This window comes from Gallinula chloropus (genome assembly GCF_964237585.1).
Source record: "Gallinula chloropus genome assembly, chromosome: 4".
In the NCBI taxonomy this organism is placed as follows: Eukaryota; Metazoa; Chordata; class Aves; order Gruiformes; family Rallidae; genus Gallinula; species Gallinula chloropus.
The window spans coordinates 16754076-16988748 of NC_140088.1; the positions used below are offsets into that span (position 1 = coordinate 16754076).

At 42.6% G+C, this 234673-nt stretch overlaps 3 protein-coding genes across 5 annotated transcripts; 1 reads left to right on the forward strand and 2 right to left on the reverse strand.

The window, feature by feature from the left end:
- Positions 1–9242: 9242 nt before the first annotated feature.
- On the forward strand, positions 9243–135452 carry ABTB2 (ankyrin repeat and BTB domain containing 2; the record flags this gene model as incomplete). Its single annotated transcript, XM_084263789.1, has 17 exons — positions 9243–10107; positions 89900–90046; positions 92686–92896; positions 114779–114931; positions 118918–119083; positions 122199–122288; positions 122745–122846; positions 124736–124832; positions 126092–126227; positions 128156–128382; positions 129108–129286; positions 130301–130406; positions 130512–130614; positions 131114–131204; positions 132977–133045; positions 133843–133956; positions 135255–135452. The coding sequence occupies 17 exons, from the start codon at positions 9243–9245 to the stop codon at positions 135450–135452; spliced, it is 3054 nt and encodes a 1017-aa protein (XP_084119915.1).
- Positions 135453–143028: 7576 nt separating this feature from the next.
- On the reverse strand, positions 143029–165389 carry NAT10 (N-acetyltransferase 10; the record flags this gene model as incomplete). Its single annotated transcript, XM_084263514.1, has 28 exons — positions 143029–143479; positions 144375–144458; positions 146710–146783; positions 147200–147298; positions 148260–148379; positions 148892–149064; positions 149853–149963; positions 150057–150150; positions 150780–150828; positions 152471–152604; positions 152961–153077; positions 153661–153735; positions 153828–153929; positions 154868–154984; positions 155735–155831; positions 156256–156406; positions 156684–156808; positions 157182–157318; positions 157814–157912; positions 158259–158352; positions 158667–158800; positions 159675–159782; positions 161043–161157; positions 162006–162067; positions 162796–162918; positions 163202–163373; positions 164042–164133; positions 165282–165389. 28 exons carry the CDS (start codon positions 165387–165389, stop codon positions 143386–143388), a joined length of 3060 nt encoding a protein of 1019 aa, XP_084119640.1. The 3' UTR covers positions 143029–143385.
- A 5191-nt stretch (positions 165390–170580) lies between these two features.
- On the reverse strand, positions 170581–203678 carry CAPRIN1 (cell cycle associated protein 1). 3 transcript variants are annotated; one of them, XM_084264167.1, is made up of 19 exons: positions 203561–203678; positions 203011–203201; positions 193385–193447; positions 191458–191544; positions 189230–189468; positions 189030–189112; positions 187250–187387; positions 186994–187046; positions 186821–186907; positions 181866–182021; positions 180888–180996; positions 180367–180428; positions 178360–178470; positions 177670–177819; positions 177317–177467; positions 175762–175956; positions 174601–174701; positions 173378–173441; positions 170581–172174 (listed from the first exon to the last, which is right to left on the reverse strand). In XM_084264167.1, the coding sequence occupies exons 2-19, from the start codon at positions 203197–203199 to the stop codon at positions 172110–172112; spliced, it is 2103 nt and encodes a 700-aa protein (XP_084120293.1). In that variant the 5' UTR covers positions 203200–203201; positions 203561–203678; the 3' UTR covers positions 170581–172109. The 3 variants fall into 3 exon arrangements, with proteins under 3 accessions (XP_084120293.1, XP_084120294.1, XP_084120295.1); XM_084264168.1 differs by lacking the exon at positions 186821–186907; XM_084264169.1 differs by lacking the exon at positions 178360–178470.
- Positions 203679–234673: the final 30995 nt, after the last annotated feature.

Genomic DNA, 234673 nt, shown 5'->3' on the forward strand with positions numbered 1-234673 from the left:
CCATTGTATGTAAACACTACTCTCAGCATGGACTGATACACTCTGGGGCATCCACTTTATAGCAATGTTAGAGAATACTACTTCATTTGGTTTCCTGACAATTTCTTGTCTGTTAAGGATTATGAAAAACACAATATTGAACTATAAATGTCTGTCTGTATGGATATTCTTTCCATTGACTCTGTGTTTACAGTGGTTGACTCTTGATAATGTTATTGTCAATACTCTATTAGTGGCTAATAAGAGAGAGTTGAGGACATGAACATTATTTCAGTACACACGTGCCAGGAAGCATGACACACATCCGTTGCAATCTATGTGTGTAATTTGTTCTATCAAGTGTCTCATGAGACAGGTAAATACTACAGCCAGTGAATGGCTACAGTAGTAAGTGTAATTTTGACATGAAGCTCGTCCAAATATGTGAGTACTGTGGCACATAGGCCTGTAGCAGGTTTCTACACATATGATACAGTAGTGGAAACATGATGTGTGACCCCATGATCTGATAACTGAGATTACTGCAAGTACCTCCAACAAATTATTTTACACTGGTAGCTAATCATACATAAAAGTTGTTAGATCTGGTGTTGTAACTGAGCTGGATATCTGGGTGACTATAGAAGTTTATCCTGCTGTAACTTTGTAGCTGGATGTTACAAATTAATAGCTGTTAGATTCTGAAGAACAACATAATTATTTGCAGCTATTTTGGTAATGTCTAGTGATGCTAGGAATGTTCTAGTTGTTTCATTCCTGCAAAAGAAAAGGCACTGTAAAATTTTAACAGTAAGGGATGAAGTAAGAAGAAAAGTGATGGGAAAATAGGCCTCAGTAAGTTTCAGTACACGATTTACCTTGCATAACGTCATGTGATGAAAGCAAGTACCCTTCCACCCCCTTCATGTGATCTGATTCCAGTTGGTATGATTCCCCCTCTCCAACCCTCACTGGTAAGACCTTGCTGTTAGTAATTTAGAAAGTCTGATGTTGTCCCAAGTTATCATCCAGGAATTTAACGCATTTTTCAGATGCTAGTCTTCCTTATTCTGACAGGTTTTTTGACCCTATTGTCATCACATTTTATTGTATTATTTATAGGACAAAAGGATCTGTATTTTTTTTTAGTTCCATAATCTTCTCAATTAAGGCTTACTGTAACACCTGTTGTCTGATGCATTTAAAACCATTTAAAAGTAAAATGTAGTTTGGTATCACCTCTTGTTGTCTTCTTACACTCCAAACTTCTAGATATTCCCAATGTTTATTGAGGATTACATTTTAAATTAGGTGAAATGTCATTGGTTATTTCCAAAATTAGCATGCTTTCCTATTTTAGAAATATTTTCAAAACCTGGAATAAATGCATTACACATGAAACAGCTACTGAGGAAGGAGGCCATTTCCTACATCTAACCAGTGTAGGAAGCATCTTCAAAACGGCTCTAAAGATGTCTTCACGGTAAAAGGTGTGTTAAATTAAGAAAGACTGAAGACTAAATTACCTGGAAATGTTCAAAGATGAGATGATTCAGCAGCATTAGAAATGTGAGTGAGGAGAGGGATGACAATTGTAGGCAGAGGAGCTGACTTTGGAATGGGAAAGTTGTGCTGAGAAGGGTTTATTTTGGTGTCCTTCACAGTGTGAAGAGCAGGATTCATAAATCACGGAATGGCTGGGGTCGGGAACACCTCTGGAGGTCATCTAGGTCATCTAGTCCAACTCTGAAAACAGGGTCAGCTAAAGCAGGTTGCCCAGGACTGTATCTAGTCTGGTTTTGACTATGTCCAAGCATGGAGACTCTACAACCTCCCCGGGCAACCTGTTCCAGTGTTTTACCACACTGACTGTAAAAAGGTGCGAGGGGTTAATGTTTAAATGGAAATTTTTGTCTTTCCATCTGGACCTGTTGCTTCTCCTTCTTCCACTGGGCACGACTAAGAAGAGCTGAGCTGTCTTCTTTACTCTGCCCCCATCATGTATTAAATACTTTCTCACCTTCTTCAGGCTGAACTGTCAGAGTTCTCTCAGCCTCTCATTAAATTAATAAACAGTCCAATCCCTTAATCATCTCTGTGTCCCTTTGCTGGACTAGCCACACTATGTCCATGTCTTTTGTCCAGGAAAGCCAAGAACTGGACCCAGCACTCCAGATGTGTCTCATCAGTGCTGAGCAGAGGGAAGGATCCCCTCCCTCTGCCTGCTAGCAGTGCTTTTCCTGATGCAGTCCAGGGTGCTGTTGGCTGCCTTTGCCACAAGGATGTACTGCTAGCTCATGTTCAGCTTGTTTTCCACCAGGAAAACATTCAGTTTTTATGCAGTTTTTTTCCAGCTAGTCAGCCCCCAGCAAGTAGTGTTGTCTAGGGTTATTCCTCCCTAGATGCAGAACTAGGTGCTTATCTTTTTGAACTTCATGAGATTCCTGTTTGACCACTGTTAAGTGGCCTGTTAAGGACCCCCTGAATGGCACTACTCACTGTATCAATCACTCCTCCCCCCCCTTATTTTTTGTCACCTGCAAACTTGCCAACTGTCCTCCGCTCAATTTTGTGATGCTGGTCACAAGCCTTTAAGCCCAGTAGCTCAACCAGCTTTCAGTCTGCCTCCCTGATCACTTATCTAGGCCATAATACATCAATTTGCTAGTGAGGATGTTACAGGAGTGAATATTGAAATCCTTGCTGAAGATAAACAGTATCAGCTGCTCTTCCCTCATCCATCATCCCAGTGATTTCATCATAGAAGGCTGTCAGGTTAGTCAGGCATCATTTCCCTTTCATAAATCAATGATGACAACTCTAGATCTCCTTTTGTGTGTGTGTGTGTCTGTGTGTGTCTTTAATGTGTTTGCAAATGGTTTCCAGTGTTATTTGTTCCACCCCCTTCCCAAGGATGAAGCTGAAGCTGACCAGTTTGCAGCTAGTTGCTTTGAATGACTTTTGGAGGAGCACAGCACAGCCAATGCTGGCCAGTTAGGCTGTCCCTACGACACCAACAGAACAGTGCTTTTTTGCTCATCTCATGCATGTTATATACATATCACAGAGATTTCACTCCAAGTTCTTTATCTGTCTAATTATACCCACTCCAAAAGGCAGCTTTTGAAAGTGGAAATGATACTTTTAATGGATTCTGAATGTTTCTTACACTTTTCATATCTGAAAATGTGTCAGAAGCAGGCTGTTGTATAAAGTCTTCACCAATTAAAGTTTTTTAAATAGTCTTGCTTAACAGTCACAACTAGTCATAGTAGACATGACCCTTATTTCTCCTCAGTAACAATTTTGAGTAGTACCTCACCTGTCATTACAAATTATAAAGCTAATCTGTGCTGATTTCCTATGCTAAGCAAAATTACCTCACTGAAAAAAATGAAGAGTGATTGCTTTTAAATAGAAATTCTGGTTTAACTGACAGTCTGTGGATATCAGTGAGACAAGTTCTGTAAGGACAGGTAATGTCATTTATTAGACCATCTGGTACAGTAGAAAAAAAGCAGGCAGGATTTGTTTGCCAGGAGTGGTTTTGTGGAATTGTTAATAGTTAAACATAGTTTTAGTCTGTACTAAGTCATGGATAAAACTAAGACAGGGAGGTAAGATTGCCATTTACTACCAACAAGCCTGAAGGACCCTCAGTAGAAGATTTCAGTGAGTCCTAACTACCTGAGAAGTTTATACAATGGTTTTCTGAAGATTGTGAAGTACAAAGGCTTGGGGTTCAGGAGGTTCTCTATTTTGAAATTTCCATTTGTGCTATTAAGTAATTTACCTATGAATTATCAATTAATACATTGTGAAGTGGACATCTTGTACCCTTTGAAAAGGTCATTATACACAAAATGAATGGGGGAAGAAACTGACCTGGTATATACTGGGAAAAACTCTCTTTTCAGCTGGGAGGGTACAGCTGATACCTCTGTTCTTACTTGGGAGCTGGTGGAGTCAGCAGTGAGTGTTTGATAACTTGCTGAACTGAGCCCTCAACTCCAGTTAGACAATAAACTGAGGGCCTTTACTGGATGGGGATTTTGCTGTACTGTAGAAATCACACCAGAAGTGCATTATGTTTCCATCAGTATTGCTTTAAAATTATGTAAAATGTATTCTCCTAACTGCAGAGATTTATTTTTTATTTCATTTGATTTAGACCTGAAATGGGATTCACCTGCTCTAGTAATACCTCATCTCCTTCTCCCCAACACCTGCTGGTGTACGAGTTCAGACTGATCTTCAGGTACTAGCTAGCAACTGTTAATAGAGCTACAGTTTATTAAAAGAAGTTCTGAATTTTGCAGATAAAAGGTAATTAAATTAAGTAGCTATATAAGGAAAAGGCTACTTATTTATTTTATTTTTTTACAATGGGCAGAGTTATTACTTGCTGAAAGTGGAGATAGCAGCTTGAGAAGGAAGTGCCTAGCAGTAACCATTGCAGCAGTTCATGTCTCATGGAGAAGCATTTGAACCTTTGGGCTCATCAACACCCTCACCCACAGCTGCAGCAAGGCTTGGGAAGGGCTCCTCTGCCAGGTGCTCTTAGGTACTACCTCTGGGTTTTAGTTGTACCATTCTAACAGCTTTTTTTGAGTCCTCTGCTGGTGATAGTCAAGTTCTTAATTTTCTTCCTTCTTTTTTTGTGGTGGTAAGTTTTGTGTTTTCTGTACTTCAAGTGAGTAACCGAGTGGTGAGGAATGTTTATGCTGCTCAGTAATGCATCTGGGAGTGTTGTTTTCAAGGTTAACACTGAACTTCATGGTTTGAGAAAGTAATAGATTAGCTATTTTTTACTTTAAAAAGTATTGGAGTGTTTGAGCAGATTAAGTTTATCAGGGTTTTGGATTTGCTTTGACTGCTGTTTCCTTTTAAAAAAGAAAAAGATTATTTTTAAATAGGTTTGTTATTTGCCCACTAGATGTTTGTGTATCAGAGAATGCTGAAGCTTTTTTTAATCCTAATAAATTCTGACTTCACATTAGGTTTAAAACTCTCTTAAAGTCTGTATTGTATCAGAGCTAGAATAATGCTTATATCTAAACTCTTTACATGAAGGAAAATGAGGCATCCACAGTGCTGTATTTTTGTTTGTAATGGAACTTCCAGTGTTACATCCTTTACCTGCTTTTGCCTATGTTTCTAGAAACCTTATGATATCTTCCATGTTCTTAAGATACTTTAATTTTACATAAATGATTGGAAGAAAATGTCTACAGAAGCAGACTTTTATTGCATGAAATTAATTTGTGATCTTTAATGACCCTAATTGAAGGGGTCACATAAATTTCACATGTGTGAAAAGAGCCTTGTACTTTCTATATCTTATAAATTAAGGAATGTTAAATTCTTCTTCCCAGTGTTTTGATGTGTGACTTGTAATAGCGATTGTTTGGGTTGGCAGTTCTGTGTTAGCCTGGTATAGTAATTGCTTTCTGGAAATATACCTTAGTTTTCATACCAGGCTCTGTGTTTTGTTAAAAAAAAACATGCCTGGTCTGAAAGTGACCTATTTTATTTTTTCTTCAAAGAAAGAAAATAACTTTATTATTTCCTTTCACTACCCATGCTTCTTCTTAGCTGTTCTTGGAAAATGTTACAAATTTGGTTATTTCTAGTTGTCTGATACAGGCAGGGAATTAACTCTGGAGAGCACAGCACATAGGATGAACTTGTTCTGTCACAGAGAATTTGTGCACGTGAAATTGAGAAGTGCCGGTAGAAAACCCGTATTTGTCTGGTTCTCCTCCTCTAACCCTCGGATTTGTTTTTATTGTGTTGGATACCTTGGAGCTTGAGGTTTAAATTGTCAGTGAGAAATATCCTCTCCATACACAGGGGCTTCCATTCCATGGCTGGTTCGCCTTTGGAAAGGCTGGTGATACCTTAGAAGCAGAGAGAGAGGATTTATCAGGCAAAGCGTTGTTGCGTTAGGAAATACTACATGTGAAAGCCTAAAAATGGAAAGTAACATCACTCCTAACAAGGAGAAAATATTGTATGAGGGAAGCAGATGCTGCTATTAAGCTGGATGATTTTGGCATTGTTAAATTACTCAGATTGGTAGGAATAATAAACTGAGTGGGAGTGTTAGAGAAACGTGATAAGGGGAAAGAACTGAAGTGAGTTGTAGAAATACAGTACTTGCACAGCTGTGTTTTTCCCAAATAATGTCAAGTTCCCAGTGGCCACCTAAATAACGATTCTCAGTGGCGGTTTATGCTTGCTTTTATGATTGAAATGAATCCTGAGAGGTAGACAGAACAGGAGGAATTTTAGAGAAAGCTTTTGCAAAGGGGCGTCACAAAGTAGGAAGGCTTTTTAGTGAGAGAGAGATGACAGAGATCAGACTTACTGGCTGCTTCCTATTCGTAAGGAGTTCAGTGAGGAGCAAAAAAAAAAAACGTTTCTCTGTATGATCTTGGAGATATGGACAAGGAACTAATGTGTAGTAACCTTGTTTTGAAGTGGCAGTGGAGAGCTGTAGGGACAGGAGGGATGCACATGATATTGCAGCCTGCCAGAAGTCATGGTTAATGAGCCTATGGTAGTCTGTGGTACCTGATAAGTAGGATTAAACACTAAGAGTGGAAAGATGGTATTTTAAAAAGTGTGTTGACCGAATGCATGAGACTTAAAACTCTGTACTTCGACTACCTCGTCTGACACGCAGGTACCTATTTATCATGTCCACTGTTAGCAGTGTTGTCTTTGGCCTTGAAACTCTTCAAACTAGTGCTCAAGCCTGAAAAAGATGATTGAATAGCAGAATTAGATTTGAACCATAAAATAACAACTGAGGTATTAGAATCATGTAGTAAAAATCCCTCACTATTTCTGAACTGATGGTGGAGAACAAATGAATTGCTGAGATGTTATGGTTTTCAAATAAACTGGAATGACTTTGAGAGAACTGTTTCTGGTTTTATTAGACAACTTAGCTTCTCCCCATGAAAGCACGAACATGGAGCATATCAAAAAGCAAAGAGCTGGGCTTAGGTCTAAGAAAGATAAAAGAAGATGCAATGTTTTAAAAAGGCAGTTTTGAGTGCCAAGTAGTTGGAAGTTGGTATGCTCTATTAACTACCTTGTCTTTTAGTATAAATGGAACCTGCTTGCTCCTGTAAGCAGAAGATAATGCTTTTCAAGTATTTAATTCAAATGTTGTAGTTATTACAATACATTTTTCATTGCCACTAAACAGCATGTATACCTCAGTGCAAATACACAAAACAAGATCCCATAAGGCATCTCTTGTATCCTGCATAGGAGAACAATCTGTGGAACAGTGATTTGTCAGCCATGTGGAGAGGCGGTCAACAGCCACATCTGCTCAAAGTGTTCCTTGTCTCCAGCCTTTGTAGGAAAGCACTGTGCTCCAGGTCGGATCCTACTCAAATACACCCTTCTGCTTCCGCTATTGCATGCGGTGTCACTGGCGGGACAGATTGCGGCTCTGTGAGTGTAAAATATTTACCTGTAGAGTTTTAAATACACCTTTTTAACAACAATGAAAGTCAAAGCATTTGGCGTATTCACTGTTGCCTTGTCAAATGGGTGTAAGTCGCTGTTACAAATTTAGGGTAAGTGAAGCCTTTTGGCCTCATACAACCAAAAGATGTGACACCTGGTGTTTTTGATTGGCAACTATGTAGTTGAAGAATGGAGAAAAAGACATGTGTTCTGCAAGAGCAGAAGTACCACCCAGGCTGCCCGAAGCGCAGGATGCCATCTATGGAAGCAGAGAGAACTGCTGCTTCCTGCGAGTCACTGCAGCAGTGGTTTGGGTCAGTGCTGAAATGCCCGAGTGAAGTTTCCTTCACGGGTTTTAAATATCAAACCTCATCTTAGAGAGAAAACGAGCGGAGAGATTCTCTGCATCTTACAGAGCAGAAGCAAAATGCTGTGCGTGTAAGAAAGCTGTTGAAAAAACAGTGCTTGAAATACTCTACCTGGCAGGTATTTGCAGTCACTGCCGTTTTCTGTAAGGAGGAGTGAAGCGAGGCAGGGCATTAGCAGGACTTGGGTTCCTTTGCGCTCCGTGTTGGCTCCGTGGCACTCACTGGTAGCGTAGGTTAGGGCAGCGCGGCTTGCGACACGACAGGGTCCCCGCCAGGGCACCTCGACGGCCGGGTGGCCGCTAACAGTAGCGGGCTCGTGGTCTTTGGGGGGCCGTTGTTGACTTCTAGCAGAAAGATATGAAAACTGCGTTTAGAAGTTGAATTGCGGGGAGCTGAGAACCCGATGGCCGAGGCGCAGAGCGGGGTGGCCGCCGCTGCCGGCGCGGTGCAGCCGAGCGGGGGCGCCCTCGGCCCGCGCACCCCGCGTCGCCGGCCCGGGCAGGACCGTGGCTCGGGCGGAGGGAGGGGAGAAGCGGAGCAGGCACCTCCGTTTCGTACTCAGCTCACGGTTCAAGGTCAGGGCTGTGTAAACTGCCGCACAAAGGCTCCTTTCAGCAACGGGCACGCCGGCTTCGCGGCCGCCCGCACAATCCTCCATTCAGGCGGTGACCCCCCAAGGGGCCAGGCGTGCGCGACCCTCGCCCCTGGCGGCCGCCGCGCCGCCAGGCCCGATCGTGCGCCGTTACCGAGAGCTGGGCAGGGTGGGCAGCCGCCCTGGGCAAACGGGGCCGGTGGCAGCGAAGCGCCAGTTAGCGCTCGGTCCCGCACCTCCAGTGCTCCCCGGCTGTCCTCGCCTCCCCTCGCCGCTTCTGCCCCAACCCCTGGGTGCTATTTGCATATTCCCCGCCCAGCTCAGATTTCACTGGTGGAGATGGTCTCGGTCGGCGTCGCTGATTGGTGCTTCTCCCGCAGGTCATTTGCATGCGGCGGTGCGGGCCGCCCGGCAGACCTGCGGCGGAGAAGTTGAGTCGGAGCCGCGGCCAAGTGTCCCGCCGAGCGGCTCGCGCGGAGCCCGCCCCGCCCCGCGCCCTCCGCGGGCCCCGCGAGCCGCCCGGGCAGCAGGCGGAGCGCAGCGCAGCAGGCGGAGCGCAGCGTCGCGGCTCTCGACCGGCGGCTGCCGCCAGCCGTCCCTCCCCAGGCGGAAGATGGTTAAGAGCAGCCTGCCTGCGGGATGGAGGTAGCTGGCCCTCGGCGGAACCGGCGTGCGGGGAGGGCTTCTACACGCTGTGCTGCGAATCCTCCCGCGCCGCTGGGGGGGCGGGCGGCTCTGGCTCGGTAGGCGCAAGAGGACTCTTGCCGCAGCCTCACCTTTCGTGCTCCTTGCGGTTGACTCAACCTGTCTTTCCTATGGCTGGGATATACAGCTCTACTCTGAAGACCCTGGAGGATTTAACTTTGGACTCTGGTTATGGGGCAGGGGATTCCTGCAAGTCCCTTAGTCTCTCTTCTTCCAAGTCCAATTCCCAAGCCTTCACCTCTTCTCAGCACAGAGGCAACTGGTGGTACTACTCGGGCTCCATGAACAGTAGGAATAATAGCTGGGATACCGTGAACACTGTTCTGCCGGAAGACCCTGAGGTTGCAGATATCTTTTCCAAGTGTCCTAAGCTGCCGGATCTAGAGGAATACCCGTGGACTGATGAAGACATTGGAAAAATACTCCGAAAAGGGAAGGGGGATGGCAATGCCAGAAGCTTTTCTCAGGAAGCTGTCAGGCGGCTCTCGCAGTTACTGAGGCGCGCCTTGATCAGGGTCTCCAGGGAGGCTCAGCGGCTCAGCGTCATGCACTCCAAGTGCACCAGGTTTGAGGTGCAGAGCGCGATCAAGCTCATCCAGAGCTGGTCCTTGTCAGAAAGCTGCGTGTTGGCAACTGTCAAGGCGCTCTCTCTGTACAGTATGAGTGCTGGAGATGGACTGAGGAAGGGTAAATCGTCTAGATGTGGCCTCACCTTCTCAGTGGGGAGGTTTTTCAGGTGGATGGTGGACACCAGGATCTCGGTTAGGATCCATGAATATGCAGCCATCTCCCTAACCGCCTGCATGGAAAACCTTGTAGAAGAGATTAAGACTAGGGTTTTGGCAAGTCAGAGCCCGGATGGTGGAGGAGGGGAGATCTCAGCTGAAATCCTGGAGATGGTTATCAACAATGATGCTGAACTTTGGGGAGTGTTGCAACCTTACGAGCACCTCATTTGTGGGAAAAATGCTAATGGTAAGGCCCAGCTTTTATGATTTCTAATTTTCACGCCAGCAAGCTTTACAGTAAGATCATTGATTTCTATGGATTTAGGGGTTTTTTTTTGAGTTTTTCTTTCTTTTCATCTGGATTGCATTTTGGCTGTGGTTTCTGTGTGCATAAAGCAGGACGATTTTACCCTGCAAGAGTGATCCTGCTTTATTCTTAAGGTGTACCAGTTTATAAAAGGTGCAGAGGCTGTGGGAAACCAAACCCCGTTGTCCTAACAAGCTTCTGTTGTCAGAGTTTTGACTGTAACTGGCATGTAAGCGTGCTCCTCCCTAATCATCAGATGAAATGTGTGTCCACAAAAAAATACTATTGTTTTGAAACGAAATTTACATTGTAGTGAGTATCTTGTAATTTCACCTTAAAGATGCTGTTACCACATCCAGCCTGGAGAGGGAAAACAATGTTATGTATTTATTTTTTCTTTGCAGTAGTAAAATTCAGTTTCTGAGCACAAGCCACCTAACTGCGTGTTACTGAGACTTCCTTCTAGTTTAGCAGAAACCTGTGTTGTAATTACACTTGTGCAACAAACAAGAGCTTGTGTTTAACTTGCCAAAGTGAGTATGTAGGATGGTGCCTCAGTAATGAGAGTAACGTAGCATGAAGATATTACCTCCGTAATTTGTTTAAAACCCAGACTTTTTGAACTGTTAAGCAAATAGGCAGATAGAGGAACTCTGGTGTCTTCCTGTGGGACTGAGGAGCAGTTTGAAAGGCTTAAGTCATGACAGTTCTGTTAAGAAGTTGTGCTGTTTATATTGCATTGTCACACTGAAGAGTACCATATTTTTTTCCATGGAAAATTTAGAGAAACATTCAATTTAGAAAACGATTCTGTGTACCACACACACAGTTTCATGACTTCTGCTGGCCTCATTGTTATGGTCAGATATTCCATGCATAATACCTTTCTGATTTAACTCTGTAAAACCAAATGGCTGAGCGCTCCTCAGAAGATAATCTTGTGACTGGAGGCAAGTAAAGGAGTGAGTTTTCTTTGTGGAAGAAGTATACCATAGGTGAATGTTAGTAATGAAGAGCTTTAGCAGAGAAGGGCTGACTCAGCATCTTCTCCTTAGCTGCATTGATTTCCTGCAGTTCTCCTGTAACAAAGCAATAATGTCGTGACCCAGATCACCAGTAGATAGGTGCAGTGACTATCCCACTGGGTCAGCCTGGCTCAAATTCCAGCAGAAGAGGATGGCTGCTATTACGGTGCTCACAAACCCTCTCTTGTGCACTCCTGTCTGCCCTCTGTCCACTGGCAGCGTTACTGAATGTATGCGAAATAAATGTGAGGAGCCCTTTGGGATGTGCTCTTGGCACTGGTACAAGACACAACTGTAACTGAAAGTCAAACACAGACATCTGCTTCTTTAACTGCAAGCTCTTAGATAGAAGACTGTAAAGGTATAGGGATATCTTCCCCTTTGTCAGAACACTTGTCGTAATTCTCTGCGTACCAAGGGGCTTTTTTGTCACCAGGCCCAAAAAGAGGACTCTGTTCCCTCTCTTGTTCCTTACAGAGGGAAGCTGGAGTAAAAGACCCTGTAAAGTAAAATCTGTGCTTCAGCTGTTCTCGGCTCAGTGCTTCTGCCACACAGGTTCTGTGTGTAAAATGGAGAGGAAGAATCAGTCCCCCATGGAGCTCTTTTTTCATTAAGAGAAACCTTCTTGGAAAAATTGCAGTGAATGAATGGAAGCTGGTGTTCGGTGGAAACATGAGTGACTGTGTGGGGAAATGCTTATAAATATTCAAACCACCAAATGGTCAGTTATGATAACGTTTGTGTAGTGCAATACCAAGCTGTCACTGGCCACAGAAGGATTGGCTTCTGTTCCCTCTTTTGTTGTTCTTGTCTTTCAGATCAATTCTGTCAATAATTTAATGCATTTTTAAAGTCTGAAAATTGAATAAAACTACACATGAAGGTATCCTGTGATTTCCTGTGACAGTCTGTCACTGGTATTTTACTGGATGCAAGTCAGTGAATCTTCTAAATGGCTTTTCTTGCAGTTTTAAGACCCCCAAAAGGTTTTATATGGATGCAAAAAGCTTGAAATATCTTCTTTATTCTTTATCCCTGTAGGAATTGTAAATTAGTAGTATTCATATCATTCTCCATAGTGCTTTCAAATGATGTTGTGTTTTGCATTAATTTAAATCTGAGGTAGATCTGGTAGTAAAATAGCAGGATTTATATTTATGCCAGTATAAGGAACAGGAAAACTTGCTTTATGGTCACTTTTGTTTCTTTTATAGTAAGAACATTTTAATGGCATACTTGTAAATTGTAAATTTGGTGTATGTTTGTTGGGTTTTGGTTTATGGCACTTAGTTTGATGCTAGAGATAAAAAGCACTTAGAGGTTAAGTTCTAACTCCAGTCAAGCATTGCAGTCTCTGGATGAAAGAGTGGCAGTGTACTATGCAGAAGACTGCACTGGATTATCATAATGGACCTTTCTGGCATTATGATCTATTGAATATGATTTTCATTATTAGATCAGCATAGAATGCTTCTTTTGGAGTCTAAGAAACAGTAAGTAAATACATAAATCTTCATAAATTCTCAAGAGACTGATATTTAGACCCATATTTCTTTAGTGGCTGATCTCCCATCAAAGGCAGGAGTCCAGTCAATGTTCTTAAAGGCTTTGGAGGCTGAAAGCTTAATATTCTGTATTGTAACAAATGTGTCTTAATCAACACCTGGTGTGTGGAGGGTAAAGTTTAGAACTTTGTGAAATGCTTAAGGGGAACTTAAATAATACTGAATAATAATCTGTGGCTTCTGTATTTGCCCTGTCTGTGAAGCTGTTCTTTAATCATATGTTCACTGCTTCTACAAGACGCTTTCTGCTGTTAGTGTGAGTTCTGACTGCATGCTTGGGGCTTAGTCTTTCTGCCTTGGAAGGAGGATGTTAGGTAAGCTTGTGGCCATCAGGCTAAGTGTAAAGCTCTCTGGGTATGTTAATGCCTCCAAGAGTGAGGTCTTACGAGTCAGAGTCTAGGTGGGATGTTGTAAAAATAATTCAATGCAAGCTGGAGAGAAAGCGAAACAAAAGTTGCAAAAATGATAAGCAGCTACTGAACAACATTGCCATTGCAAGCTTAAAAAAAAAAAAAAAAAGCAGGAGGAGATGTATATGTTGGAATGAATGTTTTATTTTCTGTTCTTACTTAGATTGAGATTGAAGTAGAGGATGCATCCGGTAGATTCACAGGGATTTTGGGACATGCCGATTCGGAATATTAGTCTATTCATTTAATACAATTGTTGGGAGATGAAGAGAAATCTGAACTTTTCTTGGTACTGTGACTCTTTACTTGATGCTTCCGTGTTTGACAGGTGCATGGTTCATTAGAATCTGAACTGTCAGCACTGCAAATACTTTTTGATATTATTGCCCTATTAACTACAGTGCTTATGTTGTACTTAACTATCTGGTTACTGCAGAACACTCCTGCGACAGCAAATACACCTGCTGTGCTGTTTAATGCATCAGCACATCCTGGTGTTCTGTAGATATAAGTGTTGACAGATGTTTTTACAAAGAAAAAAAAAAAAATTCTTCACATACCTCTTACCCCAAACACTTGAAGTTCTCTGTGGGTGACCTAACCCACAAATCAGCCAGTTGATTTGCTTGCTTGATGAGGAGCAGAAGCAGTATCTGAAGTTGTGTTCTGTCTTGAGACAGTTTTCTCAGAAAGGGTTTGAGGGGAAAAATGTGTAACTTTTCCTCACTGTGGGAGGGAATGATTTGGACTCAGTAAAATTAGACCAGGGATTAATTTCCTTATCTCTGATACTAAACTCTGTGGCACACCCTACCAAGTGTCAAGCATGGACTTTAGATTTGGTATCACTAAACCCATTTTCTTTTATATTTCTTACTGCACCAATATAGGTTAAGAATTACAGCTGACTAATATTAAAGGTTTTTTTAGAGCTATGCCATTGTAATAATTCGTTGTTATAGTTATCAAAATGGCCTGAAATAACTTGTGTATTATTTCAATGTACTCACAGTACTGTACTGACATCCAGCATGAAAATAAAAAGTATGACATTGTAGTAAAAATGCCCTTTCATCTGAACAGAACGAACTGGTGTGCTCATAAAGAGCCTGATCAACTTTAATAAGCTTCCAGCTTCGCAACTATTCAGGGAAAAAACCCTTGCCTGTTGGAAGGGATGCACTTTGGGGAAGAGAGCTGCAAATCAATAAGCTAAGCTGAGTGCAAGTATGATGCTAGCACAACAGGGTTGTTTCAAATAATTTACAAATAGAGATTAAATGCCTCTGTCTTCTGGGTCATCATATCTGAAGCAGTAGTTTGGAGTAATGTTGGGATTCTTGGCCAGGAGTATGATAGACTTACACCCGCACTTCCATGTTAAATGAGCTGGTTGTAGCTAGGATCTTATTTGAACTATAGCCTCGTTCACCTCTGTACAAATGTACCCCCAGAATACCTTGTATCCTTCTACTCCTACACATTCAACAACTTGGATATATTTACACAAACCCACGGGGACAAATTCTTTAAATCTGAATATTAGTGCTTGTATATACATGCTCACCTCTCCTACAAACTCAAACCATTAAGATGCGCAAGTAAAAATACATCTGCAGATACTCATCTTGCTATGTTGAAGGGCAATTCAAGTGAAACTAAAATGCCTGGGTTTTTTTCCCTTACAGTGGATTTTTTGTGTGTGTATATATATTTCATTTAGTGATAGCAAAGGAAAATGTTAATGAAGGAATCTTGCTGAATTAATCCTTCAGGTTGCTGATATTACACCATGGCAATAAAATTTGTGTCCTTTCAGTTCAGTTGCTTAAAGGGCAAGGGCTGGAACTCCCTCAGCATATAACTCCCAGCAGTAAATGCTGATATTTGTGTTTCAGGTGGGATCCGTGTTGGTGATGGCTTATCCCTGTGAAACTGAGGAGCTAGGCCTACAGAGAGGGAACCTCTTGGAGAGAAAAGTCTGTGATATGTTGTGTTAGGACTGAGGTCTGTTGTTACTGTGAAAGCCAGGAGTTTGAATTGAGCAAATACTGTTCAGGCCAGAACAGAATTTTATCCTCAGTATGTAAACCCCTGAGTTATAACAGGGTTTTTTTGGTGTGTTTTAATTTTTCAGGTGAAAGCTACTTTAGCTCAAAGTTTAGCAGCAAACATCTGTGCAGTATTTGGATATTCGGAGTACTCCTGCATGTGTTTTTAGTGTGCTTGTAGAAAATGAGGAATGAGCTTTGAGTGTTCATGTTCTTTATAATATGATATGGTTGATGTACATCTTTTCTGATATTTGAGTAATTGAAATTAAATTGTCTCATTTCCAGTTTCAAGATCTTGTAGCGGTCAGTCAGCTGATCTTTCTGAACTGAGCCATCAGAGTGTTGTTTTTTCCTGTACCCCATCTAATTTCTCATGTGATTTGAAACCTAAACTCATCTGATCTGGGGAGTGTTGATGGTGGCTTAGTGAATCTCCCTAACTGGTTTCTAGCATTATAAATTGCCTTTCTTGACATCAGTGCTCCCCCAGTGTAAGGATGTTGTATATATTCTAGCTGTTTTGAAATCTTAATCCTACTTAATTTGTTGCTATTCCAAACCTAATTACGATTAGGACCACAGTATGACAGTGAATTTTCAATACATTTTGTTTTGATGACGGGGTTGAGATGAAAGATCTTACACCAAAAAATCCTGTTTGGGTATTAATGTTGTTGTAACATTTTCATGTTGTAATCATTTCCGCTTGTGTACCTGGTATGATTCAATTAGCCTAGTTAATGGTCCATTTAGAGCTTCCTTCCTTATCTCTTTCATTTTCCTGTCCCTTTCTGTAGCTTGGTGTTGTAATGCATGGTTATGCAACACTGCAAGGGAGACAGTTAAGCTTATAAAGCCCTCTACAGTATGAAATATAAATAGTAAACTACTAAATATACTTATTAATAACAGGCTGTGTAGAATTCACGGATGACACAATTACCAGTTTGCAGAGGGCCCATGCGCTTAGGACTCAAGCACTTCAGTACCTTCAGAAAGAACTGAAGTTCAGAAGTGCCGATTGTACTTGGAAGCTTAAGCCCAATATCTTAATGTTGCACTAGAAGTTAGCTCATTTTTAAAAAGAACTCATCTTACAGCAATGTATGAAAATGCAAAAATGAGGGCAAAGGTAATATTAATCCTGTGATCTTCACTAAAATGCTGGGTTGTCCTTTTCTTAAAAGTGAAAGAAGAAGGTGTTTATCTTGAGGGATTTGTCCATTGTGCCAGAAGAGTTCAAAAGGAGAGAAATGGAGGCTTTTAAACACAACAAAACCACTAGATACTCAGAAGCACCCAGCAATCCTTCAGCAGTCTTTATTCATCTCAGTGTTTGGAAACAAGATCAAAATTATACTTTGTTTACAATTTAGCTCTCATTTTGCATTTAGTCAATGCTAAGCTTTTCAAATCAATATGTGTGGTCCTTATTTATAAACTTTTCCACATCATTACAGGCTCAGATCTGCTTTTGCAGTCTTACACTCTGGGCATTAGAAAATCTCTCTTACTGACCAAGTTCTACTCTACCAGTACTCAAAGTGAGCAAATGGATCTTTTCTCACACTGAACTATGAGAATTCAGGCTGTTGGACAAAAGAATAATCATCACTTTTGGTGCTGTTGTTTTAATGGGATTAATTTCCATGTTAATTTAAACAGAAGTGCCTAACATGACATTTGGTTAAATCTAAGCACGCTTGAGGCAATGGCAAAACCAGTACAATGGTGGCTTCATGCTTTCTTAATTTGCAAGTTGGGACAAAAATATTTCAACTGATTCCTTCCCTTACAGAACAAGAGCTACTCTGGGAAAAAACCCAAACAAACTGCTGGATCTTACTGAGAACATCTAAGTCAATTTAAGGTTTCCAAGTTGTGCGTTTCTGAGTGGAGTTGTCTTGTTGGCAGTGCAGGTCTTATCACAAAAAAGCACCAGTAGGAAGGGGAAAAGATGCACAAATGCTGAAAGGTCTGTTCCTTTCAGGCAAACACATCCTGACTTAAGTCACAAACGAAGGTGGAGCGGTGAGCTCACTCTGGTCTTTTGGGATGTTTGGCAGTGGGAGTGAGGAGACACCAGGGCAGGGACAGGCCAGCCATGGGCAGGGCATGGCTGAGGGTTGTTTGTCAACCGGTAATTCAGGTGTCTGCCTGCAGCCTGCTGGGTGGTGGTTGTAGCTTTTATGAGTGTGGAATATGTGGGATAGAATTAGTAGTGTGAAAGTGATTTCTGGTGGAAGGGTAGGCTGGAACTGCTGCTGTCTCTAGGAGAGGAAACTAAAGATCACTCCTTTTAAGTTCAAGTTAATAGGAGTTCTGAGCTACAAAATTCTTGTCTGTTAAACCATACTTGCTTGTGTGCTACTTGCAATTGAAAGTCTCTTAGAATTACAAACTTCCTCTTCATCTGCTCAAAACCTGGTACTTAATGATGTGATTTCATAAACTATAGTAGATCTAGCTTACTTTTTTTTTTTGTGGTGGTCCTTTAGGAGCTGGTTGTTCAGGTTGGTCTTTACTATGATCTGAACATGAAACGTTCCTATAAAACAGACATTCAACAAGGCCAATATTGTAGACTAACCTGTGGGAATTGTTGAATCGGGTCACAGGAATTGCTGTGAGTTGTACTTACCTTCTTCCTGTTGACCAAGCAACAACTGTCTGATGTTCTTCCTATGGGTTTTAACTGGACAATTACTAAATTAGTTGTAAGCCTGAACACTTGTCTGTCTTGTTCTGGTTGTTTAATTGTTACAGTCGGACCATTTCTTTCTTAAGACGTGTTTGATCTTCACCAGGCTACTTAACCTGCTTCATGGCTGATGTGAGAAAACTACCTACCAGCTTCTGGAGATGCTACAGGGTTTCATTCAGTCATTGGTGTGAAGTGCTTTGAGGCTGGGGAGTGACAGGGACAGTAGAAGTCAAACTGTCTTAATCATTTGGGTCCGTCTACATTGTTCAAGTATTTCCTGTGAAGTGTTCTGTCTACACTAACGGTGCTGGTTATGCATCTCTGGCTGCTTATTTTGTGCACAAGTAGCAAGTCAGCTATTTGCTAGGCTGTTGAGTTGGTAAAAGTGAAATTCAAATCTGATACTCTAAACCGGTTATTTTTAATTATTTTTCTTTTTAAAAGAAAAAAATCAGAGGAAAGCTAGAGATGTTTCCAAGTGACCCAAGTGATGCTTTTTTGTAGAGTTTCGGTACCGCAGCAGTGCATCCAGAGACTGCATCGGGCTCTCCCTGTCCCAAACCGGAAAAAGCAAAACAAAAATAAGCAAAAAACCAAAACAAAATCCAAAACCCCCCAAAAAACAAAACTCTGGAAAATGTGCTTAAGGAATTGCTGTAGTTCTTGTGTAATGACACCAAAATGCTTGAGATGATTAAGGGTATTTGTGGTATAATCATGGGCTGGAGACTAAGAACTGAAGCCAAATAAACATTTCAGACCAGTTTTTCAGTTCATGCATGTAGATTTATAAGAACTGATTAATTTGCTGTGGGGCTATGCAAGATCAAAGTAAATGTTGTTTATGATATTTTGGGGATGAGAGGAGAGGAACACAACAGAAGACAGAATCTGCCTGTCCCATTCTTTAGTGTTTATAATGTTACGGTCCATGCTGGATGCTTCTGTTGCTTTCATTTCGAGCCCAATCTGCAGTCTGTTGCCTCGGTCCTGAAGAATAAAAAAGAAAACATGACTGTGTTTATGCTGGGACTTTTATATTAGAAAGATAAACATGCAGAGGCATAATTATGTATTATTTTCTTGATCCTATATAGCTCTGTTTTTTTATGGTTTTTTTTTTCCTGATTAAATCCAAGATGACAGTGAATAGAGTTTCTTCTAATATTTACATTTTCTTGCTTGTGAATAAAGCAGGCTACTATTTCAGCTGAAGGGCAAGAGCTGAATATTGGCAAATAGCTAAAGTAGGGAATTCGGCCAGTTCTGCCTTGTTCTTTCTTCAAACTGTTTTGGATTTTTGATGTTTAAATAGCATTTAACAGAAATAACTTTCTTGTTGCTTGTGTTATTTAAATAACTCCATGCAGCAAAGTCACATGTCCAAACTAGTAGATGAAAGGAAAAAAACCTGGTTTCCTAGTTGCTTTTAGACAGTTCACTAATCTTTACTAGTGATTCCCCTTGGATGATCCACCAATGATCCTGCAGCTTCTTTTAACCCAAAATAGTGTGTATGTGTCAGCCTTCCTTGATGGGTGAAGAAGGGGTGTCAGGACATGATGTGGCTTGAGAGGGACAGGGACGGGAGTAGCTGTGGTGTCCCTGGGGTAGGTACCCACATGTGCAGGCAGAGAACACCCCTTGGTGAGACGTTATGCTGAAGTGTTGACTTTAAGTGTCTTTCTGGAGTGCTTTATTGTGTGTTGAATTTGAGAAGAATTGGTAGTGCTGTAAACTTGTCCTCAGGACTGCTCATCTGTTTCTGCATGACAAGTGGTTGAGAGCTTTCCTTCTAATTTCTTTTTCACTTTTTGTTCTGTTTCCTGAGATAATAGCACAGGTCTAACCAATGCACTAGGGATGTATGTATGTTGTAATAATAGATAATATATATGGAAATACATTTCCTCTGTGGGGGTGGACATAATTTCTGTTTAATTGCACATTGGATTTCTGCTCTTTGCTTTGACTGTTATCTTCCCGCCAGCCCCCCTTATGGGCTCAACTTGTGCTAGCAATTTTGTTTAGTCTAGAGATCATAAAATACCTCCACAGTTGAACTGATACAGTTTTATTGTGGTCTTAAGTATGGTTTCTATTACTTTTAAGTTGTTATATTTATAAAGTGTCTTTGGATATTTTCACTGAAGTGATAGTTTAACTTAGAGTGAGGAGAAGATGGAAAACTTTAATAGTAAGCAATCAAGACATATAAGCTTTATTAGTTGTTCTTAATAAACCATTCCATTCTATTGTCAATATATAAAAACTTCTAAAGCCTGTCTATGGGATCATGTATTTATTTTTTTTTGCCCAGAAGTGTTATGAAAAGATCTCTCATGCTTTGCCAGCATACGTGGGAATTTTGGCTTGAATGAGTATTGTTTTTGTTTGAACTTGTATTTGAGGGTGATGACAGTAAGATCATCAAGTAGGAAATTTGTCAGAATTGTTGTCAATGAACTACCGAAAGCAAGCTCAGAATCCATGTGAGAAATGCTGCCTGCTTTTAAGTTTAATCTTGCTGGAGCCAAAGGAATCGTTTACATTTGCTTTAATGGGGTTTGGATTGGTATCCAGAAAGGGTTTGTGAATCTCTCTGTTCTGAGTAATGCTTCCCTACCTGCTGTGGTGTAGGTGGGAGAAAGACAGAAAGTCAAGAAAACGACTCAGAGTTATGAACTGGGTTGAAGGGGAAGAATACAGCATGTTTGTTTAACAGTGCTGAGAGCCAGAGTAAAGCAGTGATCTACAGGTTTGTCTCTGATTCCTTATGATAGCAAATGAATTATTTTGCTGATCAGAAAGGCTGTGTTCTTTCTGAAGCAGTTGCCAGGGCTCTTCTGCTGAAATCACTTGGATTGAGATTGTGTGTTTCCCTGAGGTAGTTTTAGTTTAGTGCTTTGTAATGAATTTAAGGGCTTTGTGCCTCAAGGTGGGAGAAGTTTAGATGGTGACTGTTCATTCCATGGAAAACCTGTATGTCCTGTCATGTGTAGGGGCAGGAGGGATTTAAAGCATCTATACACTGAAGTAGTTTTGTTGCCGCACTGGGGAGTGTGATGTGGTGACTGGTACATTCTCATTAATATTATTCTTTAAAAAAAGTGCGTCCTTTCCCATCATCACCCCCCCTCACCAGCCCCGTTCTCTTGGGACAATGACAGATGCAGAGTCTCTTATTAAAGCCACCCAAGGAAGATTCATGTTTAACACTATACTTCCCAATGGAAAAGCAACCCTGGAATTGCTTCTGACAGCTTTTCCCTGGGTATATAACCTTGGGTCTCATTTTTGTTGCAGATGTGTAGAACTGCAACTTGTGTTGTAAGTTGTTTTGTGTGATGATGTATGTGTTGCACGTCCATAAATTTGGGGAGGGGGACTGGTTTGCATTGGTTTTAAACACTCACAGTGACCTGCTGGAACCAAGTGATAAAACTGCATGAATTTTCTTCTACCTTGACAGCAGTTCAGACTATCGTTTTCCTTTTATAGTATGATGATGTATGTGTAAGGCTGTGTGACTGTGGGTTTTTATGTTCACTGCAGAAGGCCAGAGCTCCCCTAAGGCAAGCACAATTTGTAAAGTGAAATGAATATAATTTATTAGCATGAAGGTAACTCTTGCCGTATAGCCAAGACTTAGATAATGCATATGTTGTGGAAGAAGATACTAAACTGGCACAGGGTGTTTGGCCCACCACCATCTGCAAAGCCTGCACTCTGATTTTCTGCTGTTGCCACGGGCTGCAGACTCAGACAGGAAATCATGGTAGGATGGGAAAGGATCCAAAATATACACAGCTAGTATAAGGTTTGCAGTTGAGATTCAAGAGAACGGGCTATCTGTTCTACTGAATAGGCAGTGCAGAGTGAAACTGCCTTGCGTGTGCGCAGGCGCACTTTAAATGTTTTTTCTTTTATATTTTATATGCTCATTTTTTAAAAGCTGGAATTTTTTCCATGTAAAGTAATGTGTCTAACTTCAAACGATCCATTTATATACGGGGGACCTGATTCAACTCTCACTTAACTGGCCATGCTGGTTTGAAAGAAGAGTAAAGCAGTGGAGAATCAGATCCCTGACACACATGAAGTAACCACACTGAGTTTTGTTTCAGCACGCTGAACAAAAGAGCAACCCCCTGCCTCCACTTATTTCTCTGGACTCAGCACCGCTTTGCGGTTTGGCTTTGTTTTCAGGGAACAAGGCCTGGCCACTGTGCACTAGTGGAACGTAGAGAGCTCTGAGTACAGCCCTAGGAGGCTGTACTCAGAGACAGGGGTGCAGAAGGTGTTTGGTTAGCTGAGATGGATTGCTTTCTAGCACTGAGTCGATCATAGGGTCAGGTTTATCAGTGTATTTTCTTTGAACTATAGGTTGAAACGCAATACTGAGGTGATTTGGTTTGGAGAGCAAACAGCTCTCTTATCTATCAATGAGAGAGTAAGCATCATAATCTATGGGTAATGAACCGCAGTGTTTGCAAAGCTGCCAGTGTGTCTGGAGAGCAGCATACAACTTGCTGGCATGGGCTCCCTTACAGATGATGGGAGAGAATAATTTCTCTGTCAGGTTCTGATTTAATCTTTGTAAAGATGATGTTCCTTAACTAAAACATAACAACAAAACACCACTGAGCATCTCACTAGTGACACATTCTGCAGTGATAGAACAGGATCTCAGCAAACAAACACCTGAACTGGAACGTTTTCTCACAGGCCCATCTGTGTTTTTTAGTTCTGACTGAATGGAACTGTACAAGAGTGGTTTGTTCTCCAGACTTTTTCCACCTATGGCTTTTATTTGGCTGTAAGAACTGCATCCTGCTTGCGCTAGTTGTGTGCATAGTCCCTTTTCAGCTGTATGGAAGAGTGGAGCTGTGAACAGGAGTAAGGTGAGGTCTCTGTTACAGTGCCAAATATTGCTGGGTGCAATGGTGATGTCTGCCAAGAATGAGACTGAAGCTACCAGTTAATCCCATTTAGGAATGGGATTGGATACTACTTGGGTAGCATTTAACCCTGGGGCTGGTATCAGTGAATGAGGCAGTATATTTTGTGACCCTGTATCTTACAGTAAGATAATCTCAAAAAGATTTACGGATATTGATTTTTTTTTTTATTTTAAATAAAATCGGACTGGAGACAATTTTCAAACTGCGACTTGTCTCAGCCAAACCATCTGCCTGAGTCTTCAGCAGCTCATTGTATTTCTGAAAAGCGTTCTAGGGAAACATCATAATTCTGAAAAGTTCGAGCTGATGATTCTCCATTAAAAGAGGTGATCCAAAAAGCTGCTGCTGATTTACATGTGAACACTGCCAAGTTATTTCTCTGATGAGATTACATAGCTCGAGTGATTGAGTAAGGCTGATTTGAACAATCTGTTGTGGATTATAGCTCCTTCTGATATTCCACAATTGTGCAAAGCTACTGTCACTTGTATTTTCAATCTGTGTTTTCCTTAGAGGTACAAGATCTTTTGTCATCAAGTCCCTTTAGCCAGTCTGGGGGGTAATACAATATTTCTTGCCTTAAAATACTCATCTTGCATGGGTGGGCTTCATTGGGCTTTCTCACCCATAGTGATTTATAGATGACAGAACAGTTGTATTTTATTTGTCTTAATTAGAAATTGGTAGATAAATACCAGTTTGACTTTTGGGTCTGAATATGGATATGATTTAAGAACCAGTTGCTTTCCTAACTTTGCTGTTTTCTAAACTGTTATTAAGGAGTTTGCTCAGTGAGTTTCAGTAAAAATGTGTCACATTCATTGTATAGGACTGGTTCATTTGAGGACATCTCTCTCTTGTTGAGGGCACCAGGTTACTTTCCGTGCTTGTTATGTGATGAACAATGTGAGTTTTAAAATACTCACGTGGGAACGATTTCTTCTGCTTTTTGTGATTTGCTGTTGAAGAGAAATGAAGCAGTTTATATAAAGCAGCTGCTTATTTTGGATCAAAATCAGCACAGCATGTTAAAGACCCCATTAATCGCTTAGCTTGACCGTAGTTTATTATTGTAAAAAAAATCTTGCATCTATTGTTCCTTCAGGATGCCGGGGATGCTAAGCAATATGTATTCAGATCTGCAGGTTAAGAGTGTCAAATTAAGCTGTTACAGGGAGCAAACCCGAGATGGATTCCTGTGGAAGTATTGGCTCTCCTATTACTCAGAAGAAGGCGGCGGCTGTACAAATAAAGAACTGCTGTGAACTCTGATCTTTTTCTGTAGGTGTCATGTGTAGCTTTTTGTCTGGGGATAGTGGCAGCTTTTCTTTGTTCAGTCCTTTACAACACAGAAGCTCTCCCTTTCCCGCAAGTGTTTCAGGAGGGCAAAAAAGAGAAATAAACCAATGTCTCCATCTCCCCTGAAAACCCCCAATGCCTGTTTTACTAGAAAATTTATTCTGTATTTAGACTCTAAAACTCCTCAGCACAGTGTCTGTCTCATCTATCCTCTGTGTAGTCTTAATGCTATTGGAAGAGCTTACTATGTTAGAATCATGTTGTTGCAGATATTTTTGAGTACTGTGAGTAAATGGATGAACCATTAAAACCTAGATTGCTTTTGAGGTGGAGGAAGGGGGTCAGTAGATGACTTTTCAAAAAGATTGAATAATTTGGTAATAAATCTGCTTTATGATTGCATAGGAGCATAATACAATTGTCTATTCCTGCAATTCCAAATATCATCATAGCCACAGGATCAATCTTTCCTTCGGCTTGTAAGGAAGATACTCACCCAGCACTTTTTTTTTTTTTTGAGAGTATAGTCATGTTTGCAGTATTCTTTAATATGTAGTAGTTCATAAAACTGTCAGCCTTAACTGGATGTAACAGTAGAAGTATATGAGGTGAACCAGAATGAGATCTCTAGGGGTCTGAATTGTCTTCTCTTAAAATACACATGGGTTGGTGCAGTGAGTAGCTGAGGTTGAGAGCAATGTAGTAATAATTTTGTTTGAATAATGTTGTTTGTGTAGGTATGCTAATGAGCTGTATTCTGCTGTCTGCAGATTGTGGACTGGACTCAGCTTATTTTACATGTGTAATGGCTTCTGTCTGCAACAGAGCTTGTCTCAGCGTGCAGTGATGTAGTGGGTCAGGATCCGACCTTACTGCTCTACTTTCCCACAACTGCTGTGCAGCAGTCACACAGCTGTTCACAGCTTTGCTTCCAATTGCCTGCTTTGGGAGACATTATTCCTTGGCCTCAACTTCCTCATGCAAGTCATCAGCAGCTCTTTGGTAACGGCATTCAGGCAGAGCAGGCAGTGGTGTTAAAGGCATCATGCATTGCTGAAGTATTTGGTTCTCCTCAGAATGATCGGGCCTTTAAGGAGTATTAGGTTTATTTTTATGGGCAGTGAATTATGTGCTTCTGCCCTGCCTTTGTCCCTATCTCTTCCTCAGTTTATGACAAGCTAAGACTTGTCCAGTTCTGTAAAAGATAATAAAAAGTCCTTCTATAGATATATTAACAGTAAAAGGAGGGGCAAGGAGAATCTCCAGCCCTTACTGGGTGCAGAGGGAACATTAGTGACAAGAGATGAGTACAAGGCTGAGGTCCTTAATTCCTTCTTTACCTCAGTCTTTAATAGTAAAGATGGATATTCCCTAAGTACTCCTCCTCAGGAACTGACTGACAGGGAGGGGAAGAATAATAAAGGTTCAGGAGGAAACGATTAGCGACCTACTTGGCCAGTTAGATGTCCACAAGTCAATGGGGCCAGATGGGATTCACCCGAGGGTGCTGAGAGAACTGTCAGATGTGCCAGCCAAACCCCTTTCCATCATCTATCAGCAATCCTGTCAGACTGGGGAAGTTCCACTCGACTGGAGGCTGGCAGATGTTACACCCATATATAAGAAGGGGAGACCTTATCACCACCTACAACTACTTGAAGGGAGGTTGTAGACAGGTGGGCGATGGTCTCTTCACCCGAGTAACAGGAGATAGGACAAGGGGAAATGGCATGAAGCTGTGCCAGGGCAGGTTTAGATTGGACATTAGAAAAAAAAAATTTACTGAAAGAGTTGTCAGGGGCTGGAACAGGCTGCCCAGGGAGGTGGTTGAGTCACCTTCCCTGGATGTGTTAAAAAAAAAAGGGTAGATGAGGTACTTAAGGATATGTTTTAGCATAGGATGGGAATGGTTGGACTTGATGATCTTCAAAGGTCTTTTCTAACCTCGTGATTCTGTGACAAAAGCAGCACTTAGAATGGAGTGTTTCATATCTTTTAGGATATATTGTTTTTTCTTTATCTTCATGGATACATGCTCTGTTACATTCAGATCCCTACTGACATTGAGGAAGTTGCATGGGGTAGTGAGTTTGTTGTTTTTTTGGGTTTTGTTTTTTGGGGTTTTTTTTAAAGTATCTTTGATTCATTCATTGTGGAAGTACTGTGAGCTTATGAATTAGACCCAAGATAGGGTGGGAGGAGGAATATAAATGCATGTGTTAGGAGCTGGAAATGTTGGCTGCATTGTGTAACTTCTCTGTCATGTTAGAATCACTGAAATGCTGGTTAGAAGGATCTCCTGGAGCTCACCTAGTCCTGTCTCCCACCCTCTCCTTGAAGGCTGTGCTGTCACCTTTTCTAGGCCGAGCCTCTCTTCTGGTCTTTCTGCAGTTTATTCACATTTCCCCTTGAATTGGAGAGCCTAAAACATTGCTACCCACAAACTTGCTGAGGGTGATTATAAATATATTAAACAATATGGACCACAGTATCAGCTCCTGTGTTCTCAGCTCATTATCATTCTGCCAAATGAATACTGTGTACGTAATGTACTGTATATTATGTGGTCTGCCATCATCTCTGCCTCACCTCGAGTGTGGAAAGACACAGCTGCTGAGTTCTGCCCAGGCAGAGTGCAGGGAATCAGTGGCAGAGCTCCAGAGATGAAGAGGCAACGAGGTGGCAGCAATCAGGCTGCTCTCTCCAAAGCGGTTGGCAATCCCAGGTTTTCTGGCTCCCGTCTGGTTTTGAGGACTTGGCTTCTCCGGGTACTGAGCTGTTGTCTAGCTTTTTGGCCATGTGAAGGTTTTTCTCTCTCTTTTTGTCTGTTTTTAATTGATGTGTGAAATGAATCTAATGATGCCTCTAACCTTTTGTAGAGTATCTGAAGCTGAGTGAATCAAAGAACTTCACAAACAAGTGTGTAACGTTGCCTTGTGAGACTCTGCATTCATAGTTAGCTGTCAGGGGCCGTCATGCCCCCTGTCACTTACAGAATGCCTCACATTGTATGTTAGTGTCACCTGATCTTTGGTGAGTCAGTGTGCTGTCAGTTGTACTACAGAAACACCCAGAAGCCCTGTCTTGGGAGCGTGGTTGGATGCCAGCACTTCATTAGGCATCGTCTTTGGGCCAGAGAACTTGCAGTGCAGTCAGACAGAAACACGCGTGGGAAGGTGACGTGTCGTACGACAGCCCTGTGGCAAAAGCAAGAATGAGCCCAGACTGACTGGGTCTCAGTTTACCACTTACCACTGCTGTTTCACTCTGTTGGAGAGGGACGTGTGCTGGTGTTGCTGAAGTCCTAGATTTGACACACTGTAGTGGGCCAGACTGTGGTTTTGTGTGCAGTGAAGTGGTGTGGAAAAAGACAGGGTTCAAATGCAGATTTTTTTTTCTGCCAGAGCACAAATCTGAGACACCACTTACTCTAGAGAGAAATTCATCACCAGAGAGTGAGCTTCTTGCCACTACAAGCAGTGATTCTTGAGTTCCCCTTGAGCCCTTTATAAAATCAAAACTTTCTGATGTTTTAAAAGTAAAAAAGCCCAAAACAAACCTCAAACAAAAGCAAACCAACTAAAAAAATCCCCAAAGTCTTCTGTGTTGCCATCAAATATTATGTCACACTTCTTGCAAATTCCTTTAGCTCTCACCTGATTTGGTTTATGGTGTCAGTGTTATTGCAGTGTATGAAAATGCAATATTTTCACTCTCCAGACACCTTCAAAATCAAGAGCATTCATGAACCAAAGACTTATTCAATATTTCTTTAGAAAATGTGGCTCTAAACAGTAGCTGCCCCTTCTTTGATACACCAGCTTCCCAGGAAAACCTGTACTGGATTATGTCTTAGCCTTAACGTGATTTTTGTAGATGACATTCTGTTTTTAAAGGTTAGCAGACTAGTAATACATAGGTAAGCAGTTAAAGAGAATTTTATACCAAATAAAATAAGAGTGCTGGTGACTGTGCAGGTTTCCCCACATCACTCTCTTCCTTCTTTTGTTGATTTTGCCTTTAGGTTACAAACTTTTGAAGAGTGAGCTGGAGACCAGGATATTGAAAGTTACTGTTAACTTTGTTCAACTCTTGAACAAAGCTCTTAAAATTCGAGCTTTTACAACACTTAGTAAAAACACCAGATTGGATTTTTCACTTTCTCTTCCGTGAAAATGTTGAGGTTATGTTGAAATGTTCCTCAAACTGGCTGGATCCCATTAGCTAGCAGTATCAGTTCTGGATGTGGAGTCCCCTCTGAGGCTGGTGGTACTGGTGGAAAGAGACTAGAGACTTATCTTTCTGACATGCTTACAAACTCTGGAAATGTCAGGATTATCTCTGCTGACTAATAGATTTGATTTACTGATAAGGCATATAGACTGCAGATACTGGTACACCCCAGAAAATGCTGCTCTCCTGACTGACTTAAGTAGTGTAAGTAAATTGAGTTTGCTAGTAGCAGGAGGAAACTTGCTCCATACATACAAATTCATGTCTGTCTGTCTCTAATTGAAATAAACCCTCTGTGAAATTGCTACCCAGAAGTGACCTCACTAAGGTTGTTTGCTCAAGCTCTTGGCAATCAGTCTTGAATACTCAGTGCAGTAGCCAGAAAGCAGCAAAACCCCTATAAGTTAGGGAATAAATGAGGTGATGGTGTCCGTTATATGAAAACGCTGTCTAGTTCTTCTCTGTTTTTAGTTAAAAGTGATTAAAATAGTATTCTATTGTTGCATTTCTTAGTTACACCCTGCCATGTGAAATTCAAAGAAATGGCTCTATGTAGAATGTTAAAACACCAGAGAGTTAGCTGTGCTTCAGTATTTCATATTAACCCAAGTAACTGTAGTGAGCTACTTAAATACAAACATTAGGGAAAAAAATCCTGCACTATTCTAAGTCTGTTGCCAGTGAGTCTTTGAATTTAGGTAATTTCATGCATGCAGAGGTAGACTTTATTTTTCCTTCATCAGCTAAAATAACAATAAAGCTGAACTTGGTGTATTTATTTAATGAAACACAGGATTCCTGCCCTGATGGTTTTAATCAGTACCCTCGCTATGTGGTAATTAGGGGTTCTCTCCCGTGGTTCTGTTTTTACTTAACTTTCAGAATGTGTAGCCAGTTTAAGTTTCCAGAGATACTTGCAACTAATGTTGCCTCATTTGCATGCAGATTATTTGAGGGGAGTCTTAAACACACACTCAGGTTACAGAAATACAGATGTTTTTCAGCACTTTCATACTCAGTGAACAGTGTTCTTAAGTAAAATGTTACCTTTTTGTGATATCTCTGCGGATGTGACCAGCTCTTTCATCCCTTACAAGCAAGGGTGCAGGAGCTGAAGAGGGCTGAGAGCCAGGATTGCCTGCTCTCCAGTGTGCTGCTGGATAAAGCTTTGTGCAGGTAGAAGTACGTACCTGAAATCAGTAAATTTGCCCCTATATACAATCCAGGTCAAGATACGGGCCGTTGCTTGCTATGGCTAGACAGAGTACATCAGTGGAAAAGAGGTTACAGCAGGTTTTCCGTCCTTGTGTTTTAGCAGCTCCTTAAAAGTGACCTGAGAATCGTTTGTATTTGTGTCTCTAACCATACAGCTGGGTACCATTTGCTCCTGGCAGTTACGGAACCACTAGAGACATGAGGAAGTAGAACAAATATATAGCACTTAAAGATCTCTAAAACAGCTTCCCTGCGCAGTATGGGATGTTAAAATGCTAGGTGGCAGTTTTGTCCGATATAAAAGTTTTATTAGCAGGAGTTTGGGCCAGACACATTATTCAGGAAGCCACTACTAAGTTTCAAGTCGTCCGAAATGTGTGCTAGTAAAACCCCTTTATAAAGCAATACAACCTCATGCAAACTCTCTGTATGACTACTCAGCTGTGTCCTGGGATTTAGCCAGTGGAATGTTTGTGATGCGGGAGTCTTGGTTGCTGGTTTGTACAGGTATACTGCTTGTAAAACCAGCCAGAAAGAGTGAGCTTCTCCCAGTCCCTCCTGGTTCCAGGCTTTAGCTAAGGGATTACAGAGAAACCACCTTTGTATTGTGTTGAACCCTATTAATTAAACCTTTCTCATTGCAGAACTGAGTCTTGCTACGAATTCCTTTCCCTTCATGAGAATTAAAGTTAAGAAGGGACTTGTAAGGCTTTATCCAGTACACCATGTACTTAAAACTACTGTAGAATCAGCAACGTGTCTCCTTGAGGGCATCTGATACCCTTTCCTAAGAGATGACTCAAAAAGCCTTCCCAATAACATGACGATTGAAACAACGACTCTGAGACATTGTGGCTTGAGTTTTACATTGGAAAGGAAGAAAACAAACCACAGTCCTCTCATTGTGTACCGTGCACATCTTGGAATAAATTGATCTGAGAAGTTGAAACATGTGAGTCAGTAACTGGTGTGCTTTGGGGTCAGGACAGGAGGTAGCCAGCCTGGACAACTGGAACGTGAGCGTTGCGCCCAAATGTACATGTGCACCCAACTGGTTTTAAAGGTTTCTGAGCACATGACCGTGCTCAGAATAATCTCCCCCATCCCACTCTTTAGGAATACCAGCAACTGAAAATGCCCTCATTGTAGAAAATCAGTGCTAGGATTAAGGTATGTTGTGTTCGTATGGCGGTGGGATCCCTTATTTGTCTGAGATGCTGTTTAGATTCCCAATGAAATAGGTCTTTCCAGGCTTGTTCACCCGCTTCTTTGATCTGGCTTGGCACTTTACTCTTTCCTTCTGTTGTAATTTTTTTCTGTGCAGCTCAGCTGTTCTTAATCATAACAGCTTACGAATTTGGGTATATACTTTTAACTCTGACTTGGAAAATGAAGGGTTTCATCTTAACAGTTCGATCATAAATTAAAAAAAAATAGAAATTGGTAATAAAATGTGCCTTAAACAGCTTCAGTAGGGAAGCATGTTACAGTGCATTGTGAGAAACCTGTTTAACTGGTACCAGTAACATTCTACTAACAGCAGCTTAACTTTAAGCATATGCTTACAAACCGCAAAAAAAATCTATACACTGATAACAAATTTAGTTTTCTTTTGTGAATAAAACACACATACATAAATTTAATTACAAATAAAGTTTGCTTTTACAAGTTGTGGATGATCTGGTGTGTTAATACAGTTGTGGATGATCTGGTGTGTTAATACAGTTGTGGATGATCTGGTGTGTTAATACAGACTGAGGTTTGGGGAAAAAAAACCCAAAACCCAAACCTCTCAGACTTCCTCCCCACCTTCATATTCCTACCTTCTCACCCCCACACCCCCACACACAAAAAAGGAAGGATGACGGACCGAGAATGAGAATTGTTATGAGTAAACAGTAGGAAACCCAGCACTGAAAGGATTTACTGTTCCAGTCTAGCACTACACCAGTAGTATACTATAATTACTGGAGTGAGCTCTGTAGTAGCATTCCATGAAGAGAATGGGACTGAGAGGGGACAGATGGATCCTGCTTTCCAAGCGAAGGGTCAGTTATTACTCCTGCTTTTGTGTTGCCTGAGTGGTCAGTTGGCAATACTTCATCAGGGCATGCCATCAGAAGATTTGCAGATCTCTACATTTGCCTGTGTATGTGGAAAGCTGTGGGCAAATAGGCATCGTAAACTGTAGCTGAGGCTTGAAAACATGGGAACTACATTAATTACTAGGGCTGTTCTGCTGGAAAAGGGAAAAGGAAAACAGATGCCTTTGGGAGGGGAAAAAATAAAGAAATCAGATCCTTTTATCAAAATAAAAACACATTATGGGATAGCTTTGATTGTATTGGTACTGCTTGTTTTTTTTCCTAGCAGGGCTTGACTTGGTTCAATTTGAATATCATTGCTAATTGTACAGCTCCTTACCCATTGTATTGATATGGCACAGAAAAGTCAATTCAACTGTCCAAGGCCACCTTTCCTGTCAGTGTTAGAGTTGGGATTGAATTCTGTTAAATTGCTCTGGGTTTTGATGGTATAGAGTTAATTTTCTTCCTAGCAGCTGTGTTTTTGATTTAGTATGAAAGTAATGCTGATAACACACTGATGTTTAATTGTTACTAAGTGTTTACAATAAGTCAAGGACTTTTCAGCTTCCCAGGCCCTGCCAGTGAGGAGGTGAGAGCCTTTTGCAGGGGTGCACAAGGAGCTGGAGGCAACAAAGCCAAGACAGGTGACCTCAACGAGCCAGAGGGATATTCCATGCCATATGACATCATGCCCTGTATATAACTGGGGGAGTGGGCACTGCGGCTCAGGAACTAGCTGAGCATCAGCTTTGGGTGATGAGAAATTGTGCTGTGCATCACTGGGCACAGCACCCGTCAACAATTTGATTCTTCAACTGTGATTTTATTCCACAAGCGTCAAGCCTTCAGTGACAGTAACAGCTACTGCGAGACCTGGCTGTGGTAAAAATCACACTGATGTTTGGAATGCTTTCCACAACTTCTTTTAGCAGCTTGCTTGTTTATATTTTTCTCTCTGGCTTTCTGTGTTGGGACATCAAGGAGAGCAGTGAAAGTATAAGTAGCCCTTTAACTGAAAGGCTGTACGTCCTGCTTGTCTGTGGCATTCTTTCAGAAATAGATTTAGTGTATCACAGTGAAATGTTTTAAGGAATGCTTCTCACTGTGCAGTTGCCACGCTTGAGTAACTTTTCCCTGCTGTAGGAAAGCAAACCAGCATGCATACTCATTACAGAAACATGTTTGTGCAGCATCCAGCAACAACCTACACATACCCGTCTGGTGACAAATGGTTGCTCAGCCCAGCAGCGATCCGACTTCTGCTTTATGATAAGCTAAAGGTGGTTTCCTTATTGCAAGTTACGGGAAGGTCTCTTTCTCTTTCTTTCTGAGACACATAGTCATCTATTTTTGGATTCTGTTTGTATCATACCCATGATGACTCTTGCTGGGTATGTCAGGAAGCTTGTCATCATTCTTTTTTTAAATATTATATGGTTGAGTAGAATTAGGGCATACCTTACACAGGAAGAAGCTCCATCTGTTTTCCCTTTAAGCTATACTCAGTGGCTGTATTAGTTCCCTAGATGTTTGTGTGGGTCACTAGGCATTGTAGGCAGTGTAATAAGAAGGAAAGAAGATCCTGTGAAGAAGATGACACCGAATAGTTTCGGTATGCTGCTTCTGCTTCACACCCTGCTTACAAAATGTTGTGAGGACTCAAGCCAGAAGCTATAAAGCTTATTGTTATTATAATAACTTGTGCTTTTTATAAAGTACTTTTTGTTAGTGATGTAGAAATACTAAATAAGCCTTGCAGCACCTTATTAAAGCAGAAAAATATGAATTCAAAACAAAAAAGGAAAATCTGAAATGTATGAGGAAGTGACTTGTTTAAAGTCATACACAAAAAAGGAATTGGCAAACCTGGAAAGAAAATCCTGAACCGCATCTCGGTTGATACTGTGATGATACCGAATGACCAGTGTGCTGTTGGTTTGGGCCTTCTGCCAGGCTCCCTCACAAGCTTATGGGGAGTTGCAATAGCTGCATCCCGCGTGAATTTACAGCCTGCAAACAGTGGAGGGGGGACACGATGTAGCAAAGCATCTTCAGCCTTTTGCTGTATCCCCAAGCAAGATATGGGATGCTGTCATCCACAGAGTCCCCCTGATATTGAGTAGCTATTTGAGGGTGGTCTGCTTGAAACTTAAGGACAAAAGACTGTCCTGTGATTAGGCAATGGAGTGTTAACCACTTATTTTAAGAAATTTACTACCGTTAGAGTTCTTGCGGTGAATTTTACTGGAGAGATCTCCTCCTGTAGCCGAGTTGAGAATCAGGGTCACCTTCTCAGGCTGGGCAAAATCTCAGTGCATCACACATGAATTGGTTGCAAAACTCCTTTCTGTGTTGACCGTGAAATCCCATTCTGTTTGCATTTGGTTCTTCCCAGGAGACAATTTTCACTTCTTACTGCCCTATGGTAGGCGCAGAAGATGGAGGATGCATCTGCTACTGGATCTTTCTCTCTTCTTAGGCCTACTGCACCTTTTGGGCTGCATAAGGAGTGCGGTACTGTCTATTTCCCAAAAAAAAAAAAGGGGGGGGGGGAGAAATCAGTGGATGAAACTGATCTACTGTATTGTTTATTGCTCCTTTTAAGACTGGAGCACAATTTAGTGTTACATTAAATAAGAACCGTTTCAGCTTAGCTAAAAACTGGTTCTGTCATTAACCAGTTAATTATCTTTTGAATTACAAATATAAAAATCCCAAGGCCTGGGGAAGTTCACTAACATAATTTAAATCACAGCTTTTTGTTTTATGCCTATTATTTTCACATGAGGTCTGCCTTCATAAAATGGATCTGATGTTTGCCTTGGCTACAGCCATGTATCTGAAATGAGCATCTGGACTAATGTCTCCTATCCACAATGAAATCTGTTCTAAGCAAAGGCCCTTCAGACCAATGAAAACCAGTTGCTTTGTAAAAAACAAGTTCTGTGTGGAAATTTAGGCTCATTCCATAAATCTGTGTGACCATAAATTTACCTGTCTTGGTAAACTTGTCTTTAGTAAACAGTCTTAAACTAGATGTTTTAAAGAGCACTAAACCTCTGGAAATGATGACTGGCTGAATTCCCTTGTTGCTAAATTTGTTCTAAGTTCTCTCTTCCTCTAGAGAAAAATTATTCTGTATAATTTTAAAATGTTGGTCTTGCTGGTTACGTGTAAGCTATGGGGTGGATTTACTCTCTGGTATGCCTTGCAGATCTGGTTTAACACCTTCCTGGTGTTCCTACCACAGGGCAGGACAGGACTTGAGCGTGCATCTCTCCACCTTCTCTCCGATCTGCCTGGTTGCCTGGGCACCTAAGTTTTCTTCTAAGGCAAATAGGAGTTTCCAGTAGACTTACAGCTGCATGTTTGGGGGAATAAGACTGCAGGGATTCCCTGGAGTGGTCCTGTTTTTCAGGTCAGGCATGATTGACGGTAGGGACCAAACAGGTCCATACCACAATACAGTAGTGATTACACCAGAGACGTGCAAAAGCCTTCCATTTCTTTGGGTAGGTAAAGGTATTTTAACATTCAGAATCATAGTTCCATCTTACTTCTGCAAGGAAATTAGGCATTTGTTCATAAAGGAGGTGTTTGTCAAGCAGATGCTGATAAATAATATGAAGAGCGTAATGAAGGGTAATTGTCTCCTATGGGGAAAAAAAGTTTCATTTTCATCACTGCTTATTGAAAGCATGTTGTAGGTGGCTGCTTGCAACAGAGTCCAAACTCTGCTCTGAGAACTGAGCTGGGTTCATCCTTTCCCAAGAAAGCTTCTGGAGTGCAAATTGTGCCCTTCCAACGTGGGTGGCAACTGCATCGTGTTGTGTTTGTGTTGCTGATGGGTCGATACCACAAAGCAAGCAATGCCTGTGAATAGGTGCAGTAGGATAGAAGCTGGTAAATGCAGTCATATCATTCTCATGGATCTCTGATCCAGACATTGTCCTTTTCTTTGCAACTTTTAGTCTATATCTGGTGGAATCTTTTTCATAGTGAAAATTTCTGGTGTCTCAGTGTGTCCCCCTGCCCTCTTCCCCTTCCCACTAAATAGAAGTTAAGTGACTTAAAAAGCCCAGTCGAGTTGAGGTAGTGACACAGTGACTTGAAAAGTTATTACTAGTCTTACTCTGAGGTAACATGCTGTGATGTTAGTATACAAGGAGTCTGTCAGAATGGTTAAAATCCAGTAATTAGCATAAACACATTCTGCTTTGTGCTGATTCTTGAACTGCTAATGGAAAATCAAGAAAGGATTGATCTGTGCTCTAAGAACCAATGGTCAGGCTCAGTACAACAGCAGGAGTAGGAACAGAGCTGTGGAGTAAGAGGTTATTATCGTATCATAGCAAATTTTCAAGGTTGAAACACTCTGGAAGCTGAAACTTGAAGAGTCAGGTGCTAGCGGAACCAAAACCAAGCACAACCCTTGCAATAAAACACTTTATCTGCACCACCCAGTTGAACCTTGCTTTGAAATGAATAAGCACTGAGTTTTGTTCTTGTAACTTGAATTGGGTTTTATTTTTGGAGGACTGTTTGCTAAAATGTGCCTAATTTTTGAGAGGTTTTTTCCAAGTGAGGATTTCAGTACTGAGTTAATGGGGGTAAACATTCAGTAAGGCTGTCTTAAGTCTGTGTAAGTGGAGCTGCTCTGCATTTGTTAAAGCTGTCCCCTGAAAGAAAACAGCCTAGAGAAAGTTGCGTAGTTGTCTACATTTGTGCTGATGAATGCTAATGCTTACACAGTGGAAGCCCTGAAATGTAACTCAGCTCTGCAGTTGTGAAAAAAAGATTATCTTTCAGAATATTCTTAATACTGCTGAACAAAGAGAAAAGATCAAAGCCAACCAATCAACCCCATTTTTTTGTTTTGTTCAATTGATTTCTAAAGGCCCCTGTTACTATAGTAACTCCAGTAGGTCTTTTAATTACAAAATTTCTAAAAACGCATCAATTATTTAAAACTGCTGGGGGGGAAACAGTGGCACAAATGCTTTTCACAAAAAAATAAAAAAAAAAGAAAATTTGCAAACAAACTGTTGCAAACAAAACTCATCAGACTTCCCGTTAAGCATGACAGGGAATAGCACATCATCAGCACAAACACATTGGGTTCAAGTTCTCAGAAAGCAATCCCCTGTTAGAGGGTTCCCCCTTTGGCTAAAGAGAAAAAAATCCCCATCACTGTCCAAATAAATCATTTCCCTCTCCACAGATACAGATGGTAGAGCTTATTCTTTATAGACCCTAAATTTAATTACAGTGTATCTGAGCAGAGGAGTTGTGTTATCACATTAATTAGCAGTTCAGAGAACTGTTCGCTACTGGAAGTGTTGAATAGCAGCATGTGTTGCAGGTACTAGTTCTATCAGAGAAATCATTTAGCAATAATGAGCACCTTTCAAATAATAATTGCATTTAAAATAGGTGCTGTCATCTTTTATCATCAGATGTGTTTCCAAAATGGATTCATACTCCAAACAGACTTATATTGACAGTAACCAGAGTAGAAGATATTGAGGCATATCATGTGAGCAATTTCTAAATGCCTTCTCTTGACTTGAGTAAGTGCTGAGTTGATGTATTCAGGAAGACCTGATGTAGCTGTGGGAGGCATTGCATTTTCTGACACTGCAGGGGAATGCAGTAGTGAAATTTTGGGTGTGAATCTTTCACTTTCAAAAAATGGGACACTTTTATAGTGACTGATATTTGGAATATCTCTCTATATATATATTTATTTTTTCCTTCCGCAAGAAAGCATATATCGCTCTTGTCTGTTGTATGTCACACATCCCAAATTTTATTTCATTGTCTGACAAGGGTTTTAATTGCATGTCCCAGTACTGAGCTTATCTCTGGATCTAACTTGAGGTTTAGCCCAAGCCTGTACTAAACTACTGAGCTCTGTGGACTGACCCCTTTTGCATGCTTGGCTGTGCTGTGAACAGAGATTGCTTCTTTTGGAAGCTCTTGTTTTCCAGACTTCTTTTTTTAAAAACTATTTTTCTGTCTACATGCTCCCTGCTTGTTCACATAGCACAGCCAGGGTTTAATCTGACTTTTCACATTGTCTGTTCCAGTTTTGCAGGACATGAACCTTCTCAAGTGGTAGGAAATAGAACTATCTGGGCTGAAGAGTCTAGTTTCTGTTTAACAAACTGAACAAGTGCAGGGGAAAAAAAAGTGATTTTTTTTTTTTTTTTTTTAAGAAGAGTCAAAACCCCCTTCACTTTTCTTGAAGAAGCTAGTCAGTAACCAGTGTTAGAAGTCATAATACTAAGGAATTGCTAATGCTGTATAAAATAATACTGGATGTGAATACCTTTCTGACCATGCTAATTAGCATTTACCTCTCAGCCTTTTCATTACCCCCTGACAGCTCTGTTACCAACACTTTATGTAGCAGTGTGCCTTAAAATCCATGTGTGCTTGTAAAGCATTGTTGGGTTGGAAGCCGGCTTGGTAAAGTTTAGTTTTATCTTTGGAAGTGCAGCCCAAGTATCTGCTGCATGCAAAGAGATGCAGCCTTTGCATAGAAGTGTCTCAGGAACTCCAGCATATCCCCAGGAGCTGAAGTGGAATTCTTCCATGGTCATACAACAAGCAACCTGAAGGCATTGGGACACTGTCTTTCTTCAGCCACTTAATGAAAATAAAATACTTTATGGGTCTTCCAAAATCTCAGTTACGTGAAATTTGTCAGATTGATCTTGCTTCATAAAACAACGAGCACATCTAAATTACTGCTATTGTGGGAATATTATTTGGTTTATTCCTTTCATACTAGTGTAGTTGCTATTGCTAGAAGGAGCATTCTATTCTTCCTATTAACTGAATATGTTTTTATATAAAATAGAACAATTAAGGGCTGTTTCTGTTAACCTTGCAGAACGTTTTGGTGTGTGCAGTATTACTTGGCTGGAACGAAAATGCACCGAAAGTTTTTGAAAAAGCCCCCAAAGACTGCTGTGTTTGCACAGTGTCAGCAGGTTACAAAATTATTCCTTTGAGATACTTCCACAAACATCACCCTAGTACTATATGCTTTTTCACGTTTTTCAGACTCTGGGATCATGCACATCTAAGGGGTTGTGGTTAACAAAGCCTCAGTGTTGGTGAATTCCTGGGAATTAATTTGTCCCTCCTTAACATCTTACATTTTAATGTACGTGGTGAATGGACTGTGTAACTTCAGTTCTCCTGATGCATAATCCATGTCAACATAAAAGGAATCATAAGTAGTCCATCCAGTCTGTTACTGTATATGGTAACAGGAGTCTGACCAATGCACGTTTGTTTCCAGGATGGTGGTCTTCAGTGTAAATGTGTTGAGAATATGAATGAATCTGTCCTTCTAAATGGACTTGCAGTCTTCCAACTGCCTGTGCAGATTTCAACTGTGAGGACCTGTCACAAAGAACCCAGCTCAAAACACTACCTTGCAGTAATGCTGCTCCTCTTTAGTGATGACAGATGCTCAAAACCTCGGTCAGAAGCTTCACTGAGAACTTTTTCCTGTTGTTAAGATATGTTGGTGGGAGTCTCCTGTGTGATGAGCTTTAAAGCTCTAGAAGTGCTGCTCTTGGAAGAGAAACTGCACAGCAGCAGAACCACTTTAACCTGTAGGCTAATGAGCTGTAGGCAGCATGGAAATGTTTGTTTTGTCCTGTGCAGAGTTTCACAGGATAGTCTGATTCCTCTTGTCACAGGGAGAAATCTAATGATCAATCCTTCCAGTTGTAATGTGGTGGACTGAAAATAATTTAGAGTAAAATTCATGTTGTTGTGGAGTATATATCTTTAAAGAAAGGTAAACATACCATGCCTTAGAAGTTCAGAATATGCATGTACACAGACAGCAAAGAATCAGTGTCTAAGCTGTCTTAGATCATTAGCTGCTCACGGTCCTATTGTGCTGAGTTCGGGTTGACAAACTGGTTCCAGTTTCCCAAAGGTTCCTGAGCATGTGAATGTGGTGAGGCTCTCCTGGTTTATCACAGGCACTAGGAAATAAAACACATCTCAGAACCTGAATCAATGAAAATATTTTGGTTTTAGTAGGCCACATTTTTTAATGGATAGACAGTATTGACCTGGGCTTTAAAAGTAGCATTCACAAAGGTTGATTTTAACTTGGATGGGTATTTTTCCATCAGCTGCACACTTTGAACCATCCTCTAGAGAGCCTTCCATTTCAGAATTAGTTCTTTATTGGCTTGCAGATAGCTATTTCTCAGTGTGTGAAGTGATGCCAATGATAGATACCAAGATTCAGGACCTGTAACTGTGAAAAGCCCCTAGTTTGTCTTTAAAAACTGGAGTGTTTTTCACAATAAAAAGTTTTTGATTGAGGACTCTAATTTGGTTTTCTTGGGATGAAAGTTGCATGCAAGAAAAGAGCAAATGTCTTCTATAACATGGCAGTATATCAAGACCAGTGGAAACAACTGTTTGAATTGTAACCTTTTATAGTTAAAAGTAGCATGTCTGTTGTGTCTAATAGCACAACCCCCTTAGCTTCAAAACTGCTGCAGATGATGAAGTTTCTATTAAAGGATAATAAACTCTATATGTCACTGTGACAAAAGAACTCTCTTATCTCTGTGGAATAAGAATGCTCTTTGAAGAGCTTTATAAAAGACTGCAGTATGAAATAAGTCTAGTGGATGGTTATTTTGAATTTCTATGAAGTGTGCCAACCCAAAGTCTAAAGGGATTATCTGTGAAGTAACAAAACCTGAAAGATGCACGCTTTCCTTCGATGTCAGGAATGACATCTCTGTAGAAAGCACAGGTATAAATTGTTCTTCCCCAGCAGAGGTCCAGATTGGGAATGATTCCTTGGCATTAGTGGAGCCTTTCTAATCCAAGGGGTCTATCTACAGCCAAAGGCTAATTCAGTTTTAGGTTGAATGTAGTGTAAATACCTAATCATAATCCTGATCCAGCATATGGTTATCTACCTCTGGAATTGGAACACTTTCTCTTTTTTTAGCTTTGCTTATATTTTTAAGTGAATTAAAGTTACTAGGACCAGAGAGTAGCTAGAATAGGCATATTCACATGTGAATTCCCTTAAGAATTGCTCTTCCTGAACTGTTTGCAAGCCTGAAAGCAGAGGTAGATTGGATTTGAATATTTAAATTAGTCATAGTCATATTTAATGTTTATGGATTACTACTTATTACTTTTTTTATTCATGAGCTAGCTAAATACTAAGCTCTCACTCAAAGGCAGAGATCCAGGGGTAGTGAAGCTGAGTGTGCTGTTTTGCTCATTATCAGCCACATATGCCAACTGGGCACATATCTAACAAAAAATAAGATAAATAACTGTACTACTTTCAAGCATTTGATAACTGGGTACATATTGCTGTTTTCTCTTTTTTTCCAGAGTTAAATTTGGAGTATTACTTTTTGAATTGAGAAGCTGAAAATTAAAGTGTTGGTTTTTTTTTTCACTAGCAAGGGAGAAACTGTTTCCATTTCATGATATCCCTTTTGTGCCAAAAGCGAGAAAGTCCCTTTAAAAGGGAACAATTTGGCCAGTGAGCAGTATGAAGCAGAGCTGGTGAATGGCTAAGTTGTGTGCCCGCTAGTAACCAGCCAACAGTAAATAGCTCTTTATCTGAGAGTTGGCATGTTGTACGTAACGAAGATGATGAGAGGAAAAATTTTACCCTGCTCATAGAAAGGCAATAGAAACAAAAAACCCCTAAGCTTTGGAAATAATTGCCACAGCACTATGCTTTTATGAAATATATATCCACTGAAATCAAAAGGAATGTAAAACTTTCCTCAGGCTAAATGGCTTCTGTCGTCTCTGATGAGAACCTCTGCATCTCTGCTGACAACTCCAGAGCTCCCTTATCTCCTAATCACCTTAGCAAAAAGCAGGCTTGGCTCAGTGGGTGAGGATCTGTGGATGAGAGGCGTAAACACAGTAATGTGGCCTCTGCAGATGAGGGGAAGGGGAGCAAGAGATGGATGGCACTGGTGGATGGCCAAAATTCAAGTTACTAAAACATTTGGATGCTTTTGGTGCTACTTCATTCATTAAATGCCAGGACTCTGGGGAACATAATAAAAGGGGATATGGGCAAAAGCTACTGGAACTGAGATTTACAAGGCCCTCTCATTCCCAATTGTGTTTGGCAAATGACGGAATAAAATTAATGATGCCAAATTATCCCTCTATGCAGTGTGGGATAGCTTAACTATTTTAGCCATTTCAGCGTTGTAAATTATGAAACTGATAGCACACTAATGTGAACCTTTCAGGCTTCTCGTTTATATTAATGAGTTTTCACCATCTAAGGCAAACTGATAACTACTGATTAATAGCTCAGCAACTTTCAAACTGGCATCAAAGGCTGATCTCTCTTTTTCTCTCCCTTTTTTTTTTTAACCCCTTGATAGGTTATGAGTTAAGACAGTTAACAATTAACTCTAAGCTTAATTGAAATCCAGATGTTAAATTCTTGATGCAAGTTAATTTAATTCTGGTCGTGGCTGTAGATGATTTCAATCTGTTTGGGTTTTTTTTTAAGTAGCTTTGAACTTAGAAAACGAGCGTGATTAGTTTCAAAATTTTAAATTTTTTTTAAGCATTTACAATCTATTGAAGAGGACTTATTAAACTAATATTGAACAAAGATAAATTATCACAGAAGCATCAAATAGCTACTAGAAAAAGCAATTAAACCCCTCCAAATTATCAATAAGAGGCAAACAGCTTTTCTTAAATCTTTAAGCTAGTTCTAATTTCTATATATTTGACGAACAGATAACACATTTTCTGAACAGTATGTGATGACAGAGACCAGAATGAGAGTTACAGGTATGTGCATGTGAGAAGTCAAATAACCACAACTTGTGTAAGAAAAGGAGTGGGAGGTTTTGGAGGAAAAAATACCAAGAGTGAGGGAAATCACCTGTGAGCAAGACTGGGGGTTTCTATGCTGGCAGCTGCTTCCAGGTGAAATCTTTGCAAGCTTGATCACACAGCATTCAGTCTCTGGGTGTTTTGTGAGTACAGGGCTGTCCGAAATGGTTAGAATAGGCAGTGCAAATAAGACATCATATTAATAGGGGATATATGATGCTATTAGGCTTCAAAACATTGCAGTTTTCAAAGGCCAAGAAGACAATAACTTAGTAGAATCTTTGTACAATTATTATAACAAATGCTCTGCATTTTTCCTGGAGTGCCAACTAAAAATTCCATCAGGCAGATGAAGGTCTTGCCCTGACACTCAGATAATCCAGGGTAGCCTCTGTTTTACAACTACCTTCATTGTTTTCCAGGAGGAATATTGCTGCGGTTTTCTAATTCAGCCATTCCTCCAAATAAGGAAGCCTGATTTGCTGATAAATCTTGGCCTGGAGATAAAAACACCGTTCATTAATCAGTATTGCTTTAGAGTATCCAGTGATGTTGACAGTTGCTTTTGGGGCCTGGTGCTTGAGCTGTAAGGCTCTCCTACAAATGGCTTCATGCATTTGGTGTGCACAGTGAAGGGAACTAGATTTACAGAAAACCAATCTCAGTGGACAAAGGAGAGGAGGAAAAAAAAAAGTATAAAGACTACTGGTACACGTTTAGACTTCATTTTAGATCGATATATTTTACAGTTACTAGATATTCCAAGCAACATCTGCTAGAAAGATAAGTCCATTGTAGTGGAAATTGAATGCATATTTTAAATTCAGAAAGTATTGTCAGCAATGTAGAGGAAAAATGACTGTGAAAGCCATTTAAAAACCTTGTGTAAAACTTGAATGTGTGTTAAAGAACACTGTCCTTTAGAATTAGACCCCAAATCAGACTCTCTTGTCAGATTGACTGCTTTGTTTCTGATCTTAAGAGCTCTTTTCATCTTTAGAAACTGAGTTTAAAAACTGGAATGTTCTGCAACAGAATTACACATCTGAACAATGAGCATCTGCTACAGTTTGAGATCCCTCTGAGTGCTCCAGCTCAGAGCGCTGGGAAATAGGGGTGACTGACAAAACATGGTTTAGGCTGTAACCACCAGAGCAGAGCTGCAGCACCACTGCCAAATTTTTAACCCAGCTTTCGAAAAACCACACAATATTGTTTTGGATAGGCCACCCTGAGTTTAAAGTATTGCTTACCACAAGCTGGACAGGTTTCTCTTGACTAGAAATCAGGTTAGTTTCCTGGAAAATCTGAAGATCTGTCTGGCAGAAGTATGGTAACTATAGGGTAAACCCTTAAATTCCGAATTTTCTCCTCAGAACTGACATAAGATGCAGATACCGAAATAAAAATAAGAAATTAAGATGATAGTATAAATGCTTATAATGGGGATCCTCCTAATATTCAAGTTATTAAGCAAAGAAGGAAGGAGCACTGTTATAATGGACTTAATATGAATTACTGAAGCCTTTCAAATCCAAATGACTTAGGGCCCTTCTAGCAGAAAATACATTATATATTCTTTAGATATTGAATGTAGTCCAGGATACCAAAGAGTTCTAACTTGCAGGAGCAAAGACTCTTCTTTCTAGCACTTTCAATTTGTCAAAACCCTAATCTGGCTATCTGAAGAGCCTGTTTGGTTTTCTGGGTTTGTGTTTTTCTTTTTTAAAATACAACAAACAAAAAAAACCCCAGTTTTGGTTAGGTTTGTTTTCTGGTATTTTTAGCCTGTAGTGTAAGAATGGAAGGAAGGATGTTTTGTTTGACTTTTTTGTCTCAAGGAACATTCTTCTCATTTAATACTGAAGCTCTGGGAGCTGTGCTTCTGCCTCATAAAACCTCCCTGGTTTGCAGTGGAATGGGAAGTGTTGACAAAATTACTATACTTATTCTTGACTTAATGTTGAAGGCTGTTAAGAGCTTCCATAGCCCTAATAATAATGATAATCAATGATAATAACTAATAATTAAGGTAAATCTTGCTTTTACGGAGTTTTGGCTTCTCTGAGAAGGTAAGGTGCTATTTTTACAGTATAGGGACCAGGTTTTGTCAAGGATGTCTCATAATCCCTGTCTGGACACGTTGTTCCTCTCTCCACTGGGAGCTTTGGGCCAACCTCTGTAACTGCTCACATAAGAAAGTCATTCTAGCAAAGTACTTAGCATGTTTTAGCTTTTTCAAATGGGAGGAAGTAGAATCAGGTGCATATGAACAGCTACTTCTTCACAGTTGTCCAGAGGTAGCATTCAGTATCCTGTGAGTCACAGAACACAGCTAGGAGACAGCCTTGTAGAAAATTCAGGGCGCAGTTTTATGTTACATTGTGAGTTCAGTCTAAGTTTAGGCTGCCAATGAAATGAGATCCTGTTCTCCCTGGGCCAGCCATGTGCTTCCACTGTTCGTGTTTGCTCTGGCAACTCTGTGGCTGTGGGCAAGTTGGATCAGTTTGCTGACTTAATGGAAAACTTGCTTATATTTTTGAAAGCAAGTTCTCCATTGGATTGGCTTGCTGGCCTGAGAGAGAAGACTGCTTAATCCTGTGCAAGATTGAGGGTGAGAATACGTACTTTAGGGAAGAAGAAAATAGGACTTTGCCTTTCAACAGCAGCCAGTGTAATGTAAAGCTGTGACCTTAGGTTATAAACTCTGACTCCATCTAGTTTAAATACACAGAATACTTAGGATCTTTTCAAAACATCGGTTGGCACCTGCAGGGTGAGATCCTGATTCAGTGTTACTGGATGTGAACTACCCTGTATGGTGATGGCAGTGCATGTCGAAAGGCTGAGATGGGTGGACTTTGAATAGGGAAATGGATCTTCCTTGGTATCGCTGACTCATTGCCAAAGTATAACCTGCAGTACCGAGCATCTGTCACATCATGGGTGGTTCCCAGAGAAAAAGGAGATAAACATGAAGCTTCCCTGCAGTGTAACCTCCTATCAGAGGGTGTGGAAGAAGTCTTTAAGCACCTTTGACTGGCACAAGCAGGAAGCAGCCCAGGTTAGTATTCTGGGTGAATGCTTCTCCTTCCAAGTTAGTGACTGGCTGAATCAGCAGGAAACTACAATTTCCAGGGTGAAAACAAATGCTATATCCTCTCAACTCCCATCTTCCTGATTTATAATACATAAAGCAGTGGATGGACACTCATTATTTTTTTTTTTTTTTTTTTTTTGCTAGAAGCTGCATGCAAGATCTCTCATTCTGATCCACGTTGTTCCCACTCACTTTGATATCGATCAGACGTAACTGTTAAAGTTAAGGCATTATAGACCATAATATTATCCTTTAGCTTTCTTCATGGAAGTAGTTCCTACAGGTAACACAGATGGGATATGTGCTGCAGAATCAAACCTTAAGTCAGTGAAAATTATGGTTTGTTGGACCAAGTTGTATTTATGGTGGGAATAGATTCTTCAGAACTAGTATGTAGTAACAAACACGTTACAGTACTTAAAACTGGGCACTGTCATGCATACACTCTGTATCACTTTCCTGCCCCTTGACACTGGAAAGTACAATAAAGAAATTAATTTTCCATGTTCAGCAGAGCAATAGCCCTACTGGGTCCATCACAGACCTGTCAGCAGAGCCAGACTGGTGGTGCTCCCCGGAGACATTCTCATTGCTGGGAATAGTAAAGCCTCACTTAGCTGACCCTTGTACATTTTTACAGAGGCTGTTACAGAAATTCACTCTGCTTTGTGCATTCAAGATCCAGTGCTCTACAGATCAATGTTCTTTATTACGGTAGCTAATAAAAAGAGCTTTATCAAGTTACCTTGCTTTGTAGCTGGTTCTTACATCTGTCTCTGTTAAGCATTTCCCCATTTACTGCATGGGCAGTCCAGTCTTGTGGCTGTGAGGGCAGCTGTGTAGCAACCCAAGAGTCAAAGTCTTGTACGAAAAAGACTTTACATTGAACAGTCTAATGAGAGCTCACCAGTAAATTCTCTTTTCTCAGCTATTTTCGTGAGGCTACAAATTTCCTGTGCTGGAGCACCCGTTTTAATTGGCCTGAGCACATACATCATGGTCAAAATTGTTAAGCATGTGCCAAAATCATGCTTTCAGGTATGAGCTGACTGTTCATTGGAAATCAGAATGTACGGTCCTAGCTTGGTGTATGAAGCATGTCTTTGCAAAAGTATTTTGTGGTCATTGTAAAAATCATTGTGCTTACCTGCCTGCTGCTGTTCATATACAAAACCAGAAGATAATGATAATAAACTGCCTCTCACAGCTGCATTAATGCACACAAGTGCATATTTTGGAAGCTGCATTTTGCTGTTAGCATAGTTCATTATTAATACACAAGGAGCAAATACAAATGTGAAGGCCAAATCCTAGCCTGTTTTATGAGAATTGTAAATGGAGAGAAATCAAAGTCGTGAGAGCGTGAGCAAAAGCAAAGTCTGTGCTTTGACTCTTGAAAGAGAATGGGAAATTCAGATAGATAATTCTTTTTGGTCCTTTGCACACAGCAGAAGACCGGGAATATTGCTTACCAGTACTGAATTTTACAGTAGCATTCAGAAAATATTATTAATTATTGTATGAAACTCTAGTCTTCCCTAGCATGTCTGTTCCATAGCCATTTTCCTTAAAATTGCTGTATTTCTTAATTTTCAGTTTTCAGGTCTGATCAATAAAAAGGATAGAAAGTTTAAAAGTTGCTTTGATTTCTTTCATTATAATCTCTAGCCTGGACTATATGATATTGCAAAACAGGAAGGGAAAAAAAAAAAAAAAGAGAGAGAAATGTGAAAGCTGTCGGTGTTCGAAGTGGAAGCCCTTCTCCCTGAAGGATAGAGCTATTTTGTGTTCCCCTTTTCAAATGGAGCATTACAGCATATAATGCAGCAATTATTTTGTTGGGTAGGTGTTTCATTACCAACCTGGGCCTTGGAGGTGATGGGAGAAAATTTGTCTTGACCTTCCAGGGAAGCCATAAAAGAGAAATGATGTCTAAATAATAAATGTCTAGGAGAAATGTGAAATGCCTAACGGTGTTACACTTAGCTTTTGTGACATCTGTGCGATGTAGTATAAAGAGCTGCTATATGGATCATTTCAAAAGCAGGAATATTTCCTATTGTTCCTTTGCATTTTTGACCTTCCTTGTACTCCTGGTTCAGTTCCTCTCAAGTATGGTTTCATATTTTTTTTTCCTGCAGGATGTGTGCTTTCCTGGTTTCCCTTAGCACAGGAGCAAGCCACAAAAAGCCGATTTGGAAAAACAACTTTGATTCCAAAGTGAGGGTGATGGGATCAGGTTTTTATTTACTGTACTTTGCCATATGTGCAGCATTTGGTATTGGTAGCCACAGGAGAATGCATCTTGCTTTCTCCCTTCAATGATCCTATGACAGCAGGACTGATAACAGCATGGAAGAGGACGTGTTGCAGTAGCTATGATGTGTGGCCCTACTTTGCATCGCTGTTCATGGATAGAAGTGCAGATCGTTCTTGGGTTTGAGTATTGTGGGCTTCTTAAAAAATTTCTTCCATGATTTTCAAAACTTAGATTTAATAGTACTCAGGAGCAGTGGTTGAGGTGTTTGTCTTAGGCCTAAGTGCTGAAACTTGTAATGTGGTAGTTGTGGTGTTTAGCCCCCTGTTGAATAATCATCATGCTTTCTGTCTCCTGCTCTTTCCCATTGCTTTGGGAAATGCTGATTTCCTCTCTGAGTGATCTACAATAAAATGGATTTTAATGGAAAAATAAATTGCCTCAGAATAGATAGCCCATTAAATGATCTCATCCTTAAATCTTTCCCTCTAAATAAGAGTGTTGCCATGTGTTGTTTTTCTTCTTATTCTGTATTCCTTTAGATCTAATGGAGATTGAGATTCTGTTCTGCCAAGCAGTTGCAGTGCCCCCAAAGAGCTGCTGATCTGGGCAGATAGATGATCGTTATGTTGAGCTTTATTAATGTTCCTAAGAACCCTTGTGTAACATTATCCATCATGCCGCAGTGTAGGAGTAACTCCTGATTGTATCAGGCTTGAGGGATCTGCCTCATTCACTGTGAAGTTTAGCATCCTCCACAATTTCAGATGCCGATGGATCAGCTGTTTTTCTGTGGGTGCTTGACAGTCTTTGTTTCACTCTGCACTGAAGTGTTTCTGCCTTTGGTTCATGTTCTTGGATAGAAGTAAATGCTGAACAACTGGCCACTTTATTGCATCCTTACTTGTGTCAGCTACATCTGTCGGACAGTTAAGATTGGGAATAGTGCTTCTTGACTCCAAAGGTTTGCAGTGATTAGAAGAGGTGCAATGGAGAGAATGTGGGCAGGTCTTTGATGCATAAAACAAAACTCTTGGCAGCTGGGAACTCAAGCTGTAGGATCTGATGGCAGTGGCTGGGAGAGGCAGGGGCTCCCAGCTGCTGAATGCAAAATGTAGCACTGGTGGATAGCCACTCCCTCTTGCAATGATAAGATCCTGCTTAATTCCTTATCAGTAGTTTCTTGCCTCTCTTTGAAATCAGTTTTTAACTTTATATTCCCTTTGGGAAAGAAAAATGTAATCTGATACATTGGACTCAAAATGTTGCCCGTGCTAATTCTAGTCCAAGGAAGTGCAAATGATGCTAAACGTATTATCCAAATGCTCTCCCTTGACATGGATGCTGGCTGCTCACTCTTTATGTCATCCTTTGTTGTGTTTCTGAGGTCCTCCTCCTCCAAATCAGCTGCACTTTTCTCCCTTCATCCCCTTAATTTTCAAGCTCACTGCTCCCAATGAGGAGTCTGCAGCAGCTTCCTCCTCAGCACAGATCCAAACCCATTTGGATTTGTGCAGACTGGGTTCCTGGCTGGAGCTTGATGACCTTCCCAAAACCATCTTTCCACTCCTGAGACCTGCTCAGACGCTCTCCTTTCTTCTACACTCCTTTTCTTCACTTTCTTTTCTACATTTTCATAGCTCCACTCCACATACTTGTAAATACTAGTGTATTGGATTATCGCTGCTTTATTTTGTTCTTGGTCTCTTCCCTAGCATGGCCTTTTGCCAACAAAGAGCCAACAAACAACTTCTGGTCCCAACAAACAACTTCTGGTCGCCATCATGTCCCTGTAGCATACATGGACAGCAATTCTGTGATTTCAGCCATAGCTGGCTCTGCTCAGTTTTGAGCTGTACACACAATAGCGTGCTGTCTGAATCTTCTTGTCTTTTTCTTAAGAAAATAGGTATCTAAGTGAGGTAATGAGTTGCTTTGAGGTTTCAGATGGCTTGTATATTATATGGATTGGGAGGCAATGGGAGTGCATTATATTATTTGTAAAAGCAGAAATTTGATGAGTTGGGAGGCTAAAAAGCATGATTCATCTCTCAGTTCATGTCACTATTATAAATCTGGAAAAATACCCAAGGAGTGGCTGTAGTTTTAACTCATCTCAGCTGAGAGCTGGTTTGATCACTGGAGACATGCCAGTTCTTCCTGGGGCTTCTAGAGCCTTGGTGCCATTTTGACATCATGATGACTGTATATGAGAATACTTGACAAGACCGTCATTACGGTGTCAAATATATATGTACGTGTATATATACATACAAAAAAGATGTCTTGCTCTCCTGTGTCTCAGGGGAACAGTGTCACTGCTGGAATGTGTTTTCCTGCTCTTTTTCCTGCCTGTCAGTCCCTTAGCTTTGCTATAGAGAGGTGGCTTTGAAAAAAACCCCCAAAAACCTACCAATTCCCATGTTTATATGATCACATCTATGCATGTTTCCTGTCAGCCGATATAGCTGGATAAACAAAGGCGTGTTCCAAATGATGAGCCAAAGGAGCAATCATCGTTGCCCTTCTGGGCTGCAGTTGCAATGTGGATCATGATAGCAGCCTACTGGGGCTTATTTTCTTCAGTCAAATTGGCAATGACAATACCATGACAAGTGACTTCCCTTAACTCTTTGCATGAAGTTACAATCCATACATATATCTACTTCATTAACAACAACAAGTCTTGACAACCAAGTTGTCTGGGTTAATTAATTTCCTAAAATGCTAAGCTGCCCCCATTTTACAGGGCTACCCAAGGGGAGGGGATGTGTGTCTGTGTAACATATTTACCACAAAGATGTTTAAGATACAAAAATGTTACTGAAGTTTATTACTGATTTGCACAGAGCTTCAAAAGAATTAGTGAAGCAGTTGCTTCCCCATAGTTACTTGTTCACAGCTATTATGGCATTTCTTCCTACCTAATAGCTGTGAACACGCTCTCTCTAAAGCCCTCCAGGTAGGTAGTGTGGAAGTTAATAGTGGGAGCCAGGTAGTCAGGTAGACTGTAAATAGTTAAAAGCTGTCTCTATCTCATGAGAAAAGTCACCAAAGCTCATCTGGGCTGCTGACCTTGTCATGATGAACTACCTGCAGAAACTGTGAGTGTTGCGGTGTTTTCACTCCTTTTGTCAAAATACTCTCCTGCTGAGATTGAATGTTGGAGAGCTGTCTTCACTGGCAGTAGTAGACTTGAGTGGGGAGCCCATCTCTTTCTATCTAGGTGAGTATCACGGAGTGCATGTGAGTTGTAGGCTGTGTTTTGAACGAGAATTGTGAGTTCTGCTCAGGGAGAGAGAATGTAATGGAGTCTGTCCATCTGCACCTGAGGGGGGTGCAGGAAGCCAGTGGAGACAAAAACACAATTGTGGGAGAAGTAAAGAGGAGGCGGCCTGGTCTTACCACTGGGATCTGGCTGCCTCTCTAGTAAAGATTCTGGATTTGCATGAATTTCCTGAGTTCTTCTCAGAAATGCAGTGGAAATCACAGAGCCCTATGTAAATCTAGGGGAAGAATTAGTTCTTTCCTCTTGCTCCCTGCAGAGCTCTTCAGATACCAGCTTGATGTAGACTATGATCCACGATTGTTCCTAACAGATAAAAGCAAGTGCTGGGTGCATGCTGGATTGCTCTTATGCGTTTGTCTCACCTGTATGTCTAACCTGCACTATACTGAATTTAAGCACCTGATATGAATTAAGCTGTTTCCTGCAGACCAGCCCCTTGACTTTTACATCTATTGTTACTATTTTTCTGGGCTTTGTGCGCATTTCTCTTTGTTGATGGCAAGTGCTCTCCCCAGCATATGGCTGCTGAAGCAGTGTCAGCATAAAATCCACCCTAGAGGAAAAGATACAAAAGATTCTGTGTGGGCAACTACATAGGGAGGATCTTCAAAGGAGAGATATGAAGAGCATCCCTTGACTTTACTCTCCTGATCAGCTAAACAAACATGGGACCAGTCAACCTGTCTGGCCTACTAGTGAGTTCACGGTGTCTTTCAGAAAGTTCTGTCTGAATGCAGATAAGAATCCTTGCAAGATGTATTAGATGTAGCCTGTTTCCTGACGATTTGTGGTTAAAACTTTAGTTGATGGTACAACAAAAGTGTTACTGCCTTAGATGGAAAGCCCTTGGTTGTTGAACGTGGCTTCTGTTCACGGGAACCTGATGGTCTGGCAAAGGCCAGTTAATCTCTGGGATGCCAGCCAACATCATTTCTGGATTTATGTCATGTTGGCAGCTACCACTCTAGCAGGGTTCTCTGTTGGGGCTGGTGCTTCCCTTTAGAGGGGTTAATTTTGTCTCACTTTCTGAACACACAGGAACAAAACTTAGCCTCTTTATTCTTTTGTTCCCCCTCCATTCCCCACGTTAATTTAATTTGACAGCCTGGCGAATAGGATTTGTCAAATACTGTAACCTTAAGCAACACAGATATTGAAAACTGTGCTTAAATTTATATAATCCAGATGTGAGAACCAATAAAATGCTCAGATGAAATGAAATGTCAGGCTTTGTGAGGAGAGGAAGGGAGAAATACTATTTGCCGCTTATTTTTCCACATGGCATAAAGTGCAGAGCAGGGTTCAATCAATTATATTAGTCTCCAAGAATAGAAGCAGGGTTTGTCATTTCAGTGCTGGTAGCTAATAGAAACTATGATTGATATAAAAATGCTGAATCTCACAAGACCCGTCAAGAAAAATACTCTGTAATGTTCAGGCAGGTAAAAGACCAGTCTTGGAAAGTATTTAAGATGATCCTCAGCTCAGAATGGTGAAGACTAATTAAGCAAATCCTGTACTAACATGCATGAAACTGTTTGATTGCCTCTCTCTTCCCACCAACATGAGGCACCACTGAAAGGGATAACATTTCTCTCTCTTAGGAGTGTTAACAAAAAAAGCCACTAATTTACTGAGTTGGAATAAGAACCCCCAAAAAGTAGAGGAAAGCAAGCTGCTCAGGTCTTACTGCACGTGTGCCAAATAAGTGAACTACAGCCTCCTGTTTAGGGATTTCACTTGTTCTACCAAATAAATTCTCAAAATACGTTCATAAACCAAGTTCCGTTTCTGCAGTGGTTTTTCTCCTGCATGTAGAACAGGCCTGGAAGATATATGGTAATTACCTTAAATTAATCTTTATTCCCCCTGGTGACCTTCCTTGGTAGAAGGGAAGAAAACTGGGCGATATTTATCAAATAGTTCAGTCCCCAAAAGTGTGGTTTAATTATCGCTAAAAATGTGTATTCATCAAATTCAGCCCATAGGCTTGAGAAGTTGGAATAAAATTTGGAGTTTAAAACAATTCCTTCGTATATTTAAAAGGAAAATATGTTAATGTCAATATGAATTGACATTTTAAATTTGCTTGCATCTAATATAAAAGCTGAAGAAATTTTCAGTCAAAGCAAGACAATTTTTCATGGTTTTTTAAAGAGATTGATAATAAGCCAGAAGTTGTACGCTTAGCTCAATAAGTAAATGCCAGTGTTGAGAACACTAACTTGATTTGTCTGGGACTGTTCTTACACTTATTTCCATTTTTCACCATGTGAATGAGGTGTCCAGAAATAGGTTAGCAATTGAACTGTATTTAAACCACCACCCTCAATTCTGCTCTCAGAAAAAACACCTTTTGTATTTGAATAAAGTTAGACCCCAGTCGAGCCCATCTGTGGTTTTGATCACACCAAATGGAAACACATATGATAAGATTTTGCAAATTCAACCCAACTACTGGCTTTGTGTGTCTATGAATGATGATTTGTTTAAGTCATAAGATGTAAAAAAACCCTCAGAGGTTTGCTAGGAAAAAAGTAATATGAGAAAACACGTGACAGATTTTTTTCTTACTCTTAAAGCATCAGATTAGAAGAACTAGTGGATACCTCCCCCAATATCAGCACAATTAACAAAATCAGCTGCTGATGTTGGAGCTTTGTATTTTGTAAACCAAGTCACACAAAGTTAGTGTGTTAGAGTGGGACACACTGAGCAACTTGGGTTTTCCATGACTGTCTGCATTGCCTTAGCACAGAATGACCCCTCATTTTGTACAGTAGTATAAGGGTATTACGGTGTCTTTCTCTACTTTATTTTTTTTTTTTTTCTTACATTTGCAAGCTTAAGAGGGTGTGAAGTTGAAAAAGCTGCTTTGGGCAGATGGAAAGGCAAAGTTTTTGTCAAAGGTAGTTGTTGGAATGCAAATCTGGGGTAAAGTCTGCAGTTTCTGCTGGGGTCCCTAGGTGTCCCAGCCTCTCCAAGGCCACTTTCTATGCAGCCATGTTAGAAATTCAGGCTATTACTGCTAAAAGGGCAAAATTTGAGCAGATAGAATTTCATATTCTTGGATAAAGTGTCATGTTAGGACTGCGAGGTGCCATAGCTGTATTTGAGAGAGTGAATGCTCCCTAAGTTGTTTGGTCTAAAGTTGTATATATGCTGTTAAAGAGAAGTGTTTGCATCAATAGCAGCTGCTTCAGATGGAGACAAGGCTGCGGAAGGATGTCAGTGAAAGCAGAATCCACAGCAAAAAATTCTGTGTGTTTTAAACAATGCAGTATCTGTCTGGATTCCAGCCCTTTGAAACCTCAGCATAACCAAGCACAAACACCAAAGTAGTAGAAGTGCTGCTTAAAAAACTCAGCCCCATTCAGCTGATCATATGATCCAGCAGCCTCTTGGGCTTGTTTGATTCATTCATTAGCTGTGTAATCCATTCGTTTCTGCTGAGGTTGCATAAATCACGTGCTTGCCAGAGTGGAGAGAGCTGTTTGAAAGGATGGAAGAACCATTAAATAGAAACGAGAGTATGTGCAAAATGTTCACCCTGCTTAGCTTGGGGGGGATTGAGCACTGGCCTCTGTACAGTGCGGAGCGGAAGGACCAGCGAAACCTCAGCCATTTCCCCTGGTTCTGGTTAACGTAATAAACATGGTAGTAGGCGATTCCCTGTGGAGACACACTGCCGCTTCCAAAACTGGGGATAGCTTTCTTCTGTCATGCTCAGCCACGGCTTTGTATGTTTTTCCTCCAGATTACAACATGGTTTTAATCTAAACAGACATCAGTTCTGTACGCCAAGCACATCAAGTATATATTGCAAGGATAACAGTATGGCAGAAAGTAATGTGGCTCACAAAGTGGCTGTGTGATGGTACAGGGAAGAGGAGGGGGATTTGGAGGAGAGGGCTGAGCAGGGAGGGAGGGGACCCCCTAAAGCAAAGCAATTAATGGCAAAAGTAGTCAATGAATGGAGGTATTGTATGCAACTTCAGGAGGGAGATTCCCCAGGGAAAGGTTAGGTTCCAGGATAAATGAAATCTCCCCTCAAACAGCGTTCTTCCCTGTCCCAATTACAGGCATGACAATTACCTATTAAGAAATGGAATTGAGAGTATTTATCACTTCTCAATTTGCAGGGTTCTACAATTTACTTATTTTGTGATGATCAGAAGGGCAGTGTCATCAGGGGATTCCACCTTTCTGTAAGATGGTTTCTTCTAGGATCTCTCAAGCAGCTTCACCAGCTTATTTTTGGTTTTGTCTTCCAGACAGTTTGGTGGAAGATATGGGCTTTTTCCATTCACTGCACAGCTCTGTCTAGAGGACAGAGTCCGTGTGGTGGAAGTCTCCAGACCTTGGTGTCTCTCCACTTCCTGGAGGTACCAGATGACTTTTGGAAAAGGGATGTGGATGGAGAAATGCTGGCTTTGGGAGTCACAGGATTGTCTGTTTCGTGGGACCTTACAAATTAGCACAGACAGGACATACAAACACTGAAGAAGGCTGTTGTGAGGAGCACCTGGGACTGAGGAGGGAAGAAACAGATGGGATGCCTCTTGCAACCTGCTGCAAGGCCAGAAAGCTGAATGATGTTGTGATGTCACTCTTGTGACATAGTAAACTCTGTTTCACTGATAGTTATGGGGGCTTTTTTGTCTTTTTTTTGTTTGGTTGCTTGGTTGGGGTTTATATTTTTTGGGGTTTGTTTGTTGTTGGTTTGGTTTTATTTTTTAAATGATTGCTCCTGTAATTTGAAAGTACAATTTCAGTTTCCAGTACAGAAGAAGTTGGATTTAGCTCCTGGGACAGCGGGAAGTTTTAAAAACCTCAGAGCGTTGTCTCAAAATGCAGAAAGCTGAAAGTTCCTGAATCTGAGGAATATCCTGGGATTACTTCTTTCAAATTTTTTTCCTCATTGTTTTTTCAACTCTTGAGTGTGACCAATATTTATAGTAAGGATAATAGATGTTAGCCTGAGCATGGTGCATCAGGCACTGATTTTAACCATGTCTAGTTCAGCACTGGTGTCTACATTGTCAAAGCTCTTTGGAAACTCACGCAAGTGCTAAACAAAGTGCATTCGTGCCTTACAGACAGCTTCAGGTTATTCAAATCCTACTTAGTTATCAAACATCTCTGTAGGGTCATCTACTTAGTAGATCAAAGGCATAAACCCAGAATAGTCCACAGTTGTCACTAATGCAGTACTGTAGGAGGACTGTGATACTTAAGGTGTTGCTAGGACGTTCTGTTGAATTTTTTGGGAAAAGACATTACAGAAGTAGTCGTGTGAGGAAAGAGGCATCAAAAAGAGCTGTTCTCAAAGCGTGAGGGAAGCTGTAAAGGAAACAAACTGTGTGTAGAAGGTGGAGAAATGGCTTTTATAAAAAATTCAAGCTGAAACATGTTTTCTTTAGTGTAGATCTCACTCTACAGCTGCTACTTCTCCAGCCAGGCATGCAACAGTTTCATTGCAGCTCTCCCTAAGGACTTGGCGTTGCTTTGGCTGTCAAGACCAACAACAACACAGCGCTGCTGAAACATATGAAGCATGAGTTGAATGGTGCCAACACTTTATAATGTTATGGATTTTTTGCCTAAATAGAAGGATCCTGCACTGAACTGCTTTATGTTCAGTTCTTTTTACAAATCTACACCTCAGGCTTCCAGTTTTTGAGCAACATATTTTGCTCACACTGTGGCTTTTCAGGGATGTTGCACGTTTTTGGTTTTATGCTTTGATGGACTATATTTTGACAGTTGCTTCAAAGCTTAAGTGGATCGGGCTCCAGAGGGTTGTAGATTCAGACTACGATTTCAGATGGATGAGAATGAGGGAGGGTAGTCAAGTATCATAGCAGTGGCTGAACCCTGGGAAGCAAGATAGTACTCGGTAGCAGAGCCAATAAAACAATATAAGAGCAGAATTGCAGGAGAATTGGGGCTAAGTCACTTATATCTCAAACCTTTTGCTCTTCAGCCCCTTTGGTTTCTTTTATAGAGCAATAGGAATGGTCTCAAGACTTAGAGGAAAGTGCTGAATTTCAGACATTGTTCTCTCACTCTCCTCTTGTGACTACAGGTAAAATGTTTTGTTTCCAATCTGAACAACAGGTCAGACACTTACTTCCCCTCCTCAGAGAGAGGGTATGGGAATTAGCTTCCATTTATGAAGTATTTTAATGTGCTGTCATTCTTCATGGTTCAGAATGGACTTTAACCATAGAGATTTTGCTCTGTGGCTCAGAAAAGACCACACCTACCACGTCGCTCTCAGCTTTATTCATTTGAGTTGCCAGAGAAAAGCTAACAAATTGGCGTGAGCTCAGAGGAGAGGAACCCAAACAACTCAGGGACTGGCTGGAGGGGCTAAATTAATAACACAAGATTAAAAGAGATAAATATATGTAGTTTGGTGAAAGCTGTTCCCCTGGAGTTAATTATGCCATGTTATTTTTGAAGATGTAAATGTTGAAGGATTTGCTTAGCGTGCTCCGGAGAGGTAATTGGCAGAGAAAAGAGGAAGCAAAAAGGAACTCCAAGTTGAAGACCAAGGGGGAAGAATTTCCTGACAGTGGATCTGTTGCTCTGTTAAGCAGACTGGTAGGGAGGTGCTGCAAACCCCACTGTTTGAAACATGAAAGCCTCCTAGATGAGGAATAAGTCCTGAACCAAGATGAAGATGAAACCCAGTGAGTCTTGTCTGGTTCAGTCACTATAATTTGAGAGACTCAGACACCAGTATTGATACGACAGCGATGCCCAGGAGCTCGCATCAGAGATGCATGCTGTAGAAACACATGAATGAGCTTTCTGTATCTGTTATAAAATCTGTAGAGCAATCTGGATCTAGGATGACTCAGAAATTAGTACTGGAGGTCAATCAACAGACTCCTGCTATGGATATTCTGCCTTTTTCTGTTCCTCTCCCAGCAGAGGCAGGAGGATGGTCTGCTGGCAAGGCCAATGCACCCAGCATGTGGAGCTGCCCTTGGGATACCTGAGAGGGTTCTACTGACATCCTCCATGCGCACAGACTGCAGTAGTGTGCACTTTTTGGTTCAGAAACACAGACAGTCCCAGGCTTCCAAGGTCCTCCTTATCTGTAATTGTAGGAACAACTATTGGAAGGTTCAGAAACTACAGAGAAAACTTAAGTAGGAAAACTCAAGGAAAATTAGTTAATCATGAAAATCTTTTCCCTTTCCTAAATATTTTTGCTTCTCTGAGGTTCCAGGTGTTCCTATGCTGCACCAGGATTGGCCTGAATATTTGAGGGAGGATAACTGTGGTACCCTGCACTTCCTCACAGGCAGATTTATCTTGGTAGTCCTAGCAGGGCATATTAACCCATGTTTAATACTGTGCTATTGCAATTACTGTACTTCCAGTGATTAGGTTAACTTGTTTAGACTTATCACAAGCATCTCTGCAATGCTCAGCAGTTAGCTAAGCATTTTTCCTAGAAAACAGCATCAGCAAAAATTAGTGTTTCTGCCAGTTAAATAAGACGGAGACCTAAAATCAAACCGCTCCAGTTGTGCAGTTTATTTACATCAGGCAAATCCTGAACTCTGGTCTGTAGAGTTAAGCAAGAAGTTGTCCTTGATCAGGGCTTCTAACTTGCCAGCCACTGGGTTTGATCAGAAAACTGGATCAGATATCCTTTTTAAACAAAACAGTACATTTGAAACCACATGTGAGAAATTGTAGCTATGAAGCCTTAATCATATTGCACGGGAAATACCTACGTTATTCGTTTAGCTAGGAGCATTTAATTTTCTGAAGGAAGTCTGAAGCCTGGACTTCAGTGCCAAGTCCTGTAAAGAATCAGTGCCGTGTAGCTTGTTGACAACTGCTGCTTTGCTAAACCAACAGGCCTCTCTCACTCTCATTTTTCAATGAGATGGAGAGAAAGAATGCTGCCTATATGCAGCCTGTCAGTCATGCTGTTACACACCCCGCACCACCCCACAGCCATGTGCTCAGAGTCTCCCTTTTCTTCAGGAAAAAGCCTCTGAAGTGTTTGGCCGAAGACGACTTCTCAAGTCCGGTGTTCAGCTGTCACCATACACTGAAGTTCCCTGTATGTGTCTGCCTATTCTTTCTGCATCTGCAATAAAAGCCTACATGAGTTCTTACAAATAATGCTTCTGCCAAGCTTCATTACCCTGCTGATGAATCCTGCAGGATTTTATTCCTGAACAGCAATAGCCTGGGAATGGAAGTGCAGTTCGCTTCCCCTGTCAGCATTTCATTGCTTACCTGCAGCTTTCTACAGTGCAACTCAACATCTTAATTCACGATTTATATTTACCAGCATGTTCTCTTTGTAACAGTGTGTGAAACTTTAGGGCATCTCAGATGAGGGGTGTACACAGAGAGCTAAAATACAGAGAGATGTGGGTATGGAATTTCAACCTTTTCATCTTTTTAGGATCCTTCTGCTTTGGGCTGTTAACTCTCAGATAACTAGGCTTTAGAAAGCAGTCCCAGTGGAATGAAAACAGTGAAATTGTTAGTGTTGCTGAAATGCAAAGAATGCCCTGCTGTTCCTGCACTGGCCAGCTCTGATACATGAACACGTACTGGCAGCGTGTTTCTCAGGGTTTGTGCTGCCAAGTGGCTAACTACAAGTGGAAAAAGGGCTGATCTGGAGCTGAGTGCATTTGCTTCGCTCATTAAAAAAAAAAGAAAAAAAAAAGCATGCCATACAAAGAGCTCCAAATACTGTTGTCAGGTTTCTTGCAATTAACCGATTTAAAACTTGAAAAGCTGTAACATTCTTCCCTTGTTGAGTTCTTCACTTCAGACATACTTCTTACCAGGACAAAGTCTGGCTTTGGCTGTGTGCAAATTAAAGCCAAGGTGACAGTTCTGTTCCCAGGACCAATTCTGGAAGTCAGAGCAGAGCAGCTGATTTGTCCAGGCTGGTTTAGCTATCCTTATCTTCTCCTTGCCGTCTGAACATCAGAATCTGCTCTCTGCATCCTGTCACTAACACTGCTCCAAAGAGAAATGCTGTGATAATAAGTAGCAACTTGGCCGTCCCATTCATTAGATATATTGTGACTTAATGATAACATTAATTGAATTGGCTGAATAAGTGCTCTTTGGGCAGGATGCCAGCGTTTCTGGGAGTTTGTCTGACAGACATGCGTCTGAGGAAGTGAATGAGATATGAATCTGTCTTACAGTAGGCACTGATTTGGTGGTTGTTCCTGTGGTTCCCATCATCTCACAGCTCTGAAGTGATAGGTGTAGAAGTGTACAGCAGGCTGTAGGTGGATGGTCACAAGCACTGGGTTGGGGTATTTTTGTCATGGTGATGACGATTGGAATTAGCAGTTCACAGATGGGGTTCCCCATCCTGGTGGCATGTTTGCTACCAACCGCACTCTTCTTTCTAGCTTGGTTCCTCTTTGCTGTATGTCCCTGGCCTTGGCCCACAGAGGTCAGCAGCTCTTTGCTTCTCTCTTTACTTTCTGCCCTCTTTAGGTCTCTGGCACAAGAGAAACCAGAAGGCAGGAAATGTTTTTGCTGTTGTCTCCCAGGGATTCCTAGCAGCAGGTTTGCTGTTCTCCCTTTCTGTTTACTAGTCCTGTGTGTTGTCTGTCCTTCACTCCTCCTCAGAGCTTTCATAAGGGACTGCTGCACCACTTTGGGTATGGGGCTCAGCCTTCCTGTGGGACTCCCACTGCCTCAGTAATGGAACAATAAACTTACTGCAGTTACTGTGCTAATACCATCATCATTAAAACTAAGGGATAATTAGATAATTCCTTTTGATCCGTGCCAACGTTCACTGAATGTATGTTACCAAAATATGACTTATTTCATTATTTAATAATTATTCTGGTTCAAAGACAGGTATATATCGTAGGGGCCACTTCATTTATTTACTTCTTCCTTTGGTTAGGTAATCCTTGGCCTTAACTCATATAGAAGCAGCAAATTTGTGTGTCTGTAGCTAGAGAGACAAGGACAGTCTTTTTAGGTATTCTGTTGAGATCTGAACATGGATTTCCCCTCCTACCCCCCCTTTTTTTCCCCTTCTCTGTCAAACTTTGAGCTTCAGCAAGCTGCTTCTAACTACTAACATATGTCTGGGGGTGGGGAAAGAGCTGCAGGAAGGAATACTCCAAGGAGTACAGTAGCATTTTTGCATTCAGTAAGTTGGTCATCCGCTACTTCAGTTGTAACACAAAAAATAAAATGAATGATCTGTAAAGGAGCTGTAAATCTGAGAGAATAAGCTTCCACTGTTCCTTCAATGATCGTATAGCAGATCATAACTGTAGTTTACCTGGTGTTTTCATTATGGGGATCTCAAAGCACTTCAGTGCTTTGAAGTAGTGAGATGTTTATTGCCTCTACTTCACAAATGAAAACATGAAGAGCCAGGCAAAGCTAGATCTTGAATTTCTTGATTCACTGCAGCCGTTTACTGTTTCCAGTGTGAGACGCTCTGTGGAAGGAGGTTTGAAAATTCACCGAGTAGTGATCGAGTGGGAGATGAAACTCTGAGGTGGTGGTGAAGATCAAGATCTCTTGCCTCGTAATGTGCTTTGAACCCCAATATCGTCTTAACTTTTGTCTTTAAAGTCAGACTCATGTCTGTCATCCATCAGTACTTCCTGGCTGTTACTGGGCAAGGGTTGTTCTTGCTTGAACTTGTGGAAATCTCTCCGTCAAACTCAGCCCTTGATGATTCCAGTGAGTTCTCAGGAGTTTTTGCTTTAGTGCATTGGCCTTTTACTGTATAAGCCATGAAAAATTGAGAATATTCTTTCTGTCTCTACCCGTCCCAAAGTAAGTACTTTTTTTCTTTTCCTCTTTTAAGTATGAAAAAAAGGCCTATTTAATTCCTTAGGGAGCATAAAATTGTGATTTAATTGCTGTCTCTTGAGTATTTCATGTGAAGGCAGTAGATAGCAGAGCACTAATGGTTGTCTTTTAAATCAAATTACTTTAATGTATGGTATGTGTGTGGTCAGTATGTCCATTAATTTTTGATCTGATCTGATATTAGAGTTGCCCATAAAACCTCTGTGACTGTTGCTAGGACTGAGCCAAGAGACACGATGGCTACAAGGAGTAGAAGCACATCTTCCACAGAATGGCATTCGCGTTTGAGGTCCACGTATATTGCAGAATTTAGCTTTCTGCTTGTGTGCATTCCTTCACTGTTATCACCTGGGGTTCAGCTCCGTGCAGGGAGCTCTACTGGGCTGAGGCTTTGCTTCAAGTCTCATCTTGAACGCATACTCTTGCCTCTTTTTTCTTTCTGTTATTTCCTTTATGTTTGCACAGACTAAAAACTTTGGTTACAAATCTCAGTGAACAAGTCCTTTGAGCTACGCCAATTATCTCTGGAAGCTAATTATTGTGTGTTAGTAAATGAACTAGGTAGAAAGAATGTTAAATATATCAGACTTGCAGCAACAAGTCTGCTGTCAAAAGGGAGAATACTAACCTCTCCCTGAGATAGCAGCACTTAACAGCCACCAGCTGGCAGGAAGGTGAGAAACAGAGTGAACCAGGAACAGGAATAGAATTGCAGGTGTTATACAATAAGCTTCTTCACACAGAAAAAAGTTTCTGCAAAGCAGAGGCCAGGACTGTTTCCCCTACCACACACGTGGCTGTGTGCTGCTGGCCCTAGAAGGAAAGCTGCTTTTGTCCCCTTGCCCCTTGCAGACTTGGTTAAGTGCTGAAGTGGGGCGGGAATTTGAATGCTGACTCAGAGGCATCAGCATGTGTTCTGTCCTAGTTAGTTTGATTCCTGCTTTTCCAGCTATAGCAGGATTTCTACAAATGAAGTTTCAGGCTCTCCAATGCATCCACTTGCCCAGAGGGGAATAATGAAATCCAGAACACAGCAATTCAAAACATTCCTGGTTCCAAACCAACCCCTGAGTCACTTAGAGCGAGGGACACAGTTTCAGAGTGAGCTCAGTTCAAAACAAACCTGGAGTTCATTATCAATTTGGGTTGATTTGATCCCATGGCCCTTTTATTATTCCTTTCTGGGACTCTCTGAGGTGAAAGTTGTGTCTTTTGCTGGAGAGAGAAAGTGCCTCGTGTCAGTGACGTGCAGCATAGCCTACTCGTGTTTGTTTGACAAACTGCAGGACTTTGCAGTCCAAAAAAGAAGCTTGTGCTAAAAGTAGGGCACAGTCGGACAGTTTGCCACGAGGCAGTGAGTTCCTTCTGCCTCGCTGTGTTTATCCATAAAACGGATGTGCTAAACTATGAAAGGCATATTTTGAAATCTGCACCTCCTCCATTTCTTTTCTCTGCATCTGTACTGTACCATGAGAGGTGGTTGCTGTGCCCAGCAAACGTTATGCCAAGGTAACAGATGCAGAGATGGTATCGGGTATCTACAAAGTTCTTTCAAAGAGTCTGGCCTTGTAAGAGTATAGCTGATAGCGAGTCCGTCTCAAGTGGCAAGAGCTGTACTGCATAATTAATTATAACTTTATATGGCAGAGAGGGAAACATGGTCATGCTGTCTCTCTGTGTTAATGGTAATAAATGGATCTGTTTACTAAGGAGCTATGTTACAGTTCAATTTATTATTATTTTTTAAAAATCTTTCCACTGGTTTATCGTTTCATCCAGACTTTTCCATTAATTAATTATGTGGTAATTTATCCTTATTGCCGTTCATATATCTTTTCCATCAGACCAAATTTGTCTTAACTAGGTGACTAAGAACAAAGGCATTTATGAACGTATGTCTGTGCACAAAGCAACCCCAACTAAACCAGGCTTATCATTTTACGGGTATCGGTCACTTCCGCTACTCGGGAGTACGGATCCCTCTGCTTCACAGTCGTGTGTCTTTACGCTCGTGCTGGGAATATAGAGACTCTGGAAAAAATGTGGCAAAGCTCTTGCTCCTCCTGGCACAGGATGTTCTGCTCAGCCAGGAGTTTGTGCCCGATTCCTGTACACTTGTGAGATGTGGTCTGCTGGTAACGGTGCGATTCTTGCACATGAGCAGCAAGTAACATACCTTGTGCCTGGGAACTTTGTCCCTGAACCACGGACCTGGGAATTTGGAGGTTGGGAGCTGTCGTGATATTTAGACTAGGCTGGCTGTTGAGAATGTGGACTCCTTTTGTTAAGACCTCTCCCTTGTTGGATGCTGAAAGTCTTCTCCATAGAGACTGCCTTTTATATAGACTCCATGCTCTGCTTGGATTGGGACAACAGTTAAAAAACTAACCTGTTTTGCTTACAAGCTACAAAACTGAATGCTTTCCAGCTGTAACCTAAGGATGTCATTTAATCTTCAAACTCTCCAGCTGCACTGTAACAAGAAAGCTCAAGTGAGGGCTTTTTTTTTCAGGACAGAGAGGAGGTGTTTGTATTATTCATGATGCAAAATGTAATGCAGTAAGCAGGTATTAGTATTTTCATTCAGGACAGTTATTTGCCTCTCAAAAAAACTAGCAAGTAATAGGTTGGGTTTTCCCCCCCTTCGCTGATTACACTTTATCCTCTTTCCTCATACCCTTCTTATCTATTCTTAATTCTCTGCAGAAATGCTTCACTGAACATGTCAGATGTTTAGTATTCTGGTGTTCCCTGCATGGGCTCAGCGATTTTAAGCAGTTGTTTCAGAAGACCTGTAAATTGATTTACTAAATACGAATAATCTTATCTTAAACTGTTCTGCTTTATCAAAAATGAAGACGTGGGAATTGTAAAGAAAAGTTCTTGGTGAAAATTTCAGCATGAATCATAAGTTGCTTTTAAGGCTATCTGAGTTTGTTTCTAGTGCAAATGCTGTATAGTCAAATTGCCATCTGATTGAAAACCCTGCAAGCCTTTGATGTCAGTGAGGTTATGCAAGGCTGGCTTTGCAAGCCTCTCACCATTTCCTCCTCCTACGAATACACCCCAGACTCTCAGTCTCTTCCAGATGAGCAAATGGTTCTCTGGGAAATTCAGATGGTTTCACCAACATTTCCACTGAGTTGTGATGTGTAAGGAAGGCAGAAATGAATACAGGCCATGAAAAGCAAGGCTGAAGTCTTAACCTGACAATAGCTGGCCTAGGAGCGTGGCTCTGGCCAAATGCCCGGTGTGTGTACGATGAGTACACGTACATATACCACTCCTTCTCTACATACCAGTGAAGTTGGAGGATTCACCAGTTTGTGGAGGGAAGAAAAGTGCATGCTTACTTCATCCTTACTTTGTCTGCCCAGTGACAATTAACCAAACTGTGTTGCACATTATTGCTGTTGTTTCTGTAAGGTAAGAGACCTGGAGGCTGCTAAAGCTTTAATAAGCATGTCTGCAGATAATGGCCCATACTGCATAGCTCAGCTATGCCTGTGCTTTTTTGCAAAGCCTTTCATCTGCCAGAAGTGTCTGAGTCTTAGTCTCTTTTTGCTCATACTGATGTTGGTACAGAAGTTGCATAAGTCAGTGGCGTCGCAGCATCCTAGCATACACGAGAGGAGAAACAGGTCTTTTATTCCACAGTTGCATGAGAGTCTTCTCAGCACTGCCACCTGGGTAGTCCTGCTGGTGCAGTGGGTTTGCTTCAATGAGGAGGCTCGGTGCAGGTAACAGGCTACTTTAAATACGTCCAGGGTTTCATTTGGGAAAGTTCATACTGACTGTTTCATAGTCCTGTTGTTATGATGGAGAAGGGACCATCAATAGTTTACATATGTATGGCAGCAGCTGTTGAAAAGCTGAGCTGTGCTGTGTTGTAATCAGGCACAGTTTTCCACCAGATCTTAAGCTCACCTCTGGTCACTGTCTTGCTGTGTTGAAGTATGCAAGGTACGGCATTTTCTGTCCAAAAGAGCTTTCAGTCTTGAGATGAGCTCTGAGACAAGCAGCTCTGACAACCATGGAAGAAGAAGTTAGTAAAAAAGGTGTATGGAGATGGCCTAAGGAAGAGAGAAGACGGGCAGTATGGACAGAGAAGTGGAATGATGGGTGCCGAGTCTGGCAGAACAACTCAGTGAAGTGTTGTCAATAGAAATTGGCTTTGCCTGTTTCCTGACTCTACCCCTGGCCAGTCCGTGTCCCTTGACTTGGCGGCGCTTGTGCTGACCAAGTGCAGTCAGTCCCACGAACTCACTCTCCTTATGCCACAGCCTCCCACAGGGAGAGGCAGGGGTGCTGCAAAGAGGGTAACACTTTGGGATTTGCTTCTGTTGCTTCTGACAGTGTCCTTTTCCTGTAGCCCTCCCATGACTCTTCAATGCTCAGATAAGAACCTGAGGCCCCAGGGCATTGCTGGTCACGCTTGCCTTGTAGCAGGGGCTAACAGTGGTAGAGTGTGTATGTGGGTTTGCTTATAAAAAGAAATGGAGCTTGTTTTTAAGGAGCGTATTTCCTTTCTGCCTCCCCTCTCTGCGTGCAGATGTAATTTAAGAGAGAACTGTGCAACTGTGCTGGTTTGTAGAAATCACCAGCTATGCTGCTTCCTAAACCCTGCTTCTCAGTCTTGTGCATCTGTGTGTACATACACTTGTGTAGCTCAGAAGAGCTGTTCTTACAGGTTCCACAATGAGATTTATTTTCTGGGACTTACTGGAAACATTATCAGAGAAAAATCATAGCTAGTGACCCAGCTACATTGTGTTTTTCTGTCCTGTTTTTTATTATGCTTGTGGTTTTCACTAGATTTGCTTCAGCTGTGATTTATTTTAATCTTCTGCTCTGGTATTTAGTCTTTAAGCTTTCATATTCCTTGCATTTTGTTGAGTGTCACTTCTCTGAGCTGTTGGAGTTATTTTGAGATGACATCCAGGTCTTTGTCTGTCTTATATGTACATGGCACCGGTTGTCCAGACCTCAGTCAGCACTGGATAGTGAATTGACTTGGCATCTCCTGCTTGACTCAGGGTTCTTGTGGCCTTTTTCTGTTACCATTGCTTTGCAGAACCTGAAAAAGCACTAAAATTGTATTTTAGTCTTTTAAAAACAAAACAACAAAAAAACCCAAAGGTCTTCTGGCTTTGGTCAGTGTTTTGTATACTGATCACACACTGATTTTAGCATTTAATGCTTAAAAGCTAAAGAGGAATTGGGAGAGGGGATGCCTTTTGAGGCTGTTGAACAGATTCGCCAGGGTGAAGGCTGAGAGCTGCCCTGTGGATGCCAAACAGCACAGGTGATGCTTCTGTCTGAGTTCCTGCACGTTGGAACCTGTCAGTGCCGCGGCTCGTGTGACAGGCTTTGGCTGAAAGGATGACCAGCACTGGGTGATGCAGAAATGGCTCCAGCTTCCACTGAAGAGCAAAGAGCTGAGTCATTCAGGCTGGCAGAAAGTTCTGCTCTTCCAGGCAGCTGGAAGTCTGACTCTGAAGATGACTTTTCCATTAAGACAAATCCTCAGATCTGCCCTATCCAGGGGTAAATGTTTGTTGAAAAATGGCTAGAAAACAGGTAATTTTAGTTGAAGTTTTTGGGGGTGTTCAAAGGCACCTGAGAAGATCATTCCTTATTTAATTCATTATGTACACATTATGAAGCAAATTTTCAGCAGAGAGATTGTGGGGTGAAGTAGTAGCCAGTGTTTTCTCTATGGATTTGAGGTGCTTCTGCTCTTCAAGACATAAAATGGGACTGTGATGCAGCCCAGGGTGCCTTTCATCTTTTGCCATGCCTGTTCAGAGGTTCCATTTTGTCAGTACCATGGGCTTTTTCTAGCCCTCAGCCTGTGAGCTCAGCACTGTTGCCTACAAGACCTGTAGTCCAATACCATGTGCACTGTGTTGGGCAGAACTTCTGATTTGATTACCGTGTGATTCACAGTCTTGCTGTGATACCAGCTTACGTCATATGTGCCCTGCTCCCACGCCCACAGAGCTCGCATAAGTCCTCTACTTTGCTTGTATTTGTTTTGATTCTTTTGTAGTAAAAAGGCAGCTGCTCAGTTGTGGAAAGCAAGTGTGGTCAACTATGAAAAGGTTTACTGGCTTTCCTGCCTTTCCTCAGTGTATGTCTTGCCTTCCTAAGCCAGGATCCAATTACATTATATCCCCACTCTCTTCCCTCTCTTCCTTGGCTACAAACACAAACCCAGTTATTAATACAAGCCTCATGCGTCTTCTGGACCTTATTTCAGTCTCCTCTTCAAAACTCCTGCAAAGGATGCTGCCAGTGCTCCAAAAGCAACCACGATGGTGCTGTTGTTCGTTTGTACAGGCTGTGCTACTCCTGTATCCAAGCTTAACAGTTTTATCCTCAGTCATTCCTCTGCAGCTGGGAAGGGGTAGTGCCTCATGGGAATTAGACATTAAGGTTGTCTGCCTTGGCCTCTTATCTCAGGGCTTGAGCTTGTGTGTATTGATGGCTTGTTGGCTGGGATCCTGCTGCTTATCTTCAGTGAGACACCTGGTAGCCGTCCAGAGCAAACCTGAACAGAAGCCATAGCCCTGGTGTTGGTGTTGGTTCAAGTGGCACAAGTCATCTGGCCAGGGAGTGTGAACCTGTTACCAAAAGTGCTCTGTGTATTTGGTATAAAGATTTCTTCCCATTGGTTCTTTGTAAACCATAACAGTATTTTAGACCTCTAATTTGCTATTACCAAGGAGACTCACAGGTAGGTTTTTGTTCCTTTAAACTTGAAGAAGACCACTCTGAACCCAGGGTTCATTTTTCAGATGTGGAGAGATCTCCGAGAAACTCTTTGACTTTTAGTTGCTGCCTTAATACTTCTGAACTGTGCAACCATGTCTGGCTTAAGAAATGATTGGGATTGGCTTGGCCAGCACGACGCAGAAGATGCTCCAGTGAAGCTGGTGTAAAATTGCTTTGAGTTGAGAGCAGTATCGAGTGGAATATGGTGCTGTGACTCTTGTACTGCTCACCTGCAACATCTCAAGGAAAACAGCAGGTTAAAAGCAAAGACCTCAAGATAAAGCCTTGGGAAAGAGAGACTGCCATTCCATGTGCCAAACACAGCCAGTCTGACCTCTCTTCCCCTACATTTTTGCAGTGCCAGAGAAACCAGTAATCATGTGAAGCTGCAGGAAGTCAGAGTTACAGCAATTGGCTCTGAGTTTTCATCAGTTCACATAGAGAGAGATCGATTCTATTCTATGGTATGGGAAGTCTTTAAAATATTTATTATTATTATTACTACTACTGTTACTATATTGGAGCACTGCAGATGCAGAAGTGAGGAGAAGGGCTGTCTCCTTGTCACTCGCTCAGCCCTTCTCCTCCCAGCTGTCACCTTGGGTCTTCTGTTTGCTGCTTCTTTGGTTGGTGGTTTGGCTGTTCTTTGTGGTGTTTTTGGTTGTGTGTGGGTTTTTTTTTAACCAGCTATCTAGACTTTATACGTGGCAGGATAATATGGTTGCAATGACAGGTTGTAAAACTAATAATTTAAAAAAAGTTCTTCCAGGCTAGTTTATATGGTGTGATTTCTGGGTGTTCAAAATCACTCTGCTTCCACAGTACAGGATCAGACAGATGATGTTAAATAATAAAATGAGCAAGGAATGGTTATTTTTGCTTATTTTTTAAAAAGAAAGGAAAGACTATGCAGCAGCAATTGCATTCTAGCTGGTTGGGAGAATGCATGAATTCTGAGAAGAGATTAAAGAGGCATAGGGGTGAGCCAAGATGTTGTGCTTTTTTAATTTAAAAGAGCAGGGAGGGGAAGCTCATCTGTTTCACAGTCTGGCTGTGAGCTTGCCAACCCTTAGTCATGGCCTTGTGTAAGGCAGCAGACGAGCTGAACTGACCATTTACTTGCCTTTTATTTTTGGAAGGAATTGGTTTGGAATTAAAATAAAAATCAGTCTCTTTTACGTGACGAAATAAGCCACTTTTCTTGGGCTGTTATTTGAGAAAGGACGTCTCTGCCTGTCACAAACTTGGAAACAAGTCAGACTTGCTGTGCTGGAGCTTCCCAAGGGGATGGGGCAGCAGGTCCCAACAGGGGTGATATCATATAATGTCAGACGACGCCGAAGTTGCTCAGAACCAGGCTGGGAATGTGAAAGCTGCAAGGAAAGAGCTTGCATTTAAAGATGACCACTAAAGTCACGACCAGAGTAATGTAGAGAATGGTAAAGGGCAGGTTTGGCCGGGGTTGATTCCATGCAAGAGGTGACCGTGGAGCCTGCAAGCGTAGCTCAATTGTCTGCATAGCTGCTGCTACAGTCCAGGGGAAAGGCCTTTTCCTCTGCTGAGAAGTTAAAAGGATCACACGCCGCGTCTGGAAGCTGTGTGAATTCATTACTCATTGCAAAATTATGGTAACTCTGCTCTCCGAGCGCCCTCAGGAACCTCTTGTGTGGGATACATAAAAATGCTCATATTATTACCCAGTTCCTAGGTGTGGAAAAGAAGTAAAATGTCCCAAAGAACCTGAATAAAAGGCCCAACTGGGGATATAACCCATGAAGTGCGATGCCCTGTTTCTCTGTTGGTAACAGCATCCCTCTGTACTCTACCTTGTGACAGAGTAAGCCTTGTGCTCCTCTCTTGCTGCAAGACTCAATGGTTGAAACAAAGTGAAGCTTTGTCTGAAGCACAAAGTGACGATAACTGGTGAAGCTGTATGCCTTTTAGTCTAACCACAACAGATTGATTTATTTTTTTATGTATTTATTTTTCCTCTCTAGTGAGACACTGGCAATAAAGAGAATTTCCTATGTGTGTAACGGGGGATCTTAGAAGTCATTTGTCTGCTCCCACTGACATACCTGGGCTCGCCTTTCATCTCTGTTCAGTCTTTTAAAGGCCTGGGAAAGCACAGGCACATTTTAGCTTTAGCTCACAATGTGCTGTGAACCAGCTTCTTTGCTGAATAATGGGTTTTGAAAAGATTTACTAGGTTGAATTAGGGTTTTAATTGTGAATATCAGAATCCTATATTTGTAGCAGCACCTACCTTGCCACAGACAATCAACTGCTTGCTTTTCAATATAAATATTCACCTGAAAAAGCTGTTAACTTTTTCACAATTGTATTTGATTGCTGTTTGGCTTTTTGTTCTGTTGTTTGGTTCCTCCCCCACCCCGAGTACTTTGGAGGAAAAAGAGAATCACGAAGTAGCCTTGCTTTGAGGCTGATTTATAGTGTTGTTTTATATAGAGCCTTATGTTTTATCCAAAGGGAAAACCTCACACTTAGTCTTTCCTCATGGTGGATCACAAATTTAGTGTCTGCTATGATAGATTCTTGTGATAGATTCTTGTCCCTGTGAAGACTGAGAGCTTTTGTCTGCTGTACTGCTTCCTTCCTCTGCATCTCGGAGCGTTTTCCAAGCATCTCTGAGGCATCCTAAGTGGGAAGCTGTATTGTTAACTGTTTAACAGATGAGAAAACTGAGGGAAATGCCTTAGTCACATGATTTAGTGGCAGACTGGAATAAGTTCAGTATTTTCACTGCCGGGTCCCATGAGCGATGTACTAAACCTACTGTTGCCTTTACAACCTACTAAGTCTTTTCCCACTACAACCTTTGTTTCAGCACAGTTTTATGGTTTATAGTGCTGCCTCAAAATAGTTTTCCTTTTCTACTGAGAATAGAGAAGTTTTTCTTCAAAATACCTACCCTCCCCCAGATTTTTATTTTTAATCATCCCCTGCTGAAAAACTCCACATCAATCTGATCTCAGCTTGTCCTTCCAGCAGGAGAGAGGGGTTTGCGTAGGCCCCATCCAGAGCAGGGAATGTCAGCGCCTCTCTGGGTTATTTAAGATATGTCTACGATGTAATAAATCTGGAGTTGTCATTCTAATGGTACAATAACTTGGAAATGAAAGAAGTCAGCTGGGGGAAAATGTGTGCACTGGAAAAATCATCCAGAATACTGTGCTGGAACATGGGTTTGGATATTGTTGTGGAAAAAAACCTTGGAAGCCATTAGTCTGGTGCACAGAAGCAGTGGAGCAAAACAATGATGCTTGTTTAACAAAGGGACAGAATATGAGAGGTGGCAGACTTAACGCGTTTCAGTCCGTGTGCGTAGTTAGTGGTGGGCACAGGGTACCTGCGTAGTCTCCAGGTGAAATACATCCTCACCGAACAGTTGTATGCGACATACTACCGGTTGACAGCCTAGTAAGGTCAAGGCATTTCCGCAGGGGTACAGTTTGTTCAGTGTCTTCAGCTGGGAGGTACAAAAGAAGAAGAAAAAAAATCCTTTCAATGCTGGAGTCTGCTTCAGTATTGTTTTGGTGTTTTGGTTACCCTCTGGCTTCCTTTCTTTATGTTCGTTTTCTCCCAAGGGATGGTGCCAACAAGACCAGCACCACCACCACCAAAAAGAAAAAAAGTGAAGAAGGGTCTAGAAGGACATTAGGGATGGGGGGATCGAGCTTATAGAAGTCAGACGTTTTGTGCTTTGGTGCAACAGGGTTCTTAAGTCAGCGCATGAGATCACTTAACCGTGATCAGTGATGGCACAACAGCTTCTGTAATTGTGGCTGAAGTGTTCTGTCACATGTACTTAGGAGTTGTATTTTTCCATCTGGGGATGCCCTTGGTATTCATGGAGGTGTCTGGTGGGGGAGGAAACTTGCTAATGACTCTGGGGGACCCTCTTCATCCTGGGCAGATATTGGATGATTTAATGAAAACTTCAGCTCAGATACTGAGTGCTTTTGGTTCAGTGTTGTTTCTTGGAAATTCCCCCAGCCCAGAAGGATTAAGAGATGATTATATGTTTTTTCTCAGAATGTTAGCTCTGGTGGGAGATTAATGGGAGATTACTGGAGCTGTTTAAGAGGATTCACCATTCTAAGAACTGAATATTCAGAAGCTGAACCCTGGTTTAGGTCTTATTTCATCAGAATGCTCTGGTGTGTATGGGGTGGGGAGGGATGGAGAAGGTAGAAAAAGTCTTAAACAAAACAAAAATCCCTTTTGCGTTTTGCCTGAAGATCATATTTACAGGGAGGTAATGGGTTACCAAATACAATATATATAGACAGAAAGAATGTCTTAAAGAAAATGTCTTGCACTGGGGGTGTCAACAAGTTCTATGGAAACCTGTGTTCCTACATCTTGACATTTGCATTATTTCAGGGAACAAAAGCTGCTGGGGTGTGAGCAGAGAATTTCCTACCTTCTTTTCCTCAACTGCAGAAGGTTGGGGTTTTTTTTTTGTTTTCTGTGATGTAACTGTAATGTTTGCACTTCCGCAGCATTTACCCAGAATTGCGACATGTTTTAAGATGACTGGTTAGTCAGTGCTTCTGTGTTGAGTAATGTCAAGGATACTCAGAGATCACATTTTCCCTAACTGCCCTCTAGCAGCAGCCTTCAGGGCTGAATATTGCAGCTGTTAAAAGCACACAGCAGCAACTTCACATGACAATTTAGGCCAGGGAATTAAGAAAATTTTAAACTATGTATGTCACAAGTGAGTTAAAACATTTGGAAATACATTACTCATGCTAAACTATCAGCACATTTCATTAACAGCTTTTGGAAAACAAATGTCATGAGCTTGAACAGTCCTACCTCGGAGAGTGTGGTATGCAGAGTCACCAGGTTGGTCAATTAATGCTTCAAAGTTGGGAAAAAGGAGCCTTTGGGTTATGTTCAGTTCTGAAGCATTTGTCAGCAGGCATGGCCAGACTGAGTCAGAAGTGTGAAACCTCACTTGTGTATCCTATGGCTGCACAATTACATGAAAGTTTTGACTTTCACCTGAGAGTGATGGTACAAGAATGAGCGTCACACAGTGATTCAGTCCCTGAGGACACAATGGGACCATCTGCCTAGTTGAAGAGGGCCTGAGATGATTGCTTTCCCCTAAGCTTTGTAGGGCAACACCAAGACCCTCAGACCACCATCAGTACACTTTGGTGGTGGTGTTGGACTACCTGGGGCAGCCAAGCCTCCTGTCTTGTCAGGATATGCGCAAGCACTGTGGCCATGAGCATATGCTCCTCCATGCTTCCCACATCTCCATGACTACTTCTGTGGGGAAGGAGAGAGAAGGCATCCTGAACCAAATGCACAAGTCCAGCACTGACTTCTTGTAAGAACAGATGAGCACTTTGTATGGAGAATACAGGAGAATAGTTTTCCTTTCTTAATTGGCAGGACGGTGTTGCTGTTTGTGGGCAGCAACTGGGCTTTGTTTCCTTTTGCCCCAGCAGTGGCTGTATTTCCTTTGTCCTGGAAGCACTGCTTTTGAACTACCTTGTTTAATGTATAAAGGTTCTTTCAGATACTTAAAGATAAAAGGCATCCATAACACTGCTTCGGAATTAATGATGGCCTTCCAGCTTCATCAGCAAGTTTATGAGTCTTGGCTTCTTAGACTCTCATAAAATAGGTAATTTATCAGTTGTGCTCAATGAGAGAAATCACCCTCCAGCTGAAGTCGGGAACATGTGTGCTTTGGTAGTGTTGGTAGAGCAAGGGAACAAGTAGACAAGCTGTCGTATTGTAACTAGATCAGCACAATGTTTTGGAGTGAAATTGTCTAAATATTGAAAAAGTGTTCTCTAATTATGATCTTTAAAATATTCAAGCATCAGTTGGCTGTTTTGTATGTGTTGTGATTTCGGTTTTTAAACACAGCACCACACCAAGAATTCCTTGGCATGCTGGTGCTATACTGAAGTCTAACTTCTCATCAGCACAATGGCTTGATGGGTTTTAGACTGGAGCTACCTTGCATTCATCCAACCTTCAGGGTGAACCAAGGAAGCTTACACCTGAAAACTGCAAATTCTGGAAGTGTTAGTAAAAGATACTCACTGTTTTAAGAATCTTAGGATGTTTTACAGGCAAACAAACACCACTTCCCCCTCTCCACCACCCCTCCCCCACCCCTCCCCCCACCCCCCCCCCCCCAAAAAAAAAAGGCAAACAAACAAAATCCCAAACAACATAAAACCATCTTGAGGATTAAAGAAAACTCAAGTCTTTGTTTCTGGTTACAGGTAGTAAGTTTAGAGGCAGAGAAGTGGACTTGTCTGTGGTTGCTAGCAGAGCTAGGGAGAGAACCCTGGCCTCCTGCAAAACCATTTCTCCCTGCCTGTTGTACCAAGCAACTTGCTAATTTGAGATTAATATTGTTCCAGTTCTCAGGCTATCTAGGCTGATGTAATATTTTGGCTACAATCAGGTGGATCATAATAAATATTCTGGAACCATTTCCAGTTCTCTGTTTCTTTTCTTATAAACAACTTCTTGCACTTGGCAAATTCAATTTGTCTCAGAATGCCAAAACTGTGGATAGGTTTTCTACTAATTTCTAAAAGTCAGTCTTTTGCTATTTTTCTCTAAAAGCAGGAGAGGTGAGTGTAAAGCACCCCACTTAGTTTATGATTTTCAGTTTTTCCACAGTTTCTATTATTTCTGCAAGGCCTGGTGTCAATACAGTACAAGATTTGACAGTTTGAGCTAAACTAAATCTGAGTTACTGCAGTTTCACCCACCCCCTTTACCCCCTTTACACTTTCCTACCACCCCTTTTTTGTCTGTGTTTCTACACTGCTTATGCTGAGGCAAGGAATTGATGTGACCAAAGCTAAGCCTAGGGGGAAAGAGAGGATAACAAAGAAACAAAACAACAAAGTGACACATCCCTCTGTTTCCTGAAGCATCTTATGATACAACTGCATAAACGCCAATTCTGACAAAAGCAGAGGCCAGGAACATGAAGCTCAGGGTCAGAGTAGGGAGGCAGGAGCACAGCTGCTCTAATATTGGAGGTAGTTCAGTGGAAGTTTAAAACAATGTAGGTGGTAATGAGAACCAAGCCTTCAGCTCATTTTTAATGCCCTAGGTCTCTTTGAGATACTACCTCTTATCTGTGTCAGTCTGCGTGGAATGGGTAATGTGGAGACATATGGATGCAATCTGGCCTGAAGCACCTTGCAAAGGTGATTTTTCATCAGGCCAGCTCTTTAGAGGGTGAAAGGTGATTCAGTCTTCAGGCAAAGACAACAGGTTAGACGAGTGCCAGCCACCGGAGGGGTAGCAGAGGTTTCAGTACCCCACACCTTTTGTTGGCACTGCTGATCCTGAGCTGGCTGTGCGAACAGCTTGTTTGTACTGACTCAAGCATCTGGGTACCTCATCCAACATGTAGCACAGAGGGTCATATTACAATCACAGGAGAAACAGTCCTCTTTTTTCCTCCTCCTTTTTTTTTTTTGACAATTTTGGACAAGCGATAGACAACTCTTCTGCAGCTGGGATATAAGAATAATAGAGGCTGCAATAGCTGCAGGACTTTGACATCTTTCTTGCTCTCAAAAGATGCAGTTTTTGCCATCAGCCAGTTACACAATCGATTTTTAAACACTATATAATATATCTCTATCTACTGCATATAGCCAAATCTGAGACGTGGGGGCTTGAGGCCAAATAAGTTTTTTCTGTGGTTACTAATTTGTTTGCTATCTTCTGGTTTTGGCAAAATTGCAGATGCCAAATTTGATCCAAACATCTGCTTTTTCACTGCTGGCTTTGTATAGTTTTATACTCTAGCAACATCCCCAGGTACAGAGAAAGCTTTTCTGTCTCATCCTTGCCTGTGGCCTGCTGGTTTACTGCTAAAAATGGGATTATAGGGTGAAACTTGAAGAAGTGGTGGGAATAAACCTCTCTCCTGTATTCTAGAGGGAGTTTGGTGGATGCTGTAGTGACATTCCTCAAGGTGAGATGAGGGAGATGGATTGCTTATACCTGAGTGAGATGCCTAGCAAAATACAGAGTAACAGTGCAGCTGGAGATCAGGATTCCTACTGGCTTTACACAGCACAGAGATTTCCACGTTAGTTGCTGTCAGCATGGAGACCCCTCGACATTATTAGGTCAAAGAAAGGTGCTAATCCATCACAGAAAATGGCTCAGCACTTGATTTATATTCATTTATCTTTGCTCTGCACAAATGCTTTGTTCCTTATCCTTCTCTGAATCAGACCAGGCTAATATATTGGCATCTCAATCATCATTTGGCTCCTGCTGAGATGAAGAAGCTGTGGTCAGGCCTGCAGGGCCGTAGCAGTAAATAAGTGATTTATTAGTAAGAACAGGGCAGGAAGGTGAAGAGGATCTTGAAGAAAATAGGTAGTTAGGAAACCCTAGCATTTTTTTGGTTCATGTTTGTCTGATTATTCTGCCCTAGAACTCTAAAACAGCAAAACCCAAGTATCTTCGGGTTTCAAAGCACAGTATTAAAATGTTCCTTTATATTTGTATGGTATTATGAAGATCTTGAAATCAGCCAGCAAAGCTGTGGAAATGGAATGACTGCCCAGGTAGTTACAGTGGCTACCAGGTTCATCAGTATTAAGAAGAGGCATGTCCAACTCTGCTGGATCACCCTTTGTCTACTATGCCACTTTTCAGGGAACGAGTTGAGGGGAGGAGAGAGGGGGGTTCAAGCATATAGGGTGTTATAAACTCCTCAAGACCCTGAAAGTTTTTTAGGAATAGTAACACATTTCCAAGACAGAAAGGCAGAAGCAGCTCTTACTTGTTGGACTGTTCTCCAGTGCTCTCCCATTCTTTCTCTCCACATCTCCTCTGTGTGCCTCTTTCCCTTCCCCGTTACTCTTGTGTTTCTTTGAGGAAAAAGACAGGTCTAAAGTAAAAATTCAACTCCAAGTAAGTCTCTGTTGAGGAGCACATGGGTTTCAGATTACAGTGCTGTGTCCTGTCTCCTTTTCCAGTCTTTATTGCTATCTGCTTTTTGAGATTCCTGAAATGGAGCTGCCTTTTCCAGCTTGTCCTGTTCTAACTGAACAGTCTCTTGTTTGAACTATTGCTTCAATGATTCAGTGAAAGGAACAGAGTGCCTCTGAAGGGTGAAAAGTATTCTTAGGTAGGTTAGCCTCCCCAAATCTGTATCTGCCATGGCTCTAGCTTTTGCTTTCCTTCAGGACAAATTAAAAAAGCCACCTAAGCCATTTTTTCTGGGTAATTGTCAAAGCTGTTAATGTTACTAGGATATAGCGGTTGCATACAAGCAGCTGGATCGAAAAAATGATTGCTTATGTGGTATGGGATTATTTCTGGGGAATGGACTTTTGCTTTTCAAGTACTTCCATGCTGTGCTTCTCTGCTGTGCAGTAGTAGAGATGCTGCGTGTTGCCATCAGAGAGCAAATGGCAATGTAGAGCAATGCAGTCTGGGGTCAGCAGGGAGCCAACAAAATACAAGGTATGAATTTTATCTTATAGACTAATGACTACAGCAGTTTTATAGACAGAGGAAATGCTATGATCATTTACTTTAAAAAAAAAATAGAAAGAAAGAGTTTTTCCATCCATGTTAAATTTTGTCAGTGAAGGATCTTTCTCTAAGTGCCAGTTTTCCATTACTTCCCCAAGGCTTTTCAGAAGATTCCCTATAAACTTAATCTTCACCATGAGCGTGTGAAATGCTACCATAGGAGTAACTTCACATTTAGGAGCAGGCTTGGTCATTGCTGAGATGCCAACTGAAAAGTGGGAGAGGCTTGTAAAATTATAACAGCTGTCTGCTTTTCTGGTGCCTTCGGTGTCTTTCCTCAGGTCATCTTCTTTAGGAAGTAGGTTGACATGGTCCTGCTGTTTGAATAGCCCCTGACTGGGACTGTGGACAAGTTGTTTTAGCACAGTGTAATTCAAGATTACTTGAAAGGCAGATGGCTTCCTGATTTTGAAAGGTATTTGGAAGAAGGGGCTGCGCAGTCACAGGTAAAGTGGGTAGGCATTCTGGAGTTTGCTTCCTACACCTCAGCTCCTGCAGAATTTGCCAGCAGTGATGGATGGGGCTGAGCTGCTTTTCTGGCAAATAAGTGCAAGAAGGGACACTTTATTTTGCAGTTAGTGGCAAGGATTCAATAACATTTGGAGAAAATGGTTTTTATTTTTTCTCTGGTAGAAACGGTGGGCGCAAAATCACGATGTTATTTTTGCTTGTTGTCCGTGAGAGCAGCTGTGTCGGTATTTGGAGCATCGGCTGCGCTCTTGCCAAAGCTGTTCTCGTGTCCACTCGACCCGAGCTGTGCAGTACTGTTCCTCTGGGGACACACTGTCAGTATCACTGTGTTTGCACAGTATCGTAAAGCAACCACAACCTGTCTTGCTCTAAGAAGTGCTTTCCTTTTTATTTCTGCCATAAGGCATTCTTTCCCATTCTTTTTTTCATGATCTCGCCCAAAGGACGTCACCTCTACAAATAATTATGGTCCAAGTGTCAAGAAAACAATTGCACGCTACAAAGTGGTGTAAGTGGAAATCCATGTGCAAGAAAGCTTTGAGAAGACAGCATGCTGGCACAATCAGTTGGGTTGAATGTTTGAATCTGTTACAGATATGGTACATGGGCATAATAAAGGTATCATAAAACATCTTCCCTGTTCAAAAAAACCCCAATAGTACAGGACACATATTGTAATTTTAATCCTCTACACAGATGCCATGTTAAAAAACTGTTGTAGTGGTGTTCCCAGATTCTTCAAAGAACTGTGTCCATCCACTCTGAGCACTGTAAACATTGCTGCTTTTTGTGCTTATGCAAAAAAGATGCTCTTCTAGAGTTAAAATATAACCAACTTGTTTTTTCCTTCTGAGCTATTTAAAGTTATAAAACAATGCTGGGGATCCATTAATCTGAGTGATTTCCTGACTAAGTATTTAGATCTTAATGTAAATGTCTATAAATAATATAGTGGCAAGAGCATTCTTTTGAAAAGCAAATTCAAAGAGGTACTGTTGGAAAAGCGAATACTTGCTTGGGGCAGTTATATTTAGGGCTCTAATGGAAGTGTACAAGTTATGCTTTTTATACAAACTATAAATGGGTATGACCAAGAGACTTAGACTTTGAAATGCGTTTGGCACTTACGCAACCAGAGAGACAGGCCAGAGCCTTGTCGTGGAGGAGCAGTTGTTTGGGTGGAGGTTTTTTTCTGCTAGCTTTAGATATATTGGCAAATTCCTACGGTGTCACTACCCCTAAAGGGTACATTGAAACGCAGATATTGCATCTTGCTTGTAACTTGAAAGGATGAATCCTGGAAAGAGTACAAGCATGGTGATGGTGAGTAGATGATGGGGGATAAGAAAGAAGAGTACACATGCTTAAGTAGCGAGTATAATAGGTGCTGGAAGCCAGAACAGGTGTCAGATGTCATGGAAGGAAGCTAAATGTGAATGTAGATGGTATGAGATGGTCCTTTAGTACCACACATAATGTGAGAAATAGGCTAAAGCATTGCAAAAATGGAGTTGGTGAATAAGTGGAATTCCTCAACTGCACTTCTGAGTCTTTAAGCAAATTGGTCATGGTTGAAAAGCTCTTCAGGATGCTTTGATGCGAGGAAACACAAAGTTGCAAAATGCTGTCATTAATAAGAGAATAATTTCTTGTATTATGTGTATGTGGGAAACTGCCAAATACTTCTAAGTGTTTGTTAGAGGAGATTAAGAGAGAAGCAGCTTCTGTTCTGAGATAGAATTATTGCTGGTCTTTAACTCTGTCAGAGTACTCCTAGAGAGTAGACCCTGCCTAATGGCGCACATCTAACACAAACATTGTTACCTGTATGGTGGAGGTTTGTGTTTATACTTGTCCCAAATTCTTGCACTTACTAAAGCCAGTATTGGGCTCCAGGCAGTTGTGGGGTAAGAATGACAAAGCTGGTGAGTCATGAACTACTCATGCATGTAAATCCTGGTGTGAGCAATTTACTGTAGCTATGCTGACAACAATATTGGAAGTTAAACTCCAGGTATCAAATCTACAACATACTGCTTTTTTTTTCTTGTGAGCTACCCAGGATACGCCCACCCGAAGGTTTGTATTGTCTGGCCAGTGACTCAAAACCTGGATCACTTTTGTCTGCAGGCATGGTATGCATGTGATCATCCTTGCAGGCCTCCAAACCTTGCCCTCCTGAGGTCAGACTTTATGGTCTCAGAACTGCACTGTGTTTCACTTAGATAAAATTTCAATCTTATATTAAGTGACAGATACATATTTCACCCAGACAAAATGTAAACTGTGTAGCTGTGCATCAGAGGATGGGTGTTCCTGGCAGCTAATGGAGACAATCCTCAAGCTGTGTCAAGATGACTAGTTCTCTAGGAGTAGTTACTAGTTGTTGAGTTCGTATTTCCTCATGGCTTTTTAAAAATAATCATAGAATAAACAGCTCTTATGATGCTCTGATATTTTAAGTCATTAACTGCTGTAATTGCTGTCTTGATGTTTGTTATTAAGTGACCACAGTTTCTAAAATTTTCTTTTAATGGCATGTTTGCTACAGCCAGGAGAGTCTGACAAGGGTAGATTTTATCAGGTCAAGGGCTCACCTCTTTAAAGAAGGTGGTGGGCAGGGGTCATGTTGAGTAAACTCTTTCCAAAGATTACTCTGGGGTAGTTGCGAAGGGATTACATGGGATTATTCTGGTGTACAGCCCTGGTCAGCTTCTCCATCTCAGTGTTCCCTAAGAAAAGGAACTGGGAGTGACAGAGGATATAAATTTACTATCGTCTTTGTGTTTGGCAAGCATACAGATCATGGGATGTATAAATAGAAGAATTGAATGCGAGTAAAGAGAGGTCATTATGGCATGTACAAAGAGCTTAGTCAGACCACATCTGGAGAACTGGGCATGAGTCAAAGACCATATTTCAGGAAGGACAGTGAACAATAAGGACTGGATCAGAAGAGGGTATTGTAGAGGGTATGTGGGCTCTAACTGGTGCCTGTAGTTTTCTTAGACTTGTGCTGCAGTCCCACTGGTTACTCCAAATGAAGCTGGTTTCACTGTGAAAGCACCTTAATTGGAGACTTCTAAAGAATTCCAAAGGAATGGAGAAAGTGATATAAACCTCCTCTCCCTAAGCTTTGTAATCCCCACAGTAATGCTGCTAAAGGACTTGGTGTTTCTGGAGTTGCCATTGCTTGCCTGTCCTACCTCTGTCTCTCTGTTTTAAAAATAAGGTGGGGGGTTTGGGGGGTTTTTTTAAGCTATTTATGTTGTTTCTTCTGTGTGTGTATATATACTTTTTCTTCTTTATAATTTCTTACAGTATTTTTACTGTGTTTCTTAGAGTAACTGTCCCACTATTGTATCCACATCAGAATCTCTATTCGGCTTAAATCCATTTTCCTTTTCTTAACCCTTCTCAGTTGGGTAAAGCTTCTCTTCTTGTATCATAAGGTCCATTGGGGTGGAATTACACATTGTCACAATACTGTGTCCTTTCAGAAGTAGCCGTGTCTGAGAGCTTTGGGATTGTGGAAGGTGAAATGGCTATGTAAATGAAAGATGGACTGTTGCTAAGGGACAAAAAATGTACTGTTGACATACACAGGAAATGGGGACACTGCTGAGATGTTGAGTAGTATAAAGGAGTAAGATGAGAATGAGGAATGAAGCAAGAACTTCTGTCAGACGACCCTGAACAAGCAATGAAGCAATATCCCTATTTTCCAGATACGTGAGACCGAGTAAACTGGCTGGGGGTTACAGAACTAGTTAATGCTAAGTTAGTAGTGCCTGTTGGACCACAGTAACTTTTTGGCACAGGATTCTGGTTTTGTATTTTTTTCCCAGTGTTCATAATCTATTTATACCATGCCCTATAAAACTTTCTCTCTGTTTTTTTCACTGATATTTATAGCCCAGTATGGAGTTTATTCTTTAATGCGCTGTACTAGACCCTGAAAATGAGGATCCTAGAAACATAGGTGGTTTTATCTTTCAGGCCAACATTACAGTCTAGTGTGGGTCTTCGCTTGTCCTTGAACCCTGTGTAGAAGATCCGATGCCTGGAAAAGCCACGTGCAAAATTGTGATGCATCAGCCTAGTTTTAGGGATAGACTTGTTGATTTGCGAGCACTCATGCTTCTCTTCAAAAGCAGTTGTAATCATAGTACTAGGACGCATTTACAGTTCATATTTACAGATCATATTAGCCAAAGTCTTTTATTATGGTATATAAAATAGTTAGTGTTGTTCTACAAAGCTAGACTAAAGCCTGGCAGTCTTGCATTTATTTCAAGTCTCTGGATGCAGGTTGTGAGATCAATGGCTCTGTCTTGGCCAGTTTCATACAGGCGAGGTCTAATGACACAGGGATTCTGAACTGGGGGATTTGGACGTTTTAAAGTGCTGCTTCTGATGCTTGAGCCTGGTAGTTGCTGCTTCTTCTGTTTCTCCAATCTAAGGAATGGAAATGAAGGCAATCATGGTCTCATAAAAGCACTGGTACCTTTTGTCTTGCAAAATATGCTGCTGCTGCTGAAGATAAAATTTGCTATGTTTTTTGGCAGTCATTAAAGCATAAACCAAGGATATGTTCCCTTGGGCTTAAGTTCAATTAAGCGCTTGGGGCCAAGCCAGGTTAGTGGTTGTCCAGAAGACCACAGGGATATGGAAATGGGATTAATGACTCAATAAATACTGACTCGGTACTAAACCACGGCCTTTCTTCTACATTTATAATAATTTGCAATCCTGTGTATCACAGCTGGATTCAAATATAGAATAGTTCTTATAGATACTTCCTACCTTCTCCCCTCCATGTTCCAGCACAATTCCACCATTTTCATAGCAATAGCGAGGCAAAGTCGAACACTTCCAAGTGCAGGTTGAAGACAGGGCACAGTTAGTTCCGAAGGCATAAGGAGGCATTGAAGTATTTGTAGTGACTGTCAGTAAGTTTCTGCTCATTCTGTGGCAGTGCATACAGAGAAGGGTGGTGGTACAGCCCACGTTGCACTGCAGAAGCTGTGAGCTCCACTACTATCCCCTGCTTTTGGAGCCAGAGGTGCTGCATTGACCTGGACCCCAGAAAAGGGAGAGTGAATTCTGAGAGTGCTTTACAAGTCTGATTTGGCGTGTTTTGATACTTCTAGTCCAACAGTGCCTCTTGACATTGAGCTACATGAAGGGCATGATTGCATCCTTTAAGACAACACATCTCTGATAACATTCCTGGAGTCCGGGCAATCTGCGTTTCGTTAATCCGCAGGGAACGTTGTCTCTACGAGCAGTTAAAGCAAGACCAGGGTGCCTACGTGAGGGCTGTCTGAATCAGACAACTCTGCCCACAGGTGTCCGCTTCGGACAGCAGTTCATCGATGGAGAGATCCAGTTGAGCACTTGCAGAATACTCAAAGATGATCTCTCTCTGCATGAATCTTCTCCCTCTTCTGGTTTTCCTCATGGTTTCAGTTACTGAATTTCTGTTTTATGTGGATGCAGATGCAAGCAACTGTGTTTGATTTTTCTTACTGATGACAGAGACAAACTGAAAGAGATGCCTGCCTGCTTTATAGCAGAAGCCACATTGCTTTCCTATATGTTAGCAATTATATGCATTGTTTCCCGATAACAAGTCATTCTCACAATCTATAGCATGGCTGTAGTTGATTATGGAGCCTGATGTGTTTAGATTTGAGTGAGTTGTGTCAGGAACACTTTGGTTGCCTGTTTCAGGGGTTTTTTTTCATGGGGTGGGGAGCATTTGTTTCTTTTCTGTATGAATGATTCTGTCTCATTTCGTACAAGAAAAGGGAGGTGAGATCTTCTAGCAGTGGTAGTTCAGCAAGAAGAAAATAGAGCTCCAGGAATTGACATCAATTCGGGGTGGTGCTCTCTTCTCTGCATTCATTGGCAAGAGGGAACCGTGTGGCATTATGTTGAATGGGAAACAAAAAACCCCAAGGAGAGCCATGAATGCTCCTTGCCATGAAGAATTACAGGACTTTGTGCAAGGTGTCAGCCATCCTGATGTCACAGCCAAATTCCAGTGTGGGAACTGCAATTGCAATTGGGTCAGGTTTTTAACCAGGTCCATTGAAATTGGCAGACTTGGCTGTTCAGCATAGTCAGGTCATTGCCATCAGCCTTCAAAATTTCGGCTTTCCAAGTCACCTCTTGGCTCACAGGGTCAGCTATTGTTCCCACCTTGCAGAATGTTTCTTCTGAAATATATCACAAGCCAAACATTGCAAAAGTACACTGATGCTGGAGAGTCAGTTTTTTCTTACTTGGGTTCCTGATACATTTTTGTAGCATATCCGCAGTGGTTCCGTTTTCACATATGTGGCTTTTTGCAGTATCATGGGCTTTTAGAAACAATTTCTAACATATAAAGGCAATTCTGAATTTTCCAAGGCCTTTCAATTCTGGTTGGTTTTGCCAAATAAATTGTACTACGGTGGCGTTCAGTAATGATTGCTACTGGTTTAGGTATAGTGCAAAAAATACACAGAAAAGAATCCTTGCCCAGAGATCCTGGTTTTATTCTGGCAAAAGGAGAAATCAATATGCTTTGTATTGTTTTGAGGACTTTACTAGGTTTGTTTTTAAAAAAAAAAAACACTATTTGAAAGACATCAAAGGACTGATGAGTTAACTACCAGGAAGTTGTCCCCCAACAGGAAGGATTTAGACTAAAATAGAGAGAGCACAGAGAAAATCATGATGACAAGGTAAAAATGAAATCCTTTTTTCATTAATGTAACATGCAAATGGCATAAAGCATGATAATAGCATGGGTAAATCAAAAATTACTTCAAATATATTTTTTAAACATTCAAATCTTAAAACACAGTTCAAGTAAAAGTCTGTGTGTGTATGTATCTTGTTATCAAAAGAGCAGAAGTTGATACCAGCCTCTGAATTATCATGGGACATTCAGAGATGGACCCAGGGCTCCTTAGAGAAACTGCCTTGCTTGAGGATGGGACTGATTGGAAGCCAGATGGAGTTTTACACAGCCCTGGTCATGGGAGCCATCATGTTACAGCCAAAGCTCTCAGCAGAACTGCTGCACCTCTTAAACCAGAAAAGATGTCCAAGAGTGCGAACAGACTTTTCCCTGGACCCAGCTCAGACTGTGGAAACATTTTTGGTTGCTATTAAAAAGCGTCAGATTACAGACAACAATTTCAAAATCTTTAGGTGAGCAGAATAATTTGAGTTTAAGGAACTGCCTAACTGGAATTTCACCCACTTGTGACTGCCTTTTAAGATCATTGGCAGCAAGAGGCCGTGAGCAGGTTTTGTATGTTAACTGAGGTAGAATAAATATACTTTTATTTCCAGCCGCTATTTCAAAGGCTATGGAAATATCAGAGACAAATCATTAGCCAGCCATGCCTTAATCGCAGTGCCACGAACATGCTTTCAGTTGGGCTGCTACGGGGGTGTTGCCTCATGCCATTCTGGAGAGGTGATTCTTAAATCCTTGTGCTCTTGAGGTTTGATCTAAGCCACGCTCAAATTCAGACTCATGCTAATTTGACTTGGGCTTGGATCCCATACTTAAAATCTTGGTTAATTAAAAAAATAAAATAAAAAAAAAGTGTGACCAGAATGTCAGGGATGTGTAGGAAACACAACATAGCCCACATCAGAGGAAATATTATAAGCACGGCGCTGTGCGTGCCCAAATGGTTCGTTCCTGCACGGTAATTAGGTGCTGTTCCACATCGTTGTTTTGTGGGGAAAACGCATTCTTTAACTTCAGGAAATAAATGAGCAGTTTTAACGTGATTCCAAGCAGGGTGTGTTTTGACATGAATTGATTTATTTCAATTACAGTGTTACTTATTTAGCTAGCCGTGATTAAAACCCAGTGTTGCCACAAATGCGAAGATACAGGAATGTGAATGCCAGCTAGAAGTAGAAATATCCCCTATAGTTTGTACCATCAGACCACCTTTTGACACCAGCAAATGTCTTGATCTGGGTGGGAGCAGAACAGGTACCAGCCTCTGGGGTACGAGTAGCTATTGCAATGCCAGTGCTCTTTTATCAAACCACGTTTTAAAACTGGTATTTTTAAGTCCTGCTCCTAATTAAAACACCAGTAGGCAAAGCTTGACTGCAGATGTCCTCGTGCCAGAATTTCTGATCTGAGGAGCAAAGATGATGGTTTTCCAACCCTGTGCAGTTACTGGGGACACATTGGAGAGGAAACCCTGGTTAGCATGCTGCAAGGCATAGTAATCACAGGGTATGTTTGTACTTCCCTGCCTGTTGGGTCACTGCTCTCTGTCTCTCAAAAGCAGTGTTGAGAGGTGTGTGTTGCTGTTCCCAGGACTGCTCATACCTATCCAGAGACCTGCCAGACATGGGGAGCCTTTGGGAAATCTTACCTAACAAGGGCCTGATTCACACCCCATTGCCATCCCAGGGAAAATCCCTGGTGGCGTCATTGGGCTTTGGCACATGGCCAGAGTCTTGGGAATTTCCTTATCTCACCCCGGTACGTTGGGGATATTCCTCAGCTGTACCAAGGCAGATGAGAACATCAATCTTGTCCACAGCTATCTGGTATGACTAATTTTTCCAGAAGTAAATAAATCATCCCCGTTTCCCCTTACCCACAGCACCTGGCAAACTGTTAACTGGAAAACCAAGAAAATGTTGTTTCGTTTGTGAGCCAACTTAAATCATTCTACAAATCTTTATTTTTAATTCCCTGTTAGAAAACAGAACCAACTGAAACTGGCAGAGAAAATGTGCTCCTTTCCCCCTCCCATCCCCCCCTCCCCTGCCTAGCTTATTAATGTAACTGCCAGTTTCTGTTTTCGCCTCTGTAGAATTACATGCCTGTATTTGAAACTTTTGACAAATCAGTCTATTTTCATTCTCCCTCCACCATAAATTCAATCCATATGTCTTAAAACATCCTTTCATAGCTTTGACATGGAAAAGGAAGTGGCTTGGGCTCTGTATAGGAGGCTGAAGTGCATTTCAAGCAAGCTTTTCTAGTTTGCATGCATCACTTCTGTTCGCTCTTAAAGCCTCGACTTCCTAATTATTCAGGTTACAGAGGGCATTGGCAGAGTTTTCTCCACTAAGTAACAGTGATGTACAGTGAAGTAGCACAACAGGATAAATCATTCCCTTATCCTCAAAATATCCAGGAAGTTTTTGATGCAGCCCTTGGCTTTACCACCAAGCAGGATGCAAAGAGGATGTGAAAAGGGTTAGGAGAGATCAATTCAGCATAAAGTTTCAAAAGAAAATATCAAGACAAAGAAACAAAGCTCTTGCACAATGCACTGCCATTCAGCTGGCAGGGTTTTGTTGGACAAGAATACACAGCACCTACGTGACAGGAGGTCATTGCAATAGGAGTAAAGTACCTCCACATCTGAGACTCGAGCGGGGTCAGAGGGTGAGAGAGGGAAGGAAACATGGTTCTGAGCTGAAATATATTGGTATGGCTGTGGTTGGATCAAAGGTGAAACATCAGAAGCACAGGATGCATCAGGATAAGAGCACAGGCAGTTGTGGCTGTGAACGTCCTTGTCTGAAATCATGAAAAATTTGGGCTGGGGTATGCCACTGGAGTTTCAGGATACATCTGTAATTAAACATGTGGTAGCAGCTGAACACACGTGAAAATACAGCCCCAACAAGGGAAGAGGAGCGCTGTCTGTGTGGACTGGAAAAGGTGTTTAAGAGTCCAGCTGCATGGTGGACACAGTGTCGGGCCATACTCCATCATGTCTGCTCTCCCCCACAGCCTTAGTCTGTGCTCCCCACATCAGTTCTAGAGGTCCTATTCCCACACAGAGTGTGCAGCCAAAGGGCGACAAAGCTCAGCTTGCTAGTTTGAAGAGCAGATATTGAACTAATGGATTTCTGGGATGACAGCAGGGGAGCCAACATTTTTTTTCCCAATCTCTCTGTTGCACTGACTTGCACTATGGCTGCAGATCTGCCGTGCTTGATCAGACAATGGGTGGAAAGGATGATGGAGAGGTGTGTGTGGGGGGAAGGAGATGAATGACTATCCCTTTTAGAGCCTTCATGCATCTTCATGTGAAACCATATGTCAAGATTTTTGTAGCATCTCCCCTATCTGCCATTCCCAGCCAGTTCACCCAAACAGTCTCTAATTTGCCACCAACGCAAATGAGCCATAGGGCTACGTGCAAAGGGGGATGGGGTCCTGATAGCAACTACCTGCTTGCAGATCTGTCGTTCTGTTCAGTTACTGGGCATTGCTGTTCAGGTGTGCAGGATAATGTGGAAGGAGTGTGTGTGCAGTGAATGTGTATGTGCAGTGTAATTACCTCTCTAATCTCTCGCTCTCGTGGAGGGGTCATTTATGGAGATGAAAATCTAGTCAGGCTCAAAGCTTGTGGGCGCAGTTTGGCATATCCAAAGGTTCACACATGTAGAAACCACAGTCTGCACGTTTGAAACTGCATGCAGGTTCAAAGAACTGGCATAAGCCGTGGTTTTGTTTTTGGATCTGCAAAGTTGGCAGCTACTGTTTACCTTAGATGGACTTGAGGTTATCCTCCACACCTCTAAAAATCAGGCCCTTATATCTAGCAATCTGCATACAGCTGATGAGAAGCGAGGTGTTTGCAGATGAAGTGTTGTATAAACAATACTAGAGACTTCACTGAAGCTTTTCATGTAGTTTTATCTCAACTGCAATTTGTTTCTAGTTTTTAAAGGCTAGAAGTATACAGCCCTACTCCCTAGAGCCTAGTTTTACTGTTTCATCCATCCCAATGATGTTCACAGCACAGTTTGATTTTATTTGAACTATTCAAAAGACCTCAAATCCTCCAAGAAAACCGCAAATGTGTTCAAGTTCCCTCCTGATAGAGAGATTTGCTTTGTCACTCCTGTAACTTTGCTTATAACAGGACTGTTCTTTGCTCTCATCCCCAGGTGTGCTGTCACTGCCCGCCTACTTTAGCCCATACAACGACGGCTCCGTGTGCAATGATGGACGGGCTGATGCTTACGCCCAGCTGGAACTCCGAACATTAGAGCAGTCTCTGTTGGCAACTTGTGTTGGAAGCATCTCTGAACTGAGTAAGTTTCGGATGTGATTGGACGTGGGTTTCTTTCAGTGAAGTAGGAGAGCCAGTCCCTCCACACTTGAGGTCAGCGGGCGCGTTGCCATTGTTGGCAGCGAGCAGTATTTGGCTAACGTTGCATAAGATTTAATTGTCTTGTGGTGCTGTTTATGAAAATCAGGTTGTTTTGTTAGACGACTTTATATTTAATTTATCTTGAAGTTGTATAAGATGTGGCTTTTCGAGGCATTGGGTAGTTAGTGGGGTTAGTGCCAACAGAAGATGGAGGGTTTTGCCTCGATGCCTTTGGAGGTTCTCTGGTACGGTTGTGAACGCAGCAGCGGCACCTCCCTCAGATGGCAGAGAGGGTTCTCTTTGTTGCTGTTTGTGTAGTGGAAATGTCAAGGGTGCTGGATATTCAAGGGAAGGCTTTTTTTGGTACTTAAAAAACAAAACGTGGAAAGGAAAAAATCTGAGAGCACGTTGGTAGCAAAAACTTGTTCAAAACCCTCTTTTTCAGTGCTAACCCAATGAAATGTTCCATTCCTAGACTATTCACAAAATCCTTTTAAAGTAAACAAAAATGATTTGTGTTTTCCCGGTCTACTTTTCCCTTGCAACGTTTCTGCTGGCATCACTTTCTTAGTCTGCACCATCTGAATGCTCATGAATGTCAGGGCCAGCAAGGAGTTTGTGGGTTTCACCATTTATTTTGCAACCTGCCTTAATTTGAGGTTTTCACATTCCTCTAACACACCTCTATTTATCCTGGAACACAAGAGAACATTTGTAGCATGGGCCTAAGATTAAATACAGCTTCCTCTTTCTCTTCCCCCATCCCTGCTTTGGCCAACTTGGTCATTACATCTAGTGAATAGATCTCCTGATACAGTTGCCTAATTTTTTTTTTTTAATGTTGCTGCCCATTGCCAGAAAAATAAAGAGAGTGAGTGTGCAAAGGAGAAGGAACGTTATTCTGAGCTGAAAATTTGAATTCCAGATGCATTTCTGCTATAGCTACACAGGCTTCTGTGTTAGTACCAACGTTAGAGGGTTCATGATGCTTTCGTAAAACGTTTAGATCCTGGAGAGCAGGGAGCTACTGAAGTGGAAAGGCAGAGATGTTAGAAGGTTTTTCCATTCTGAAGTGGGTCCTTAACCTGAGCATACTATGCAACAAACAATCAGCACAGCTTTGTATTGAAAACAGAGATTTTTAGTAGTCCATCAATCCAAACAACTAATAATGTCGTGTTTAGGCATCCAGTAGCTTTGAGGATGGGTTTTTCCCTAACAGTAGAATCCCATGGGGTTACTTGGCAAATTCAGAATATTGCTGTTAGGTACAGTTGAACAAATAAGAACTTCCTAAGAATTTCAGAGGGAGGAGTGACCGATTCATGTGTGGCACCACTAAGTTCAGGGCGCTTTCTCAGGAACCAGCTTTGTGACGGGGCAATTATTTCTGTTCCATCCTTTCCCACTATTGTAACTGTAGGACACAATAGAGTAACGTTTCCTGTGAGGGTCTGGGGGGACTGTAAAGCATAAAGCAGCAGAGGATTCTCCTAAGGGAAAAAAATAGGTCCTAGGTATGTATATATAGTAATCTATAATAATCATTCAGCTTACTGGTATGGCAGTCACACTACTAGTGTCTGAAGCCTCTATTGTAAAGCTCTTGAGAGTTTGTAATGCACCACAATAAAAGGAGAGTAAACAGGGTGTGCCCAAAGCAAGCTTATTGCACAAAGACCAGCTTTATGTGACTGCATAGCTGCTGTCTTGGGGTCATTGCGCTGTGAACTTTGACAGAATCTGCAGTCTTAAAATCCTTTCCGAGTAGAAAGTGTGTAATACAGGTCGCCTTCTTCCAGGCCTCCTCGAGTCCACGAGTACTCTGACACAGAGACGAGCTGGATCGAGTTCAAAGACCAATAGGACTGAGCAGCCCAGAAAACTCCTGGGTTGAGCTGCTTACGAGGCTCAAGGGCAAATTTCTGGCGCGCCTTGTGACAGCAGGATAGAGATTGGCTTTTTAATAAGACAGTCAGGTCTTGTTATTCTGGAGAAACTTGTGGCTAGGGTAAGAATGAGAGCAGCAGACCCCTAAAAGAAGGGATTTCTGTATTGAACATACAATGAATTTGTCACGAGTGCCTGGCTGGGAGGATAGAATATCATCACCCAGTTGAAAGAAATGGGAGCGGTCTTGATGATGCCCGCAAAGAGAGTGAAGTACTGGCTTTGCCTTGTGGGAGCTGTACTCCCTGGTCGGGCAGTGGACATTTACAGAGATATTGGTAGTTTTTGTAGGCAGGTGAGAAACTGGCCCACATGGTTGGAAAGAGAAAACCAGCAGAAAAACAGGAAGGAAAACCCACTGTAAGTCTCCTGCTCTGAAAGTTAGATGACTGAGAAAAGTTTCGGTCTACGTCCTCTAACTAATAACTTGTCACTTGAAAGAAAGTTAAATTTCCCTTGCAAGAACCTGAAAAGCTTGAGGATGGCTTCTGCCTTTGTGGAGGAAAAAGAATGTGTGCATGCTACAGACATTTCTTTTAGCTGTGAGAGATTTTCAGTTGAAAGAGCGTACTTAAGAGGAGTGTGGCTGAATAGTAAAGAGGTGCTTTTGCATTCTTTCTCTTTGCACAGGTGATTTGGTGTCACGAGCAATGCACCACATGCAATGCTTGAACACTGTTCGCCCAGGAATGAGTCCCATTCGGCAAACCCGGCAGCAGCAGCCCATCTCATGGTCTCCTGATGCTCTCCACACCCTCTACTACTTCCTACGCTGTCCTCAGATGGAGTCCATGGAGAACCCCAACCTTGACCCTCCAAGAATGACCCTGAACAACGAACGGTATGTAGGCTGGTCAACTGTTAGTAGTCAGGGAGTTGGGCTAAGGTCTCCTTTTGTAGAGTAACCGTGTGTGCATGGGCAGCTCAGGCAGCTTTGCAGGATGCTACCTACCAGGCATCAGTTATTCCTGCAGTCAGGCCAGATTGTGTTGTCAGCCTTGCCAAGTTTACGAAGCCTTGGAATTGGAACTGGAAAGTGAGCTGTTTTTTCATGCAGTCTTTCCGAGCGAGGCATATACTGTATGCTGCCAACAAGGCTTGTCTAGAGACGCTGCCAAAAGTACATGTGGTTGCCTAAAGGAGTAGAGACCTTACCAAAGAAAATGTTACCTTCTGAATAGTGCCAATTAACAATTGTCATCATTCTCAGGAAAAGCAATGTCATTTGCTGTGGAGAGGTTTGAAGGGATTTATAAACATCGTTCTTAAAGATTACTTCAGTTGATGCTGCATGTCTGGTAGAGAAAGAAATTTATATAGGAAGCCAATAACTAAACAGAGAGTGCAGTGGGTCTCCCGACCTTCTGCCAGCGTCATAACTGACTCTGAAAGTAGACCCGTTATTAGAGTGGGTCAGAAATTTTCCAGTGGGATGTTATTTCTGTTAGAAACCTCCCTGGTTTCCTTCCTGCCCAGCTCCTTGGCAGTCTGCCTGACAGGCCAGTGGCAGCGGAGAGCTGAGGAGCCCTCAGAGCCCTGGCCAGAGGTTGGGTTACTTGACAGGTTGGGCAGCTCCTACTCTCCCACTCCTCAGCTGGAAGGCAGACATATAGCTGTCTGCCTTGCAGTTGCATCCTGCAGGGAGACCCAGGCCTCTCTGGACTCGCTAGTTTTCCCCAGTTTGAAATGCCTATCTAAGCATGTGTGTGTGTGTGTGGGGGGGGGGGGTTCAGATATCTTAGCTAGATGAGAAATTCTGGTTTCTGATTAAGTCAGTCCAGTATTTATGGTAGCTGACTCCTTGGATGTCTGCTGGACATCAGACATCTCTTGCCAAAGGAAGTACCTGGTTGGCAGGTTTTGTAGTGGAGTGAGGTGTTGAAGCTTGGGGTGGAGGCCACACTCACAACACTAAACTGTTTGTCCCAGTTTGGGCTTTACTGTACTCAGACCCAGCTTCTAAAGTTCATATGTCATCATGGTAGCAGTAATTAATTCTTAAAATCCTTTCAAATAGAACAATGTGTGTGCAGAACTGTAGGATCAGAGGGAGGGAACTGATGTACATGTGTGAAAAACCAAGAGGAATTAACTGAAGTTGAGTAAAATAGGAAGAGTCACAGTTGTGCAACTTGGTGCCCATTGGTAGCTCTGTTTTTTGGGCTCCATAATCTTAATCAAATGCCCTACCTAGAGCAAGAGTGTTTATTTTGCATTTCATGTTTGCACACTGTGCAAAAAGTGAGTTTTCATGGGCCCAGGTTCTGTACAGTTGTACCACTAGTTCCCACAGCGGTGCAGCTGAAGCTGCTGAACAGCTTCTATCAGAAATGTAGATTAAGCTTTCTGTTTTGTGTTGGGTTCTTTTCAGTGCTGTCAGGATCATGATGTTACCACAGCTACTTGTTTTGTATACTGATGATAATAAATGAGTTAAATCAGGAATGCTCCTAAACAATGCTCTTCACATGGTTCACCAGAGTTTTTTTGCAAGGCAGGCTATGACTCTATTCTGTTTTAAAATCCACAGTAGATCCTGTAACAGCTGGTGTAAGGGAAATTTCTGCCATTTTTTTCCTGACCAGTACTTAGCTGTAAAGGAAATTAAAGAGGATATATGAAAATGGAGCAAAACCTGACATTAGGGGGGGAAAAGCCAGAACCTGAGGACTATCGGTTTAAATAGTTGGCTTTGAAAAGTTTAAGAAACCTGGAAATAGGATGAATGCTGCTCAGTATACTTGAAATGAACATCCATCCCCACCTTCCATTTGCTCCAAGATGTATTTCTGCAACTCTTACTGTATTGACCTCTGTGAACATTATTTGGCATAGCCAGTGGGGTAAATACTGCTAGCAGCACTTTATACAGGAGATAGTTTACTCTTTCCCAGCTTGAGAGGAGAGGTGATTGGGGCTGCTGGACTCATGGGATGATAGATGAGGACAATGATTCACCTAATGTGACTTGGCAAAGCTGTGCAGCCCATTTTTTTTCTCCTTTCCTGAGCTGTGCTAAATCAGCTGCAAACTCGGCGTTGCCCTTTTGTGCGTTTATTCTCTCTTTCTGGAATATACTTGTTCTGTGAGCTGCAATCCCAGTTTGTTTTCTAGTGAAAAAAATCCCAGTCACAAACAAGGGCAGTAATGCTGACCTATTCTACGTGTGCCTGTGCTTCAGTTTCTAGGCTGCTCTATGAATTTACTGGTACTGAATACCAGTCTGAAATTTAGCACAGAGAGGCTGTTAGAGCTGCGGACTCAGTAAAACCTGATCTTGGGAAGATCTGTGAGCCACGTTGGAAGGAACTGCATTTGTTCAGTACACTTGGAGACCTGACAGTCTGCTATCTGTCTTGCCTGGCTTTCTGTTGTCTGTGAGCTTTCTGTGTGTCACACTGTAGTGCAAAGTGCTATGAAAACCATAACGCTGTAGGGTCTGGAAGGTCTTTACTGTACTTCACTTCAGCATGAAGGCAAGCATAGAATTCAGGCTCTGAAACCATGCCTAATGGAGGGTGTCATGTGCCATAAAGGGCTTTAAAAAACATAGCCAAGCTTCTGAACATACCCTGCAGCAAACTGTTTGAGGTATGAAAACATACACACTTGCAGTTAGGTATGCAAGGCACCCCAATGAGCAGAGCCAGTTTAAACTCATATAAGCCAAACGTGTCCTGGGCTGCATCAAAAACAGCATGACCAGCATGTTGAGAGAGGTGATTCTGCCCCTCTGCTCTGGTGAGACCTGCCTGCAGTGCTGTGTCCAGCTTGGGGGTCCCTAGGAACAAGAAAGATGTTATTGAGAAGTTGGAGTGAGTCCAGAGGAGGCCATGTAGATGATCAAAAGGCTGGAGCACTTCTGCTATGGAGGCAGGCTGAGAAAGTTGGGGTTGTTCAGCCTGGAGAAGAGAAGACTGTGGGGAGACCTTACAGCAGCCTTTCAGTACCTGAAGGGGCTCCAGGAAAGCTGGAAAGGGACTGTTCATCAGGAAGTCTAGTGATAGGACAAGGGGCAATGGGTTTAACCTAAAAGAGGGGAGATCTAGATCAGGTATTAGGAAGAATTCTCCCCTGGAAGAATGGAGGGGCACTGGCACAGGTTGCCCAGAGAAGTTGTGACTGCTCTGGATTCCTGGCAGTGTTCAAGGCCAGGTTGGATGGGGCTTTTGGCAACCTGGGCTGGTGGAGGGTGTCCCTGCCCATGGCAGGGGGGTGGAACTAGATGATCTTTAAGGCCCCTTCCAACCCCAACCATTCTGTTGTTCTAAACTATGTGCCTTATCCATGCTAAATACCTTGTCAAGTAGATAACTGGGGTGAGTAAGCTGTGGAGTCCTGCAGGAATGTGGTGGATGTAGTCGGCTCTCTAGAGCTTGACAGATAGAGAAAACTTCTTGGTTTAGCCTCCAGCATGTGCATGATTTGGGATACCAACAGACTGAAACTCTGGGAGATTTGTAGGTTGATTATATCTGGTGCTGATACTTACCTCCAGGTGAAGGCATTGAAGCAGAAGGAGAGGAGGAGGCAGAATTAGAAAGAAAGCATTCAGGTATCTTGAAACATTTCCACAACAAATGCAGCTGGTAGCTGTGTGACCAAGCCATGACCCATTTGGAACCCAAAATGACTGTATTTGCTGCATGGACAAGTAAACCATCTGCTGTTTGGTGTCCAATACCCCACCTGAGGAAGTATTTGCAAATACAGTGCCACTTGGGCAATACTTTGGACAAGGAATTAGACTCTGAGGTGAGAGCAAGCTGCTTTACTAAGTTGGGCTACACCTGCCTGCCTGAGGGCAAAGAGCTTGTCTGTGTCGTCAGAGAGCACATGTCGTCTTTGTAGCTTCAAAAAAGCATCTCTGCCGGGCAGTAAGATTTTTAGATTTCTCAGAGATCATAGCCTGTATGGTGTCAGGGGTCAGACAATGTGTTCTTGGACCACAAAGAGTGAGCAGATGCATGGCACTCCTCTCTGCTCTGTTTCTGCTCTGGGTTTTTTCCCATTGCTTATGTCAGGCTGGCTGAGCTTGGAAGCACTCCTTAGTGTGAGATCATGTCCCAGAGAAGCAGGGCATGTTTGCTAGGTTTTATTGGGATACTGTGACTTGAGAAGGGCCATCCAAAGGTAAATTAATTTTCCTTCTCCCTTTTTCACTTTTTCCCAAGTGGAATATAAAGCTTGTGTCTTACTTTGAATGGTGTGTCAAGGCAAGAATGCTCTCTCAGTGATACTTATCCTAGGGAGAGTTTGTCTGCTCCCCACAGAGCACAAATAGAGGTCAATATTACAGACTTGTTTTACAGCTGGGTAGACCAGACTACCCTAGGTTAATTGACTTGGCTAGGATAGTGGTCTGGCCTTCAAGCTAGGGATAGACACCATTGACTGCCCTCGTTCTGTGTCTCTTTGGTTAGCATGTTAGCATTTATTTTTTGCAGGAAGATTATCATGATCTAATAGCTAAGAATAGGCAAAAAAGTTGGATCCTGCTTCCATGTGTAGCTGATTATCTGTGTGTCTTTGGTAGGCTGAACTTCCTCCTCTACCAGCTACCTTATTTTAAAAAAACAAAACAAACTATAAATTGTGTTTGCCTATTGTTGCTCTTGTTGGTCTGTAGAACACTCTAGAAATAATTCTGGGCTTGTCCGTCAGTGCCTGTGGGTCCAGCCATGTCAGTCCTTTCTGAGCCATCCATGTCGCAGACATGCCAAGCTTTACACGTTGTCTGAGTTTGCTGGTGTGTTGTTTCATTCCAACAGCCAGTGAGCATAAAACAGTTTACATCAGCAGAAGCACACAGCCTGTGCCCATCTGACTCTGTTGGTGAAAAACCAGTAAAATGCTAGTGAAACTCCAGAGCTGACGTAGGATTTGTCAGCTGCCAACAGTAAAATTTGAGGCTTGCCAATTTGATGGAAGTTCACAGCTCTTCAGCTGGAAAAGCTGTGGACACTGCAAGAAGCCAACTGCAGTCACCCAGGGAGGCATCTCTTAAGAAAGGAGAAAGCTTCAGTCTGTTTTCCATGTGCTGGGGTTTAGAAGGCTTGCCTCAGATTTGCCTCTTCTTTGGAGTTGTCTGTTGTGTGATGTGATTACAAATAAACCTGAAGTCACTTGGTTCCTCCCTGGTCACATGGAATCCTTTAGAAAGGCTCTTGCGTGTTCTGCTTTCTGCTGGATGGCTGCTTTGATCTGAAAGGACCTAAAATTTGTTCTACATCCAACAGGAGTGCTCCCATCGTATCATAGAATCATAGAATCTTAGGGGTTGGAAGGGACCTCAAGAGATCACTGGGTCCAACTCCCCTGCCAAAGCAGCTCCCCAGCTCATATGGCACAGACAGGCATCCAGATGAGTCTTAAATATCTCCAGAGATGGAGACTCCACAATCCCTGGGCAGCCTGTCCCAGGGGTCTGTCACCCTCACTGTGAAAAATTCTTCAGCATGTTGGTGTGGAACTTCCTGTGCTCCAACTTGCAGCCATTGCCCCTTGTCCTGTCTCCACAGACCACTGAAAAGGGGCTGCCCATTCCCCCTGCATCCCATACTTAAGATATTTATAAACATTAATAAGGTCCCCCCTTAGTCTTCTTTTCTCTAGGCTGAACAGTCACAGCTCACTCAGCTTTTCCTCATAGGGGAGATACTCCAGGCCCTTAATCATCTTTGTATCATACCTGTTACCTCATGTGATCCCACAGACAAGCATGAAAACCCTATTTTTAATAGGGTCAAGCAGGAGAAATGGACTGGTGCCTGCTCTCCTGTGCCAGGTTAGCTGGGCAGGAGGAAGGAGCTGAGCTATCTATTTGGGTTTTATTCCTCTGTGGAGTATTTCCAGCAATGCCTGCTTTGAAACATTATTTGTTGGGAAAGGGTGAAAAATGCATCTGATGCTGCTGGAAGAAAAGATGGTTGCCCTTTCACACTATTTGGGAGTGCTGTTTGCTCAGATACTCTTCAAGTTACTGATTCAAATCATCATTAGCTGCAACACTTCATATATTTTTGTCTTGTGGCGTATAATCCAAATTTACTCTGGCTAGCATGGAAACCAGAGATGGGTCTATATTAGTAGTCCTTGATACAGTATCAAAATCCTGTCCAGGCATCCCTTGATTTGACAGTGATCAAGTTTTGCATCTCGGTCTGTTACGCTCTTCGATTCAAATCCTCAGACCCGACTGAGTAGGCCGCAGGTGGCCATATGACTGTGTTTTCTCTCTCATACTTTGTAAAACTCCGTCTGCCTTCAGACACATCAGATACATGCCATTGACTTCTACTGAGAGAAAAATAATCTCCAAGTGGTCTCTGCATCTGCTTTCCTACAGTGCTACTTTCAAGAACCTTCTGGCATAGTTTACCTATCACGAGTCCCACAGCAGCTGATGTGAACTGAGACCCCTGATGCAGCGGCTATTTCTAAATCCCCAGTGACCATCTGATGAAGGTGGTCTCCTCATCACATTTTCTAGACTTCATGCTTTGGAAAAGCATTGCTATGATCTTCGTACCTTTTTACTTGATGATCTCTGGGTGCATCATTAGAAATAACGAGAGCCTTTGGCTTCTTCCTGCTCAGTTAGCACCTTTCTTCCCCCTGTTAAAATGCCCAGCACAACTAAATGTTTGTTGTTTGAGGTGGGAATGATTTGGTCACACAGATCAAATTTAGACAGCAATATTGACTCATATTATTAAAGAGATTGCTAACATTCTGGTTACTGATGTGAATTGTCTCCAGAAAGTCTTGCTCTGAGTTCATGGGCATCCCACTGGCAGAAAAGGAAGGAAAATCAGGAATAACCTGCAGAGCCTGCTGCTAAGACCTGTGTTTGCTTGAGCTGCATCCCTAACACCACTGAGAAGTAGCAGTGCTTTCAGAGCTGGTTCAGGCATTTCAGGACAAATCTTTTCTCCAGATGGATGTTTCCAGACTCTCACTGATCTGTCACGAGGCTTTTTTCCCCCTCTACTCTTTTTAACTGAAGGTTTATGGAATTTTATGAAGTGCAATAGCTACATCATTGTCTGTCTTTTAGATTTCTCTTTGGTCTAGCCTTTCCTAATTCAAATTTAATATATTTATGTCTGAATTCTTTTATTTTACAGCCATATCCCACTATTACCTTGCCACATCAGGAATGGAACTTGATACGCTTGGTTCAATGAAAAGGCCTGCAGTAAAATAAGTTCTGTTATCTCTTGTCTGACAGATCCTAATATCTTTCTATTCTGTCTACAGCTGCCTCACCAGTCAAGAATAGGTATATAGAAATAATAAAAGTAGATGCTGGTTCAGTCGTTTGCCTTGAGAGAAATCATGTGTTCCCACTTAACAATATTTAAGTCCACTCAGAGTAGGCCTGAAGTCAATGGGGTGATTACACAAAGTTGTTTCAGTGAGCATATTCCAGTCCCAGTCACATGCACTAGCTCCACTGATTTATTTTTTTTCCCCAAAGCTATTTTGATACAAATATACTGATTAAATATAGGGAAGCGGAAGGAAGCCTTACACTGGACTGTGCCACCATGGCATTGCTTGTTCAGAGTCAAAATAAAAATGTGCCCTTCTTGCTTGTAAAGAAGAAAAGGAAGCTACTTGCTGTTGATGAATGATTACTTTGATAGATTTGTCAGAAGAAGGCTATAAACCAAGATTAGCTTCCTCCACCAACACTGAGTGAAGCTGTTACGTTGTATTTTTGCCTGTGTTTTACCATATATTTTAACCAGCTCTGACCAGTTTCTGTCAGAATTAATTGTGATTTGGAGATACTCATTCACAGAGAAGATGGAGTGAATGGCCCCATTTCAGATGCCAGTTAGCTGCAATCAGCATCATGCTAAATATTTGCAATGTATTGCATTATCTTCCACAGTGCTGAGAACTGAGAACATGTATCATGTAACAGGAGGAGACAGTAGCTTTATCACACTTGTGGTGAGCAACTTTCACCTCCCCACTGTTGCTGGTGATATCTCAGCAAATATTACAGCAGTAATATCTAGCCAGGAAAAAAACAGAAACACTTAGAAACTACCAACTTTTTATCAGGGTCAGATCCTGTGCTAGTGGGGCTCCTGCATACATGCTTCTGGTGTTCTCACTTATAGACTGAAGAGGCATCTAGGAGGAGATGTTTGTCATTATTACCCCATGTCTGTGTGTCCTGCATGCTCTGAGCACCATAGCATTGGGTATGTGAAGTGAATTAAAACCAAGTCCATTGAAGTCTATTAGGTGACAGATAGTTATGTTTGGGTTCCTGGAACATTCCTGCCTGTGCCTGGCATCATCTATTGAGGTATTTTTAAGCCTCGTAATTTTTCTTTAATTGCTCATTTCTTTATAGCTTGAAGATTGCAGAATTGGAATGTGAGGGGTGACCTTGGCAGTAGTGAATTAATTGCAAACCCTGGGGATCGAATTCATCCAAGTCTAACTGCTGAAACTGGCAATGCAGTCTCTTCTGATTTAGATTCCCCCCCTCCCCAGTCTTTTATGTTGTTTGTATAAACAAACACAGCTCAATTTTTATTTTTTTTTAAACTCTGTGTATCCTGCACCTGGGACAGCCTGGCCTTTCTCCTGTATTACTGGCTGTAAGCACTTTGTAGTGTTAGTGGAGTGTTTCCAAAGTAGCCAGTATCTTCTGATCTTTCGGTATTGGAGCAGGGTGTGGTACAAACATGGATTATTTACATTCTCTGCAAAATTTCAAGAGGAATCTCACTGGATACAAGATGTACCCGCACAGGCTTCATGGAGTGTAGAGAGACTTCTCCAGCCTTGGCACACAGGGAAAAGCATTGCAGGTAAAAAAAGGCATAGGCAGCGAAACAAAACCACAACACTAGTGGCTGAGTGTGGATCTATGTGCCAAAAAGCCAGGCTCCTAGGCTGTCCTCAGTAGACAGACCTCAGGGCTTGCTGGAAATCCCCACAAAGACTATCTTTGACCTAAGCCTTTTCTGGCAAATATCTCCTATTTGTAAAAATGATTCAAAACTAGATAGATGATCTTTGGCTGTCTTGTTTAGCAATGAAGAGATGACAGCCATTGTGCATGTATGTGTGTGTGTGTGCTACCACCCTGCAATTACTTTAACTACAGCTACAGTAATTACTGTAACTACCGTAAAGATGTCCATGTTAAGCTCTTGGCTTCTGCTTTTAAGTTTCCATCTGTTCAGATAAAAAAGAAGGTGCAAGAAAATGAGAGCTTGGCAACTTAGCTGCCTGGATTCTAAGGGCTGGAGCAAACAGAAATCTTTAGCGTCCATAGGCACCTTGTGTTGTCGGTGGTTTGTTGTTTGAAGCCTAAGTGGTAAACTAGCATCAAAAATCAAGAAAAAATAACCCAAGGAAGCTTAAAATAAAACTGTTGCAGCATGTGTTACTGAAAAGGCATTATAGAAATGCAGAAATGAGTAAGATGAGGTATACTGGCTTCTTTTTTCACCTGTTTGGTTAGTGACTGCCCATTGAAATGGTAGAGGGCTGACTGAGAGTCTAAACATCCCTGCTTGACCCTGGCTGGCTTGCTGTCACTCAATACCAGGCTGTCTCATTTTGTCCTAGGCACAGATCCTTAAGGACAGTGGATGAAGTATGTTGCAAAGAACAATGATGGTCACAAGCCACCTGGTTCCCTCTGTTTCAGTAATGGCTGCTTCCAATTGAAGTTAATATTATTTCCTATTGGAGTGAATTAGAGGCCTTTGCTTGCAGAACTTGCCTGTTTCCTGCGGAAGGAGTTAGCTGGTGCTTTAACAAAGGACACACTAAGCAAAGATGCAATTCTGAGCTTTTGCTGCACAGCAGCCAGGCCTGGCAGGTTGTTGGGGGTTTTGCTCTTACTCTTCCTGGCATCTTTGTAACAGAGAGCTAAGAGCTAAGCGCTTCTGAAGAGTAAATGTTTCTGGGTATAATTTATGATAATAGCAACAATCATTCTTTCCCTTTGACCTTGTGGAGATTAGAAACTAAGCTTTCCCTGGGGTAATGCTAGATTGGTGTGTCTCTGCTTTGTTTCCTTTTTAAAGGAGACCCTGGCAATTTGCACTTCCTCATCCTACACCTACAACCGCACGTAGTGCCACAAGCCGGTGGTCACTTAGGAAGCTGAACTGTCCTGTTTTCCTCACACATTTTTACAGTAAAGGCTGAACGGGCTGTTTGAAAAGGCATGTCTGCTCTGCAAGACAAATCCTATTCAAATGAGTTACATGTCTGAGCTGATTCAGCTCTGGTTCGTGCATTCTTCTGAGGCTGAACAACCCTATGTTGATACCACGCGTGCTGGTCTAACGTGTTTGCTTGGAGAGGAGACAGAGCTGCGTTTTGCTCTTATTACTTACCAGTGTGAATCCAAAGTGATGCTGCTGAAAGGGGTCGTTTCAGTCTGGAGTCAGAACTACTGGGAACCCCAGTTCCACTGAAGAGTTTGTACCCAAAGTTCATTTTTCCATGGCTTAGAAAATATATAACAATGGCTAGAGAATAGAGGAGGGAGATGGGAACTGTAAGTTTTTATTCCTAGACTTGCTGGAAAACTCTACTACAGAAAGGAATTCGCTCAGTCAGTCCTCACCTCTTTGGCTTCCTTCAGAAATACACCAGAGCTTTCCAGAGAAACACGGGGTCTTGCTGGAATCTTTACAAATGCTAGGATTTTCCAGTAGGAAAGGAGGAGTTCTCCATCATGCAGTACTAGAAGAAGATAGTTAAGCTAGTTGAGAGGAATATAAACACATTAGCATGAAATTATAACAGGGCTAATATAACCTGCTCAGAAAGTATCATCTTGTAATTATATTGCTTCCAGCATCCAGACTGCGTGATAAAGAGTTACCTCTGTGCAGCACTGCACAGTGCCAGGTACTCAGTGCTCAGTTCCCTGTTGCGGCTGCCAAACTTTTTGGGAAAGATATCTATGAAGAGTTGATGCGTTAGAACATCACAGAAACATGTGTTTCTTAAATTAATTCCCATCTGGGCATGCCCTTCCTTATAAAAGAAGTTGCAAGAGTTTAATTAACTCACTTTGGAACCTCTTTTAATCTTCTAAACTCTGTGTTGAGATGCTCAATATGCTGAAGGGTCAGTGGCCAAACGAACTTCATCTGACTGTACCTGTAGAAAGGGCATTTGCCCTGGGATAGTGAAGTGTTTTAGGCTGGTCTGTGTACGGCTTTATTCATATAGTCAGGGCTCATAGGTAGGCATATGAAAACTACTTTATTTCTCACATAATTTTGTTTCTTCTGTTTTCCTTGACGTAAAAACTCTAGGAAGGAAGGTATCTTTCCCCCATGTGTCATGTACGTTTCATTGGTTAGTTTTCCTTTGTGATGGAATGCAGAGCACAGACTGGTAACAGAAAAGTTTATTCAAGCAACAGGTAATGAAGTACAGAGGAGATGAAGATTTTAAATGAGAATATTTTTGTCAACGAGCTGAAAAAGAATAATTATGCACATTGCACTTGGTGTCAGGACTGATGTGTGTTTAGTGTCATTTTTAACATATCATTCATCAATGCTTCTGCAGGTTTAGATCTGCTTGCTAGCAGTGGAATTCTAACAGGGCTGAAAAGAAAAAAATATCCTTGTGGGTTGGTTAGAAACAAAAACTACTACTTTGTCATGGTAGTCATTAGCAGAGTGGGTAGCTGGAGCTTGAAATTCCTCCATGTAGTAACCACCGTGCTGCACCCTCTGCAGTGGTCAAAGTGAAGCAGGTTGGACCTGTTGCAAGAACAGGTTTTAGCTGTGTATAAGAAAACTCCACTCTCTTACCCTGTGTTTGAATGATTATCTAATCTATTGGTATTAGTCAATTTAAGTGTGCCTTTTTAGAGAGAGAGATGGGGTAACAGATAACCTTGATACAGAGAGTTGTATGACAGTTGGGCTTTCTACTTTACCTCCTAGGCTGTACTGCAGATGTCATAGGTATAAACAAACATTGCTAGTGTCTTAGTCATTTGCAAACTCAGCATTAAATCTGCAACTCTCTAGTTCAGAGCACACGACCCAAAACTTTGGTAGCATGCTAAGCTGTTCTGTAGGAAAACATTGCTTCTGCTACTGGCCTCCTATTTGTGCTAGCTCTATTGGCCACCATGATTGGCATACATGATTGTGTTGGGATTTGAAGGTTTAGTGCCTTTACATACCTCATTTGCAAGATTGTCAGCTGTGAAGATTGCCCCCTACTTCTGGTTTTTGAGGGATCATTAAAGTTACCGGCTAGATTCTGAAATGCATCTGTGGATCCCTTTGTCCTCCTGAAGAAACAGTTGAGTTAACTTTATGAGCTGACAGTGTTTGAAAGACTTGAGACCAGACTTGCCACAGGATGTGATGTTTTGTCAACTACAGCTGCTGTCTGCAACCCTTACATTGATTATTTGAGGACCTCTACAACTCAGACCTTAGATCTATGAACCTTCTAAGAGAAAGCAATGCAGTTTTTATAGTTCAGTAGAGCTGTCAGGAAGCTACTCATACTCAAGGTAGCAAAATCTATTTATCTTAACTTTACATGTGTCCTGTGTTCATTGTTCTCAGTTAAACCAAACTGGTATCTGCTGGAAAATCTCCTGTGGGTATATGCTGAGGTACTGAAACATAACATTATTGTTTGAAATTCCCTGAAAATTGGTACGTTGTAACAGCCAAAGCAAGACACTGTTCAGCAGTAGACACAGCAGTTCTAAGCAACCATGCTGAAAGCAGACTTAATAGCTGGAATCTGTGGCATCTGCAGCTCCACATGTTGAAATTTAATGCATGCTTCTTCACTCTAAATTTGGAATAAACTGGAAGCTGAAAGAATTTGAGCTTTACTGATTGAGTCCACCAATCAGAATCCCATAGTTAAGCAGCTGTGCCTGCCGTTTGTAGTGCTGCCTAGGTTTGTTGATATCCTTTGATATGACCATAAAAATCACGGTGACAGAGGCATAAAAAGAGTTTGAAATTGGAAGATTCCATAATTTTAAACACAAAACAGAAGAGCCAAGGGGGTTTATAGTCTAGTATAGGAGGACTGACTTCATCACAATGGTTAGGACAAAGTGATGTTCTCTTGCAAAGTAATAATTCCCCACTGGCCTCCATTTCATCTGGCGGTGATGGTTCTCCTTCTGCTAATCTTCATTAATGACAGATCTTACGTGTTTTACCTGGCACTGACTTAGAGAGAAAAAAACTGTCAAGGCATTCACAAATGCTACACCCTGTGGGCTTTGACAGCCTTTTATTCAAGAAAATGGACCCTTAATTGTGGCTGTTTTGTGAGACGTTCTGTGACTAACACAGCAGCCACAGCCTGGGTTGTGTAATTACTCTATTGGGTAGAGCAGGTGCCAGATTTTAGTGCACACATTGCACTGCTGTACCTGAGAGCGCTCCAAAATCTGTTATTTTCATCTGCATGTATTGGTGTGTTCCTCATGCCATCATGCTAAATTAGTTCCTGGAACTTCTGAGGTTCCAGGAATGTGAAAAGCCAAATGATTACTTCGTTTTTTCATTAAGGAAACAGAGACATCAGTGTCCGGTGAGATTGACCTTACCAGGCGGCCACGCTCACCGTAGCATGACATGGCACACAAGTGTAACATCAGTCAAGCAGTTGAAGGATACAAGTTTCATCAACTTTTTCTTAGTCCTGAAAATGACAGAATCATCTTTTTAACCTTGAAGTATTTAGTCTCTAGATACCATTAACTTGTGCTTGAAAATTTCTCTTTTGAAATACTAATTAGTTTTTGGCTTGTGCTGTAAGGTAAATGGGAAACGTTTCCCTATTTATTATGAAAACTCTTTGCTTTGGCCAGGGTTGTCTTTGTTTAGCTGAACAAACTTTTGCAGTTACAATTAATTAAACAGTTTTTAGTATTCCAGAACTGCACAAAAATATTTATCTTCCTGGCTCTTTGTTCACACAGTTGTAACTCGGGAGCTTGGGGCAGTTTTCATCAGCGTGGCAATGCTCTGCCTTCAGGATTTTACAAATGGGCCCTGAAAATTAGTTCGGTGATTGAATCTGGCAGATTGGTTTTGGCTTGAGAATCAGCATATGTTTTTTACATATGTATGTTGGCAAATCAGATTGAAGTCGTAACTAAGAGGCCTGTTATCTCAATCCTACCAGTGCCTTTGGGAATTAAGCATAATGGGGAGAAAAAGAAAAAAAAGAGGCATCTCAGTGCTGGATAGTGAAGAACCACACTGACCCCAGATAAATCTGCTCCCAGACAGCGATGTTGGGGTGTTTAATTTGCCAGTGTCACTGCTGGAATGAACTGTGGGAGTTACCTCTTGGGTTTTCTGCCCACAGGATCAAGGTTAATCCAAGAATAGCTGACGAGCCATTCTGGCTCTCTGCCAGTGTTTATCTCTCCCTATCACACAGAATGCAGTTGCAGGCTCATTTCTTTAATGCGTGTAGTTTGTATTCATGTCCTGCTCCAAAAAGTGCCAGCGTTTTCTTTTGCAGGAGGAATTTTTGCACATGGCAAGGTTTCCTTGGTCTGTCCCCTTGGTCCTGGGTACCGGCCGCCCTGCACACGTCAGGCTGGCTTGTGGGGAAACACTTTTTATTTTCTGTTAGGCAGAAAAAAAAAATAATTACTTAAAACAAGGATGTGAAGGGACTTTCTAAGATTTTCCATGTGAATTGATTTTGAAGGGCAGTTTGAGGCAGTTTGTGACCTGCCATGTAACTTGGCTTTGGGCTTTTAGAAAATTCAATTGTAAAAGCAACAATGATTGTCAACAGTTTCCAAGGGGCATGCAGGTACAAAGTGTCCTTTGTGCCAGTCTGGGCAGGCTTGGGGGCAGTGACAAGGTGTATTCCCATCCCACCTGCCCAGCAGATGCAACCACTGCTTCCTTCAGAGCAGCTGTTGTGAAAGGGCTGTGCCACAGTTAAGCATAAAGCGTTTTGTGCTGACAGAATGGACAGCTTGCAAAACAGGGTAGTGACTCTTTTAGAATCATTGAATGCATTAGGTTGGAAGGGGCCTTTAAAGGCCATCTAGTCCAAGCTGCCTGCAGTAAGCAGGGACACCTTTAACTAGATCAGGCTGCTCAGAGCTTCATCAAGACTGACATTGAATGTCTCCAGAGATGGGGCCTCCACCACGTCTCTGGGCAACCTGTGCCAATGTCTCATTACCCTCAAATTTCACTTTTTCAAAGTGAAAAATTTCTTCCTAATGTCTAATCTAAACCTCTCCTGCTCTAATTTAAAACCATTGCCCCTCATCCTATTGCTCCCTTACAAACAGTCCATCCCCAGCTCTCCTGTAGGTTCCTTCAGGTACTGAAAGGCTGCTTATAAGGTCTCCCCAGAGCATTCTCCAGGCTGAACAAACCCAAGTCTCTCAGCTTGTCTTTGTAGGAGAGGTGCTCCAGCCCTCTGATCATCCTTGTTGCCCTCCTCTGGACCAGCTCCAAGAGGTCCATGTCCTTCTTGTGCTGAGGGCTCCCGAACTGGATGCAGTACTGCAGGTGGGGTCTCACCAGAGTGGAATAGAGGGGAGAATCACCTCTCTCGACCTGCTGGCCGCACTTCTTTTGGTGCAACCCAGGATGCAATTGGCCACCTGGGCTGCGAGTGCACATTGTTGGCTTATGTCCAACTTTTCATCCATCAGTACCTCCAAGACCTTTATTGCAGGGCTGCTCTCTATCACATCAAGGGCTGGGAAAGACATAATAGATAAAGTGCAAATGTCCAGAGCTACTGCTCTGTGCTGGGGAGAGCCTGTGTCTTAGTGATGATGCAGGGATGCTCTTGGCTTGTTAGAGATGGGATTTGAGACCCAAGTCTTTTGAAGATCTGTAGAACTGACCTCTGCAGATCTGATGGGACAAGCTGACAACCAACACATAGTTCACTGGCAACCGCTGTTTTCTGTATCTAATTCAGCAGATGTAACAGCAAGTCACTCCTCATAGCTGCATCTGATCTTGCATACACCTGTATAGTAATTGAGGTCAAAACTGCGGCTGGGTCCAGAGTCACGTAAGAGTAGATCATCTCCCAGATTGTTTGCAGTAGTTTTCTGCTTATGGAGGATTTTAGGATGTCACGGAGTGAGGAGGAGCAAGAGGAGCACGATCAGTGGTTTCCCTTCCTCTGCGTTTCCTCTGTTGAGGTGGCTACTCACAGTGCCTGTCAGGCATCAAACAGCCCTGAGCGTGTCTAGGGGAGGCAGATGGATCTTGGTCACATCCTTGGCCATATAACCATATTGTTCTAGTTAAAACTATTGTGTATATCTATCTGACTCTTATCATCAACAACACACAATTTAAGTTGGTTTTAATTATTTTCTGTCTGTCTAGAAACCAAGAGTTCCTTCTGCCACATCATGCAGATGTTACAAAGATGTTTTTCTAATGAGACGCATGGCACATTCCAGAGCAGCACGAGTACTTGCTTTCAGCCTGAAAATGGAATCTTTTCTCTGTTGTTAAAACAAAGTTTGTAAAATGTGATTGTAATAAATAAACCACAGGCTTGAGGGTCTTTCTTTTTTTTTTTTTTTTTTTTTATTCCTATGATTACTTCATGGTTTGGGTTTTTTTTAGTGAGCTTAAATTTACATTTTACTTTGGTTAGCAGTTACCATGGAATAAAACCTGTGTGATGCTGCACCTTATTTCTGTGTGTGGTTTGCAGACAAGGGTGGGAAAGGTGGTATTTCTGTCTGTGGTTTCTAGGACTGCTATGAAAGACCAGAGCTGCCAGTTCTAGATTTAAACTATTCTTGTGCTGCTTGATATTCTATAAGCGGAGGAAACTATGAAGGCAGATTCAGTGGAGAAAGGATCCCAATAAATGTAATATTATCCAGATGTTTTTCATTCCATTAGTGTCTGACTGAAGGATAACTTGCTAAACTGTGGAAGTTAATGTCATGGCATATCCAAGCCAAGACCTTAGTAACTTGATAATGATCCACTAAAATCTGAGAACTTTTCTGTTTTAAGATGTGAGCCAGTCATTGTTTCAGGGGAGTTCAGATGAAAACTTTCTCTTTGGGCCAATTGGCTGTGATTACATTTCTTCCTTTTCTGTGATGATCTGGGACCATCTGCTTTCAAAGACGTGGCATTTGTTGTGATGATCCTTGAATAGGATCCAGAATGGTAATTCCTATCTTTTCTCTGTGAGTGTGGGGAAGGTTTTGCAAATTCAGTAAAACATTTTCAGCCTGAGAAGAATGGCTCCTAACTTAAGTTTGTTGTGTTTTGGAGCAAAGATTTTGTCCTTTTTTTTTTCTAAATCGTGATTTTTGTTGTTATTTTATTCACATATAATTACATACTCAGAGATTAATTTTTTTCCTGCTGCTTGAAAAGGGGGTTTGGTGTTTGAGAATCCAAACTGTAAACCTGCCACTCTTTCCCACATCAGCATGACACAGTGGAAGAGCAAGCTTGTTCAGTCAAACCATTGAGAAGACTATGGGATGGGTTGGGTGGGAGACAAATTTTGGCATTCTCACCTGCTTCCATTAGGACAGTATTTTCTTTCCTGCTTTAGAAGAAGGAGATTCTTGGTAAGAAGAATGAGGTTTTTCATTCTTGATGTTGCTGTTGGCTCCCTCTTAGTTTTGCTGTAGCAAACCAGGAGGCTACAAAAAACAGCAGAGGATGTGACAGCAGGGAAAATGTCTCCTCCTCCCCTGCTCCTTTCTTCGGCAAGTTTGTCACTGGACCCAGGCAGGAGGGAGGAATGTGGTAGCAAGGCTGTTTCTTCTAGGAAGACCTCCTGTTCTCATCTCAGATAGCATCTGTTCTGCACCTTTGAATGCCAAGCTCCAAATGCCTTGTCCTGGCACTGGATGCAGAGCAAGGTTGACATAATTTTCTAACTCCTGAGGTCGTTCTGCTGTTGCATACAATTAACTCCCCTTATGCCAAAAGTGTCTTGGTCCCAGGGCTGTTAGAAATCCTCAGAAGAGCCCACTTTGGGGACCAGTTTCTTTGCGATACATGAGTTGACACTGAAAGTCTGATTCTCTAGCACACCCTCCAGGACTGCCACACATCATCTCCATGGGCCAGTCATGTCCTAGGCCATTCTAATCAAATGAGCATAGTATATTTTCCAGGAAAAAGTCACTACTTGCTAGAAATTCTCTGCCAGGTGCTTCTTCCACCATCCTTCTTGGTTATGTCTAAATAACAGAACATGGTTTAGTTCAAATGAGGGGGAAGAGCACACAATAGAGTCCTTCCTTTCTCAGAGCACATCTCGCCCAGCTCCAACCCGACCCCACTGGGCACGGAGTGGCTGTCCTATTCTAAAAGGAGGAAGTTTCATAGAACCTGGGATAAAGTATTGACAGGACATGACCAGATCAGACATTACATTCTTTACCAGGTGTGTAGTAATTTAACAGTGTAGTTAATGAGTGGTGCCTGTTTTACTTGCCCAGTTGATGTGTGGCATCGCTCAAAGACATCTTTATGGCAGGAAACTGGACACAGCCATGGTGGAATTCTTCTTCATAGAAATTGGAGAGTGAGTATGTGGCCCTAGTGAATGATTGCTGTGAGTATGACGGTTTCTCAGGGTTGGATCACTTCATGTGCAGGATTCAATGAGCTTCAAAGTGCTTCTAAATGTCAGAAAGTCCAGAGGAAAATGCACGGTACAGAATATGGCACGGACAGAATTGTGAAGGCAGAAATTAATTCTTTAGCTTGCAGCATATCCCAGTTAATTTTCCATGAAGGTTTCTCCCCTTCCCTTCCTCCAGTGTTTTTCGGACTGTGAAATGATCAGTGTTTCCCTAAGGCAGACAGATGCCCAGGTTAAGGGCCACAGGGATGATGATTGCTTTTATTTTCTAGAAAATGAATACTTGCATTTATTTTCTTTGTGCAACGTGAGCCAGGTTCCATTGAGTGGAACCACATCTCTCTGCTTAGATCATGTGGTGCTGCTGCTTTTCTGATGCAGCATCAGGGGGCAAAGTAAGAGAGAGCTTTTTCCCACCAGCATGCCCACGGTGTGAAGAAGGGAAATAGTTGGGAGAAAGAAGAGTCTGTGTGTGGTTTGGGGGGAGAATAGAGAGCCCATCCTTAAGCTAGAAGTTTTCAAGAGAAGGAAAGCTTTTATGACAAAATAGAAATTGAAGTTATTGTAGATAGAATAATTCTGTCTATAGAATAATGATTTATTATTCTTGATAGAATAATGATTTATCCAACTTGTGCAGCAGTGTGAGTGGTGGGGTTAGGACAAATTAGGATGGCAGTAAGGGGAAAATGGCCTTTGTGACAGTCCTTTTTGCAGTGCAAGGTCTGCTCTCCTTCACCCACAGGGCAACTAGGCAGTCTGTTGAGCTGTAAGTTTTAAAGCCTTTGGAAAAATCTGTTGAGATTAAAAATCCAAACAAAAACGTCTTTCTCCTTCCCCTTCTTCCCAAACCAGGTTTGCCACATTCAAGGTCTGCTTGTGCACATAAGCCATTTATAACCCTGGCACACGTTAACTTTTTACAGAATGGAAATTTCATTATGACATGTTATTTCTGGTGCAGACTCAATGGTATTTTCTGTTGGCTGACCACAGTCTCCTGCTGCCCAGTGCCGAATGTAACAGGTAGCTGACCACATGATCAAGTGTATGCTGGATCAAAACTAGGCTGTGATGGGGTCTAAATAGCTTATCTACTATGAAAGGTGGTAGATAATACTTGTAAGATGATTTTTTTCATTGCTCCTAAGGTTTTTGTGCCCTCTAACTTTGTGTATTTAGTTCTGGTGCTTTTAGTGCACCTTGTCTGGGACAAGTTAGAAAGCCTGTGTGGGTTGGAGGGTTCAAACTGGACCTCCAGAAAGTCTTTCAACTGATGAGATACTGGGGAATTTTCAAAGTGATGAAAATTTTAGTTGTTTGTCAAGGAAGTAAACTGGTAAAAGCAGTAAGTAGATGTCCTGTGAAAAACACTCTTGCATTGGCAGCCAGAACTGATTGGATGCTCAAAAGGATGTCTGGTTTTGTAGCTGCTGCTTTGCTGCTCAGAAGAAGAGGTGGAGGAGAGGGAAAAACCGCTCACATGACTGTAAAGAGATAATGGCAATGGTTTAGAGTGCACCTTGTAACTGGCAAAATGGAAACAGATGGCTTGTATTTTACAGAGTGGAGTAATTTCACCCTGAAGGATGTTCAAAGTCATGCAAAGGGAGTGCTGCTTGCAAATCCCATTATCGATAAATGGCTTCTAACGGGATTGGTGCTGCTTAGTCTTTACTGTGTTTGCATATGTGCACACACATATACATGCACAGCTTTGAAAAGGCCTTTCCTGGGTTCAGCTGCTTTCATTAATGCCAAAATAATTTTATATTTACTGGTATGTAACTTTTTTCACTGGAATTTGTAAAGGAATTGGTACCTTCTCCCCTTGGTTATTCTTTTTTGAATGCTTAAATGAAAAGGCCGTTTTCCCCACCATCAATAAATTTGTTACTGGGAATAGGAAAGGTGTTTTCAATTACAGCTGGCACTTCTGAGCCTTCCACCAGGGTCACAGGTATCCTTGGGGGAAAATCAAGCACATAATAGATGGGTCTGGCTGTACATTGAGAGAATGGATGAGATACATTGTGCATGAGTGTATTATGGTACCCATATATTAACATGCAATCTCAGTACTGTGTTCATTCTTATAGCAGAAGTAAAGGGGTGCTCTTCATAAGCTAGGGCAAAATGGCTGTTGTTGCTATTGTTATCACATTATTTATCTCCTTTATTGCCCTGCAACCCTCCATATAGAGTAAAACCTCCCTGTGTTGGGTGCTGTACAACTGAGGAACAGGTAGATTGCTTTTCCACAAACTGCTTACAGTTTCAGTGTCGGACATTTATTCTTGCTCGGAGATGCCTCCCTGTTAGCTGTTACCTTTTTTATTCTACTCATTCCTCTGTAGCAAAACAGTTCACGTTATAACATAGCTGCATTGGTTCTGCTGCGGTCTGGGGGGGTCAGCTGTGCAAAAAACAGAGGCCTGAGCCTCTGCATGTAGGAAATGTAGGATGTGAAAAGTCATCGGATAGTGGTAATGTAACCTAACGATAATGAGGTAGTCCTGAATTGGCCTGGTTTAGTTGAAGTTTCAAACAATCAAGAATATTTTCAGTGTTGCTAAGTAAGCACTGGAGCAGCCTGTATATATGTTCTTTTTTTTTTTTTTTTCAATAATGATTTATTCTGTTATTTAGAACAACAGACACAAATACTATATAAGCTGTGCCCTGAGGTGAGAGCCCTTCTGGCTCAAACCAAAACATCGGCCACTTGCGCTCAGGGCGCCTGACTTAGAGCTACTAAGAGAAGAAGTAGGTCCCTCATATTTGGTCTGGCCCTGTTTCCCACCAGGTAAAAGGTATTGCCCGAAACCAGCGTGTCCCAGCATGACCCTGTTTTGGATAAGAAGCAGTTCAGATAACCAAGGCCAGGCACTTCCAGTTCCTTCCACCTGCTGTGACCTGCCAGTCTTGCTGAGCGCAGGGACAGAATTTGCCTCTGCGGGTGGGTTTCATCTCTGCCAGCCTCCCACAGACATGCCCAGGAAGCGATTAAGTGTTCTTCTGCATCGCAGTACAAAGGGACAGGCCAACATTAACCGTGATGGATTTTTTCCCCTTGTGTGCACAGACCCTTCATGCTTCTGCCACCGCTGATGGAGTGGATGAGAGTGGCCATCACCTACGCAGAGCACCGGCGCAGTTTAACTGTGGACAGTGATGATATCAGGCAGACAGCCCGATTGCTCTTACCTGGACTGGACTGTGAGCCTCGGCAGCTAAAGTATGTGGACTAAGTTTTATAAGCAGCTAAAATGATTCTAATTTATTCAAATATTCTTCTTACTACATTTCATGGAAGCCATGTCTCAAAATGCTATTCAGGTGATGCCTTTTTAAACTTTCAGTGTTCCAAGAAATAAAGAACCTTTGGCAAAACACAGCCCTGGGGTAGAAAGATTTTGTCTTAGACAAAAGTTACGTAGAAAGAATGAGACAGAGAAGGGTTGAAATACACGTATTTGGTTTGTTTATGCCTCAGCCTTAATTAAAATATTTTCTTTGCTTTTTGAGATTGCTCAATGAAAAGTATCAGTACCTTTTAAAATCTTTCCCTCACATGTATATTAAACAAGGATTTTTAATTAGCTAGGTTCATTAGTACGTCGTAGGTATCTTATTTGGGTTTGTAATCCTTGAAGTTGTTGTCTTCAGCACTGGTTTTGATACCAGGGTTACCTCTTGAACTTTAGTAAAAGGTAAATTCTTGTTTCTTGAGTGGATTTTGTCCCCCATATACCTTTGGTTAAATAGGTGGGCAAGACACATTAATAACAATAAGTAATACTTTTATCATGCCCTTAAGTGATGAAATGATCATCTGAAAAGATGATCTTAGAATTATTTGTTCTGAACAATAAAAGCAGCAAGAGGCTTTTAATTAGGACTCCTGGATCTGGTTTTGTTCCTTTTTCTCCTGGCAGCCAAAAAGACTCTTGCTTTTTGCTGCATCTCTCTCCCCATTTGTGAACAGAAGGGCAACACTTCCACAACTACCCACAAAACCTACCTCCAAGCTGAATTAGTTGGTGAGTATGGTGGTGCAATTAGATGACTGGAAGGTTTTTGTTGGCTGCAGCTGACTTCTAGCCTTGGTCCCAGCTCAGTTCCTGCCTTTCTCCCAAGACATGGTCCCTGACCAATGGAGGTGCTGCCAGTCTTTTCAAATGCGAAGTTAAGCAGGGGATCCTCAGCAGTTATTTAAACTCCTTGGCTTTGGACTGAAAGAGAGCAGCTGAACGTAGACTCAGCGTCCATGAAGCAGGAGTTGTACACTTAGTCCTGGAACACTTTTCTTCTCTCTTTTCTCTGCCAGCGTACCTGTGCTCTGTGTCAATTAAAGCACAGGCTACTCTGGCTTATGTGTAGGTGGGAGGTGCTAGTGTAGGCAACTTAGTATGAGGTAATTTTACTGATGCACCTGATGCTTGCCAAAACCTTTGAAATCCTTTGATGAACAGTACCGCAGAAGACTAACCTAATCACAAGGCTGAAATCCCTGGGAGAGAAGTTGTGCTGGAGAACAAAGTGCAATTAGTATAAACTGAAATTCAGACCTCTAGTATCTCTTCTCTAACACGGACTGCTTGGGCAGTATAGTCTTCCACATCTCTTTGTGTCTTAATGGCTGAAGCCTTCTAACATGATGCTCCCAGTTTATGTTTGCCAATTTATAAACATCTTCACCTGTACTCAACTGTGACTGGTGAAATGACAATATAAGTGGGAAATGCTAGATTGCAGAGAACACTTTTCTTTTTTACCAGTAGTTACAGTAATAGTTTACTGCTTATGAAACTCAGAGAGGTTTTTGAAACCCAAAGAAGCTTCTGCTTTCCCTTTCCAAACTCGAACCTCAGCCTTATCCCTTGCCCTGCTCTCAGGGCTCTGGACCCTGCCATGTCTCCCAGTCCACCTCCAGTTCTTCATTTTATCCCCTGGGCAGAGCTGGACGTACCTGGGACCTGCTGTCTGGACAACTGCAGGAGCACAGGTTTTACTCTAGGAAGCGTGCAAGACCTTGCCTCTCTTTTCCTCAGGATAGCAACTCACACGTGGAAAACTTACTGTGCTTACAGCTGCTACACAGCAGTTGTACACGTGTGAGCTCTCCCTCACGGCTTTTGGAGGATGCTTCAACTTTTAGCATGCTGTAGAAAATGCTACTTTGCATCTATCACAGAAGAGCATGCTGTCAAGCCACTGCTACAGAACAGCAAGTATACAGGAACTTTTGCATGGGCTGAGCCTGCAGGTCCCTCAGGAGTAAACTGCACAAATTGTAACTTCGCATTCTTGTGCCTGAAGCAGACTCTGGCAGCTCTGCACCAAGAACCACAGTCCAGCTTCTTGCTGGGTCTTTCTGACAGCCCTGTGCAACCGTTTTGTTTTGCTGTTGGCTTTGCAGGGCTCATCGGGGAGTTGTGTCCCCCCCATCCCCTGAAATAGCACAAAACCAGGCACCATCCATTCCAGAATTCCTGTTTTCTGAGGTTTACTGGATTTCAAGTGATGTTGTTTTACTTTTTTTGGCATAAAATTATTATTATTGTTGTTATTAAAAGTCATTGCATCATATTCTGCATGATCTTGTGGCATCACAGTACTGCACCGGCCACCTTACTAGGACAAGATTATTATCTGGCTAGGCTTAGCTCTAGGATTTCTATATGTCTAGCATTAAGCCTCTGGCCTTACTGTTCTCTTGTGCTCTCTTCTGAAAGTGCCCATCTCTAGTACCTGGGTGCTCGAGAGATCTGATCAAGTCTTTGTACTCAGCTGCCTCAGAGAGACATATTATTTGCAGATGGATCTCCAAAGAGCTGGTGACTCCAAGACTGTCACTTTGCTTCCCTGCTGACTGTTCCCCAAACCATACCCCGATGTAGTTCCCTTCTGAAAGCAGCTGGGGCGAGATGCTGGTTTCCCCTGTACGATGTGACCGGTCACCAGTCTGCGAAGGGATCTTTGTTAACTCAGCATCCTGTTCACAGCATCTGCTCACCATTTGTCATCCACCATCAGTGCACGTTCAGAATCATTAAAAAAACAACCAGCTGAATTAAAACATGAATAAGATTCATCTTGAATCTTCCACATGAAGTGATGAGTGTTTTACTTCTCTGGCAGGCTGTACCAAGTTCCCAGAAGAGGTTAGCCCCCTTGAAAGAATCTCATTTTTCAAAGGAACTTGGCAGGCTTATATCTCACTCACACAAGAGCCTGTGTTGAAAACCAGACAACTAGAAGAGAAGGCATTCACCCTGAAATAACATCAAAGGGCTGACCATATCTGTGCCCAGCTCAGAGAGGAAACACCTCCAATTTGGCCATGGCTCCTTCAGTGGAGGAGATACACTTCCAGGTTTGGAATCCAGAAGTCTCTGAGCAGATAACCAGAAGAGTTACAGTAATCCCCTGGCTCCTTCCAGATGAGATAAAGGCCATTTGATGGTCATCTAAAGAATAAGATAACAGACCCTCATGGAAATGATTATGCTCTTCCTTTTATTGAAGCATTGGAAACAAGTTGAGACTGTTCTGCTATCTAGATTTGGTTTTGATTTTTATTATTATTTTTATATATTTTTTCCCAGAAAAGAGTAAGGATTGTTATCTTTTTTCAGAAATGCTTTTTTTTCTCCAAAAACACTAGTTAATCTGTTAGTGTAATGGTTTCATCCTAGAACCACACTGGTGTTTTGTTATATATACTTTTTCTCCACTTCTTTCTCCTCCTGACAACATGGTTTTGTATCTGTTTGATAGACTCTCCTATAATGAGCTGAAAAATACAAATAGGACATCCAAAAATATATACAGCTAATTATTTAAAGCAACTGGAGTTTTATGCAGGGGGAGGGGAGTGAGAAGCAGAACTAAGGAAACCTGATTGCTGTGGGTTTGCAGCAGCCTGAGATGCTGGTGCAACAAGCAGTGTTCCAAGGATGTTTTCTGATGAGGTTTCTTTACTTGGACACCTTTTATTTTTTTTTTTTTTTTGTCTGTTCAGTGTTTACATGAATTTACTGTCTCTGTCTAAGAACTGTAATTTCTATCTCTGGTATGAGTGGAGTGAGCCAGATTTTTTTAGAAATGGTTACACAGCAGGTAAGGTATATGATAGGCAAACTCATGAAAATTCTTAACACAGGGATAAGAAAAAAGGGAAGAAAAAACACCAATCAGAAATGACTTTGTCCTTCACAGACCTGAATGCTGCTTTAGTTCCTTCCGGAGACTGGATGCCAAGGCTGCTACTGAAAAATTCCAGCAGGATCTGGGTTTCCGAATGCTAAACTGTGGAAGGACAGATCTGATCAACCAAGCAATCGATGCACTGGGACCTGATGGGGTTAACACCATGGACGATCAGGTATGTGTGTAACCACACAGCAGCAGTTCTGCATGAGCAGGGTGTAGCTCTGTGCCTGGGATGGGCTGTCTGGGCACTGATGGAAGGCGGGTTAATGTGCTGGCTGCGAATGCCAAGTCTGATGTTGCCTCAGTGCTGAGACGATGTCAAAACAAAGTGGGCTTTGCCCGTGACACTCTTCTGGTTCAGCAGCCCGAGCGCAGCCCGGGTCGGCGATGAGTGACCCGAAGGTGTGACTGTCTGATGGCTCTCAGGCGCAAAGTGGGTCACGTGCTCTGGGTGCAGTGTGGCGTGTAAGAAGCAGCACCGAGACCCTCAGAGGCATTAGTACCCGTCAGTCTTAGCTTTGTTCAAAGTCCATCATGTCGATGTGTCTGTTCTCTCTTCTTTACCTGTTCCCTTCTCAGCTACATGGAACCACAGGGATTTGGTGGTCTGGGGAGGTCTTTAGCTACTTCTGCTGTCAGTCCCGTCAAGTAACAGCAGAAGCTGCTCTCCAGGGCATTGCTCAGCCCATTGAATTAGGTTTAATTAAAAAAATAAAAACCAAAAATACCCTTCATCCAAATAAACACTCATTATAGCTGTCACAGCAGTGAAAATGAGCTGTCATGTCTCAGAAACAATAGGACATTTAGCGGTAGGAAGGATTTACGTTCAAGCACAGAGGTTTTCTCACAGACAGCATTTTACTGCAGCAGCATTTCAGACCAAATTCTGAAGCTGGCACATCTTACAAGGTACTTTCCACCATCCTGCAGTTGTAGAGGAAGTGTGAACATGTAAACAAACACAAGCAGAAACTCCTCACACACAGGCTTGTATTTAAGTATGTAGTTGCCTTTGTCACATATCCGGCGCAAGGAGCTTTGTGCTTGCAGAGGTGGGGGTCTCGCATCGCAGGGGCCCTCGCTGTGCACTTGATCAAAGTGACAACGGTAGCAGATTCATATTACAAGGGCTGCCACTTGCTTCCTTGATTTATTTTTTTCCAAAGTTTTTGCCGTTCCTGTTTCTGTAGCCGTGAGGCCTCTGTTTTCTCAAAGGAGATTATTTTTACTGTGAACCTTGTTATCCCAACACCAAGACACTGGCCCCAAGACCATCACTTTTCCCTGTGAGGTATTTTTTTACCTCTTGTCAACCATCAAAGAGCTGTTTGGCTTTTTTGTTCCAAAAGATCCCTCATTCTGTGGCAAGTTGTTGGGAAGTTTGAGAAGTTTCTGCTGTTGCTTATTTACTGTCTCATTATCATCCTATTGATGTCATCCTCTAGCCAGTCCTCTTGGGAATGGGGGAAACATAGTGTGCTGGTGGGTGGCTCTGGGAATGCTGCTTTCCATCTCTAAGCAGTGTTTTGGCACTGACCAAGGAGAGCAAGGGAGGCTTCCCCTGGAGACATTGTTGTTCTGAAATTCTCCACTTAAGTGATTCTGGAGCAACTTGTGTCTGCTGCTAAGCAAGTGTTCTCCATTGTGCTACCCGTCAGAGAGAGTTAAATCCAAACTCCATCAGTGCTTCTCCCGAAGCTGGAATATGAAACCAAATCTGAGTTTGGCACCCTTCACCCTTCCTGTGAAGGAATAAGCCAAAGCCAGTAAACCCAAACTTGGGAAAACTCAAGTGGGCACAGCAACCAAGAGCAGGGCTCTGTGTCCTGTTGTAGCACTGAACGTTCAGCACTGGCACCTGGTAAAGCCAAGGTGAGTCTTCTGAACACATTGGCAGTAGGCAGCACATCTGAGGCATCACAAACCACCGCTCACCTGGCAAGCACAGCAAAAGTTCTGTTGCCAGTCCCATGGCAGACAGGACTGTTGAACTACTTTAACATACAGGCTTTAGGTCCAGGTTCGTGTTTTGAGCGCTCTCAGAATGTGAGCATGTCTGATGTTGAGATGTGTGTTCAAAACCACTTCTGTGTGTCTGGAGATATTTTTGGAGAGAGAGGGTATGAACTCTGAACATCTCTCCAGAAATATGAGCTTGGAGCAGCACCCTGTATCCTCTTATGGTGGGGACCAAGCAGCACTCTGGTTTCACAGGATTTGAGGTGCTTAGGAAAACAAGCTCTTCCCTTTGCATACTGGGGCATGAGCAGGGAATGCAAAACTGGTATTAAAAATAATTTTTAAAAAATAATAAAAGGAAAAGTTTGTACAAACATGGTAGTTGTAGAGCCCTGACTATGATGGTAAATACAGGCTTGTGCTTGCAGACCTGAGCTTTGAACAGGTTAAGTTTACCTGTCTGTAATGAGAGTGGATCCTCCTAACCCCCTCAAAAGCCAAAACCCGCCCCCAACACATCTTTGCAGATGTAACTGCCTCAAATGCAGGAGGATTGGAATTGGGGCTGTTTAGAAAAGATACCGATACGTCAGAACTCTTATGTGAGATGTAATTCTGTTTTATGATACATGTCCATCTCTAAAGATGAAGCTGTATCATTACACAATGAGCAGCAGAGATGCTGCCTGTGAAAAATTCAAGCACAATAATTAAGGTGGGGGAAAGCTGTAGAATGTGAACAGGAATAGATTTTACTAGGTCGTTTCCTTTCTGTCCTTGGCAACTTCTGGAATGAACTCTGTAAGCAAGGCTCATTTCTCTTGTAATTCATCTCTGAGTTGTCATGGTTTGCTGGTTAAGCAGAGAGAGGGAGAGATTTATTGAATTGAAATGCTGAAATATTGTGGCAAATAGGATTTTAGCAGTGGGAATAAGTTGCCAAATAAATTCATCCTGGGTATGTTTGTGTTGTTTTATGCTTTTGATTCATCTGGCTACAAATGATCCAGTAAATGGTATTTCTTTTTTGGCAGCCTTGAGAAAGCTCAAGACCTGTGGACAATACCTGGCTGGGGTTTTTGGTGATCCCTTTCAGATTCTTGCAATCTTGTCCCCAGATGTTTTGTCCACAGTGTTTTCTAACAGTAGCCTGTTGTGCCTACTCTGCATAGAAACCAAAAGGCTTTGAACATACACGCACGCTGCTCCTACCCACGTGCACATGCACACACTTACATATGATAAGATTCAAACTCACTGTGACAGCTTCACAGTTGATAGTATACCTATAGGAAGATAACTTTTTCTTTTTCTTGTTCCTGAAGGGTATGACCCCGCTGATGTACGCCTGTGCTGCTGGAGATGAAGCCATGGTCCAAATGCTTATAGATGCTGGAGCAAATTTAGATATACCAGTGAGTAATGGAGGTGGAGGATGCTGTCCCTGTAATTATTCACCTGTAAACTAACAAGAGCAGTTGTTGAAATCTCTCTTAGCAACTGAAGGCTTAATTTCTGGAAGCTTCTGAGCAAGGTGCTTCCTTCAGAAACCATTGCTTCGGGGATTTGGGAGGAGGGAGAAAACCTTCAAACCCTCATGGAGTGCTCAGTGGCTCCAATTAGGATTGGCATTGGCAAGTCTGATAGGCATGGTGAGGGCGAAGGGGGCTTCTTCCTGCAGGAGCTGCCACGAGGAGAAACCAGTAAGCCCATTAAAACGGCCCAGGGGACCAGAGAGAGTGACTAGGATTCTCTAAACAGTGTAAGTTACCATTTCACGGGGCTGTCACTGCCAAAGAGAAAAGCAGGTGTAAAGCTGATGTCAGACACATGCTGCAGTGGTTAGTGACAACCTGGTTTCGTTCTTCCAGGTTCCCAGTACCTCTCCACGATACCCATCAGTCCACCCCGACAGCCGGCACTGGACGGCTCTTACCTTTGCCGTGCTACACGGGCACATCTCTGTCGTTCAGGTAAGTGGAGCAAATCCCCTGGTCAGGAACCTTTACGGGGGGCACTGTAAGCTGCGTGCTGGGCAGCACCCTTGCCATCACACCTCTCCAGCACTGGCATCTCATGTGCATTTTGGTGGAAGCCACCTAAAACCAGCGGAAAATTTGCATGTTTTGAAAGTGAGGAGAATGAACCCATGTTTTTTTTTAACTTGGAACTGTGACTCGTTGACCTAATTCCGAGCAAGGCCTTGATAATGAAACACAGGTCCTTTCCTTATTTTCCTTTGATTTCAGTCTTGGCCCAAGGCTCACCACCTCCAGAACAATGCTGCACAAATATTTCTTTGGTGTGAGATAAACTAGTGCTTCTGGTGGTGTGGTTACAGGTAGACTCCTTCCGACTTTAGATGTTAATGGGTTTATTGCATTTACATGTGCAAAAAAGTTAAGCATGTGCTGATTTCTGCTCTAATGGCAGCAAATCATCTGCACCTTCCCTTGTAATCCCTGTGGCTTGAATGAACAAGGCTTAAGCCACTGTGGGAGTTGAGCCTCTCACATGCTCCCCCACCCCCTTTTCTGGGAATTAATGGAAGGGGCAATGGGGTGTCCTGGAAATCCTACCTGGACATCAGGTGGAATTCAAAACCCATCACAGCAGATATTCAATTGCTGGTGAATTTAAGGGGAAAACCAACAACAAAAAAATATGTAAACAAATGGAAGCTGCCCACACTTTTTTTTGTGTACATTTGTAAGTGATGACAAAGATTAGATTCCACCTGCCAGGGTGGCCTTGGGTATTACAGAGGTTGGGCAGCCCTAACTTCCACGTCAGATAAGAGCGTCCTTCTCCCTGGAGATGCAGCTCCCCTTGCAGTGCATTGCCCACAGTGTTTGGGTTTTTTTCCTTTGGTTAAAACTTCTTTTTTTTTTCCCCATTTGGCCACTATTATTAAAAGGGTCCATGTCGGCTTTTACTGAAATCAGTGTATGAAATCACCTTTCCAGTTAATTTCCACCACATGATACATCACGGAATAGCTGGTGTGTCCAGAGAGAAACAAAGCAGCCAGTGAACAGCAGTTGTGCTCTGCAGAAAGCTCCACACTGAAAATGTGCGTGTGCATGCTGCTTGTGCAAAGGCCATTGCCAACTGGTGATGGTTAGATGATATAGCCAGCTGAGAGAACCTCCGCTGGTGACGCACCTGTGGGCAGGGCTCATCCTCCCTGTGCGGGAGAGGGGCAGCACCCACACCCTGGGTGCCCCGATGCTGCCTGCCAGCAACTACCTGGCCACAAAAAGTCCCTTGCGACCTTCTCCCTTCAACAGGGAGAGGGCAAATTTGCCTTGCAAGGTGCATTCAGTGAAAGCAGGTGTTATGTGTGATAGATCAGTGCAGTTTACACCGAGACTGAGAGGTACGTTTGGCCTCCAGGACTAATTCCCTGGAGGAATGCCATTTCCTGAGCTCAACATGAAACTAAATGATTTGGACTTCCTGTGCTGGAGAGAAGCTCTGATGGCAGAGCTCTGTGGAGCTGGGAAATTGCAATTGCAAAACCATGTTTGTGGAGATTAAAAAAATCCCAAACCAAGTAGGTGATGTTCTCCAAGCTGCCATCTGAGCACCTTTCCAGCAGAGACTCACTCCTGAAAGCACAGTAAAGCAAAAGACAGTAAGAAAGCACTAAGTTGACAATCATGTGGAGACTTTAGCCTTAGGCTGAGAGAGAAATTTGCCTTGCAATAGATAATTTGCTTTAGCCTTTGAGATGGTCCCTTTATGCCTGTGCACTCTTCACCATGAATGCACTGGTGTTCCCTTCTAACACACAGCTTCTTGTTTCATCTTTCTGAATTGCTCTTTTCTCAACTCCTTGTCTTTCACGTGTCTCTTGCAGCTGCTCTTAGATGCTGGTGCCCACGTCGAGGGCTCTGCTGTTAACAGTGGAGAAGACAACTATGCTGAGACCCCTCTTCAGCTGGTGTCAGCAGCAGGTAAGCTCGGTGCAGCCTCACCATGCTTGTCTCTTGCTGCCAAGGAATAACCACAACCGACTTGTGCGCGCGTCCGGCGTCTGTAAAATGCGTTAGGAGACGCTTTGCACTGCAGCTGAAGGCACCGTGGGTACAGTCAAGATACCAAATGGGGCACAATGAGCTGGATGCTAAAAAGTCAGCAGGTGTTTGTTTTTTTTCATTTCTAAAACACCAGCAAGAACCCTGCCTGGGTTGGTAGCAGGTAACAGCTGTTGTCATGTGGCAGGAGCTTGATGGGTGCTAAAATGGGTGTCTGCTTTTGCAATCCCAAGACTTACCTCCAAGGTAAAGCTGACTGGAATATCTCCTTTGCACAGGGCACAGTCAGGAAACATAAACCAACTACTGTCTAGTCTGGGCCTGTCATGAGTCGAAATAACTTCCAGATGCAAAAATTAACAAGTTTGTATTCAGCCTGGGGAAACATAACTGCTGCAGAAAAAAAAGTATTGATTTGCTAAATACAAGTAAAATTCTGCATTTCTTGTACCTGTCGTGAGAAGAGTTTAGTATTCTGAGGGCAAGTCTGTGCTGGCCTCAAAGTACCTGTTGTTTTTCAACACCTTTCACCTCAAACTGTTTTTACTCTTTTTTCCCCTTCATTTCTTTCTGCTTTGGTTTGTGCATTTATGAAGACGAATCTCTGGTGGTTCTTTGCCAAGCTCTATTGAGAGGATAAAAACCTGGCCTACTCCCCTCCCAGTGACAGATGAGACTCACTGTGGTGGGTTTCTTGCCCCCACTCACTACTACATCTAATAAGGACGGTGGAACAGAGGCCTGGCTGAATGTGGACTCCACTGCTATGCTTGTTTACAGAGTGGTTTTAAGAAGCCGTGGTCAGCAAGTGCAGCATAGAGCTGGTCCCTTCTGACCCCCTCTGTTAACCGCATCCACCACCTGACCAGCAGAGACTCCGGTCCTAGTTAAGACTGTCTGCATACATCTGCTGGTACATACTGAAAGCACCACACCAGTTTAATTCTCATTTCATTGTGCCTTTAACTAGTTGTGTGTTACCAAGTAACTGAAGTGACTCAGTTTCTCACTTGAGCTGTTACAAGGCCTAACACATGCTTGGCAGGATGCTCCAAAAGCTTTACTTGGTGGCATAAAACCTGCTGGTACAGTCTGTCCATTACCAGTCCCATGTTACATGCTTTCAAAGAGGCAATAGTCATGGAATCATCATTATATTTCTATCCATTTTTTCCTAGGGAACTACGAGCTGGTCAGCTTATTGCTAAGCAGGGGTGCTGATCCACTCCTGAGTATGCTGGAAGTCAATGGTATGTCCTCGTCACTTCATGAAGACATGAACTGCTTCAGTCACTCAGCTGCACACGGGCACAGGTAAAGCTCTGGTCGTGGTCAGAACAGGTCTTTTTGCCTAAGGTGGTCACATGTGACTTCTTGCATGTCTTACACCCAAATCCCTGGGGGTGCAGGTCAGAAGATGGCAGTAAGACCCTCCTGATAGCAGCCCCATCCTGATGTAGGTAGTATTGCCGTTAGTGCGTTTTGGGGAACCAAAGGATTCTCTAAACTGGTAGTTGCTCTCTGGTACTTCCCTTTGAGAAAAAGAGCACACAAGACTTTCAATATTCAGCATCTATAATGTGGATAAAAGGCAGGGACAGAATACAACAGAAAGATCTTTGCTTTTTGCCTGTTCTCTCACTTGCTGGTTTAGCTCTGCAGCACTGAGAGCGAGTAGGAGATGGTTCTATGACATGAGTGAGCAGATGAAGTTCAACCTATGGGTAGTTCAAGAGATAGTGGTTTGTGTTCTGAGATGGAATCCAGCCCCATTCAGGTGGCAAAAATAGGCCGTGGCAGAATTTGCTTGACTGCATGCCTGGTATTTGGATGGCTCTCCAAGACATCAGTCACTGCAACACTGAAAATCCAGCCTGAGCTTTCTTTCCAACCCTGTTTTCAGGGTAGTTATTTAGAAATAAGACATTTCTTACAAACTCATCCAGAAAGCTGCCTGTCCTCAGGAAAAATGTTATCATAACAAGCCAATTAAGCCAGCACTGAAACTGCCCGGGCAGGTGGGCCAAGCGATACCCACAGGGTCTTGCAGCAGCACCTGCAGTCGCAGCTACCTTGCGGGAGCACAGCTGTGCCAGACCTGCACCTCCAGGTACATCCCACAGCTGGATACACCACAGAAAAGTATCCCAGGCTCACAAACCCTGCAAAGCCGGAATGGCCTAATGCAGTTATTCACAGTGTAAAACTACACAAGCACCATTCTGTTCCCAGCTCTGTTCCCCTCCCACAGCCTTCTGCAACATCTACCATGCAGACTGTGAAATTCAAGGCTCGTTCTCCAGCGGGGTAGGGCAGGGTGATCCTGAAGCCCCAAATTAGCATTTTTTCTAGCCATACCGAGTGGTGTGAGTGCAAAGAGAGCACCAGATAGTGGCACTTCAGCCTGAGAGAATCATAGAATGGTCTGGGTTGGAAGGGTCCCCAAGGATCATAGAGCTCCAACCCCCCAGCCACAGGCAGGGCCACCAACCTCCAGGCCTGGATCTACATAAGGCTGCCCAGGGCCCCATCCAACCTGGCCTTGAGCCGAGTGCTAAGGACTTGCTGGGACCGGGAAGGGCTGTTGCAGATGGCTCCAGCTGTCCATGGGGACACCAGTGATGTGAGCTTTCAAAAGTGGTGGCACACAAACAAGAAAGCCTCTTTCTTGCAACCTCTGTGTGAAATTCCAATCAAAAATAAAAACCCAGTAAAAACATTTCTCTCTGGATTTAGTGATGCAGATCTATCTCTTTTTATTTTTTTTAATGGTTCCTATTTACTGGTACAGGAAGTGGGACTGACTAAAACAACATATCAGTGCTCAAAGATGGTCACACAGGGAACCAGCAAGGGTCCTAAAAGACCCTCTCTGATATGTCTTACTTCAGAGCTTAAGACATATCCATGCTGGGGGCTGGCAGAAGGGAGCATGCTTCTATGCCCAAGTATAGGCTGCAGTAAAACCCAGCGTGTCCCAACCTGGACCTAAGCCCTGGTACCACCGAGGTACAGGAGCAGAGTGTCTCTCCTCTTCTGCCCTTGCTAGCAGAGCATCAATTTCCAGCACATGGTATAGGGCAGGATGAGCATTTTAAATGCTGCCCCAGCTGAGCCAGCTGTCTGGCTTTGGGAAGGAAATAATTCCCTTATGAATCCAGACCCCTAAACCCAGACCAGTGTGGTCCTGTCCAAATCATTGGTATTTTGTTTATTAAGTGATATCTCTTCTTCCTCCTCAGGAATGTTCTGCGCAAGCTCTTGACCCAGCCCCAGCAGCTGAAGGGAGATGTCCTCTCACTGGAGGAGATTTTAGCTGAGGGTGTGGAGAGTGACACCTCCAGCCAGGGCAGCTCCAGCGAGGGGCAAGTCAGGCTGTGTAAAACACGAATGAAGGCTCTGCAGGAGGCCATGTATTACAGTGCCGAGCACGGCTACGTAGACATCACCATGGAGCTCAGGACACTCGGTAAGGTGTTTTCTTTAAGCATCACACACATTTAAGGCATGAAAAGCTTTTCTCCCTGACCCTTTCAATTGGAGAAGGTTCTGTAACCCCAACTGCTGAGCTTATTAAATTAGACAACTAGTTTCCATAAAGTGTTTAAGGCTGCTCACAAATTTTTTCGAATTCCCACTGATCTGGGGCATCCCTCACTTTTGGCTGGATCCTCTGTTCCCCAGTATCAAAGGGCATGTATCATTGTCAGGTACTCTGACACCTAAAATTCAGTGTTAAAGAGGCTGGTCTCAAACACCAAGCTAACATCAGAGATTCAGTTGTTTAAGGTGAAAGAAGGAATTTGATCTCATGGTCGGAAAGAGCAGCTTTGAAGCTTGTCTGTCTAGACTGAGGTAACCAGAAGAAAGAAGACCTCATGCCACATTTGCATGGGATAGGTAACTCTTCTAAGTTCAGTTCAAATTTATTTTGTAGTTCCGACTAATCATGAAGCCAAACACACAACCAGGAACCATCAGCAAGAAGTTCCAACTTACAGTCCTGGTACCAGTCCTCTGCTGCTTAGACAAGTCACTTCTCGGTTCTGTCATTGTTAATGTAAAGGCAAAAACTTATCTGCTGTTAGGGCGGATGTAAAGATGTGTTGTGAAGTGTTAGTAAGGAACAGAACTACCTACTCCAGGTACTTCAGTAAACCATCTTCTTTCAATGCTTTTTTGCTGTGGTTGCAGGAGTCCCATGGAAGCTCCACGTGTGGATCGAGTCACTGCGGACAACCTTCTACCAGTCTCGTTACTCAGTCGTGCAGACCCTCTTACGGGAATTTGTCACCATTAAAGAGGAGGACTATAATGAAGAACTGGTTAATGAAGGGCTGCAGCTCATGTTTGATATCCTCAAAACCAGCAAAGTAATTATGATTCCTTTTGTAACAGTATCAAACCCCAGTGTTGGGTTTTTTGCTACTGTGTATGGTAGTGTGCAAGAGCAAGCGAACGCCTCTGCCGAGTCCCCAGGGAGTTGTGCTATGGAAACGGCCCCGGCAGCATGTATCCGAGTTCATATGCGGCCCACAAAAGTGATCCTCACAGTAAGGACATGAATTTCAACAGAAGTGATAGCTCTTCTGCTGAAGTCCAGCTCAGCAGCTGGCTTTGGGAACTGTGTGGATGTAACGGGAAGTTATCGCCACGTTATCAGGGCACTTCAGGCCTCTCTGGGGTATCTCCCAGGAGGTTTCTGACCAACGCTTTTGTTCAGCAACATTTTCCTTCTGCCTGTTTCTTTTACTTAACAGTTGCCTGTGATGGGCTTTCCCCTTGCTCTTCAAGGCCTGTCTCAAACAGACCTGACCCACACTGTGCCCCATTTAGCAGATAAGTTCACCCACCTGACCACCACGTTCTCTACCAAGAGGCTGCTGCCCTTGGGGTGGGAGGGGGGTGCCTACCTTCCCACTGCAGGCAGGATGCATTTGGAAGGTGCAGACAGTGTATACTGCTCTTGGTACCTCCATAACTGGTCACTGCGCGTACACTGATTTGTCCTCTAAATCAAAAGCAGGAGATACAACTGGCTACCAGTAAAGCCAGTTGCAAACAAGGAACCAGAACTTGGTATCTGGCAGTCAACTGCCAGCATAAATCAAATCTTGCTGAGAACACGTTGCCCAAGGGCTTACCTGTAACAGAGAAGCGGAAGGATGAGCTGTTGCTGATGGGCTCTTTTACAGTGGCCCATAAACTGTTGCTGAGAACATTCTGTCAGAGTGCACGTGTTCAGGTCACGTGCTTGTCCCTCTGCTCAGAGGTTATTCTTGTAGGGTGCAGTTGCTATAAGCCTCTAGTGAGCTGTTACACCGCATGTTTGAAACCTGCTCAGTACCGAGTGCCCATTAATGATACCTGTTCCATCCTCCTTACAGAATGACTCCATCAACCAGCAGCTTGCATCCATCTTCACCCACTGCTACGGCAGCAGCCCGATACCCAGCATCCCTGAAATCCGAAAGACACTGCCAGCTCGGCTAGGTAAGAGCTCACCTGAGCAGTGACGCTCTTGTGATACTGTTCTGGTGATTTTTAAAGTATCCACAGTTCCAAAACATACCTCTTTTTGTTGTCTTACCCTAACAGATCCTCACTTTCTAAACAATAAAGAAATGTCTGATGTGACTTTCTTGGTGGAAGGAAAGCTCTTCTATGCTCACAAAGTCCTGCTGGTTACTGCATCTAACAGGTGAGTTGCTCTTCACAGCTAAGTGTTAAAGGGTGGGTTGTTCTTCACTCTCTCATTTGTTTCACTAGCTCTCATTGCAGTGAGGCACCAAGTTAAGGACACAGACTACAGACCATAGTTGAGGTCTGCAGGACCAAGCCACATTTTCCTTCCCCTTTTCCCTCTCTGAGTTTGCTAGCTAGAGCTATGCTTGCTCCTTATTTCCTGGAAATCTCACTCCTGCCCTGGTACACTTGCAGTTACATATTTCTTTCTCTCTTTATTTGCATACTAACAGTGTTTCATAACTATCCTGGGGGCATCAGATGAGACCCAAGCGATTTCCAGGTTAGGTTGTCCCTGACATTCTAAACTGTCATTAAATTGAAGGAAATGCTTTGACTGTCAACCTGTAAACAGGAACAAGGAAGGATCTTTATTTTCCCCTTGTGCAGGCTGTTGGTCAGCAGGTCATGAGCACGTGGAGCACTAATGCAGGAATCTGTTACACCTTTCTCAGGTTTAAGACGCTCATGACCAATAAAACAGAACACGACGGCCACGGCAGCAAGACCGTTGAAATCAGTGACATGAAATACAATATTTTCAAGGTATGTAACTTCACCCTTTCTTTCTTTTCATCTTCTTGGGTGCTATGCAAGACTTAATGTCACCAGTGACTTACAAGTAAAGATGTTGTTCATTTTCAACACACCACTATTTCAGGATATTCTGATCTTTGTTAAAACTTTCCAGCTAGGATCAACCTTAAAACAGAAACCCCTCCAGACGATATTCTTATTTTCTTTCTAGGCAGCTGCTCCTCCATAAAGCAGTAGAAATTGGTCTTCTACTGGAAGTAGTTTTATACTTCTGGGACACCATTTTCATGCTTTTTAAGGCATCATTTTCATGCTGTGCTAAGCAAAAAGTAAACTTATTTACAGCAGGTGGACTGCCAGGCTTCACAGTAACTCAGATGGATCAGAGATCAGTGGTGTCCCTGTCAATAAAGGCTCAAAATTGGGAATCACATTTTGCTTTTAGGACATTTCTATACTTAATGGACCTAAGGGAGGTTTGCTCAGGGTGGAGAATAATTTACTTAACGCACACCCGAGGAAAAAGCAAGTCAGTGAAATGGGATAGTTAAGTTATTCCAGCTTTCCAGATCTGGATTTCAAATTTAGAAGAAAGGTACAGAACAGGGAACTCCAAAGTCCAGAATAGGTTGTGCAACTGTTTCACTGCAGGGCTGAGGCTTTCCCTTTTTTTATAAGCAAACAAAACAAGCAAAGCTCTTGGTCAGCAGTACTGTCATCTCACCTTGAGTTGACCATAAGAAAATCCTTGTTCTGCTTGCAAGGGGCTATGCAAGTGTTCTGCTGGATAGATGACAGCCAAGTTTTCCAGTTCAGGCCATGACCCAAACAAGAAAATGTAGTTGAATGTAATAAAACAAGTCTCCTTAACAACATTTTTATGTCAGACATTTCTAAAGATAAACTTTTGTGTTGCCAGGAAGAGCAACAAACCAAAAAGAATTAAGCCAGTGAAATACTTAACAGAATTAAACAATCTGGTGGTAAATAACATCAGACAAGTTAAGGAGAGGATGGCATCCTACAGACATCAGAGACCCATGTCCTGCTTGGGGCTTTGCTGGAAGGCAGCTTTGCTCCCCTGTAATTCCGTTACACAAATGAGGCAATTTTAAAAGTAGCAGCTTAGTTTAGTTACTGCCAGCATTAGAAGGTATGAGGACAGCGTGCAGCCCCCACACCTGCTCGCCCAGGACCCTGGAATGGCTTCTCTTTCCAACACCAGAACTAGTCCTCCCCTAGATGGGACCGTGCCGGTTTAGCTGGGGGTGTGCGTGTGTAGATCAAAGAGCAGAAGCTGCCTCTTGCTCTCCCTGCAAACAATTAGGCCTTTTCCTCTGGCCCTGACAAGGGGGCTGGAAGCTGATTAGAAGCACAGCAGGGGTGGTGAGTGGCTGGGAGGTCCCTGGGACACTCACACGCTCACGGCGGGGCTGTTTGGGGCTCCAGCTAGCTTAACGCTCTGCCTGGGACCGCCCGCGAGGCTCAACAAAACCCGATCCTAAGAACCGTTTTACAAGGCCCTTCGCGTTGCTCAGAGACACGCTGTCACCCTCAGCCTAAAATCCTCAATGGGGCCCTTTTCAGAGCCCAAGGAAGAAAAGAATAGCAGAAAGCAGCAGATTTGCAATGCTAGGGGAAAAAAACCAAGAGCCAGCAGTAGAGGCGAGAGCCAGCAGACCACGCGATTCCCGTCTGCTCAGGCCGGGCAGCACAGCCACTCACAGCCCCTGGTGACTGCAGGGGTAGCAGCCTCAGGCCTGGCCTCCTTCCCATTTCAGATGCTGATGCAGTATTTATACTACGGAGGAACAGAATCGATGGAAATTCCCACCACTGACATCTTGGAGGTGAGAGCGGTTTCTTCTAAGCCTGGCCAGGCGCACTGGGGCGTAAGCAGAGCTGGAAAGGCAGGATCCGGGAGCTGAGGGCAGGCTGCCAGCCCGGGAGGCCGCGTACCACTTTGCAACCAGCTTAAAGGTGTCGAAACGCCACTGCTGGGAAACAAGAGCTGCCAGTGACGTTTGGTTACGTCCATGGGATGCAGGGGGAAATCCCTGGGATGGGTGGAAGCCTCCTTTTGCTCTCTGCCCTGGGAGGAGGGAGCAGGGGTGCTGCGCTTTCGGTGGGGCGCAGAAACGGTGCGGCTGATGTGGCAGTGCTGGTTTGGCAGGCTAAACGCCATGGGGCTGGGGAATGAGGAGAAATGGCCAATTTCAACCTAAACTTGTGCAGAGCAGCTGATGACACTGTAAAGGTTGGTCTAAGACCACGTCCCTGCTACAACTTTTACAGTAATGCTGCTCAGGCACAAGCACGCTGGTGACATCAAAGCTAAAAATTACACTCAGCTGTTGGGTTTTCTGAGGGAAAGAAGGAAAGGGGCTTTGAGCAGCCTAGAGGTCACAGGTCTTGGTAACAGATCACACAACTGCAGTTCCTGCAGGAGGAGCAAGCCTGTGCTAAGAGGGAAGATCTGGTGCTTTAGCTAGGCCTCGAGTGGCCTTTCTGCTCTTTCATAAGGACTTGGCCATTCAAACAGGGAGCTAGAGATTGTTCAGAGAGGAAATCATCAGCTCTGTCCATTTCCCTTCCCTCAAAGCCTTTCAAGGCTCATGATCTCAAGCAGCTTTTCTTGTCCTGATAGCTGTTGTCGGCTGCCAGCCTGTTCCAACTGGATGGCCTCCAGAGACACTGCGAAATCCTCTGCGCCCAGACCATCAGCATGGAGAACTCCGTTAACATCTATAAATATGCAAAGGTAAATGCCAAACTGCCATACTTATGAATCACAATTAAGCAGCACGCAGGCACCTGCTGTGCTGGTAACTGTCCTCACTGCCACTGGATCGAGATGCTGTTGTGGAGTTCCAGTCTATGAAGTCCTACACAGCCCTGCTGTGTTTTCTGTCCAAAGCAATCACATAGGAAATTGATGTGGGATCCCTACCGAGCAGGGAAGAGGTGTTGTAGCAGGCTGATACAGCAATATCAGCAAAGCCCAAGAGCTTCAAATCCTCAGAGCAGCAGGGGCAATTGATCATAGTGCAGCAACTAAGTAAACCCTTTCCTCGCACTCTCACTGCCAAAATATGTTCTTTACAGCTCCAGAACTAGCAGAACCTCTGTTGTGTGACACATATCCACCTCTATAGCAAATAACCCTTGTTATCAGTTAAATCATGGAGAAATACTCTGTCATTCCTGGAGGTTTGCAGGGACAGATCCCTTAAAGACAAGCAGGACTACACCAAGGGCTGATAATGATGGGCGTCTTTACATTCTGTGTAGTGACGTGCTGATCCTTTTTGATTTCTGACCCTCACACTGGGCTGGTTTTCTTCAGGACCTAAAAATATAATAGTGGGGGAGCAGAAGGGAGCACATTACCTACTGCTCTTGCTTTAGTACTGCTTCTTACATTACTATTTGCACAAAGTTCCCAGAAATGGGTGTGCGTGTGCACGCACAGTGCTTCTTAATACTGAATTGAGTTTCTTTGTGCTCTTATTACCGAGCCTCCCCAACTGGTCCTGAAGAAAAAGGAACCTGATCACGGCCAGAAACCCATCTAACCTCTTTTACAAGTGCCACATCCTTGTTCTCCTACGTTCAGCTCCTTTCTCCAGGCGTTAAGCTCGCATCCCATGAACCGTATTCTCATTGCTGTGAGCTGTGCGTGCCATCTGGCAGCGCGGAGCTTATGCTGCGGCACACGAGCTCCCCACTTGCACAGCTAAACAGGTATCGGCCACTTCATCAACCAGCTGCTCTGCTCCTTTAAGAGGCTGGAGCGCAGGCCAGGGGCTCTGCCAACAGCAGGCCATCAGGGGAAGGAATTAAAAAGAAGCTTGGATGCCTCCCTGCTCACACTGCACCCGCAGAAAGCACCAAAAGAAGTTATCAGCCATCACTGGTTTCCTTTCAGTGCTTTTCCACTATTAGCACTGGCCTTTGCCTGTCCTAGAGATTAGTGGGAACTGTGTTAGAATTAAGTGTGGGCACGTCCTTTAGGTCTGTGCCACAGAAAAGGCTAATTGATCTTCATCCCTCCTGCAGATTCACAACGCGCCTGAACTTGCCTCTTTTTGCGAAGGCTTTTTCCTCAAACACATGAGCTGCCTTCTAGAGCAGGACTCGTTCAAGCAGCTCATCTACGGCAGGAACAGCAAGGTGCAGGGCCTGGACCCTCTGCGGGACCTGCAGGTGGCCCTGGCTGTCCGCCTGCACTCCGTGTACGTCACCTCCAGAGTGTGAAGCTGGAGCGCTGGTTCGAACTGCACGCGGATGCAGTGTTGAGCAAAGCTGCAGCTTTCCTCCTTGTCTTCTGGATCTTGCTGAAACTCCCCCACCACAGATGTCCCTGGGCAAGGGTGCTGTGCCTCGGCCAGCTGATGGAGGGGAGCTGGCTTCTCTGTGCTACTACTGTCACAGAAACACTGTCACAGCTCAAACAAGAACTGAGGATCCACGTGATGAACCCGAACCACAGATCAATGCTCCCATTTCAACAAGCACAATGCAGGGCTGTAGAGATGTGAGGCAATTTGCTTAGACCCAACACCTAATGCGTAGTCTTAAGTGTCTGCCTGCACCCAATGGACACCTAGTTTATACCTGTAGATGTTTTACTTGCCAACAGGCTGCATAGAGGGAGTTTTCTAACCCTACAGCCTGCTCACCACATCATCTGTCTGAACACAAAGGCTGGTCTACACAAACTGCTAACAAGCATCAGTGTCTGTACGTGCCGAGGGACTCGGGTACCAGATTTCCCCCAACATGTTTGCACCTTGAGAGAGAGAGAGATTTCATAGATTTTCAAAGCTGAGTAGAAACAAGTACTAACTCTGAAATTGCTCACTCTTTAAACCTAGTATGAAGAACTGAGCTGGGGCAGGGAGGGAAGTGCTTTGGTTTTTAAATATGGTTTCACTGTGCTAGTTATTAACCTGAATCCAGTTTAAGGAGGGAAGAGAAAAGTCTGCCCTTTCCCTGTCAAGGCTTGATAGTCCCAATCATTTTCACCAATAAAACCTGTTTGTGACTGTTATCTGTAAGACACAACCCCATCAGAGAGGCCTTCTAAGAGACTCGGGTGTAACAGGAGTTAGCACTATGCTGAAAGACTGTCCAATAGCATAAATAGCAATAAAAGTCTCCCCAAGACCCCGAGGAACATCCAGCTCAATGGTTTGTTCTCTCTCTGGAGCTCTGATTCTCCACTTACCACAGCCCCATCTATGGAATGATGTTTCCACATAGCCGCTACCTCAGGGGACGGGGCACAGCGCAGCCCTGCCCAGTCCCAGGGGCACGCTGCAGTCCGACCTTTCGGCAGCAGCTCTGGAGGTGCCTCCACTTGAACGCCCCAAGATTCATGTTTCTCCTTGGCTCACAGCAGACAGACACTCCTGTTCCAGGAGGACTCATGCTAGGCTGCCTTCTCGCTGACTTAGGAAAACTAAAAGGACACAGCTCAACCTACAGTTCTGTGTCTGCAGCAATGTTTTTGTGTGCGTGTGCTTTGGGTTTGTTTGGTTTTTTGCTTAGTTTTAAATAACCCCAACCCCAGGCAGGCAGTTCCTAGTGTAAAGACACAGACTTTGCTCTTACCAATAGCTTTAAGGAAAGACCTTTGGTTATTCCCACTGATCTTTGTTTGCACACCCCCCAAAAACACCTGCAAAGACTTTTTCATTCATTATAGGTGGGTGACAGTAGAGGAAGGCAAATTTTCCATTGGCAACTACTGCTTCTTAGAAATCCAACAATTAGTAATCATTGTAACTAAACACACTGGAAGAAGGAGGCTGAGCTAGGCCTGAGCTCCAAAGCACGACGTAAGACGTGGTTTAGGTAGATGAAGGGCAGCATCGAGGTAGATGAATGCCAGCATCTCCTAACAAATGCATCAGACTCTGACATTGCCTCATTCCTAAAGGATTGACACCAGAGGCAGTGTGCTTGTGCAAGGGTAAGAGCGCCTTGTCAAGGTGACAAGTCAGCCAGGGCACACTCCCAGTTCCTGCTTGAGGTACAACAGCCGCTTCTGGAGATCACCAGCTTCAATAACCCTATTTATTATCAGAAAGCCATGAAGGTGTTTCAAAATTATCACTGCTCTACCTGAAAAATACCACAAAAGGCTTTATCTTGGAAAGTATTTTCAAGTAGCTGCTCCAGCTATCTGTACAAATCTGTAGGTCCTCCTTTGTTTCTGTAATATTACAATGCTTTGTTGATTGTACATTAATGTTGTCATTTATGTAAATGTACCGGGATTTTATTAACAACGTAATTTTAAAATACATGCTGCTGTTATTTATTCTGCTCTTCTAACGATGAGAAAAACACCCCCATATTTAAAGACACCTCTTCAGTGTCTTTAAAAGGTTGTGACAGTTCTAGCACCTGAAGTTTTCTTTGTTATACACACCTAGCTTGATGCTTTAAAAGAAAGGATGAGGAGGCATTCATTTCTCTTTCCTAAGCTCAAACGTTTTTGAAGTAAGGAGTTTAACTTGCATTTTCCCTGGCTTTTCATCAAAAAGCAGCCGATATATCGTAGTGTCTAAGAAAACTCCCAATTCTAGGATTCTTCTCTGCAGGAAAGGAGGCAGCAAGGGTTAAAGCAGGCACCAGCTGTAGAGGTTCAAGCCCAAGGGCCCCAGAAGGCTGAGCAGGCTCTGGTGGGTGCAGGGCGGCCATAAATATTGTAGACCCCTACCAAGTTTGGGGATAACAGCTGAGGTGTAACTCTGGATTTGGTGCTACCCAGACAGGACTCAGGTACACCCTCAGGATGCTACACACAGATCAGAAGAAACCACTAACACAGCCAGAACCTGCACTGGGCTCTGAGAATCTCTTTGTAACTGTTCTTTCCTCCAGTTGCCCATCACACACCAGCACAAAGGGCTCTGAGTCGCATCACTGCTGGTGGAGCAAGACCCGACGCCCAGGTCTGTAAGGAATTGCTGTCCCTGCAGTTCTTTGCACGTGATTTACACGCCTTCTCAAGAATCAAGGAATACAGAGACCTCAGAGTCCCTTTGGAACAAGCAGATTAAATAGGAATTCCTTATGAAACTCACACTGCATGCTGCCTCTGTTCTACACTGCGCTGCCCTTGGAGCCCTAGAAAGTAACGCAGCAGTTTGCCCAGCTCTGGGGAAGCACAGAACTTTGCCGGCCATAATGACATCATTTCATGGAGCAGAGGAAATAAATAGAGCTCACACATCTGCCTGAACAGGCTCGATGACTTTCAGACTAAAATAAACCCTTTTTGTTTCTAATAAGCCTTTGCACAGCAGGCAAGCGCCGGCTAATGCGGCACCGCTACTAACTGGCCCTTTGCCCTCGCCAAATGCTGCCCCAGCAGCCAGACGTTACTTCCTGCACCTGCCGTAACGGGGACGCCCAAGGAGACACTGGGAGATATTAGAGGAGCGCGTGGCCTCCCCGAGGAACGGGCAGCAAGCTGCTGTCGCCACGGCCCAGGGCCAGGGACTCGGAAGCTAAACCTGCCTCTCTGACGGGCAGGTTTGGGTGCGAGGGCTCCGTCACCCCACAGCAGAGAGAATAACTCACTTGGCCCTTTGGGCTCAAGCAAAGGAGCCAGGGGGAGAAAACCAAACCCAGGGGGTTTGTCATATGATGAAAAAACGGGAGCAGAGGGAGCAGAGAGGCCTTGCCAGCCGCTGCAGCACTGCCCGGCCCAGCCCCTGAGCTGCAGCCATTTCAGCGCTCCCCGCTTTGCTGCCGTCAGTGACTAGCAATCGAGCAGGGCAGATCACAACAGCTGGGCTGCAGCGCTACCCACGGTCCCGGGGCTCTCAGCGCTCATCGGTTCACACATGCAGCTCACTAGGTTGAGCACAGGCTTCCACCCAACACTCCTGTCCCCATGTCTGGCTCAGGGAGGAGAAGGCCACCTGTGTCCCTCACCACCACCCTTTATTTGCCTGCTAACACTGTGCAGGCAGTGGAAAACACGCCACAGGGCCCGTGGAGTTTTGGTCCCTTACCAAGGGACGGGCTCGTGACTCAGAGACTATATATATAGAGAGACGCAGTAGTGACACAGTCAAACAAAAATCCAGCCATGGAAGCAACAGCAACTCCCAAAGGAGCATCGCGATGGGCAGATGGAAAAGGCATAACTTCCTCCTGCCCCTTCTACGCCTTGCCCCTATCCAGTACACCAGCCTTCACTTTCCACGCAGCCGTGGGAGGCAGAACCCCTCCTGACAGTGCAGCCTGCTCACAGCACCGGGGCAGATCCTCAGCTTCACCGGTTTTACTTCCTCCCAGATACCTTGCAGAGGTCAGCTCCCTCCAGCTGTCAAAATAGCTCACGGGTCTCCGAGCAAGCAGGATGATTCCACTGACAACTAGGTCACATCTACCCACCACCTGCAGAGAGCTGCTCAGCTATACGTGGCTTTCCCCTTTTCCTCCAATTAGCCACAGCACTGCATCACTGCAGGGAAACAAGCTCGCTTGGGCACAGGAGAGGAGAGCACTAACCTGCAGCAATGCGACAGAGCAGTGACCCAAGGGGGCACTGAAAAAAAGGCCATAAACTGACCTGATGGGTTTAAAACACTAATGCATGCAGTGACTGGGTTGAGTGAAGACCTGTCCCTTGGATGAGCAGGGGAGGAGGCAGGGACAGCTGAGCTGGCTTTGCCTGCAGGTCAGTGCCTGTGCTGCACTCCCAGAACACCAGCTCCATCAAGCATTCACAGCACCATCTGCAGGGGATCCGGGTCCAGAAATGTCTAGTCAGAGGGAGAGACAGGCTCAAAACCAACCCCATCCCACAAGTGACAATAAGAGAACTCACTGTCTTCTCGGCTCTTACGTTGTGTTGCATTCTTAGTGTGCTGCTGCCTACAGAAAGACATGCACTCCTGCTCTGTTGTTGGATTGCATTCAGCTAGCCCTTACTCTAGCTGGAATAGTAACCCAGCTTGCCTGATGGAAAGCGCAGACAGAGGAAAATGTGGTTTGACTAGACTCGTTAAAAAGTAAAAATCCACATCTCTCACTTTTTTTAGTATCTGAGGGCTTTTTTCCACTTTGCTGTTCAAAGAGCAATAGACAGGCAGAGGAATCCAAGAAGCTGCCAGGAATCATAAAATGTACACGGAAAACCTGAGAAAGAACGGCTCCACTGCATGCACACGTCTTCAGTAGCAACGGCAATACTGTCCCTCAGTACAACACCCCACTCAGAAACAGAGGGGCACACGCACAGCTCAAACCCTCCAAGTCTCGTACAACACCTCAGTGCACCCAGTCCACCAAGCAAGAATTACTGCAGCCTATAGAAAGGAGCGGAGGCAGCTCCACAAATATCTCAGCTAATGGCAGAATTCTGATCTGCCTGCAGTATCCCATTTAATTTTGCCTGCTGCCTTGCACCTCGATGTGCAGTTTACAAGAAGTCTTCCTGGGCTGTCCTCACAGAAGCTCCCAACGTACTTTCCCCAGGACAGCGCCAGTAAGTCAGGCATTGAAGTTTTTGTTGAGTGCTGCCTGCTAGCATGAGGCCTTATGTCCTGAAACAACCAAAAACCTCAGTGTGACTTCAGGCTTACACAGTAACGACATTATCGCAGCCACACGCGGGTCACGGCTTTGGCACAGCCCCAGCAGCAGCAGAGGACAGTTGAATTCATACTCTGCTTCACAGCTATTTAGCACGGCCTTATAAATAAACAGAAACTTTGACATATTTTTCATTAAAAATAGGAATTAGGTTTTTTTTTTAACTTCTTGGCTGTTTGAGCCTTAAAAGCACAAATGTGTTTCTGAGCCCTAGCAGCACGTGGGTGTTCTGTAATAAAGCTGCTCTTAAACCATACTTCTGAGCCCATTAGTAGAAGCCAAGTTTAACAGCCCTCCTGAGACACACATTGTGATTTGCAACACTTGGACACTGTAGGCAAGTTCAATCAGCACTTTCTTAGCGCAAGTAGCAGTGTGCAGTAGAACACCAAACCTCCCGCTACTGTCACCTGTGAGACACTAAGACTCAGAGCGAGTAAACAGTGTCACCTGGCTGAACAAACCCAGCGAGCTGCATTGGTTAGAGGACCTGAAGTAATCAATCAGCGCTGCTTTGCAAGCACCAAGCTTCAACGTGCTTTAAAAGGGCTCTGACAGCATTCACAGCTTTGACTTGCAGCCAGTTAAACCCCAGTGAGTGTCGCCAAGCAGAGCAGGAAGCCAACGATGCGTGGTCAGTAACCAATGCGTGGTCAGTAACCGTTTGATACCTTACCCAACCTCCTCTTCAAGCACCTCTTTGTCACCTCCTCAGATGGCAGAGGGATGCGACCAGCTCGGAGCAATCTATAAACCCCCTTTAGCTACCGTAACCATCCCTCAGGCAAACGTGACCGATTCAAGAGGTTTCCAACTGAGCTAAGCAAGAAAGACATCAGAAAACCTCCCTCCCACAGGTACACATGGGAAATGCTTCAGAAGCTGCAGTCTCCATGCTAGAGGCAGTCTCCAGGCCCAGGCACGCCACTGCCACTCCTGCTTGTGGAGCCGCTCTCCTCTGGGCACTCCTCTCCTAACCAGAGAGCATTCCCTGAAAGGGCTCCAGCACAAGCTGCAGCCCCTCCTGCCCCAGCCCACTGTAACATTCACTGCCACACTATTTGGTTCCTTGTCACAATTCAGAGACTGACAGCATCTGGACAGAGCCTGTGCCCCAAAGCAAAGGGTTGTAGCTCTTCACCCTTCTCCCTACAGGGCCACCACTTACCCTTTTAACAAGAACAACAGCACAACCAGAGAGTAAACTCACTCACCTTTTCTCCTGAGCACTTCATGGGCAGCTGGGAAGAACCTCACACTTCTTGCAGTGTCTGCTGCTTCTGCAACTTCTTCAGAGCTGTTCGGGGCAGGCAGCCACCTCCTCACCTCTGCAGGCTGCCAATGCTGCTCTTTCACCCAGCTACGTGATAAAGGGCCCCTCACCAAGCCTTCATGGGCTGCTTTCCCCCCCACAAGGCAGAGGAAGGTACCAGCTGTGTGTCAGCTGTAGGTGAGTCTCTCCTTCCAAGCCTCAAGGGTACGAAGGCAGAACGCCACCAAGACAACGCACCAGGGCACTCAGTGTTTCGGACAGGGACATTCTATGTCAAAGGTCTGCCCTGGCTTTGAAGCCTCCAGAGTCTGACAGGCAGCAGTCAGAGAGTGGTACGTATTTACTGCCAGTAGTGGAGCTGGGGACTTGGGAGGCTTGTCTGCTCAACTGGTGCCCAGTTCAAGGAGAAAATGACCACAGCCAGGTGTCAGTAAGACAGTGCTGATTTCCTGGCCACCTTAACACAGAGCTGTCCACCAAAGCCAAGCAGCAGCTCTAGGTCAGCAGACAGCAGGGACAGAGAATGGCCAAAGCAGCTTTCCCAGCACCTGCTAATGAAATGTAAATTGCTGAGCTGTGGGAATGCTGAGACCTTGTAAGCAAGTGTGAATGGACAAGAGCAGCCTTTATTACAGCTGCTGGAGGAGCACAGTGAGTAGGAACTACAGACTGCCTTCCAAAAATCGGAGCGTTCATTGTGTTCTCTGAACTCCTGCGAGCAAGGACCACATCATGAGTCTGAATGGACAACGTGGTTGGTGCTCAGAGCTGCCAGCCCCAAACACAAAGTCAGTTGTCCTTCACACTGAAAACGCCCTCAAGCTACAAAGGAGCGGAAGGACTACAGAACCAGGAGCTGCATATATCAAGACTGATGCAAGGCAAAACACCAGTCACATACCAAAGGCTAACACAGTTCCACCCTTCACACCCTTTGTTGTCCAAACTCTTTGTTTAATAAAGACACCAATCATTAAGATGTGGGAAGGTTTACAGATGGATTGGACCCCTCTGAATGGAAACTCTGTAACCCCTAAAGCGCCCTCAAGAGCAAGCCACTGCCTTGCGCAGCGTCTCAGGCAAGCTCTGCCATCACACTTCATCAAGTCATCACAGGCTGTCTCCAGGCAGTGTCACTGTACTTCCCGTAGTACTAACACGTTAAAAACACCTCGAAGGGTTCTCCTTCCCTTCAGCTCTCATCCCCCTGAAAGAAAGTCTTTAGATTTAAAGGAGAATAGTTCTTAAGTACAGACCCGGCACTTGTTAATTCAAGTTCACTGATTGGTTTCAAAGTCATTTCTTCCACTTCTGTTTTGTATCTTTACTCTTCCTAAATTTCTTCTGTTGCTTGGGTCCTCTTGCTGTTTCCAATTTTCTCTTCTTCTCACTGGGAAACAGGAACAAAATTATCTGTTAAACATACACTTAGATTCCCATCAGCTGAGGAATTTCTGTTGTCAGAGGGGGCGAGGGTCTACATGGAGATATGGTTACTACATTCTGACTGCAGCAAACACACTGGAGCTCTGACCTCTGTAAGCACTGACAGGGCTCTCATTCCTGTATGTCTCATTCTGGAAACTCACTGCTTCCAGCATTCATGAAAACCAACATGAATATAGGAAGGGTGGAATGAGATCACATAATTACTTCAGCTGTCAGGCACCCCAGGAAGGGGAAATAAGCAAGCAGGCAAGCCTCAACTATAAATCCCTAAGGAAAAGATGAGGAAAGGCTCCATGCTGAGCAAGGTAAAAGAAAGAGGATAGATGAAAAGGAAGGAACTGCAGAGACACAGACTCAATATTCTGCAGGCTTAAGCTCAAATTTGAAAGACTTTTTCTTCCCTCAATTTGCATTTTCTCCAATGGGAAGCTCATAGGCTCCCACCCAGTGCTAGCTCCCCCAAAGCAAAGGGCACAGGGGCGTGGAATGAATTCTTTCATTAGAAGTGACCCAAGTACCGACTTCTGTGTGCGATCAGGGTGACAACCACGCCAACAGAACAACGTTACTGTCAGCAACCGAGTTCCATGAAGACAGGAGAGCACCCCAGAGCAACCCACAACTCAGAGCAGCAGCCCTGATGTCAGAGGAACCACTGAGTAACCCGGTGAGCGCTCAGTCTCTCCAGGAAAACTCTGCCTCGATCAGGGCTGTTGAGTTCATTTCATCTGCATTTAACTCTTCCACTTTGTTCTTCTTGAAAAACATTGTGATAGATAATAAAGCCAGCAGGAAAACCCAGGGAGATCTCTGTGGAGAATTTCAACTTCCTTAACCTTTTCAAACTGACGACGGAAGCGTTCTGTCCTGCTTTGCTCAGCACCTCGTTCCACTCTTCGTCATCACCCCGGATAATATATCTAAGTGAAAAAGGTAAAGGAAAATCCAAGTAAAATTGCTAGCACAGAGTAAAAAATAAAAATAAAAAAAGGTGAGGCACAAGCTACTCTTCAAAGTGAGCCCCTGTGTGGGCACCCAACCATATCAGTATTTGGAAACACGTAGAAAATTAGACTGGCAAAGGGATACAACAGCTTGTCACGACTCTGTCAGCAGGCTCAGCCCAGACTAGGTCAATAGCAACCAACAACTGTCCCCATCCAGAGCTGGTCAGCATCCAATGACATTCTCTCAGGAGCCCCTATTGTAAGCATCACAGAAGCATTCTATGAAAGCCTCTCACCAGAAAAGCAGAGTGCTGAGTAGAGTACATCTGTTATGAAAGCAAAAAATAAGACCACAACAGTTACACTTCCCATAGCAGGGGTGTACACTTCTACTTTGACCACTAATTTCTTATAAGACAGACCTTCAATCACATCAGCTTTAAGCCTGGCAACCACAACCAGAGCTATAACCACTATAAAGTTTTCTTTATAAAAGCTTGAGGGCTTTTTTTTTTTTCCTTTCCCTCTCCCCCAGAAAGGAGAGGGGAGATGGCTGTGCTGGTGAAGAAACAGGAGGCAGAAAGCAATGGCTTATAAAGAAAAGTTGGCTACATTAGGTCTAATGGTACAGTTTTATTGCATCAGTCCAGGACAAACTGAAGACCTCTCTCTTTTGAAAAGAGAAATGAAGATAACAATTGCAACTCAAATAAGCTCATGTCCTGTGTCCCTCGTCTACGTGTTCAAGTACCCTGGAAATTAGATGCACTTTAACTAAGCAAAGCAGTCATGTAGCAAAACTGAGTGTTTTTTCTCCACCTCAAGTTCTCAGAGATTTCCAATAGACCAGCCTTTGTTCATACAAGGCTGAACAATACTGGACAAAGCCTTTTCCAATCGAACAGCTCTGCCTCCGCTGTAGTTTTCTGTAACCTGTATTGAAAAGTGCTCAAAATAGGTTTTTGTCTCTTTCCTCGTGGTGGAGAACAGAATTCTATTTCTAGGTGAAGAAATGAACATGGCCCAAAATGACAGAGATATGTAACACTATCAACTCTAGTAAATGGAATGAAAAACTTCTAAAAATTTCTGGTAATACTGCCTTCCTAATGTGACTGACTTGCAAGTCACTTCAAATGACACCCAGTTTTTGTCCTTCCTTCAAATGAGACAACCAAAGATTCAAAGAAGCTTCTTTATTCCTTTTCTCAGATTGAACAGAGATTAATCTAGAACCTTAACCAGACAACTGGGATGCTAATGGAGTAAACAGGATTTCTAAGATGAAAAGTGGGAGGAGAGAGAGAAGGGAAGCAATCAGTGGCCTGTGTAACTCCCGTTGGCCTTGGAAAAGAGACATCTGCTGACACCTCAAGTAAATTACAGGTTCAGCAACTCAGTATCCTGCACATTGTCCAGCTCTCCAGTAGTTAAATGGCATCTGTGCACGTTGTGGTTAGTACAAGAGGCTATGGTTGGCTGTTCTGTTTCTGCTGGCATGGGGTTTTGACTTTTTGTTTTGTTTAAGAAGAAATTAAAAAAAAAAAATTCAAATTAGCTGGGTACCCCACTCACTTGAGCTGGACACGCAGCTAAGCTGGATAGCAGACCAGAGGACCTGGGTATTGGGGCTTTGAGGAAACTAATGACTCCTAGAAGCGTGGCAAACTGTAACATGAGGAACAGCCCACAGCCAGGCAGCTTGCTTTACTACTATCTTCTGCGGGTGTAACGTACATACCCCACACAGCCAGAATCACAAAGACAGGCAGACAGACACTAAGAGCTACAGCCATGAATAATTTATCATTTAAGGGACAAAAGAGAACGGAGGTAAACGAAGAATACACTGGAGCTCATGCCTGATGCCCTGGGACAGAGTTGAGAACTGATCCAGCATTCCTGTTGTCTTTGCAGCACTGTAACGATGAGCCAGCCCCGACTCCTACAACAATTCAGTTGTACACCTCTACAGACAGATCTCTCTGCTGCCCATGTGCTAACTCACAAGCTTTTGCTTTCTGTTCAGATACCAGCAAAGAAAGGGAAGTCAGTAAGTTCACACTCAGGGCTAGGACATACTTCTCAGGCAATGAACTCATGACAGCTGCAGATTGTGATACTGCAAATACAGCCTTGTCTCAGCAAGACACTGGAGTGACTTGGCTTTCAAACAGACACCAGGGGAAAACTGGATCTGAGACTCATATGGATGTATTCTTACTGTGTAAGGTTCATTTCCTTCAGCTTCCCCACTTCTTGCTTGTGTTTTTCTTGGAATTCCTTTGCAGCTTCTTCCTACAACAGGACAGCACAAAAGATGCATTAAGTCCTAAGTGCAACAGCAACCACGTAATGCAAGGAAAACGCCTTTCCCTCTGAAAGAGAAGCACATGCCCCCAAACAAGTACCAGACGATGCTAAAAAACTTTTATATCATTGCATTTTTATGTTATTTGTATACATGTGCTTTTAATATGTAACTCCAAAACCATCTTAGAAGGTTCTGTGAAAAATCTGTACTACAGATTAACAAAGCTAACAAAGCGTGACTACAAGCACGTAACGCAAAGCTGTCAGGTTTTAACCACCATAAATGACAGACCTGATGTGGAATTCTTTCCATCCAAGGAAATTTAGATTACAAGGCTCCTACTCCCAAGGGAACCCCATGAAGTGTTTACATATGTATCAAGAAGAAAGTTCGTAATTACCAAATCATCATGTAAAGATTTCAGCGTGGGCTCCATTACAATATCCTTTGTGGCCACCATCTGCTCCTCCACTGCTTTTTCCTGGACTGTGTTGAACAACTGAAAAGGAAGTAAGCCAACACATGTAAGACTTGCTAATGTTTCGTCTAGGTTATTGCTTTAAAATAAATAGGAAGCGCTGCCTGTCCCCACGGGACTCTTCCAACCTTGCAAATATTATCAGGCAGTTTTTCATTCCTGGTTCATGCACTCCAGCAGACTGAAATAAAAAGCTCGAGGCTGTTTCCTGAAGGCAGAATTATATGCAGGCTTTGTAATAAAGCTAAAATCAGTCAGCACTCAGTGTCACTTGGATAAATGAGAACTCGTAGCTTACAACATGCTCTATTAATACAACACCATCTGATGGGTGTTTGCAGCTAAAAGCTGCGGGTTTGGCTTTTGTACATTATTTTCTTCAAGATAATTATAGGGGCGTCATGCTGAGCAAATCACCCCTCCAAGGAACAACCTATGCCAGACTGCAGTAGCTTTGCTACCGTACCCCGACCCTTGAGAACTAGAGGCCCCAGGCTTGGGAAGCAATTGCAGGCAGTTGGCAAGTACCCTGTCCGTCTCGCCCTTTGGGAACTCATCACGTCACTCACTTTATCGCCGACATTGGAGAGACAGAAAACCAGATCCAAAAGATTCCAATTATTTTCCCAGACTTCAAGTCTACATCTAAATGACACTGGAGAAGGGTTTTTTCCCCCCAAGAAAAGTTGAGATGCCACCAACACAGTAAACAATCATAAACAAACAGCTCAGGCTCAGCTGGCAGTAGGGGCTGTATGCTCAGCATTTCAGTCAGGGCATTTCAACATTTAAAACCGTAAGACAAGCACTACTATGGGAAAACACTCCACAAATCAATGCCATAAATAACTGCTTTTTCCACTGGGATCTTCCTATCTTACAAAGAAATTTACAGTCAATTATTTGCAACATGTTAAAGATACACAGTTCTGATCCAGCTTACTGTTAGTGCCAGGCTCAGTACTTGTCACGACGACATTACCTGAACCACTTTGCGGACGATTCTGTTGAAAAGGCCCATCAGCTGACTGCTGGGCAGTTCCACCTCCTTTTCCAGCTGGTCCAGAGATTTGTGCTGTAGGCCAATCCCCAGGAAAAGGGCCTGAGGAATGACATGTATTTCAGTTACAGCGGCTTTTGGAGCAAATACAGGTGTATAACACCCTCTTATGCTCCCTACAATTTACCAAGTCCTCGCTCTACTCATGTAGTACAAGGCTTCTCTTGTACAAGCTGGAGCTTTGCTCAGATACACTGGAACATCCCTAAATGATTTTGTAGATGGCAGGTGCCATTCTGTACTTGGTACAGATGAAGACCTTTCTCCTGAAGGACAGTTCAAGAGCCAGAAGATTTTGAGGGGGTTTTAAGCCACAGTTCGCACGGTATTATAAATACACAGAGCACTTCACTGAACATGCAATGGAACACGATCCAAACGCAAACACTGCAGGATGAAGAACACTCAGAGCAGGAGAAATCATGAAGAAAACTACTAAAGCAGAAATTAACTGAAGCAAAGTCTTCTTTTAAAGATGATACAACACAGGAAATGGTTCCCAAAATATACACAAAGTGAGGTGAAGCCAGGCTTGCTCTCACAGCAATACATACCGACTGTGCAGCAGAGAGAGAGATATCACCCATCTGGTTGAGAAAAAACATCCTGGCAATGGTAGGTACCATATCCATGATGAGATGATAGTCCACCATGTTGCGAGAGTACATCTCTAACCTCTTCAGGTCATAGGGGATGAAAACCAATTCTAATTCGGCACGGCTTATGGCTGATGGGTACAATAAGAAGACAACAATGTCAAGGCCATTCTTCATAGCTATACAGGATCTCATGAGTACCAGCCAGCTGCTTGCCCCTAGGTTCACTTCCCAACACACTAGGTCCAGCTGTTTGGACCAGCTTGGATATTCAGTCTTTTCAGACAGCCACACATCCACATGAAAAAACACTCAAAGTGTCAAAACAGACTAGGGCATCAGCTCAGAGGTACCAGAGTGACTAAAACCAGTGAGGGCTGACAGTTTGCCCAGTCTTTAACTGTCTTCAACAGCAAAACCAACGTAAGAGCTCTGTTCCCTTGTAGTAGCAACTAATCCTCTTTCACCAAGACAGACATAAATTACCAGGTTCTCTTAAGACAACCACCCCGTTAGGCACACTGAGAAAACACCAGTTTGCTTTTAAGCCAGAAGGGACTGTCTTGCCTGGCTCCCTTTTTAATACTGCCTGTGTGTTTCCCCCAGCAAGTGCTGGATCCAGCCCTCTAATTTTGGGCTACCTAAAGCTTTAGTCAAAAAAGCAGCAGGGAAAAAAAAGAATACCACCCTCCCCACCCCCCAACTCCCCTCCCCCCCATTTTTCAGTGGCAGAAAACATCCTCTTAGCTTTTACTTGAGAAACAGAAGCATTTTACTGGGTAACAGGAACAAAACACTAACTGATCAAAGAGCAATTCAGGTCACTTTGCAAGTGACATCATAAAATGCATGCATTTGAGAATTCTGATGAACATTATATAAGGACTTCAAATTGCAACCCAAGAGCCAGGGTACTCACGTGGTTGTGGCTGCTGTTTGATATTTTTGTTCTGTAGAATATTCAGTGCCAATGAGGGAGAGAACGTGCTGAACTGGTAGGAAAGCAGAGAAAGGAAACGCCTCCTAAAATCTATAGGACAAGATGATACAATAAATGACTCCTGCCAATCTCTAAAATAATTGCCACAGAAGATTCTTCTACTGTTAGCAAAATCAAAGTTACCTTTCCAGAAGGCAGTGAGCCAAGGCTCCTGTTCAGCTTCCTCTTCATTCAGCATCTTCAGCATGATGCACGAATGCTCACCGGTCAGGTCATTCTGAGTAAGATACATTTCCCATCATCCCCATGAACCTTTCACACACTCTGCTCAACTGAAGAAGGCAGAGGTCTTCTACATCAACAACCATGCATGTACTGACTGCTACTGATCACCACTGCCTAATGTAAAGCCCGTAATCTTCTAGACTTTGTTAATCCCAGTTTTAAGGGATTTTGGCTTCTTGAGGTGACCAGTAGTCACCAGTATTGCAAATTCCTGCAGGTGCAGCTCAAGAGCCAGAAAAACAAAAGAAAAATGTAGTGACAGATTATTCTCCCCAAAAGACCCAGAAGTGCTGGTGCTATTTTTTCTAATCACCTTGACACACAAGAGCTATCAATTCAAGGGCCACTCTAGTGTTGTACCAATGCCCACATTATTAACCCTAAACAGCTGCACCTTCGTTCTAATTTTTTAACTGTAAGCTACTCAGAAGGCCACATTCACAACCCTAAAACTTTACTCCTTTCATTAACTACAGGCCCAAAGAATAAAAATCAACATAAATCAAACCCCAAATGTAGTCTCAGAAAGCTTCCCTGCCTAAATCCCATCTCACAGCAGCTCGTGGAAAGATGCCCAGTGATTTCGATAGGGCTGGATCTAATCCAGAAGCAGCTACTTACTGGTGTCTGCCTTAGATAAACTGGCACAAATCCAGCACGTTTCCAAAACCTGGGGAAAGGAAAATGAGAAAGTGCCCTGAGAATTATGGAGCTGTTGATTCTACGATAATACTTGTGGTTAAACACGATTTACTGTACAAGAACGAGGGCTGAAAAGCCGGGAAAAGTCTGTAAGACACTCTGCCCACAAATGAGGATGAACATTGACAAGAAGTAGTAGCAGCAAGTTCAGTAAGGTCTAGTTCTACTTTACTGGAGTGAAAAACTATCATTGTGAGACCAAAAAATGAGTAAACTTTCAGAGACTGACAGCCATGAAACAAGAGTTCCTGTATTTGACACGCTTTCAGGGCCTCCTTTAAAAACAGTCAAACAGGGTTTGACCAACAGCATCACAGGCTCCAAGGGGTTACCCTGGGGAGGGGGCTGAGGATTTACAGTTTACTCCAGAGGCTCTGCTCGCCTTCAATGAATTATGTTGTTCCCTGGCAAGTCCCAGGTCACTTGTGGACCAGAGAATATCCCAGACTCCTCAGCAAAATCCTACTAACATCCCTTTCCACCCTCCTGTTCCTTCTTGCATCTGAGTTGTTAACTGATCCTACAATTCATTTTGCCCAGCAGAAGGAGGACTAGTACAAAAAGACCTGCTGAGAGCAACCATATGGCATCCCAGACAAAAGGAGGCAGCAGGTCCCAGAACAACTGTCACTGGTAACCTACCTCCAGAGGCCATGGGATGACTACTCAATCAACTGCAGACAACATGGCAAATTTCAGCAGGAAGCCCTCCATGTGTGCCCCAGCCTCTCACGATTCCTTCTTTACCTACCCCACCACAGGCAACAACCAAGTAACTAAAAAAATAACTAGTGAAACACTTCATTCTCCCCCTCTACCCTGAGAGGAATCCTTCAAATACAGACAGACAGCTGAACCATTTGCTTTACAATTTGCAAAGGTTAAGTCTGTTTCACAACAGCCATTCAGTCCCGATGCTCTCCTGAACAGCCAAACCATCCACCACCACTTTCTGGCAGGAACTTGGCAGCACACTTGCTGGGAACAAAACAGGCTGCAGCCTCTGGATCCGAAATGCCGAATTGCACACAGCTGTCTGACATGCTCTGACTGGGTCAGGCACAATTTGGCCTCCACCACTTTGCTTCTGCTGAACTCAGGCTTATGTCATGTGCTCGTACAGCACCCTCAGTCCTCTGTAAGTGAGGGCAGGCCAGCAAGGAACCAAGAGTTTAGGTGATAAATGACTGCACTGCTTTTAGGCTAGCAACAGGAAGAATTCTGCATCATTTTGAAACTGTCTCTAAACTATGGATTCACCTTGTCCTACACCACGGCTAAGAGAGTCTCAGAGTCTCAGAACCCTAGGTATTTTGTAGAACTTGACAATCTTAGAAGAGTTAGCATTTCTTGTAAAATCATATGGTTTTATATACAGCTGTGTTGTAAAGTAGAGGTAAAATTTTTAAAAAGTTAATACATTATATTTACTGCTGCAGTAACTCAGGTCCTCTGCACTAAGAAAAGCAAGAGGCAGCTGCAGTTGCTGGTGGAAAGCATTTGCATTAGTCAGGGAACTAACAACCACCTTTGAAGTCTGCAGCAAGTGGGCTTGGAGCTGCCCTGGTTTTAGAAACCAAGTGAGGGCTACAGGTAGAGTAATGCCTTACTTGAGTAATCTTGGTGTTAAGCCATAAGATACCCCGAGATAGTCTAGGTTTTCAGCTGGTCTCTCGCTCAGTTTGAGCAGTAAAGGAGGTAAGTTCTTCCGAGGTGTCACAACCTCTTCTAATAAACTAACAGTCTGAAAGAGAAAGTGGAAATGGGTTAGTAGCAATCCTCACAGAAATCTGCACATTACATCTCTTCTTCTGGATAAGAAAATAAACACAATGATTTCTCTGTGTAAAAAGAAATATTCATTGAATGCCCCGTCCCTGGAGGTGTTCAAGGCCAGGTTGGATAGGGCCCTGAGCAACCTTGTGTAGATCCAGGCCTGGAGGTTGGTGGCCCTGCCTGTGGCAGCGGGGTTGGAACTCAATGATCCTTGGGGTCCCTTCTACCCCATGCCACTCTGTGATTCTATGATTCATCCAGACTTACAGTAAAAACCAAACAGCTCAGTGCAACAGAAAATACAAGACGTACTGATCTACATACCTCACTGCTCACAGTTACAATTTCTTTTGGCTTCTCAATTGTGTGTTCTTCCAAACATGGGAATTTGCCCTCATAGTACATCTGCAGTAAAGTCAGAGCTCTGCTGCCATAGCCCATCTGTGAAGTAGGAACAATACACTATAAGCAGAAAGACACATCTAGTTTTCGAGACAGAGCAACAACATTCTCCCCTTACAAACTCATCAATTCATCAGTGAGGGGATCCCTTGGTCACTGCAAAAAATGCATTTTCTTTGCTACACAGCAGCTCTGTGGAGAAGGACACTGCAGGGCTGGGGTATCCGAAATCACGGGAGCCCAGCTGGTAGCTCAGGACTCTGTAGTAGTTGTCGGTGCGTAACTCTGGTGCTCAGAAGTGTCAAACACCAGTCTGAATATTTGGTGGCAATCTCACAATAAATGCCACTGGATCCTGATCATATACTGCTGTGTGGGATGCCAGCATGCTACAGCGCTGCCTAGCAATGGCAGATGCAGGGCTTTGCTACACACCCCAAGGAGAGCAATACAATACCCCCTAGCCTGCTGTGCCATCTGACCACTTCTGTGCACCCGAGCTTAAAACACTGCCAACCAGAGCAACTGAAACGTTTGCCCTGTTCTCAAAGCCTGCCTGCACAGCCCTTCTCATGGCACCGCTGCTGACCATTCACAGTAACAGGGTTCCAAAATACTTTACCCCCTGATAATCCGGATGAACAGCAATGCGAACAACACGCCCACCAGAGAGGCCCCCAAAGTCTGGATCTTGGAACTGCAGAAAAGACAAATGGGAATTTAAAGAACCCGGATGGGTACTCTGGAAATAAGATATAGTGCTGGAATGTATCTGGGGTATTTATTCACCTGCTCTGAAATGGTCCAGGGAATAAGATCACCAGAAGCTTTCTTTCCCCTAGAAAGGCTGTTCATGATAGACTGGCGAGAGATCTCCCCCTCCATGCACACCTACAGAAAAGGTAAAAGATTATCAATGAAACAAAAGTGTTTTCTCCTACACTACAGAATGAAAATCTGGATTCAGTTGCTGAGTCCCAGCACTGACATTTTATGGGACCCCAGCTCTGCAACATGATGAGCAAACGCCTATGTGCTGACAAACAGGCTCTGCCCCACTAGCCCTGTCCCAAAAAGACACCAGCAGACCAGCCCAGTATGTCTGAGGCAGCAGGCCTTACACTGTGGAGTGACTGAAGCCTGAGCAGATTAAAGAACAAGTGCTCTATGCAATCTCTGTAGTACCTCAACAGTAAAAACAAAAGCTTGTCCCACCAGTATTTTTCTTCAAATGCCATATATTTTTCTGGTAAATGGGCCTTTTTCTTTTCAGAAACAGTAAATTTAACTACCTGCATCAAATGCAAGTAATTAAGAATTTGTATTCTTAAAGAAGGAAGGAAGCATATAATCAGGTACCTAACAGGAAAGGGCTGAAATACTTCTCCCTCTCTAAGCACACACATCAGAGGAGGTTGTATTTTTGCAGTTCTGCTGCAAACAAAAGGAATTCCAGAAATGTGGGATAAGCAGAGTGAACCAGTGAACCAACTCTCCTTGGAGGAAGTTGAAATGGGAGGACAAAATAATTTCTTGGAGCAGCAGTTCAGACCCTCATGGGCGTCTCAGGGTAAAGACACTGCAGAGACTGGGAGGTCTGCGTGAAAGCATCGGCATCACAACGCACTCACACACCAATAAGCAAAAAGTGAGGGGAAAAAGGTGGCCTTAACACATGGTTGTAACACGCCCCAAACCCCAGAACTGAACTGCCATCTCCTCCTAGATTGTACTGTGGCAGCAGCGAACAGCGGCAGTACACGGTCTCACGGCAGTGCACTGCTTCATTACTGCACAGCTCCATTCCTAGATACATGCTGCCCTCTTACCTGAACAACAGCAAGTACTTCTGGTAAGGAGTTCTGGGTAGGAGGAACAGGTGGCAAAAGGCAAAAAAGGTGATGGGCAGGTGCATCAGACAGCATCTGGAGGTCATTGGGCGAGTTCTGGCGGGGACAGACATATCAGAAAGCTCAAGAAGTATTCCATGAGAACAGCTTCAAAGTCACTGAATTCTAAACAATCCTCCATTTTCCAAATTTAAAGCTATTAAGAAACTTGGAACTAGTACAATACTGAGGGAAGAGGCAGCTCACAGCCCAGTTTACAGCTGTTACACCACCAGACAGCATCTGTTTTTCTCAAGAAAAAAATCTTTTGCTCTAATGTGTGTGGAACTGAACTTTCTGGTTTTACACAGCTACTTATCCCTTAACGTAAGAAACTTTAAAGAATATTATTTTTAAGTGTCAGATTTTTAGTACTCTGTACTTCAGTACTTCCAGACTTGGTCACTAACATTTACTGGTCATCCATGGCCTTGACACTTTGCGATGAATTATCACTCTTTTCAGTAGTACAACAGTACTATGGTGATTAACTTTAGGCTACTAGAAGTCAGTAACTGGAGAAGAGGTTCATCACTGATACTATCCTGACCAGCCTGCAGGCTCATCTAGAACTTAGTCTCCAGAATTTCTCAAGACAAAATTATTCCAGGTATCTGTAAATCCAGAGTATTCACCCACAACTAAGCCAGCAATCTTCTCTGATAAAGGGTGAACAGGGCTCTGTATACTGTAAGGAACAACTGAAGCTGTTCAGAAACCTCAATTAAGCCAATTCAATTAGATTGTGATAAAAAGCACTGGTGCCTCTCCTATTTGAAATTCTGATAGAAGCAGCACAAGCTTTACCTTGTAGTGTGAAGCCACATAGAGGGCCATCAGTCTCTGCAGAAAAACTTCTGATGCTCTGTGGTAACAAAAAAGTGTGTCTCTGTTCACATAGTATCTGAACAGAAGGGTTAAGGAAACAACCTCCTGGAAACAAGGACAAAGCTCCTTGTTGGTTTAGGAGTAATGTTTTCAATACAGCCTTGGGCTACACGCTGGGTGTGTTCTTAGGGTGGAAGGCTCTTTCTACAAGAATGACTGACTTTGGGCAGTGTTGATAGCTTTCACACCCTTCACCATACATCAGGATTGTTTCTGCAGTAAAACGAGTTTGGTAATGCCCTGGCAACACACACTACCAGTCTTACAAGGCAGGGGTAAGAGCTTAACTCCAGAAGTGTGGTCTTACGGCTTCTGTCAAAAGATCATGTGCTTAGGTGGTCATATTAGCTGGAGAACCCACTTATAAAACAGCTTGAAAAAGCCTCCTTCACTTGAAAGCAACATATTTGGATCAGAGCACAGTATTTGAGCAAGGATACAGGTCACAAGTCTCAGGCAGTGGGCACCCGGAGATAATTCTGGTGATGTTGAGACAGTCCAAACACAGCAGATCATTCAGCCACTTTTCAACTGGGTCACCAGGGGCATATCTGATTGACTCATGGAGGGAGACTTCATGCAACGTACGTGCTGCAAACAGATTTCAGAGAAAAACATCTGGTGCTGCAAGTTACAGCTAGCAAAGAATTGTATAGGATCAGTGTCGTTTGAAGGGCTCCCAGGAGATTAGAAAATCATTTCCTGAATAGCTTTCATCCCTTAAAAGCCCTCACATCTGAAAATGAGGAAAAAACCATTTGTTTTTCCTTCATTTCCCCATACTGCTGCCTTCCTACAGCTGCAAGGTACATGGATACATGGGATGCCCATCAGCAGCACTGGAGATCACAGTTACACAACCAAGTACCTGAGGTGAGTTTAGCTGTAGCCGTAGATTTGTTCTCTGCTGTCATGGTCACCTGGGTTTGTGCGCTCTGTTGACGGAGCTGCTGAATGAGCTTCAGAGACAGCGACCGACCAGTACCCTCGTACCTGAGAGGCAGAAGACAAGAAGTCTAAAGCAAACCAAACAGCACACCCAAGCTCCAGCACAGAACCAGGCTGCCACCAGAGCCATGTGCTGTTCTGAGGCCTATGAGTGCCCCAACTATCTGTGGGAATCACTGCCTTTTGATGTTCTTGCATATTCAGGACATGACATCCTACCCTGTCACCACCTCAGTCTCACCATATTGGAAGGAAGATGTCATTCTTCCCTCTCTCCTAACAGATTTCCATGACAGATGAAGAGTTAACATGACCTGATGTAACAGTGTGTAATTAGAAAAGTACTGTAGGTAAGAAATAGTCCACTGGCACCCACATGACTGGTTTCCCAGGCAGACAGCTGCCGCTGAAGCCTTACCCATTGATTGTAGAAGCCATGAAAACAAGGTAAGGACCTAGCAGGTTTTTCACCAGGGGCAGAGGAATGGCAGCAGCTTCATCAATCACAACAAGTTCGGCTTGACCCAGTTTCACAGAATCAGCAGGGTGTATGTACTGCAAGAAATGAGAGGACACCAGCACTGTCAACAACAGCTTATCTGGGAATTAAGGAAGTGTCAGAGTTGGCAAAGCTGGAGCCTTGAAGAGCTGTTTCTTGTCCCTGCTCTCCACCACCATCAAACCAGAGACTGACCAACAAAACATTACCCTAACAATTGGGTCACACATGTTGTTTTGCACATTTCCACACAAATTTCTCTGCAGAGATCATGAAAATAAAGGAAATCTAATCAATAGATTCCTCTGGTTTTGTTTCAAGAAGAAACCCACAAGCAATTACCAAGGGACCTTTGTAATGCACAGAAAGAAATAAGCTATTTTGTGAAAGTCACTCACCAGAAAAAAGGTCTGTCTTAAAGAGAAGTCACTCAGGACAGTCACGCGTCACGTAAAATTAATACACTTAAGAGCAGAACTACTACAGCATCAGTAAGGCCAACAGCTAAGAACAAAAGGTAGAAAGGCAAGAGCAGAAAAATGGCCAGTTACCTGAATTGTCTGTCTGTGCTCCTTGAACACATTCACCCTCACAACAGCCTTGTTAAACTCAGGATTTAAGGACTGAACAATCTCGTAGTCCAGATGTTCCTGAAAGAAGAACATGGTTTACCAGTACCATCAAAACAAGCTCACCAAGACCACGCCGATACTTCAGACTCCAGTTAAAAACACTTACAACAAAAGCCTAACTCAGAGACCTGAGGAATTACTTATTTATGTTGAAAACAATTTCATTAAAAAAAAAATTTCCCAACTTAAAACCAGAGAAGGAAACTGTACTGAGACTCACTGTTGAGAACATTATTAAAAGGGCTGGGAGGGGAAAAAGCTGGTTGCTAACAGATGTAAAGAAAAAAAAATCACAGATGAGACGCAAACACCCTCCTAAACAGGAATGCTGTGAAAGTACTGTGAAGTAGCCTGGTCTCCTTACCTGATACTGCAGTGCATCAAAGCCTTTAAATATGAACTCAAAGAGAGTGTGAAGGTTATCAGGGCTTGGAGATGTGACAAAGATATTGGAGTAACTGCACAGAAAAATAAAACGAGATTTTATTTCTACATATACATACTAAGAAGGGCTGAATTTACCTAATAACCAAAACACAGCAGATGCCTTTAGACACTTATCTCACTTCACATGTCACTATTTTTGTTTAAAAGTTTTCTTATTACCATGAAACAGAAAAACCTCAATATCAGCATATGAAGCAGTCAATATATATAAGAATAAGAAGGAAGGGTAAAGGACTGGAAGTTACAAATATATCCAGATCCCGTCAATTTCTCCTTATAAATTCATGGATGAGATAAAGCCTGGGAACCGGGGAGGATCACTCACCCAAAAGCTACTGCTCCAGCAATAGCCAGCCCCAAAGCAGCAGATTTACCACGTCCCCTGGCTGCTGTTAATGCCACCGTGCTGCGTAGAGTCTTCTCAGAAATGGCTTCAATAAATTTCAGAACCGCTTTTGCCTGATGATCAGAAAAAAAACCAGAAACTAAAAATCAGCTGTACTTAAATTGCTTTTAGTGTTACTTATACTTATCACTAGTACATGAATTCTTTCCTAGAACATGAGGAATGCAGGCCAAGACAAGATGTGAGAGATGAACATTAAAACCCAAACAAGCAACTTGCAAGAAGCAGTAATCCTGACCTACGGAGTTCTTGCAATTAACTCATGTTCAACACAGAGCAGCCATCAGTCCAGCAGCTCTCAAGTACTGCCTCCGTGGCTCTGACCACCAAGTGCATTCAGCAAGACAGGAAGAGACATGCTGCTCTCAGAGGGGGAAGATGACTGTATCTGGGCAGTGAGAAGGGTCACTATAAAAGGGCTGAGCAGTGCATGGCTCTGGGAGCCACCAGGCTGAACTGCAGCTTCTGGGCAGAGACCCCGAAACAGAAAAAGACAATCCCAACCAGGCTTTCATTTGCCCTAGTCAGTGATTCTCAAACTGGAGTAAAAAAAACATGGAAGGGAGGCAGGAATAGGGGCATATTAAAATATGACATGGATTTTCAACTTCTTTTCAGAACCAAACTGAACAGACGCTCCAGGTTAAGTTTTCTGCTTATTTCAAACCTTGAGATGTCATCATGTCTTTAGACGTGGACTTCTCTAGATCAGCTTCCTATCTCCATTCCAGACCTTCCACTTACTCTCAACTTCGTGAGGAAAACCAGTGATACCGTCACTGAGCTACCACATCCAATCAATTTTTCAAGGGACTTCTCTAAAGCCACCCAGGTCACTGCTCACACTGAGATCTGATTACATGCACGATCGGTACCTAAGGCGACCTGTCAAGCACAGAATCTCTCATATTTAAACACCCCACCAACCTGATCCAGGGTCTTACAGCCATCCACCAAAACTCCTACAGGCTGCGTATCCTGCAAGCTCTCCTTCAGTTCTTTCAGCTCCAAGTCCTGCGGCCGGAGGCTGTCTTCCTGCGAGCACAGGATTTACCAGAAAAGGGTTAGTAAAGGACATTTATGTATACCTTTGGGATGTCTTCTGATTTCTTTTATCAGGAAGAGAAAGGGATCTCAAAGGAAGTGTTTTAACAAGTTGAATACCCTCCCTAGAAACAGAAAAGGGGACAGATATTAAACTGCAAGTTTACACGAGAGGAGGGTATCCTGGCTTCCCCAAGCTTGGAGGAAAAAAGGAAAGGTTTTTTCAGGACACAGTAACTGGAGAATGGCATTGCTTGGAACAGGAGACATTTCTGTAGAATTTAATTCATTTTTCAGTCTTCGGGTTCTTCCAAAATTTATGAGGGGTTTTTTTCACTTGTCATGAGATGTTCATATTACCACATAGGGAGAAAAACTACTGCACCAGCAACAGATCTGTTTTCAAACCAATATCAAGATTTTCAAGGTCAAACAATAAACGTGAACACAAATGCAATTAAATTTTAAATAGGAATTAATTCTGATTTTCCTAATTGTCCCTTAAAATTCCAAAGGCAGCAGTCTATCCATCCAAGACATAACCATTTGTGCCGCTGTCAGTATTTTTATAATGCTAAAGGGAATTTGCTGTATTTTTTTAAAATCAGTGCTCTGTTAAAATGTTTTTACCATCTCTGATAGAACCTATGTTGTCATTTCTTAGGCAAAACAAAACCCTTTGAAAGTGTAAAGATTTCTATTTAAAACTGACGGCATTTTACTCTAGTCTCCACTGGCAAGTGATAGAAGGATACATTTCCAACAGTACAACCTGCACGTCTGGCTTATGTTCAGTGAATGTTTCCTGAAATGTGGTATGCATAACTCAGACACTGAAACAACTGCCACAACTACCACAGCTTCTAGGCATCACGTATTTCCTGAGGTTGTAGTATTTCCAAAGCCTTTTCCCACCCTCCAACCCTCAACAGCTCTTTTTATCTGTCTCATCCCAACTGTCTATCAGCTTGAAATCTCTCCAGCAATACAGGAAGATCAATGACAGGCAAGTACACAAAAAGCTGTGACAGAAAACACCCAAGGGAGGGGGGGAAAAAAAAAAGCCAGCTTCCCATACTTCACCCATCCCAGGTATGATTTTTGCAAACATTCTGCATCCTGTCTGCAAGGCCCTTGTTTGATGTAAGTCAGGGTGAAAGGAAAGCTTCCTCTTTCCAAAAATCTTTAACACGCTGTAGTCAACTCGGACCAATTTCTCCTGAGGAAAAGCAGCCGACGCTGCTCACTGACCTGCGACTGGGGTGGAACAGGTGTGATGTTCGCAACGTGACTGGAGATGGGCAAGATGTTCAGCTGATCATCAATCACGATGCAATTCTTGCACGAGGCCAGAGACAGAATGAACCTGAGCAGTCAAACAAAGGCAACTCAGTAAAAACACTAGCAACACAACTGTATTTTGGCAGTTAACTTAAACTCTTTTCTGAACCCAGGCACAGTATTTATGGCTACTTACAGTGAGCTCTGACAAGTTCACACAACTGGCAGTCTGCCTCTTACCACAAAATGAGTCATCTACACAAAACAGGTCTCCACTTACCAAGATGTCTCCAAAGAGGAATGCTAACTAAAGACATCTACCAAGAGAGCATTTAAGTAGGAGGTAGCTGCACAAAAGTGAAGACATAAATCCACAGCAATTGTGACAAGCACTGACCCCCAAAGACTGCAGTCAGCGCTGGCTTATTCATCCTTCTAATTCCTGACATCACATAACCACCTGCCTGCTAAAGAATGAGTTCTGTAGTTTTCCTATGGCAGGAGCTAGGGCTCACTCACTCACTAAGAGCCACTTATTCTATACAATAAAAGCAGAGAAATCACCTTTACAAAGCGCTTCTAAAACTACAGAGAATACTCCCCACTGAGCAGTTTTATGTTTTACAGTAGCCCAGTAACTATCTGACTCTCGGTGCACGTGGAGTACGTGTTTCTACTGAGCATTTCAAAACAGGGACTCAGTACAGTTGATGCATTAGGGCCTGTTTGCATTTAGCCCTTGTAACATATGCCAAGATTTTGTATCCAGTTCCTACAACAACAAACCGTGTCCGTTTCCAGGACAGCACATGACAAGCAGCCCTATTCCAATGCAAACCTAGAGGATGCTTTCCTCATGTGAACACATGGTGCTGTTCCAGGTGCTTTTCTGGGGCACAGAGCACAGATCTTTGAACACTTCTAATAACTCACCTCTCATTAAACCGTCCTACCACGTCCTGGTGTGCCTCTGTTCTGTAGCGAGAGTGCACATCCTGAAACAAAGAGAGCTCGTGAGGCTGGAGAAGGCACAGCAGTAACAGTACTGATAGTTAAGACTGCTACTCATAGGACAATCCCAACTTCTTTTCCACTCCTGGGGATTACAACCTCCCTTTCTCTCAACGCCACATCTCAGACACCACTCTGATTTTCTGTTTGTTGTGACACATCCACGTTTTCCAAATAGTTGTCGAAAATGTACTTTTTCCCACCAATAGTTTTCATAGTGTCCTCACTTATTCTTGCCTGATTTAAAGGTCAACTCTGCCAGGTAGGGAACATTTCAAACACCTCAGGAATACTAAGTAAAAATAGCCTATTGCTTTATTATTGCTCATGGAAACAGTTGCTGCTCCAGGTGTATATATACTCAGTGTGAACAGTTCATATCTCACCTAGCTACAGCTCACAAAACCCTCCAAGGGCTGGCACATTTTTCATTTAACTTTCCTTTACATGGGCAGAGATCTTAAATACTTTGCAAAACCACTGTAAAACAGAGGAACAGTCACATCTGTGGATGACAGGCATGTCTTCCTCCTGACAGCAGTAGTTCAAGCCAGAGGTTGGCAGAACTGCCTAAGCGTAAGACACATTCAATGGCAGATGAATGAAGGAGCAGGAAGGATGACTGAAGACCACAGCCTGATATCAAAAGCAAAACTTGGCATCACCACGATGTATCTGCTTGTATGTAACAGACATGTTCTGCTGAACATACCATGGTCATTGTATAGAGCTGCTTCAGTGAGTTCATAGTTCTCAGGAGAATCACCACAATTCCACCCCCTTCGACTGTTTCAACAGTTCTAGCTAGCAGGTTTGGAGTCAAGGCTTCGAAATCCTAGGAAATAAATAAAACTCTGAAGTTGCTAGAGCTTACCAGCACAGCCAGCACCCACCAAAAGGAGCAAAAACCGTAAAAACATAATTTCTCAACGCTTAATTCACATTTAACATTCACATTAACCAACATCCCATTAAAGTTCTATCGACGAGGCTCTCCCCCCTCACAAAACTTGTAGAAGATACTTAAGGTCACCATAACTCAAATAACAGAATCAGCAAATACTATTCCTTTGAAACAAGCACAAGCTCCTTTTTCAGTCAAAAGCTTAAGCCCTTACCTGAAGCACACACATGCCAAAAGTGTTGCCGAGAATCTTGTGAGTTTCGTTGTAGTAGCAGTAGCGGATGTTGGTGGCTGCTATGAACAACTCGAAGGGATCGTCGTCCTTGATGTTCAAAGTCCCACTTTTAATCTTCTTCTGCAGCTGTCGCATCCTCTTCTTCCGGTGGCTGGAGAACAAAAGCATACAGCTGTTTTCTTGGGAAAAAGGTTTGAGAGGAGCACATTCAGGCCCACATTCAAGTCTAACTGCAAGTCAGAGAGCGGCCTCCAAGGAGGGAAAAAAATACTATCAGTCTGGGATGACTCCCGCTGGTTCCCCGATACTGCCCCCATGTGCCTCAGCCCACAGCGGCGGGTATCACACAGAACCAGCTCGCTCCGAATCGCGTGCTTTCGGGTAACGCTCCCTGCCTTTGCCTGCAGACTGTAAGTACACACAGAAACCTAAGAATTGGGATTTTAAATACTTTCTCAAAATGGAGGTGTTCTAATGCTTCATCGGTATTCAGTCCTAAATATCACCAAGGGTAAAAAAACCAAGGAATTAAAAGTTTTGGCCTTCTAAGATTAAGAAGGGGAGAGTGAGATCAGTCCAGAGCAAGAGAGTTGGTGTTAGAGCTACAGAAAGAAACCAGAAGTACCTAGTGCTGGTGTCAACTGTACTGTGGAGGACAAATTCTAGACCTGGAAAACCAAACTTCCAATAGCTCCTCCAAGAACTAATCTTGTTTCTCTTTACAACCCTGTCACAGAACCTAAGGACAGCAGACCAGTCACAGAGCTTTTGCATCACATAAAACAGTGACCACAGCATGAGACATGCAAAGTATCTTACCTGCTAAAGCCCAGCTCCTTTTTATAACACCACAGGACAGAGGGCCTGGCCTTTACGGTAGCTTTAGACAGCATGTGATGAAGTATAACCACCTGCCAAAACACAGAAAACTTTGTAAACAACTGCACTCACAAGCTAACATCAGAGCAAACCCATGTTTCTATCCTTCATTACACAGCTACATTTTCTACCCAGCAACCCTGTGCAAAACAGAAGGATCCCTTGATATGTTGTGAAGGTGACTACACTTTTCACAGGGACCTGCGTGTCCGTGCCTTCTCCAGGGCTGCATGACATCCAGTACACCGAATTATACCTGCTGCTTCCTCAGCCCTCTTCTTTGGCAGAACTGCTAAGGACTGCGCAAACAGAAGTCTATTAATCCTGGCTAAGGACAGCTCACAGCATTTGTCTCTGTGTACAGATTTCCCACCAGGCCCTTCAGATTTCTCCTACAATGTAACAAGGTTGCGTTGTGAGCTGTGATCCTCCTGGGGGTTTGGCAGCCCAGCCCACCTCGCTGCGCCGCAGCCCGGGCAGGTGCAGAAGGCAGGCTGGCTGCTCTGCAGCACAGGTCACCAGCTGAGATGCCGAACGCAGCCAGACTCAGGATATGCCCCACCAGAACCCAGCCCTCCACTTCAGCAGTGGATCAACGGCAACTCTCTTGTACTGATCCACGCGCTATTTTCCCGAGTTTTTTAATAACTAGGTAATTTCACGGCCCCGGGAACCGGAGACAACCGAACTGACTCATCCTAAAACGTTAGGGCTTTGCCGCGCTGTTCTTCCCCTTCGTGCTGGAACCCCACTGGCCGCTGAAGAGAAACGCGCTTGCGGCGCTCAGCTCAGCTCGGCTTCTCCGCACGAGGCCACGGCGCCGGTTCAGCCCGGCCCAGCCCAGCCCAGCCCAGCCCAGCCCAGCCCAAGCGCCGGTGCGGCGACATCCGCGCCGCGACTCGGGGCCCCCAGCGCGGCGCCCCGCGGCCCGGGGGGCAGGGAAAGGGCTCCAGAGCCAGGAAACCAACCACCCTTCGCCGCGGGCTTTTAAGGGGCCAAAGCTCTCACTTAACGCCCGCGAGCCTCCCAAGCCGGCCATGGTGGAAGGTTCCCGGCCTCCGCCGCCTCCCCGCACGGCGGGGCGGTACTGGGCCGCACAGGGTCGGCCCGGTATCGGTACCGGTACCGTCCCCTCCCCCGCAGACGGAGCGAGCCCCTCCGCCCGCCGGGCCGGCGTTACCTGGTCCTTGCCGCGGTCGCCGACCACCACGAAGAGGCCCCGCTGCCGCTCGGCCACCCCATTCTCGATCAGCACCCGAATGCGGTTGTCCACCTTCCGGCGCTGCATGGCCGCGCGCTGCCCGTGCCTGCCCGCCGCCCACGGTCCCGGCGGCTCGCGGAACACCACGTGGGAACTGCGCGCGCCACGCACCGCGGCAGGACCCCAAGGCTGCCCCGCCGTTCGCCTGCCAGAACGTGTACTGTGTGTACGTGTGAGGCGGGGAGTCTTGCGCCCGGGCGCTCAGGCACGTGTTAGCCCGCCCGGGAGCGGTTCTGCGGGAACAAACGAGGGGAAGCTGTGCGGAGTCTCCGTGCGGGAAGAGCCGCGGGGGGGCGGGGGGGGGGCGGCGTTAGCTCCGCGTCCCCATGAGCGCACGGCGCCCTCCGCTCCGCCGCGGGTGGCGTAGCTGGGCGACTCGGGCTGTATAGCGGGGACAAGCCGCCCTCCCGCCGCCCCTTCTCCCCTGTCAGAGCCGCTGCCCTACAGCCGTGCTGGCTGCCCAGCCAAGGCCGCTGCTCGGCCCGTCCCTCCCAGCGCAGCGGGGTCGAGCTGGGTGCGGGAGGGACAGGGGAGCGCACGCACAGAGAAGCGCCGTGAGTCTGCCCCGGCGCCGCCAGGCACGGCCTTGCCCGGTGAAACCGGGCTCGGAGCAGCGCCGCAGCCCGGGAAAGGCAGCGCGGGGTGGGGGCGGCCTAAGCAAGACCCTCGCGTTGCAGAGCGGCACCAGCCTGGGACTTCCAGAAACAGCGAATCCCTTCTCCAGCTGACAGCGAAACTATTCCTCGCAGCTAAACTCCGCACCGCCACCCCCCCGGCACCAAAGCCGAGCCAGGCTCTTTGCACAGACAGGTTTATGCTCAGCTTGCACGCAAGCAGCAAAGTGTGTAAAACCAGGTAATGCTGTAAGGAAAACTGTGCTTAAGAGCACTGGTTGGAACTTCGGGATATTTAAAATACAGCAAAAATAGGATAAAACTACTGAATTCACAATGATAAGGGCTGCGGCACAGTTAGCTTTTGAGGAGGTGAACCCAGGTACAGCCGACCACCAAGGCCACACCGCCAGCACAAGCCCAGGGCTGCCTGGGGGAATGGGTACGAGGCACTTGCTTAAAAGGGAAGGACGGAGAGCATTTAAATAGATTTATTTTCCAAGTGTTTACATAAGCCATGGACCAATTTGTTTTAAACGCCGAGTTAAAGAACTGCAAAGACATATATACAGGTATGTTTAAGGCCATCGGAAAATTTAAATTTGACAATTAACTAAAACGCAACTCTGAAGACTTACTGCTATGGTAGATACATTACTCAAATTTATTCTAAAATCAGATAGCTTAAAAAAAGGAAATACAATTTCATTTACTAAAAGTCTAATGGATAATTACTAAAACTGAACTTGATACCAAAATTTCAGACGTACTCCCGCTCCACTGGGTGTCCCGAGTACATTTTACAGGAAGGAGAAACTGGCCACCACAGTTGGAACTGGGGTTAAGTTACACCCATCTGATGACTTTGTGAGCGCTATAAAGTGTGTGCAGGGGGAACAGAACCGAACGTGGCTCTCAAGATTAATGGGTGAGTAACTGCAGCAAGAGCTAACACCGGTAAACGTTAATTCAGAACAAAATGCCAAGCTAGGAAAACTTCACCCCAATAAAGCTCCCTTAAGCACCACTAAAACTGGTTTCCAAAATGTGCATCCAAAAGCCAGATTCCCTTCTATTAAGGATAGATCTGCAGAGCCACAAATAACTGTAATTGCATTATATTCAAAAAGCCTAAGGAAGCGGTTAATAGAATAGCACCTCTCCCCTCAGACAAACCGTTGAGAAAAGCAGTTTCCTATCAGAAACACTGCCACACCGCACCAACAGCTCAACACCGCAGGGGTTGCGGAACCCTGGAGGAACAGGGGCTGACACCTGAGATGCTCCTTTCAGAGTTTTCCTAGAGGTGCGAGAGGGTCATTTTCAGGGGGTGGAGGGGGGGAAGTGGCATTAAGCCTACCACAGTACCTTCTTCTAATGTTAGGGGATTCAAACGCAACATCAAAGACCAAGCACTGGTTCTCAAAAGCAAGGAAACCTTTCCTCTGAGAAAATGTACTGACTGGGATGAAAAATAGTAGCACTTGCAAAACAAAGTCTGAAGGACACCCTCTTCCCCCCCAGGAAAACCCAAAACACTCAAGTTAGACAGTTAAAGGATTAGCCTTCTTCACAACTACCAGGTATGCTTATGTGATGTTAAGCAAGGGATTTTTCCCAAAGTTTATGTCAAAGCTCCTCCTATGACAACCAGCGTTAGATAGAGGCCAATGAAACATAAACCAAAGAAATCTTAAATAAATTTTGTCATTTAGAGAAAATCAGAATTAGAAGGAAACTACAGAATTTTGCAATTATTCTGTTTCCAGTTGGCAGGTTTAAGTAAGGAACTCATCTAAGTTCAAAAGGGAAGTTTTATTGTTGGGAAGAATTTCCAACGAGGCACCGATTTTCAGTCAGTGGTGCAGAACACTTCCCTGCCCCATCTGTAGAACTTGTTTGGTGCCAGCTCAAGCAAAACACTTCCCAGTCCCACCCCCGTCAATGCCGATGGAATGCTGTATGCCCAGACGCACGGATTTTACAGACCATAGTCACAAACCTTAACTCCAGCTATAAAACTGTATCTCCAAGTAGCTGCCTCGATACTTGGCACACACTTTAATCAAGAACAGCTTTGCAGGAGGAGGAGAGGTGATCTTTATTTTTCCAGATGTGACTAGCATTGTCATTAGTGGGGCTGGTTAATGAGTGGTGCTCTTGTGGCCCTTTGTAGCCACGAGAGTCTGGAGGGGAGAAAACGGTAGAATACAGCACAATTTCCCCACTGAGCTTAACCACTTCTATCTCAGATGTGCTTTTATGACAAAAGGTTCTTGCAAAGAGGAGGTAAGGGAAGTAGCCAGCTTAGGCAATGTGAGAACTTTAAAAAACCCAACAAACCACACACAAAACACCCAACAGGAAGATCAAGATTTTCCTAGATTGGTTTTGTATCTTTTTTTCTGCTGGATCACAAAGGTTTTGTCCTCCCTGCTTTTAACCACATGAAATTTACCCCTCTTTTCAGCATCATTTATCGTATTTTCAGTGTTTGTCTATAGAGTTAAAGCCCTTTCCATAGAATTCTCAAACACCATTTGGGGGAAAAGGAGCAAGCTTGATCCATTCTCCAAAGACACATGCGAAGGTAACATCTAACCCAATCAAAGAATCTGCCTAACAAATAAGGTCTGCAGAACATTTTGAGAAAACATGTTTTTAAGGTTGCAAAGCTCTGAAGAGTTAAAGTCCCAGTGGACTACACTAACCTGCTACAGTAACAGATAGTCAACCATGACGTGATGCTTTAGACTGCTGTGCACAAAAGATGGCATCTTAGAAAGAAAACAGGGGTTACGTGAAGTCTAATGCCGTCCACAGCAAAGTCCAAGTGTCATATTGGTGCTGTTCTTAAAACGACAGCCTGAACAAGAAGAACACACAAGACAGATGTAGGACAACATTGACCCTGGCTATGAGAGAACAGCAAATGATTTCCGAGTTAAAATATTTAGGTTGTAGGATATCTAGGAAGGATCTGAGTTTCCCACAGTAACGTTAGGTAGAAACATCTGGAAACTTGAGCGATTTATAAATTATTTACTCAAGAATCCTTGTATTGCAGCCAAGAGGAAATAAGACACTGAGGCTAGAAGTTTGTTCTCCGATACAGACTGCCAAGTGGTTCACAGCCTAGCAGCATCAGATAGCAAAGCCCCTGCAAAGTAAGAATCAGCATCTCCTCAGCGCAGCTGCATATGCAAGTAGGCAGCCACTAATAGTTTGCTCACTCCCAAAACACCGATTCACAGAAGAATCAAGTAAAGCCACCAAGGAGTGCAAGGGATGTGTCTATACACCAGCTCAGAAGTAGCACTTTGTTACGGTCACTCATGCTTCCCCCAGCACAGGCATCAAGCCCGAGGTACCTGCAGCTCACCCCTGGCGTTCAGGAAGGGCTCCACAACAGCACCATGCCCAGAACTGCCAGTATGTCACAGACTGAAGATACTTAAAAGCTCCCCTGAACAGGCCAGAAAACCAGTTAGTGGATCTATGTGCCATAGTGGGACTCAAGCCGATTTTCCAGTATACTGTTTATTAGATGCATGTGTTGAGATTCAAGGAGTCAGTGCAAATTCCCAGATTAAACACATTACGCACTTGTCTGTCAGTTACCCTTCTAACACACCTCCCTCTATCAGCACACAGTAGAGCAGCTACTCTAAAGACCATTTTCATACATAAAAAGGCATACAAAGGTGTATCTCAGTTAAGAGGCCTCTCTACTACCCAATGTTTTATTAATAGTTTTAAGTTAAAAAAAAGCAAACAAGCCCAAAACCTTAAATGGAATGTTCCAATCTGCTCAGCCATCTTTAATTCAGTATGCTCCAAGTTTACTGTCAAACTACAATTAGCTATTTAAGAAGCATTTGGTGTGCAATGGGAAAAGCTGAATAGCTTTGTGTTCTATCAACCATTTAAAAAGCTGATGCACAAAAAAATAAAAACTAAAAAGAATTCACGGTTTTCCTACATCAGTTCAACATTAAAAGGTTTGTCATTTTAATTTTTTTTCCAGTTAAAAAACAGTTGGGACTATTATCTCAGTATTAGCTTCCTAAAAAAGACACAGAACAGCAACTTCTCACCGGACTGCAGTTTATATTGTTATACTGGTATGGAATGTTTCTAGGCCTTGACTAAAACTGCTGCTTCCAGCCATCCGCATCGTTTCAAGATGTCTAGTGTGCAATACCATCTCCACAAGCTTATCACTTCCCTCAGTAAACACACTTCTCCCTTGTGCTCTTCACACAGAACACGGAGACGCGGTACGACCCCGACTCGTATGGAGTCTCATTAGTTCCCAATGAAGTCAAAATATCCAACTGCAAGTTCTGAAAGTTCAAGTTGTGACACAACGTAGAAATGACCCTCTGAGTGAAAACAACCTTCAGTTTTGTATCTAACATTCAAACAACACATAGCTGTTCCTTAATTTCACCTTTCCACAGGTAGGAATTATTTGATGAGCGATACTTTAGATAGCACTTTTCTTCTTGCGCGTGCTATAGAAAGCAACAGAACTACCGACACCTCTATGGAGGCAGCTATCAACGTGCTCTCCCCTCTGCAGAGAGAGTGCATGTGCGCAGAAGGTAGGCACAAGTGATCTTCCAAAGATTATGCCACACGTATGCGGTACAACTGGAGCAAGACCCGGTATTTTCCAGCTCCTAGCCTTATGCCATTTCTTTTATACATTGCTGCCCTGGTGAAAAGCAAAGTCCGTACAAAGAAAAGTCTCCCAGAAGTCATCACAGCTATTAAAATCAGAAAAATGGGAGGAGGGTTTGCATCTATTCAGGGAAGAAGATAATCTACTGAGGGGAAAAAAACAAGCAACCAAGAACAACCTTATGCAGTGTCACCCCATTACATGAAATTTGTTTCAGTCGTTGAAAACCAGTGTTCCAGGATACAATTTTTATAAACATGTTTTATTTGTCTTGCTTATACCATTAGAACTGTAACTGCTGGCTGTCATTTCCCTTAAAAGGGGAAATCAATTCAAACACATACTGGTGCTTTTCAAAAGATAGCAATTAAAGGGGCAGCAGCAGCGGGCATTTGAGATTTCTTAAAACCTTCAAGGCTGCAGGAAAGACAAAAGGACATGTGACCAAAAGTGTTACGATTATCCATTAGAGATTTCCATCAGTACCGGCATCAGTTTTTTAGGTGATATTACAGCAAGGTCAAGTATTAGTGACAGACAATGTGCAAGTCATAAGGAATGATAGAGAATACCAATCCTTACAAAAGTCATTGCTATCAAAGAAACTTAAAAAGTGTTTCAAAGAGATATCTAAATACTTCACATCAAATATACAGTGGCCATCCAGATTATAGCTCACGTCTGTTGCAAAATTTTGTTCAAATGCCAAATCAAAGCCTTTTTTTTCTTTTTTTTTTTTTTAATAAAAATTACACAGTTACATTAGCAGTTATGCAAGCGATCTTAAATCCTTAGCCACAGTGAACAGGGCCCTGGTGATGAGGAGTGCTGTAGCTAAGGGTGCTGCTTCTTTGTCAAAACCGGGCTATCAACCTATTGGTCTATTTAGGGAAATAGGCATCACTACTCATCTTTAACTGCTCAGTGCTTCAATTTAGTAAGGAAAAGCTGAAATGCAGTTGCTCTACCAAGCCACACTTCACCTTTTCCATCCTTTCACGCGAACATTAAGTTTTGTCAACTGCCACCACAGTAAATCTTTACAAATTAGCGGATTTTTTTCCAAATTTGTTACGTCACTTTTAAATGTCAGAAGCGAGTCTTTGTTTTTTTCCTGCCACTTCAGTTAACCATGGAGATTGATTCACCCTGAAAATTGCCATTTTTTGCTTTACTCTTAGCAAGGGTGAGGAATCTGAATCTCATGTGCAAGGCTCAAGATGATGCTTAGGACAGAACATGCAGAGTAAACGTTGTTTCGTTCCTTTCCATATCCAGGTAATAATAAAGCTGGCAACTGTAGTCCTGTCATTATGGGTAATGAAAATAGTCCCTTTACAACAAACTTCCTGTAAGGGAGAACAAATAGATAATAACTCTTCTGGTAACATGTATAGTACACTGGCCAGTGTGTTTTTGGCGTTTAATGTAATCCTGTGAATTTGTTTAATTCACTTGCTGGGCATTCATTTGAGGCATCCCTCTGTTTGGTCTTGGGGGCCCACCGCGACCTACAACAACAACAAAAGGCACGTAAATCATGCATGAAGTCAGGTTATTAGAAAAAATTCCTAAAAGCTCCACTCTACACTGGGTAAGAATTCCCAGGTCTGTATCTAGACAACATATGGTTCTAAAGGCTCTTTCAATTCAAAACTCAATAGCATGTAAGCGGTCTTTACAGCTTTCAGCTTTATACCACTGCTTTTTCCCATCCAGAACTACAAAGTTGTAGTCACCTCAAGTAAAAAATAAAAATAGAAAAATTAAAATCAAGTCATGAAGATTAAAGAAAAGACTGAAATTAGAAGTTCTACAGCGATGTCAGGAATAATTGGTTTACTGTATATTAAACAAGCACTGTCACCTAACTGATCATGTTTTAGCTTCCATTCTTTTCTTCCACCACTGACAGGAGACTGTCAGTGCAAGACTGCCTCTCACACTCCATATACAAAAACTCTGGAAATAGTGTGAAAAGCAAAATTTAGAAGTTCAACTACACCCTCTTTATGTATGTGGGATTGTTTTGTTTCCTCAGATGACCATGTAGCAAACAGTCTTCTGAAGCTACAGGACAACACAGTTCTGTAAGCTAAAGGCTTACAGAAGGCCTGCAAGCTAAAGGCCTAGTTCTGTGGGATCAAGGAACAGGCTTTTGTATTCTTAGTTCTAGTTAAGACTCCTATAACAGATGCAGGAGAACATCTTTCAGTGCAACAGACTAACACACAATTTTGAAGGCCAACAGCCAATTCAAGCTGGTATCTGCTATAAGCAAGCCTTACTTGCAAACTACTAATGCACTTACTAAGCAGATAGTATGTCATGATAAACCTCCAAAACAAGAAAAAAACCATTGTTCTAAGGCTTTCATCAATGAAACGCAACTAAATAATTCAGCTACCTATAAAGTGTCAAAAACAATTGTTAGAACTTCTTTTCAAAGAACTCCCCATTCTACAGCCAACTAAGCTTCCACTGCAAGTTCAAGGGATCACAATGTACCTCAGGTCAGCAGGGGCCCTGAGTTCTTTCAAGACCAACCCCTGTTCAAAATCAGGGCCAACTATGAGGTCAGAGGAAAGCAAGCTGATTTTTCAATTGTGACCAGCTGAAAAAGGAGCAAGGTTGCTTTTTAAATCCCACCCACCAGAACTTAGACCAAAAATTTCCATTCTGCCCAAATCAATTACTGGCTACTCAGGAATTACCTCTAGGAGCTCCCCGAGGTCCACTTTGTCCAGAGCCACGTTTGAAATTCTGTTGATACCCATCCTGAAGCAAAGAAGTGGAAAACGTTATGACATAAAACCTTGGTATTTTGTGTTTCAGGGAGTTACTGATTATGAATAAAATAAGAAGCTTTAAGAACAACATGCACTGACAAAACACCCATGACTTCAACATCTAGCATTTTATTAGTTTAAATTAATGTTATAAAAATAAATTCTTACTCATACTAGTAGCTAGCAGATATAATACAACATACAATGACAAATTCTGTCCTCAGAGGATATGTTGTTCAATACAAGTAAGAAATGTAAATAGATGTATTAGGTATTCAAGCTTTTCAAGCAGATGAGATGGCTGGAGGACCAGTAAGCAAATGAAGTGACAGTGTAACGGCAGGACCTAAATCTGTCATCTCATTTGCTTATAAAGACTTGTTTGGGGATTCTCAGAGTTAAACATTTCTCAGTCTAAGCTTTGACCAAACTGAGCTGACTTCCTTCAGAACACAAAATTCTACATGAATTTCAGAGTAAGGTATCAGCATTGCGGAAAATGGGAAATTCCAAACACATTTCAAAGTTAATTTCAATGGATTTAAGTTCTTCTTGAAGCTTCTTTCTGACAAAGCTGTGAAAATAATTCTATTGAGTTTTTTGTAATTCACTCAGCCCTGCTTTAGCTACGAGACTGGAGAGGGACTGTTCACCAGGGAGTGTAGTGATAGGACAAAGGGGAATGGCTTCAAGCTGAAAGAGGGTAGATTTGGATTAGATGTCGAGAAGAAATTCTTTACTATGAGGGTGGTGAGGCACTGGAACAGGTTGCTCAGAGATGTTGTGGAAGCCCCATCCCTAGAGGCATTTAAGGCCAGGTTAGACGGGGCTTTGGGCAACTTGGTCTAGTGGAGGGTGTCCCTGCCCATGGCAGGGGGGTTGGAACTAGATGATCTTTGAGGTCCCTTCCAACCCAAAGCATTCTATGATTCTATGATTTAAGCCTTTCAGAGATCAATAAACCTAACAGACTTACTTATTCCCAATTATAACCAGCCATTTAACATTCTGCTATTTCTAAGTGTCTGTTTAGTACCTGAAACAGCAATAAAGTCCTCAGAAAAGTTTTCACTAATACACTGAGTGCTTCTGTTGACAAATACTTTTTTCCTCAACTTCTCAACTGTCACAACGTAACGGTCACTTACCCGCTGGTAGTTTGAATAATCCCGAGGAGCGTTGAATTGGGGCTGCGTGTAACCACTGTTTGGAGTGTTGGAAAAGGAAGGACGGTAGCCATCATATCCTCCTAAGGAAGAGGGTAGAAATCTTTCACTTGGAAATTACAACCTATTAGTTTATGCTACCATATAAAGAAAAGCAGTAACAGCATTTTACCTAAATCTGAGGAAAACCACCCCTTTAGTAAGTACTGTTTACCTGCAAGTCAAGCAAATGTTTGCAACATCAGTGCTAATACCATTACAAGAAACAAGAATTAAGACCAACATCAAGCAAGAAGCTGCTCCTGAGCCAAGACTCTCCCAAGTGCTAGGAACCAACATGTCCAAGGATGGCTCTAGTGCCAAGGATCTGTCTAACACTTGGAATCCAGGTCAATTTTGAGCAGACAAGTAGTGACCACTGCATTCCCTACTACAATCAGTTGTACTTTTGTGATACAGATTTCTCTTCTATTCTCCAACCCCACGAGGAAGACAACATGGTAAAGGCAAACAGTAGTGTATCCATTAGGCTAATCCCAGGACACCTGCCAAGGAAACGGTCTCTCCCACTCCAACATACACATCTCTAACATTGCACAGCCACACCTAATAATACCCAGGAACCATGAAAGTGCTCTTATTTAACCAGAGCTACAGTATCAACCCTCTGCTCCCATTAATTCCTTCAGAGTAATGACTTCTTGACTTTTTTCTTCTTGTATATCTACATTATCCAGCCTGTTCTCAGTATGATGAAACGTGAAACTTTAAAATAAGCTACTACTATAGATGGGAAAAAAAATGTTTTGAATTACCAAATGGCATCTGAATTCCTCATCTGATAGTTGTGAAATTCTGTTGGGTATTTCTGTGATGCATCATCAAACTAACACTAAGCTTTCAGCACAAAACAGAAAAAAGAACTTTCTTTTTTTTTTTTACATCCCTGTAGGAAGCCTAACCAAACACCTAAAATTTAAGGTAGCTAAAGCAAAGATTATTTTTACAAGTTTCGGTATCCTACTGAGATACTACTACAGTATAAAAACAACAGTAGGACAGTTCAACACACCTGGTATCTTGATATGGTGCTTCCAGAAAGTAAATAAAAGCCAAATGAGACAGTTTAATAGAACTGTTTACCTCTAAATCCATTTGCCGGTCCCCTGTAACCGTTCATTAAGCCACGAGCCCCACGTGATCCACCACGCGACACTCCTCGACTGTTATAGTAAGGCTGACTGTTACGTGGAAATCCAGTGTTCTGTTGGGGAGGTTGCTGGTGGTTACCTGCCACTTGATGGGTCTGGTCCGGGGAACCATGGTAAGTACCAACCACTAAATTGAAAGTGGGGAGAAAAAAAATGTTAGTATAAAAGTCTGTGCATGTTGGTTTCCCATATAGACAACCTGAGGGCTACAGGCGCAATGTATGTAATACAAGATGGAATGCTGTATTGTAAGGGCACAACAGCTGTAAAATTTAGTACAATTTAACCTGATAAATGCTGAAGCATGGTCTCAAAGAGAATATTAAGTAATAAGGCCCTCCTCATATGCAGGAAGGGAAGATTTCTCCATCATCCATCAGGGAGCACAACTCTCTGCCTACTTCACCCACAGAGTGATAATGGAAGTTGTGGATAGATCCTCCCTTCTACTCAATTTCCCACAGGTTCTAGTGGAATGCATGAGGTGGTCAGCCTTTTCTGTGATTAATCAGCATACAGGCTTTGTTCTGAGGCCACTGTATTTTCTGTGTATGAACAGTTACATTTACTGTTATATTAAGTGTTTCTATTCCAAGGGCCACCTTCAACACCAGCATTCCCCCGATCGTCTTTCTGCCTTGTGGTGTATATAGCTCAAAAACATATAGGTAACAAAAGCTTGGTTCTCCCTTTTCTCATCCACCCACCCCAGTATCCCAGTTTTTAAAGAATGTTCATTCCAGATCATAATTACTTATAGAGAAAAAGGATGAGGCTCTTTTCATTTGCTCCAGTACTTGTGAGCACTTCAACTTTGTCATCTGTCCTGTGTCCTTCACTCCAAATCCCTCCCTACATCTGCAAATGTTATCTCAGCAGAAAGTGAGAAGAGTGCTAGGAGAACAGGAGCTTTGTGTGTAGACTTCACTTTACTGTTTGCTTTTCTGAAGTTGCTAACTTGGAAAGCATTTTGCCTGCTGCATTCAAACCATGGCCAACTGATTTTATAAGAAGTTTCTAGATCTTTATGAAGCTTTTATGATCTGTAAGAAGCAGTCCGTATTTGCTTTCAATTTCCATTTACTATTTCCTTCTAAAATGTTATCTGAAACAGTACCTCTTTTAAAGCAAATTTAAGGAACATTCAACCTTTACATCAGCAGAACAAGTATTCCACTATACTGCTTTCGATCCTTAATCCCATTCCTGTTTTTTAAACCCATATGAGACTGAATCAAGTGGTGAAATTCTCTGAACAGCTGGAGATACACATACTGAATTTCACCCCCTAACATATAGTCAAACTGACAGAGAATAAAAAACACAACAACAAACCCAAAACAGGTACCATTCAGGGAAAAGCTTCTCAAGACTAGCAACATTTCAGAGTGTGTGAGATGCTTTGCTACATCATCTAAGACTCCACAGCCTGATCATCTGCTCTACTGAAACTATTGACATTTTAGTCTCTGCTAAAGTAAGTTTACCTGTCTGGAGTTGTTCTTGCTGAAGATCTGATTGTTCTACTTGATGAGGCTGATTGGAGAAACTCTGGCTGTAACTAGCCTGGTACTGATTTTGCTGCTTAAGGGTTTCTGGCTCATTAACAGGAGGAACAGGCGCATTCATGTTGAATACCTGTAATATTACAAAAAACAGCTCTTGTACAATTCATTTTTTACAATTTCTCATTGCATCATGTGAAGAAGTATGCCAGTCTAAGATGTGTGAGTAACCAAAGACTGTTTTATGGACTTGCATTACTAATTTCAGTGTTCATACAGCAACAAAAGGAACAACTACTGAAACAAAGGGACTCAAGTGTAAATTTACCACTTACTGTCTGCATGGATTGGAATGGAGCTGCATTGACATTGATTCCACTGCTGTGCAAAGGTTTGCTAGATCCAGCTGGGAACACCTGCGGCTGGGATGCAGTAGGAAGCGAGGATGATGATGGGGTCTGGTCTGCGTTCAGTGTCATTGAAGCCTAGTAAAATAAAATTAACCACTTCAGCATTATTTGAATAATATAAAAAAAACATTAAGCTTCACCCCCCCAAAAAAAGGGGGGGGGAAACAACACCTCAGGTTCACCTCAACAAATGACTACTTTCTACTTCAGCTCAACAGCCTCAGCCACAACAGTATCATGGGAGAGGAAAAACCTAGCAGTCTTCTCCCTTGTTAACTTGAAACACGACTAGAAAGATCTAGAGAGGCCAATGAAGTTGTCTCTGGGCTCAATGCTAGCCAGTGCACTTACTCTTTCCTCAGCCAACACCACTGATACTCATATTCTGACCTTGGCATGTTTCCTTTAACTGAACAGACAATCTACTAAAGTTGAAAGTCTTACTGCAAAGTACTTACTGGTCAAAGATAGGCTCAAAATTGTGACATTAAACTCAACTGAAGCCGCCCTATTAATACGTAACCAAAAATTACAGAATTTTTCTTTACAAAGAAACACAGACTAACATTTCATCACACATGCAGAGTTCTTTCCCCCCTGTGAATTCTGACTTGCCTGAATCTGGTCAATAGATTCTTTCTGTGGCCGTTGCTCTGTTGTGTGAGAAGGCTGATACATGGGTTGGGAGGCTGTGTATCCCTCACTTGTAGAAGAAACCAAGGGAACCTGACAAATAAAATCCCAAAGCCCCCAGAAGTCAGCTGAAGCTCACACACAATTTTATTGAAAAAACCCCAACACAGTATCTGAGAATTGTGGAATGAATGGCACTATTGAAAGTCTGCATTCTAGCAAATCTTTACATCCATTATAATTAAGTACTTTTAAACAAGTAGACATCTTGACATATGTTCTAACATGCTACACTATGTACCTCATGCCAGATCAATGAAGTAGTGATGATTTCCAGTGGACTAAATATGCTCATTTTCCAACCTTTGCCCCTCTACCCAGTCCAGCAACAACTCTAGCAAACAAAGCATAGGACTTTGCATTTAAGGCTACTGGGGACGTAAGGAGGCAACTGATAACAACTGATGGGTGTGTTCACACCACCTTGTTGAAAATGAAAAGGAACTAAGTGAGTTTAGCCACTGATTGCAAGATCCCCAAGGGAATTATTGGCAGCGCTGGCTGAGGTAGGGAAAATAGTAATAAAAAAAAAAATCCATTGGAGTAAGGCAGACATCATTTAACAGTAAAATAATCCTAGTGCAGAGAGAAGTCTAATGAGTAATCATTCTGCACAAAACTGCTGAGAGTACTAGCACTTAAGCAGGTACATACTAAATTTTAAAAAGTCCTATTTATGTATGAGTGACTTAAAACTTGCAGATCTAATCTGGATGAAGCAATTTATACTATCAATACTCTGAGACATGCAATCTATCTAGTCTTTTCTTTTGGTTTTCAAACATCTACAGGGATCAGATTCAGTACTTGAGACCAGCAGAGTCCTCCAGGGATGCCACACATGATCAATACAAAATCCAGAAGTTCTTTTATCAGTAGACAATTCAGTACGAAACTGATACATCTTAATGAAAAGGTGCAAATGTATACATTTGCACAAGCAAGTTCAAGAATTTGTACTTAAATTGGAATCTTGGGAAAAGTCAAATGAAAACAGCACTCAAACTCTTTTTTACTGCTCCACAACTCTAGCACTAAAAGATTATCCAAACAAGCAACCATAACTAATCCTTAACAGTCAAACCAACAACACAAACTATATAGTTAACCCACTAAAATCTACCTGTGGTCTGACACCCACTTGAACAGATCAACAGAATTATTCTGACTTTGGCACTTGGGTTGCAAATAAGCATATGAAGGACAAGCTGCTTCTATCTGAATTTAAATTTTTTACTACACTTCTTAACAGGAAAGCGAACACTATTAGGCAAAGACTGACATATCAAATTATTAGTCCATCTTGAACAGAATGCACAGAGAAACCTCAAGTTCAACTGCTGTATCAGAGCAGGACTACAGAGAGCAGCATTCCAAATAAAGCCCTTCCTCTCAATCACGAAAGAAACACTTCAAATTCAACACTGTCACACGAGAAACAAATTGTAAATGATGGCAGCCCAACACACGGGCACATGGAAGTAACTGGTGAAAGGAAAAATCACATCCACACGTTGAATTTCAAGACTGACTGAGGTGAGCTCCACAGACTGAAAGAACTAGTAACTGCTGGGGAGTTCACACTAGGCCACTGGAATGAGCAGTGCACACTGCAACTGCTTCTTCCCTTCAGCTTAAAAGGCCTCTAATTAGAAACGCAGTTTCATCAATAAACTTGTATGTCCAACCTTGAACCTGACAGCTTTTTAACAGGGTAATGCTTGGTAAGACTGTTACAGAAAATATGCAGTGTCAGCATAGCTGAAAATCTGCATATAGTAATGCTTATAATAATGGGGTTAACAGATGATCCAGACCTTCAGCTTTTTCTTTGAGTCTCTTACATAGTTAGGAATTAAATCCTTTTATAACATAAATCAAGACTAAAATAAATTTAAAATCCAAAACATAATTTACTGAATGTGTTACCTGCGTAGCTTCTGGTTGCACAGGAACTTGATTAGGCTGGGCAAGTCTTGACTCAGCATGAACTGAAGTAGAATAATTTCACTTATTACACAGTACAATTGAAGCTTTTACAGAATAGTATTACCATCTTTAACCTAAATCAGTTATTTGAGAGCTCATCACCATAAAGATGATTACACCTTTGGTGTGGGAAGGCTACAGTCAAAAAGCCAGTTACCATTTCCATGGGAAGTATGTTTTTTTTTCCAATTGTTCAAAATGATCCACCAGTTTCAGAAAGGCTAAGCAAAACTCTATCTTGTCCATTTAAAAAATTTTGAAGTGTTCCACATTTCCAAGCAAAATCTTGGAAGGAAGTGAGAACTGGAAGTCTACAATCACAACTATGAAAAAACCACACTTTAATAGTACTGTATTATCACTTGTGATCATCCCTTTACTATGGAGCACTAACTGAAGCTTTTCTCATTCGTATTTGCAGGCCTCCCCAGTATTTATGTTTAGGATTTACCATTACAAACCTGGAGGGCAAACCATTTGTGGTATGTCCAAATTCTGTGCTGGATTCATGGGCTGTGCAGATACAATAGCAGGATCAAGTGTTTGGTTCTCAAACTCCAGCATGGAGTCCTGGGGGAAAAATTAAAACAACAGTAAAATTTAATTTACTGTATTTTAAAAATATTAACATTCAGAGTACAGAAATGCCCAGGTCACAATAAAGGTGGTTTAGTCCAGAGTTACACAATTGCTGGTTTTACCCTACATTTTAAATCAATTAGGATGCTAAAAATTCCCAAATATATTTTATCACAACAAAAATTCACTTTATGTACACAAATTACAGCCTATCTGGAAAAAAAAAAGGGTAACTGGAGGGAGATTTTAACAGCCAGACGGAATAGACAGTCATCTGATCTTTATCCTAAATTAGCATTTTGTAGGAAGAAACAAAAAAGGAACAGAAGTAGTGTATGTCTCATGTGTTCCCAAGGTGTCTACTTTGTGGAGGAGGAGGAGAGGCTTTTTCTCATGTGTTCTGTTACCTCCCAATGCATTTCTAGTTGTTCCTACTTTAGAGGTTAAAAGAGCACCTTCAAGAGGTTAAAAGAGAGCCTTCAAGAAGCAACCCAGAAGTATTCTCCTCATGTTGTAGACGGTTTTCCTAACGCAAAATTTAGAGCTAGCTTATAGAAGGGATATTTTACAGCTGATCTCACTTCAGCACAATATATTATGGCACCTAGTGATGCACAACTTTCTGCCTTCTCTGTAGATTTAGTACAAACAATGACTGAAAAGCTAAACATTCTAACTGTACTTTGACTGCAATACTGGTTTGTGGGCTTGGACAAAATCTTGCCATAAGGCACTATACAGTTTGCAAGACCACTTTATCTTCCAAATGAACTACAGCAGACTCTAATCATGAGTAACATCCAGAAAGTGCTTTTCTGTCTCTTTGGCTCTAGCATCACAGTAGGGTGGGGTGATCATACCTGCATGAAATTATATGGGCCCTGCATCTGCGCCATAAGGTCCTGTACTCGCTGTCTTCTAACAAGAGGATCTGCTTGAGCCACGGTAGTGAGCGTGTGAGGTTCAGGAACTGGAGGAGATGTAGCTTGTGTCTGTTGCTGCAGTGAATTTACAACCTATCAGAAAACAAGCAACCAATTGACATTTTAGTTTAAGGTAACACTGCACAGAAGTGACTCAGTAGGTTCTTGAAACCTATGGCTATTACCTAATTAATTATGGATGTAATTACTCTAGTCTTCTTGAAGAAAAATACCAAGTCCTCCTAAAGTCATGCCAATACTGGTAGCCAGCTACTGATCTGAGCACTTCACAGGATTAGGCAGCTCAGACTGCTCTATTTTCTTTACATCTACTCTATTCCCCATTAGGAAGTGTGCTAACAGAAAATCTGTTCAGTATTACAGGGACTTTTTTAGAGCTGGATTTGAGATGCAAATTATCCACATTTGGAAATTTAGAGAAAGTTGGGGAAGACGAGTAAGTTTCATAAATATGCACAGATGGAGGACAATTAATTTTCTCACACTTTTTTTGTTATGTAAGTGCAGTCAGAATTTACAGGTCATTCTCCTGACTTCGAAATTTTAAATTTTCATAGACACACCTGGACCTGAGTTCTCAAGTGTTATCCTAGCTAGCTGACTTATTGTCTCAGAGAACAGCAGGCAGCACTGCATGATGAAAAAGTTGCAAGACAGCACTGTGGGGGGGACACCAGAAGCAGAAGCACAACTCATAGCAGGCAAGAAAGCTCAGATTTAACTGGACATATTCCAATATGGCGCACACAAACAAAGGTACAACAGTGACATGCTTTCAAATACCACCTTATCAAAGACAGCAGAGCAACCAGGAAAGCTGAACATAAGAATCTAAGAACACCCGTCACCGAACAGCTTGAAAACACTTATTATTAACAAGCATGTCAAGCTGCACAAAGTAACACTTTCACGTTCCTAATGAGTTTTGCTCTTTAGGCAACTCCCACAATAGAGTAGTACCATTTTCAATTCACACTCATCTCAACAGTCGTGCTCTAAAAAGATAATTGTTAATAACCTACAACTTCTCTATTCCCATGAGCTTAAATATTAATAATGTTTCAGATAAACAGGTAAGCCTTGAACTTACAGTTCCATAGGATTTAAGTTAGTATACATGCACCTGAAAGTTCAATGCATTTATGTAAAAGATCTGCTTTCTTACTAGAATTGCAGAAGACAGAGTTGTTTTGTACAGCAGCAATGACAAGTGACACACAGCCCTATTTCAGGCAACCAGAGGTATGAACTTTAACCTTGAACTCCTGCCATCTACCCTCAAAACCTGAACAATGTTTTTTTTCTTCACATTTTTAAAAGAAACCTGAAGCATCTTTCAGCATGCCTACTCTTGGTCAGATCTACAAACACTGTGACATTCTGCACATGCAATTGCCTCTGAAACTCCAGTGACTTTTTCCGTGGCCAAAACCCTAGCTATCTGAAATAGAAAATTAAGAAATAAGAAATCTCTAAACGAAGCTAAACCCAACCACAACCCACATTCCTCTTCAAGATTTATTTCAGATCCAAATCTTTACTATTAGCCATCCAAAAAAAAAAAAAAAAAAGAAGAAGTTACCCTAAGGCTTTCCACACTGGAAAACAAGCACAACTCCCCTGCTGTATTAGCACACAATCCCCAAACTCCCAAGCTTCCCATTATGGGCTGTTTCCAAATTGAGATTTAAGCTTCTTTAGTGGAAATTTCCCCCCCCGCCCCAATGTTAAGAGCACAAACATAACCTCTTTCTCACAGATTACATAGTTTCAAAAGGAAAACACAGCAACTACTCATCTCCTGCATAATTATTACCAAAAATGTTCTCAATTATTTGAGTACTGCCATTCAACTTAAGAAGTCCAAGTCATTCATAACAATAGTTTCTTCAAGAAAAACCCAAATTGATGAAATAAAGAGCACAGAAGAGACAAAAATGTATCAGACGCTTTTCTTCTTCGCATATAGTACAGTATGAACTTTAGATGGTGCTTAAGATTTTACATTGCATTTTTCAAACCTCTTTTTAACGTAAAAAGGAACTGTTTATGGCCTAGCCCTGTAGTCTTACTATCACTACCAGGTGATTATAATAGGATGAATCTACCCAAAAAATTCTAGTTTTGTGTTTTGAGTTGCCAATGGACAGGATGTAGTTTAAATGGCAACAGCTTTCTAACAGTCTGCTGCATAAAAAAGGTACAGAGAATGCTCAAATACAACAAAAATTTTTCAGAAAGCAAATTATTACCTAAACATACATTGCCATTCATCTTGGAAGCACAGAAGCAAAGCAGAACTTTTCTTTTAGGAGGGTGGACACTCTCTGTAGAATACTATTTGACCCAAGCTGCATGCTCACTTTCTGACACCCTACCACTTGATATTCTCAGAAGGCAGAGCTGCCCAGATACAATCAGAATAGAACGACAGGGTAGAGAAGGCCAAGGGGCAAAGGAGGAGGAAAGGTAAAACCAGAAGTTTGAGACCAGAAACCAAACAGAATGGACTTGTATTCTGGCAGCCACGGAACAGTGTTTCCAGTTCTACAAAAAATACACACATATCCATCCATCCAAAGATCCATATTCTAAGTCTAAGAGAACTTTGCATACAGGAAGATTCAGGTGTTCATTACAAAGGAAAAACAATTAAAATCAAATAAAACTCCTTCAACAATAAAACCTGCCAGAAATCCAAAACACCAACCAAGAAAACCCTCAGAAACAAAACACCCACTATTATCCATCTTCACCAAAATTAACACAGTTGAAATGCAAATGCAGTTTAAGATTTACAAGCAAATTCTTCAGTTTGAAGCTTAAGGAAGGCCCATACAGAAATGCCATTGTAAGGCACCATAATTTCTACAATGCCACAGAAATCTTGCATTTATCACATGTGTTTGAGGGTTACTGAAAAAGAGATGAGTTTGTGACAGCCTTCCTCTTCATATGCAGTTATGGAAGTCTTCCACACAAATGTTAACTTTCATAATACTATCAGATTCCAAAATTAACAGCTATCATTCGCAGCTCTTACTATGCTAATGTCACAGTCACCTTGAACTGAACAGCACGAAGACGCAACACAATGTGTATCATCATCTTCCCTAAGGACAATTCGGTTGTATTCCCATGAGAAACAGGATTTTTTGTCACAGCAAGAACAGCAATAGTCACTTCCAAGACTGTATATGTTCTGTGTATTGTTCTATGAAAACAAAGCTGAATCCAGATTTAGCTGACTAGTAGAGACATGTTTAATATCAGGAACGTTGGAAATCTGCCTTATACAAAAATACAACCTGAATTCTTTTACCATACTAATACAGTTACTGTGTATGCTCAGGGATATGGTTTAGTAGAGGACAGGTATGGCTGGACTCTATGATCTCAAAGATCTTTTCCAACCTAGTGATTCTATTATTATTATTTCCATGAGGAAGCACCTGAGTTTTCAGCCATGCAGACCAGCCTTACAGCTTTAGAGCACAGGGAAGCACAACAGGCTTCAGTCATAAGGACCCTTCCCATACTCTCATATCTTCATCCGTACTATTCCTTTTAAGAACTAGAGAGACATGAACTCTAGGTTGCTCTGGGCACCTGGTATAAGCACAGATGTAATTTGGGCATATGATTGAAACCAATCAAGCTTTAACACTTTAAAAATACTGTGCAATGAAAATATACCAGTCAAGCATGACTTTAATGTGTGACTTTGGGGGATTTCTTTGGTTTTTTTTTTTCTTTTCTTTTCAGGCAATGGGGTATCCTATGACAAGATACCATCAAAACCAGTCCCGTGTATGGCAAAGTTAAATTAATTATAAAAGTCTTACACCTGTCCTAAGTACCATTAAATCTCTTAGTGGTGTTCAACACTAACATAGGAATTTCAGCCAGACTGAATGAAGGAATCAGGCAGATTAGATAATCATATCAAAACGTCTCCTCTCACCAATTGAAGTAGTGACCACTTACTACACTACTACACTTAACTGAGCCTGAAAAGCCCAGTAAGAGTCTAAAAAAAATTTACCACTGGTAGTTTGATGTTACAGAAGGCTACATTAAATCAAAAATTATGTCTCCAGCATCTGAGAGATGCTGCTTATACCTGTTCATAACAGATGGATACAACCCAAGTTTGAACACATCAAACATTTGAACAACTCCACATGACCTGTCCTTTCCAGTGTGTGAGGAACAAATTCTATTGTAATTAAAAGATGGACTTATACATGTAGAGTGTAAATTACTGAACTGGGAATGGATCCCAACAGCAGCATACCACAAACATCACAGGTGAACAACCATTTAGCTGCTAAGTAGTAACACCTTAAACACTTGAAGAACTACAGCTCTTGAAAGCAGATTTGTACAGGCAGGCATATTGTAAAAGCAAGGTATGTACATGTGCAATCTGGAGTAGATATTAGTTGAGGTATTAATTTTCAGCTCCCTCTCCGTGGAACTGTGCCATGAAACACACAACTACGCCATGCTGTCAGCAGCTGTGCAGATAAACTTAACTTCTACATTTGCAGCAAAGATCTCTTAAAGAAAAAAAGAAATCTTAAAAAAAATCTTATCTCTTTAAGCCTAAGACTCTGAAGTCCCCTTTTCCCAAGCAAGCCACTACTGAACAATGCAAGTTCTCCACAAATTTATCTAGACTGCGCAGTTTTTTATTTTGATATTCCTGAGCTAAAAATGTACTTGACTGAGCAGTGAGTCCAAGCCTACTTAAAATTATGTATTTATATGTATGTATTGAGGGAGAAGGGATGCAAAGCTAAAACCTATGAGTTGTCAGACAGCGGAAACAGGGATTGCAATTTTACCTGCAGTACACAAGATCTTACCTCAACCGTTTCAACTGTCCACTCATCTACCTGTTCCTTCTCACTACTGCTGAACTGAGTCTCTGCCATGAATTGTCTGTTTACATACTAAAATAAAAATAAGAAAGGGTATGAAAGTAAAAGTAAGTGACATTAAAGCTATACAAAATGTCAGTCTTTCCAGTGAGTAATACCTCAGTTGATTCAACTTCAGTTGGTTCAGTAAATTCTTCTGCTGGATCAGGTTCTGTAAAAGAAAACATACCATGTACATGAAACCGAAACCCAAACAGAAAACATGTTACAGACCTAGAAGATACAAAGTTAAATGAAAAAATATCCTCCAATAAAATTGACATTTTGATGAAGTGGTGATAATTTATCAACCCAAAGCGACAAGACAGAACAACCTCAACAAATACACTACTCAAAGGATCTTCATATTCTTACCAGCTTCTGCTACAGTGTCTTCTACTGCAGGTGTGGGTGCTGCCTCTTCTTCCTCACATAATCCATTCTGATGGTTATGGGTGCTGTCAAAGTAACTAGTTTGAAGAATACGTTCAACAATCTCCTTCAGTGCTTTATCTAGGAAAATGGAGGAAGTTGAAGATTAACTGTAACTCAATCCTAATCATCTTTTTCTTCTTTCCCTAAGATCCCACATATATTTTATTACTCTCTTGCTCAGATGTTGCTGCCTTGAGCTAATCCACAGACACTACCATTACAGAATTTCTTCTCTTACTAGGTCATATTAAATAAAACAATACATAATTAAGTTCTGTTCAGAAAAATCTTAAGGGCAAGGATAATACCAGAAGTATGTAATACTCTTTTCAAAAGATTTGTTAAGACTTCAAAAATAGGTAAAATGTATAAATTTAATTACCATACTTTTACTCCATCTATTTCAGAAACTTCAGGCTGCTTAGTTTTCAATTTGCAAAGTTTTAGGAGGTTTCAACTGTAACTGATTTTCTAATTAAAAAACCTTACTGCATCTTAAATTTCTTACAAAACAACTGCCAGTACAAACACATTTGCACAGGTACCACCTTCATGAACATTCTAACCCTAAGGTGAAGTGGCTCAGAAGAGCCTCTGTAAACAAAACAAGCACAAGCTTGCACTCAGTGCCTCAGGTGAATGCTGTGCTGTCTTAACCCAAAACAAATCAGCCACATCTGCAAGGCAGCATTACTGAAGGTCCATGCCAACAAAAACCAAAACCAACTCAAGATGGAAGACTGACCATGCGTGTCTGGCAAGCGATGATCACAGTACGAAGTAATACGTACACGCAGGAGAGCACAGGAATACATGAACATTCATCCCCACGACAAGACAAAGCAAACCATCAGTGGCTGCCAATGACATCACTACAAGTGCATCCAGGTACTGGATGAAGTTGGGCTGGGTATTTTAAGAGAATGACTAGGTCTCAAAGCAGCATGCATCAGCTCTCTCCTGCAAACTATACCCATACTTTCTTCCTTTTCCACCTCTTCAAAAAAACGTGGTACAAGTCTTTGGGCTCTCACAAAAACCTAACATTACAACCATTTCAGATTTTAGTTCTTGTAGAACAAATAGTAATTAAAAAGTATTAGCTTGGTACCTCTTTAAAAAATTATTTTAACAATACATATATATAAACAAGGAAAATCTTATTACCATTAAGGCCAGAATATTCTATAGCAGGTTAGATAGCAATTGAAATACTATCATTCCCCTTTCTATGAATAGAACACAAAAAAACTCTTTCAACAGCTCAGTATTACTCTAATGTAATTAGATATGTGTAAGATAAAACAAATTTTAATTAAAAAGGGGAAGTTGTTAGCCATTTTACCTACGAAAAAGGATACTCTTCCCTAAAACACTTCTATTTATTTCCATTTAAGAAACTTCCTTGTTCATACACACATTTTCAGAAAACAAAGAAGTGCTGAAATAGCAGGAAGGGACTAAGTTTAAATTCTGAGTAACGCTGCATCAGTAATAAAACCAACCAAACAAAAAAAAAGCCACAAACCAAAACCCACCCCACAGTAAGTACACACTTCATTAAAGTATTCTCTTACAGTCCTGCTAAGGTCTGAAAAAAAGTAGCTACTCTAAACATCTGGAAGGTAATCAACTGCCAAAGTTCTCTTGTATCAGACATTGTATTCTAGTTCCATCGCAAATTCAGTGTGCTATCGCATAATACAGAGATTATACTTACAGGTTGTTCCACAAACAGGTTTTTCCTTCCCTTCCAATAAGTCCCACAGGTGAACAGACGCTTGTTCATACTGCTCATTCAACCTTAAAAAAAAAAATGGAGTTAATGGAGTTAAATTTCTTACCAAGCCTTTAAATTACCACAGTAGAAATACAGCCTGAACTGGCAATTAAAAAGAAAGTACTTCAATGTAAGCCTACCTCATGTTCATGTCTCTTTCAGGGTAAACTAGCTTGTAAAATTCATCCAGCATTGTCAGTTCCTCCTCTGTCAGCACTGGCACTCCATTTGATCCTTGTTTTAAGTCGTTGCGCACTTCATCATCACCCAACTTGTCCAAAATAAACTGCAGCTCTAGCACAGTCTTTAAACGTTTCTGCTCAGCTTCTTCCCGCATCAGCTGCTCCCTGCGAGCTGTCTTTTTTATTGTTTTCTGGATCTGTTTAAAATGAGGAGAAATTTTCAATTGCTGAAACTTGGGATTCTGTATCAAACTCTGGGGAAAAGTTAGATTTTAAATGTCTTTTACTGATAAGTAGAATGATGTTGGTGCTGAACTGCCAAGTTGGATTTAAACAAGATTCTTGAACATGAGGCCCACAGACACTGAAGGGAATGGGAATGCATCTACTCTGAAATTCTCAGTTGGAGGATCACAGAGGCCGTAAGCGAACAGATGATAGATAATGATCAGCCTTGTACTCTATATAGTACCTTCTACAACCGCTGTCATAACACTGGTCTAAATCCATGACTAGTTTGAACCAACAGGACACTTCTCCCATTCTTGTTCTTAGCCCAATCATGTAGCATCCAAAATTCAGCTTGCTCACTGTATAACTATACAAAGCTTTAATCATATTCCACAAAAAAATGTAGCTCGTGACAGAAACTTTCTCTCTCTGAAGCATCTAAATTTCTTTTTTAAAAATCAAAGACTTATCTTAAAATCAACTATATGAAAAATAAATCAGGAAAGACAGCAACAGAGTTTGGAAGCAGAGCACCAACTTATTACTTCTGGATTTACTCGCTTCTTCTAGTGGTCAGATGACCAGGGAAATATTTCAGGACAAACCTGTCAGAAGAAAAAAGCTCTGCACTGCATACCATAAACATACATGGAACCCTGATGCAAGAAAAGCAAAGAAATGGCTTGGCTTAGAGGCCCATACATTTACAAACACATCAATGCAGAAAGTGATTTATAATGCAGGGATGCTGATGCCCTTCAAATTATCAGTCTGTTCACAAACTAAGTAGCTCTGGTTAGACCAGTCTGCTGCATAATAAATTGTACCAACGTTGCTCTTTCCATAACTAAATGACTCTACCCGTGTTATGCTTCTAAATATCTAAAGGGTGGCTGTCAAGAGGAAGGGGCCAGACTCTGTCCAGTGGTTCACAGCGACAGGACACGAGGCAATGGGCACAAACTGGAACCCAGGAAGTTCCATCTGATACGAGCAAAAACTTCTTTTCTCTGAGGGTGCGAGAGCACTGGGACAGGCTGCCCAGAAACGTTGTGGGGTCTCCTTCTTTGGAGATATTCAAAACCCATCCACATGTGGTTCTGTGTAGGCTGCTCCAGGTAATCACACTTTAGCAGGGGAGGTTAGATTAGATTATTTTGAGAGTTCACTTCCAACCCCTGCCATTCTGGGATTCTGTATTACTGCATTTTGAATCTTCCAGTCCTGTAGAATGGAAGCTTTCAGCTTGCACCAGAATGAATTGTTCCTTGCAATGACACTGCAGAGGTCTAAAGCATGTGTTTTTGTTTGCAGCTGTCAGCACAAAGAAACAGAAGTTCATAGAACTGGAACTGCCTATTAATTTTACAACTTACTCTTGATTACACTGTTATTGTGGGTTGGTGTTTTATCAAGAACGTAGAAGATTATCTGCTTTACTAGTATTCAGTTAACTTCCTCTTTACAAAACTGCTCTTGTCCCATACCTGCAATTAACAAGACTGCAAAAATCTTGAAAAAGCAACTGCTATGCTTTCAGTTGCTGAGACTTTACATGCTATGGAAGCATAATGAAACAAAAACCCTCAGTCACTTGCCAAAGACAAAAGTGGGCCTGAGAAATCTGCTTTCCTTTAAGAGAATGCTACTACTGCCAGTAACTGGCTGGCTGTAACACTGCCTGAACCTCTTTCCGCAATAACACTGATTTCAACAGCTCTGTGAGAAAATGACATTATTTTTGTTCTCATGTATGTATGTAGTCCATCAGAAAACCTAACACAAACTAGTGGACAGAGTAAAAGAAAGCAGCCAAACATACAAGGAATCATGAGCCTTTCATCTCTGTGAATAGATGTGACTACTGCATCTAGTACTAGTGAAAGCGGGTTTAAAGCCGAAGTATTTGGTATTGCAGTTGATAGCCCATGTTGCACCACTTACTCTCTACTTACATCTTGGCTAAGAGCCATAAAACTCCTCTGCAGTTCTTTAGCAAATTCCAGATTATTTGTCACTTCCTGGTATTTTGACACTGCATCCTTAAAAAACAAAAACCATAAAACACAAAAGTCAATTATCATAAATAAATCAAGATGCATTTCCAACAAAAAAATTCCATTTTTAGTTCCCACATGATATGTCGCATCCCTGAATGGGACTGCCTACAATAACGTTAAGCCAAATTTTCATTTTCACCAGTCAACATATTGAGAAGACCTGTGTATGTCTCTAAGGTCTCTAGTTTCTTAGATAAATATGATAAAGCATATGTATAGATATGCTCATGTTCAGGATATATTAGTTTAATGTTTGGCTTTAGCCAGTTTTTGACAAAAAACTAACTGGAAGGCCAAGGGTGCGGGCAAGAAGAGTCATCTGGCAATTCAAAACTGCTCAAGAGAGTAAGGTTTGAGAGTTTGTGCACTGTTATCTTTAGTCAGAGCCAAAATCGTAAGGCTATACAGAGCAGAATGTTCCCTTCTCCAGAAATCTGTATTATTTGCTATTGTCTTAAATATAATACTCTCATTTGCACTAAAGCAATCTAAGCTCCTCAACGCACTTTGTAGTGCTGAGAAAGTAGAGAGTCAACTGAGGGAAAAAAAAAATACAGCCAAGACAGTTACACTCCTGTTATGACAAAATTAATAACAGGTATGTTCTTGGTAAGAACAATTGGGCCAAAGAAAAAGTAGGGCCCTGCTATCTTTGAAAAGCAAGGAACATTAAATGCTTATTTTTCTTAAGGATTGCCATTTGTAACATAGCCAGCTAAGAAACTTACACCTACACACATATTACATGTTACCCATATACATTAGGTGATTTACAGAAGTCATCATTCTTAGCCAATTTGTAGAAGCAGAACATGTAAGTGAAAAAACTATTTTTGGTATTTCTCGACCCAAAAAGATTTCATCTTTTATGAAGACTGTTAGTCAGGTTGCGGTCTTCATAAAAGCTTAATTCATGAGCTTCCCTCCTCAATATGAAATTTCAGTTATCTTCCTTGCTCATCACCCTGAGTAAACTTCTCATGGTTTATTTTCACAATGTCATTAAAAAAACACATACAGATCTATGATATTTCAGTTGGAACAGAAGAACCAAAGTGAAGACTACACAGATGTAAAGATCACATGGATCATGGGAAGCAGCTAATTCATGAACAGCTGCAACAGTTGCAGGGTACATTCTGCCTGCCACCCCCCCCTTCAGTGTTAAAAACAATAAACAAAATTATGTTTGCTGAGCATATGGTAATCTCTTAAGTATCAGTATGTATGTTTGCATGATACAATCAAATTTGATTTGAAACTGGCTTTGTATATATCACTGGAACACTGGTGTTCAGTCAAGCTCTACAATAACCTATTTTCAGAACTTGTGCCAACATGGAGAGAAGCAGCACACATACACCAAGTCCAACTTATCCAGAGAATCTCATCTGCTGAACTGAAAGCTGTCATACACACACAGACAGTTTATATTTAGAGCCCTTCAGGACTTGATCTAAGCTACATGTCTAACTAGGCCACACAATATTTACAAGCTACCATAAAGTGATTTAAGCTCCTGAACTTCTCCCTGGGCACATTTTCTGCAAAGAAAAGGATGATGTCCAGAGAAAAATCAAGGTATCTTTTAGCCCTTTCAACAGTCCTAAGTTGTAACATATGCCAATTTTCACCACAGCTTATTTACAACCTAACCTAAACAAGTATAAAGCATTGCAACACGTTCCTCTAACTATTCTTTCAGTTGCTGATTAACAGAAAAATTGTGATGTTCTAGGCAATTCAAAAAACCTGAAAATTTTAGCTTTTAAGAAGGGGAAAGGAAAAGTGAGTTATCTGGTTAGTTGTGATTTTTTCTTACCAGTTGATCTTGATTCAGACGTTCTCCCTTGTTCATTCGTTCCTGGTAATCATCAAGTTTGCTCTAAAAAGAAAGGAAAATGGGATTATGAGTTACTACTATATGTCTGGTTACTACTTTTTGCCATTTGTGCTAAAAGAAACTAGATACAGACACATTACACAAGCTTATGATTGTCATGTCGAAGTAGTACTCAAGAAAAATTGTCTTAAATTAAAAAAACCCAAACCAAATACTTTCCCAAAAGACAAATACTTTATGTTACTGGACAATACATTTTTGCAACTAGTCTTAAATTCTGAGGAAATAAATATTCCTCCTAATTGGAAGAGTACTCTCAATGCATGTTTCCCTCAGTCCAAACAGAGCTAAACTCAGTTCTGAGTCAGTTTTTTATTGCTGTATCACTACAATACCAAAACCCTGAGTGCAAAAAAAACCCCAAACCAAGACAACTTACTGTCAGTACTAACTAAAAAGATTCAGAACTGCTATTCTTTGCACTTGCATCAGTTAAGGTAGTTTTGAACAATTTAGAAGTTTCACATTCTTTGTGAAGGAATGCCCACCAGCACAATTCATATAAACATAAACAGCTCTAAAATACTTTTGTTCAAGAGCATTCAGATCTCTTTTTTAAGGGGATACACTGAAAAAGGAATCATTAGGAAAATTTCTCATAGGATTAGATCTCTAACTTGCTAAAATAGAAAATTATGCAAAAACGCTGATATTAGGCAAAAGCAGGTAAAACTTGTGCATGCCCAAATCACAGTATCACAGAATCACAGGGGTTGGAAGGGACCTCGAGAGATCATCGGGTCCAACCCCCCTGCCAAAGCAGCTCCCCAGCTCATATTGCACAGAGAGGCATCCAGATGGGTCTTGAATATCTCCAGAGATGGAGACTCCAACACCTCCCTGGGCAGCCTGTCCCAGGGCTCTGTTACCCTCACTGTGTAAAAGTTCTTCTGCGTGTTGGTGTGGAACTTCCTGTGCTCCAACTTGCAGCCATTGCCCCTTGTCCTGTCTCCACAGAGCACCGGAAAGGGGCTGGCCACTTCCCCCTGCATCCCCTGCTTCAGATAATTATAACCATTAATAAGGTCCCCCCTTAGTCTTCTCTTCTCTAGGCTGAACAGTCCCAGCTCACTCAGCCTTTCCTCATAGGGGAGATGCTCCAGGCCCTTAATCATCTTTGTAGCCTCCTCTGGACTCTCTCCAGGAGATCCCTGTCTTTTTTATACCAGGCAGCCCAGAACTGGACATTATATTCCAGGTGGGGCCGGACCAGGGCAGAGCAGAGGGGGAGGATCACCTCCTTTGACCTGATGGCCACACTCCTCTTGATGCACCCCAGGATCCCACTGGCTCTCTTATCCGCTAGGGCACACTGCTGGCTCATGGCCAACCTGTCATCAACCAGGAACCCCAGGACCCTCCACAGAGCTCTTCTCCAGCAGGTCAACCCCCAGCCTGTACTGAAACAAGCAGTTATTCCTTCCCAGTTGCAAGACTCTACACTTGCTTTTGTTGAACCTCATTTGGTTTCTTCTTTCCTCCAGAAGTAACAAAGAACCTACAGGTTAAGTAGAAAGGTGCTTAGAAAGAAAGCAAAGTCTGTAAGAAGAATGCCACTATTAAGATCAAATTTTTCACCATTTTTATACTGACATAGGCTTGTATTTTTTAATGAAAATTGCCCTGTTTTAATTCAAAGACAGGCATTAATATAAATTCTTAACAATTATCTTCCCAGCCTAGCACAGCAACACGAAAAGGAGAGCTAATAGAAATACTTTCTTTTGAATGTATAATTGAAACCCTGATGCAACCACTGTTTCAGAGATTTTACTTGCAACAGTGTGACAGGCTTTTTTTGGTGGTGGTGGTCTTTGGTTTTCGGTATGTTCATTTCAGGACATCTCAGTTAAAATAGTTCACTGATGTTTCTCTAGCTAATTCAACTTCAACTTCTGTGCTTCCAGACTTTCTGGAAAGATCGAAGTCTGTGAAACAATTTAACAAATCACTTTTACAAAGTGATGCCCAGCATCACTTACTGAAATACGTAATCACCCTTGAGACTTGGTCCCTTTGATGTCATCTAGCACCAACAGTTTGGGATATTTTTTTTCAAATGCTGTAAGTTAGATTTAACACTTAATTATTTCATCTTTCAGTATATCAGAGCAAGTAATGGCCAAGGCAAAGTCAAAGTAGTAAGAACTTCCTTTCCTGTGGCCCAAATATGTTACTGGGAATTTCATGCTGAAGACAGGCACTAGTAATCAAACACAGCCACCATGGTTGGTAATATATATTAAAAAAAACCCCAATCAAACAAAAAAATCACCACCACCACCCAAAGAGCATTTGGTATATTGGGAATCAGCCACAACAGGAAGTAAGATCATTTTACTCTTCTTTGTCCTGATTCTAGAATAGGAGATGACATGGGTGGACAATCACAACAGCAGTTTTCATGAGTCAAGAGACGTAGCTGAGCTGTTGAGTCCAAAGGGAGGGTAAACAGCTCAAACACCGCAATGCTCCAGTACAAAGCCAGCCAGGTTAACCAGCACCTCTGCTGCTTAAATCCTACAATGAACTGGCTTCAATGGCTTTGCAGACAAATTTTTAAAAGCTCCTGCTTGCTCAAGTCACTTATTCCCATGCTGCACATTACAATCCCCTTGGTCACACACGCAATTGTTCGTGAGGCCGCACAGGAAACACAGCTAGTTTAAATAGTACCTACAAAAATGCATTAAAAAACCCCAACAGTTTCTGTGATGCAGTTTCCCAACACAAACCCATAAAACAATAACAGTAAATCAAACAGGATAAAACCATCAAATTCAAGGAGAACAGTACTTAGGTCAGCTTTAAGACAACAAGTATAGCAAAATTACGCTGCAAAACACTCACATAGTCCATTTTGGTGGCTAAGGGTGTAAGGGAGTGAAGAGACACTAAGTAACAATTGTTTCTGCATAGTTTTTCCATGCAGCCTTACTTCAGCATGGTTGGTATCTTCAGATTAAACTTACTGCAATAACGTATTCAAACAGAGCACAAGTTTTTCTTAACTGGTCAAATATTCTTAGGTCTAATGCATCACAGATAAAAGAAGGAAACCCTTTCAGCTGCAATGCAGACACAACCAGTTATATGTTAACACAAAGATTTCAAATGCCAAGTAAGCATCCATATCACCTCAGATACACTGTAAAATCCAAATGCTAAATTACACAAAAATGTTAAGGAAAGAAAATGCTCTTTTTACAGTCAACTAACAGTAATAGCAGCATTAGTGCTGTAAAATAAGTGCAGTAAAACTCCAGCTTAGCAACCTACTGCAGTGTCTGCAAGTGAAGATTTTCTGAATTTCAGCCCCCCAACCCTTACACAACTTCATCCTTACTCATCATGGATATATATCTTGACACGTAAAAGCTAGGCCAGCAGAAAAATAATCAAGTGGCAAAGTGAGCACATAAATTAAACAGTTAAACAGTTTATGAGTCTGCAGAACTCTGGGGTCTGCTGATAGCAAGCTACCATGCTCCAGCTCTTTTCCCACTCGGATACCTGAAGTATTTTGGAGTTCCCTAGCAGAAAAGCACTACATATAGGCTTACCAGGGGCACAGGGGAAAGGTGGTAATGTTTGTTGTTTAAGCATACCCTAGATTTTCTTTTACTAAGAACCCAAAATTGAGTTACTTTACTATGGTAACATATCTTCCCCCTCACACTCAAGTTCTCATTACCTTCTCTGAATTCTCTCATAAATGTCATCATAAAGTAAAAAAAAAAAAAGAAAAAGGAAAGCAGGTATATGACATTAGCTTCAAGAACAATACTGGTTTTTAAAATGCCTGACCACTCAGCTGTGCCATTACAGTCATTTACAGTGCTATGCTATAAACTGGATCACTGCAATGATCTGATTAAAAATAACCCTTAAAAAAAGGGGCCAGGAGCAGGAGGGAAGCACTATATATAACCAGATAATTTCAATGGTATGTTTTATACCAGTTATAGTGGTACAAGTGTGTATGACAAGCTGCAAGGTAGAACGTAACATCTTCAGCCAGCTAAAGTAAACATTTTGTAATTTTAAATTTCACTATTAGCAAAGAAAAGATGGAAAGGACTTTTGCAAGTCTGTTTACTGAGTTCTCTCAAAAGCTACATGTATTTAAGAGCATCAAGCAATCACAAAAATCTAAAGTTTAAAACAGCTGCACTATACATTTCCCACTCAAGCAAGAGACAAGCTACAAACTGTAAGTTTATTAATCTGTTTTACATTTGTACAATATAATTTATTTATCCTCCACCATCATCTCCATATTCATTTACCAGTTTAACTTCTCAGCAAAGACTGTTCAGAAATGAAAAAAATGAATCCTCCCATTTTCTCAGAAAAATAGGGAGAAAAAAATAATCAAAAGGGTAAAAGAAACTGTATCAGGAAACATGGAAGCTCAGAACCTCTTCAAACACCCCACAGTTCTCACATTCACCATCTGGGTGCACTTCCGATTAACCATACACACACCTAACAGAAGTCCCAAGAAGCTGTTCCAGTAATATAATGAAGCATTAACATCAATAATGCAGAACATGAAATATAGGTCTTCTGCTTAAACTGAAAAATTTTTGAAGTAATAGTTGTAAATGTTCTTGGGGTTCCCCCCAGAAGTCTGGAAAATTTGACAGTGCAGAAAAAACCCAATACCTGTATTAGTTTTTATGCATGATACACACAGGAATGGCTAGGATCAGGACCTACTCCTTCCCAAAGAACTCAGAACTGATGGGTGTGTGCAATCTTCAAAACTGTAACCTTTTAAATTAATCTATATTGACTAGAGAGAAAAAACCCTGCTTCTTTAGTAACCTGAATTAAGTTAAGCCACAGATGACTGAAAATGCCTGAAAGTTTTGGTGGCTGCACATAGGTGTTCTTCCTAAACAGCCATACAGTATTTCCTACAGAAACACTCTGAATCTACAGTTAAGTTGACCTGCAGATGCAAGACATCTGCATTTTGTTCTACGTATCATTTATGAAAAAAGTAAGTTACTTTTACAACAGTAAGTTAATTCTAGAACTGGGTTCTCCCAACACATTTTGAGGACCTTTTCCTGCTAAAAGAAAAATGCATCAACAAAACATCAAAACAGCATCTAAAAAACTTAGATAATTAGATCTTTCACAGGTTGTAGGAGTCATCACGTACCTAGTTAACAGAATTTGCTATGAGAAATAATCCCTATGCTACGTAAGGGTTATGTATAACTGCTGTCAAAAGAGGTTTCCAAGGAAGATCTGGGGTTTCAATATAGTTTCAAGCAAATTCTACAATTTCTTGGTTTCCAAATCCTGTTTAAATCTCCAAAGGTAAACCTGAAACCAAGCTCCACAAGGACAGCTTCTGGAGTGATAGGCATAAGCTCTGAAGAACATCCACATGGCCCAAATAATGGTGCAAAACACTTATGAGTACAGCTACTGATGGGCAACTTGCAGTGTGGTGCTTTCCTGCTATCATTAGCTGCTCCTACAAAATAGAAAACTGAGCTCAAGTTTTACTACAGGTCTGTAACTGTTTCCTGTGGAAAAATCCAACATTTTATTGAAACAAGTGAAATATCCATCTACTTGAAATATCAAAAAACTTGAAATATCCATCTACTTTTCCAGTGAAAATTCTTGTGCAATAATGACAGGGGCCCTTTGTTAAGTATTAATTTTTCAACCCAGTCAGGCTTACAGTTATTTGGAAATTCAGACAGGCTGATAACACAAGAGCATCTTAAGTTACCAGCTACAGCTAAAACAAGCTATCTTCTTAGCTGTACAACACCAAGCTCAAGCCATGTCAAGCAGTTTAAACTAACATGCTTGCTTCATATTTACAGTTGCCTAACAATAACAATCTTTGTGATCACCTGCCCATACCTCAAACCATTCATTAGCAAATTAAAAGATTGTGTCCCTCTTCCAGAACATTTGGTATCTGCTTTTACATAGCTTATGCTGTATTCCAACAATTGAAGGCAAAAATAACTGGGGTTTTTTTCATTCAGCATTGTATCATTACAAAAGTTTCCTCTATATTCAATCAGCTTAATTTGGAAAGGTTTCCCCCTCTAGAAAAACCCAAAAGCAGAATAGGCAGGGAAAAGAAAATGCAGGTCTCACCAAAGTATTTCCACCTAGGAAACCTGAAGAGCTAGTAGGATTCTAACCTCAGAGACCCAACAAAAACCTGCAGGAGTTCACGCAGCTTTACAATGAATGAAACTTGTCAACATAAACTCAAGCCACAGGTCTGAAGGCCTTGGTAGAGAAAGCACCCCTTCAACTACCCATTTTCATGCACATGCCAGTATCTAGTCATTGAAGAACCTAAGAAGAAAAAGGATAGCATTCCAATAATTTCCAAACATGAAGAGAGTACAGATATTTTCAGGCCATGTTTTCACATACCTTTATGAACAGTAGTTCAATTTATTCTAGTCTCTTAACACAAGCAATGCTCATTCTTTCAAATAATGAGGTCACTTTTAGGAACAGAAAACAAAAGCATAACAAATAATGCAGCTATTTCTAGTTTATATAACTGTCAAAACAGTATAGAACTAAGAAATACTATGATTTGAAATTGTGTACCGTATTTTGATGGTCACATAATTTTATCCTGAGTTCAGAAGGATACATGACAGTAATTCACTTCAAAATTTCTAATTTCTTCTGAAGAGTGACCTTTCCTCAACTAAAAAGCTGCACAAGCACTTAAAACCTAAGATGGTACCTCTTACAGAGCAATTGTTTTTCATCCTTCAAAAGCATATGTCTAAGTCAAGTGTATTTTTCTACTCACTCTGAAATACAAAGCTCTCAAAATCATCTCTACTGACCTCCACTATCAGCTGCTGACAAAGGAAGGATTAAGTGTTCAACTAAGCACAAGTTTTCAGTGAGATTTACTGGATTTTTCAGCCACTTTTATTTGTGAAGTATCCAGTATAATTTTAATTTCTGGATGGTTAGGGAAAAAAATCCTCATCAAAAGTTTCAAAGCTAAGGAAAAATAATTGTGCACTTAAGTAAATTTATCGAGTAATAAAATAAAAATACTGATGCCCACATGTACAATAAACTTTCTTTTCAGAACCCTAAGCACACAATGCTCTCTTTAATAAAGTGTGTTGATTTACTAAAGAACTCTTGATCCCCCTCACCAAGGGAGAGGCTCAAGCCTGCAAGTTAGTAACTCTGCTTTAATACACCAAGAACAATTTATCTCATGACTTTTACAGTGTTTACACAAGAGTCCTACTTCAGTTAAGTTTCCGAACTTCAGCTTGTTAAGTCAGATAAATCTTTGAACTTTAATTCATCTGCGTGAGAGCACATTTTGCTTTTCTTTTTGAAGACCTGGCTTTTGCCTAGCACTGAGTACCCCAAAATAGATGCTTTAAGTCATTTTAATGGAAGATCTTCCAAAAGAAGATCCCCTCCATCCCCTGTATTTGCTTGCTATGACACCCCAGTTAGAAAAAGCAGTGACAGCAGCCACAGATACGCCAAACAAACCCCCCCAAAATTAGGGCCTTCAAGACAGCAGCATCACCAATTGTCACTATGTGCTGTCACAAGAGCCTCTCACACATCCCTCAAGATACTATGAAAGTTGACCAAAACTTTATTCAAATAGGATGGAATGGCTAAGCCAAGTGTAAATTATTTTTAAAAGTCAAAATAAAATGCTACTGGAGAGGAAAGCTAACCTGCACATGACTAAAAGCATGCTTATCCACGTTTACTTCAAAGTACAGTATTTATCAAAAGAATGTTCATGTAATTTTTGTTTTTTAAAATATACATTTTGAACAGCATAGAGGAATACTTTAGAAGATTTCTGTGTATGTTAGATGCAACAATTACTTCAAATTATTTTATTTTATTGAAACAACTGGCAATGTATGGGAAGATGTACTTCCTCAAGCTGACATCCAGTGTCCTTTTGTGTGCACACGTTCCCATGTATTAATGGCAAATTTAAGACAGACTTCTTTTCCTATCTGTACATGACAGTATTCAGACAAGGATTAAGAACAGATCCTCTGATTCTGAAATTTATCTAGAAGTTCCTGCACTGTCTTTTGTTGTTTCATTTTCTAAAAACCAGGAAAATCCCACACCCACGTTTTTAAATGGGAAAGTACACCATGCACTTATTTACAGGTAAAGCACAGTTTTGCAACTCGCCTGTACTGCACAAATACAGAGTACTAGTCTGGACTACTAGGAGCCTATTTACTTTTAAAATCAAGAACAGTTTTAGGGCTTCAACACAGACATAAAATTATTTTTTAGTATCCCTTAATTTCCGTTTAGTAGTACAGTGTTTTGAAGCAAGCCTTTAGGTAACATGTACGTTAGTATGTTCTGGTGGACACCTCAGGCTCTGTAGGTTGGGAAGCCCTCTGAGGCTCATTTAATCTAGCAACACCGAGCACTGAGTGGGTGCCACACAAAACCGTAAGTAAGCACGACACCCTTTTTTCTCTTCTGTCACAACTTGAACCATTCAAGGACCACGGATTTAGTAGCTGCTATTTCTAAAAATAACGCCTTAAAGGCCGCTTCCAGCTGACCTAAGACTCCCAAAGCGGTGAGCTTAGGGCGATGAAAAATGAGAGATGAAAAATCCCTGGGTGGGGTGGCCGGCGGCCCCCGGCTTTGTGCAGGCTGCTCGCACAATGCAGTTCCGCCGGAGAGGCTGAGGCTGCTCCGCCGCCATGTTAGCTCCCGCTTCCATGTGCACAAGGGCTCTGAGGGGAGCCCGGAGCGCCGCAGTCTCTTCCTGCAGCTCGCCTCTCCGGGGCGGGATGGGGGAGCACTCCCGCAAGAGAGAAATGTGGAAGGGGGGGAAGCAAGAAAATCGGGGGTCGGTCCCCTGCGGCGAGCCGAGAGTGGGGCTGGGCAAGGCCCCGCCGAGGGAAACAAAAGGCGGAAGGGAGGGGGAAGGGAGCCGCGCCGCCGAGGGGGGTCTCGCCGGGAGCGAGAAGGGGACCGCGGCCTCCAGGGCAGGAGGGGGGCAGCAGCCACGACCCCTTCGGTCTCTGCCCTCCACCGCTGCCGCATGGGAAGCGGGGGGGGGGGGTGGGGGGGAGCGACGCGCCCGGCTGGCTCCCGGGCCCACGGGAGATGGCGGCCGACATAAATCGCCAGGGGACCCCCGAGAGGGGAAGGGGAAAAGGCCGGGAGAGAGGCGCTCGCCCTTCTGGAAACTTCCAGCGGGCGGCCCCTGGGGGCGACGCCGGGAACAACCCGCGCAGGCCGCAGGCTCCCTCGCCTAGGGAGCAGGAGGGCACGGCTGATGTGACCGGCCACCGGCACAAGGAAGAAGGGAAACAGGACGGGTCGGTGGCTCAACCTCCCTTCAGACGACCCGACGCGGGGGCAAAGCTCGCCAGAAAGCTGGGGCTTCCCGGCGTGAGGGGAGGGGCTGAGGGCGGTGGGCGACCGAGGGGCCCGGGGCCCACCTCGGGGCAAGAGCGGGCGGTTAGCCCGCCGGCGGAGGGGGGGCAGGACAGCACCTTTTTCTTCTCCAGGTTGCGCAGCTTTTTGTCGATCACTCCCAGGATCTGCTTCATGGCCTCAGTTTGCACCGAGGTGATGCTGCCGCCCGCTGCCTGTGGGGCTGCCGCCGCTGCCGGGGCGGCTTCACTGCCCGGGCCCGCCTTCCCGCTGCTGCTCGCCATAGTGCTGTTGGTAGCCGAGGGCATCTCTGTTAGAGAGAGAGAGGAGAGAGAGAGGAGAGAGCGGGGGCGCGTTACGGGGAACGGGCCGCCGGAGGGGACACGCGGGAGGGCGGGCGCGCACACGGCCACTTCCCCACGCCCAGGGCGCGCGCGCGCGAGCCGCACCTGCCGGCGCGCGCACACGCACGCCCCCCCCCCCCCCCAACCCTCCAGCGATTGACTGGAGCGGGCGGGCGGGCGGGCACGCGCGGGTCGGCCACGTGACCCGGGAGTCTCGCGCCTCCAGCGGCGCTCACCCGACCAACGGTCTGTTCCCTGAGCTCGACCTTCCTCCCCCGCCCCTCGCCGCCCCGCCGGCGTCCGGAGGGCTTCCAACCCTCCTCACCGTCGGAGCGAGTGGCCCGGGGGAGGGGAGTGAACTCGGTGCGCTGCGCTTTCGTGCTGGGAATGGCCGCCTCAGCCGACTCCGGCCCCGCCGCCCGCGCTGCTCCTGTTACCTCCGCACCGCGCTACTAGGGGAGAGAGCGAGGGCGCGCACGCCAGCGCGTAAGGCAAGGCTGCCCGGGAGCGAGCGGCGCGGGGTCCTCGCCGCTCGCGAGCGCCCTCGGAGGACGCCTGAGCCAGCCCACCGCAGCGCCGGCCCTTCCCAGGCGGGGGAGGCGCTTTCTAGCCCCGGCGCTGTCTTTCGCCTTGTCTCCGGCGGGTCTTTCAGGCGCGCGGCGGGCGCCTCAGCGCCAGACACAATAGGCAGGCGGGGCGGCTGCCCCAGGACCCCGCCCGCTGCCGGCGGCGGTGACGGCGCGTCAGTCGCCGCTGGGTGCATAGCTCCGCACCGGGCCGGGGTGCGCCGCGGGAAGGTTGAGACCGGTCCTGCCCGCTGTTCTCGCCCGTGAAGCAGCCGGCGGCGCTGGGGTGGTTGCGGCCGCCTCTAAGGAGAGGGGCGCTGCCGGGCGCTGCCTCTCTGAGGTGATGGGACTGGCGTGGGGGGTGGGGGGGGGGAGGGGTGTCTCCCCGGGAGCGAGACCGCTCTCGGCATAAACGTGACTCGGGAAGGTGCTTACTGCGTGCCCGTGCCTTTAAGGCACGTCCCTAAAGCCGTGGGAGGGCTCCGCAGAGGTGGCGTGCCACAGGTGTCATTGTACCTTAATAACCACTGGAAACACTCGCTTCGTTTCTCTCGCGGGGGTTGGCGTTGGAGGCGCCCGTGTCTGTCCCCAGGTGCAGCCCCTGAGCGCTCCGGGGCATGCTTGGTCTTAGCTTTGTGCGTTTGTTTCTGTGACCCAGAGCTGCACCGCGTCTAGTCGGCACTTGCTGAACCTTTAGTTACGGGCTGACAGCAAATAATTACTTCATTAGTAATTTAAAGGCATTGTACTGAAATAGCACTGGGTTTTCTTTGAGGGATATTTTTGAATTAATGCTGTGCCACGTTAGTGAGGCACAGCTTGAAAATGGGGAGCTAAATGACACCAGAAAGGTTTCAGTGAGTATTCAGTTGCCTTTCTGGAATTAATGGATGGAAGACTGGGAATATATAGGGCTCTGAAAATTCAATTCCCAGCATTTGAAAATTGGAGATGGAAATTTTGCTTGTAATATCAGTTGAAGGTTATAGTCATACCATTGTTTTCTAAAGCTGAATGTTTCTTTGATCTGTTTAATCATGGATCCACACAACTGATCACATTGGCACAAGAGCAAGCACTGCTTCTTGAACATCAGGGCTCACCTAATGGTTCTCCACCACCAAGAGAGACATGTTATCCATCCTCGCTGGATACCCACGTACAATTGCACTGTTCTTGCCCTTGTGTCCATTCCGACTCTTGCATCCCAGGGCTAATTCAAATTGATAATCCAGCGAGAAACTGCTTTCAGTGACCTCATGTTGTAGTAGTGCATTTTGAATGGTAAAGACTTCTTTTCTTCATTCCATCTGTAAATATCTTTCTTGTTCTTCTTTTCATGTGTTTGTGCATTTTATCTGGCAGCTCAACATTTTGTCATTTTATATTAGATTGCTTGCTTTCCAAATTGCCTCTTTTTGTATAACACATTATAAGACAATTGCAATAAATCACCCCACCTAGTTATTTCAGTTGAATAAATGAAGTATAAAAGAAATCCATTCAAATGTTGAAAGACTTTCATTCCACTGTACACCAAGAAAATTCTTTTAATACTGTTATATTTATCACCTTTTTTCAAAGTCAAATGTAGTTTCTTCATGAACATGTAAAGTACAGAGGTTTTTTGATCATGAAATAAAATGCTTTAAAATATTATGGAATTGTTTTATCTGTGCCTATTAATTTCTTGGGGGTTTTATGCTGCTATTGCAATTTTGCATATGCTCTGGGCATTCAACAGCTTAGGCAAGTTCTTTAACCAAGTCATAGATCCTAACGTAGTTTGTACTCAAAACCTGTATTGTGTAAGAGCTAAAAAAAATCAGCACTAAAAGAAAAATGAGAGCTGATGGGAGAATTGGTGACAAAATAAAGAATACATGTTGGAGCAGAATAAAGTTCTGATCTTGTCCACCAACATGAGATATTTATTCTCATGTTCAAATGGTCATGGTCTCCAGAAACCATACAGCTCTGAGAGCAGTTATTACATGAGCAATAAATGCTTGGCAATTACTGCATCAAAGCTCTTCATAATGCCTTTTGGATAGCCAAAGATCGAACAGGCTACAGCAGCATACATGTGAAGCATACATGTATCAGGAGCTACATGCAAAGCAGTAAGTGCTTACCTTACACGGGGACTCCAAAACAAGGACTTTCATATTGTACTTTTAAAAAAGACTTACTGATTTAGTCTTGCTAAATTAATTTAAAAGATTCTTACTCTAACACAGCAACTTGGTACCAAAAATTTCTCTTGCTGCTGTACTAGAGCATAATTTGCTGTTGGTATTTTGCTGCAGTCACCCTGTGTGAGCTCTGTAGCTGATCCCTGGACCCTTCAGTAGTTTCTTGGAGCAGCCTGGGAGCAGCTGAAGTACCCATGGTTCCCTAGTCTCCTTCAACTTTAAATATTCTCATGCTTCCAAAATTTGCTCTAAAGTAACTTTATCACAAATTGTACTGCAAGGTCAGTCTTAACTCCTGAAGTATCTCTTCATACTGAATGTGCTTATAATTTTGGGCAGGTCACGCTGTCATATATTCATCTACCTCTTCCATATTATTCCTCATAAAATGGTGACCACAAATTTGTCATGAGTCTGTGCCAACAATATTGGTTGATCATCAATGCCTGACTGAGAAACCCCCACATGTGGACTCTCCAACAACAAATTAGAGTTGAGACTCCCATCCTCTACTTCAAGCAAGTGTTGTACTGCTTCTGATAAGTGAGGAACCTTAATCATGGCAACTTCTAGCATGACAAAGTTGTAATTAGCATGTGGGTCTCAACCTTTACATTTCTGAGAGGTAAGTACTCCCTTACTTAACCACCTGTGGTATCATCTCCCTGTAACTCTGGATTCAGGTCTCCTCGCCTTTGACCTCCTTGATGTTACCTAGCTGGTTGAAGTCACACAGCATAATTATGGTGCAGATCAAAACTTTTTTGTAGGGAGTTGGCTTTGTGTTTCATGTTTGTGAGCTGTGTAAATGAAGATGAGTTCTGGGGTTACGGACTTTGGCGTCACATTTCTTTAGTCACTATAGAAAGGCAAGAGAGAAGAGAAAGTGTGTGTATATGTGTCCCAAAGCTGTTCTAGCACTTCTACAAACATCAACCTTTAGACCATAGAATTGCTTGATGAGGGAGGCCTCCGTCTCCTGACAGGCATTGTGGGGATCCAGATTTAGAAGATGCTTTGCTTTGCTCTTCGTGATCCAGGGAAACATCTCCCATGTTAGATCTCTCAGGGTTTTCATTCATTGTTATTTTATATCAGCTGTGATTAGAAAGTCTGAAAACATCTCTTTGGTCTGTCTCTCATTTTCTAACCATCAAAAGGGCAAAACTAGAGACAGGTGTATTTAAAACACACATAACGAGCCAGTTGCATGAAGAAGATGATGGGGGGGTAAGAAAGTCTTTAGCTTATTGGCGTAATCAAGGCTCAACTGTTGTATAATACTATGTGATGACACAGACCCTCCTCACTATGGTACTGCCTCAGGCAGGGGTTTTCTGACACCCTGTTACACCGATTTGTTACCCCTGACATGCCTTCCTGGGCTTCCCTATTTCAGATTTCATCCCTTTACCCACTTGATCAGGGACTTTCGACCAAGACAGGCTGCACCACTCCCTCAGGAGCATCTTGCAGGGCAGTGTTCCAGGAGCCCTGTTGTTTGTTCTTCAGTTAAAAAAGCAAGCAAGCAAGCAGACTGCTCTTCCCCCATCTCCTGAGAGCTGCTTCCAAACAAGTGCCCAAGTTCCCTTTGAGGTCCAACAACAAACTCTGTCTCCCTGCAGCTCTGCCACGTTCTGACCATTCCTACGGAGGCAATCACAGCAGATGAATGGAGACTTGCTCCTGTCTCCCCAAGCCTGGTACCCCAGGTACTTCCATCTGCATCACCTACTTCTCCAAAACAGCAACTGGTCCTATGGTTGCTTTCCCATTCTGTTGGTATGTTCTCTGCTTCCCCAAACCACAAACTCTGACTCACATGGTACATAGTGCTCTCTCTCCTTAATTTCCATGTCTGCTCCCTCCTTATACTCTGAATTATTCTGAGTAATGCAATGAAACAATATAATAAATAACTTTTTTTTTGGGGTGTGTGTGTGGGGTGGTGGTGTTGTTTTTTGGGTTTTTTGGGGCGGGGGGCTGGTGTGTTGTTGGGTTCTTTTAGTTTTGTTTTGTTTTATTCTAATAGGATCCATAAAGCTAAAATGAAATTTCCTTTCCTGGACATTATCTATTTATCAATGAATTCCCTGAGTGATCTCACTGAATGTTAGGAGAGTTCAAATGCCACTAAGAATGTGTTGGTAAGACCAGGGATAGAGGTAACCACAGCTTAATTTGAGAAGCAGATCCTATTCCATTGGTGGTGTACAGAAAATAAGAAGTACCAACCTCCATTTCCAGTCCCCGGATATAATGTACAAGGGTTATAGTTAGAAAAAGAAACAAACCAAAATGCTTTAGCTTATAAATCATCAACATTTAAACTGGAGTAATGAACAGGAGTCAATAATATCTTTTATTTGCCCTTGAGATGACAAACTTTCTATCCACAGCAATACCAACCCAGATCAGGGATCCTGTTTGGGAACAGGAACCTGGGGGAATCTGACCTTCCAGTTTTGCTGTCTAAAGAGGAGCCCAAAAATTTTTAAAAAAGGCATAGTCCCTCCTGCATATCAGGCAGTTTTAGAAAAATGCTGCTTTGGTTTTATTTATATTTCCTTTTCCCAAAGGAATTTTCTCAGAGGAGAGAAATTCTTGTTCTATCTAAACCCTTAGCCTGGCTAACTTTTTAAATAAAATTAAACCCAGACAAAATAAACCTCTCTGAATAAGGATTGAAAGCTCAGTGTATGTTTTTGGCTGCATGAAATGAAGTCAGAAGTTTTGTGTCATCAATGTTAAACACTGAAGGGTTAGCAGCAAGATCAATAAAAAATTCAAAAGATGTTTGGGTTCAAGGGAGGTTAAATGATATCTAATGGTATGTTTAGTCAAAACTAGCATAATTCCAATCCAATAGAGCAAAAATTGATTAAATGCCACTAAATGATAGATTTCCCTACACAGCCGTTGATGGGAAATCATTAGAAAAAGCGTTTCTGTTTCTCCTGATGGCACACAGTTCTTTGGCCCTATCATGAAGCAATTGTTTACAAAAGGCTTCAGCTTACAGAACTAAATAAACAGGCTGGGACACTGCTTTGCTTCATAAACTATATGCAAAGTAGATCAGGCCTTCATTTTAATGCACAAAATCCTGACATAGGAAGGGAGGAGGTTGGTCATAGAAGTCGTCTCTATGCTGAAAAGCAGCTCAGAGCCGCTTAGGGCTTTGTATTTGCCTGAATTAGCTGATTTGAATGGGCCCAGATTGCCACACTATGCAGACTGTTCTATGCCTGTCTTCCCTCTAATTTAGTTTTTAGTCATCTGGTTGTATTTATAAATTATACCAAGTAATTATGTATTTATTTCCTTACTGTTAAGGAAAATATTGGGTAGTGTTATGACAAATGCTGGAGCAAAATGTCTTCCTAAACAGCAATTTTCTATTCGGGGGTGGGGGTGTGTGTTGCACCACTTTACTGTGTCATTTACTGTGTCACATCAGTTTACATGACAGTATCACAAGGCTCTAAGTCAAACATAGTTCAACTGTGCTTAGCGTAGTCTCAGCATCTTAGACCTTTGCTTCTGGAGAACACTTAGTGTGATTGTCATGAAAAAATTATAATTACCTTGGAAAAAAAATCCTTTTTGCTTCAAGTTTTGTAACTGTAGAGATAAAATGATGCTTACTGAAAGGATATTCAATCCAGTGCTGAAAGGTATCATAAAAATCAGTAGTTGGAGGCCAAAGATGCTGTTGGGGAGCAACAAGGCCCAGCTGCTCCCTGGGGGAGGGGGGCATATTTTACTGTAGATGGAACAGGTAACGTGGAGCTTGTGATGTGTCTAATACCAACTTTTTGTTTCTATGTATCTATGAACAGAGGAATCCAAAATAATTCTCCACAGTCAAATGGCCAGATCCAGCTACAACCTGCCCATTTAGCCCCCAGTAAATTTGTCCCTCATCTCTTCATCTCTTCATCTGATATGGTCATGCACCAAAACATTGTTTTTCTAATTATATTCTTAATTTATGGTCACAACCCACAGCTTCCAAGTGAACCAGAAGATTTCTAATTCAACCTCATGCTTTCCAACTGGCACATCAAAAATCTACCTGCATATTACCAATATCAGCTACATAAGAAAGGTAAAGGAGCAGTAACTTTGACATAACTTGAAGGCAAAGCATGACTGATTATTTTCAGGAATCCATAATGCTGATGTAGGACAGGCTGGACTCAGAATGCGGTTTTGTCCCAGGATGGCCTGCTGAGGTCAGCCTCCCAGATGGGTTATTTTAATGCTTCATGACTCTTACTGATAGGAAATCATCCTTGCATGCAATCTGATTCTCTATTATTCCAGTGTTGATGCTGCTACTTCTTATCCTAAATATTCTGGACAAAAGTACTACATTGTTTTCTGTTTGAAGCTGTCTTTCTAACACAATATGGGAACAACTGTATTTCTTCACAGTGTTGTTTGCTAGGTCAAGAAACCCCAGTTCTTCAACCTTTCTGTAGAGTTCAAGCTTATTAGACCTCTGACAGTTCCTGATGTTTTCCTGAACTTTATCTCTCATCGCCCTGTATGTACCTTCAAATGTAGTGCTTAAACCAGGATGCATTGCTCCATCTGTGTCCTTATTATATCATGATAAAGTTACATTATGTGTCTCACAGGATACATGCACATTGGTAGGAAGTTTGCTTTTTCTGCAATAAAATCACACTGTATACTGAGGTTCAGCTTGTAATTCATTATCACCTCCTGATATTTTTCTGCAGAAATACCAGCTAACACCTTATCCCTCAGCATGAGTTTATGAAGTTGCTTATTGCTAAGTGGGCTTGTCCACATGGAGCTTCATCTTTTATTTTTGACCATTTCACATTTTGTCTCTGTAGTATTTGACTTTTTTTTCCCCCCACAGTTTTCATACCCTCTGTTCCACCATCTAGGTCATAATGAAAATATTAACTACAAAAGGGGCACATGAATAAATTCCCGTGATACCTTGCTTCATACTTCATTTCATTTTGTAAGGGAGTTACTGGCAATTATTATTTAAGTAGACTAGCTAGTACTAGTACTTAGGTCATGTTTTCTTAGGTTGCTTATGAGTTGTGTGAGAAAGAATTAGGAGCCTTATTAAGGTCAGAAGATACTGTCTGCTCCTCCACTGTCTGTGTGATATTCTTTGTGGAAGGAAATTAAACAGTTTGACAGTTTGGTTTTGACAAATTTACGTTGACTGTTACTCATCTTCTTTATTTCCCAATTACTTAGGGGGTTTCATGAATAAAGGTAGAGCATCTCCAACTTAATTTAGGAACACTAAAATACAGCTCAATTTGCAAGTGGACAGATCACCTTGTTGCTTTCATTTTGTTTCCCAGCTGAAAAAACTCCTATTACAAGCTTTCAAATAGCAAAGCTTCCCCCAACGTGAAAGCAGAAAATAATGTTGATGTGTAAAGCCTGTGCACTGAGATGAGAAGATGTCTCTTTGCAGTCGGGCTCTTGTCTACCCGTTTATATTGGCCTGATTATCTCATGCTCTCTCATATCATTTACACTTCTTAACCTAATGTTTGTTTTCCAGTACAGCATAGTCAGAAATGAACAAGATATACTTAAAACCTCTTATACAATATTTTTTTACCTGGAAAATAAGTGTGCTTAGTAAGCATGACTAAAAGAACTGGAAGGTGCTGTAAACATCAGCATTTGAAACCTCTGCAGTCAACCAAGGACAGATACTGGTTGTACGTTATAATTCCTTCCACTATACAATCTTTAAACCCTATCAATGTAACCATGAAGTGAAAGAAAATAAAATTGCAGGGTGTTTTATGGTTCTTTTTATATCATAGTTAAGCACAAATGTCCTACCTTTCAAAGATTCTGAGGAACTACAGTCTTGAGGTTCACAATATATTGACCATATTTAAATAATTTTCTGTCTATGTGTGTATCTATCTACTGTTGTAGTGTCTACCTATCTATCTGTTTAGAAGATCAAGTAACAATATAGATGATGTTTCCTCCCAGTGGATTGCATCTCACAATGAGTATTTGCAAAATACTCATTGCAGAAAGCCTTTATCCATGTGGGTATAAAATATATCCAGTCCAGAGGAGAGCAAGGCTGGCTTGATAAATCTCACACTACAGGCAGCATTTAAGGCTCAGACAGGCTATTTTGAGGAAAACTAATCACAAACCTTATGCTAAAGGTCTGTTCTGAAGAAAAACAATGTCTTTAGCAGTCATGAAACTAAGTTCAAGGACTCTTCAGGCCTGAAATCTTCAAGTCCACTGGACAGCTCTATTCCTCAGCACCCCAGCGATGAGTGGGTTATAGATGTCTTTGAAGAGCAATAGAGCTTTTCACCAGGCAGCTACCCCGGTCATAAACACACAGGGTAAGACCCTGCTGCAGCTGAGGAAGTAATAAATTTGGGAACAGCCTACCCTAAGGAGGCTGTAGCACCCTTCGTTTTTCTGAAGACCAACACAAGATAGAAGGGTGGGTGTTTTTTTTTAAAAAAAAATTCACTGACATTAGTAACTGACATATTGCAATGATAACATATCACACTCTGAGAAATGCAATGACAGAACAATTATCTAATTAGAAATTTAAATTGATTACATCATGTTTTAATTACTTAATAACCAAGGAATTGTCATCAGGATGAAGGCTGGGAAATTTCATGAAAAATTATCAGGGAGTGCAATTTGCTGGTTAACACGAAGTTTTCCCCTTGCAAACATGAAGTTTGGCCCACCCTGAGTTTCATCTTGTGTCACCATGTGTGTGACAGACCATTTGGGGACAGGCAACCTTGTTGGACCTGAAAAGTAAAAGGCAAGAGCTGGGACCTGTGTTTGGCAGCAGTGAGTAGGATGGCTGCAAGAGAGGGAGAAAGTCCCAGCCCAACAGCAACCTGGAGGAAGCTGGAAGTGGAAGACGAGATTGGAGAAAGAGAAGCATTGAATTCCAGTTATTTTGGGACAACAGATTGCTGCCAGGAAGTCAGCAACAGCTGATGCAATTTAGAGCAATGGTGGGTGTGCTTGGTGCTGTGGCAGGAGCTACTTTGGTCCAGAACACAAAAGCCTGCAAAAGAGCCGTTATTTGGCAGATTGTGCCTCACGCCATAAGAGGTACATGGCATTGGTTGCAATGAAGGAATACTGCATCAACATCTAAACATGCCAAATGTGTGATTTGGAGTATTAGGGATACGATACTTACAAAGGACCTTACGTGACCCAGGATTTTTGTGTAGGGTTGATGCTAGATCAGATTTCCCAGTTGCTTCAGACTACTTGAAAAGCAGTCTGATGTTTGAACTGGTGGTGATGATGATGATTAAGGATTAAGGTAGTAACTGGATGATTAAGGATTAAGGTATCACCTGTGACAAGAAAAGCAGACAAACAACAAGACACAGTCTTTAAATAAACAGAGAGTAGACAAAAAAGGAAAACATTCAAATAATATGTGCCTGTGAACCAGTGTGTTGTTTTTGTAAGACAGGTTGCAATTAACATTTGGAAAATTATGTAAATAATGTTTCATGCAAATATTCCCTTGGACACAGGCTTGTGATCTATTAATTATTTGAAAACAAGGCAAGCATTTTATCATTACTGTCTGTGGCATGCTCTTTGCTTTAATCTGTCCTTTGGTCCTGGAGCTGCCAGATTTCCATAACTGGGTCACCTAGTTCTTTCTCAAGTTTGCTTTGTGCTGCGAAATGAAAAATTAGCATTTTCTGTGACATACATTCAGGGCTTCGAGGGGGAGCTTGGACGGCCACTCTAATAGGCGAGGAATCCTGAAATATGTGGGAAAATACTCAGAATTCATATTTGTGGGTAGCATGACTTTTCAGTGACCTCTGACGTTTGCAAACTCGGGCGAGGATGGAAATTGTTAGTTGGCCGACGGGAACGGAAAACGTGAATTGATGCTCAGGAGCAGGGTGAGACTCACTCTTTGTGGCTGCACACTGAAAAACAGCCCTGCCTAATAATAAATTCGGATCAAATAGTATGATTACGATAGCAGTGATTATAACTCTAACTTTAAAGTCTTTAACTCGGAGGTACACGAGTCACTGTGAGAGATTTATTAAGGAAAATCGGGTTGAAAAGGTGATACTAAAAGTATTTGCTGTTTTAGCCGCTAGAGAGCGCCCGAGAGCTGCTTTAAGAATGCGTTTGCAACTCCCCCCCTTGAACTCCAAAGCAGGGGCGCGCTGGGGCGCACGGGGCGCGGGTCAGCCGCAGGGGTCTGCAGGAGCGATGGGGGCACGGCCGGGCCCAAAGGCTTGTTCTGAGCGGAGCTACATCCCGCTGGTGGGCGGTCGCAAGTGCTGTTCCCCACGGCTCAGTGCTGGGGCCGGTTCTCTCGGACGTCTTTATCGATGACCTGGATAAGGGGATCAGTAAGTTTCCCGGCGGCACAACGTTGGGCAGCAGCGTTGATTTGCTTGAGGGTAGGAAGGCGCTGCAGCGGGGTCTGGACAGGCGGAGTGTCTTGGAAAACAGCTCTGCTGTCCCATGTCTTCCCGCCCCCAGAGATGTCACAATCTCTCACCAAATCTATGCGCCATAACCATTCCTGCAGACTCTCTGCCCTCTTCAAATGCTTGCTATGCACTTCACCTCTTTCAGTTTTTACAGTCCACTAGAGAGGTTTGTAGGTGATCTACCAAAGAAGGGAAGAAGGCAGGAGATTGTTAACCTTCCCCTGGCACTGCATGGATTTGAGATGTGGTAGGGGACACGGACATGCAATGCCTGACCTCAAACCAAGGCTGGATTCCACCACAGACCTCTAAAGGCAGGCCAAAGTGGCTGAGTGAGGATTTGAGCTGAAGAACAAGACTTTGGCATTGATTAAAGTAAGGTCAAAACTTTCACTAACTGCAAAATAGGCATGTTTCCTCCTGAGACCTTTGGGGTTGGCACGTAAGGATCAGAAATGTGTTTGTTCTACCAGGACATCTCAAACCCATGTGACTTTAGATAGATTTTATGCTCAGGGAAACCTGAAATCAGAGAATCACAGAAGAGTTCAAGTCAGAAGGGATCTCAGGCCTCCAAAGTTGGAAGTTGCACAACCTCTTGGGCAACTGGTGCTCCTGTTTGTGGAGCCCAGGATGTTGCTGGTTGTCTTTGCTGCCAGGAACAACGTAAGCCCACTGCCCTTTGGCTTAGTGGCAGAGTTATTTGTAATGTAACCAGAAATGGATGCAGCAGAACCTGTTGTAATCAAAACCAACCCAGTATTGAACATCCCAGTGTCTTTGATCTTCCATGTAGGGTTGGATGCATAATAAAAGAGAAGAGTCAGGGTTTGTACCATTACAATCAGTGGAAATTTGGGTGAGAAATGAATGCAACATTTGTTGCTGTGAGTAAAAATCACAAGTTTATTTGCTTGAGTCTGATCTTCATGGCTTGTTAATAGTGATGTTGAGGAATCCAAAGGTAATTTTCCTTTCATTACTTCTCTCTCCTTTTTCTGCTGCAATGCTCTCTATCTTTTATCCACTAGAAGGCAGAAGTAAGGTTTCATGGACACGTTTACCAAACAATTGCACATCAGGAAGATTTATAGCAAAGTGACTGCTGCTGTTTTTCTATGGTTTTATCATCTTCATTCTACCAAGCATTTCTAATTTTCAAGGGTCCCAAGGCCTTCACAAACTTGACCTAAGTGTTGCATACAGAAATCATGCTATCTGCAAACAGTAGGTTAGCGGTGGGCTGTGACACTTCTCAGCCTCACAGGACATGCATGGAAGAATATATTATCTAGCTGAAACTTCAGGGGGAATTTTAAAAGGCAGATTGTAATTAATTGAGTTGGAATTTGGCCAAGGCAGAGACTTTAATATGTCTTCTTTCCTGGTTCTCGTTTTTTTTTCTCCAACTCAGGAGTTGTATAACTGCTGTCTAGAGTTTATGCCTTTGTCAAATCCATCTCAGTCCCACTCCCATCAGAAACGTTTGACCATGGGGCTGGGGGAGGATCCCTCATCATCACTATATTTTTCCACTGTAGCCAGTCCCAATTCTTGATTTGGCATCCTTGCCTGATCTCAACTTACCTGTCATCCTTACGCTGTATAATGGCCACTGCCTTTGGAGGAACTTGTACATCTGCAGCGGTCAGATCTCTTATTTAATGTTACTTAACTCTTACTGCTCTTTTTCGGTACATATCTGCCTTCATTTTTTCAGCTTTTGGCTAAGCACATCTTTTTACTTTGCCATCCTTTTCTTCAGCACCAATTAAATTCCCTAGGCGTATATTAAAAAAGGCCCATTCTTTCCTAGACAGAAACATTTTCTCTTATCGATAGATTTTAAACCCCAAGATGACTGCAGCAATTTTGTCAATGAGCAGAGAGAATCAACTTTACCTCATTTATCTGACAATTATGCAGTGTCATTTGCATAATGTGAAATCTAGATCTTCCCCGTCACATGCTTCAACTCATTTGCTATCCTAACGTCCATTTGAAGTATATGATGAAAGCACTGGCGAATTCATAGCCCTTTGTTTCATACCAGCCTTAGTCTGAACCAGTTGCTTAATTTTCTGCCAATTCCTGTAGCACTGCAGGAGTTCCCAGCATTTATACTACCAATGTGCTTATCTGAACGTTGTATCGGTTTTGCTGCGTTCTCTAATGGCTCCTTCCAAACAGAATGCCTTTGTAGCATCGAGGAAAATAACATGCACTTTTAAACCTCATTCTTCCACTTTTTATCCCATCAACAATAAAAATCTGCATATCTGATTAACGCAACTTCATCCTGACCTGAAGCCACACTTGTTTTCTTTCACCACTCCCTCTAAAATCAGCTTTGATCTGTTGACTGTTACTTTCATCAGAATTTTTCCTCGGTACCGACAATAAGCTTTCACCTCTGTAATTATTTTGATCAGCAGGATCTGCTGTTGCCAGGACTGGGATGACTTTTGCCTTCAGCTAGTCACCTGGTAGTCTCTCTCGCTGCTGCAACTGTTTGTATTTTTGCACATGCTTCACAACCTTTCTTGCTTTTAACTGATTCACCGCTCTCATCCTTCTGCTGAGCCTGGTTAAATACTGATTCAGCCCTGCTCAACAAGTCTGTTCTTGCAGAGTGTCATTAAATCGTTTATATATGTATGTGTTCACCATGCCAGTGCTGTGCTTGATCCTTCATGCTTAGTAAGCAACCCATTTCCCATTTCCACTACCTCAGGGCAGCTAAATCATTGCCATTAACAGGTGTTTGTCGGGGGTCTTCAACAAGTACTGATCTTATTTAACACATGAGATATAGCCAAACCACTGTACAAGAAAGAATGGCTTAATTCTTGAAGCAATGTCCATTACAGTCACATTTTTTTTAAAACAGAAGGATTGTACTACACTAGCCTTTCAGATTTCATCCCTGTGGCCCTGTTCCCTGAAGTTCATGTGTCATGACAGTTGGGGTGGAAAGAGTACTTAACAATTTAGGGATGGAATAATAATAACAACACTTCCAGGACACTTCCCTTCAATGTTTGTCTCTTAGTAGTGAAACAGTTTAAAAGAATAGATAGGACTTTTTTGGTCTGGTGTGTTTGGGATTGCATCCCTTATTTGTCCAAGAATTGTCAGATCCTGTGTCAAATCTTTGTATATATCATGTTTTGAACATCATTGCAGCAAGTTACATAGATTAACTGTTCATTGGGTTAAAAAAAAACAACCCTCCTTTTGTCATTAAAAAAAATGTATTTTCTTTCAATATCATGAAGTGTCTCCTTACTCGCCTACCGTGGAGAGAGCAGACTAGGCCTGTGGCTTTGACTTTGCTGTGACTTCCTTGATGTTCATAATTATTCACATCTCTGTTACAGGAAAAAACATTGGCACTAAGTATTTATGATTCCAGTTTTAAAGTCCTTCTGTGTATCGCTCCTATAAACATGGTTGATTATAAAAACAGACGCACTCAATTACCTCTGTGACAGTAAACCACGTGGTTTCTTTTCATTGTGTTCTAGCTACATTTCTGACCTTAATCATATAGACCATCTCATTCCTCAACTTTTCTCTGTAGTCTCTCCACTATCTCCCTTCACCTCCTTTCATTTTTATTTTCCCCTCCTTTCTCTCCCTCTCTTCCCCGTCCATAACATTTTCACTTTCATTGCTCCAAGAACCCCTTCTGTCCTGTGAACCCCCAATTTATTACATCCATGTGTCCCTTCAGTGGAGCTGCTGAGCCTCTTTGGCTCTTGCTGCAACAGAAGTGAGGACGGTCAGCAACTTGCAGAGCAAGAATTTGGGTTCCTCAGATCTTAGTACATTTTGTGCACTTCCCCTTTTCACTGTGAGACATATATGTAATATGTAGGGTGACATTTGACGGAAGGGTGTACAGGGGTGTACTTTCCTGAAAATAAGAAAAAGGAACCCTCAGAAGTGACTTGCTTAAGGTGGGTGTTTCACTCTGCAGGGCTATCGGCAAAATATTCTGCATCCAGGATGGGTTTCTAGAAAAAAGAGAGGAGAAAAAAAATCCCCAAGGTTTTGTTTTCAATTCTCTTTACAGGCCATTTCTTAGCTGGTTCCGTTGCTATCGCTTTGAAGACTATTTTACACGCCCTTGTGAAAGGAGTGTTTGTGTCTCTGTGAAGGCCGATAAGGATGCATGAGAGGTGGTGGTCTCCCCCACCCGCTGACCACACAGCCTTTCCCTTTCCTCCTTCTTCGCTCGCTCTTTTTGAGATGCCAGGACATATGGGAGGAGGGATAGCAGTCTCCTCATTATCATTACACTGCAGAGAAGGCACTCTCAACATCTGCCTGAGCTTCAGGAGCTGGGTTTATACCTTGTGTTTCCAGCGCCGTCGTTAAGCAACTTTATCAGCTTCTCCAGCTGCTCTTCACCAACACACCGTGTGTCCACTCAGGATGATTTTGCTCAGACATATAGCCCTATGCACACAGAATTTTGGGAAAGGTTGGCCTCAGGTGGCCAGTTGGTTCAGGACAGTGGTACCACGTATTTCTTGTTATTGCTGTCACAACATTTTCAGAAGACCCAGTTGCCTTCTAGCAGTTTTCTTCATCAGTAAGGGATGTGCTGCTAATGTCTTTTAACCCTCCCAACATCCCTCTTCAAAAGCTTTTACCCTCTAGGACCTCAAGGGATGTAGAGCTGATTTCTTCTCCGCTTCCTGCAGCTAGGATCTGGTGGGAACAACAACCCACCAGAGTTGGGTTGTGAGCTCTTCTGGGAGCTCACATTCACATGTACCCACAGCCTTTGAGGGGAGACACTCTGCGTGGCTGAATGGTAGGCAGGCCATCCTGTATTCCCAGAAATGTGGCTCTTAGTCCGCCTGCCCTAATCCAGACCACTAACAAAAGCTCCTTCTCTTCCCATAGCATTTTTCTTCTGCTAGAAAAGTACTTCACAGGCTTGCAATCCTTCTTTCTGAATAATTTTCCCTCAATGTAGTTGTCACTGCATTTCTATTGGGTAGGTGATTTTATTTAGATTGTATGTATATTTTACCTCTCTTAGACATTCCATCCTGGTAGTTCTTTGCAATACTACTTTTGGTTAAAGAAAACTGATGTTTCTTTGGTTGAGGAAAACTTATGCTTACTGACATTGCTACCATGTATGCTTCTGATCCAGAACCACTTCGACGTATAATTAACCAAGAGATTTTAAGCAGCCCTACTGAGTTCTGCATATTACAAGAATCTTTGTAGGACTGGGCTTTTGCCTGCAAATGTTCCAGGCTAGCAACCATTTTATTAGCATAGCCTCAAGGGGAGTTTTCCTAAATTAACACTGGCTGTGTAACTTAAGCATAGACAAATTTTGCCTGGGTCTCTTTCCTGCTGTGGTGTAAGAATATCAGAAGGAGATCTATTTTACCAGATGTGCATACACGTTATCAGCCCGCACTAGAAAACCTTCTATTTTATTCAGAGTTTTATCACCAAGTAATCTTTCAAGTATTTCTACAATTGAGCAGATGTTTAATAGCCAGGGACAAGTCTAGCACTGAAGAAAAGATATTTTCAAAGTAATTTTGGGGAACCTGACAAGAATCTGTTACTACTGGCTGCTAACTGCATTTTCTTCCTCTTTTGATAGATCTGGTTGTGTCAAGTCAAGTCTCTATGGAATTGGTTTAACAAAGGCATGATGGATCTGACCCTTTGTATTCCTTGCCATTAAAGCTAGAAAAATGTTAGCTTTTTACTCTGTTGCTATCTTTCCAAACATCATTTTACTCCCAGGAAAGACTGACTTTCCATCATGTTAGGTGTAATAGTTACCCAACCTAGCCCTGTATCTTTTATCCAAGCATGCCAACTTTTTTTTTCCCCTTGGTATTGCCAAATATTTTAATTTATTGTGCCTCTGCTCTTTCTAACGATACTACCTTGAAAGAAGATTTTCCTGATCAGTTGCCACAATAAACAAAGGTTTAATTTGCAAATCTGCCCTGGGTGATTGCAGACATTAAGTTCATTTGGAACTCTATTGCTCATGCTTTATTATGAATGACAGTGTATCTATGGGATGCATGGCTAGTGAAGTTAGAGGGGAAAATGAGCTCATATCCCAATTAAGCTGGTGAAGCTAAGTGGCAGAGAATGGTGAGAGACACAGAAAGAAGAGTGTTATTACTGATATTCTAATGAAGAAGCAAAGTCTCTTCAAATAACTCCCCCAAATTTCACTGTTCTTTTAAAATGTGCCTGATGTTAGAAACAACCTCCCAGGCTTGCTGGGATGCTGACTCATCTCACAGAAAGCCGTTGAAAGGAGGTTAAGGAGTTTGGATAATGTGTGGCTATTGAATCAAGCCCTGGAGACACCAAATACAATGCTACCAACAAGATGGAGAGTGAGCTGCTTCTTATCAAATGTACAGGCTGGAGGGAGGTGTCAGACAGTCATCCTTTGGGTACCTTGGGAGAAAGGAGAAGGCACAACCCACTGCCTTCTTGTTCCAAAGCAGGAGGGCTGTTTTGTGGTGTGGCTTCTGCAGCTTACCACCACTCCAGTGCTGGTGTGAAGTTGCTCAATGGAGCTTTACTGTGGTTGTGTCGACTTTTAGACAGGGACAGTATGTGAGATATCTGAGTATAGTTAAGCTGAAAAATCAACTACCACCTTCCCCTTTCACCTTTCCAAAAGCCTGAGCTACTTTAAAGAGATGCTGGCTACAATCCAGGCCAGGGAGAGCAGATGTGGGATTGGTGGTGGATTTATGATTTTAGGTATATCTACTTTTTTTAATAGCATTCAGCCACCTGGTGGGAGTATGCAACATATCTAGGATTTTCTGTCGTGTTTTGTTTGCACAATTTTATATAAATATCAAGATTGATTCTGGAAAGTCCTGCTGGTACTCTTGGTGCTCCTGTTAATTTGTTGTTTCCTTGAGTATATAATGAATTTTCTCTCTGACTAAACCTTGACTCTGTTTTTTTCCTTGAGTTGCAGCCATGACTTTTGTTTTGGTTTGTTTTGGTTTTGTTTTAGAAATGTCATCCATATTTATAGTAGGGATTCAGGAGAACAATCTAGTATTTTTAGAAACTGAAAGATGAGCTGTTTCAGGTACACACCAAAATGTAGAAATCCCAGCTACCTTCTTCACCTCCAAGATTGCAACATATGAGATTGATATTAATGAATAAATAATTACAAAAAAGCATTTGTGTGATAACAACTAAGCCAAAAGTTCACATTTGCTAACCCTCTAGTGGTGAAACCACTAATTTAACCTCTAATTTGGTGAAATGTTAAGAAAGAATTCACTGAACATATTTTTTTGCAGATAAGTCTCTTGGTTTTTGTGTTCTCCAGCACAAAAAGGGAGGCCAATCTGACTCAAGGATATAAAATGAAGACTATTATTGCAGTACAAAATATTCTAATGTTTTGCTAGTTGAACAGCTCATTAAAAAAACCCCCACATTTCATAATTAATATTCTTCCCACCAGATAACTTATTCTGTTCACTCCAGTGTCCTTCCTTGTAATTTTACCTCAGCTGGGATTCTAGTGTGATAGAAGCTGTACAACCACAAGTCTGAGGTGGATCCTACACAAAGAGTTTCCAAGGACAAGCCAGGTGAAAGGTGGGAGAAAAGAAGCAGCATCATTTGATGGTGCAAATGGAAGACCTCCAGAGGCAGACAAGGTAGTCTTCCAAAGATCACCCTAAGAACCTCTGGCACAGCCAAGGATGAATTAACATCTGCATGGTCCTTCAAAGATGATCCTCCCTCAACCCGTCAGTTTATTTTGTAATCCAAAATGGGTGGAAAGAACCCTTTGATTTCAGTGGTGTTTGAACAGAGTCCCAAATGCCCACCCCCTATTCATTGCTGTTTTCCCAAGCAACGTAAAGATAAGACCTTATGCAACGCAGAGAAGAATTTAATGTCCACTTTTGCCAACATATGCCCGCACATTGAATTAAAGCACAGTAGGTCAGCAGAAGCTCTGTACCCTTGCTGGTAGTCAGTGTACTAAGAAAATGAATTCTTTTTGTTGCTTCTTGTTACTTGCCTTGTTTCACACGGGTTACATTGGTGCCGTCATTCTCCCTTTGTGAACTTTGCAGTTGGAATTCAGACATGCAACTTTGCCATCACCTCACCTGTCTGGATTATTACACACTACAAAGTTGTGAGGCATTTTGGAGTTAAAAAAAGTCATCATGGTATCATCAACATCATTTACTTCAATCGTGTATAAAAAAAGCCCAAACATATGGTTAGACTCTGTAGTGTAAATATACTGACTTCGGTGAAATCACATCAGCCATAAAATGAAGCCATTAGTTTCAGCTCTTGCAATGAGAAGATCCACTGTACCGACTTTGCATTTTTCTCATTCCCATCAAGGCAGTAATCAGAAAGCTGAGGCAGAAGCTGCTGTAGCTTGTAATCCATATTTCCAAGAAAAGTGATGGCCAGTGTTCTCTTCCTCTGTTCTATTCATATTCTAATCCTTGTGCAATATCTAATTCTGGAAAAAACCCAACAACCTAGAACCAGACCCAAACCCAAAGATCCAGTCAATGTTTCTGTTTTAAAACCCCACTGTGAAAGGTCTGTCCTGGTAGTCAGTCTTCTCTAAGCCCATGCAGCCTGCACAGAAAGGCTACAAAGCAGATGTTTACAAAGTGGATTGAAATGCCCATACTCAGCTTGATTGGTTATCATCTAATTTATTCTCGGGAGTAAAACCCACGCTGGTGATGTCATCCTGGGTACTGGGCATCCGGAATGATTGGTTTTTTTGACAACTCTCTAATATTTCAATTTTTTTTTTTTCATCTGCAAAAACCAAAGAAACAAAAAATGTCAAGTTTCACTAGGTAGGTTTTTCATCTGAGATTCAACATTTGAAAACTTCCACATCAAAATTAATTTATGCAAGAACACTTTTCACACAGTGTGGGTTTAATAATGCTAATATTACTCTGATCTAGGTATCCACTATTATTACCTGGCATTTACCCAGCCTTGTTTGCTGCATTCACCTGTTGCATCCTTTCTGATACAGTGATAAAAGCTTCCTGTTAGAAAAGCTATATTGGAGCCTGGTTTAACCATCTGGCTAAACCGTACTGCTACCATGGAGTTCTACATCAGACCTGAGATGCTGTTACAATTACAAATGCAGCAACAAGAGTCTTGATCGCAGCAACAGGAATTTTAATTTCACCCCTGGTATGATTTTACTGCCAGACACATGCAAAAGCCATCCCACAACCCCCTTCAGCCATGGAGCTGACTGATGGACCACGCTGAAAGGGCAATGGGGAGGTGAGGGGAGAGCAAGTCACAAGTGGCATTTTCTTGTCACATTACAAGCTTCTCTCCTATCAAATCAAAGAACAACAAGCGGTCCGTTTGTCACTGAGATGCTGCCCATCTGTGCCTGTGTCTAATCAGAGTTAATTATGGTGAGCTGAGTCTCTGTAATGCTCCCGGTCCCTGAGCTCTGAAGGACCCACAGCTTTATTCTGTAGCTTCCACTGCCAACTTCTGGAGCTGCCTATTATCAAGTACCAAAAGGTAGAGATTGTACAGGATCGCTGGCAAGCAACACAAAGTATCCCAGCTTAATACTAAAGCAATGACTAATCTGTGTATCCCAAGAGGAAGCTTTGCAATAGCTCTTTCAAGGGTAATGAGGACAATTTTCATAGCTATGACACTTTAAGCCAAGGAAAATGCAAGCAATCTAGTTTATTCTTGTTTATTCTTTCCTGGAGCAGCAGGTAACACAGCTCCAAAAGAAAAGGCCCCTTGCTAGGAGAAAGGTTGCACCGGCATGGGCTGCAGGATGAACAGCCACGTTTGTTGTTTTATCATAGCAGGACTAATAGCTAAATTCTATTAATTGCTGAATGCTGTTTTGTTTGGCAAATACAGGAAGCAGTTTACATGGCTACGCCGTGCTCTGGCTCACAGTCCTTCTGAAATAGTATTATTGTAACGGGATAATACTGATTAAGGACAGTTCCCTGAGGAAGGAGGGCCTTTTGATGATTGAGTCATTTCCTTTCCCTGCTGGACTTCAGTGAGATAGCGCTTCTCCCTCCACAGACACACACCCTTTGTAGACAGAGAGTTCTCCAGCAAGGAGGTCAAAAGCACACGCCTCAGCTTTAGGTGGAAATGCCTGAATGCGTGAGTCCTAAAGAAAGCACTGAATCACCAGAAATACCAAGTCCAAGCAGAGAGTACTCCCCCCACCCCCGCTGAATTCTGTTTACCAGTCCACTTTCCAAACCACAGGGTAACACTGTCTGTGGCTACACCACTCTGCTGGAATAGCCTTTCAACCCTTTGATTTTTTTTTTCCCCCACAGAAGTTTGGCAAATTAACTTGAAAATAGTGATGGGTTTATCAGTAGAGCAAAGGCAGCACTAACAGCACCTCTGCGAACCACTGGAGCCACATGCAACCTTCTGCTTCTGGATGTGGTCACCTGCCGTCAGTGAAAATCTGACCAAGGCTGCTAGCTCAGTTAACAAGGATTGAAAATCCATAGTAGCAAACACTACTGTTCTAGCAAACACTCCTAACCAAGAGCAAATTCAGATTAAGGACTTAGAGGGAAAACCATGACATGTTCTCTTACAACTGATGGGCACCAACAAAATCCCAGCTCCCAAGCCGTGTAAGCAGCAGGGCATCCTCATCATATAGGAACATGGTAGATAAGAACAACCCTCAGCCTCTCCTCGCTTTGATTTTTGCCACATTTTGACATGGGAGATGCTTGAATGAGCTCAAGTCTAACTATGGGGTAGCAAGAAAAGGTTCCTGTTGTCACTTCTGAGCTAAAACTGGGTTCTAAATGTTTTCCCTTTTGAGGTACAGTAATTGCTCTCCGATTAGACAGGAAACTGTACCAGCATTATTGCTCTAAAGGAGCCAGCGTTATCAAAAAACAACACATCAGGGCCTGTCCTCACAGGAAGGGAATCATAAGTAATCAGCAGTGCTAAAATGCAATTGGCTGCTGGTCCCTCCACGCAGAGTGCAACAAAAAGAACAAAAAAATGTTTTAGGACTTCTTTTTGTGGCCAAAATTTTAAAAGAGCCCTGGTTCCTCTTTGCCTCCCAGTTTGGCTTCTCCAAACATTGCTGTATTTCCTCAAGAGAACATAACAAAACCCAACTTGGTGTGTACAAAAACGTGGTGCAGGGTCCTTCCACCCAAGGGGTTATTTTGCAAACTGGTGCCAACCCTTCCCTTAATGCTCCACCAGTTTGCACTGGGAAGGCCACCCTCATCAGACAACAACAGTTACAGAGAAGAACTGCCCTCATGTAGCAAGATCACGGAGATCCTTGGGGGACACAGTTCCTACACTTCATTCCCGTGCAGGTTACCTGTCTCAGAAGTTCTTTCTAAAAGATAGGTATGTCATGATGTGCGAATACAGGGTCAGTGGCGGGTGTAAAGTTGGTCCTTTTATAAAACTAGCTGACAAAACTAGTTGACATAATGGCATCTTAACACTGTCCAAGTGATGAGACAGCTTAATTTCATCCATTCTCCATTGTGAGGTACATCAATATTATGTAGATAGACTGAAAAAGACCTACACATCCATCCATTCATCCATCCATCTATCCAACCACCCATCCACCCGTCCATCAGCATACCCACACACCACAGAGTAGACACATTGTGCCAAGCACTCCAATTTGGATGATACAGTGAGAGCCAGCCTGATCTCAGCATATTTTATAAAAGGAAACAGAAACACTTAATTTGGTTAATGCCAACTGGAAAACTCAGCTGATCTTTTAAGCTAAATCTTAGAGAAGCACTGTTTTTCTCTGCTTTTGCTAGCTGTGTGTTTGGGGGGTTGTAGGGATGTGGGGAGATAAAGTCTGCTGCTGAAGTCTGCTGCTGTTCCTCACTCTGTCTGCAGATCAGATAGCTTTTTTTTTTTTTTTAAATGATTTACACTAGTCCAGCAGTGACAATCAGAGATATTGGGGATCCAGGAAAGCTGCTGCATCTGTGCATGTCTGCTTTGATGAGCATTGCAGAATGTGTTCCCATCCTGACACAGCTGAAGAGGGACGGTCGCTCATCACTCATTACAGTCTCAGAGTGACATCGAGGTCAGTCACAAAGGGAGGTCTTCGTGACACCACAGTGAAGCCTCAACCTCACAACCATCTGCAACAGATAGACTTCAGAGAAGGGTGAAAAAAAGGTCAACCCTCTGGGCCAGTTGTGTGAGAAAATATCAGGATTTTAATTGTTGTAGACAAAGCAATGAAGAGAACCCACTGCAGCAAAATGAAATGCAAATGCAGTGCTTGAAAAGAGACAGCAGGTAACAACTTCAAACTCACCATGGGCCTCAACATCTGCTGGAAGAGACATCTGAAATCACCAAAGAAGAGGTTCTTAGGTGCTTTTACAATTTTTCTCTACCAGGATTAACATCAGTAAGTGAGCTTCAAATTGTTTGGTGTCCTGCTAGAGTAGGTTCCCAGGACTGGACTATAGCTTGAACCTCTCAGACCTGCAAAATGCTGCTTGCAGGTGCTCCCCAAATTCTCAGCACTTCATGCTGCATTCTAATGCTGTCCATCACAAGTTAGCTTGTCCTCAGACACCAGTTGGTTCCAGAGAGATGGCCAGGGAGCATTGCATGGGATCAAGGGAAAGCATGTCAGAAAGGGTTTCCCATCTTGATGGACAGGTAAGGATTTTTAGGTCCCACCATGGTCTGGTGTGGTGAAGGAGGAACTGGGAAGTTTGTGAAATTTGTGAAAACAAATGCAGCAGAGTCTCCTGGAAGAGAATTTTAATCAGTGTTTCTGCTCAACTAAGCACAGGCCTTCTGACAAAAGGAAGTAATAAAACAGAGAACAAAAAATTCTGTCAATGGACCATTTTGGAATGTTTGATATTTTGCTGTTTGGTGAATTTATCTATGAGGAACAAAAAGGAAAATATGTGAGCCTTGAGCTGTCAGACAAGAGGCTGGACAATCACACAGTGTCAGGGAGAAAGCTGGCACCATTTTATTTTTATCATCCATCCACAGAAATAGAAATATTTGTCCTTCTATCTCTACTTTCCCTGTCCGTTTTTTTTTCCCACCTGTTATACATGGGCATGCTCATGGCTCAGGTAAGCCCCATACTGGGGTGATGGCGGTACGCAAAGAGATGTGAGCCCATTCCCCAGTCCTGCACCACCCCCCCACTCACCCCCGACCTGCAACCCTCTAACCTCTGTTCCAGGAGCCCTAACTGCTACCAGTCTGCAGATACAAAGTCTGAAGAGCCAATGTAAGAACATCCTCTTTGCCAGGGAGTCACGATTTCCCCATCAGATCTGATCTAGGGGTCATTGTCCTTCAAACCTCAACGGAAGGTTTTTACCTCAAGGGATATTGTGAGTACTGAGTTGCTTTTACATCTCAGTTGCTCTCCCTGAGATGACTTTTGTCAGTTTGGTTGTTTGTTTTAGTGGTGATGTTTTTAAATGGCAGCCTGTGTGCCCAGAAGGCACATAAAACAAGAGGCTTTTAAAAGCCAAAGGATAAATAAGACACAACCTTGAATAAACAACAGGCTTTTGTCCCAATTTCCTCCCATTCCTTAATGGATGCTGATAAACTATCTGAATTTCTCAGTGTATTAATGCCACAATGACAGTAATATGAAACCCACAACCTCACAATAGCAATGATTTGACCAAATCATTAGCTTTTAGACAAGTGATTGTTTCATTCAAAGGGGTTTGTAGGCTATCGTGGTCTGACCAGGCTGCTCCTTTCTCTACACCATTGCAGACTATTTCAGTGAGATACATTTATCAAAGAAAACTGCTAGGCCCACTTGGGGCTAATGCATTTCACAGGGAAAAAGAAATCTTGTTTGATCAGGTAAGAACATGCATATCACGCTTCTTTACTGATCTTACGCTAAACAAGTACTGGTTATTTTCTGGATCAAAACCTTTCTTGGTATGTGAGACTGTGGCTAACAGAACTATTAATACTTTATGTTGCCTTTTTTTCCCCCTATGCGGAGTAGCAACAATGTAAAGGCTTACTATTTTCAGGACCTGGGAACATGTTTCTGAGTACGGTAAGAGATCTGGAGGAACATGCCATGGAGATTTCTTAGTTGGGAAGGAGATTCACACCAGGTGAAGTGAAGCCCATGTCACTGGCTTTGTCAGCCAGCACTTCAGGTCTGGTTATTCCACAGGAGCTAATGGGTCCCAGTTTTGCTAACCGAAGTCTGAAGATGAGCCTGGGCTTTATGATGAGGGTGGTAAAACACTGGAGCAGGTTGCCCAAGGAGGTGGTAGGTGGCCCATCCCTGGAAACACTCAAGGCCAGGTTGGATTGGGCTCTGAGCAACCTGATGTAGATGAAGATGTCCCTGCTCATTGCAGGGAGGTTGGCCTAGGTGACCTTTCCGACCCAAATCATTCTACAATTGCAAATATATGAGGAATAATACACAAGCTGCTAGTGCTAAATAAATGCCAAAATCTGTATTTAAGTGCAAGAACTGCTTCTACATGGGATTCTTCCAGTATTTCACTGTCACTGCAAGTAACAAGGTGCCTTTTTAGCACCTCAGTTCAGTGGGGATTAGAACCTGAGCCTGGATTTTTGCTTCCAGAAGCTCTCATCCATGAATCGCTTCACCCCATTTATGGTCTAGACTCTGTATCAAGGGCAGTTCAAAACAGTCTGAACACCCACCCAAAGTTTTGTTTTGAGAACATTCCCAGGGCAAGTCACACCCAATTCATTTTTCTTTCTGAAAGTCTCAAAACAAACCAGGCTATGCTCGATAACATAAACACACGTGCACACTGAACATGGCCAGAAATAGGAAGCAAGCAAAACACAATTACAGAAAAATACAACTTGGGTCAAGTCAAGACACAGACAGCATTCTCTTTACGTGTGTATGTGCTTAAAGTTTATTGCTTTCGGCTTCATGGTCGAAAAATGTTTCTCCTCTATATTGACCCATTTATTTTTGCTTATTTCAGGACGTGGCTAGCTTTTACCAAAGGGTGGTGATAATTTTCACAATCAGATTTAACTTTGCTTCAGAAACAAGCAAAACATTAAGACAGGCCAATTCATAAAAATGCACATAAAATGACTATGAATACAGAATTCAGAGACAAATAGAAAGTATAGTAGTTTGTTATGAGAGGAGCAGATGAACATCATCCAAAATAGCAGTAAAATGTGTCTACCTACTGTTTTCTCTTAAAGGTTTGTTTTCTTATATGGCAAGAAAAGAAGACAGATTTTGTGTCATCACAAACTCAATCTCTGAGCATCCACATGAGAATCAAGCAGGGTATGGATTCAAGTACTGAAAAGAAGAGGGTGGGTTCTTAAACTCTGAGTTTGGAGAATAAAAAGGAGGGGATCTCACTTCTGCAGTGTGCAACAGGCTGAGAAAAAGAGATTTGTAATCTAAAATCGACATGCATTTCAATTGTGAAGGCAAATTGAAGTTCTCTTATGCTCGTGATTGACTCAGAACTGAAAGAAACAGGAGTTGAGCCTTCCCCTTCCAGTCACAAGCCTTCCCTCTTTCATCCCTACAGGCATCCTGGACATTGCAGTGTGCCCTCGATTCAACCTTGGGAGCTGACAGCACAGCACGGCAGAGGATCAGGTCTGGGAGCAGCAAGCCTGGCTGTGTTATGACAAATTCTCTGTTATAATGATTTGGAGAAAAATATTGTTCATGAGCTACATAAACAATTTTAATTGGCTCAGGCGCCCAAAATGTGCTTTTCTTGTTTGGCTGCCAAGGTTGCTTTCTCACTTGCTAATTATGTTTCGCTTTAGCTTTCAGCAAAAACAGGAAATAAAGCATCCATTACTCGAATGACAACTTTTCAACAAGCCAACATTTCAACATCCATTGTGTAATTTCCGACCTAGAGCCAGCTAGGAGCTAAGTGCCTTTAGAACCATATATCCCCTCCTACAAGGGCCTTACCAGTCCCCCATGCTTCTAAATAAAAGGGCACAATGTTTGTGAGTCCGAAACATGGGCCAGAGACGTTTGCTGCTGCTACTCACTGCCTGAAGAAGCCCCCTTTTGCAAGACAAGAATTCATTAATCCTGCAGAAGAATATCTCAAGAGGCTTTTGCTTTCTCCTACGGGCTGGCTGCCAGTCACCTCCTGTATCGCTGTCTGTCTGATGCTCATTTTCATGGCGTGTTTTTAACTCTCTCCCATACGCAGTAGCAAGTTCCATCTTCCAACAAAGATAGCTGGTATCTCAAGTCAATGCAGTATTCACCTGCTTGGGTACAGCAGATAAAAGATGGACAAAAGCTGGGAACCATCACCCATGTGTTGGGCAGCCTTTGGCTTTATTGAGCCATCAGTCCAACTCATTGTTTTATTTTCTTCACAACTGTATTCAGACCAGTTCTTTGTGTCCTCCAGGAATATTCAATACAAACATATTTGCAACTGTAAATTATCATCATCCAGGTCAGTGGGCATGCAATGTGGTACAAGCAAAGCATCTTCAAAACTGTGGTTACAGACATAGTTTTTCTTATGTAAACTCTCTGAAATTAACATTGTGGATTTACCAAGGATGTACCAAGGAAATCAAACTGATGAATTAAAATACAGGCTCCTCTCCCTTACATGAAAATATGGTGTTCACAAGCCATGGCAGCAGCAGAATAGGATTGGACTGAGAAGTTGATGTATTTTACTTTTACGTCTCTGTCTCTTTTAGTGCTGATATTGATTCTAAGCTCTTATATGTCGGGGTTTTTTCACAAGTATTGTGAGTTAGATTTTTATTCCCCCACCCCCTTTCCCAAGATGCCCTGCCTTTTGTGGTTTCAAAATGCACTATCAAAACTATTGAGAATAGATGCTGCATACCATTTCCCAGCTCATGTGTGGAGAAAAAGCTCTTATTCCTCTTTTTCACCCAACTGAGCTGTAATTGGCAAAGCAAGCAATAGGTATATACCACATTGTGGGGGTGAATGAGGATGCCCTTTAAATTACCTATAAACCCCTTTGATTCAAACTGCTGATGTTGCCATAGGCAATTTGCTAAGCTTATTGATCATCTTCTGTTTAAATTAAAGTTTGATGTCCTGGAACAGGCTATTCAGCACAGAAAGCTAATGGGATGGGATGAGATACAGGGAGCAAGAGGAACACATGCACACAGGAGAAATGGATTGTGGTCAAAAAAGGAAAAGGAAAAAAAAAAAAAAGAAGAGGGTTATATGCTGAATAGGTTCCATGGGTCAGTTAGCAATAAATACTGTGGTGATAAAAGAGTCCAGTGTGGATATTAAAGGTAGGGGGGTTTGCTGTATGATTAAAGGAAAATGGGCTGCTTGTTACAAACAGAGTGAAAGATTTATTATAAAAGGATGGATACAAGCTTAGTGATTTCTGCCAGAAATTAAAGCTCCAGCAAGTTTCTGGTAAGGTGGGTTAGATGCAAGCCGTCTCATCTCCAAGGCAGTACAGGTGGTATGCTTCAGGAAAATATTGGCCAAGGCAACTCTGAAGAGGTTGTCCCTAGCAGCATCCCTCTGACTGTGTGTCTGTCTCTCCCATCTGTCAATCAATCATACAAACAGTCAAACTCAAGTAAAATAAAAGCTTTAGAAGGGGGAAAAATCAGGTTTCAATAAAGAATGAAATGTACTTTGCTGGCACTGTACCCAGTGGGACTGAGGCTATCTTCCCGCCGTGGAAAATCTAGCTTGATTTCATGGTTTTAGACTAATTTTCAAGCTTTCAAATATTTTCATTGCACAAGACCACACTTGTCCTAACATTAATGAAAGATAATGCATTTCCACAAGGAATATCAGAATAAATTCTCTATTTGAGTTACCAAAGGTGTAAGTAGAACACAATTAAGCTCACTTTAAACTCAGAAACTGAAATCAGGCTTCACATAGAAGAATTGAATCCTGCAGAGCTGTTACACAAGGGACCACTGACATAATTGCCTAGGAAGTCTTTGTGATCCAGGATTTCTCTTAACAATATTAGGTCTGTGGTTGCACAATGTGCATACATGGATGAAGTTTTATTACTTACCCAAGAGGCAGAAGGACAACAGCTACTGCTAAGATTATAAGTACAAATTAGGGCTCTATGAAGATAGGGTAATTTTTTCTCATGCTGACTAGGAATTAACTTGATAACCCCCAAAGCTTATCAAAGCAGAAATAGTCTTGGTAAACAGTGGTCCTACAACATGTATACTAGCAAAACCTCCTCAAGATAAACTGACTGCTGCTGTTGGTTTCAGTAGGGAATTATCAGACACTCTCCCTTTTCTCCAATACTGCTGTACATATGTGAGTGTCCCGTCTCAGGAGCACAGCCTCACAAAACTGCAACAGTGAGCCAAGGATTCCTCTAAAAAGGAAAGACTTGCAAGATATGGATCTACTTTTGAGCCCTCTAAGAATCCAGAATTTTTTTTTGCAACTGAGACTATCAACTTGGCATCAATTACAGGACACATCATCAGCTTCAGCTTGCAGGTTGGGGTGGGGATTTGTTCCTTCGTGCTAAAAGCCACTGGAGGGACCTGTAGACTTGGTCTTGCCTCACATGTGCACTGTAAGTGAAGATGCTCTTGAGCTGCATCTCTACATTAATTTCTTATCTATTTCTGTTCTCATTTTGAAGTGGTCTTCTCTGCTGAAATCATTCCTCTTTGTGATTCACCACAGGCTAAATCTTCTACATCCTTCTGTGCTGCCACGTTCTCCGGGGATGAACATTCGTAGCATGGTTTGGGTTGGAAGGGACAATTAAAGGTTTCCCTCTGCTTACCCTGGAGAGCGGTTGGTGAAGCAGGAGTCCTGGGAAGAGCACAGGGAGGAAATGGCAGAAGCACTGACAAGGAAAACCAGATACCTAGATCTAGCAAGAAGCACAGTGGGGATTGCATGCCATGGGAAAATAGATTGGCAACCATTTTCAATTGCTGTGGGGCCAGAACTTGACCCTGTTATAATTTTAGCGATGTTTATATTTGGTGATAGAGAGGGATCTCTCCTGCTGCCAGTCAGCCCCATGCTTAGCATAGAATGGCTCATGTTGCTGCAAAGAGAGGATTTTCACTGCTAAGTGATGAAGGAACCACCTTATGATTGATCCTCATGCCTGTGTTACAGCAGCAAACAAGAAGTGGTCCCATGCTGCATTTCATTGTGCTTGGAAAACAGCAAGAACACAAGGAGGGAAGGAACTCTGAGACTAAAGACTCACAACAACAGCAATATGTTCTACTTTCCTTCTCCTAAATGGTGAAGGTAGGAGGCAGGGCTTTACCAAGAAAATCATAGTGGAAGTAGGAAATACAACCTGTCAGCTACCACATCTCTCCAAGTCGCATTGGCCACCTCTGCTCATAGCCCCTGGAACAAAGTACTCAATTGCTCCATACTTCCATTTACTGTTTTGTATAGTAAAAACATATACTATATTATAAATATTCTATAAATACAGAAAACCATGAGCTTTAAACCATTAACCCTTCTTTGCTGCGAGAAACCAGAGAAATATTTCGTCCCTTTTCTGATCTAGGTCCAAGAAGGCCAAATGACCCAATCGCGGCACCCGAGCCTGCAGATGTTTTACTGCCATCAAACTCTCACCGCTGATATATGTGAGCCGGTACCCAGCAAGCTGTGGTGCCCGGGAGGAGCTATCGCAGGAAGCCATCTGTGCAAAGGCAGCCTTTGCAGGAAACCCAGCCAGGGCAGCAACCATTTATTATTATTATTTCTCTCCCTGACAGTTTTCTCCTTGACACTTTCCCCAAACGACAACGGGGAGGAAGTAAGTTGTCAATTGAAAATCATCACTTATTACTAGCCATGGAATGCAAAATACTTTAGTTAAGAAGCCAACATGTAACAGATTTGCATTTATTTCCTGTAGGCATAGTTAGCAGGAAATCTATCTGAAATAGAAATAGTTAGAAAACTTAGGAGGCACTTTTAGATTCGCAGAATCACAGACTCTTTTAGGTTGGAAAAGACCTTTAAGAACATCAAGTCCAACCATCCAACTTTTCCTAAGAAAAGTGA

Bases quoted from the DNA above. Each gene is read 5' to 3' on its own strand.
- CAPRIN1 (XM_084264167.1), bottom strand. From the start codon at position 203,199: ATGCCCTCGGCTACCAACAGCACTATGGCGAGCAGCAGCGGGAAGGCG. The intron at 173,442-174,600 runs GTAAGTGACCGT...TCTTTGCTTCAG, and splicing joins ATTATTCAAACTACCAGCGG to GATGGGTATCAACAGAATTT. The intron at 172,175-173,377 runs GTAATTCCTGAG...TTGTTGTTGTAG, and splicing joins ACCTCGGGGAGCTCCTAGAG to GTCGCGGTGGGCCCCCAAGA.